This window comes from Salvia splendens, chromosome 18, assembly GCF_004379255.2.
Source record: "Salvia splendens isolate huo1 chromosome 18, SspV2, whole genome shotgun sequence".
Lineage (NCBI taxonomy): Eukaryota > Viridiplantae > Streptophyta > Magnoliopsida > Lamiales > Lamiaceae > Salvia > Salvia splendens.
The window spans coordinates 22,230,163-22,512,852 of record NC_056049.1 but is presented as its reverse complement, the minus strand read 5'-3'; the positions used below and the strand labels follow the sequence as shown (position 1 = coordinate 22,512,852).

At 37.5% G+C, this 282,690-nt stretch overlaps 28 protein-coding genes, 7 long non-coding RNA genes, 2 other non-coding genes and 3 pseudogenes across 61 annotated transcripts in view; 18 read left to right on the top strand and 22 right to left on the bottom strand.

Annotated features, from left to right (window-relative positions):
* The window catches only part of LOC121777152 (TNF receptor-associated factor homolog 1a-like), an 11,042-nt gene extending 2,372 nt beyond the window's left edge, over positions 1–8,670 (top strand). The window contains exons 1-12 of one of the 3 annotated variants that reach the window (XM_042174300.1): positions 1–8; positions 75–148; positions 492–580; positions 669–737; positions 855–984; positions 1,488–1,646; positions 2,263–2,611; positions 3,977–4,089; positions 5,217–5,364; positions 6,012–6,481; positions 6,561–6,759; positions 7,081–8,670. The exon at positions 1–8 is cut by the window's left edge and continues 104 nt beyond it. In XM_042174300.1, coding sequence (XP_042030234.1) covers positions 908–984; positions 1,488–1,646; positions 2,263–2,611; positions 3,977–4,089; positions 5,217–5,364; positions 6,012–6,481; positions 6,561–6,759; positions 7,081–8,454 — 2,889 coding nt within the window. In that variant the 5' untranslated portion in view covers positions 1–8; positions 75–148; positions 492–580; positions 669–737; positions 855–907 and the 3' untranslated portion in view covers positions 8,455–8,670. Of the gene's footprint in view, positions 9–74; positions 149–491; positions 581–668; positions 738–808; positions 985–1,487; positions 1,647–2,262; positions 2,612–3,976; positions 4,090–5,216; positions 5,365–6,011; positions 6,482–6,560; positions 6,760–7,080 lie in introns of all 3 variants that reach the window. The other 2 variants (XM_042174301.1, XM_042174299.1) reach the window with 2 other exon arrangements.
* Positions 8,671–17,904: 9,234 nt separating this feature from the next.
* LOC121777336 (CWF19-like protein 2) lies at positions 17,905–23,612 on the top strand. 2 transcript variants are annotated; one of them, XM_042174565.1, is made up of 11 exons: positions 17,905–18,006; positions 18,675–18,749; positions 18,978–19,401; positions 19,508–19,653; positions 19,893–20,075; positions 20,158–20,322; positions 20,619–21,005; positions 21,366–21,445; positions 21,552–21,915; positions 22,554–22,766; positions 23,005–23,612. In XM_042174565.1, the coding sequence occupies exons 2-11, from the start codon at positions 18,705–18,707 to the stop codon at positions 23,332–23,334; spliced, it is 2,337 nt and encodes a 778-aa protein (XP_042030499.1). In that variant the 5' UTR covers positions 17,905–18,006; positions 18,675–18,704; the 3' UTR covers positions 23,335–23,612. The 2 variants fall into 2 exon arrangements, with proteins under 2 accessions (XP_042030499.1, XP_042030498.1); XM_042174564.1 differs by having other exon boundaries at positions 19,887–20,075.
* Positions 23,613–24,267: 655 nt separating this feature from the next.
* Positions 24,268–25,389, top strand: LOC121777830 (syntaxin-related protein KNOLLE-like). The gene has a single exon (XM_042175183.1). It carries the CDS (start codon positions 24,348–24,350, stop codon positions 25,266–25,268), a length of 921 nt encoding a protein of 306 aa, XP_042031117.1. The 5' UTR covers positions 24,268–24,347; the 3' UTR covers positions 25,269–25,389.
* LOC121777831 (DNA repair protein XRCC4-like) lies at positions 25,366–27,719 on the bottom strand. Its single transcript, XM_042175184.1, has 5 exons — positions 27,500–27,719; positions 27,284–27,426; positions 26,135–26,263; positions 25,851–25,973; positions 25,366–25,755 (listed from the first exon to the last, which is right to left on the bottom strand). The coding sequence occupies exons 1-5, from the start codon at positions 27,642–27,644 to the stop codon at positions 25,441–25,443; spliced, it is 855 nt and encodes a 284-aa protein (XP_042031118.1). The 5' UTR covers positions 27,645–27,719; the 3' UTR covers positions 25,366–25,440.
* A 2,672-nt stretch (positions 27,720–30,391) lies between these two features.
* Positions 30,392–32,800, top strand: LOC121777673 (upstream activation factor subunit UAF30-like). 2 transcript variants are annotated; one of them, XM_042175012.1, is made up of 3 exons: positions 30,392–30,661; positions 31,943–32,128; positions 32,457–32,800. In XM_042175012.1, the coding sequence occupies exons 2-3, from the start codon at positions 31,955–31,957 to the stop codon at positions 32,586–32,588; spliced, it is 306 nt and encodes a 101-aa protein (XP_042030946.1). In that variant the 5' UTR covers positions 30,392–30,661; positions 31,943–31,954; the 3' UTR covers positions 32,589–32,800. The 2 variants fall into 2 exon arrangements, with proteins under 2 accessions (XP_042030946.1, XP_042030945.1); XM_042175011.1 differs by having other exon boundaries at positions 30,394–31,101.
* A 33-nt stretch (positions 32,801–32,833) lies between these two features.
* Positions 32,834–32,904, bottom strand: TRNAG-GCC. The gene has a single exon. It is a non-coding gene; the product is annotated as a tRNA-Gly (tRNA).
* Positions 32,905–33,428: 524 nt separating this feature from the next.
* LOC121777672 (F-box/LRR-repeat protein 4-like) lies at positions 33,429–35,253 on the bottom strand. Its single transcript, XM_042175010.1, has one exon. It carries the CDS (start codon positions 35,199–35,201, stop codon positions 33,816–33,818), a length of 1,386 nt encoding a protein of 461 aa, XP_042030944.1. The 5' UTR covers positions 35,202–35,253; the 3' UTR covers positions 33,429–33,815.
* A 2,643-nt stretch (positions 35,254–37,896) lies between these two features.
* TRNAG-GCC lies at positions 37,897–37,967 on the bottom strand. Its single transcript has one exon. It is a non-coding gene; the product is annotated as a tRNA-Gly (tRNA).
* Positions 37,968–41,677: 3,710 nt separating this feature from the next.
* LOC121777095 lies at positions 41,678–42,029 on the bottom strand. The gene is made up of 2 exons (XR_006045365.1): positions 41,944–42,029; positions 41,678–41,846 (listed from the first exon to the last, which is right to left on the bottom strand). It is a non-coding gene; the product is annotated as an uncharacterized LOC121777095 (long non-coding RNA).
* A 47-nt stretch (positions 42,030–42,076) lies between these two features.
* On the bottom strand, positions 42,077–43,189 carry LOC121776930 (zinc finger BED domain-containing protein RICESLEEPER 2-like). Its single transcript, XM_042174074.1, has one exon. It carries the CDS (start codon positions 43,187–43,189, stop codon positions 42,077–42,079), a length of 1,113 nt encoding a protein of 370 aa, XP_042030008.1.
* A 4,670-nt stretch (positions 43,190–47,859) lies between these two features.
* Positions 47,860–51,816, top strand: LOC121776469 (annotated as a pseudogene).
* Positions 51,817–52,516: 700 nt separating this feature from the next.
* LOC121775772 (40S ribosomal protein S15-4) lies at positions 52,517–54,636 on the top strand. The gene is made up of 4 exons (XM_042172815.1): positions 52,517–52,677; positions 52,761–52,906; positions 53,391–53,448; positions 54,196–54,636. The coding sequence occupies exons 1-4, from the start codon at positions 52,675–52,677 to the stop codon at positions 54,442–54,444; spliced, it is 456 nt and encodes a 151-aa protein (XP_042028749.1). The 5' UTR covers positions 52,517–52,674; the 3' UTR covers positions 54,445–54,636.
* Positions 54,637–54,821: 185 nt separating this feature from the next.
* On the top strand, positions 54,822–57,795 carry LOC121775771 (DNA-directed RNA polymerase V subunit 7-like). 2 transcript variants are annotated; one of them, XM_042172814.1, is made up of 3 exons: positions 54,822–55,676; positions 56,350–56,496; positions 57,110–57,795. In XM_042172814.1, exon 3 carries the CDS (start codon positions 57,129–57,131, stop codon positions 57,654–57,656), a length of 528 nt encoding a protein of 175 aa, XP_042028748.1. In that variant the 5' UTR covers positions 54,822–55,676; positions 56,350–56,496; positions 57,110–57,128; the 3' UTR covers positions 57,657–57,795. The 2 variants fall into 2 exon arrangements, with proteins under 2 accessions (XP_042028748.1, XP_042028747.1); XM_042172813.1 differs by having other exon boundaries at positions 54,822–55,704.
* Positions 57,796–57,915: 120 nt separating this feature from the next.
* On the bottom strand, positions 57,916–62,429 carry LOC121775770 (CRM-domain containing factor CFM3A, chloroplastic/mitochondrial-like). Its single transcript, XM_042172812.1, has 10 exons — positions 61,306–62,429; positions 60,212–60,782; positions 60,004–60,134; positions 59,472–59,822; positions 59,200–59,356; positions 58,833–59,125; positions 58,651–58,710; positions 58,455–58,541; positions 58,184–58,306; positions 57,916–58,109 (listed from the first exon to the last, which is right to left on the bottom strand). Exons 1-10 carry the CDS (start codon positions 62,230–62,232, stop codon positions 58,104–58,106), a joined length of 2,706 nt encoding a protein of 901 aa, XP_042028746.1. The 5' UTR covers positions 62,233–62,429; the 3' UTR covers positions 57,916–58,103.
* A 1,362-nt stretch (positions 62,430–63,791) lies between these two features.
* On the bottom strand, positions 63,792–69,896 carry LOC121776203 (phosphatidate cytidylyltransferase 1-like). The gene is made up of 12 exons (XM_042173362.1): positions 69,744–69,896; positions 68,640–68,836; positions 66,917–67,167; positions 66,467–66,618; positions 65,832–65,973; positions 65,319–65,475; positions 64,968–65,015; positions 64,807–64,893; positions 64,479–64,607; positions 64,317–64,373; positions 64,162–64,245; positions 63,792–64,084 (listed from the first exon to the last, which is right to left on the bottom strand). Exons 2-12 carry the CDS (start codon positions 68,721–68,723, stop codon positions 63,995–63,997), a joined length of 1,281 nt encoding a protein of 426 aa, XP_042029296.1. The 5' UTR covers positions 68,724–68,836; positions 69,744–69,896; the 3' UTR covers positions 63,792–63,994.
* A 2,545-nt stretch (positions 69,897–72,441) lies between these two features.
* On the bottom strand, positions 72,442–77,260 carry LOC121777245 (protein SDA1 homolog). Of its 2 annotated transcripts, none has more exons than XM_042174433.1 (16): positions 76,808–77,260; positions 76,339–76,515; positions 76,130–76,254; positions 75,903–76,038; positions 75,519–75,668; positions 75,369–75,425; positions 75,180–75,275; positions 75,046–75,105; positions 74,856–74,930; positions 74,722–74,775; positions 74,521–74,622; positions 73,817–74,407; positions 73,595–73,693; positions 73,267–73,374; positions 72,889–73,059; positions 72,442–72,737 (listed from the first exon to the last, which is right to left on the bottom strand). In XM_042174433.1, the coding sequence occupies exons 1-15, from the start codon at positions 77,201–77,203 to the stop codon at positions 72,910–72,912; spliced, it is 2,376 nt and encodes a 791-aa protein (XP_042030367.1). In that variant the 5' UTR covers positions 77,204–77,260; the 3' UTR covers positions 72,442–72,737; positions 72,889–72,909. The 2 variants fall into 2 exon arrangements, with proteins under 2 accessions (XP_042030367.1, XP_042030368.1); XM_042174434.1 differs by having other exon boundaries at positions 72,898–73,059.
* A 12,377-nt stretch (positions 77,261–89,637) lies between these two features.
* On the top strand, positions 89,638–91,764 carry LOC121776314 (auxin-responsive protein IAA14-like). The gene is made up of 5 exons (XM_042173492.1): positions 89,638–89,985; positions 90,069–90,274; positions 90,369–90,507; positions 90,623–90,684; positions 91,451–91,764. The coding sequence occupies exons 1-5, from the start codon at positions 89,759–89,761 to the stop codon at positions 91,486–91,488; spliced, it is 672 nt and encodes a 223-aa protein (XP_042029426.1). The 5' UTR covers positions 89,638–89,758; the 3' UTR covers positions 91,489–91,764.
* Positions 91,765–93,935: 2,171 nt separating this feature from the next.
* On the bottom strand, positions 93,936–97,982 carry LOC121776313 (protein transport protein SEC23-like). Its single transcript, XM_042173491.1, has 2 exons — positions 97,118–97,982; positions 93,936–95,722 (listed from the first exon to the last, which is right to left on the bottom strand). Exons 1-2 carry the CDS (start codon positions 97,772–97,774, stop codon positions 94,067–94,069), a joined length of 2,313 nt encoding a protein of 770 aa, XP_042029425.1. The 5' UTR covers positions 97,775–97,982; the 3' UTR covers positions 93,936–94,066.
* Positions 97,983–107,528: 9,546 nt separating this feature from the next.
* Positions 107,529–108,319, bottom strand: LOC121776544 (PRA1 family protein D-like). Its single transcript, XM_042173724.1, has one exon. The coding sequence runs from the start codon at positions 108,247–108,249 to the stop codon at positions 107,731–107,733; it is 519 nt and encodes a 172-aa protein (XP_042029658.1). The 5' UTR covers positions 108,250–108,319; the 3' UTR covers positions 107,529–107,730.
* Positions 108,320–118,976: 10,657 nt separating this feature from the next.
* LOC121775767 (auxin-induced protein 22D-like) lies at positions 118,977–120,349 on the top strand. The gene is made up of 4 exons (XM_042172809.1): positions 118,977–119,332; positions 119,401–119,594; positions 119,697–119,796; positions 119,978–120,349. Exons 1-4 carry the CDS (start codon positions 119,175–119,177, stop codon positions 120,051–120,053), a joined length of 528 nt encoding a protein of 175 aa, XP_042028743.1. The 5' UTR covers positions 118,977–119,174; the 3' UTR covers positions 120,054–120,349.
* Positions 120,350–122,215: 1,866 nt separating this feature from the next.
* Positions 122,216–124,329, bottom strand: LOC121777723 (pentatricopeptide repeat-containing protein At4g18975, chloroplastic-like). The gene is made up of 2 exons (XM_042175068.1): positions 124,119–124,329; positions 122,216–123,226 (listed from the first exon to the last, which is right to left on the bottom strand). The coding sequence occupies exon 2, from the start codon at positions 123,162–123,164 to the stop codon at positions 122,346–122,348; it is 819 nt and encodes a 272-aa protein (XP_042031002.1). The 5' UTR covers positions 123,165–123,226; positions 124,119–124,329; the 3' UTR covers positions 122,216–122,345.
* Positions 124,330–124,813: 484 nt separating this feature from the next.
* On the bottom strand, positions 124,814–132,489 carry LOC121777816 (putative ion channel POLLUX-like 2). 4 transcript variants are annotated; one of them, XM_042175170.1, is made up of 24 exons: positions 132,224–132,489; positions 131,473–131,549; positions 131,259–131,359; positions 130,068–130,363; positions 129,294–129,365; positions 128,849–128,933; positions 128,628–128,726; positions 128,402–128,556; positions 128,233–128,337; positions 127,959–128,045; positions 127,742–127,826; positions 127,524–127,671; positions 127,276–127,352; positions 127,114–127,194; positions 126,783–126,977; positions 126,593–126,706; positions 126,317–126,409; positions 126,098–126,224; positions 125,949–126,025; positions 125,779–125,826; positions 125,613–125,682; positions 125,458–125,531; positions 125,249–125,359; positions 124,814–125,164 (listed from the first exon to the last, which is right to left on the bottom strand). In XM_042175170.1, the coding sequence occupies exons 1-24, from the start codon at positions 132,295–132,297 to the stop codon at positions 125,057–125,059; spliced, it is 2,559 nt and encodes an 852-aa protein (XP_042031104.1). In that variant the 5' UTR covers positions 132,298–132,489; the 3' UTR covers positions 124,814–125,056. The 4 variants fall into 4 exon arrangements, with proteins under 4 accessions (XP_042031104.1, XP_042031105.1, XP_042031106.1 ...); XM_042175171.1 differs by having other exon boundaries at positions 130,068–130,354; XM_042175172.1 differs by lacking the exon at positions 132,224–132,489 and having other exon boundaries at positions 131,259–131,393; positions 131,473–131,537.
* A 10,084-nt stretch (positions 132,490–142,573) lies between these two features.
* On the bottom strand, positions 142,574–145,278 carry LOC121777339 (serine/threonine receptor-like kinase NFP). Its single transcript, XM_042174567.1, has 2 exons — positions 144,118–145,278; positions 142,574–143,618 (listed from the first exon to the last, which is right to left on the bottom strand). Exons 1-2 carry the CDS (start codon positions 145,213–145,215, stop codon positions 142,881–142,883), a joined length of 1,836 nt encoding a protein of 611 aa, XP_042030501.1. The 5' UTR covers positions 145,216–145,278; the 3' UTR covers positions 142,574–142,880.
* A 2,987-nt stretch (positions 145,279–148,265) lies between these two features.
* LOC121775761 (photosynthetic NDH subunit of subcomplex B 5, chloroplastic-like) lies at positions 148,266–150,789 on the bottom strand. 2 transcript variants are annotated; one of them, XM_042172803.1, is made up of 6 exons: positions 150,461–150,789; positions 150,285–150,345; positions 149,172–149,234; positions 149,030–149,088; positions 148,656–148,920; positions 148,266–148,399 (listed from the first exon to the last, which is right to left on the bottom strand). In XM_042172803.1, the coding sequence occupies exons 1-5, from the start codon at positions 150,686–150,688 to the stop codon at positions 148,690–148,692; spliced, it is 642 nt and encodes a 213-aa protein (XP_042028737.1). In that variant the 5' UTR covers positions 150,689–150,789; the 3' UTR covers positions 148,266–148,399; positions 148,656–148,689. The 2 variants fall into 2 exon arrangements, with proteins under 2 accessions (XP_042028737.1, XP_042028735.1); XM_042172801.1 differs by lacking the exon at positions 148,266–148,399 and having other exon boundaries at positions 148,465–148,920; positions 150,461–150,786.
* A 1,290-nt stretch (positions 150,790–152,079) lies between these two features.
* Positions 152,080–159,517, top strand: LOC121776019 (annotated as a pseudogene).
* A 3,361-nt stretch (positions 159,518–162,878) lies between these two features.
* LOC121776064 (acylamino-acid-releasing enzyme-like) lies at positions 162,879–167,030 on the top strand. Of its 8 annotated transcripts, none has more exons than XM_042173190.1 (17): positions 162,879–163,207; positions 163,331–163,601; positions 163,889–164,095; positions 164,167–164,391; positions 164,473–164,547; positions 164,635–164,770; positions 164,837–164,988; positions 165,068–165,150; positions 165,221–165,324; positions 165,398–165,476; positions 165,552–165,735; positions 165,802–165,865; positions 165,936–166,058; positions 166,139–166,336; positions 166,443–166,511; positions 166,651–166,727; positions 166,802–167,030. In XM_042173190.1, exons 1-17 carry the CDS (start codon positions 163,120–163,122, stop codon positions 166,863–166,865), a joined length of 2,199 nt encoding a protein of 732 aa, XP_042029124.1. In that variant the 5' UTR covers positions 162,879–163,119; the 3' UTR covers positions 166,866–167,030. The 8 variants fall into 8 exon arrangements, with proteins under 8 accessions (XP_042029124.1, XP_042029121.1, XP_042029118.1 ...); XM_042173187.1 differs by having other exon boundaries at positions 163,295–163,601; XM_042173184.1 differs by having other exon boundaries at positions 163,292–163,601.
* A 113-nt stretch (positions 167,031–167,143) lies between these two features.
* On the bottom strand, positions 167,144–168,700 carry LOC121776065 (uncharacterized protein At5g64816-like). The gene is made up of 2 exons (XM_042173192.1): positions 168,575–168,700; positions 167,144–167,679 (listed from the first exon to the last, which is right to left on the bottom strand). The coding sequence occupies exon 2, from the start codon at positions 167,602–167,604 to the stop codon at positions 167,221–167,223; it is 384 nt and encodes a 127-aa protein (XP_042029126.1). The 5' UTR covers positions 167,605–167,679; positions 168,575–168,700; the 3' UTR covers positions 167,144–167,220.
* Positions 168,701–184,432: 15,732 nt separating this feature from the next.
* Positions 184,433–186,598, bottom strand: LOC121776102 (photosynthetic NDH subunit of subcomplex B 5, chloroplastic-like). Its single transcript, XM_042173236.1, has 5 exons — positions 186,360–186,598; positions 186,184–186,244; positions 185,072–185,134; positions 184,930–184,988; positions 184,433–184,820 (listed from the first exon to the last, which is right to left on the bottom strand). The coding sequence occupies exons 1-5, from the start codon at positions 186,585–186,587 to the stop codon at positions 184,590–184,592; spliced, it is 642 nt and encodes a 213-aa protein (XP_042029170.1). The 5' UTR covers positions 186,588–186,598; the 3' UTR covers positions 184,433–184,589.
* A 1,376-nt stretch (positions 186,599–187,974) lies between these two features.
* Positions 187,975–195,484, top strand: LOC121777697 (acylamino-acid-releasing enzyme-like). 4 transcript variants are annotated; one of them, XM_042175042.1, is made up of 20 exons: positions 188,004–188,144; positions 188,321–188,405; positions 188,517–188,569; positions 189,801–189,973; positions 190,094–190,403; positions 190,672–190,893; positions 190,974–191,183; positions 191,329–191,403; positions 191,525–191,660; positions 192,100–192,251; positions 192,343–192,425; positions 192,514–192,635; positions 192,730–192,808; positions 193,570–193,747; positions 193,835–193,895; positions 194,005–194,127; positions 194,313–194,510; positions 194,731–194,799; positions 195,067–195,143; positions 195,238–195,484. In XM_042175042.1, the coding sequence occupies exons 4-20, from the start codon at positions 189,823–189,825 to the stop codon at positions 195,302–195,304; spliced, it is 2,313 nt and encodes a 770-aa protein (XP_042030976.1). In that variant the 5' UTR covers positions 188,004–188,144; positions 188,321–188,405; positions 188,517–188,569; positions 189,801–189,822; the 3' UTR covers positions 195,305–195,484. The 4 variants fall into 4 exon arrangements, with proteins under 4 accessions (XP_042030975.1, XP_042030974.1, XP_042030976.1 ...); XM_042175043.1 differs by lacking the exon at positions 188,321–188,405 and having other exon boundaries at positions 188,028–188,144; XM_042175041.1 differs by lacking the exons at positions 188,321–188,405; positions 188,517–188,569 and having other exon boundaries at positions 187,975–188,144; positions 190,097–190,403.
* A 3,298-nt stretch (positions 195,485–198,782) lies between these two features.
* LOC121776171 (acylamino-acid-releasing enzyme 1-like) lies at positions 198,783–210,694 on the top strand. 3 transcript variants are annotated; one of them, XM_042173316.1, is made up of 17 exons: positions 198,783–199,109; positions 207,006–207,260; positions 207,548–207,754; positions 207,826–208,050; positions 208,132–208,206; positions 208,294–208,429; positions 208,496–208,647; positions 208,727–208,809; positions 208,880–208,983; positions 209,057–209,135; positions 209,211–209,394; positions 209,467–209,527; positions 209,598–209,720; positions 209,801–209,998; positions 210,105–210,173; positions 210,315–210,391; positions 210,466–210,694. In XM_042173316.1, the coding sequence occupies exons 1-17, from the start codon at positions 199,087–199,089 to the stop codon at positions 210,527–210,529; spliced, it is 2,115 nt and encodes a 704-aa protein (XP_042029250.1). In that variant the 5' UTR covers positions 198,783–199,086; the 3' UTR covers positions 210,530–210,694. The 3 variants fall into 3 exon arrangements, with proteins under 3 accessions (XP_042029250.1, XP_042029248.1, XP_042029249.1); XM_042173314.1 differs by lacking the exon at positions 198,783–199,109 and having other exon boundaries at positions 206,939–207,260; XM_042173315.1 differs by lacking the exon at positions 198,783–199,109 and having other exon boundaries at positions 206,941–207,260; positions 209,214–209,394.
* Positions 210,695–210,885: 191 nt separating this feature from the next.
* On the bottom strand, positions 210,886–211,269 carry LOC121776929 (uncharacterized protein At5g64816-like). Its single transcript, XM_042174073.1, has one exon. It carries the CDS (start codon positions 211,267–211,269, stop codon positions 210,886–210,888), a length of 384 nt encoding a protein of 127 aa, XP_042030007.1.
* A 2,955-nt stretch (positions 211,270–214,224) lies between these two features.
* Positions 214,225–216,451, top strand: LOC121775867. 3 transcript variants are annotated; one of them, XR_006045201.1, is made up of 2 exons: positions 214,225–214,478; positions 216,219–216,451. It is a non-coding gene; the product is annotated as an uncharacterized LOC121775867 (long non-coding RNA). The 3 variants fall into 3 exon arrangements; XR_006045203.1 differs by having other exon boundaries at positions 215,885–216,451; XR_006045202.1 differs by having other exon boundaries at positions 215,879–216,451.
* Positions 216,452–222,851: 6,400 nt separating this feature from the next.
* On the top strand, positions 222,852–224,636 carry LOC121775734. Its single transcript, XR_006045192.1, has 2 exons — positions 222,852–224,114; positions 224,204–224,636. It is a non-coding gene; the product is annotated as an uncharacterized LOC121775734 (long non-coding RNA).
* On the bottom strand, positions 223,885–224,704 carry LOC121775733. Its single transcript, XR_006045191.1, has 2 exons — positions 224,435–224,704; positions 223,885–224,337 (listed from the first exon to the last, which is right to left on the bottom strand). It is a non-coding gene; the product is annotated as an uncharacterized LOC121775733 (long non-coding RNA).
* A 2,895-nt stretch (positions 224,705–227,599) lies between these two features.
* Positions 227,600–229,119, bottom strand: LOC121777507 (CBL-interacting serine/threonine-protein kinase 7-like). The gene has a single exon (XM_042174783.1). It carries the CDS (start codon positions 229,102–229,104, stop codon positions 227,791–227,793), a length of 1,314 nt encoding a protein of 437 aa, XP_042030717.1. The 5' UTR covers positions 229,105–229,119; the 3' UTR covers positions 227,600–227,790.
* Positions 229,120–232,756: 3,637 nt separating this feature from the next.
* Positions 232,757–233,841, top strand: LOC121776927 (annotated as a pseudogene).
* An 8,965-nt stretch (positions 233,842–242,806) lies between these two features.
* LOC121776606 lies at positions 242,807–243,807 on the bottom strand. The gene is made up of 2 exons (XR_006045344.1): positions 243,525–243,807; positions 242,807–243,199 (listed from the first exon to the last, which is right to left on the bottom strand). It is a non-coding gene; the product is annotated as an uncharacterized LOC121776606 (long non-coding RNA).
* A 14,414-nt stretch (positions 243,808–258,221) lies between these two features.
* LOC121776926 (protein NRT1/ PTR FAMILY 5.5-like) lies at positions 258,222–259,708 on the top strand. The gene is made up of 3 exons (XM_042174072.1): positions 258,222–258,392; positions 258,587–258,759; positions 258,949–259,708. Exons 1-3 carry the CDS (start codon positions 258,222–258,224, stop codon positions 259,706–259,708), a joined length of 1,104 nt encoding a protein of 367 aa, XP_042030006.1.
* Positions 259,709–260,248: 540 nt separating this feature from the next.
* Positions 260,249–263,173, top strand: LOC121776603. The gene is made up of 3 exons (XR_006045343.1): positions 260,249–260,927; positions 262,450–262,512; positions 263,120–263,173. It is a non-coding gene; the product is annotated as an uncharacterized LOC121776603 (long non-coding RNA).
* LOC121776602 lies at positions 260,315–261,988 on the bottom strand. The gene is made up of 2 exons (XR_006045342.1): positions 261,304–261,988; positions 260,315–261,179 (listed from the first exon to the last, which is right to left on the bottom strand). It is a non-coding gene; the product is annotated as an uncharacterized LOC121776602 (long non-coding RNA).
* Positions 263,174–282,690: the final 19,517 nt, after the last annotated feature.

Sequence of the window (282,690 nt, the reverse complement as noted above, 5' to 3'; positions counted from 1 at the left end):
TACAAATGGTAAGATCTGATTTCAGACTTGTTTTTTTGCATTTTCTATTGGTAAACATTTTAAAAATATTGCAGCTCTGTTATAATGCTGCATAATTATGAGACATGATTTTTTAGATTCTGGAATGGGCTAATGCAATCATCACAAGGTGAGGTTTCTCATGCTCATGTACCTGTAGAATTTCTTAAAGCTTGACTATCGTCTGTTGTACAGATGCTGTTTGCTGGTTGTTTTTCTTTGGTCAAACTGAGAGTTTAGTTTCTAAGACATAATAACATATGTTTGTGAGGATGAATATCTACATTCTTCAACTCCATTAATCATTAAATCTTCAAAGATTGGGCACACAAATGGATACATAAATGATCAGATTCCCATGTAACAATTGAAGGTTGCATCCATTTCCCATTTAAGTCAATGATAATGATCTATCCAACCACCTGATGTTATTGTTGATCCAAGTGTAACTCATCTATTGGTTTGTTTTGTAGGTACATTTTAATTTATCCTCACGGCTGTGATGTCTGCAATCACCTCTCTTTGTTTCTATGTGTTGCCAATCATGACAAGCTTCTTCCAGGTATGATGACTGTCCATGTAACCATGATTCTTACTGGTGTGTATAACTTGAAGTAATTACTATTAAGTTTGTTTTGACTGTGTGAAAGGTTGGAGCCATTTTGCGCAGTTCACTATTGCCGTGGTGAACAAAGATCCTAAAAAGTCGAAATACTCTGGTAGGTGATCAATTATTCTTACATTATGATATTGGATTCCATTATCATCTTTTAACTAGAGTTCGCCCCAGTCCATGAGCTAGCTACCTATCTTGACATGCTTCTGTAAACCTGAAGATACATTACATCGTTTCTGGAAAAAGGAGCATGACTGGGGATGGAAGAAATTTATGGAGCTGTCAAAGGTAGTGGATGGATTTGTTGATGCTGATACTTTGATAATTAAAGCTCAAGTGCAAGTTATAAGGTACCCCCTTAGCTTATTTTCCTTGTGTGTGTGTGTGTGTGTGTGATTTAGGTATCTAAATGCTAAATTAATAAAGTTGACAAAACGGCATCTTTCAATTTATATGGTTTTTGTATTTACATGTATTTATCTGCTATTTCCAACTAGCATTTCCTTATGCAAGTTTGTAGAGATTTCTGAAATAAAGTTTAGATTGGTGAACTATTTCTTCATGTGTATTGGTTGGGCCCAAGACCAATGAGAATCTATGCAAACTAAGAACATAATACACATCGATAGATTGCCTTGCTATGTTCTTTGGGTTTTATCTGAGAAATTAGAACCACTGCAGCACATTTGGCTGTTATTGCTAGATATAGTGAGTAAATTCATCTAATTGTTCTGAGTGCAGATGACAATTAAGTAAGAATTCTTCTGGCACTCAAACAGAGAAAAAGCTCATCCTTTGCTCAGTTAATACCCATAATTTTTTCAATAAAACCTGAATATTATACTGGTTTCAGAGAGAGGGCGGAACGACCGTTTCGTTGTCTTGATCGTCAGTACAGGAGGGAACTTGTACGCGTATATTTTACAAATGTAGAACAAATTTGCCGGCGTTTTGTGGAAGAGCGTCGAGGGAAACTCGGAAAGCTAATTGAAGAGAAAGCTAGATGGTCCAGGTATAGTGCGCACAATGGCCAACTTCTTCATTTTTTTAATTAGCGAACGCATGGCATCTATACGTTTTCTAATAATGGAGCTTTGTATTGTTTGAGTTTTGTATGATCTTGTAGGGCAGTTGCTAAACTTGTGTCCTAGAGGTCTCATATTGACTATCATTTGACTTTGCTGATGTGTATATTGTTCAGTAAGTACTAACTCAAATAATGTAACCTTTTTGATAGTCTATGATATGAAAAGCCAAGTATAACAGCATGGGTGTTTGGTAAAAAGCTTTGTGGATATTGCTCATCCATATCTTGATCGACATTGGGCTGGTTATTTTGCAGTTGATTATCATCAGGCACAGCTGCTTTCCAATAGTTCTGAAATACAGCTAGTTTTGAAGAGCTTTAGAATCGACTTCTTTAAGCTCTTGTTGATTTGACATTTAGATTAGTTCTGAAATACAACTAGTTTTGAAGAGCTTTAGAATCGACTTCTTTAAGCTCTTGTTGATTTGACATTTAGATTGAGTTTTGCATGCATGATTCATTAACTGTATGACGAAGTTCCTTTTGTTTTATTAATTAATAACATTCTAATATCAGTTATGTACTTGTAATGAATTTCCAGCTTCTTCTCTTTCTGGATCGGTATGGACCAAAATTGCAGACGCCGCATGTCCCGAGAAAAAACTGAGACAATATTGAAAGTCATCGTAAAGAATTTCTTTGTAGAGAAGGAAGTCACATCTACCCTTGTTATGGACTCGTTGTACAGTGGTCTGAAAGCACTCGAGGGCCACTGTAATGGGAAAAAGAACAAGGGTAAGTATGTGGATGCAGATGAACTACCTGTTCCTATTGTTCGAGTAGAAAAAGATATGTTTGTGTTGGTGGATGATGTGCTACCACTTCTTGAGAGGGCTGCTGTAGAACCTCTGCCTCTGAAGGATGAGAAGGGCCCCCAAAATCGTACAAAGGTGAGGATCATGATTTTGTGAATTTTACTGCTCATGTTTTTATACAGTCCCGACCTTGTCACATATTTATGGGGTAAGTATCAGTTAGGTCTCAATGTTTTAGTTCTATTAACGAAAATTTCCCAACATCTAAACGCTTACTTTAACTACCCAACCTTTAATGTGTTGAACAAATTTGACCCGAAGTTCAGTCTCCAGCACCTGAAATCATTTGTGGCACGCTAGCTTTGGCACAGAAATACATGGCCAAAAGATATATTGAATCACATGGATTACCAACATGCAAAATAAACAAAATGACCACATTTTGATGTAAAATTCTTAAAAAGTTGTTTTCAAAAAAAGAACTCCCTCTCTAAATTTAAACCCATTCCCTCTTTAATCTTGTTCCTCGTCTCCTTCCATATCGGTGCAGGCGGCTCTACCATCCCCAAGAACAACCCAAATTGTAATAATAAACACCAAGTCTCACATAAACATAAAAAGAAAAATTGAAGCAAGAAAATGGATTGTGGCTTGGAATTATTAGAGCCATAGATTGAAGAGCCTCCAACAATTGCAATTTCAGGACGAGATAGTAAGAACTAGGGAAAAGGAACATAATAAATTGCTTCTTTTGTGATTTTTTAACAACCCCCCTTTTGGTATATCAAACCATTTTTTTCCCTTTTCCTATTCTTCGTTGTGTTTATTGGTAGTTGAGAAATACGGGAATTATTTGACACATCAAGGGTGTCAAATCAGAGGATTGCTCTGATGAAGCTCCAACTAAAAACATCAAGGAGTTGTATCTGCATCGCTTGAGCTTGTTGGCAGTGGTATTCAGGGACTATTGAAAGGAAATCAGTGATGAAAGATCGGATGGAAGTAGAAGAAGCAAGGGTTTAGATTTGCGTTTCCGTAGATTGAGAGAGTATGTCTCACTTGTAAGAGAGAGAGAGAGCAAGACAACACTTATGGTATTACGTGTTGCAGTAAAGTATAATGTTTATTATACTCTACTGGGTAATCCTAGTTATTATGACTTGATAAGTATTGCCTATGTGAGAATCTTGGTGATTTATCATGGAAGCATAGTTGAAGCCTTGACTGCAGACAGTTATTCACCACTAAATTACGTCTTATTGAGGCAAGTAATTTTTCTGTAAGAAGAGTGCCATTCAAAATTGTGAAATTCTCTTTAGAGAAAAGTAGCTCAATTATAAAGATCTTGATGTGGGATACAAGAATTGAGAGTCCTCCATGCATCCAGCTTTTTTCTGTATGCATTAATGCATACTATTTCTTCTTCAATTTGCTTTAGGATCGTACTGCATCTGACTTGACACATTATGCACAAATTAGTTTTAACAGTCATGTTTACAGGATGGGACTTTGGGGGATGAGTTTAACAAAGAATCAATTGAACGTGATGAAAGGAGACTTACTGAACTGGGTCGCCGGACCATTGAGATATTCATGTTAGCCCATGTATTCAGGTAAGCCTAATTAAATGTTAATGGCTGATCATTTTTCTGTTTCCAGAGGTGGGCTGTCAAGAATGTAGAGAAGTAGCCTATTATTAACATTGTCTTTGGTATTCTGCTTTTGTTGTTCTTGCAGATCTTCTATGAAATATACATTATAGTTGATAAGGTGTCCATTCTCAAATCTCTAGCCATGTTGTGTATAGTTTGCACATAATAACCACTAGAATTCTACTTTTTTTTCTGATTGGTTATTTTGGGAATTTGATGATTTTTAGGGTTAATTAAATTTATGTCTGTAACTTTCAACAATTTTCAGAAAATGTCCCCAACTCACGCTTTCACTGTAATAAAACCCCCCACCTCATCTAATAGAATCTGGCCATGGAATGACGAAACACCTCACCGGATTCTTAGGCGACTTATATTTTAATTGAGGTGGACAAGAACAACACTAATTCCTAAAGAATTTAGTGAGGACCTCGTTTCACGGGTGTTTTGGATAAGCTTATTTTAGATAATATATTAGATGGCTTGAAGAGCTTATAAGATGTAATGTAGTAAGAGAGCTCATAAGTTGTCAAATTTAGATGATTGAACTTTTAAGTTAGAGAGATATAAGTGAGCATAAATGAAATTGGAAGTGAATGTGCCGGAAATTAAAAAAATCATACTGCTAGAGTTATTTTTGCAAATTATTGTTGCTTATAATATCATGAAATAATAAGATGGAGTTGGGGAACTTATTTTTGAGGAGCTTATAAGCTATTGAAGATTATGAAACTTAAGTTGGGAACATTTTTTGTTGGACATATCTTTTGGAAAACGCTGAAACTTGGAGACACAAGCAAACCATGATCAACCCTTTTGTTTACTTTAAAAATGCCATTAGCAATTCGCTTTTGGGTCCTACTTAATTTTTCTAATTATTTTTTGCTTCTTTCAGCTTCATGCTGAAAACATATAATGTAAGGATTATTTTTACTGTCACACCTTCTCTCTTGCATTGTTCAGACACGCACACATATATGTATAATGTATGGTGTTTATATCTAATGTTTATGCATGTTACATGTTTTGAATTTTGTCAACAATATCATATTGTATCGATTCTTAGCTGTTCTTTGCTGCTCTAGCAGTAAAATTGAAGTTGCATACCTGGAGGCTGTTTCTCTGAAGATGCAAGAAGAGCTCATACGGGAAGAAGAGGCGGCTTGGATTGCTGAGATTGAGCACAGAGAAAAGCGTGCAGCAGTGGATAAGGAAAAGAAGTCTAAAAAGAAACAGGTTTTATTTCCATTATCTTTCTTACCTTGCAGTCTTCAGTAGTTCCTGTCATTGGGTGATACAGTTTTAGACTTCTATGGTTGAAGTAATTCGACTTACAGCTAAGAAGTAGTCTTGGTAATCTAATAATTCGCAAATATGATCCCATGTGGCACCGTGTAAATTCATTCTGTTCTGTCTGTGATAAGTGTTTACTTTGTTCGAAAAGCTATCATCATCACTCTCCTCACCTGTTTACTTGGTGCGAGTGCATGTTGCATGTGTATCTCTTTTGCGCTTAATGTACATCTTTCGAGAACATACGCTTCCTAAGATTCAAAAAGGGGCTTCATTGATTTTGAAACCTGCAGTAAGAGTGATAACTTGTTGATACTGCCATTAAAGAGAATGTAAGATTTTTGGTATACATTAAGTAGATAAGAGCAATCTTCTCAACAAAGCAGTTTTTGCATCACTTCCCTTGATACCTGCTTCTCTAGATTTCACGGAAGATGGTGTTATGACTATGTCTGCCCTCTAAATTCTTATATTCTTTTACCCTGCTCCTCTCGCTTTATATCCCTTTTCTATTTGCAATATCTCTTTTGTTTCAGAAAGCCTGGAATCATGAGAAAGTTTAATAATGCCGTCCACAACTAAAATTTCAGGCCAAGCAGAAACGAAATAATCGCAAAAGTAAAGACAAGGGAAAGGACAACAAGTCTCTCAGTATTATACAAGACAAAATTGAGCTAGATATTCACATTGTCAAAAGAAAAGACTCATTACCTGCCGACTCCCAGGCGTTAATTGAAAAATCCGATGCTGTGGAAGATGTTTCGGATATTTCTGATTCTGAGGGATGTATACCTGAAATATTACCACCAGACTTAGAAGACAGAGATGTGAGTCCTGTCAATTGGGACACCGATACTTCTGAAATGCATCCTCCAACAGAAGCCAGTAGCAGTGGGATTAGTGGACTTTCAAGTGTGCAAAATGGAACAGAAGGAAGAAGTTCATCTGCCGTGGATGATAGCTCATCCACTTGTTCATCTGACTCAGTTCCTTCTGTTGTCATAAGTATCCCACAGAGAGGAAATTCTCAGAACCAGAAAAATATAAAATCTCCTAGCAGGTAATCAATAACCTTACACGTACTCTGATTTACTCCTATTTTACAGAAAATGTGACAACTTCTTGCTTCAACGTTATAGGGGGAGGAACCACCAAAGCAAATTAAAGTCTAATCAAGCTGGTTCGGTTAAAGAAGAAGTGTATCTTCCATCTAAAGTTGTGCTAGATGCAGTGACTAAAGTTAATCGATCTCAAAGTTCCAAGGCTGTTAAATCTCTTTCTCAGGTGGCTCATCATTCTGATAGGGTGGCAATTGGGGCTGACCATCAAATGGCCAAGGTGGTATTTCTTTTCATTTCGATTTTTTGATATATTGTTGGAAATGTGTGAAGCTGATAGTTATGTATGAACATATCTTGTTGCCACCATGCTATTGGTTATGGTTATGTCAATCCCATGGCTTTGGGATTATTTATCTGTTCCTATCAATTTATTTAGGTGGTTTTCTGACAAGATGATAGTGCATTTTTCTTGATTGCACCAATTGTGCATCCTTTTGACTGTCTTTCTTTGACTTCTAATAAGCCTCAATTGTCTAGGGATCAATCTGTCACTTTCACCCTACTTGTAACAAACTAATTTTCTGCATTTTTGTCATAGGACGAAGAATCTGACTCCTCTAGGAAGTTTGTCACCAGAAGTGTGGATGTGGATACATCTGAGGATAAGGAAGCTTCTCTGTGCAGGAGCCCTTCGAAAAGCATACCATTTATTTCTCCTAAAAAAATGGATTCGAAGGTTAATGTGGCAGGCAAGAAATCTTCTTCTAACAGGCTGAACCAAGCTGACAGATCAGTCATGTTGGTTTCAGATACGCAGAAGATTGCAACACCGAAGCTCACTGAAAATCTAACCAGTCATCAAGTGCTTGAGAGTGAAAAACCTCCAATAGGGCCCATGATGATTAAAGCTGATAAGACCTCACTGACATCGATGCCGATCATATCAAGACCCTTGAGTGCCCCTCTAACTCCTGGTTCTATCGCTGCTGTTTCTGTGGTCCCGACAGCACCTGTATTAGCTCGTTCAGTAAGTGCTGCTGGTCGCCTGGGGCTTGAACCTGCCGCTCCTTCAACTCAAAACCATGTTCCAAAATCATATCGGAATGCAATTGTGGGTGGCGCTGCTACTGGAAGTTTTCCGGCTTTTACTCAGAGTCATTCTGCAAGTTCGGTGGTAAATGCATCTGTTACGTACTCACATGCACCCCCCCTTGTACCTACTCCCATGTTCTCACCAAGTAGCTCTGATTGGATGGAAACAAATCAATCTAAGCCAAGTTTTTCATTTGGAATGATGAGTCACCATGATAGATTACAGAACGGACCTCTCTGGGTAGACTCCTATCAGAGTGAAAACAGCAGGAAGCAACCCGATCACGGACATCATGCTTCGCAGCTTAATGGTATGCAGAGTTATGATTTATATAGTTCATCACGTGTCAGATCACATGACCATCTTCAATCTGGGATCTCAGCCTGCACAACAGGTCGTCAGAACCATGTATTGACAGATGAGTTTCCACACCTAGACATCATCAATGACTTGCTTGATGATGAGCATGGAGTTGGAAATTTATCTGTCTCGGGTTCTGCTTACCAGAGCTTCAGCAATGGATCTCACTATCTAAACCGGCATTTTAGTTTTCCCGGTGACCCTGTCATGTCAACGAGCTCATGTAGGTTCGAGAGGATGCAAAGCTATCAGGACAACATATTACACCTTAGTTATGGAGGAGCTTCTCATGATACCCTCGGCCACATGATTCCTCAAGCTAGCTCTCAACCATATGCGAATAATGGGCAGATTGATGGTTTGATTCCGAACCAGTGGCAAGTGGCTGGTCCTGATCTGTCCTTCCTGAGTGCCCAGGCCACAGAGAACGACAGCCGTCCTTTCAGCATGGCAGACTATCAAAACCTCACCGTTGATGTCAATGGATACGCAGTGTTTCGACCATCAAATCGATTCTGAATTTTATATATATGGGCCGGCAGTGGTTTGCCTCAAGAAGGATGGAGACTAGATATGGAGTGATGATGTTTGTTATTAAACATTTTGTAAAGGTGATTCTGGTTTCTTAGTTTTCTTGAAAAAAATTTGAAGTTCGATATATTTGGTTTACTTTAGTCAGCATTGGATGGATTATCTAACTTCAATTTATCTATAGTTTTGGTTTTGGTTTTGGTATCTCGCTTGTATTTTTTGGAAAAGCAGGTGAATATTGCATATGCATACTCACCAAGTCTCACTTATACTATTATTTGGAACCAAAATTTCAAGTTGGATGGTTCGCATTCAGCTAAGGCAATATGTATAAGTATAAAATTATACAAAATGTCCCTTCTCATATAATATGAAAAATGCTCTATAATTTCGTTCCTTTTTTTATGAATTCCTGGCTAGTTCCTGATTGATCTAATTGTAACGTCTTACATTAAAGTTTCGAATTCATATCAGTTATTTAAATTTTCTATTTATTTAATCATTGTTAAAAGATAAAACTAATAAGTGTACCATCACCAAAATCGAACAGCGACAGATCAGCATATAATATGCACTTTGGGGTCGACACGAGTTTTAATATAAAATTGATAAAGTAAGAGAGAAATAGAGAAAAAAAGTAAATAAAGTATTTTTAGTGCGGAATGGATGATTGCATGGGGAGTATGAACGTGAAAAAAAAAATACAGAAATTAAGAGGAAGAAGTAGAAAAACGCCTCACATTTCACACTCTCCCCGCCGATCCCAATCAACTCCCCTTTCCATCACCGGTTGTCCATCTCCATCTCCCCGTCACACATTCTCACAGCTCTCTGTTTTTCGAGCCACCATTGTCCGACTCCGCCGCCAGCCTTCCACCTCAAATCTCTCTCAATGTTCTGAATCCGAAGTTAGGTTCTTCATCTACTACATTAATTTTGCTGCTAAACTTAGTTATGATATCTATCTGGGCGAATTATTGTTCTAAGTTTGAGGGTGAGGAACAAAAAAATCAGCCCATTTTTCCAAAATCATGTCTTTTGTAATAATCAAAAACATTCCAAACATCTCTTATTCGATTCTTTAGATAATGGATTAAGGGTGTAACAGAAAGTGTCAGTGATTTCCAATCACTCATTTTGCAGAGTTGGGTAAGAGCTTCTGCTTATGATAGTCTTTAATGAGTGCGAACTGTAAAGAGATGGATTAGAAAAATGGCTTACAATCTTCAATCCCTCATCACCATCCTACAAAAAATTCTTAATCCCGAAGAACAGCGTTGGAATGTTGATCACAACAAACCACGACTCGAATCCTTACTCGAAAAAGCCAGGTTTCTGCAGCAGATTCTTGAAAAGTCTTCACTCACAAAAATAGGAAGTTTGGAGAGCCAAATCAGAGATGCAGCATATCAAGCAGAAGATGTTATTGAATCAAGCATGTTTCATCAAATGCTTTGCACCCCTCAAGGCATGAGGTTTACTTTAGTCACGCCATATCTACAAAAAGTAACACAACGGCTTGATTCGGCAAAAGAACAAGTTGTGAAGCTTGTGGAGGGGAAGGCGATGCTAACTCGCACTGGTGCTTCTTCCTCGCATGATCTGACACCCGATGAGCATCAAACAACGCAACGTCTTGAATCTTTGAAGCATGTGGAGGTGGAGGTGGAGGTAAAGGAGATGTCGGCCATCAGTTCATGGAGTGCTGGTTCACCTTCCTCGAGCTTGAACAAGTACTTGGTGGGAATTGATGAAGATCTGCTGCAGTTGAACAAATAGAGATCATTCCCATCGGTGGAGTAGGTAAGACCACACTTGCTCAAAAGCTTTATGAAGATCCATTGATTGCTGATCGCTTTGATTCTTGTGCTTGGACCACAATTTCACAAGATTACAATATGCGAGCAATTCTCTTAAGCCTTCTTCGTTGCATAATTGGAAAAGAATGTGACCAACATGCTAATAAGAAAGTGTTAAGGAAAAACTCCCTAACGTGACGCCGCAAACAAGATTAGGAGTCCCGGGAGGCGAAATCCCGTCGACAACTAGGGTTTGCAGAAAAACGATAAAGAAAACAAGAAAGACGATAAACGATTATTTCATTGCTTCATGGAAGAGAATCACAATAACTCTATTTATAATACTAATACTAACTTAATGAGCAAGAAAATAGATATCATAAAGATACGGTAAATCAAAATAACTAATTAATAAAGATATGAGAATCTTCAAATGGATATGCACGTATCAGAAAGTTGGAATCTACTTCACCAACTTGTGTTTGGAGAAGAGGATTGCCCTCTTGTTCTCCAAGAGATAGGTCAAAATATTGCGAGCAATCAATGTGATTGGAGGGCTACTATCTAAGATCGAAAAATCGAAGGATGCTTGGGAGAAAATTGGGAACAAGAAAACTTAGGGAAGAAAGCAGAGGCAGGTACGGAGAAGATGTCAAATATTAACCTAATTTGGTTTTATTAATATTTGGTTGTTTATTAATTAGTGGGCTAGCCCATATTAGTATATGGAGTATAAGTTAATATTATTCAGCATAATTGGAAAAAAGTTAATCTATTATTTGATTAAACAAAAGACGATAACGGTTTTATTTTGTTCCCAAATAAAGAATCCAGTTTTGCTTTGAATATAATTGATTAGTTACATTAATACTATAGGTAAATTAATATTATTCACGTACATAATCCAATATTAAGAATTGTTTGTTTTAAATTTTTTATATCATGTATTTTTTATTTAATAAAATAATTGATTTCATATATAGTTATATTAATTAATAAATCTAACTATAATATTAGTATTTAATTTAATTTAAGTTATTGAAAGTGTTATGGGATTAGTGTGTAATTTATATAAAATATATAGATATGATTGTAATGTATGAAAAGTAAGTGGATAGGGAATACTCTTTTGGGTTTGAGTTTGGTGCAAATGGTTGGAGTAAAAGCAATGACATTTACACTAAAATAAGTTTGAGTTTTGTATAATGGTTGGAGATGCTCTAACATGGCTCACGGTATTGGACTCGTCAGTTGCATCTTTAGATTGACTTATTTAAGAAAATATTAAATTAAATCATTTCAAACAACAACTTTGAATTGAATTATACCAAAATATACAAGTGACGTTTTTTCCGAGGCTTATTATATATGTAGAGTATTTTATAACCAAAACAAGAGAGAAACTGGTATTATATTTTATAATAAACTATGTAGTACTAGCCCCATCATGATAATGGCTTCACACACAAAGTTATTGTAGTCACAAAAGTAATAAATTCATAATTGTAATTAATATTCGATTATTTTTAAATACTTACATTCTATCATAAATTCTCAATTAGATTATGACTGTCAATTTATTTTTCCTTATTTTTTCATCAATATTATTTTTCCTTATTTTTTCATCAATATTATTTAAAGGCAAAAATTATATATTATTTGTATTTCATTATTCTTTTTTATGATTAATCAATATTTTAAAGCCTAAAATATTAAATTTAAATTTACAAAATTGAGATTAAATAAATAATCAAACATTTCATTAATATTTCCTTTTTATAAGTGTATATGCATAATGTGGTTGTTAAGGAGTAGTATCACTAATTAATAGTATTAAATTGCGTGCTACCACATATTTTGAAACTAATTATTTTCTTTCTATATATTCAAAGAATATTAAGACTATCAAAGTTGAAGAAAATAAATTAAGAAATATATACTGCTATAATGATAGTTCCAAGAGACTTCCCAACTAGGAAATCCTAATTGGTCTCATTATTCCTGCATAGATTCACATTTGTCGGCCTATTCCCATTTTTTTTACCTCCAATTTATTACAACTAATTGGAGTTTTTAGTTGAAACTTTATAATCTTTAGAGATTATATATACTCACGGCTCGCGCACTTTGGGCTATATGAACCTTCAATCTAGCTAGGAATATTAATTAAAAGGAAAATGTAATTGAACTACCACTTTAAAAACGACTTCAGAAAAGAATATGAATTTGTGTTTTTAAATATACTATTAACGCTTTAAAAAGTGTTTTCATTTATGGTGTCCCAATCAAAATTAGAAGACATAAATAAATTAAGACAATTTGGCATTTACCTACGCCCTTAGTTAAAACATGCGCTTAAGAAAGAGTTAGGGTGAAAACCACAAGTTAAATACAATTAAAAAACACACTTATATATTAGTACGTTTTTTGGCATTATATACATTACACCTAAGTCAATTTCAGATATAGTTTATGAAAAAATTATTTTAAGAGAAAATTATATAAAATTTAAAAAAAATTAGGTGTTTTTAGAATTGTTCATTGTCATTGAAATGACACATACTAATCATTAAATATTAAAAAATCTACATCATTATAACAATAAATTAATTTCATTATGTATATTATATCTATGACATTATAGCAATGAATTTACACATAACATTGCCGATTATTCCATGATTATCAAAAAATTGATTCCCTAATTTACACTTATTGTATAAAATAGTAAATCTTGTAAATATGTCACATGACATAATTTAAATGGTTGACCACCCTAATATATGAAGGCTCTAATTTGTACACTTTGTTTTTTCTTTATGATTTATAGCTAGATTGTGTTTTGCTTGAGCGAGATTGTATACTTTGCACGATGCAATATGACATTTGAATTCTAATTTGTCATATGTGGAAACCTGGAACACAAGTTTACTTTGAATTTGAACGGTATTCGATTTTGAAATAATATTATTAATTCAACTATAACAACGAAAAAAGTCCTTTAATTTAATCACGTAAGTAGTTTGGAAAACCAAACATACAACTAGCTTATTAACTATCGCAAATATAACAATTACGTATCAATTGTGTGAATATGTCTATGTTTATTAGGTTGTATGTCTATAGTCTATAAACTAATTATTTAATTCGAAATAGAAACTCTATAACTAAATGGGATAATGGTCTCTAAAACTATGAACTTTGCCTAAAATTTGGTATTTCCCATGAACTTTGAAATTGGTCTATAATATCACGAACTTTGCATTTTGTTTGGTATTTCCCAAACTCACTCAAATAAGAAATATTCATCAAAATCTTATTTTACGTAGGCAACCGTGATACGTTTTATGATATTTTAAATCACTTTTTAAGTTCATAGCATATAAGATAAAAAGTTACGTTGAAAACCATGTTGATTTAATTGTATCAAGTATGATAAAAAAGCTCAGTAAGTCAGTCAAATATAGTAATAGACATGCCATGGCAAATACCAAACAAAATGCAAAGTTTGTGATATTATATATCAATTTCAAATACCAAATTACAGATAAAGTTTATGGTTTTAGGGACCAATTTCCCTAACTAAATCTTAAATTTAAAAATAATGATTTTGTGTATGCGTGCTTGATCACTTAATACTCCCTCCGTCCCCAAAGAATTTGCACTTTGAGTTCGACACGAGTTTTAATGCAAAATTGATAAAGTAAGAGAGAGGTAGAGAGAAAAGGTAAATAAATTGTTGTTAGTGGAGAATGTGCCCCACCTCATTAGAAAGATAAGTATTTCGAAAATTAGAAAGTGCATATTCTTGTGGGACGGACTAAAAAGGAAATAGTGCATATTCTTGTGGGACGGAAGGAGTATGAACGAAAATTTAGTAGAAGAGTTAAATCATCCAACCATGTTAGTTGGGGAACTTAAGTTCAAATCAAATCCTAACTTTTCCAAATTGAAAATCTTAGTAGTAGTCTATTTTAGTATGATGAATGAGTCTCATTACTTAAAACAATCAATGCCCAAAAATTCTTCTTGTTAATAGTAAAAACCAATCAACAACTAGAAAATTAGTAATCCCATTTCTCCTCTAAGCCTATAAATATTCGTATCCCTACCATCAAATCATCGCATATTATTGAACAAATGAAAAACTTCAATATTGCACTAGTTTTAGCTCTAAGCTTTCTTTTGTGTTTTGAGATTGGCAAAAGCAGCAGATTATTATTGCATGATGAATCGAAAACCCCTAAACCAATGAGTCTTTTTATGAACTCTCTCGAAAGGGGTCCCGTCCCTCCCTCCGACCATTCGAGCTGCACTTACATCCCTGGCAGCAGCGGTGGCACCGGATGTCCCATCAAGGAAATGCACTTTGCCGGTGTGCAGCCTCGTCGTCGCGCCCCTGCCCCTCCGCCTTCATTTGGAGCAATGACTCTACAGAAATGAAGATCTTTGCTTTGTAAACTTTGAAGTAGGTGATTTAAAGAATAGGAAAATTAGTTTATTTTATTTTATTGTTAAGTTCTTTTTTTTGTATAATTAATTCCTTTTGTGCATATATACAATAATACAAGGCGTGAAGTATAGTAATCATATTAATACCATATATCTATATGGATTTCAGCTGATTCATTGTAATATGGATTTGTATATTTATAATTTGTTGTATTATGCATTATATTACAAATGTTCCGATAAAATTTGTATTTGCAAATCGCCATTTTTATTTAAAATAATGCTATAAATGCACATTAAGTTTGATCATTGAACCTAGTACAACAAGCAATGATAAATTATTACAAATTAATTAAAATGCAATTTGCAAATGAGTAAGCCATTCAATTTTCTCTGTAATAGTTTGTTAATTCAATTTCGTTTCATTAGGCTTTATTATTACCTCAAACAATCTAACATAAGTTTCGTAACTAATCTCCTATTTATGAAAAGAACATTATGGAATTTACTACATTTCTGGGCATAAAAATTAACTTTTATGTTCGGACAATTGATAATATTATATACGGAGTACAATTTAAAGTAATAAAATTCAATTTGATTAATCCTCCGTTCGATTCAATTCTTAACTACATTCGATTAGCAAATGTGTGACGACTTACTTAAAGCTAGAAGTTGGACGGAGTATAATCACAGAAGCAACTCTGATAAACATAAAGGTGCAATTTAGCTCGCCCTACTTCCTAGTCAGTTTTTACTTGGTGTTTTCGATCGATGTTTGTTTAGTTTTTGGTTTCACTATTCTGCTTGGAGGGTGTTTTTCCTTTGCTTAGCTTGCTTTGTTTTGAGGTGTTTTTTTCTTTTTTTTTTGAACTAGTTTGTTGGTTCTAAACTTTGGTTCCTTTGCTTAACGATCTTTAAGCGGTTTGAGCCTTTTGTCTCTTATTTAAACAAAAAAAGCAAATTTCTTGGAAATTAAAATGAAAATACTTTCACCATACACAGTCAATAAAATAGAAACGGATACGTAAATCTAAATACTATACTATTTTAACCTGTATATTTGATACGTATACTCAAAAATAATAAGTTAGGCAAATATATAGAGTGGGGTAGCTGGGAAGTTAATTAATATTAAATGCGCACTAATCTCGAATTATGTAATTAACTTAATTACGTAATCTTTATCAACGGAACCAACGTGGATTCTCTAGAGCTGGCAGTCAAATCTTTATCAAGTTATCAACACTTATTATCCGTGGTAAGTTTTATCAACGGCATATTTATATAAACATTTATGATTTATTGTCGATATGTCTCGCTTTTTTATAGCGGTATAATTTCTAAGTAAAGAGTTAAAGTGACTTTTTTTAAAAATAATTAATAATATAGACTTGATTGAATGATAAAAGAATCTTATCAACTGAGTTGAATATCATTGTCTCAAACAATGTTGCAAATAGCGGGCTATCAATTTTAGCGGAGTCCTCCCGAAAAAGCTATAGCGGCTATAGTGCAGCTATAGCGGCAGCTATTGCTAATAGCGTTTTACAAAAAAAAAAGCAAAATTTTAGCCAAAACATGAGTAATTTCACACATTAGTTCACATACATTAGTTCAGAGCCATTAACTAATAAACTATGATAGCAGCCAATGCAATTGGCTTTGGGACATTTGGGTGCCTGGCGCACTCTGAGATTGATGTTCGTCAGCCATTTGCTACCGCTGCCGTGATCGTCGGACGTTCGTCGAGGCACTGCAGTGTTCGCCGCCGTCGTCCTAGTGCAGGATCTAGCGTCGATGGCACGGGCCAAGCCGTTCGTAGCCAACCGGTCGCTGCCGCAGTCGCCGTCGTCGTAATCGTTGCTGCCGCCGCCGTCGTATACGATCAGTCAAAGAGATACGGGAGTAGGGAACCAAAAGAAATAGGGTTACATGCACGTAGTGGGCTACTTTTGGGCCAATTTTTTAATCCGGCTTGACGTTTGGCCTGTTGCAACAAAAAAAAGCATAGCGCAGCTATCGACACCGCTACGCTATCGTACATTAGCGGCGCTATAGCTCGCTTTAGCGATTTTAGCGCCCGTATATCCAATACAGAGGATATCTTCGCGGTGGCTTGCTTCAGCAGCTATAGCGGCGCTATATCGGCGCTATAGCCCGCTATTTGCAACATTGGTCTCAAATCAAACTCTACCATGAATGGAAAAAATCTGTGGGAATTCCACTTTTTGTAAGAAATGAGAATAGCGAACAAATACACAATATCAAATCAACAAACAAGCACATAAAAATAAATAACAAGGAGTTGTTACAAATTAATACTCTTTATCAAGTGAAACAATTAAGCATGAAAACAAATTCTGCAATCGACAAACAAGCACATAAAAATCAGTCGAACTTAAAAATAAAATTCTGCAATCAAATTTAAAAAATCTAGTAGTACGATTTGATTTTGGAATTCAAAACAGGTAACCATGGATATAAAAAAAATTAATGAATTATTATACTAAAAATACTATCTAAAAAAAGATATCAGAATGAAAACTGTTGTAATTTTGTTATTCGTCTTTTAATTTGATTTTATGTGATTCAAATAAGCTATTCTAATAATTGTTTTATTTAAGTTTAGTAGTATAATCATTTAATTTAAGTGAATACAGTTAAGGATTGTGATCAAGATAGAACCATTCTTAAACGTAGAACCATTCTTAAACGTAGAACAAATGTCAAACGAAGGTCGTTAGATCTTTTAATCCAATGATGTTGATTTGCACAACAACTTCCCATTACAACCAAAACTATTATTAATGAGTGAATGCAGAGAAGTGAAAAAATAAAGCATGCATGGACTCTTCTTCGTTTCATTCATTCTTCCATCAACATGTGAGTTTTTTCACATGTTGAGTCCGGAATGTCGTGAAAACATAGTCTAATATGTATGATTTTTAATCTTGACCGTCATTTTTTCCTCATCCAATAAATAAAATATGTAGAGTTCTAGTTTCTACACTTAAGAATGGTTCTATCTTTAACACAACCCATACAGTTAAATTCAATCTGGCACGTTAATTAAGTGATACAAATATTTAAATAAAATAAAACCAATAACCAAAATAGTTTACTAATTACCTTTTGAAAGTGTAAAGTAATCAAAATCCATATAAGAAAAACCCAATTTAATATTTGCAATCCGCTAACTTATTCTTCTTCGTGAAAACGTTTTTTTTTGTCCCTTTCTCCTTCTGCAAATTTTCTTCTTTCTTCTTCGCCGCAGTTCGTCTTTCAGGTAATTTCTCTTCTTCTCTCTTCTGAAATTGTAACAATAATGAAGTCTTTCAATACAGTAGATATTAAGTCTCTCGATACAATAGACATAACATCTGGGCGGGGCGGATATGGGCGGGTAATGGGTTTGCTAGTTTGCAATCGATTTTGGAATACTTGTACTCCATGTTTTAATTTCGGCGGAATGGAGTTTGATGAGGATGACAATTTGAGACCACATTATGATTTATTTGACTGCATTTTGGTTACTATCTCTGTTAAATTAGATCGGTTTGACAAAATTTGAATACAGCAGTGCTTAATAACTTGACCTAACTATTTGAAAGTGTGATATTTAATAGTTTTTTGGAGAAATATAATTGGGGATACAAAGTTGTAAACTTATTGGAATTGAGCTTAATTTTATTAGTCACTAGCTCATCAACTCCACCAACTAGGCCGTAGTTAAGGGCTTAACAAGTCCCTTATTGGTTCAGAAATTTATAGTTAGCTTTTTATATTGTCGTCTTTTTCTCGAAGGAAAAAAACCCGACGACTTTCTTTACTTAGAGAAGCTGTGAATTTCTTGTGTTAGCTGATATTATTGTTTCATCTTGTTTCGTATAAGACTCTAATATACTGTACTAATTTTTCGTGTTAACTCAATTAACTTGCTTTATTTCTCTGTAGCTTTCTGAATTCACATTTTCGGAAGAAACTATGTTTTCTGGATTGAAGTTCATACCACGTGATCACATTGATGAAGTAAGTGCCATCAAAGTGCTATTTTACTGCTTGGGTGCTTTAAATTATGTCCCATAGTCTCGTTAACTATACTTGTTTTTTATGCTCTCCTGTGCTTTTATCAGCTTCATATGATATGCAATTCCAATGCTTGCCTCATGTATTGGGTACTATCGTATACAGTCATCACCATGTATAAGAAAGTCGTTTATTTTATATTCCTAACTTTTTGCTTGGTTTGTATTTAAGGAAAAAGATGGGAAGCTTAGAAAGAAAAGTAAACATTCCCGGTATGGTAGCTCTGATGATGAATGCCCTGAAAGAATAAAGAGTGGATCTAGAAAGAAAAAGATTTGGTATGATTCAAATGAGGATTTGTCTTCATTTTCTGATGAAAGTGATAGCCAAAGTGAAGGACATGATCCTAAGAGGCATAAGAACCGAAAAGGAGAAAAGAAGAATAAACGGAGCTCTGATAATGAGCACAGAAGTAAGTTAAAGAAGAAGGCTAAGAGTCGGAGAAGAGACTATTCATCAGAATATAAATCAAGTGGTGATTCTGAAAGTGAAAGGTCAGGTGAAGAGAGGGGACATCATAGAGGGGAAATGAATAAATCGAAGCGCAAAAAAGAATGGGGCATAAACAGTGACGAAATGGAAAACAAACTTACCAGTACGTATAAATTAATATTTATTCTTACAGTATCTTTATGATTTAATTTTTTGGTGTGTGAATATGTGTGTGATCTCTCTAAATAAGCTTTGGCCTTTTATATCAGCTGGTAGTAAAGGATTTCAATCACAAAGTTCAGACCTTTTACGAGAAGAAACCGGATTGGGATGGATGCTTCGGCCGAAGAATAGTTCTGATGAGATCTCTAATAAGTCCTCTCTTATTGAGCCAGAAGAAGCTTCAGTTGAAGAGGTATACTTCCTTAACTTATGCCAGCTCTTGCTTCAAGAACTAAAATGAAACCATAAAAGAATGTTATGTTCAGTTGATATTATGATTAGCAAAGTAAAGAAATATTTCTGATAGTAAGTCTTGGCCCTTCCAGGTTTTTGTGCCACATATGTTATTTTGATTATAATTGATGTCTTCGAACTACAGCTCATGAACATCTTTATTTTTTATTTGAACTGTTTTGTGATCTGAAGATACAGAAGGATAATCCTAGAGAATTGAATCCATACCTGAAAGATAATGGGAGTGGTTATCCTGAAGAGTCTGATAGTAAGGCTGGGAAATCTACTACGGTTGTTGGTGATGGAGGTGCTAGCTGGAGGCTTAAAGCTTTGAAAAGATCAAAAGAGCAAGCAGCCCGTGAGGGACGGAACCTTCAGCAGGTATGAACATTGGGACAGTAGGCTGTCTATTCAATCATTTTGCTGTAATCTTTAATTCAGTAGTTTTTTACACTTTTTACAGGTTGTTGAAGAACGTTGGGGTTCTATGGGTCAATTTGCAGCTTCTGTGGGTTCTCGTGATGTTGCATCAACTCATGCCCATCTTCAAGCCATAAATCACAGGAGAAAAGGGTTGATGAAAGAAGACAAAAAGAATCTAGATGTAGAAAGCAATAGCGCTGAAAAGGTATTAGCTCCCCATTTTTCATTACATCATTAAACTAAATTTTTTTAGTGAAACATGATTGCATCTTTTTCAATAAAGAATCTAACCCGAAACTCTAATTTCCCCCATTTTGTTTATTAAATCATCACAAACAAAATCAGGTGGATTGCTTTTTATCGTTATGTGATTGATTGAACTCATAATACTCATTAACTTTTTGTTCCTTCTCAAGGCTACACAAATAATGATTATGTCTTGTTGAACTAAAAGATATGGTCTGTATACACTGACTTTTTTTGTCTAATGATATTTGTCAGATTGACAGAAAGGACATAACCCCTCGGCATTCTAAAATGAAAATGCCCAAAGTTCATGATTCTTTATCATGGGGAAAGCGTGGAAGGAACAAAATGTCAGCCGAAGATAGTGCTCTTGTCTCTGCTGCTATGTCTAATTTAAATAAGTTTTCTAATGATGGAAATTTCATGGCCGCATTTATGAATAAGGAGGAGAAAAGTGTAGATCAGAGCAGTTCTTCAAAATTTGAAGCAAGAGCAGAATCTTCTGCTTCAGTTGATTTTGCATTTAGAGAAAATAAAGAGGATGTTGGAACGTTAGGGCCTCCCATGAGTGCAAATCAGTTGGCTGCCAAAGCCTTGCAACTTCGTATGAAGGGAAGGCACGACGAAGCGGAAAAACTGATGGTAATATTTTTTTTTATTCTTCTTTGGGTCATTATGTATCTCATTAATTGCTCCTACTACCGATGTCCTCAGATAAGCATATGGTATTCTCAATCATGTCAATATACTTATGAAACTCTGGCTTGTAGTTTGCTCCACGTAGTGAGATAAATTAGTTTTGTTATTAGAAATCAGTAGAATGCTTAACAAGTGAATCTTTTACTATGCATCCACATTTCTTTTCCTTCTATGGTTTTCCCCTATTTGGAGGCTTGGTTTGACAGTTTAACTTTTTTATGTTCTTTTTTGTTTTTCAATTTATTAGCAATATCGTCTTTTACCTCTCCCTTTTGATATCTGACCTTTTGACCCCTTATTCAGAAGGAAGCTGAGAATATCAAAGGAAAACAGGATGCTGGTAATGAATCAAGTAGACCACAAATTGATGGAACCACAAGCAGGTGAATTTTCATTTTATGCCTCATTCTTGAATCCTAATCTGTTGGCGTTTGGTTTTAAACCTTTTCATCTGCCTCTTACATCCTAATTGGTTACATATTTGGTTAGGTTTATTATGCATGATGTATCTGCTAGGCAAAAGAGGAAAGAGGATGATGGTGATTTGCATCTAGCTCAGAGAATCACGCAGAATCAACGATTCAGCATATCTAATCAAGCCGATGAAGAATATGACTATGACGATGGTCCTCGGAAAAAGACTCGAAAGAGAGGAGGGGATAGCAGTCGAAAGTCATCTGAGATCACTAATTCGGCAAATCGCATTTTAACTCAGCAGGAGCGCTGCCAATTTTGTTTTGAAAATCCAGCAAGGCCCAAACATCTAGTGATTTCCATTGCAAACTTTACCTATTTGTCGGTGCCTCATCAGCAACCTGTCGTCCCAGGTCATTGTTGCATTTTGACGTTGCAGGTAACTTGGAAGTGTTTCAATCTTTTTATTTTATGTATTTTTGTTTCCCAGCTTCTCTGGTTTTGACTTATGTGAAGATTTTGCTACATGAATCAACTACCAGTCATTTAAAATATTTGCTAGTTTTTTGTAGGAGTTTTAATTAGGTTATAAAAAAAGAGCTTCTTTTTACTTCGCCTGTGTTAACCTCTCCCAGAGTCCTTTTTTTGAGCTATGGAAAGTCAATTACATCAGAGGTTGTCTGAAAAGGTTAAAGAATTAGGAGAGGCATTGAGAGACTTTGTTTAAGGATTGATAATTAAATTAAATGTGCAAGATCTTGTTGTAGGTGAAGAATTTGGGAGATTTTTTTTCTGGATCCCTGATCTAACACATCCTGTCAGTTCCTTGATGTTCAACAAGTTGTCAACCAAACATCCTCAATTTGAAATATGCTGCTGTGTGTTCTTTAATGCTAACCACATTTTTGTTAATTTTTTGCTCATTGCTCATGACTTCCAAGAGCAAAAGTTTCCCATTCTTATTGTTGTTAATATTGTATTTTCACTACAGACTGTTATAAGTTTTGCACTGCTGATATAGAAATGCATTGTCTGTTAATGATTGTTACCTAATCCATGTTCTTTCATCCTCTACAGCACGAGTCTTCAACGAGAACTGTTGATAATAATGTGTGGGATGAAATACGGAATTTCAAAAAATGCTTGATAATGATGTTTGCAAAGCAGGAAAAAGATGTAGTTTTCTTTGAGACTGTAATTGGGTTGTCACGTCAAAGACGGCATTGTTTGGTTGAGTGCGTACCTATGCCCCGGGATATTGCTAAGGAGGCACCTCTCTACTTCAAGAAGGTCCGTTCATCTCATATTGATCATCTTTTATGTCATATTCCTTCTTATCAACATGTGTATCAGAGAATTCAGTAATTTAGGGATTGGTTTGCCTTTCAAATTGATCATCTTTTATGTGATAGAGTTGATGTCTTCTTGTGCCTAGTTATAGTTGCATCAGATCGATAGTTTTGATGCTTCTGCAAATGATTGAAAATTTGCAGAGATACTTATTTTTAAATTGTATAATATGCTGCAGGCAATCGACGAAGCTGAAGATGAATGGAGTCAACACAATGCTAAGAAGCTCATTGACACAAGCGAAAAGGGACTGCGTGGTTCAATCCCCAAAAACTTCCCATATTTTCATGTTGAATTTGGACTGAGCAAGGGATTCGTCCACGTAATAGACGATGAAAAGGAATTTCCAGGCAACTTTGGCCTCAATGTACTCTGGGGCATGCTGCAACTGCCAGCTGAAGATATGCATGCACGTCGGAGGAAGGAGTCTGTCGAGACGCAAAAGCAAGCAGTTGCCAGTTTTGCAAAGGACTGGCAACCCTTCGATTGGACAAAGCAGCTCAACTAAATCGCAGTCAGGTTTCGTGCTACTTGAGGCATGTGCTATCGATGATCAATCCGGTAGTTATCTTTCCATCATGTGTCGACATATATGGTGATGATCCCCACTTCTATCAAACATGTTAGCTGGAGAAATAGGATGAGAGATAAACCTCTGTTTGAATGAAATTCGAGTCTTTGGTGCTTCAGAGTTGGGGTCAAGTTCGTATAAGTTTTTTATGTAAATTGTTGCTGAACACTATCAGAATTATAGACATGAAACTTGATTTTAATTTTTAAGGTTAACATTGTTCTTTTTTCATAGAGAACAACATTTTCTTAATCAATAATAAATCAACCATCTTATACACATTTTATGATCAATTATTGATGCACAAATATTACTCCATTATATAAGTACTTCAAGTAATTATACAGTCTGAAAATATCCATCAACCGATATTTATGGATGGACTATACATTAGTACTATTTTCTAGTTAACATAATAAGATTAGTTTCGACTATACCCAATAATCCAAACTGTTTATAGTTTGTCTTTTACTTTAAAATCAAATATTAAAAGCAAATACACTTATAAATGAAATGTTACGGTATACTCCTATGTGAGCAATATTTGTGAACATCATAGTTGTTTAATCTAAATTTATAGTAGTACTACATTTTTCGTTTAAAGCAAATTTTTAAAACGACACAAATTTTAATGCACAATTTGTAAAATACTTAAGAGATTAAAAAATCACGTAGCACAGCATAACATATTATCGGTTACAATATTAAATACAGTATATATCCTTTTTATCATCGGATCCGATAGAATTGGCAGATGCTGCAAAGCATATTGTCGGTTTCAAATCAGAAAACTAGCCGTTGGTTCCTGAACTGCAACGGCTATTCCAATTTAAATCTGAATCTGTACAAATAGCCTCGCCTCCACTTATTTCTTCTTCACTTTAAAGTACTGCCACCCTCACTTCATTCCCACCAATCATCTCTCTCTTTACACACACAAGCAAATCAAGATGAACGATCTGATGACCAAATCTTTCACGAGCTACGTCGACCTAAAGAAGGAAGCCATGGCCGACCTCGAAATGGGCGTGACTACCCACATCGACACCAACCTCACCTCCTTCCTCGAAGAAGCCGAGCAAGTCAAGCAAGAGATGGCCTCAATTCGAGACACCCTCGCCCGCCTCCAATCCTCCCACGAGGAGGGCAAGTCCCTCCACAACCCCGACGCCCTCAAATCCCTCCGCGCCTCTGTCAACGCCGACATCCTCTCCGTTCTCAAGCGCGCCCGCGCCATCCGCTCCCGCCTCGAGGACATGGACAGCTCCAACGCCCTCAACCGCAGGCTCTCTGCCTGCAAGGAGGGCACCCCCGTCGACCGGACTCGGTCCGCCGTCACCAACGGGCTCCGGAAGAAGCTCAAGGAGCTCATGATGGACTTCCAGGCTCTGCGCCAGCGGATGATGACCGAGTACAAGGAGACCGTCGGGAGGCGATACTTCACCGTCACCGGGGAGCATCCCGACGACGACGTCATCGACAAGATCATCTCCGGTGGCGATGGGAACGGCGGGGAGGAGCTGCTGTCTAGAGCCATTCAGGAGCACGGGAGGGGGAAGGTCGTGGAGACGGTGGTGGAGATACAGGACCGGCACGACGCGGCCAAGGAGATCGAGAAGAGCCTGCTCGAGCTCCACCAGATATTCCTCGACATGGCTGTGATGGTGGAGGCGCAGGGCGAGCAGATGGACGACATCGAGCACCACGTGATGAACGCGCAGCAGTATGTGAGCGCTGGAACGAAGAACCTCAAGGTTGCGAAAGATCACCAGAGGAGCAGCCGGCGATGCCTGTGCATCGGAATCATACTGCTGTTAGCCATCATTCTTCTTGTTGTCATCCCCATTGCCACCAGTTTCACTAGATCGTGATGGAATAGAATACTATTTATTTAATTGTTTGTTTTTGCTTTCACTCTCGTGAGATGAATGTATCCATTTATGTATAATTTCTTGTAATATTTGCAAGTATGAGAAGTAAATTTCATTTCAATCCCGAGTTTTTTTTTTTTAATGTACATACAATTCACATAAAAGTAGGATCTTACTTCCTTTTTCTACCACGGGGCTTAGTGGTTGGGACGTTTTTAGAGGAGGAAGATGCACCCAAGTTTTTAACCGTAACTTCTTCGTCTTCTTCATCGAAGCTCTCAGTCCTGTCTGAGGACACTTGTTCTTTTTCGGGTTTTTCGACAGCTCTCAGCCCATCTCGTTCTTCATCACTTCCTTCGTCTAAGCTCTCAGTCCTACTATCTGAGGACACTTCTTCTTGAGGGGAATTTTCAGCCGAAGGCTGTTTGGAGAGCCTATTGCGCAGCGTTCTAAGTTTTGCTTTCTTAGAGTTCAAGACCTGAACAAACTGCCAGAAAAAAATGACATGTTATGGCAAAATTTATGAACATATAGGAGACGGTTGAGAGAGACGCAGTCACGGTCAGGAGCCGGGAATTGTACCTTTCCATATATTTCAGATTCAAACTCTGATTTCTCACTGCTGAGTTTCTCACTTTGTGCAAGGCACTTTTCAGCCTCCTGTTTGAGCTTGTCAAACGACTGTGATTTCCATACAACTTCCTCCTATTCAAACAAGAGAACCAACTAGTCAACGACAATCCTAGCTTGTTCTTTTGTAAGAGTGACTGAGGATAGAAGTTGAGTGCATGTAGTCAACTGCCATTAGGACGTTGCAAGGGATATAATGTGATAGAGTGCAATATATGATAAGTTTTCTCTCTTACACTCAGCTTTATGTTAGCATCCATAAGAAAGTCCAGCACATCCACTGTGGTTTGTTTGCTATCGGGGGAAGGGTGGCATTTCCACCGCCATTCCAGTTTCATACCTTCCTTCTCAAACGTCCATGATAACTGCAAAATCAGAAACCAAACGTAAAATGAGGGAGATGCCACTCCTGAGTAAAATAAACAATCATTGGATATTTTCGATAAATTCTGGAATAGCATACCCCACAACAGATATAACAGACCAGCAAAACCCATAGTAGAAGAAAGAAGGTTTTTGGAGAGCTTAGATCCACAAGAGTTTTTTACATTGTAACAGAAAGAGATGCGAAAGAAAAAGCTTATAAATAGAAAATGTACTTAGTAGCTTTACTTAGAAAAGGAAAAGGCCGAACTCATTTAGAAATCTAATTTTTTACTCAGTCAACTAATCGACTCCATCTCCCACTCCCGATTCTATCAAACTAGATACAGAGTACCTGGAAATGAATACCTGACTACCGAGTGTTCAACAACTTTGTATTCATTTTGATTAATGTATCAAATCGTGAAAAATGACACAAATCCTCCCTTTGTTTGTATGGTTGTAGCAAAACCTCACTTAAATCAAAAACCAACTCTAGCCACGTCAAAAACCAACTCTAGCCACGTAGATTTTGTTCGTACAAGAAATTCCAACAAAAAAAAGCATGCACAAATCACAATCAAGATATATGCCTAATATACAATGTCAAGCTACACTGTAAACACAGACTTCTAAAAGTTTTATGGCAAACAGAGTTCATCAACCACATACGGTAGTCGGTCAGCATAGTTCTGCAAGCATGATGCAAATGCACGCACATAGAAAGCTTCACAGATATAAAATCAATAAAGTAACTCAACCATAGAAAGCTACAAATCTACCATGATGCTATAAATGATCAATTGATCAGTATGTTTCATGAGCATTTTCCACATCCATTTTCATATTGTTCCCAAAGTCTCCATTTTTCAGCCTTACTACACAAAAAGCATCGATTTCCCCCAAATCAGAGCACAAATTAAAACAATCCCTACAAATTACATAAAAAATGAATTCACTAAATTCCACTAAATAACTGAACCAATTGATAAGAAACAATCAAAACGAAAGCTCAAACATACCCGTCTGCATCCGCCTCCAGCATCCGAGAAGCCGTAAACCGACCCGGGTTGCTGAAAGCCGAGATACCTCTCGGCCAAGTCGATGTAGTACGACGCCGTTTGGTCCCAGCACGACGCTCTCTCCTTCACCTCTTCCTCAGTAGCTTTCCCGCATACATAAAATAATTAATTAAATTAAATTAATTCAACAAATTTGGTTACCATTAGTATACCTACCATGGCAAGTCCAAGCTTGGAGGCCGTCGGTTATGGAAATGTCGAATCGGGTTGGGTACCAGGTGCCCTTCACAAAAACGGCTTCGGGTTCGCCGACGCCCATCGTTAATTGGAGCTTCAAGCATGTGTGCTTCGGCGTTTCCATTTTTCTCGACGATGAATTTCTGCAAGCTTGCTGTTGGCGGTGTGTGGAGGAAGCTTTTAGAGAGAGAGAGAGGAGTTCCCGCTTTGTTAATCCATATTCAATTTGCATAAAAAGGCCCAAATCTAAAATACCAAGAAAATTGGTAGCCCATATGTAAGCCCAATATAGAATACAATATCATAACCCAAAATATAAAGTGATACTGTCTATCAAAATTAATGAAATGTATCAAAAATAAAAAAAATTACTTTCATTTTATTACTCACGTTTTATATTCTCTCCCCTACTTTATTCATGTTTTATAACTGAAGATGGTAGTTCTCCCCTACATCTAATTAATGATTGGAGGGGAAGTATGAATTCAACTAAGATAGTGTCTACGTTTGTATATATATGAGCGGAGCATAACCGAGTAGAATATTAGATTTGGAATATTCCATCGAGGATACTCAATTTTATTTCCTTAATTTATAGTTCCCTTCATTAGCATTCATTGTTTGTAGAATTGTTAGGTTTTAATTGGACCACCAGTTCTGATTTTGGAATCGGTGATGACACTTTCAGGTTTAACTGAAATCGGCATCAGTTTTATCTTTACGGCTATGGTTTTAACCTTTTTGAACCATGAACTGCAGTTGCAGTCCAAAATTGGCAATAAAAAATGACAAATTTGGCTCAAAACTTGAAATAATTGGTAAAAAATATTGAAAATTGTGAAAAAACCGGCACAAACTAACCAAAACAATCAGCTTTGAACATAAACCGAAATGGCAGGTTTTCGATTCAAAATTGAACCACATACGAATAGGGTTGTCGGTCCAGTTATGAATCCACTCCCCTTAGAACCGGAATCGGCTGGAACCTACTTGCGTGTTATTGCTTTATCAAGCATCACAAGAAAAGTATTTACATGACATGTGGGGTGATATGCTCTTGTTCACTATGTAGGTAGACACTAATTAGGTTATGACATGTTTTGGACCACTTTAACTTCAACAAACTTTTTGATAGTGTTTGCAACTCATGAACAGCCCAACATTGATCTTTCTTCCCACATGACTTTGTCAAACCCCTTTACAAGGATATTTGTAGATTTAGTGAGTTTCAACGGTAGAGAAGTTGAGTTTGATATGTCTATCATTTCCGAAAACGATCCAGAATATAATTTTGGGATAGATCGCTTGGGTTTTTAAATGATTTACAATCTAAGGTGAACAAAAATGGTTCTTTCTATAACTTTAATTATAACTCTAATATCACAATGATATAAATACGGACTCGATAATAAATAAAAGCTAAAGCATTCGGCTCCGTTCGATTACACTACCCCTAACCAAAATATACATCTTGAGAAAGCACTAGAGCATGTTCAAGAAAGAGCTCCTACCTAATTAATTCTCTTCTTTATGTAGACATCCTTAACCACCACATGCACCATTTATTTGTTGCTTCATCTTTACGGGTGGAATCACTCGAAATTGGTGATTAACGGCTTCATTTATGAATGTTGTCTACTTCTTCCTAAACTCACTGCTTTTTACTATTTGTGGAATGTAGAAGTAACACTCTTCACACATTAATTTCACTTAATTGTTTATAAGTAACTAAATATAAAGAAACAATCTTTAGTACCAATAACTTCTTATTTGCTGATAAGACCGATCATGGAGCATTTCCAAAAATAACATGCTTTTGATCTGTGTAATGTTTACACATTGAGCTGAAAATGGCATAACATTGAACCCATATAGGCTATGATTATTTTTTATTAGAGAGTGGGGTTAATTATAGTATACGACTGATACGATTATATCTTCCAAAATATCTCACATATCTCTATTATTATATTACCATATCTTTTCCGTATCTTTATTATCTTGTTCACCAAGTTAGGTTATTCATAGAAGTATTATAAATATGAGTCTTTGTTATCATTTGAAGGAATCATGAAAGAAATATAATTATCTTTATCGTTTCGTCTTTTATTTTTCTACAATTTACTTTTCCGTCTTTGTTCATCGGTTGCTCGACGGGAGGATCCCGCGAACGGACCTTCAATATCCGGTGAATTCTCGTCAATTATCATTGATACGGGTTTCTCCTTATCATCTGGTGCTTTCATTGAGGAGAAACCCGTATCAATGATAATTGACGAGAATTCACCGGATATTGAAGGTCCGTTCGCGGGATCCTCCCGTCGAGCAACCGATGAACAAAGACGGAAAAGTAAATTGTAGAAAAATAAAAGACGAAACGATAAAGATAATTATATTTCTTTCATGATTCCTTCAAATGATAACAAAGACTCATATTTATAATACTTCTATGAATAACCTAACTTGGTGAACAAGATAATAAAGATACGGAAAAGATATGGTAATATAATAATAGAGATATGTGAGATATTTTGGAAGATATAATCGTATCAACGACCTTTGAAATATTGCAAAAACGGCCTCATCTTTTTAATTGCAGCGGAGCTACAAATATGGCTCAATCGACCCTACATTTCCGCACCGGAAATTGTGACACGGATATCGTAATAAATGCTCGAGCGGAAAATATATTTATCGTTTTCCAACACGGTACAAAATTAGGTGTGACTTGGTACGTAAATTTTGTTTGATAGTACTTACTACTTAGTTAGTTATATCAAGATGATAAAGGTTGCGTGACAAAAATGGTGATTTTGTTTGAATTCCTGTGTGTGAAAAGCATGAAGTACAAAGTGGAAATACTTGTCAAAAAAGAAATCCCTTATCCCCCTTCCCCTCTTTCCTTCACACACACACACACACACATGTATATATATATAAGTCTCCTTGAAACATCAATGCATGGAGACATCAAGATCAGCTTCTTCGAACCCCTCAAGGATACTAGTGGTGAGATGTTCAGGGGAATGTTGTCTGGTTCGAGAACATTCTAGCTTCCATCCATATTTATGCAGAATGATCTCGGACCAGGCTTCATTCCCCTCGGCTCTCTTAAACTTTTCTCATTGCTCATCACTCTAGGTATGCTAGTCTTTTCTTGATGAAACCAGAAATTGTACACATTGTTCTTTAAAAAGTATTTTGTGATTTGTTGTTATGAATTTGCTCAAAAGATTTTCTTTTGGGGCTGATGAAGATATGCATGGAATTAATTCAATCCAAGGTAATGATATGATATGATATCAAAGTTTGGATTAAGAAACTGTCATTTGGATCAAATTTTCTTGTTTGTCATGCTGTGTGTGTGTGTGTGAATATTTCAAGTGGGATTTAAGAAAATAATATGTGGAGGGAGAGGGAGATGCCAAAAATTTCCTTTTCTCTAAAAAGTAAAGCAATAATTAGTCTTGTGACCATTTGGTTTAGAATTTTGTTGTTTAGTTTATCATTCAACGCTTTCACCGAATTCTTTGAAAAACAGGGGAAGAATATTGGTGTGGAAATGCGACTAATTCGGTTAGGTATTGATCTCTTTTTGTGGTTGATTTTGTATATTGGACTTTGCTTGTTGATATGTAACTTTTTCACTTTAGTTTGTTAGATTTCATTTTACACCTTATTGACCGTCAGTATGTATTGCATTCCATATCATTTGACTCTTCTTAAACTATTACTATTGCAAAGTGAAAGTTAATTTGTAGAGATTTGATGATATATACACGTCTCTGTTTTTCCCAACTCAAAAAAAAGCTACACAGTTAGTAAAGATGGATGATAATGAGTACATCATGTATTCTAGTGCATAAATTAATTATTCAACAACTTTAAATTAATTAAACTTCATTCTTATCCAATGTCATTTTTTAATTTATTCAACATTCAAAATTTGCAATCATCATGCCCTGATTAGGGCAAGAGTTATTATCCTAAGTTACATTTTAGCTTGAAAATTGGGTGAAAGAACTAGTTTTTGCTTTGATCTTGAAGAATGCCGTTAAGTAATGATGTTGTAGAACCTACCTACTTGAAATATTTATGCTTGACTTATAAGCTTAGGGAAAAGTGACAAAAACTATCATGAACTATTATTCTGCGTTGAAGGGCTTGAAGGCGCCTTCTTATAAAAAATTTAGCTTATAGAAATCTCAGAAGAGCCAAAACGGAAAATTTGATTGGATTTACGATTATATTGGGAATTTATTGTATAAGCTAATGAGAAGCCTACCACCTAAAGAAATAAACTATTGGAATTGCAAGGTCTTCGCATCAAAGTGAATATCAGTAATGCAATGATGGAACATGTTGTATAACAATAGATGACTAGCTGTTGATTGTTTTATTGCAATCGGTTGGGGGCTGCAGGTACTGGGGAGAATGCTACCGCAGAGGTTGAAGAAGGTTGTTACAGACAACCCCAAGAAAGTTGCATCTTTGATCGACATTGTTAATTTGCCTACCGTGCTTAGAGATTTCATGGGCCAGTCTCAAAGTTCACAACTCAGTTGCTTTAAGCGTGTTTGGGGTTATATCAAGGATAACAATCTCCAGGTCAGCTCCAAAATCCACATCATTAGTACTCACCTTATCTTTATGATAATTGTTTTTGTTGAACTAGAAATAACTGGGCAGATAAGAGTTTCTAAATGATCTTTGGAATTCTTGACACGACCCAAAATCCCTTTTCTTGCTAGCACAAAGCATGACTTTGATGTGTTGATTATAAACTGTTGTATTTAAATGATGGTGATTGATATATTGTACTGTGATGTGATAGAGAAAAGAAAAACAGCACGGTTTGTTCGTAGGTTGTAGTAACAAACTGCTTGAGCTTCGTGCAAATTTGGATTGTATTTGATCATTTGTATCGTTGCTATAGGATCCCGTCAACAGGAATGTAGTCAACTGCGATCCGAAGCTGAAGAGCATTCTATTGGGCAAGTCCACGATTGATCTCACTGAACTTCCCCCGTTGATCAAGTTGCATTTTCCAAAGCAGCCTGGCAGTTGAGGGCCCTGACTCTGGATTTGCAGTTTTGCACTAGGTTTAAGTTTGTGTTGGATTAATGGATGTTGGATTTCAGTTTTAGTAATTTCACATATGTTTTTACCTTGAAAAAAATTGGATTGGAGAAAGAGAATATATTCTTGTACTTCTGCTGTCAGTAATTGCTAATGATAGTTATTTACCTCAAATAATTAATAAATGTGGGCTTCAATGTAGAGGCAAATATCAAAAGGCTTTAGAAAAAATAATGCACCAGCCGGGAATCGAACCCGGGTCTGTACCGTGGCAGGGTACTATTCTACCACTAGACCACTGGTGCTTCTTGTCTTTCCTTTTGCTTCCGACAATTTTGTAACAATAGATTATTCAATTCCTTTAATAATCGATACAAGCAAGAAATTGAATACGCAGTCACTAATCCCGATCACATTTGGTAAGTTAGATGTCAAAGTGTGACCTTTTACAATTTATAAAACCACTATATAATGGAGACTAGGATGTTTGCTCAAGTTTTATTTATCTAGATTAGGCAGAAACACATGAAACTGTCTACTGTCTTGCTGTTCATTTTTTAGCATTAACATTTTTTCTATTTTATATAGCCAAGGACAAAAATTAAGTAAATTGTTCAGTTTTTACATTACATACTATTTCTTCCGACTAAATTCGTTTTGGCCAGTAAATTTATACGTCAAAACATCTCTTTAAATCCATCAAAATAGATCCATTAATTCCTTGATTGATTTCAAAACCAAACACAATTTCTTCCGCATTACCTTCAAATTATACAAGAAAAAGCACAGTACTAACAATTTCACAACATACAACATATGACTACAAAGGTATCAAACATATAATCCATGTATCATATCAATATTTCGGATCAGACATTAACAACAACAATTCACAGTTTACAACTAGGCCAATGTGGCACTTTTCAGATCAGACACCAACAACCACAATTCACAGTTTACAAATAGACAAATGTGGCCTCAATCCCGGTCCCCGGCCCAACCTCCCTACCTGCGATGCACCATCTTGTCCCGGGCCTTAGGCGCGACACCTCTTCCGGGCCTGCTGTGAGCGCCCTTGGGGATTCAACTTGTGCTTCAGCAAGAAATCCAATATACAATAAAGAAGGGTTACTAGACACACTTTTGAATTTTGATATATCTATTGTAATTGTAATTAATACATTATTATAAAGGTAATTAAATAAAATGAAACCCTTCAAAGTGTATCCACAATCTCCACACATTTCCTCGCCGCCGCCGTCTTAGCAAGCGGAGTAAGTTTGCTCTCCTCCACCGCCACTCTCCTGAAAGCCGCAGCCTTCACCACCAGCGCCTCCACCCCTTCCCCTCCAATCCCACCGCAGCGGCTCACATCCACTCTCTCCAAATTCCGGCAGCTCCTCACCATCGCAATCACTGCCGCGTCGCTCAATCGACCGCATCCCCTCAGCCTCACCTCCTCCAATCCACCGCACGACACCACCATCGACACGAGATCCTTATCAGCCATCATCTCATTGTGCGACAAATCCAGCCCCCTCAAATTTCCCAATTTCTGCCCTAGCGCCGCCAGCAATCCGGCCTCCCTCTCCACCACGTCGCAGTTTATCAGCGCGAGCTCCTCCATCGCCTCTCCCACCGCCGCCTTCAGCCCTTCCCCGGTGACGAGGCAGCAGCTCTCCAGCCGTAGAATTTTCAAATTTTTGAAATTAGGGTTTTGGGATAACGCGATTAAATGGGCGTTTTCGAGATCGAGCGGCAATCTCAAATCGAGCCTTTTAAAGCTCGATTTGGTGTGATTGATGAAGTGGAGGAGGCCTTCTTTGTTGCCGCCGTCGTGGACTAGCAGCGATTGCAGAGATAGGCAATCGGCGGCGAGTTTCAGCAGAACTAAATCGACGATGCTTCTGGAAGTTCTCAGCTCGACTTCTTCTAAATTGTTCCAGAATTTCAGAAATTTCGAGAACGAAGGGTAATCTCCGACGCTATCGCAGCTCTTGAGCTGCAAATTCTTCACATTCCTGCAGTTTCTCCATAGAAAGCTCAACGCACTGTCTCCGGCAGAAATTCCACGCAGAGAAAGGCTTTCCAAATTCAATTCCAAATCAGAGGCGTCTCTGTTTTCTTCAATTTCGAGATTATTATCTTCAATTGATGGGCCGGTGAAGGAAAGAGAGAGGCGTTTCAGCGAATTGAAACAGGGAAGCCAGTGGAAGGAGAGGGGTCTAGAGAGAGAAACTGAGATGGAGGAGAGATGGACGCAGGAAGCTGAGAGGGTGTAAAGGGCAAAGGGGGAAACTGGGTCGCCCGGGTGGCGGAGGTGGCGGAGGTTGGGGCAGGAATCGGTGACGGCGAGGAGGAGAGGGTCGCCGCCGCCGGTGAGGGAGATTGAGGAGAGATAAGGATGGTGGGAGAGGAAAGTGGATAAGGATTTTATGGTGGAGGGGTTGTAGGGAGGGGGGAAATTCAGGGACAGGGAGGTGGTGGAGGAGCGGAGGAGGCGGCGACACCGCTTCGAGACGAGGGAGACCGCGGCGGAGGACGGCGGAGAGAGGCGGCGGAAGATTTCTTCGAGGAGCTCGTCGCAAAGATGCGTATCCATTTTGAAGAGTTGTTTTTTTGGGGGGTTTGTTTGAACTCTCTTTTTAATTTGGAGGATTTTATAAGATGTCTACCTTTTACCTAACATTTTGAATTTATCAGTACTAATATTCTCATTATTGAAGTAAATTATACAATTAAGAAATCAATGGAAATGGAAGTGATTAGGAAATTTAATCATTGTGTTTAATTGTTGATTTTGAATGACAAATTTTTGTACTCGTTGGGAAGGCTAATTGTCATATTTTGATTTCTTTTTATAGAAAATTATCTGGATTAAATCGATGCATTAATACGATTGAATTATTTATGGGACGTACGAATACTCGTAGTTGAAAATTTGGGTACTACATGAATACAAAATGTCTTGGATAATTCAAACAAATAACTTATGGATAAGCAATCACACCAAAATAGTGATTTATGTCCAACTTTCCGATCTATCTTTTTAAAAATAAATATAGTACTGCGCTATAAGAGCATCCATAATGGGGAGCCATATAGTCTTGTGGAGCCTTATAGTCCGCCTTATAAGACGCTTTATGCTCCGCCACATCAGTATTTTATCCTTCTACCCATTTACCTGCAGTGGGATGCCTTATAGCCCGCCCTATAGTCCGCCCTAAGCATTTTATTTATTTAAATATTAAAACACTATAAAAATTGGAAAAAAAACTTCATTTCATTGAAAGTTCAAACATTACAGTACGAAATAAAAAAAAATACAAATTCTCTATGGCGGTTACGATCCCAAACTTCTTCAATCATGTCGTTCATTAGCTGGGCATGGTCTTGTTGGTTGCGCATTGAGGTATGTCTAGATAGAACCTCATTGTAGCCCATCGGTAATCCTCTAACGTGGGGCGGGTTCGCCATGCTGGAGCTAGATCCAGCTTCATCATCGTCCGCTTGGACCTGCTCCGCCGCTTCACACTCGCACTCCATTTCGGCCAAGCATTCCGCCGCAGCCTCATGAACGCAATCGAATAAGGCCCGAGTAATGCCCTCCGAGGTACTCCAGTCGTCGTCAGGTCTCATTTTTTTAGTGAAAAAAAGAGTTGGTATGTGGGGAATAGAGAATTGATGAGAGATGGGAGAGAAAGATTGGTATGTGTTGAAGTGCGGAAAATAGAATGAAAATGTGAGGTATTTATAGATTAAGAAAATAAAAATAAATAAATAAAAGGAAAACGTGTTGCATCGGGCGTGCTATCGCCCGCGTATATTTTCCCCTTCTCTCTTACTTTTCCCCTAATACAATTAAACACTACTAATAATGTGGACTCCACATTCCACTAACACTACTTCTCTCTTACTTTTTCCCCTTTTCTCTTACTTTACCAATTCCACATTAAAACTCGTGTCATTCACAATGTGGACTATATTTTGTGGACGGGGCGAGTATTATTTTCGATGAATCCACAGTATAAAGTTTTAATTACGTTTTCGAGATGATGCTCAAATGCTCTTCAAAGACCACTAATGCATTTGTCTTCGAAAGATCTTCGAGTGAGTATCTTGTACGCCTCAATCGGAGTCTGTAGGAGAAAGTTATGGTCGTTGTACGAAAGCCACGCATTGAAGAACGAGTGACTCCATAGACAATGCGTGGCTGGGTGAAATGAATCGTAGGAATCACCCGGGCGAGCGTTTGTCTTTTTTTTTTTTCACACACACACATACACATCGGACACACACCCACACACACATCAGAGTTCGAGATACATTGGCAAGCGAACCAGCCTCTTCCAGCCCCTCGTGTCCGCACGAACTAGCCCACCCAAGCCCTTCGTGGCCCCAACGAACTAGTCTTCTTCCCAGTTGGTACTAGGCATGTAAGCTATCTACCACCTCGTTGCCCCCAAACGAACTAGCCTTCTTCGCAGCCGGTACTAGATCGGTAAATTATCCACCTCCAGACGGGTCCCGGGCATGTAAGTTGACCACCCTCAGACAGGTCCAGGCCTGCACGCTTGCAAAGTCCCAAGGCAACAAGCCTTGAGCCCACAGGGAAATTAATCCCAGGATGCGCCATCCAGGATTCGAACTCCTGACCTCCTGGATGGGCGGTATCCATTGCCTCCCTTCCCAACCAGTCAAGCGAGCGTTTGTCGTTATATGACCGAATTTGTCCATTTTTACGGCTTTTCCTTGGATTTTCAACTCCACTTATATATATATATATATATATATATATATATATATATATATATATATATTCATTTATGAGACTTTAAACCCTAGAGTTTGTTTGAATGTTGAATTCAAGACTCCTTCGTGAGTATGTGAGAGTTTATCTAAATTCCTCTTTGTACGTTGCTTGATTTCATTTATTAGATTAATTCAAGTAAATGTATTCATTTATAGTTATGTATCCATAAAATGTGGAGTGGAGTGCTTATCTTAGTGAAAGTAATCTAGGATTACCCTCATTTTCTTGTGTAAGGTCGTAGGTTCCAAGGAGGATTCCTCCCCCTCTTTGTACCTTTTTTCCATTTCTATTCTCACCATCAAATTTTTTTAGGTTTAATTTTTATGGCTAGACTTGTCATATTCTTTTTATTTGTGCTAAAATTAAGGTCAATCGCTATTCTAGATATATCTTAAAAATATGAAAGGTAAAAGGAAATGACCGTTGATAATTCAGTTTCATTTCCTTAGCTGCATCTAAATAATCACAGCACCAAAAACTAATTTGCACCAGCCGGGAATCGAACCCGGGTCTGTACCGTGGCAGGGTACTATTCTACCACTAGACCACTGGTGCCTCATGCTAATCTGAAGCTATTTGATTATTTGATTAATTTCTAACTAAAAGAATGAGTGAAATTGAATATACAGGTATTTAAATAATGCCTAATTTCAAAGTCATGTTTGGTAAGTTCGATTATAAAAATATTATCCAATGGGGAATGAGATGTCAGAGTCAAATTTTCTTTATATAGAATTATAGATGTGGAATAAACATTACAAACTGGCTTGTAACTACTAAGTTCTACTAACCATCCATTTTTACTGGTCCTTCTTTCTTTCTATATATAAAAAACACCATAGATAAATTAGGATACATATCTATTAGTACAACTTTACAAGCGCAAGGCAAGAAAATAAATGGAGTAATAAGTATTGAAAACAAAGAGATAGCAACCTTGGACTTAAAGAAAATGGGCTAGCGTTATGGTGCAGAACATAGACAACCTATTAGAAAATTTCTTAGTTTTATTTTGTAGAACGTTTGGACTGAAATGATTTCGTCAGATCGTAATACGTGTGGACTACGACAGTAGTGAATTCCACAACAGCAAACGACAATCCAGTACTATAGTTATGTTCAATTGCTCAACATACACACGATTTGAAATCTCGATCGATATTTCTATATGCTTTTTCTGCTACACCTTTATTAAATGATTACATGAATATATATCTAACATGGACAACGCAAGCTTACCCCAAACATTTACTTATTTACATCAAAACTTAAGGGGAAATCGCCATTAATGGAATAAATAGAGTACTCGTGTATTATTACAAAAGCGAGATAAAAAAAAAGGAACACGAAGAAAATAAAATACTGACCAATAGAAAGAAATGAGTTACTTTAAACTGGAATAAACGCTCCCTTTTGCCTTAAGTTTAATTAGGATTATTAAAAATCTTACGTCTTACGAACATCAAACTTATTTCTTTGCTTATACTTTTCTTCATATTAATCAATTAAAACAATTGAATTCTTTACTTATACTTTTATTTGACATAATTGCAATTAATGGAACTAAAAGAGGAAATAAAATGCCTTGTCATATCCCTTTATTTAGAAATCAACAACAATTTTAAACTATATTAAACACAATACATGTACAAGCATGGTTTTGGGGAGAAAATAAAACCATTTTAGTATTATTAACTTATACAAAAAATCCGTCAAATCGGGTCAAGCACTGCTACTATGAGGTAGAAAGAACTTGTTTTACTTTCGAGGACAAATATGTCAATGCGAGAAGAGTCTTTCTTCTCGACCTGACTTACTATTCGACTTGACTTACCGTCCTCTCAATTAATTTGATTTTCATTATTAATTTCATTTTTTGTATTAATAGATTTATTTATGTATTTTCAAATGATCTTTCGATTAATTATCTAGTAAAAAGTCATATATTTAACAACTATTTTAATTACAATTTCGAACAAGCGCATCACTGATTTTCCGTATCAGGGTGCAACCGAGGTTTATTAGATTACATGAGGCAAAGCATTTCGAAAGTTAAAAGGAACATCTCCACTATTTTAAAGCACGTAAAAAGGGGAAGGCCTTTTCCATCGATTCCTAAAATTGTATTGAAAAACAATCTTAATGAGGCCATGAATCTACGCACCTCCCATTTCTTGTGAAGAGATATAATGAAATCGAATCAAATATAGAATCAACCTAAAAAATTGATTCTCCATTAACGGCCGGAGGGATCAAAATGTGTTGTCGTATTTTTCTGGCATTTTATCCACTCAACTTCCACTTTGCTTTATCATTCTTTGTTTGGAATAAGCTCTACCCCCAATCTTTTTAGTATTATTATATAATTATTAAGACATAATTAATTATAGTTGGGGCATTTCTGTTGGGCACGGATTTTTAAATATTGATGTGTTAAAGGTTAAAGTAGAGAGATTAGTAAGAAATAGAGAATAATAAGAGGGATGAAGAGAACGTAAAGTAAGAGAAATAAAGTTTTTTCTAAAAAATGAAATGACTCAAGTATCTTGGGATATCCCAAAAAGAAATACGACTCGACTATCTTAGGACGTAGAGAGTACAAATTAAAGGCCTCACTTTTTATGTAATCACTTTTAAAATTAAAAAATTGAAAAAAAAATAGAAAAAGGTCTGCAACTCACGCAATTATTCAGACTTCTAGGAAGACGGCGTCTCCATCTCATTGAGCCTTCCATGTCAATCATTAAGCCGTGCACTATATTTTGTTTCCACTTCAATTCTCCTAACCAAAACTTAATGTTAAATAGAATTAAAACGAAATAAAATCTTCCAAATTAACTTTGTTATACAATAACTGAATCAATTTTTAAGCTTAATTGTGGTTATCTGTATTTTATCTTATATCTTTGGTTTTAATAATTTTTTAACTTTTTTGGTGGGTAGCATCTGAAACACCAACATTATTTACGAGTCCAGTTAGTTGACTTTGATCAAAAGGGAGAAGCATCTGTTTCGGTCAATTCCAATTCATAAACACAATGACCTGGTCAACTCGAATTACAAGTTTCACGCTCTCAATTATTTACACAAATTATTTGAACAATATATTATTCTTTAAATTCAAACTTGTACAATAGCATTTACTTATATTATACATGATCGACTAAATTAGAATTTACTAGTATAACATGATATTAAAATATAAATTTTGGGATTATTTCTATTGACAAGTTATCATTTTTTTGCAAAATATATCTAGTTGTTTTAATACGCAATCCTAACACGAGAACTACGGCGAAGACTAATTAATCCAAGTCTTTTTTTATCCAATAATAATTAATTTCTCTTCTCAAACTTTCGTCCGAACTGGTATATAAATATTCTTGCTCACCATCAACACAAAGGCAACGACATCATTTCATATCATACCAAATTGACACGAAACTATTCAGGTAGAGCTATTGATTAGGGCGAAAATTGATAAATTGGGTAGTAAATATAAAAGCTACTAGCTAGGGAACCAAACAAAAAATATTACTAGTAGAAATTAGTAGGATATATTCTAGAAGGTTAAGTTTCTGTTAAGGATTCTCTTCCTTAACGTTCGAATTCTACACTATCTAGAAACCGAAGCCGTGGTCGTCGAGCGCCCAAGAGGTTTGGGTCGGCGAAGACGTCCGGCAGAAGGGGTGCTGGGCGCGAGAGAGGTTCTCGTCGGCAACGATAGAGAATTAGAGTTTTGTGATTCAAGCCAAGTTGGACGAAATACTGATTTCATTAATTGGTTGAATGCCTAACAAGATAACAATCGATCATATTTATAACAATAGAACTACTACCCTAATTTAATGAACAAGAAACAAATATAAGAAAAGATATGCAAATCCCTAATATATCTAAACTAAATGAAGGTTCGTATAAGTTTCCCTATGTAGCGTTTGTTGTCGACATCACATACTAGATATCTTACCGTCCCACACCTAGGGGTGTGCATTCGGGATTCGGTTCGGTTTTTTGCCCAAACCGAACCGTAATCGAAAAACCGAATTTAGGCTAAAATCAAAACCGAACCGAAACCGAAAACCGAACTAAAAAAACCGAACTATAACCGAAAAACCTTGAACTGAAAACCCGAATTAAAAAAAAAACAAAAATTTGGAGAGAGAAAAAATAGTCCGGAAACTTATAAATTTTCAACCTACAAAACATAATATGATAAAAATGATAATATCCACAATCCATCAAATGCATCAACCAACAAATATAAATATGCAATCAACATTCCACAATAAAAAACATCAACCAAAATGTCTTCAATAGTTTCAACACATTACATCAAAATAAATCCAAAATGAAGTTCCATGACAAGTCTTCAATATTGTCCAAGTGCAAGCAAGTTTCAACAAATAATGGAGATTGATTAATTTGTTGAATCTTGAGTAGACATCAATGCAATACCTACACAAAAAGAGTTATATAAGTACTATAAATGAAATAATCAATAACAAAAAACTTAAATGTATAAAACTACCTTCTTCTATCTTTTGGACATCTTCAAGAATTTCTTCAACACTAAATTTGGAAGATTTGCGAAGCCAATTTTGACCACAAACAAGATACTCGACAATTTTAGGACTTAAAGAGCTCCTAAATGGATCAAGAACTCAGCCACCGGTGCTAAAAGCGGACTCAGATGCTACAGTGGAGATAGGAACTACTAGAATATCACAGGCAAATTGGGAGAGTACAGGATATTTATATTCATTATTTTTCCACCAATCCAAAAGGTCAAATTTTGGCCCACCACTCTCAATATCCTCCTTAAGATATTTATGTACATCATTGACTTCATCATGCCTTTGGTGAAAAGTCTCATACAAGGAACCCACCATTTTCATAGCATTCTTCAATACATCATTATCTTCAGGTGTAACATCCAATTTCAACTCTGCATGTCCTATATTTTGTTGGACAATTGGTTGTTTGTAATCACCACACATGTTAACTAATTCAGCCTCAACTTCATTTCCAAATGAGTTAGCCAACTCCTCATCGTACATATGTGCCAACACAAGTTTCACCAACTTCAACTTGTATCGAGGATCAACAACAACAACCATGAAAATGAGCTTATTCATCTTCCTAGGATTCCCCCAATACTTGTCAAATTTTTCTTTCATTTTCTTTGCCATGATACTCAATTCAAAATCATCACCCTCTATGAAAGCCTTCAACAATGCATGCACTTTGTAAATCTCATGAAGAAATAAATTAGAGGTAACATATAAAGATCCAGAAATCCTATTAGTTGCCTCATAAAAAATCCTCAAGAAATTCAACATTAATTTTGCTTTCCTCCAATCTTCCTCTTTTGGCACCCCGTGAACTCTACCTCCATCCACATCCTCATCCTCATCCTCATCATCATCATCATCATCAACTTCAAGATCCTTATGCCTTACTTCAAGATCCTTATGCCTTACTTCAAGATCCTTTTTATATGATGAGTCTATCAACTCATACCTATAGAAAGCTTTCTCAAAAGTTGTCGCAGCTTCCAACAAGAAGAATGTTGAGTTCCATCCAGTTGCAACATCTAAGCACAACATGCTCTTACTAGATATTTTTTCTAGTTCACAACACTCCTTAAATCTACCCAGCCTTGTAGATGAGTGCCTAATAAACCGAACTGCATTTCTGATTTTCTTCACCGAAGGTCCAATCTCTTTCAAGCCTTTTTGCACCACTAAATTGAATATATGAGCAATGCACCTCATATGCATATAGTCACAATTTCCTACACTTTCCCCCCCATTTCCTAATAGTTCTTTTCAAATAAACCAATGCAGTATTATTCGAATAAGCATTATCAACAGTAATCGTGAACACCCTATTGATTCTCCAATCATGCAAGCACTTCTCAATTTCCAAACCAATATCTATACCTTTATGATTAGGAATTGGACAAAAATTTATAATTTTTTTTGTTCAATTTCCAATCATTATCAATATAGTGAGCAGTCAAACACATGTAGTTCACCTTTTGACAAGAAGTCCATGTATCTGTGGTAAGACACACTCTTTGGTTGGCCGATTTAAGCAATGTCATGAGCAATTTCTTTTCATCTTCATAGAACTTAAAACAATCACGTGAAACTAACCATCTAGATGGAATCTTAAACTGAGGACATGACTTCAAACAAAAGTATTTAAAACACTCCCCTTCAACAAACTTAAAAGCCAACTCATCCACAATGATCATATAAGCTAAAGCTTTCCTAACCTCTTCTTGCTCAAAATTCCAACTACTAAGTGATGAGCTTTGACTAGATTGTAACACCAACCGTGTTTGCCTAGGACCTGTAGTTGAAATTTTATTGCATTTACTCAAATGTGCTTTAAGTGTAGAAGTGTCATTCTTAGATTCTCCACACAATGTTTTCGCACAATGCACACACTTAGCTTTCTATTTCTTATGTTATCTAAGAACGGAGTAAAATGGTCCCAAACCTCTGATCTTTTCTCCATAGTTTTCCTCTTTTTTGCCTCTCCTTTGTCTTGAAGATCCTCAGATGGAGTATCTTCAGTTGCATTATTTTCGATGGTATCTCCAACCGCTTCACTTTCATCACACAACATCTGTAATAAGAAATTTTCAGAGATACTTAGCAATCAATTTGCATTTTACAATACATAAATTACATCAAAATTAATGAATAACTTACATTACAACTTGATGCTGAATAATCTATGTTGTAGAGTGGAGAAAAATTGTCTGCCTTTTACTTACTAAATCTGAAATCTGCAAGTACGAAAGAATTAAAGAAACTTGTCAAAATTAGCATAACAGTATAACACTTTCTTCATCTACACAGCAACAGCGGCTACCATTTAACAGGTTTAAATAAGCATCAAATATGTGCCCATTAGGTACGGGAGTCTGATTGATTACATAACAATATTGTTAAGAATAACAGGGCAACCAATGAATGTCATGCCATATTCTAGAAGTTATATATAGATGCTGCCCTGAAATATCGAAATATAATAGATTGGGTAAAATCATGTAACTGAATAAAGGTATAACAGATGTTGTGTTATTTCTTCAAACGCTTACAGTTTCTATTTGCATTTAAAATCATACAGGAGCTGTATAAGAATAAAATTATTACTATCTTTAAAATCATTTAAAATCATACTCCACTATATAAGAATAAGATTATTACTACCTTTAGACAGGAGTTGGCGAGGGGCGAGGGGTGACGAGGCGACGGGTCGCGACAGGCGACGGGGCGAGGGCTGGCAAGGGGCGACATGCGACGGGGCGAGGGCCGACCGGCGACGGAGGACGATGGAGTTGGTGGTGGATTGGTGGAGGGATTTAGGGTTAGAGGAGAGTTGGATGATAGATTGACGGCGGATTACTCAATTAGGATTTAGGGCATTTAGTCTTTTAGTTATAATTACATAATAGGGCATTTACTTTTAGTCTTTTAGTTATAATTACATAATAGTAATATATATATATATATATATAGGGTTTTGATCTATGCAAAACTATATTTAAATACAGAAACGCAGAACAATATCATAATTAGGTCACTTTTAGGTCATAATTAGGTAATTTTTAGGTCATGCTAACAAAGCATGACCTAAAACGATCTTAGCATGACATTAAACCCAAATATTATAATATGACATAAAATTGCTTAATTATGACCTTCCGTGTTTTTGGTTAATTATTGACCATTAGATCATCTAATCCTAGGGCCAAGATTTGGTCTGCATTTCTGGATTTAAACACATACTTATTTTGATCATCTCCCTATATATATATATATATATATATATATATATAGGGTTGTATTATATACCAAACTAGTTTAAAACACTAAACGCCAAACACATCATTATATAATAACGCAGAGTTCATTACAACTTTATTTATAGTTCATTATAGGGAATTCTGAGATTTAAAAATAATGACATCATCATGCATAGTTTAGAAATCTGAAGTTCATTATAAGTTTGTTATTAGTTCATTATAATGAACTCCGGGTTATCATATAATGATGTTGTTTGGCGTTTAAGGTGTAGGAGTGGTTTGATATTGATCACAGTCCTATATATATATATATATATATATATATATGAATATCCGAACCGAACCAAACCGAAATTTTAAAATTCGGTTCGGTTATTTCGGTTTTTCGGTTCGGTTCGGTTCGGTTTTGAAAATACAAAAAATTCGGTTTTTCAGTTCGGTTCGGTTCGGGCGAAGAAAAAAACTGAAAAACCGAATTTATTTAATTATTTATATATATATATATATATAAATAATTAAATAAATTCGGTTTTTCAGTTTTTTTCTTCGCCCGAACCGAACCGAACTGAAAAATCGAATTTTTTGTATTTTCAAAACCGAACCGAACCGAAAAACTGAAATAACCGAACCGAATTTTAAAATTTCGGTTTGGTTCGGTTCGGATATTCGGTTTCCGGTTTTTTTACTCACCCCTACCCACACCACATTAGTGGGAATTACGATATTGAGAATTGGCTTCGGTAGTTAAAAACATTAATGTTCGTTGATTAATTTATTTTTAATTTCAAGCATTTATAATGGGAAATGAGTGGGAAAGTCACGATTATGAGATACATTGAAAATTAGCTTAGGTAGTTAAAAAAACATTACTGTTCGTTGGTTAATTTATTTATAATTTGAATTCGAATCAATAATAGTAACACCAACTACTAGAGTGTGGTTTAGGCTTAGTATGTAAAAGATGACGGTTTTTAGTAACGGTAATACCATTTTTTTCATTAAGAGCATTAGCAATGGGGCGCCCCAAGGCGCGCCACGTCAGCAGTTTTATTCTCCTACCTCCCCACCTGTAGTGGGGCGCCCTAAGGTGCGCCCTATGGCGCGCCACATCATCATTTTATTGTTTTGTTTAATTAATTTAACTGTTTTCAAATAACAAGTAACGAGTAAATAAAAACGGCCTAAATAACAAACGGCGAAGGTTTAATAAAAAAAAGTTACATCATTGAACTAATAAAAAAAAAACTAAGTCGGACCAATTCCCAACTTCCGACACAGCTCATCGAGTAACGCCCGGAGATATTCAGCTTCGTCGAGGTCGGTACACTTCTTGAGGGCCCTGTGCGTCTGCAACATCGTCCTTGCCATCGACGCTATTGCTAACGACTCAAACGCGGTGGCCGTCTAGGTCGGGAGCTCTACCGGGACCGGAGCTTGGGTTGCAGCGGTCGACGATGAGGTCGCGGTCGCCTTCCCCTTGGCCTTCGCAGCCTTGACGCCGGGAGGACGCCGGAAGGACACCAGTGTGCCGGAACTCCCTTCATCCACGTACGTCCGGTTGAGGTCAACCGGGTGACTGCCGCTGCCGCTGCTCGTGTAGTCACCAACTTCGGTGACCTTCGTCCTCTTCGGCGCATCAATGTGCAGAATTCCACCTTGGAACTTCTGCTTCTCCCTCAAGAGCGCCCAGATGGCCTCGTGCTTGATATCGCCGAACATCGACCGGTACGACAACATCGCTTTAGTGCGCACGTCGCTCGCGCTCTCGCCGCTCACCTGTGACCGCGTGAACTTCTCGAACTCCGTCGCGTACAAGTTCACTTGCTTCTTGACTTGATCCCAGTGCTTGCGGAGTTGCTCACACTTGCGCTTGTACGCAGTCGGCGGCTTGACCGAATTGTAGAGGTCCGCGATGCGTTCCCAGTACGCGATATGTCGCTGGTTGTTCGCGAATATTGGATCTTCCGATATATCTACCCAACACTGAGCCAAAGTGAGAGTTTCGTCGTCGTTGTAGTTCGTACGGTCGAGGGCGTACTCATCGCAATCATCGGGAGGCGGCAACTTCTGCGCCCGCTGCCGGTTCCGCTTCTTTCTGGCTGGGGCGGAAGCGGTCGCGGCGGAGTCGGGATCGGCCGCTGCGGTTGGGCGGTGCGGAGACGGCTCCATGTCAGACAACCCATACGATTCCGTACTGAAATCGGGATCGTAATGGGTGTTGGTGTCGAACGAACAATAATCGTCGGGTTCTGTACCCGGCCAATACGCCCCTGCGCTAAACGTAGGACTATTGAGGCTTGAATCAATTTCGTAGTAATTATGTAAATGTAAGTTTCGAAAATGAAATCGCGTGAAATGAAATGTTACAAATGAACGATATTTATAAAAAAACGAAACTGCGTGTCATCGTCCGCGGTCGATCGTCCGCAACCTCCACAATGGGGCGGACGATGGCGCGGACGATGGTCATCGTCCGCGCTATCCTCCGCGACCGAAGTATAGGGCGCGACTATCATCCGCCCATTAAGGATGCTCTAAAGATCTTATATCAATAATGGAAGATCAAAGGCAAAAATAAAATCATTGACTTGATCGACCTCTCTGCATATATATATATCACGACATACACATACCCCATTATATAAGTGTGGTGAATTAATTCTTCCCACGTCTATAAAGCTAAAGGTCAGATACTCAAATTAAAGTAGTACTATCCATTTCCTCAAGACTTTTCCTTCCCACTAATCTAAGTGGCGATGCATCGAGGTAAGCAAAGCCCCCCTTGTTTGACTCCCACTCATTTTACACACAAATAAATATTTTCAATCCATTTTGTTTTATCCCAATCAATCCACTTTGTAGACGCTTTGGCCAAAATTGTTGCTGCACACGTGGCAGCTGCCGCCGCCGTTGGTCTCGCCGTCATGCATTTCCGCCGCCGCAAATCCGCTCTCTCAAAGGATGATCTCAGCCGCCTCGCTCCGATCCTCCACCAGACCGGCTCCGGCCGCCTCGGAAAAATCGAGAAATTCTCCCATTATCTTGGTATTTTATTTTTACATAAAAATATGTCTGATTTATGGTGTTTTATATAGTTTGATTGATTTGAATTTTAATCAGCAAGGCAAATTGGATTTGAGGATGAAAAGGAGTGCCCGCAGCTGATTCAATTGGCGTATCAATATCTCAAGAGATCCAAAGGAGTTGATGATAAAATATATGAGTATTTCTCAAAGCAGCCAAATGCAAAGGATTTGTATGTCAATTTGGTTGAGGAATTTGAAAGATGCATTCTTGGATACTTGGCTTTTCATTGGAGTCATGCCTCCCACTTAATTACTCAGGTTCTATTTTTTTTTTATAGTACTATATGCTTTTTATGGAATTTTTCATAACAATTTTTTGGCAAATATTAATGATTTGGAGGTTAATTAATTTGCAGATACTGAGCGTTGATTCTGAACAAAAGAGATTAAAGGAGTTTGTGATGGCAGCAACTAGGTCACTACACTGTTTTTTACATACTTTATTTATTTATTTATTTATTTATTTATACCAACAATTATGGTGGTATGACTAGGACTCATAATAAATAATTATGGTTAGGTAGTGGACTTTGAATTGATCCATTTGGACACACGTTTTGACAAAGAATTGAATTATTTTAGGAAGAAATTTGTTTTTTTATATAAGCATGATGGATAAGATTAACCATAATCGGATAACAAATAAAATCACAGATTCACAATGTGTTATCTGGTTGACACAATTAATATATAAGAGTGTACAAATGTACATCTATTGTGCTAGAATCGATTATTGTAAGGGGTCCATATTTTCTTATAGGCCCATAAAATTTTATAGTTGTAGACCAGGTGCCTTTTGCTTTCTACATAAAGTAATTTGATATCAATTAGTAGGATAAAGATAGTTTGTTTATATAATTATATATTGATGTTGTATATCCCATCGAATCATTCAAGTGAATTTAAAGTAATTGTGGGGAATAGTCGAGGCTAGACATAAGGGAAAAAATGTATATAAAAATGCACAAAAGTAGTATAGTACTCCCTCCGACGTTTTCCTTTTTGGTTTGTCCTAGCTAAAATGACACATTTCTTTTTTTGGAAACTTTCCCTCTCCAATTAATACACTCTATTTTTCTTTCTTTCTCTCTCTATTTTAATACTTAACACCCACTTTTTCTCTCTCAATTAAACACTCTAACCAATAACTCTTAAAATCCTGTACCGGTCAAGAAATGTGACAAGGGCCGAAGGGAGTACTAATTTTATGTTTAATGTTTGCAGAGAAATGTTATAGGAGTACTATCTAGGTTTGCAGAGAAATGATATATGAGTACTAATTTTATATTTAATGTTTGCATAGAAATGATATAGGAGTACTATCTAGGTTTGCAGAAATGATATAGGAGTACTAATTTTATGTATAATGTTTGCAGAGAAATGATATAGGAGTACTATTAAATTAATACTGAAATGACTAAGATACCCATCTAGGTTGTAAGCAACTATGGAAGAAGATAGGCTAAGATTCAGCTGTCGGCTCATCGAAAATATTACTCCCTATATTCTAATATTGTCACTACAGAACTCCATGGAATTACCACAGATAAACCAGCTGTAAATTCATACACATAAAACACATGCATGTTGCCTTGCCCTTATTTCAAGCAATGCTTGGATTTATATTAATGCATATTTATACATTATTCTTTGGATTTATTCATTTTCTGTTTAATTTGACTATACAGGAAACTAAGGTTCGATAAGATGACCAAGGACCTTAAGGTGACGAGAGTATTCTCTACATTAGTCGAGGAGTTGAAAGCAATCGGAACAATAACATCAAACAATGAATTAAATCATTCAGACGTCATGGCTCCGGTGGCCCTCAGCCAACGTAGCCCCGTCCTCCTCCTCATGGGCGGCGGCATGGGTGCCGGCAAGAGCACTGTCCTCAAGGATATCATGAAAGAGTAATGTACCTAGCTAGATCACCTTTATATTTCTGAAACATAGGTTGAAATATTAACACATCACTAAAAAAACTTGTTTTTCAAGGACATAAAAATTGAGAAGCAATTACTTGCGCTAGTAAATTTTAAATTATAACAACAATTTAGGACGCAAAAAAGGGTTTAACTTAATGAATGACAAATTAACTTAATCTTTAGCTTTTTTTAGGACATTTCCAGTAGCGTCCTCTAATTTTAGTTGGGACACCAACAATGAGAGTGTGTTCGATTGGTCTAACGTTGGATGTGGTCGAATTTTGCAGATCATTCTGGTCGGGTGCAGCAGTGAATGCTGTGGTTGTGGAGGCCGATGCTTTCAAGGAGACGGACGTAATCTACCGTGCCTTGAGCTTAAGAGGCCATCACCAAGACATGCTTCAAACAGCTGAACTCGTAACTACTCCCCTTGCTCTTGTTTTAACCATTCGACTTTTTTCACGAAGATCACTTACACTTTATATGCAACAGGTGCACCAATCTTCAACAGACGCTGCGTCGTCGCTCCTAGTGACCGCGCTGAACGAAGGGCGGGACGTGATCATGGACGGGACCCTGTCATGGGAGCCCTTTGTCGAGCAAACAATTGCAATGGCGAGGAACGTGCACAAGCACCGGTATAGGATGGGAGTTGGGTACAAGGTTGAGGAGGACGGTACCATCACAGAGAACTATTGGGCTCGTGTGGAAGGCGAGGGCGAGGGAGACGAGGAGACGATGAAGCAGAGAATGAAGCCGTATAGGATTGAGTTGGTGGGAGTTGTGTGTGATCCCTATCTTGCTGTTGTTAGAGGCATAAGGTGTGTTTGATCATTTGCTTATTCATTAACTCATGTTAATTAATTAGTTTTTGCATTTTTATAGTATGATTTTGAACTTGATGATTCATTTGTAGGAGGGCAATACAAATAGGGAGTGAAATCACAGCTGAAATCACAGCTGAAATCACACAAGAGATTTGCAACTGCATTTCCAAGATACACTGAGCTTGTTGATAATGCTAGGCTATATTGCACCAACGCGCCGGGAGGCCCTCCCAGGGTAAGCTACCGTTATTTTTCGCTCACATTATATCGTCTAATCATTTTTAACATTACCTATAAAGTGATATCATTTCTCTATTCGCAATACGCCAACCACTTTTATTAAAAGTATGGTGCTGCATTAGATGATTTCTATTTTTAAGGGACGGAGAGTGTATTGTGATTTTGTGCAGTTGATAGCATGGAAAGATGGAGATAGCAAATTGTTGGTGGATAGAGATGATATAAAGTGTTTGACAAGGGTGAAAGAGTTGAATGAGGAAGCAGAGTCGATATATGAGCTGTACAAAGATCCAGCCATAATGTATGAAGCTGAGTCGGTTTGGAATGATATAGTGTTGCACTCTGCTAGGGATAGTCTTCAGCTGCAGATTCAAACTGTTGTCAAGAAAATTGAAACCCATGTTTCTTCATGAGATTTTGTGTTTTGCTTCATGTTGATTTACTGTATAGGTGTGAGTTGCAGACAAAATCTGTATGAAAAGAGTTCTGTTTTCTCTCTCTCTCTCTCTTTTAGGAAGAATCCGTTGCAACAAAATTAGCAACTAATGATACTAAACAACATTTAAATGCGAAATGAAAATACACAGAAATCACTAACTACCTTCTAATTATATCCGCACATGCTTTCACATAAAAGAGGGAATATATAATCAAAGTTCTCTCTTTTTCTTGCTCTACTTATTATTTTAGTTATAAAATAGAAATGTGGGAAAACATAACACACGAAATGATTTCATAAATAATAAAATTAAATTAAAAATTAGAAAGAATATAAAAAAGATCGAGGTTGTTGAAAAGGTCATTGAAATCCGAATGAAAAAGAACATGAATTGAAAGAAGAAGTGAAAATTAGGATTTATTTATAGAATTTCTGAATTAAAGAAAAAAATTGAAAAATTCTAACCCCTTGCCCATCATGGCTTGGTGTCGCCAATAACTGCGCCTCTCTAGTGCCCGTCGTGTCACCCCTCCTAGGCATGGAACACGGCGTCCACAATGGAAGGGGACGCCCGACGCGTCTCCTGTATCCACTAATTATTCCATAATTATCCGTCTAGGATTGAGTTTTGAAATTCAATCCCATGAACTAAACCCCCTACAAATTTAATTTCGAATACAATCTTGCAAACCGAACGCCCCTATATCTATTGATTGGGCTTTTCGTAAACACTTAAAGATAAATACGGGCTTTCGGTTTGCTTATCCAAAGACAATTATCAGTATCTGCCCTAACACTCGTATAAATCGACTCTCCCTCCCTCCAATTTCTCCCCCAATTACGTCCAGGAACCCTAGCTGCGGAGCTCACACCTGCACACACCTTCACACCACATTCCAGAGCATCCACCGGCAACCATGGTGAATGCCCTATCTCTATCCCTCTCCATCACATTCATTTTGTGCGAATTCAACTTACTCTGTCTTTATGTTGCATCTTTCAGGCGGACGTCGAACCCGAAGTAGCGGCTGGACTGCCGAAGAAGAGAACATTCAAGAAGTTTAGCTTCCGCGGCGTTGATCTCGATTCTCTACTTGACATGTCGACCGATGACCTCGTCAAGCTTCTCAGTGCCCGCGCCAGAAGGCGGTAGAAATACTATTCTTTTTGTACCTTTCAGTTTCCTGTTGCTTAATTATTGCGTTTGGTTTAGGAATTAGAACCAAGTTTTTTTTCGGATTTTATGTTACTTGATCAGAGAATTCTACTTTTCTGCAAATTGCCTGGCATTCTGTTGGATTGTGACATGGCCTGTTGTTTAGGATATAGTAGTATTTACTTGCTTAGTAGAATTCTCAGCTTATTTTACATTACTCCGTTTTGTATTTACACCTTTCTTAGATATCTTCAGATTTAAGTAGAGTTGTTTTCTCTATCTAATCTAGTTTAGTTATTGTACGAAATGCACATCTCCCCAGTTACTAGATTACAATGTTAAAATTAATAAATTCATACTGAGTGTCATAAGCTACCTTGTTATCCTATGAGTTAAATAAATATAGGTGTTTCTGTTGTTAGTTTTTATGTTATCTGGAATAAATTTAGATCTTTCATTTGATTGTTGAATGTCCAGCTTCCAGAGAGGTTTGAAGAGGAAGCCCATGGCCTTGATCAAGAAGTTGCGCAAGGCTGTAAGTACTCAAATATTTAATTACTTTACTTCCTTCGTTACTTATTCCATTGAATTTTGTGCTTGTGCTTTTGGTTTGATCATATCTACACTTTGTTTATGAATTTATGTCTTGCAAGTTGCAACATTATAACATAAATTCTTCCCAGCACTTACTTGGTTCCGTTCCTTGTTAATAGAGCCATTTTTCTATTTTCGGAAGTTCCAAGTTAATTGAGTCATTTCTATTTTTGGTAAAAAGTAATTCTCCCTTTTACTTTATTCTCTCTTCATCTCTCTTACTTTTTCACCATTCATTTAACACACTATTCTTAAACACCGTGCCGAAAAGAAATGCCTCTATTAATAAGGAACGGAGGGAGTATGTTTTATGATATACTCCATCCGTCCCGCTTTAGCAATCCCAATTACTTTTGACACTCGTTTTATAAAAATGCTAATAAATAGTTAAAAGTGGAGAAATGGTAAAGTAAGAGGGAGAATAATGTAGAGAAGAGTGCTCAAAAGTAACTGGGACTGCTAAAGCAGGACGGAGGGAGTACCACTTGTTTAAACATAATGTCAACAAGCAGTAATGATTTTAGGCAAACTCCTGAATTGTTTACATCCAGATTTACTCAACCTCATGGGTGTCTTTATTAGAACATGTTCATTAGTATTTTGATAATCTTGTGCAACATTTTGTTTCCTGAGTCCTGACAATTTGTTTGTATCCTCTATCCTAACTGATGGTAATGAAACTTTCCAGAAACGTGAAGCCCCAGCAGGTGAGAAGCCTGCTCTCGTGAGAACCCACGTGAGGAACATGATCATTGTTCCCGAGATGATCGGAAGTGTTCTTGGAGTGTACAATGGAAAGACCTTTAACCCCGTTGAAATTAAGCCTGAGATGATTGGGCATTACCTTGCTGAGTTCTCAATCTCATACAAGCCAGTCAAGCACGGTAGGCCTGGTATTGGTGCCACCCACTCCTCCAGATTCATTCCTCTCAAGTAAAACCTCTGCATGGTGGATGGTCGACCAAAACCTATTAGTGAGTTATGCTAATTTTGCATATTGGATTATACTTATTTCATAGTATTTTTTAATTACAGTATATTTTTTAAAAAAGTTGAGCTTAAAGACATGTAGTTCGGTCGAAACTGATTTTTAAATTTTACAATGATAATAATGGTAGTTTTTAGATCAGCCTCGGCTGGTAGGGTATCAAGAATACCGGTGTTACTGAATCTCAATTTAAAGATAATAATGAATCACCAAAATGAAACACTGTATAATTTCATAATTTGATTCATAAAAATACTTGTATACAGCTTCAGACAGCAGTGTTGCAAGAAAAAAGGACGATCTTTAAAACAAGTTGCTTAGTATATGGAGTATATGTGTAGATACAGCAATTGTTGCTATTTTCTTATTTCCTTAAACCTTTTGAAATTTTGTGGGTGATTTTAATTGTAGATGTTTTTTTAAAACCATTTATTTAATGTCCAACACACGATTATTATAAGTGCATGTCTCTTTGTAGCAAGACAGTTTTTCTGTTTAAGTCGAATTCAAATATTATGAGAAGACTCATCTAGCTGTATTAGATCACAACATCTAAGCTTAAAAATTGTGACCCGTATATAATTAATGACTCATGAAAACGCCGAAGCAAATATAATTTGATAGACAAATATCATAAATGTCAAAATACACGTCTCATCCACTTAATACAAATAGACAATATCTAACTTATTTCCATTAACCACAAAACGACAACTAAACGACCTAAACCCTCTTTAGAAGAGAGCTAAATTATAGCGATTTACAAAACAAACTTTAATTTGATCTAATGACAAGAGGAAAAATTAAAAAAAAAAATCCCAAAATTCAAAAAAAGAAAATTTATAGAAAAAAATAATGTATTTAAATGTAAATTATTCGAAAGATTGTCTTATTATTATTATTATTATTATCGCGTGTTGCCATATGGAGTCCACAATATTTCAAATTTGCTCTGAAATGTTTGCTAGGTTTGATGTATTTTTGTTTTAAAAGAGAGAGTTCGGGAAAAAATACACAATATTTTGAAATTGAAGATAAATAACCTTATAAATATTTTTTTTTAAAAGAATAAATGTAACTCGGAATCTCGGAAGATGTGTATAGTGGTGAAAATTGAAATTCGACCCGTAAAAATAACAAAGAAGAGAGAAGCTCAAAATCTGCTCCTCATTCCTCTACAGGTCGATTCTTCATTCTTCTACTCAACAGGTTTCAGTATTCAATTTATGCTATTGCTTATATTCTCAGACTTGCTTGAAATCTTTAACTCTCTGTTTAATTCCATTTTCTTTTGTAATACGCAATTTTGTTTAACCCCAATTATGCATACCCTCTCTTTCTCAATCCAAGCATGCTAGGAAAGGCATTAGATGCAGTTTACCAAATGTGCTATTCACCATTCAATTTTATATGCGAGAAAATAGTTTAATGCGATTTACTGATTTGTATATAAATCAATTGTTACAAGACCTAGAAGATACTGAAATTTTGTGCTTATGATGATCACCGGGAGTCGTATCACTAAAAGAAATTAAAAATTTAATTTCTTGTGCAATTGGTTGATTTTGGAACTGAGGATTTTAGTTGTGATTACTACTAGACAGTTACTTGTGTCTGCTGCGCAAGTCAAATTTATACGAAATGAATGAAGCGAGGATCGACTAATTTGTAAGGAATAATACGTATTCGACCTCACATGCTGCTGTTTTTAGCTTGCTTTTCCTCCCGTCTCAACTTTCATGTTTTGTATACTCCTATATTTTATAGTTCTTGAAGTATTTGGGGTACTCTAATGGTTACTTTTGGATATATCTTCTCCAAAAACATGAAAAATCCTATGTTTTATTGTGTTAGATGCGTAGAAAGTGAATGTAATGAACTTGAAGACAGCCTTGGGATGCCTCAGTGCCTGGAGAATCAGTTTCTAGTTGGATTTCCTGCAACATTACCGAATCGGTTTTTTATCCACCTGAGTTGAGACAATTTACTCCCCTCTTCAAGGTCGGCATATTAGAACTATTTTGCAGTTTGTTTGTATTGCAATCTTTCTTGTTTATTCATTCTTGGGCTTTTTCTGTGAATTTGTAGTTTGCTCATGTGTTCTATATTTCTATTAATGTACTGTAGCTTGTTATTTCCCGTGATGTTTGAATTTCTTTTTCACTGTTAAATTATCAGGAAATTTTGAAGTACTTGAGTAATCCGAAGAAATCTCAGATTTTGTTACCTAGAATCAGAAGTTACCCTTTCCTGCTGATTACTCTAGCAGACCTTTTTACTAAATAATTTGAGGAGTCGGCATAGTATGCTATTGATTGTCATTTCCTACTAACAATTTCCTGTAATTCTAGGAATATCTTTCCCAATTCTGCACCAGCAAGGTCTCACCGCCATCCATTATTTTGTTTCCTTGATCAAATTCATAATTCATGTCACTTTAGTACATATCCTCGTAGTCATATTCTACTTCTACTGTACTAGGATCTTTTGGCACCAACGAACACTTGCTGCTATTACTTTTCGTCTCTCTGATGATAGCTCATTATTTAGAAGGACTACAATTTTGGTTTCATTGGTAAATGGTAATAGTTCTGAAGTTCAACTGTCCTGACAGGTGCTTTGAGGTGAAAAAAATGTTTCTTAAAACGCAGTTGTCTTGGAACGTGTTAGTTCCTGCTGAGAACCTCGATACTGAAGGACTGATACTCCAAAGGGCCATATTGACTCACCTCTTGGATGACTTTGCTACAAAGAAGGCTGTTAAAGATATAGGTTACTTCATTGCCGTAACCACTTTGGACCGCATTGGCGAGGGATTAATCAGCCAGCAGTCCGGGGCCCTCCTATTCCCAGTGGATTTCAGTTGCATAACATTCAAGATCCTCCCAGGCGAGACCCTGGAAGGCGTTGTCCACAAGGTTCTGAAACACGGCATATTCTTAAGATGCGGGCCTGCTGAGAAGGTATACATCTCTCACCACAAGATGGCTGGCTATGAATATGTGCCCGGAGAGAACCCGTGCTTTGTGAATGACAAGCGATTGAAGATCGAAAATGGCTCGTTGGTGCGAGTCACGGTGATTGCTGAGAGGTATGATGAGGCTGAGAAAGATTTTCGAGCCCTTGTCAGCTTGGAAGGTGACTTTCTCGGGCCTGTGTAATCTGCAACTTCTTAGCATAAGTATTTCTGTGTGCCGATTGTTGTGGAATGTTGTAGAGGCAGTTTGAGCTTCTGAGCTAATACCTCCTATATATATAACTTGTTCATCATGTTAAATGAGTTTCGTTTGACCTCTCCAACAGCATTTCAATTTCGACTGAGTTTACAATTTATTCACCCCTTATTAGAAGTCTCTTTTGCTTTTGACATGAATTTTAATAGTACATTAGTTGAATGTCAAAATGTGTGAATGGAATGTGTTTTCGAGCATCAAAATGAAATGCAGTATAATTCCATTTCATAAAAAACTTGTATACATTCACACAGCTCGAGATAGCAGTGTTGTTATCTTCAATCTAATATCCAAGAACATCTAACATTGAGGTTTGGTTGCATCAAACCTGCGCACGAAGAGCCAAGTACATGCTACCATCGAGGATTCGTTGCATCAAACCTGCGCATATCTCTCTTCATTCGTTCATTTTTCCCATTATAAACAGTAACCATTGCTGTCATTGCTGATCATACCTCTGCACTTTCTATTTCTACTTCATCTTCAAAACCATAAGGAAAACTTGATTCTGAATACACTTCATCATTCTGTTCAACCGTGCCATCTGAGGTGTCCAGATAACTCTCATCCCCTTCCTCCTGTAAAAGTTCCAAAATCAAATCAGGAAACATTTTTTTACACTAGCACAAGAAAAAATTCTTTCATGTTATCAAAGTCTGTAAAATCTATATTTTCTGTTAATTCTGTTGAGAATATTGAACTTTACAAAGAAAAGAAAGAAACTACCTCACTGTCATCTTCAGAAGGGTAAGCTGATTCCAGTTTATTGTATAATTCTTCATCTCCTCGGTCTTTAATAGCTGCCATTTGTTCCTACAATCACCAAATAATGGTTGACACAAATTACTCTATAAGCAAGAACACTAAAACAAGTACAGTAACCCAATTTGATTTAGATAATAAGCAAAAAAAAGCTACATACAATTTCACTTCTTAGTTCCCTCACTCTTGTTTGCAACGTTGCAATATGGTTTATGAGGGCCTGCAAGAAAATTCGACGTACATGTCAATTACAATATGCATCACTCTGTGAGGGTAGACAACGGTGTTGTCTGCTGGAATGGACACAATGCGCTAAAAAGTTGAACAAACAAAGTGGGGCACCTGACTCCTTTGAAGTTCAATTGAACGTGCCAATGCTTTCCTTTTCGTCAACAAGTTCTTCGGCCGCAGCAATGGTGGCCTTTTGTACTCCCTGCCCCGGAAAACAATTATTGCATATCCTTTGGATATTTTATCTACAGAAACCAAGATACCACCACTCTCAGCTTCAAGAGCTAGTGCAATATTCTTGACCTCCTCAAAGTTTGGTGCCTTAACAATGATCTTCACTAATTCCCGATATTTCCAGTGCAAGTGCATGTTCTCCACTGTGCCGCCAAAAACTCCACGCCTCCCTGAAATGAGACTATTTGACAAAAATGGCCACATATGAAACCAAAATGCATAGTATAGTAGACATTTCATTTACCCAGAAGTAAAAAGGCTTTCATCCTTAAACCAAGCTTCCGGAACATAAACCTTTCTTCATCGGTGAGACTTTCTGGGTCATCTGCTTGATCGGCTGGAGATAAAGACTCCTCCACCTTTGACAATGCTCGCTCGGCTTTCTGTAGCCTTCTTTCAGCCTGTTTAGAGAAGCTTCAAGTCATTCAAAACATTTTTTTCTTAAGCTTATCCATCCATTAATAATCATGTTATTGGTGCAAAATACTACTAAGATTCCCAGATGACGAGACTTACATAGGCAAGCTTATTGTCCAGCTTCCTCACAAGGTTGGCATGTCGCAACAATTCTGCTTCCCTCATCACCTTCTCCTTATCTTCATCATCCAGTTGTTTTCCCCATCTATTGTCTGCATCTAGAGTTTCTTTAAGTGTACCCGCAAATCCAGATTCCTCAATCTGTTCAAAACGTGGTGTGACAAAGGGTGAGGCTCGCAACCGTGCTTGTTCTTCTTCATCCTGTAAAGCTTTTGCTAATCTCTCCTGTTCCAGCAATGCTTCAGAGATATCCGGTGCCAAAAAGTCTTTCCCTCTATAATAGACAAGGAAGTCCTTGTTTCTTGAGAGCAGCATACCCCCAGTTAATCTCTGTATCAGGTAGCATGTTGTTATCCATATTCTAAAATAATTAAATCTACCTCAATTTTTTTCAGTTTCTTGCAATTAGGCAATCAAGCAAGTGATGAGAGTATCTCTCTTGATTGTTTAGCTTGTTAGTTACAAATTTAAATTTATGGACAATTAAACAAAATTGGCCTATTTGGGTTACCTTGAGATCTTCTGCCATTCTCTCACTGGTTGTTAGCTGAACCCCACGTTTAAGAGCAATTTTTGCTATCGAACTTCTTTCCCATAGCTTGACCATGGCTGCAGCTAATCCTTGTTGCTGCCTGCTTCTTCCTGCAGATTGCAAATCATCAATAGTATAACAATAATCTTTATCATAGAATGTCTAATTTACATTCAGCATTGCTTACCTACTGCAAAATGTGGTGGCAGCACTCTAGCAAGCCTCCGCAGAGAAGTCGCCTCCCTCATTGTAAGTGTCGATCTCACACCATAGGGAAGTAATCTAAAGGGGGGCTTGTAACCAGGGACAACACCTGGGAGCAAATCCGCATCTACCGGAAGTGGACCCTCACCAGGCCAATCTTCATACCTTGGTCCGAGGCTGTCTAATAACTTGTCCACTTCATCTTCATATTTCACTTCAGATGATGTTTCAGACGTTGTATCATCCAGCTTCATGATGCTTGATTGTTCTGCTTGAGCAGCATCCGGCTTCATGGTGCTTGATCGTTCTGCTTGAGCAGCATCCGGCTTCATGATGCTTGATCGTTCTTCTTGAGCAGCATCCTTGTTAGCTAAAGGAATGAGGTTGGAAAAATCCCGACTGGTCTTCTCAGTGGTAGGTATAGACTTTTGAGGTGATTCATGCCTTCTATATATCTTTTTCTTCATCTTTTGTGTGGGATCCTCATAAGTCACGCCTCTATAAACTGAGACGGAAGTCCCAGATCTCCAGATAACCAATCCACCAGTTTTTCTCTAAGCAAAAGGAATACAATGTCAACTAGAATGACTAGTATTGATTTACTTTCACAACTCCAAAAGAACTCTATGAAAGGTAGAATTATCTTAAGTCTAGTACCAGTACCGAGGAAACAATGGTGCTTGAGCATATTATTCCAAGAGTTACTAAATGCAAATTACTTCCATTACAAGACTAATCAGGAGAATAGAATACAAGTTATGAAAAATGAAGAATTGCGGAATACAATGACACTAGTTTTTCCTGATCTAAGAACAATATAACTTCTAAGTAAGAGACTTAAGGATTTCCATAATTTGCAGAATGCAGACTATTATAATATTTATATTCAAATCCTAGTGTCTACATACCCTGAGACATTACTGTAAACCATCCAAAATCATTGCATTGTGAGTTGATGATCAATAAATACATAGTTTCAAAACAAGAAATGACAATCAAGTTATCACACCAAAATAGAGTTACCATCAACAATAAAATATAAAGGATACTGAAAAATGTTGAGCAAGAAAAGCTCACCTCCAAAATCTCGTGCACGCGTTTCATATTGAGCGCAGGAGGCCCTTCAATCTTTAACCTTACCACCTCAGATGTTTTCCACTTCTCACGAATCGTCTCCACAACCTGCTGCGTCACCCCTGCTCCACTAACCCTTGTTTTATTCTTTACCTTAAGAGCCAAATTCCTCAGCCTATTAAGCTCTGAGTGAGGAAGAGTCATTTCTGCCAAACTACGGTTCTTTCGACTATCCAAAGTCCTCTTTGGCGCATTCGAAGTATTCTTCTCCCAAGGGAAACTCACCTCCCCATTACCACCCATAGATGCACTCTCATCCCCAAAAGGGAACTCTTTCGAAAATCCACCCCTAGTATTAGGCAACAATCCTTCCTCAACATAGAATATATCCTCAACAGATCCCTTTTCAATTACATTCTTCTTGTCATTCTCCTCACTAACATCATCCATGTAACCAAACTTCTTCAACTTTTCAACAATCCTCTCCATAGTACTACCACCAGTACTAGTACTAGTGCCCTCTTCGGTATCCGAGCTCGAAGCATCCCTTCTATTCCTATAATTCATCACTGCCTGAGGTCTCCTCCCACCAATTGTCTCACCAGTTGCATTCCAATTATCCAACCAAGAACGACCAGACGAAATTACTCTACTCCTACTACTAATACTAGGCTGTGAGCTCGAATCTTCCCAAGATAAACCGACCCTACCATTGTTTTTCTGCCAAAGATTGGATCTTTTACGAGGATTTTTCCTCGGTGTGCAATCTGAGCTGCTTCTGTGATGAATCTTGGCGGGAATGAAAGAAGTGGGGTTGGAGAGACTTAGGGTTTTTCTTAGATGGAATTTGCACGATGAGCTCTGTAATGAATCCATCAAGAAGGTGGGTTGTGGGCAGAATTGGTAGGTGGGCACCACGGAAATTCTCATTTTCTACGCAGGTACAAAACAAGACATGAAAATTGAGCTTTCTTTTTATTAGAAGTTTGGTGTAATGCAGTGTGGTGTGCGAAGTGAAGATGGAGACGACGTCAGACGGCGCTGGTGGCGGGTGGCGCCGGTGGCAGAGGTGGTGGTGTATGTGTGGGTGGAAAAGAGAGATGAGGTTTAGGATGATGAGACGAAGGGTAATATTTACAAATTATTTGTAGTAAATTTTCTATTTTTTCATATTTATGGTTTTCAAAATCATTATTTTACTAATTTGAAAAAATAAGGGGTTCTATTTGCAAGTACATATAAAAAAAATTAATACTAATGGTATTATTTTTTCACTCAAATTTTCTATTCTGATTTTATAAATTTTATAATGAAATACAAGTAAAATGGATTAATCAAATGTGACGTCAAATTGAGACTTCTAAACGATAACTTAACTTTTACTATTAGGATGGGGAGTGGACTTGGAGTGTTATATTACTAACTCAATATTTAATTAATTAAATAATAGATCTTAGATATTTAAATCAATAGCCTAGATCATTAATCTCGGAATGTCAATACGATCAACCAACAAAAATCGTCAATAAGGTATTAAGGTCAATTTACAATAAATTAATTGTAACTAATTTTAAAAAAATATCACATAACTTTAAAATACATATAACTTTCTCGATTTAAATTATTTTTTCGCACAACATATATCAAATTAAAGATAATTTCATAAGGATTCTAACGAGATCTCACTTGCATATGTTCCAATGTCAAAATTTGAAATTTTTTTCGTAAATTTTCAATTTTTTCGTACAACAATAAATGTCAACATAGTATATAAAATATGTCAATATAATACATGTAGAATGTCATTCTTAAATCAATGTGTTGATATTCTCGAAGCATTGTGTTGATATTTTCAAAACACTATATTGACATATTCATCTTAAACCCTAATTTGATAGTTTTTTTTATCTTTTTCGATTTAATTAATAAAAACGAAAATTACACGTGGCAAATTTTAGACCACTAGATTTCTAAAATTCTATGGTCTTAAATTTATGTAGTTAGCAACTAGAGAGTGAGTTAACAATTGATCACTTCCCTATGATGTGTTTGATACGTTAGTAAATACCAAGATAAAGAATTACATATGAACATTTCTAATTGTTTGATATCATAGTTAAGCTTAATTCAAAGCTCAATATAAGATAAGGGTCTTCTTCAATTTTACCAAAATTATAACTTGGCCCTCTCCAATCTTACTAAAATTATAACTTTAACCATGTTTATGTAACCCACTAATTTATCAAGTTAAACCATGTTATTTAGTATACTATACAAATTTAGATAATTTATATTCTTTCAAACAACAACGAAAAAAATCTTATATTTGCGCCCGTATTTCTTATCTTGTTTTACATATGTTCACATATCCCATCTGTCTATGTTAGGAATCTGTTTTATTAGTCTTGAATGGGAGTGGCAAAATGAGTGAAGGGAATATATTTTCGAACATCAATCACATTTATCCTATCACCAACATTGTTGAAACGTTAACCATTAGAATGCATCGTAACTAATCAATCAACTGTCAAAGTGCTATACAATACCAGCACCTAAATTCAACATTATCACAAAGTATATATAGAAATGAATAAAAAAACAAGACATGTACATGGCAACTGAGTTTCACAAAAAAGAAGAATCAAAACTAGAACTAAAAACACATGGCTACAGAAAGCATCGGCTTGGAGATTTAGGATTCTCCGAACTGCTTCTCTATGATTATCTGCCCGAGTTTCGTGTACAGAGCTCTCTGCTCCTCAAACGTCAGGTTCATTAGAATCTACAACAGCAGTTTATAATTTACAGTCGTAAGCAGAAAATATTCGCGTATCTGTGTAGACGATTACGGGTACATACCTGGTCCATGATCATCTCGATTGACAGGCTTTGTGGTACGATGAACGATTGGTGGTATATGTATGCAAAGACGGCCATCACCATCTGCACATTGGTCAGTGTTATGAGCATAAAATTGCTTGCAGTTCAAAAATCACAAATGTTTTCGAACCCACCTGGCAATCCATTCTATCTGTGATACCACCATGACCAGGAATGCTATCTCCAAAATCCTGGTACAAACCAGAAAATCACAAAAGAGCATGTACAGCATCAGATTCCAACAAAAGAAGACTAACAGTGACAGAACTTGGATTGGTGAAGAATGATTTCCGAACCTTGATCTTGAAAGCCCGTTTAAAGCCACTGGCAAAAAAGCCTCCAAAAGGTGCTATAATTGACGCAAAAAGACCAAGACATAATGCATGCCACTGCACAGGTAAAATAGAAATTTCTCTCCATGGAAACTGCAATAAGTGTATTGTAGCTCATAATTAGCCAACTTTAAACTGGAAAATCACCAGCTGGAGTACAAAGATGATAAAAATTGGGCAAACAGATCAAAGGATAAAATTAATAATTTAATATTCAACAATTGTTATCTTCATAAAAGTAATGTATCAGATGATGCAAGCTTGAAGCTAAAATGATAGCTTAAGCGCTTACCCATTCAGGAAACCACTGTGGTACAGTATAATATTCAGGCTTAAACAATGAACCAGGATCACATTCTAGCCAACCAGTCGACAAATCCTATAAAATTCAAAGAGATAGTTTGAGTGCTCCACGGACATAATAATCTCCAACTAAGAATTTGCCACAATTACCTTTCTTGGGCATGTTAACCACTGAAAGCGACCCATTATATTTGCCAGCTGTAGAGAAAAAATGAAAAATAAATTTACCATCAAAAGTTATAGAACTAAGCCACCTGTCATTAAAGGTAGATTATCAATTGTACTTTATTTAGTTTAAATATGAATTTACTAGAAGATACAAATGAGGCGTTTGAATACGCAGTTTATCCCCATTCATGAAGACTAGGTAAATGTGAAATGATATATTTTTTATCAGAAGAACCAAAATAGACCTTGATAGCAAAACAAAAAAAAAACCTTTACTAAAAATGATGTATCCATTGTTTGTGGTTTTTATTGATAAATGGATGGCTAACTCACCACAAAGGCAGAGATCATAGTAGCAAAAGACGCTCCAATAAAGCCTTCCCATGTTTTCTTTGGTGAGAGCTTGATCAAAGGAGTTCTTCCAAAGAAGAATCCAAAAATATAAGCAGCAATGTCATTGATGACAATAAGTGATGCTGGAAGAAGGAACCTGAAATTGTCGTCAATTTTGCTTTAGGTCGTCTGTACCAGTTCAAATTTTATATAATGCAGTCAGCAAGCACCATTTCATTTCATAACATAGAATCAGGTGATAAGTGTATGATGTAGGCACTAGTTTCACTGAAAGAGAAGTTGAAGTCATCAAGATGCATAAAGAAAACAATAAAAGGAATCACAGTAGTATGTTTATGGAGAAGTTCCTTCACTTATTCTTGTAAGTAATTAGTTGTTAACTCGACCAGAGTTGCAATTGTATTAAAGTAATATTACAAGACCGCACAAGTATTTTGGAGATACGAAATGGAAGCAAATTAACAATAAACAGGAAAAGTAAAGTTGTCTTACCAGAATATTCCTTCAAAAATATTAGCCACTGTAAATGCTGATTGTGTAAACACCACAATCAAAATCATGTGTGTCCAAGCATATTGGCTAAATTGATACTTGTACATCTTCTTTTTCAATGTAAGGATGAACCACATAAAACCTGAACAGACAAAAAGAGGGTAAGCTCAGTTTCTTGTTCAAACATGCATAGGACATCTTACTCCACCTAAAATATAATATACATACAAGCACGTATATTGGAAGCCATACAAATCATAAAGTGTAGAGGACACCATCATGCAAAAAAAATGAAATATAGAGCATGAAGGGGAATCCATGAACAGACATACAACAAACTGAAAAAGGAAAATCAATACTCCCTCCGTCCCACTCTAAGTGACACATTTTCCTTTTTGGGAAGTCCCGCTCTAAATGACACAAATCTAAATATAGAAACATCACTCTCTCTACTTTTTCCCTCTCTCTTACTTTATTCTCTTCACTTTACTCACAAAACAACACTACATAAAATCCCGTGCTGAATTAGAAATGCTCCACGTAGAGTGGGACGGAGGGAGTAGTTAAATACAGCCTACTGATGCATACAAAAAACAATAACGGAAGAAAAATGAAGTATCAACTAATATACCAACCTGCGATATACAAGAAATAACAGGTAACCATATGATACTTTATAAGTCTGCCCACCAGCTTATACAAGAATTTGTCCATAGTCACAGTATTGACAAGTCTTTGACTGAGAATTCGACCGTATACGAAAAGCATGACTGTGAAGAAGAAGTGCCTGAAGGTATGAAGTGACGTCATGTAAGACAAAGATAGAGACAACAAGAAAACAAAGAGAGAGAAACAGAAGGAGGTCAGGATTAATGAGACAAAGAAGCCCAGTCAGTCAGTCCAAAGTTATGCGATTGATGCCACCCTGTAATAACTATGCAAGCAGCATTATGAATTCTAAGCATATTAACAAGATGGAACAAGCTCAGCGTTCAGGAATCATGAAATCTGAAGTCCATAAAAGGGAATGCCAATAACATAAATATGGGAGAGTTGGCAAAAAGGCTACACTCTACAGTACTCACCAATTTAAGAGCCTAAAACCAGGGAGTTGCCGGTCTTCATGTGCCTTCCTAAGCAAATTGAACAGCTCCTTAGCCATAAATATTTGAATAACCACTACCATAGCCCATATATAAAGGTGACCCAAGTATATTATCGAGACAAATCCCCCAATCATCCAGACAGTTGAATATGTCCGGATTAACATTGACTTGTACTTGTTACGGTCATTAAAAAGTAAACGATCGCCGTTTGTTTCGACTTCTGGAGCAACCTGGAGTTGTAATACAAAAGGCAATTATGAGACTTTTTAAAACAGTTCCAAATCAATTAGTAGAAGTCAAAGCTAAAATAGCTTAAGGATATATGCAGATTACATAAGCGAATGAAAATAAATGCAATGCACAGTTTTTCTATGAGTTATTTTAGTTACTTAACTCTTTATTGCTACAGTTTATTTAGGGGTGGCAAATCGTGCGGATTGGGTCGTTATCGGGTTGACCCGATAACGACCCAACCCAATAAGGCCAAACCCGAACCCAACCTGTTAAGGAAACCCCAAACCCGAACACGAATCCGACCCGCCATCTCCAAACCCGGACACGACCCGGACACGACCCAAACACGATAGCGACACGAACCGCTTTGGGTTGACCCGACACGATAGCAACACGATATCGACCTGAACACGATAGCAACACGATAGCGACACGATAGCGACACAATAGCAACACGATAGCGACCCGACACGATAACAACACGATAGCGACACGAACCGCTTTGGGAGGTAATTCTAATTTCTAAACCCTAATCTATTTTTTTATTATTTTCCTAAGTAAAAGTTACTAAATTAAATCTAATAAAAAATAAAAATAATAAAATAATAAAATATTAATTTTTAACAGGTTACCCGCATCCGACCCGCACCCGACCCGCACCCGACCCGAATTTTTCGTGTTCTTATTGGGTCAACCCAATAATGACCCGTATCCAATAAGACTTGATCCAAACCCAATTATTTCGTGCGGATTCGTGTCGGATTATCGTGCCGTGTCAAAAATTGCCAGCCCTAAGTTTATTCATCTAAGGGCATTTCTTAAGAAGCAATCACGGGGAGAACTGGGCACTTGATCTCAACACACATGCAGTGATTGACACTGCTAGTATACAATACTAGAGGCAATTTAAGTGCTTGAACATAGGTTCTTCTCACATGGAGAAGTAGCCAGTAGATTGGTTTTCTTAAACACTGCATTGAGATGGAAAGTGAACTTTATAAAAAATTTATGGATATTATAAGAGTAAGCAACATCACGTTATATCTAAAAAGAAGGCCATGTTCACTCATATCTCTGATTCTCCAAAGGAACATTTCATTGTCTACTATGCCAAACTTTCAAAACTATATTAATTAATTTCATTTGTACTCTGTTTTCACTAGAAATCCCAATGCATAACTAGGTTGGATAATATATTTGCAATCCTATATAATCAATCCACAATCTTAAGCAATCATTTCAATGGCCACATCTACATTTATTCATTTTCTTACTACAAATTTAAATTACATAAAATATTAAAAAACATAATTTCATTTTCAAACCTATTACTACGAGATTTGAAATTCATTAATCCAAATATACCTTCATTCTCAAACGAAAACTATTACAACCTCATATATTCAGCTGGAAATACCAAATATCAGATATTGTCATTGAAAACATAACAAAACAAACCCTGACAAACCTCAGTTGAGCCTTTCCGCCGACGTAACCTTGCAGTAGGTCCACTAGGTGTTGATGGACCACCAGAACCATTATCCCTGTCCATTGTTACTATGTATAGCCACTACAAATATATTCCCTTTACAATCAGAAGTCTTAAGAACTGAGCGCTAGTATTGGGAATTTGGAATGTTAACTCCCACTTGAATCTCCAAGTAGCTGGAATAACCAAAATAAAGTCCTCATCATTGTACAATCAATATCAACCCAAAAGTCCAGAAGCTTCTCAACAGATTAAGGAAAATAATATACATAAATTTCATCTCTGTGATTATGTTTAATCCCTTAATCAGTAGCAAAAAACCTCTTTGCTTTTAATATTTTTAGGATACATAATTTTATCTTGCTAGCCACCCATCAATAAAATCTAAAAATTCTAAAGCCAAAATAAACAATACGTGGAGAGTTCCCCAAAATGCATCTATCATATTTCTGCTAGCATGACTTCTATCTACAATTCTCCAATCATGACATATTCTCCAACGCAATCTCCCCAGAATGTCCAAACTCCAAAGTAAACGAAGCATAGTGTGCAAACTTCTCCAATCACTCGTCCCAATTCTAAACCTCCCAGTCCTACTTAAACAACCAAAATTGGCAGATTTACACTTTCATAACAAACACTCTCATAATGAACACATTTCAACAGCCAGAAACAGAATACTGGATTATAATACACCAATACAAGGCAGAAGCTCCTGCAATAAATGCACCACCAAAACCTTTTTGAAGCTTAACATATCTTCATCATGACTCTACATATTTCATACAATCGCAGAATTCAATTACTCAAATTACCAGAAACACTGGAGCCACTCCACGACAGATATGTATAATGCATATAGATAGCGAAGCATAAATTAAAACTGCCAAATGACAAATCCTCGCGACTTAAACACAAATTCATTTGAAAAAAAAATAGAATAACGGCAAGGAACATATGCATAACTTCACAACACGTAGCTATTAGAATTCAGCAACAACTACGCTGCACTGCTACGATATAAATGGACGCATAATCGTACAAGAAAAACTAGCAGGAGAGAAGAGGGAAGAGAAGACAAACCTGAGCAATTACAAGGTGTCGCGCTAACTGAGCAGAAGCAAGGAGATTCAATAGCAAGGGAGATCTGACCTTCGCCTCTCTCTCTCTCTCTCTAGAGGGGGAAGGAGGAAGTCCAACAGAGTGGGGGAAGTAAATGCGTGAGGATTGGTGGGATTCTTTCGCTAAACATTTGGGGCTGAAAATGTAATTACATCCAAATAAAAGGGCCTCATGTATAGTTTGTGTGCGAATCATCACCAAACAAAATGAACAGATTCTAATAAAAAAGTTTTATTCTATGGAATATTTATAACACGATGATTTATAATTATTGTAAAATAAAAGGTAATTCAAGTATATAAGAGTATCAGTAAAAAAATATTAACAGAAATGTTGCTAAATAAAATTGTAGGCATTTAAATTCAAATAACTGCATGATTGGGGTTCATTAAGCCTATAGTTACTAAAATTTTTGAAGTGGTTGAGATCATTAATTTTCTAAATTAATGTACTACTCCTACTATCATTTTATTAATGTTCTTGACTTCTTGGGACTGTGTAGTAGTATTATTTATGCACTAGCTAGATGTGTTATTAAAGGTTTAATTAGCGGCCTATATAAGTTTATTGGAGATTTAATTTAAGTCTCCCTATGGCTACACGTGTGTCTTAATGTACAAATACTATGATTACTTGTTAGTATCACTTAACTTTATTCGGCACTCAACCAAATATTCTTATACAGTATATAATATGGGTCTATTGCAATTGAACTACTAATTTTTTGGATTTTTTTACTCATTTTTTAAAACTTGCTAATAAAGACCCAATTGTCATTTTTTTACGGTTGAACTCTGCCCAATTTTTTACACAAGTTTAAAATAGAGACTAAGACATCCATTTATCATCAAAATTTTAAAAAGGATTGAGGGGTTTGAATGAAAGTTCATTATTTAGGCCGATATATCGTATTGCTCAATTTCATTGCCAAACGTTTGGAACACTACAATTTGTACAAGCGTAAAACAACACACAAACTTGTAAAAATTAATTTGGATTGTGGGTATCTGACTATAAAATTAACAATTTGAGAAGAGAGTCCCGAATTCAACATAAGATGTTAGAATTTGAATGATCGTGGCGTGGCCAATGTTGGAATGATTGTCTAAAACTAAACTCTAATTTCGCACAAATGAAATGGGTAGATTTAAATTGTAAAGAAGTTAAAACTGTATCACTGAAATTCCAAAATTAGGTCTAAACTACAAATGGTCCATATACTCGTAACGGGTAGTGTGGTCTAGACCTGCCCACGGTTCATGAACCGGCGGTTTCGGTTCGGAATCGCTGGTTCCAGTTTTGGGAAATATGGAACCGGAACCGAACCGTGAGGCTGTTTCACGGTTTTGGTTTCGGTTCCGAACCGCCGGTTTTCGGACAGTTAGTAGCGGTTTAGGTTCGGTTTTGCGGTTTGACAGTTTTTTTCCTTGATTTTTTTTTCCATGTAGTTTGAAATTATAAAATAAATTGGAACAAGGAAATGGATAGTTTAAATTGAATTAAGACAAGTAAGGTGAAAATGATATCAAATTTACAATTTACATATACAAATTACAATATGATATATTTACAAACAAATTACAAAGTGATATAAATAGGGGGAAATGGGTCCAATTTGAATTTAAAATCAACATTTAAGAAAATAAAAATAAATAAATAAATAAAAATAAAAGAAATGGTGTTTTTTGCAATCAATTTTGAATAGTGCAACCATCACCCACCGCCAACCAATTTGTTTTGAAGACTCAACTAATCAATTTTGTAGACTACAAATTCTTTAACCAATGTTAATTAGAGTATTATGATTTATTTAAAGTAATTAATTTTTCTAAGTTTTATTAAACAATGCTTGATAAATATTTATTATTAATGATTCATGCTCCATAAACTCCATACATAAAGACTGTGTTAATTAATAAAATCAGAAATAGTATTATAAAGTTATTACCATAATCAATGGTCCATACTCCATAGACTCCCTCTTGTAATTTAGTTTATTTTTATTTTATTATCTTTTCTCTTATGTTTTCCAAATTACAATCCAATTTTACCAAATAGTATTATAAAGTTATTTTTGCTGCAAAATTTTGTCCCATATTATTGTGTCCACAGATATTACCAGATCCAAAAATGAAAGTTACTTATAAAAGTATAAAACTAAAAAACCGGATCATTCAACAATGTTTTATTTAATGGAGTATATAGTTTTAATATAAGGATTAACTATGTTTAAATTTATCGTTGCATTGGCGGTTCGGAACCGTGAAACCGCCGGTTAACAGGCGGTTCGGTCGCGGTTTCTGTTCAAAAAATTTGGAACCTGAACCGAACCACGGTTCTAAAACTCACAATTTCGGTTCGGGATATTTCTCGCGGTTTCGGTTCGGAACTGTAACCGGCAGTTACGGTTTCAATTTTAACCACCGGTTCGGCAAACCTTGGGCAACTATAGTGTGGTCTAGTTTTTTTTAAATGATAAATTATGGTCTCTTATTATGTGATTAATATTATTATGAGATTATGGTCCTATGGTGACTCGAATACCAATTAAATTATGTTTATTTTCAAGTTTATTTGAAATGAAATAGAGTGAAGTTGAAACTTGAGCTCCACAAAAAACTATTGACAAAGGCTGAGGGTCTACCATTCAGAAGAACCATAAAAAAATTGTGTACTTTCATATTTTCAGTATTGAAACACTTGCAAATATTCATAAACCACTTTTTGATTCCAAAACAACCCACTTATATAATCTAAAATAAACAATAAAATCAATTACTCTAGCTCGAAATTCAATCCTAAAAAAACTCAACAGAGCTAACAAAACTTGAAGCCTTCATCTTGATTCTGAAGGCAAGTTAGATATTCAACTTATGTAGCTGCTCTCACTGTGTGGACTTTTAGTTTTTCCTGGCCAAAATTCGTCCGACACGGTAGCAATGCAACACACAAGTCCTAAAAGAAGTTACGAAAAAAAAGAATTTAATTAGATCATCAATGAGGGTTGTGATAGGAGTGAATTTGTGTGCTGTGCACGATAAATTGATAAACATTGGGTACGCTATTATCTAGATTTGGAAGAAGATGTAATGCATAAAACACGAACCAAGATTACCAAGACCACAGATCACTTCCATGCTTTCCTTCCACGGAATTGTTTATCTGAATGTTTTTGTTTTATCTTCTTCTGTTGGCGAGTTCTTGATATCCTGGCTTTTCTTGCGGCATCAGGCATGATCTTTTTGTGCTCCTTTTCCCGATTGCTTAAACCACCAGTCTGTCCAATAGTGATACGTATAAAAACACTAGACCAGTATATAATCATAAAAGCAATGCCATATTGCAAATTTATTATTCACATAAACTGAGACAGACTAATTCTGCCGTACAAGAGTAAAAATGAGGATAGTTGCAAATCTTGCTTACGATTGTGGAACCAAAAGGTCTCTCTAAGAATAAAGTTCTTATAGCATAGGTAACATACTTTTTTCTTCTTTAGAGAGCTGCGGGCTTGATATTTCCCTCTGTCTTCCCTTCCTTCTCTGATCAATGCCAATTTTTGTTCCTTTGTTAACTTCCTCTTTATGTTTGCCTGATGCACATTAGCAAATGCATTAGATTTTTACTAACTAAAGAAGACTAACTAAGAATTGATAAGGAAACAAGAATATAAAGCTCCAACTTGAATACAGTAAATGAACTGTGTCATTTTTTGTCAGATTCTCCTTGTATTTATCAGGGTACTTGAAGCAAATATCATGTTGCGTGTGATTGATATGATGGTATGGAAACTACTAAATAGGAGAGCTCACCTCGAGTGTTGCAGCATCTACTCTCTTGAGGCTAAGTTGGTCTGAGGTAGGAAGCTTGAATCCATGTTGTGTCAAAGCAGTCCTTGCATCCTTCTTAGCCTATTATCAAAGCCAGTGACATGTTACATTCATATAGAAACACACGACCATTTGCGATACTGGCCAAGAAAAAAAGTGGTCAATGGCCAACGCGTCCTTCATTCAGGAGTAAGAAGCACAAACCTTCAGCTCTCTGATTCTTTGGAAGTCCTCGTTAGAAAGAATTCCATCATTTGAGGATGAAGTGACGTTCTCAGTAGTTCCTGCTAATTTCTTTAAAGCACGAAGACTATTATTGGCAGCATTCAACTGGCCCTCAAAATCAGAGAACTTCCGTTTCTTCTGTTTCGGTTTATTGCTATCAACATCGGCATCCTTCCCAGTACTATTATTGATTTCCAGTAAATCATCATCTTCACTCTCTTCATCACCGATTTCACTAGCACCGTCAACACTGTAACCAATATCATCTCCATCAGAGACTTCATCATCTTCGCCACTTTCATCACTGCCATCATCAAATTCATCATCCGAGCCAATGGAGCCCTCGCCATCACTTTCGCCTATTCCATCCTCTTCAACAAGATCAACAGAATCATCTCCTTCACTATCATCCCCATCAATGTCCTCATCACTATTCCCTTGATCTTCTTCTTCCAATAGCTCAACACCTGGGATACTGCTCTCAACATGCACTTCACCAAATGCCTTAGGTTTAGCTTTATGTTCAGTGGGCCTCCCTCTATCCTTCTTGACTAACAATGATGGGCAAACCTACAAACCAAGATTTCAGATTCTATGAAATAAATATCTACACAGCACAATTTCCAAAAAAAGGTGCTTACTTGAGTAAAGACAATCACAAGGATGGAGGGAGAGATATGTACCTCTCTAAATAGTGTAAGAAGTGACCGAGCAGAAGCAGAAACTGCTTTCTCATGTGACTTCCTATATAAGACAAGGTCTTGGAGCAGTTCTTCAGTCATCAACTGGAAATAGGAGCAAAATGCATAGTCAGTCTCTGACTCTGCTGTAACTGAGAAGAAAAAGCAGGTCAGTAACATACTTCAAAACTATTCTGAACTTACCAAAGGCATGCGAAGACATATTTCGCGAACTACATTCAACCCAACAGTGATGGCCTGGAAAAAGGAGACATGAAATTTTAAGATACTCAAGATACAATGAATTAGAGGTTCCTCTTAATAAAGCACAATGGTACCTCAGGTCGTGATCGATCATGCACAAATTGGTTTACTATTTGCTTAAACAATGGTTCAACTGCATCTGGTGGTACCTAGTAGAAAGAATCCAAAATGTATCAATGAGAACACTATCCAGTAACTAAGATAAGCTCATAAGGAATCAAGAACAGAAATCACATAAATTCGGGTAATAAAACTTGAAGTTACCATTTCGTGGCAGGCTTGAACAGCTGCTGCAAGTAGAGTTGTAACATCTCGTTGATGTGGCTACAGTGAATACAAGCGGACTTGGTTAATATCAGGATGAATACCCTCCTAATGTTAGTAATGGATAAGCATACCTGGACATATTTTTGAAGATATGAATAGAAGTTCAACAAGATCAGATGGTGAAGGCCAACAGTTCGTGCAATTACTTTAAGCATCATCATTTTAACCTATTGAGGAGACAAACAAAATATTTACCACGCCATTAAAGCATATATATTCCAGCCATCGCCCCAACATGTTAAAGTATATAAATGAAGTACCTCAAACCTTTCTTGGGTGCTAGACTGCAGTCGAGAAAATAGCTTCTCGGAAAAACCCTGTGGAAAAATTTTGATGAGAGCCTGACTCCCCTTGAGCCTTTAAAGAATAGTATACTATTAGAGAAGAGACAGTGAAATTATGAAGTAAACCTGTGCATCTATCAAATGGTTTAGAGGTGAGGCGAGGTTTGTGTTACTTTTCTCGGATGATAAACGCTGCTGCTTCTTCATACTTCGTGCAACACGCTCCAGTTTTGCCTTCTTCTTCTTTTTGCTTGCTTTTGTGCCTTTATGGTTTGCCTAAATTGGTCAAAATAATACATAAACATTTGGTATGTATACAGAAATAGGAAATGGTACACATCAAGAATGTCTCAAAACAATTAATTCTTGAAAAGTTGATAAAAGAAATTAAAAGAGAGCATAGCTCAAGTTTATATAAATGTATTACTAAGCTATTATGTTATTGTCGCAGTCAGTTCATATAATCATTTGAAGCAATGGCCCACAACAAGTTAAAAGAATGAAACACACCTTGTACATAGCTTCTTTATTCAGCACGACTTGAGGCTGTGGGGTTGCTTGGTCATCTTCGCTGTCAGAATCATCACTACCATCATCTTCAATCTTCTCAAAATCAAGAAGAAACGACAAGGCAGAAATCATGATCCTGCAAGGTTAAATTATATATAGAGACAATCAGATATCAACCAGATAGCCATAACTTATAAAGCAGCACAAAATAACTGGACAGCTATAACCTTGTCGACGGATGAAAAGATGCCGTACATATAGCATTTGCTGTCCTATCATCACACCAAACTTTCCTCCGATGGAGATCACACAGGGTAATTAGCGATCGCTTAGCTATTGCTTCTTCCTCTTGCTGATTTCCACAAAAATCATTAACATCACACTTCAAAAACTCTAAAAACAAAGGTGAGAGAAACAAATCATGTAAACACTATACCTGCAGCATTCCGAACAAAATGTTCTGGAGTGCCTTATTCTTCGGATCATTCTTATGTTTCTGATTCATGCGCCTAATGCTTTGAATAACGTGGGAAAATGCCAGTTTTTGTAACGCTTTATCCCCCAGTGTCTGGAGAACCATGAATACTTCTAGTGTCTCAGCAATATCTATGATCTGGAATACAAGCAATCAACGCCAAGAACTTAGAGAGAGTGCTCATTCTACCTAGCAATACACAATTAGTAAACATTGATCATAATACCATATCCAGTTAAACTTAACCACACTCCATGATTAAATAAACACATTTCTATGCCACCATATTTCATTCTACTTTTGGTAAAATTATAGCCAAATAACGTCGAAAATAGCACAATACGGCATTTATATTTTACTCCTAAATCCTAATAATATCAATTAATTAACAATACCGAAAAAAAATCCATCGAACGGAGAAAAGAGTTACCTTTCGATTGACCAAAAGTATCAATGCTTGCGTCACTTGCACCCGCAGACCCGAGAGCAGACTCTTGGCCGAGGATTCCAGCAATTGGACCAATTCAGTCGGGAATTGGGCCAATTCCTTGGGGTAAAACGGTGTAACATGGGCCAAAAACATTGCCCTGTCGCCTAAGTCCTTGGCGACGGAAGAATCGGCGGAGATTCCACTAATAGAGGTGTAATTCAAGGCGGCTTGCTGCTGAAATAGGTCGAGGGATGATTTAAATTGATCGTAAACAAGCGAAAGCTCAGAACTATACCCTTCGGGATCTACTTTCATTATGGATTGCAGGGATGTGAGGTTGAGCTTTACTGAGGTCCGTCCCGACGCAGATATCTCATTGGCCGGTAGGGCCGCCATGGCCGAGAGAAGTTGAAGTGCGGAAGAAGCGGCGGTGAGGGTTCAGTTCAGGGTTCTGTTTTTGCTTGCTATTTTTGTTTTTATTTATTGCTGTTTTTACTTTGGATTAATGGGCTATGTTCTAACAAAATTGATTGGGCTCATTATTTGATTTTATTTGTCAGGTTTACGCCATTTCCTTTTGATGGGCCATGATCCTTTGTTGGGCTCATTTATCTGATGCACCCTGTGATGGGTTTGGGGGATGGTGGTCTGGTGGATGTCGTGTAGGCTTCGTCATCAAATGCCCTTCATCCTTAACGATTATGTTATGTTGTTTCACTCGCGTTGTATGTACACCCTTGGTACATGAGGCGTTGGCGGAGATGCTTCCCGAATTTCGATTTGTTGTTGCTTCCCTCAGTTGAACTCCATGATAGCTAAAAATGACGTCCGTTGTGCTGAATGAATCGTCAACAGACTGATTGTCAACACTATTGTCGATGAATTCTCATTTTCTTCATGGGATCCATGAATTTTGATGGAAAATGAAGAAATTGTGATTAAATTTAAGATAAGAAATGAATGAGAAAAGTTAAAATATTATAGATGGACCTATGGCCTCGAGATTGTCGACCGTGGTCACAATCCACCTCGCTCCTATGAAACGGATGTTCCTTGGCCACGCCCATGTCTATATAGCCATTAGTGTTTCTTTACAGACCCCAGTTCGATTCCCGGCTGGTGCAGTTCTGAGCCCATCTTTTATTTTGCTAGTACTAATTATTTTTGAAGTTATGTTTAGCACATTGTAAAGATATTTAATTTATTTGGCAATATTATTTATTTATTTGAATCTCTTGGATGTCACGGTTAGTCCTCAAATAACCAAGGATCGAAAGTTGCAAATTTAATAATGAGTTTTGATTCCAATTTTTAAACTTGAGCTATTCCCCCCATTTCATTTATAGTTTTCTGTCAATCAAAAATAATTATTTGAAGAACAATAAAGTTGACCCAATTGAGTTAATAATTGATATGGTACCCAAAAACCGCGTTTGGATGCTGAAAAATAAGAGGAGGTGGTGAGGCCCATTTTCTCATTTCTCCTAGTGCACAAAATAAACAAATTGTTACAATGTTATAAATAATTTTAATTAAGAAGATTAATAAGATAATCGAAAGCAATAAGTGGGATGATTAGTCCCTACCACGGGGGATCCATTGTCCCAACTTCAACCAACATATGGAATAATTATTATTGTGCCCCAAGATTCTCATATATTGCAGGTGTGGGTGCCCACAACATAATTAATTAATTAATTAATTAAGCTAGCACAAAATAAATTTATGGTCATCATTTTATTAGCTTAATCTAATTTTTATTGCTCAATTAATGTAAGATGTCCCTCAAAATAGGGCAATCAAAATAAATACACTAGATCTGGATTAGTTGACTATTAGAGTTTCTTTTTCTGCTGGTTTTTCCTTTTGTTTTGACTCTTTGCATATGTAAAAATAATCAACTTAATGTCCAAAAGTAAAACATACATAAATTTTGAAATCCTAATGAGTGAATTTGTATAATTTCGGTTAAGGTTATCTGCTAGTATTTCATAATTTTTCTTTAGATATGTAAATGTTGTACTCTCTTTGTTCCATTTATATTGGCATATTTCCTTTTCACACTACTCTTGAAATAAAATTATACTAATAAATAGTTAAAGTAGAAAGAAAGAGTCTTTTTTACATCATTCTCTTCACTTTAATTATTTATTAGTACTATAATTTTTTTCAAAATGAGTGCAAAAAAAAAGTACCAACACTAATCGAAGATAGAGAGTATGTATAAAATTGCTAGTATTTTATTAATATATGAAAATAAATTTTATTTTATTGGTTATTATTTGATGGTATGTGAATGATTAATTAATTTAATTAATTATATTCAGATCAACTATGATGGATGACTAGAACTGAGTCAATAATTAAAAAACACTCAACTCGTGACAAATTAGTCTCTTGTGATGAGTTCTTTTATTTAGTACTAACATCTACCTATTCAAACTGCCCCAAAATAGATAGATCAAATGAAATGGAACATAGTAAAACAAATTAATTATAGTAAAATAAAATAATGGTAAAACACATCCTTAAGTCCTTGTACTTTAATTGTTTATTTCAATAGGTCTTTATACAATTTTTTTTGTTTTAATAAGTCCTTATACTTTTATGTTTGATATATTCCAATCCTTATTTGATGAAAAAATTAACTTTTCCGTCATAAAATAATACATGTTAATTATTTAAATATATTCCACCTAATATACTAGTTGGAAAATATGAACATAACATAAATATAAAAAAAGATAAAAAAAACTAAAGAATTCCAAATCGTTAAAAGAAATTTGTTGTTTGATTATTTGAAGTTCCAAATATAATTATCGATTTGTTGTTTGCTTATTCTAACTTCAAATAATCAAACAACAAATTTCTTTTAACGATTTGGAATTCTTTAGTTTTTTGTTTTGTTTTGGTTTGTTTTTATCTTTTTTATATTTATGTTATGTTCATATTTTCCAACTAGGATATTAGGTGGAATATATTCAAATAATTAATATATGATGTGTCATTTTATAACGGAAAAGTTAACGGTTCCGTCAAATAAGGATTTGAATATATCGAATATAAAAATACAAGGACTTACTAAAACGAAAAAATTGTATAAGAACCTATTGAAATAAACAATCAAAGTACAAGGACTTAAGGATGTGTTTTGCCTAAAATAATCATATAAATCACATTTATGATCATATAACATATGCAAAACAATTTTCCAAATTTCACAATAAAAACTAAACCTAACACTTACGCGCCTGATAAATTTTCTTCACAATATGCTTATATTTCATTGGGGATTGTTTGGACGTCACCACATTAACAAGTAGTAAATACTACTCGACTCAAACACTTTATTTCATATGTAAATAAATTATACAAGACTCCAAAAGTAATCTCAAGTATGAGTCACTCTCTCGTTGCCTTTTATTGCAAAATGAATGAGTGAAACATATACTGAATATGTTGAATTCTCCAAAAATAAATGCTTTACAAAAACCCAGTATTGTAGTGTTATGTGATTTTGACAAGACCTAGTTCCAAGAACAAACAATAACCATAATAATAATAATAATATAAAATAATAACAATTGTAATAATATTATGTAGAGATGTTTATCTTTTTGGGAGGTCTTTGTGGGGATAATATTATTGAGAATAGGAAAATGTGGATGGGAAGGATTTATATAATGGGGTAGTATCATATTTATTGGGAGAGTAGAAGAATAGGGATTTTGGGGTTTTCTTTGTGGGGGGATAGTGATGGGGCAAGGGCACAGCTAGGGTTAGGGATGTTTCCTTCTCTTGAGGATGTGACCTGTCCCAAAGTTATCACCATGCTAATAAAGCTTTAGAATGAATGATGATTATGATTGATGCTCATGTGCCATCTAGTCGCCTGGAAAGGTCTTCGTTTTTAGGCGTGGTTTGTAATTGTGGTAGAGTCTTAACTTGTCTAGTTAAATTCTTGCTTACTATCTATCTTTTGAAGTTTAAACGTTTTTCAATATATATGAGTTACATTTAGGCGTGGTCTGTAATTGTGGTAACTTGTCCTCCATGAAGAATATCGTGATCCACCATAGTCTTGTGGCTCAAGGGGAGTTGGGGCAACGTCCCTAATAGGTCGTCATCATCATCGGAAATACTCCTTCGGACCCTGCAATAACTTGCAAGGTTTTGGAGGACAAAAGTGTGTGGGGTTGTACCTAAGAACACATTTTCTTTACAGTTTTTTAAACTTATACGGGGAGTAAAATTGAGACATTTAATCACATACAAATGGAATACTATTTTATAGTAATAAAATTCGAGTGAAATGAATTAAATGAAATATTTAGTTTTTTTTTTCAAGGCTATATAAGACATGCATTTGATGGTGGGCGAATGAAATACGATCAAATAGGCCTCTCTGACTTGCTTTGGACTTGTAGGGGATTAATATTTTCCTTTATTACATATTCCTATTTTTATTTTTATAACAGATTTTGTCGGAACCTTATTGGACTAGTGCTTTTGATAATTTCATCTTTAAAAAAGACTATAGCTAGTCATATTATGTTTTACCTAATTACACATTACAAAATATAAATTCCTTTCACATTCACATTCAAATTCAAATTCAAACATACTACGTGAAACAAATTAACATGAAAGATATAAAAGTGAATTACATATATTCCACTAGTGTTTGCCGGTCTATTTTCAGCTTTTCCTCATATTTTCTGTGCTTTTATTAACTCGGAAACTTTGATGACAAATTCAAGTAAATTTTTTTTTTAAGCTACAAATTCAAGTATTGGATACGCCATTTTTATATAAAAGCAAAATGTATTTATACATGTGTACATATTGATTCAAATTTTCTTGACCCAGTGACAATAATCTATATGCAATGGGTCCTCATATGTAATAGACACTACAAATTCCCTAATAATATTTAAATTTGATTGAATTATTGCATGCTCAATTTTTATGTCATGCATGAAATCACACCTCTCTTTATTAGAGAGAGAAGAGAGAGGAGAGGTGTCAAACAATCCGTGCAATTAAGGCAATGAATGATTTCTTCATGTGTGCATAGGCACAATGGCTGGTGGGCAGCTTCCTCGAAGAATCTTTTTTTTTTTCTCACAAAAACACACACACACACACATGTGTTTGTCTATGTGTAGATATATATATGTAAGTATTTTAGTATTTGTATAATTAATAGAGCAAAAATGCAGAGTGATTGCTTGAGTTGCTGTGATATGTTCCCTCCAGCATCTAACCGACCCCATTAATATCGTGGGGCGGAGAAGATGAATTCAGCCTTATTCCATCTCCAATTTCATATTTGCTTTCACACTCATCCACATTTCATTTCAAATTTATGTCTTCACTTCTTGAAAACCTATTTAAAATCAAATCAAATTTCCTATTAGTATGATGAAATTATGAAATATTTTCATTCACCATTGATTCAAGGCTTATGAATTTATAAATCTGGATATACCATGCCATTATATTAGTAACGTATTTAAGAGGGAGATGTGTCACTGAAGAAAGCGCACAGCCTGCGTGCACGCACTACATGCGCAAGCCGGATGGCGCGTGCCGCCTTCACGGACCAACAAATGCTTTATTTTTTTCTATTTTAATTCAATAATTATAAAAATATTATACACAAAACAAAATACTATTCTACTATATAGTAGAAACGTTCCACTCTCTCTTAGTCATATAGGTTCGGATGCCAACACCCTTACCTATTTTGGGGGAATAACTAAGTTGACACGAATTGCTTAGTTGCATATACACCTATCTAGAATTAAATGTTTCATCTTAATTTGACGCTAATTTTAAAAGATGTATAAAAATGAATGTAAAAAGTTCGTAAATTATGATTCTTATTTTTATATATTGATATTATCAAATATATTAATAAAATAATTTAATGGAATTCCAGGTTTATTAATAAATAAAAAAAATGAAACATGTAATGGTGGAAATTCTAACGTGGCAATACGATTATTTGATAGCAAACACAAGGAGTACAATATTTTTCATATATAAACATGTTTTTTTTGTTTGAGTATGGAGCAATAACATTTGTGCCATGTACACTCACCCCTATTATATAGGAGAAATAGTGATTTTAGTCAACATAATATGAATCGTTGGTGTTTCAATCAACTTCCACAATATGTAGATCAAACATCTAGCTACTATAAGCTCACTTAATTAACTTTGTACGGTTTCAAGATCATTAATCCTAATTCACGTTTACCCAAAACGCACACCAAAGAAATTAGAATGGACTTAATTAAGCATGCCAAATTCTTTAATTAATTAATTTGTAACATGATTACGCAACAAAGAGTGTGGCTTTAGCAATAGTTCAATCCTAGACAATTTATAATGCAACTAAGCCTTGCCTAATATCAAAACTACAATATCTTCATTTAGCCATAACAAGCACACTCACAAATTCTGACTTTTCACTAAATTTGCTATTATTAATCAACCAGCATAGACAAGTTATTCCTATTACCTAATTTTCTAGGTTAGTGCGCTAATACCAAAAGAGTGTCTAACACACACATGATGGTTTTAAAGCATATATACTTATATAGTTATTACGTAATTAATTGGTAAGCATATATTATTAAACTGTTACGTATATATAATGCCAAACTATACAATTAACCATGTTTCGACATTACATTTGGAACCGTATATACGCCATGTATTTAATATTAGGTCATCTTGTATATTTAGTTCGGTTTACATCATCGCATGTATATATACACGTAGAAAAAATATTCTCATGAAATCATCGCACACGCTCCTCAAAACTACGTCGTTTTTATATATATAATATATTCATCCGTGCGCTAGTTCAACTTTAATTTTGACTCATAAGTTTTGATTTGACGGCTAGAATCCTAAATCTTGGAAAATTGGCTACAAGATTAAAGTTCATACAGTTTAAGAACAAGCTTTAAACTCGCGGGAAATAATAAAATTTTGGCCAGAGTTTGTGGATGTAAATTCCATTTTCACTAATCTTAAAATAAAGATTCTTTCTGATACATTCATTTGCCACTTTAATTTTCTGAGTTAGCAACGTCAGGTTTTATTTTGTTGAATCCTAAATCGTGGGAGATTAGCTGTAAGGTCAAAGTTCGTGATTTTACGACAAGTTATAAATTCATGAAAATATCACAATTTTATCCAAGTTTATAATTTTAGAGACCATTTGCTCTTCATTTTACTATTTGTATAGTAGTAATATTTTATATAAACATATATTAATAAATAAATAGCTTGACTTAATGGAGTATAATTTTAATACATTGAGATATAATCCACATTAGAGGTCCTAAGACGATATTTCACAACTTCACTGGCAAGGTTTCAATTGAAAGCAGAATAAATATAAGTGAAATTTACAATATGAAGAAATTTAACAAATATCGAAAAAATGAATTAATTGTCTATTGTGAGTGTGATGACTCAATCTCACCGAATATCGAAGATGAGTTAGCTAAGTAAAGAAGAAGAGATGTTAAAGCTGATCTCAAGCTTCAACACTCAGGAGCCGTCCGATGCAATTTTAATTGGGAGATTAAATCCTGATCGTCCGATTCAACTAGCCGTTGGATATCACGTTTAAATAGATGTTGTAAAAGTTAGTTAGTCAGTTTTTCAATTTCGTGTGATGTAGCCGAGCTCGATTTCTTCTCTCGATTCAATAAGAAAGTCTTCTTCCAAATCCATTTCATACATTCGATTCAAGCTCGTGTTCATCTAATCTAACAAATTGGCGCCGTCTGTGGGAATGTGTTGAAGACGACGAGCTGATTTGATTTTCTGGAAGCAGATCCACGAAGAAACATGGCATCTAGGTTTGAGGCCGAAAAATTTACAGGCAAGAATGACTTCGCCCTCTGGAGGATGAAGATGAGAGCGATGTTGATTCAACAAGGCCTGGCATCTGCGATTACGGTCGAGAAGAATGATGGAAAAGGCAAGGGGGTCCTGGATGAGAAGGCGGTTGCCAAGAAAGCTGAAATAGAGGCTAAGGCGCATAGTGCGATCGTGCTTAGCCTCGGTGATAAAGTGCTACGTGAAGTCGCGAAGGAGAAAACCGCGGCTGATGTTTTGACAAAATTGGAAGATCTCTATCTGACAAAATCTCTTGCGAACATGTTATTCATGAAACAACGTCTCTATTCTTATAAATTCTTGGAAGTAAAGGGTATCTTGGAGCAATTGGAAGATTTTAATAAAGCTGTAGATGACCTAGAGAATATTGATGTGTCAATTGGGGATGAAGACAAGGCTATTCTATTGTTGAATGCTCTGCCGCATACATTTGATCAATTCAGAGATGATTTCTTGTATGGTCGCAATAGGACTATCACTCTCTTGGAAGTTCAGACGGCCTTGAGGGCTAACGAGCTTCAAAAGAGTGAGTTGAAGGCTACTGATCAAAATGCCGAAAGCCTCAACATCAACAAATTCAAAGGCAAGAAGTCGTTCAAGAAACCTTATGAGAATTCCAAGAATGCTCCAATAGGGCAGAGGGAGACTCGTTCTTGCCACTGGTGTAAGAAACCAGGCCACTTGAAGAGAGACTGTTTTGCGTGGAAAAGAAAACAAGAGACAGAGGGGAAAGCTGTTAACTCGGCAGAGGCAGTTGAAGATGATGAAGTCCATGAGGTGTTGAATATTCTGGACGGTGATGTTTCTGGAACTTGGATCATGGATTCAAGGTGTAGCTTCCACATTTGCCCTAATCTTGAGTGGTTTGATGATATTAATGCAGCCACTGGATCTGTTGTGCTTGGGAATAACCCAGTGTGTTCTGTGAAGGGACTTGGATCAATAAAATTAAATGGTGTGAATGGAGCAGTGATAACACTCAGTGGGGTTAGATATATCCCCGATGTTAAACGGAATTTGATCTCCTTGGGATTCTTGGAGAGAAAAGGGTGCTCTTTCTCTTGTTGGGATGGTAGAATGGAGGTATGTAAGGGAGGAAAGGTGTTGATGAAGGCTGAAAGGAGAGGCAGTTTGTACTATATGTCTGCACTAATTTGTAGCAGAGGATGTGATGAGCTTCACAATATAGCTTCATGCACCGTGAACCAGTGGCATACCAGATTAGGACATCCGTCTGCTGGGAGTGTTACAGAATTGATTAAGAAAGGAATTCTGCAATGCAGTGATGATGAGGATGCTGCTGTTATTTGTGAAGAATGTGTGCTAGGCAAGGCCAAGAAGTTGCCATACTCAAAAGGTAACCACACTTCAACAAATCCTCTAGATTATGCACATAGTGACTTGTGGGGACCTGCACAAGAAAAATCAGTTGGAGGAGGCAGGTATTATATGACTGTGATTGATGACTACTCTAGAAAGATTTGGTTATTCATCTTGAAAGAGAAGTTTGAGGCCTTCATCAAGTTTAAGGGATGGTGTGCTGAGGTGGAGGCTGAAAAAGGGACATGTCTGAAATGCTTAAGGACAGACAACGGCCTTGAGTATTTGTCCAAGGAGTTTGATGTTTTTTGTAAGCTTAAAGGCATAAAAAGACATAGGATTGTTCCAATGAATCCCCAACAAAATGGGGTGGCAGAGAGGGCCAACAGAATCATTTTGGAAAGGGTGAGATGTATGCTTATTGCTTCCGGAATGGAGAAGAAATTTTGGGCAGAAGCAGCCTCTACAGCAGTCAAACTATTGAATAAGTGCCCCTCAACAGCCATAGGTGGTGACACACCAAATTTCCGGTGGTATGGATCTTATGGAGGATATTCTGATTTAAGAACCTTTGGTTGCAAGGCATATGCTCAAGTGAAGCAAGGAAAACTGGAGCCTCGTGCTTTGAGGTGTGTGATGTTGGGTTACTAGCAAGGAGTTAAAGGGTATAGGTTGTGGTGTGTAGAGCCTGGTAATGCAAGGATAGTGATAAGCAGAGATGTTACTTTCTGGGAGAATGTACTACCATTCAGGAAATCTGCTGAAAAGGTGGTAGATGAGTCTCATGAAGACAGACCCAATTCTGGAGTCGAGGTGGAGCTCGAGCCTCAGACTGATATCCCTATTACAGATTCTGGAGAGCCTTTGCATAATGAACAAGTGCCTCAATCATTTCAGTCTGAAGGAGATCAAAGTAACATGAGAGACTGAAGGCTTGCAAGAGACAGATCAAGAAGAGTGATAAAACCACCAGCAAGATACTCAGATGCTGAGTTTCTATTCTATGCTCTGATAGTGGCAGAAGAGGTTGAGTATTCAGAACCTACTTCTTACAATAAGGCTATGCAAAGCAAAGAAAGAGAAATGTGGATGCAGGCAATGATTGAGGAAATAGAGTCATTGCTTAAAAATGGCACTTGGGTGCTGGTTGAAAAACCTGATGGAAGAAGGGTTGTTAGTTGCAAGTGGATTTTTAAGAAGAAAATTGAGGCATCTCGAACAGAAGGGGTGAGGTTCAAAGCTCGGTTGGTTGCAAGGGGGTTCACACATGAGCATGGTGTGGATTTTGAGGAGGTGTTCAGTCCAGTAGTTAAGCATGCATCTATCAGAATATTATTGGCTATTGTTGCTAGAAGAGACTGGGAACTAGAGCAACTCGATGTAAAGACAGCCTTCTTGCATGGTGACCTCAAAGAAACTATATATATGCAGCAACCTGAGGGATTCATCAGACCTGAAGACAAATGGAAGGTTTATCTACTGAGAAAGAGTATATATGGGTTGAAGCAAGCCTCTAGGCAGTGGCATAGGAAGTTTGATGAGCACATGATCAAGATTGGTTTTGTGAGCTCAAAATTTGATGAGTGTGTGTATAATAAACATGAAGGTGGAGCTGCAGTTCAATACCTATTACTCTATGTTGATGACATGCTATTAGCTGGGGCTTGCAATTCTGAAATCCAGAAAGTCAAAGATGAGCTCAGTTCAGTGTTTGAGATGAAATATCTGGGCTCTGCTAAGAGGATTTTGGGGATGACAGTTATCAGAAATAGAAAAGAGAAGAAGATATGGCTCACTCAGACTGACTATGTGTTAAGATTGTTGAAGAAGTTTAGGTTGGACAAGGTTAAAGAAGTGACAGTGCCTATGGGGCATCACTATAAGCTATCAATGGAGCAAAAGCCAAAAGCTGAGGCAGAGGTGGCTGAAATGCAAAAAATCCCATATGCAAACATGATTAGGAGTGCTATGTATGCCATGATTAGCACAAGGCCTGACATAGCTCAAGTCGTATCAGCAACTTCAAGGTGTATATCAAACCATGGCAAGGAGCATTGGTCAGCTTTGAAATGGTTGATGAAGTACTTGAAGGGTGCTAACAATATTGGCATTTTGTTTAATGGTGCAAAGGAGTATAGTGGAGATGCATTGATGGGCTGGGCTGACTCTGATTATGCAGGGGATATTGATACTCGAAGATCTCAATCAGGGTACATATTGAGTAGTTCAAGAAACAGTAGGGGTTGTTGTGATAATTCGAGTGCAATCAGCTTGGCCAAACACCAAGTACACCATGAAAGGAGCAAGCACATTGATGTGCGTCTACACTTAATCCGGGAAAAGATTGAAATGGGTGAGGTGAAGGTGTTCAAGGTAGACACTGCAATGAATCCAACCGATATGCTGACTAAGCCGCTACCTAAGGTGAAGCTGAAGTTGTGTATGGAACTGGTGAATCTGTGCAGCCTGGATCATAGGTGAGTTAAGTAATCAAGGTGGAGATTTGTGAGTGTGATGACTCAATCTCACCGAATATCGAAGATGAGTTAGCTAAGTAAAGAAGAAGAGCTGTTAAAGCTAATCTCAAGCTTCAACACTCAGGAGCCGTCCGATGCAATTTTAATTGGGAGATTAAATCCTGATCGTCCGATTCAACTAGTCGTTGGATATCACATTTAAATAGATGTTGTAAAAGTTAGTTAGTCAGTTTTTCAATTTCGTGTGTTGTAGCTGAGCTCGATTTCTTCTCTCGATTCAATAAGAAATTCTTCTTCCAAATCCATTCCATGCATTCGATTCAAGCTCGTGTTCATCTAATCTAACATCTATAATGCATAAAGTATACCAAAATTCTAGTTCTTTACCAACTTGTTTGTCGTTACAACATACATGAAATAGGAAAACTAGCGGTTAAGAAACATGGACACCACCATATTACTTAGACTCTGCTTTATTTGGGGTCAAAACCAGAACGGCTTGTAGCACCCGGTCATGGTCCCAATTTTTCCCGAAGCCGGAGCTACCTGTTCAAAACCAAAATCAGCAGTTTCTTGTCCGACGACAAGAGTAGAGATATATACCATTCCTAAGTGATGTTCGCATACGTAGTTGTGGACTCAATTTACCATCGTTACATATATACACCACCATATGTATATTTATAAAAATTTCATTATATTATATAGTATAGAAGTATAAAATAATAGAAGAGGATCTGGCGACTCGCATGATTAATTGGAGGAGAAGGTCGATGATTGTTCTTTTCTGGACCACATCCATTAATTGTTTCCCTAATCATGCCATTCCCCCATTTTATTTGTTTTCTTTCAACTTTTATATACTCCTACTAAATAAATAAACCATCCACTTGACCCATTAACTAACAATTCACATACATTATTAATCCTATTAAATAAATTAAACTTCTTATAAGGAAAAAATATTTATAACTTTAATTATTTTAGTAACATGCTCTTGATCCTAGAAGATCAATTTAGTAATCGAGAGTCCACGTGTCGGCAGCCGATCCGTGGAAATACGATACACTAATGCACGCATTATGGTATATATGTACCGCAAAGTCACACACATTGCACCCATTTTGCCATCGATTTTATCACACACACTTTTCTCCGCACAATAATCTGAAAAGGCCGCAGCGAATTCATCATCATCATCATCATCGACGACGACGGCGACGGATCCATGGAAGTAGGCCTGAATTTCAAGGAAACTGAGCTGTGCCTCGGCCTCCCCGGCGGCGGAGGCGACATCAGCAAGACCAGCGGCAAGAGAGGCTTCGCCGAGACGGTTGATCTGAAACTGAACCTGCTTCACTCCGACGACTCAGATCTGAAGGAGAACGTCGAGAATTCGGCCTCCGGAGTGGGTGAAGCGGTTCCGATTAAGGATCCGGTGAAGCCTCCGGCGAAGTAAGCTGATATTCGAAGAAATTGCGATTGGGTAGAATGATTTCTGGAAACTGAATGTGAGATTTTGATTTTTGTGAATCTAGGGCGCAGGTGGTGGGATGGCCACCGGTGCGGTCGTTCCGGAAGAACGTGATGGCGAGGCAGAAGAGCGAGGAAACGGCGGCGGCGGCGTTTGTGAAGGTGTCGATGGACGGAGCGCCGTACCTCCGGAAGGTGGATCTGAGAATGTATCAGAGCTACAAAGAGCTCTCTGATGCGCTGGCTAAGATGTTTAGCTCCTTCACCATGGGTACGTACATTCAATTTTGAAAAAAATACCATAAATTACAATCGATTTGAATCACTGTTTTATCATCTAAAAAATATTTATGTGTTGAATTCAGTTGGTAAGTACGGGAGCCAAGGAATGATAGATTTCATGAATGAGGGGAAATTAATGGATCTGTTGAACACTTCTGAGTATGTTCCAAGTTATGAGGATAAGGATGGGGACTGGATGCTCGTGGGGGATGTTCCATGGGAGTAAGTTCTTCCTTCATCAACTTTTTTTTTTAAATATTTAATTTCTCTACAATATACTATATGTAGCTGAATTATGGAGATGTTAAGGAATAACTCATTGGATTATAATTTGCAGGATGTTTGTGGAGTCTTGCAAGCGCCTCCGCATTATGAAGGGATCTGAAGCCATTGGACTTGGTATGTGTCTCCATCCAACCTACCCTTGCTTTCATCAAATGTTTATCAAGAAAACAAAAAACTAGGGTTTGTTTCTAGAGAGAGAAATATTATGCGACTTTATGTTGTGTTTTAGTCCATGTTTAGCGTTATATTTTTCTTTTATATATTTATTTTTATCCTAATACCTAGTAGTATTAATTTTATAAATTACATAAAAATCAAGATCTAATTTGTTGTTTTATTAATTTATTTGAAATTATAAAAAAAACAAATTGAAATTGTAGAATTATATTATAGTCAAAATAAATATATAAAATAAAATAATAATACTGACATAGCTTAAACGAAAGTGGTGGTCATGGATGATCCTTTATGTAACATAATATTAGTGTCTTTATATATCAAAATTCCTATTTAAGAAATAGTAGTTTAAGACGAGTTTTTAAAAATTATTATGTCTATTTATATATTTTTTAATTACATGCATTTTAGCCTTTCTTTTTACTCTTTCAATGCATGCATAAAAAGTTTGTATTGTAGTCGTCTTAATTAGCACATGAATAATCTGGTTGACAGCTATATGTCTATATATTCACAGCAAAATACATTTATCATTTTCTTTACGATGAATATGCCTGAAATTTTAAAGTATTTTTCGTGACATTTATAACTAATCAGTATAAAATATTGCAAAAAATATGTGGTTTTATTTATGATGAATCTAATTTTTTTAAAAATGAAACAATTAGTAATAGTTTCCTTTTGTTTTCGTGTATGAATTTAGCACCAAGAGCTGTGGAGAAATGCAAGAGCAGGTGCTGAAGCATCTTGTAATGATCATCACTTAATTTTACTGTTTGTGCGACTTGGTTTGATCCAACAGAAAACTTGTTTTTCTTGTAATCTTTCTTCTTTTTTTGTCATGTTTCCGATTTTTATTTCTGGGTTTTTTCGTGACTGTGTCTGTATTTTGTTATAGTATATATAGATATTGAACAAGAATCATATGTATTGGACAAGAACGCAAAATACACTCATCTGTGTCTGGCTTTGTTATTGTGCTATTATTATAATCACTACTTGACCTAATTACCATTATTGCCTTGCTTAATAATTACACCCTTGATTTTGTTGCTACATCTTTGTTGTCACACTTGTGTTTATGTCTTCCTCTTCCACTTATAAAATGCCATGTTTATTATTTCACCAGATTCTCCATATCTTGGTATTTATTTTTTTAGATTATTGATTATTGCAAATCACTGTTTCTTGAATATTATAGTCCCCCAACTAGGGGTCTGGAGGGAACAAGGCCATGTGCATGTTCATGGGACTATTCCTTTCATTACCAATACTAAATTATTTACACACATTGAATACCTTTTCAATTTTTAAATTGAATTTCTTTTTCTTGGAATTTAATTTATTTGTCTAGATGGTAAATGTTGGTCAACTTTGATGTGATGGAAATTTCTTAAAATAAACAGCAATGGTTGTTGGGAGCATATGCATATGTTCCCAGCTGGAATATTTTCTAATAAGTTTTCAGCTTAATTAATTTCTTTTTATGATTGAACTGAGGTCAATGGCATTTGAACTACTTGTTTCAATAATGATGCAGTCATCTGAGTATGGATTCTTGTCAATGGATTTTAAAATTTTAATTAACTTTTTCTGGTCAATGCATTTGATTACTAGTACTGCATGCATTATTTTCTAGTCAATGAAATTAATTACTGCTAATAGATTATCGTGTTATGCGATTAGTATTATGGTTATATGTAACCATAAGGACCTATATGTATTATAGTGTAGTAATAATGTGCATACTTATAAATATATATACTCTTACAAATAATTGATTATATACCCATACATACTATTCTTGTAGTACTATGTTTTAGTAGTAATATGTAATCCATATTTTAGAATTTAGCTATAATATATACATATAGGTTTTGTATATCATGATAACGGATTATAATTATTTTTATTTGAATTTCGTAAAAGTTATGTGAGTTAATTATTTTTGTCGAGTAGGGAAATCGATACTTGAACTGTGGAACACACAATATGACTTGAAACATGCGAGAAAGATTTTGAGCCCTCCGTATTTATAATGTGTTCTAAAATGCTCAAATAAAAAGGATGGCGATCGAGCAACATATCCAATAGTTAGAAAAAATAAAACTCAAATTTTCAGAGAATCGAGTAAGGAGATAGAAATTTACCCAAATAAGTTAAATCGGCTTATATAATGTACTTCGTAAAAAGGTAATGTTTTAAACGAACAAGAATTTTTTGCTTTCAATTCAAATTTTCAACAATATAGAAACAATTTAGAATATAAAACAATACTGCTAAAAATGATGAAATTGGTGAATAGACAAAAACAAAAACCCTATCCAACATAATTACAGAAAAAAAGCAACTCACAAATATATAAAAAAAAATAAATAACATACGTGTTGGCGGTATCTGCGACTCGTCAATCAAAGAGTGATCTTGAAAGCTTTAATATGAAAGGAAAGTTTTTGAACACTAATTTTCAAAATATCATGAATGTTTTATCATGAGTCGCCCCACTCCGAAAGAATCAGTTTAGATATCCAATTTAGTGTGCCAATGAGTATTTTTAATATATATTATTTCAATTAATTACTTTGTGAATTTGCGCGTGTAGTTAAGATCTTGTGATGATGATTAAGAAATCGGAAAAGATGAGTTTTGAATATTTAAATATGACTTCCACCCATCATCTTTTCTCCTCATAATATCATTTAGATGCAACGAACTTCAAATATAATGATAGTTTCAATGTTCAAGTAGGAGACACTTAAAAGGCTAATTAGTAGACTAGTGAGTAGTTGAAAGTCATAACTATTCATTTTATTTAATGAGGAAAATCTAGAAATATCTATTTCAGTGGCTCATTAATATTACTATCACAAGATCTCTTGCAGCAGTCATATTTATTGAGAAACCGGAACTCCAAGAAAGGACATAAATCTCCTTGTTCAAATTAGTAAGATTGAACACAAAATTAAATACGCTCAAATATATTTAACATATCTTTTTCACTCACTAGAAGCTGATAAGTTGTCACAACAGATTAACATTTGCATATATTATATCCCGGGATAAATATACGGTTTTAGTTCATAAGATAACTCAATCCTAAATGGATAATCATGAGATAATTAGTCATAACTTATCCCATATGACTAAAATAATCTCACAACTCAATTCTAGATTATATCTTAGTATTATTTCATCTAGGAAACCGAACACCAGCTTAATGTAAGTCATCAAGTTGAAAAATCTATAACCAAAAACCCAAAACTATTTGACACTTTTTTGCATACATATACAATCATCGTTTCTATGTATAGATTAAGAATCAACCCTGCACAGCCAGGGCTTGCAAGTGCTCAGTGAAAACTTGCAAGCTAATATCATCAGTAAATATAAATTCCGAACCCTCTTTATACGTCGAATTTTGAGTGACAGAAGGATTTAGCTTAGCAAGAAGAAACCTTGCCTGGCTGCTGTGCTGGTCACACTTTATGAATTTTGGGACTGGGATCCGTCCAGCCATCAGCTGCTCGGCATCAAGCTCCACAGCTTCCAAGAGTTCCCTAAAGCTTTCATGGCTCGGATCCTTGTCATAGCCAAGCTTCCTCCATTGCGCAATCTTAGAGCCATGGTGAATGACGACATGGAAGAAGGAATCGAAGAGTAATATCACATCGGAAGAGATGGAGCATATATCCAAAACAACTGCAATCGGTGGCCCATCAAATGAATACTGGAACAGGGTTGGCTGCACCATGATAAGAGAGTTCACCACCCCTTCACGGTTTAGCATCAGGCGGAAATAAGCCGTCTCATCTGGAGTGCTGTTGAAGACATCCATGAACTGGGATCTTCTCAAGTAATACATAAACTGTGGAAAGAGGGAGAAGTTTGTCGAAAGGCGGAAGGTTGATGGGTCTTCCGGCACATAATCACCAAATTTAGATGAAAAACGTATCAGCATTTTATCCAACCATCTGATTACTTCATGGGCGAAAATCTCTTCTGTTTTATTGATGGCAAGCCTAGCCATAACTGAAGCAGCTGCTTCCTGATCGAATCCTGAAGCAATTTCTGGTGAGTGTTTCACCACCCACCTTCTTGCAGCAGTTGTCACCCTCTTCCGAACTCCCATGTTACTATATCTGTATTGTGTTATGAACTGAATGAAAAATGCAGAGCTCGGTTGAGATTTCTGTTCACCTGCAACTTCAAAGAAGAAAGCAATGCATGTTTTGCTGGTGACTGTACCCAGTTTCCAAATGTGGGTACCACCTTTACCAATCACTTTCTCACTCACTGTATCATTCTTCTTTTGGAGAGAAATGCAAGGTCCAAGTGCTCCACAAATTTTCACGTCTTTGGAAGTCACGATCTCTATGGTCGCATCAAAAGCCATCTCTAAATTTCCATCACTGTCACGATCAAACATGTGACGCAAGCTTTTTCTAAACTCCTCAGATTCGAACGACTCTCCTAACATCATGAAACCGTTGGAGCTTTCAACTGGGTCTTTCAACTCAGCTGCTCCGACCTGATCCAGAGAGCAGGCGAACAGATCAAGAACGATGGATGACTCTGATAATCTCTGAGATATTTGCTTGTAATATTCAAAAGATTTTCTATGGTAGGAAGCATAACCATTGTTGAGATCACGGTGAGTTCTAATAGCACTGCCAAAATCTGAGTCAACAATCATTCCAGGGCCAACTGTTGCAGGTCCAGTTGTGAAGACCATTACACGCGAACCAGTATTTATCAAGCATCCTTCTAACAGTCCAATAGCAACTGCTATTGCAACCCCTGTACACCGTAAAGGTCGATGTCCTGGCTTGACCACAGGTGAAGAATGGATTTCTTCAATTGCTGTGGTGATATTGAACTCGTATTCAGATACTGGAACCAGAAAGCCTTGCTTTTGTACTGATGAAGTCTTTCCAATAGACTGCTTCATGTGATGGAGCCCAAGGAGCTCTTTGGCCTGATAGCAGAAGTAGGTAAGCATTCACCATAATAAACGTACAGAAATTTATCAAGCAAAAGCAAATTTAAAAGAAGTATCAGTTTATTTTGAAGTTCTGATAAGTTTATCCATGGCTCTAACACCAGCAACCTCAAGGCCTCACCATCAAACTCTGAGAAACCCCAACTACAAAACAGCAAAGATGCATTCATGCCGTAACCTGAATCCATTAGGCACACAGTTCTGCAGTAGCCCAAACAACTGCCTAAGCTTTGTACTAAGAACAACTCACTATATTACGAATTACCTTCTTTATTCAATGAATAACCATAACTGCTATCAGTAATTAGCAGACAAATTGCAAATCCACTATTAGCCTGACAGCCTGGGCGACAAAGCACTATCTTATCAGTAGCGCACTGTAAAAAACAATTTAAAACACCTGAATCTTCCATTGAATTTACTAACAGACTGGTAAAACTAATAACAAGTAAGTTTCTATGCATCAAAAAGCTTAAGCCAAGGGGCAAAAGGTGACTACATGAACAAAATGGCTCAGACATGTATGTGGGTACTGTTTGATATGAGTAATGAGACTGGATTTCAAGATTTGTATACTATATTCGAAGACATGGTCGAATTTGGGTTATACTTTTCCCGTTTATACTTTTCTCGTCACAACAATTCAAAGTAACTAACAAGTGTAATAATCAGTACATTAAAATAAATCACCAGTTAAGGACATGCAAATCACAATCTCATATGAAGATTGGAACTGCATCAGTTATTCTAATCTCAATAAACAAGGCGAGACAAAAATGTTAGTAATTCTGAAGCATCTCAGTTCTTTATCAACATTTCCCAGAATCTCCTAGCTAAGTGATTTGAGAAAAAACATCATTATGCATATTCACTTTAACAGACATCTACTTGAGAGTTGAGATCGTTGGAGGAAACAAAGTACAAATTGTTGACGATAGTAAGTTCATGGATTATAAAGTCAAGCAAACACGAATATAATTACATCATTACAAATAAGAAACAGTTCTGATCACATCCATGTAAGAAAGTTCATAAGATTTTCAACTAGGAAACTACAAATTGTAATGTGCTAGTATCAAGGACAAAATACTGTACAGATGTCACCTAGCATGAACCACAAAATGGAAAATGTCCCTTTTATCACACAATTTACATGTGGAAAAGGTGAATTCAGTTTTCTGCATCCAAACATTATTGATCAGCATCAGGTATGAAGCCTGAATAGGTAAGCATTTATCTCAGCAATGTAACTGATATCTTTGAGAATGGGATACAACTGCTCATTCAATTTATTTAACTTTCACACACACAACCATGCACTACAAGAGAACCATCTTGCCGAGCAAATTCATATGTTTGAACGCACCGTACCTTTTCAGACGAGACCTCACGCCCTCCATGAAACATGACAACTCTCAAACAATCTGTGAATGCCAAATCATACACCCTCACCATTGCATCAAAAACCACCAGTCCAACCAAAGCATTCTCCGGAAGACGCGCAACAATATGCAGCAACTCACTCTTCAAAGCCCCTAAATCCTCCTCCGAAGAGCAACCATCCACAACAAACACAAACGCCGGTCCAACTCCAACACTAGCCCCACTCCTCTCCAAACCCAACCCATGCCCCGAATAGGCAGAAAAATTCGAGAACGAATCGCTATTCGATCTCGGCGCCGGACCTAGATGATACTCAACGGTGCTGTAAGTGGGGAAGAGCTCCGCGGGGATGTTGTTCTCATTGATATGATCGTACGATCTAGGAAAAGGGTTTCTACGGTAGCAGAAGGGGCAAATCCAGATTTTGGAGGTGTAATCGACGCGGGAGTAGGGGTTCCAAACGGCGCCGCACTGGGAGCAGTTGACCGGGTCGTGAGCTAGGATCGGGAGCTCGCTGAAGGGCGTCAGCGGAGTGCACATTACCGATAATGGAACGACCAGAGCTGAGACTTCGGGCCTCGAGAGGGGCCATGAGTGCCACGGCCAACGCAAACCCTCGATCGCTTCCAATTCGGTGAAATCCATCGACGATTTGGGAGGTTTTAGCGGATTTTCATTAGTTGATGAAACCTGATGAAGATCGGGGGCAGTGGCTTTGAGATTGGAGGAGGCTCATGAAATTAGGGTTTAATTTTTGCTAAAATTGAAAATTGAAAAAGTGATGGCCGGCTGCCATCCGAACAAAGCAGAGCATAATTGCACAACTGAGGCTGAAGGAAAGTGCCGTCCATCACGTGCCCAGTCACGTGAACAAAACATTTTGATGTATAACTAATTTTCAATTCGTAATTATAATCTTGAAAACTAAATTTTAATTCCTAAGAGCATCTCGATGCGGAGGACGGCGTCCGTGCCACTGGCACGGCACTCCCCTGTCCGTCGTTGTGCTCTTGCCGCTGGCACGGCTCTACTCGATACATCGAGCACGTCTGTGCTGCTGAGCAGGCTGACGTGGCGCTACGGGGTTGGCCAACGGCTTTACCGTTGGCATTTTCATTTTTTTTTAAAAATTTGAATTTAATTTAAAAAATCTTTTTTAAATAATTTTTTTCCCATTTCCCAATAAATTATATCCGTTTTCTCCTGACTTTTAATTTTTTTTTCAATTTTTTTCCCCCAAAATTCACATTTTCATCTATAAATTGGCCGATAGGTCTCGGATGACTCCCGAGCAACTTGATTCACATTTGGCAATGATGCGGGGTCTCCGAAAAACATTGGGGATAGGGCCAGAGGACTAGTCTTCCACGGGGGTATTTTTTAGCCTTTAATTATGTAATTTTTAATTTGTAGGATTTTAATTATGTATTTTTTATTTTTTAGGATTTTAATTATGTATTTTTTATTTTTTAGTATTTTTAGTAATTGAAGTATTTAAATTAAATAATAGAATGGTGGGACCCTTGAGCATGTCCTTGCGGAAGAGCATGAATATAGGTGTTGTGCTCTTATGAAGAGTATGAAGTAAAAAATTAATAAAAGTTCGTCCGGGCCCACATCCATGCTCTTGCCAAGAGCATGGATGTGGATGCTCTAATTATAATCTTGAAAACTTCTATAATAAATAGAAGGGTAATTGGTCGGAGAAACTATGAACTATTGATAAAATTTGTTATTTCTGACACCTTTTAAAGTTGGTCGGATAAATTAAGAACTTTAATAATTGTGCGAATTTCCCACAGTGATTATTTTCGGCCATGACTGCGTGAATTATTTAATTTCATGTGATAGTATATGTGTCATTTTTCTGAAATAGATGTGTATTAATAAATCTTATATGGACGTATTTATTTCCAAGTAATAAACCATATAGCATTTGATTTCCAAGTACTAAGAGCATCCACAACCGTGCTCTTGCCAGCGGCACGGTTGTGGGCCCGGGCGGTACTATTCATGCCTGCTCTCTGGCAAGAGCACAACACCCACAACTGTGCTCTTCCGCAAGGACGAGCACAATTAATATAAAATTCAATTACACAAAAACATTTCCATAATATTAAAATTCATTTAAAACCCACAATAAATATTACAAATGACAAATAAAATTAAACATTGCATAATTAAAATCCTAAAAATTAAAAATTACATAATTAAAATCCTAAAAATTAAAAATGACACTACTCGTTGCCGAATTTCGCCCACATGTGTATTTATAGATGATTTTGGGGAAAAAAAAAATAAAAAAAATCAAAAAAATTCAGAAAAAACGGGAAAAAAACGGCCATATTTTTGGGATTTGGAAAATATTTTTTTTTTATTTTTTAGCATTATTTATAATTAAATACCGATTTTTAAAAAAAAAATAAAAAAAAGTTTAAACACAACGGCTATGCCGTTGACGAATGGGAGCGCGCCACGTGTGCGTCCGCTGGCACGGACGTGCTCGATACATCGAGCAGCGCCGTGCCAGCGGCGCGGCTGCAGCGGCGGCGGTCCTGCGCCTTGCCAACGGCGCGGACGGCGGTGGCGTCTTTCGCCACCGCTGCGGATGCTCTAATCGTCATAAGAAATTCGTACCGTTGTTAAAGTTCTTGATTTATCCAATCAACGTCAAAGGTGGTGGAAAATGTCAAATTTTAGCAATAGTTCATTATTTTTTGCCAATTACCCAAATTTTGGCAAATGGAGGAAAAGTATCTCTTGTTTTAGTAAAGATTGCAACTTTTGGATATTGTTCTACATAAGACCCAAACTTTGAACAATTGAAATTGAGACTCAAGTGTAGAATTTATTAATGCTATCACAAGTGGTAGAAAATTTTAACCTTGTACATGTTGAAGCCGGTATTTTAACACTTCGAAATTTAATATTGACTAGGACTTTGAAAACTAGCTTGACGAGAACTTGTTAGATTGACCATTAAATTTTGACTTGATGAGAACTCGAAAGTTAGGTTTCTTGGAAAATATAGATGAATTTAATTGCAAAATGTAGAAAAGTGGATGTTTATTTGCAACATTTTAAAAGTCACATGAAAACTAAAAATTGAGCCAACATTTGTGGATTCAAACGACAACTAGAATATTATTAGTTGAAAATATAATATACAGTACTAAGAAATATTAGATCCTGTATATTGGTATTATATACGTTGTACATTACGCCCATACGGCCTATCCTTCACTAGCAATATTATAAATACCCACTCTGTTTCTCAAAATACATACTGTATACATGTTATTTTGAAGTCGCAAATTATGACATTGCAGCATAAGGAGTACACAAAGGTGACAGTCTCAACCATGTACCACCTAAATCCATATTTCACATGGTTCCTATTAGTCAAGAATCTTGATCACACTTAAATCAGCAAGCACCAACAAGGATATATATAGCTTTATTTATCAGAAATATCAAGAAATCTATCTATACATCTAATAGGGAAAACAGAGCAGCTACACCATTCACATTTTTGAATGCTTCAAAAAAGATGGCATCTATGCGTCAACAAACTATGAACCACAAACTATGAGCATGAATCTTGAATATAAAGTTGCAGACTGTGAACCACAAACTATGAGCATGAATATCTATCTAGAATATAAAGTTGCAGACTGTGAACCACAAACTATGAGCATGAATATATATACTACACGTAATTGACAAAAGCTCGTACATATGTGACTACGCATCTCAACTCTTGCTAAGTTCAACTGCATACCCAAAATTCAAGAGTACGTACCAAACTCAGTTGAAGTAACACAAAAATCACAGACAAACATAAAGCCAGCTTCAGTTCCAGCTCAATACAAAGTTTACACAAAGTTGCAGATTGTGATCCACAGTTTAGAGCATACATCTTGGCTTAGATGATGAAACAAATGAGTGCACGAGTTGGAAAAACTAGATGCATTGCGTTTATTCAGCTTGCATAATCTAATACACCTGGAAAAACTGGATCTATCGCGTTTATTCAGCTTGCAAAGTCTAATGCAACATCCATAACATCTTCAAATACCTTATCAGGAATGTGTTACAGACGTGTTCCGTAACAATTAGTTATCCTCCTTCTCGCGAGAACCAGCAATCGACCCTTCGACAACCTCGAAGGAAGATCACGAATTTTGTTGAGCTGCGGACGTCCTCCGCTTAGCAACAAAGTTACGATAAATTGTGTTTCTTGGACTTCAAGATAGGTTTAGGAAAATATTTCATTCATAAAGATTGTGTTGATGAAATACCCTATTTTATACTAAGGACCCTAGGGCGGTTCGACGTATCCTAATGCATTCGGGAAAGAACCGCAAAGAAAACCCGAACGGGGCTTTATAAATCAGGCCCGACTCAAAGATAAATAATTTAATGTCCAGAAAATACTAAAACATAAAAGGAAAGAAAATTAAAGGAACACTTAAACTAATCGACTAAGTCTTGAACTTGTTCGGTGCCTTGAGCGTGTCCCTCGGCCTCAAGGACCTCTTCGTTACCGTCAGCTCTTCCCTTCGGCCACTCACGCTCTGCGTCGTCTCCGGAGGTGCTGCGTCGTGCTGCTCGGCTGCTGCGGCCTCTGGCTCTGCACGGTGCTCTGCTGTTATTGGGGGTCTCGTATCAGGCTCCCCCTCTGCGGGGTGCTCTGTTGTTGGGGCCAATGTCGGGGGCCTCGTATCAACCCCCCCTCCGTCAAGAATTGCCTTGTCCGCAAGGCAAACCTCCGGGAACTGCCTACCAATCGCCTCGACCGGCTCCCATGTAGGTGTGGACGCATCATCTTCCCACTGCACCAAGCATTGTCTCTCCGGTCGGCCGTCGCGCCAGCTGACGCGCTCCTCCAACACTGCCACGGGACGCACCACCGGCCTATCCCCCACAAATACCGGAGGCAATTTCACTCCGTCCACATCCCTGTCGCCCGCCACAAATTCACGCAGCAAGCTTACGTGGAACACATTGTGGACTCTACTTCCTTCCGGCAGACGCAATTTGTATGCCACCGGGCCCACCCTCTCCAAAATTTCGAAGGGCCCATAGAACCGTGGAGCTAGCTTCGCCGATAATGGCTTCGCAACCGAGTGTTGCCGGTACGGTTGCAGCTTCAGCCATACGACATCGCCCACCTCAAACTCCACGTGCCTGCGGTGTCTGTTTGCTACATCCATCATTCGCTGCTGGGCCCGCAAGAGGTTGCGCCGTAGAGTGACCAGCAGCTCTCCCCGCTCCTTGATAATATCCGCCACATTAGGCGGTGTTTTTGCTGAAGGCGGGGACGCCACCAATATGGGTGGCTCACGCCCATACAATGCCTTATAAGGTGTCATGCCCAGCGCAGAGTGATGGAAACAGTTTAGAGCCAACTCCGCCCATGGTAAAAAATTCGTCCACCTTGAAGGCTTATCGGAAGCAAATGCTCGCAGATACTGTTCCAAACCCCGATTACGGACCTCTGTCTGGCCATCCGACTGCGGATGGTAGGCGGTGGAAAAATGAAGCTTGGTGCCGCTCAGACGCATCATTTCCTCCCATGTTGCGTTGAGGAACACCGAATCTCTGTCCGAAACCAAGGTTTTAGGGAAACCGTGGTGTCGGACCACCGTATTCACAAACAGCTGCGCTACTCGAGAGGCGTCGAATTTAGGAGGCAGGGGGGCGAAGTGAGCATATTTTGAAAGCCGATCCACCACTACCATAATGGTCGTATATCCCCGGGACTGGGGCAGCCCGGTGATGAAGTCCATGGACACATCTTCCCATACCTGTGACGGAACCGGTAGCGGCTGCAATAACCCCGCCGGCTTGCGCGTCGAGTACTTCGTGGCTTGGCACACCACACACTCGTTCACAAACGTCACTACATCTTTGCGCATGTTTGGCCAATAAAACCCCGCCGCCAATAGTCGGTATGTTCTTTCATGGCCCGGATGACCCGCCATTGGCGAGCAGTGATGTTCCTTTAGTAATGTCCGTTTTGCCTTGGACTCCGTGCTCACCAACACCCTGCGATGGTAATATATAAGGCCATCGACCCATGATAAGTGCGAGGGCGCGTTGCCTGACTTGATTTTGGCCGAGAGTTCCACCAATTCGGGTAGGGAGGCCGCCTCCTCCCTCAAAACCCGCAATATATCCGGCACAGGCTTGGCGACGACTGGTAGGAGCTGGACCGCGTCCATATCCGTCGCGACCTCGACGGGGGCGGCGTTCTCCGAAGGCTCGTCGGGGTGCGGGCCCGGCACGTCGTGCTGCCGGGACAAAGCGTCTGCCGCCTTGTTCGTGCTGCCTCTCTTGTACTCGATCACAAACTTATATCCCATCAACTTCCTGACATAAAGTTGTTGGTCCGGGGTCTGGACCACTTGTTGTAACAACTCTTTCAAACTCCTCTGATCCGTTTTAATAATGAACTCACGCCCCAATAAATACTGTCGCCATTTTTGCATGGCCTCCACAATAGCATACAATTCCTTATGATACGTAGATGCCACCCTCCTGCGAGGTCCCAGTTTCTTACTAAAACACGCAATGGGGTGATCCCGTTGCATTAGCACCGCGCCAATGCCCACGTCGCACGCGTCAGTCTCCACGCAAAATGGCACGTCAAAATTCGGCAATTGGAGGACCGGGGCTGATGTCATTGCCTGCTTCAGAGCTGCGAACGCGTTCTCGGCCTCGGGGCTCCATCGAAAAGCCTCCTTTTTAAGTAAATCCGTTAGGGGTGCCGCGATCATCGCGTAGTGGGCGACGAAACGGCGGTAGTAGCCTGTCAACCCTAAAAAACCTCGCAGTTGCCGTACTGTTCCCGGCGTAGGCCATGCCGTCATTGCCTGTATTTTGGCCGGGTCGGCCTTGAGGTGGCCTCCGTCAATGATGTGTCCCAAATATTCCACCGACATACTACAAAATGAACACTTCGAGAGCTTGACGAAGAAGTTATTTGCATGGAGCAGTTCCAGAACGGCTTCCAGGTGGCAACTATGCAGCTCAAGAGTCGGACTGTAAATCAATATGTCATCGAAGAAGACGATAACACATTGTCTGAGAAGTGGCTGGAAAATAGCATTCATCGCCGCTTGGAAGGTGGACGGTGCGTTCGTCAACCCGAAAGGCATCACGAGAAACTCGAAATGACCATCATGAGTTCTAAAAGCGGTTTTGAAGATGTCGTCCTCGCTCATTCGAAGTTGGTGATATCCGGAGCGAAGATCCAACTTAGTGAAGTACCTAGCACCCCCCAACTCGTCAAATAGTTCGTCTGCCGTAGGAATGGGGAAATGATCCGGCACGGTGGCCTTATTGAGGGCTCGGTAATCAATGCAAAACCGAAAAGTGCCATCCTTTTTTCGGATCAGCAATACCGGGGACGAGAACGGGCTGTGACTATGGCGAATGATACCCTGCTCCAACATATCGCGAACCTGCCGTTCGATTTCCGTCTTCTGGAAGTAGGGGTACCTGTACGGTCTAACATTAATTGGCCGTGTACCCGGTAGAAGATGGATTCGATGATCAAACGGTCGCGGCGGAGGCATGCCGCGGGGCTGTTCAAACACCGCTCGGTGCATATTCAATACCGCGAGAATTCCGTCCGGCAAGCCCGGAGGGAAGTCCTCCATGCTGCTCCCCTCCACTGCCTCAGTGCCGCTGTCCATTGGTACGATCTCATAAAACTCGTGGTCCGTTGGTTGCGTCGTTAATGTGTATAACGAGTGAAGGGATATCTGTTTTGGCCCTGGCATCAAACCTTGTAAGAAAACCGGCCGCTCCCCGTGAGTAAATTCCAACGTTTTTCTGACAAAATCCGCCGACACCTTTCCCAGCGATTCCAACCAATGCATTCCCAAAATCACATCGGGCCCATGGTGAGCGAGAATATGGAGATCCACCACAAATACGTTGCCCTGCAGCGTCAGCTTGGTGCCCCGCGATATGTGGTTGCAGAGCAGGGATGCTCCGTTACCTACCAACACCCGGAATGGTCGGATGGGTGTTAGGTCCAACTGGAGTATTTCAGCGATACGTGGCTGAAGGAAATCCAATGTCGCTCCTGTGTCGATCAACACTCGCACGGTGGTATCGCCCAATGTGCCCTGTACGATGAACGGCTTCGAGCTCCCTCGGCCATCCAAGGCGTGAAGGTGCGATAAATCAGCTGTAATTAGTTCGTCCTCTGGCATTTGATCTCCCGCGTTATCCTCATGCGGGTTGTCAACTTCGTCGTCCACATAGCAGAGAAGCTTGACCTTGCAGATGTGGCCCGCGACCCATTTTTCGGGGCAATGGTAACAAAGGCCACGGCGGGCTCGCTCTGACTTCTCGGCGTTAGACACCCTGACTGGGTATACACGTGCCTTGTCCGCGTCGCGTCCCTGCGACTCTTGCGGCTGCGGTCCGGAAACTGGGGTCGAACCGGGGATCGGGGCAGCCCGTTGCTCCCTCCCTGACCACTGGCGTCGCGGATATGGCGACGGCTGGGGCGATCGCTCGTCTTGTGTTGCGGCCAAGCGCAATGCCAATGCCATTGCCTCCGCTAATGACGTCGGATTCTGCAATTCGATTTTCTCTTGCAAGGGTTGCTTGAGCCCTTGGATAAAAATAGGAATCAAAGATGACTCCGATAAATCGGTCACACGATTGAGGTATCGTTCGAACGTTGCGTGGTAGTCTGCTACGGTGGACGTTTGAACCAGCTTGGCGATCAGACCCGTGTAATTTTTGAAGCTCTGTGGGTCAAAGCGATGTCTCACGTCGTCCAGGAACTCCGGCCACGTAACAAAACCATTGGTCTCCCGAAAATTGAATATCCATTCTGAAGCGGGGGGGTCAAACAGCATCACTACATAATGCAGACGCTCAGACTCCGGGATCCGTTTGTGATCGAAATAATATTGTACGCGGGATATCCAATTTGGCGCATCCGCCCCGTTAAAGTGGGGGGCGTCCATCTTCAAGCCCGAAGAGTAATCGACTCCCTGGCGGGGGAAACGCTCTCGGCGCTGAGGCAGGTCCCAGCAGGAGGCGTCGCGATCCTCGTGCGGATCCTCATCCCAATCGTCGTGCCTCGGAGGCGGATCCCAATTGTCCCGACGGCGACCTGCTCGATACTCCGTCACATCGCGCCGCTGCGAAAAACGGCCTCCTCCACCCCTATCACCGCGACCACCCCGATACGGGCGTCCCCGACCCCGATCCTGGTGCCGGTATGAGCGGTCAAGATCCTCACGTACTGGCCGACCGTGGTCTCGATACTCCTCCCATTCGTGGTCCGCATCGTCCCAAACTTGGGTGTGATCAGCCGCCTGTGGATGCGGTCGGCGCTCCAAGGTTTCGACCCGACGGTCCATCTTATCAAAGCGTGCATTTAACTGCGCGAACCCTAGCGTGATCGGGTCCGTTGATTGGGACCGACCCCCTATCTCGCCTACCTCCCGCTGTGGCGCCGGCCCTAGATGTAGTGCCGACGACGTCTCGGCCCTCGGGTAATCCGAAGCCATCTGATTTCGCTGTTGTTATAGATGATGAGTTACGGGAATGAAAGCACCAGTTGTTACAGACGTGTTCCGTAACAATTAGTTATCCTCCTTCTCGCGAGAACCAGCAATCGACCCTTCGACAACCTCGAAGGAAGATCACGAATTTTGTTGAGCTGCGGACGTCCTCCGCTTAGCAACAAAGTTACGATAAATTGTGTTTCTTGGACTTCAAGATAGGTTTAGGAAAATATTTCATTCATAAAGATTGTGTTGATGAAATACCCTATTTTATACTAAGGACCCTAGGGCGGTTCGACGTATCCTAATGCATTCGGGAAAGAACCGCAAAGAAAACCCGAACGGGGCTTTATAAATCAGGCCCGACTCAAAGATAAATAATTTAATGTCCAGAAAATACTAAAACATAAAAGGAAAGAAAATTAAAGGAACACTTAAACTAATCGACTAAGTCTTGAACTTGTTCGGTGCCTTGAGCGTGTCCCTCGGCCTCAAGGACCTCTTCGTTACCGTCAGCTCTTCCCTTCGGCCACTCACGCTCTGCGTCGTCTCCGGAGGTGCTGCGTCGTGCTGCTCGGCTGCTGCGGCCTCTGGCTCTGCACGGTGCTCTGCTGTTATTGGGGGTCTCGTATCAGGCTCCCCCTCTGCGGGGTGCTCTGTTGTTGGGGCCAATGTCGGGGGCCTCGTATCAGAATGCTATAAAACCTACACACATATTACTCTAAACTATACAAAGCTCGTTCGTACACATTTATCTGTTCTCTACCATTCGAAGTTCCTGATCAGTTGCAATGCTCGATACAACGAATAAGCACCAAAATACCAATGCAGCAAGCAACAATAACACAGTTATACTCTGATCAACAGAATCTCAGCTTGCAAACCTTTTAGATATCATCAAAAAGCAAGTAATTCAATCGCTCAAAAACAAAATCAAACGATTTCAGCCAAAAAGTTGAATAAACGCAGCTTACATTAATCAAAGGTCTGACAATCAGAAGAATTGCAACACTAAACACATAATAAATCCAATCAAAACACTGAACTACGATTCACCTCTCAAACGCTAGCGTATCCCCCTCTAGGGCTATCCACGACGTTGAGCAACGATCCATAAGGCGAATCCTCGATCGAATCCTCCGGCGCCCTCAAAACGCCGTGAACGAGCACGAAGACGGCCCCAATCAACAAGGAGACGAACAATTTCATCCATACGTGGCTCCAGAACAGCGCGCCAAAAGTGGCGACGGCGAGGAATCCGATGACGAACCTCTGATCGATGTCGTAATCCAGGACGGTGAGGGGATCGTCGCGGGCGAGGACGAGGTATACCCAGGCGGCGAAGAGGCAGAGGAAGAACAGTAGGGAGAGGGGGCGGGTGAGGAGGGTTAGGAGGAAGATGATCAAGGTCAGAACGACGTAGTTTGGGAGAAAATAGCGGAAGTTTTGGGTGACGCGGTAGGTCGATTCGGAGAGGGAGACGGGGATGCTGAGGGCGGAGAGGTCTAGGAACTGAGGCCACGGCCGGAGCATGGCGGAGCTGGTGGTGGTGACCGGTGGCTCAGCCGGAGTAGACATCTCGTGAGTCGTCTGGCTAGAGAGAGAAAAAATGAAGGGTTTGGCTGAACCCCCAGTCAAATTTTCAATTTAATTTCGTTACACTTATTTTATTAAAGGTAAGCCCAAAAAATAATATACGGAGTATTTTTATCATTCAAAACAAGATTTTAAATAAAATTTCGTTACTGTAATTTTATTATAGTAATAATAATTGGTATTCTATTGAAATTTGAAAAAAATAGTATTAGTACAAATTTACAAACAATATAAATTTCCAAAGATCATCTAATATTTGATAATACATGTCCAAATACAATAGTATTATTAACAAAGATAATGAAATTGGGTTTAGGCCCAAATAGAATCGGATCATGCAGCTGTTTTGTACTACTAGTATATATTTGGGTGAGCCCAATTCAATGGCTGGCCCGGGTTGAAAATAGTTTTTCCTCGTGATAGTTTAATATTCTACTCCATATTTTTTTAAAATTTCACATAAATGAATAAGATGAAGTTATCGAGCTTTCATTTTTACATGTCATTCATAAACTTGCAATAATATTTCTTAGAGTAGTTTGTATATACACAAAAAATGTTTACTACTTTGATAGAGAGGAGTTGTATTCTTTAATGATTTAATCTAAAGCCCATTTATTAGGCCCAAACAGAATTACAACAACTTTTGGTGTATCATGGCCCAATTGTTTTTTCATGCAACATTGATCTTTGTATGCCCTATATCCTTCATTGGGAAAATTTTTCACAATATTTAGTATTTTTCTCTTGTAAGTACTTTTTTCGCACTGGCTGTGAGACCACTTCCTTGAGAAATAGACTGAGATTTACCTTTTATTACTTTGTTGAGATGCAATCATGCAACACATATTTTAATAAAAAAAATTATTAGCGTACTAAGAATGAAAAATGGATCTCTCCTTCAAAGTAGTGATAGCAAACTAATAATAAATGAAAGAATATTTTGTGAGTGAAGAAGGAATAGATCATGTGATTGAAAGATATTAATAAATGAAAAAAACCAATTTTGTTTTCTACAATTTAAAATTGCAAAAGAGTATTGTGTTGTGTTAGTAAAGGAATTAGTATGATTTACTATCATTTACTACAAGCTATATTGTCTGACGCCATATATTACAGTCCATAAAAATTCTATGAATTCTTATTAATGAGATCCTTTTTTCACGTCATTATCTGGATTTGGCATATTTAAATTCTTTTTTTTTAAATGAGGAATTATATGACTATATTAATATATTTAATGTACATAATTTGAATGGTGTTGGGAAAGTAGACGTGGGCAAAGTAGCAACTGGGAAAGTAGTATGGCTGTATTTGTTAAAATGACAGACTGATATCACAAGGCAATTTCGTCTTGCTTGTTTTATGTTCCTTTATATCTCACAAATAGGGCCCGCGATTCTGCTCGGATGCTACACTCTGGGCCGGGCTTTTTAGACAACGACAGGCTATAGTCGAGATTCGAGATATTCACATGCAAGTTGTTCTGTATTCAAATTGTAAAGTAGGAAAAGATAATCTAAACATTCAATTATGGATTTTTTTAGTTAAAATTAATACCTCGTTTACTTTTCTGACCTAAGGAGGAAAAACGTTTTACCAACTGAGCAACACTATGAGATAGGGTTTGAGTGTAAACAATGAATGCAGGGTTGGTGAGTGAATTAGTGTGTGGGGTGTAATTGAAATAAGAGCACATGAATTGATTTTTGAGAATAATATCTTATAGTATACACATGGACTTGGTAAACTGCATCAATATAAATAGTGGGATTTTTGTGGCCCAACATAGATTTAAATCTGGTAATGTATAATGGTTTGAGTAGGGAATACCCACGGATTTATTGAAACAAAAATATGATAATTTTATATGTTGTCTCATCCAACATATCACAATTGACAATCTTTATATTGTCTGAGTGCATTCACTGGAGAAGAACCCTGTTCTCTATATTCAACTACAAGTAATAGTATTTTTTACCATATTACATAATCATGTCTTGCATATTCAATTTAGCAATGGACAAGAAGTTAGAACATGTTGTGTCCAACAAATTAAAATTAAGAGTTATGGGATGAAACAAACTAAACCAAACTCCACAAAACTAAACAAGAAGCAATCAAGCAAAAGTTCAAGAGGGCACCCTCTAAGCAAAAAGTTGGAACCAAAATAAAACACTCTTCATCAACAAAAGCCACATAACAACAACTTACCACGAAAGGAAAAATGAGTTAAATGCCACCTTTGCGTCAACCAGGCGGGAGATAATTGGTTCTTCGATGATTTCACGACCATCTTCTAACTTTTAGTAAGTCATCGCACATTTGCACATGTGAAATAGGAAATTTCATATGCCAACCTGTAGTCTACGAACCTAGCTTCTAAAGAACGAGCCTCTTCTTGAAATCCCAGTTCAATTCCATCTTTTGGAAGATTACTCTATTATTCTTGAGTTACAAGACATACCATGAAATCACATAGAATTAAGAACTCCAAATTTTGTTGTCAAATCTCATGAACGGTGGTGTATCCATGTGAGGAAGCAAGAGACTAGATCCTTGGGCAAGAAAAATATGATATTCCAACAATTCTATCCAAACTACTAGAAAACCTGCATCCAAACTACTACAAACTACTAGAAAACCTGCATCCAAAAATGATGTAGTGGACCTTTTAGGTTCATTCCTATATAAAACATAGCTTATCTTTAATATTGGCGCAATCAAATCTGAAGAGTCTCTTCTTGATGTTTAGTCTGCCTTGTAAAACAAACCAAATTTCTCGTGATAATCTCAATTTATTGTGTTTGTATATATAGCGAAAATAATATATTCGCATGTATCCCACAACTTAAAATGTTCTCATTTGAAACTTCCTAAATGGAAATTCAAGATTATATTCATAATCTGAACTAAGATCCTAGGAGCTTAAGCCCCTATTATACTAATAATTATTATTATTATATAAATTATCGAACATTGTCATTAATAGTACTTACCGAATTAATTTCTACAAAATTATAAAACTATTTAAATTTATATTAACATTTATAGTACTATAGCTTATTTTAACGACAGCCTTTTTTTGTTATCACGCCATCTAAATGTAATGGAGAATTAAAGGTTTTTTGCTTTTGATGTAAAAGGAAGACATGAATATCGCAAATTTTCTTATTTTATTTGACAGATCAATTATGTGAGATTTCATGTCACCTCAACCTTAAACCAGATACTATTTCACTTCTTGGACTTGTCTATGTGCTAACAAGAATGATACTGGTCCGGAAAAAGAAGGCTGACTTGTAGAAATCATACTATCGTAAAAATGTAATGTCACATTAAGCATACAAACAATTCTTACTTTTAAAAAATTGGATTGATTCTGGTCTTCTAGAGCCACTTGTGTATAGAAAGTTGGATTAATGATCGAACTTACCCTAATATTTAGTGATTATTTCAACTCTATTATTCACGTTGTCTCGCCATAAGCGAAGCGTTTCTTATTTAAGGTAGAATGTTCCGAAAAAGTATACGAGTGGAAATACTGTTTTTTAACAGATGTATAAATTGAATTTTGTGTTGTCAAATTTCATGAATTATTTTTATATCATTCCTTAACAAATGTGTAACACCATTACAATATTAAAAAAAAAATCAATTAATTTGCCAAAAAAGCTGAAAGATCGTAATTTAATTTGAAAAATTAATAATTTAATAGTCAATTGAGTAAATTGGATTTCAAGAAAACACCAAAAAAAGAGGTCAATATCAGCAGGTGCATTTATGCAGCCTTTCGTTTTTGTCGCGCAATTAAGATTGGGCAGAAAAATGTCTCATCTAAAACCACAAATGAAATTGTGGACAAGAAGAAACTAGCTTTGAATTTGCCGAAAATGTTTTAAATTTGTTTGTTGTGCATCAGCATCACTCTCCAATATACACTATTTTTACGATAAGATTAATGTCAAAAATATTGTACTGAATCTATAAAATTACTATATGTATATTGAATTTATTTCGAAAAATGAAATGGAACGAATTCTTCGTTTGATATGAGATTGGACCGCTGATGTTGCACTTATTCAACAAGAAAGATGTCATCAATGTATATATAATATATTCATGATTAAAATTAAAGGCTAAAATAGTTATATTAATTCTTGCAATACAATTATTTTTACCTTAAATTAACCTATAGATATCTACAAATTAGTGGATGATAAGTGCTTAAATGAATCGTATCTCAAATCCATGAAGGATTCAAAGGAATTAGTATCTTACTATTACTAATTATTTTTATAATCCATGCATATTGCACTATTGTCCCTAAATTAAAGGTATATAATAAAGATATAAATAATGTGTAATCAAAATTTCTAATAGAAGGTTCTTTTCTAACAAATAAAACCATATAATTATGTATATTATATAATGTGTTATTATTCTTGCAATAATGAGAATCCAATAAATTCTAATTGACGTGCAACTAATTAAGGCATAGACAAAAAAGAACAGCTCGAATGTTAATTAATCTGTATTCTCAATTTGTCTGATTGTTGACATTAAATTGCCATCATATGACAACCACGATTTCGCTATTCTAATTAGACTAATTTAGGTACCATGAATTTGACCAATTTCAAGATGTAATATACTACTAATATATCTATATGTAGTAATTCCTAATCTAGGTATAAATACAGAAATTAGATATAAATATGCACGTGATATGAGTAATTTTATCTTCTCAAATAAAAGCCAGTTTAATAATTCATCGAGCTCTAAGTCTCTAAGTGAATTAACTTGAAAATGTCAAATTATCAATTAATACTTTAATAATTCAAAATGAGTAATGAAGCTTCCATATGTTTGCTTTCCCGGAGTTTCTTTGTAAGATGATTATACTGCATAGCATAATTTTTTAAGGAATAATCTTCATTCAATTAGGAATCTAACTATATTAATCAATGTCTATCATAAAATTAATTCAATCTAATCCGATGTCTAACACTATATCATTAAAACATGGTTCCGCCCCTGTTTTAGTGGCACTATTGTGGGCCATAACAATATTATAGTAGGAGTATTTAAGAAAAATAAATTTGATCATAGATACTTTGAACTAAGTATATTCAGAAAGACCGTCACTTATAAATATTTTCAATAGTTTTGGGTCATAATTTATTTCGATTGCAATAAAAGAAAGATAGATTCTCTGCACTCTTGTAAATTGTAATCATTTTGAACCTGACAAGGAGAGGGAATAAATAATTGAAAAAGAGTGGTAATTGTTCCTCAAAGATCGGACACAAAACGGTATCTTTATACATTAATCACCTTTATTTTTCTTAATTGTCGAAGAAAATGCGTTTTATAATAGTGAAAGTTATTCCGTGCTACCAAAGTTATTTCTTGATTAAATAAATCTAATTCAAATTTAAAGAAATGCTTGCGAAATAATTATGTTGGGGAATAAAGATTTTGCATGTTGCTGGATTGTTTATTCACGTTGAACAACATTTCCTTTGCACCGCGCTTAATTATGAGATTCCTGCATTAATTGTCCTACAATAAAATTAATCACCGATAAATGAAATGGAAAACATAATAAATTTTAAAACTTAAAGTCAACCCAGATCAATATAGTAAATGTAATTTGGGATATTGGTCCTTAAAATCATGAACTTTGGCTAAAATTTGTTATTTTCCATGAATTTTAAAATTGATATAGAATATCACAAACTTTGCACTTTGTTTGGTATTTTTCATGGCATGTCTATCACCATATTTAACTAACTTACGAGTTTTTTTTCATCATACTTTATACAGTTAAATCAATTTGATTTTTTACGTGACTTTTTATCATACTTGTTATGAACTTAAAAAGTAGTTTAAAATATCATAAAACGTATCACGGTTGTCTTATTTGGGCCGATTAAGGAAATACCAAACAAAGTGCAAAGTTTGTGATATTCTAGATCTATTTTAAAGTTAGTGAGAAATACCAAATTTTGGCCAAGGTTCATGGTTTTTGGGACCAATATCCCATGAAATTTATAGAGCCAGACATAGACATAGTAAAAGATATCACCGGGCATTAAAAGACATGCTCTCTCAGTCCCATTAAACATAAAACATTTGGGTTTTGGCACGAGATTTTATGTAGTGTTGTTTTGTGAGTTATTGAAGAGAGAATGAAATAAGAGAGAAGAAAAAGTAAAGAGAGTGTTGTTTCCATTTTTAGAAACGTTTCATTTTTAATGGGATAACCCAAAAAGAAAAACGTTTAATTTCTAATGGGACAAAGAAAGTATGTAATAGGGTGACAATCTGATAATAAATGACAAACGAAGGATAAAAGTTAATCCAACCTTAAAGGTTGGGATAGAGTTGTCGCATTGTGATTTGACGGCACTGATTTAATGGAATTTTACTACCGTCATAATATGCCAGAGATGAGATCGGTTCGATCTAAGTTATTTCTTCTTATCCACTGGATCCGCCATTTGTATGATATGGATGTAAGGGATTCTAGAAGCGTAATTAGTGATAATCACATCACATTGTGTCGTTTATTAGTATTGATTTATTCATATACTATAGCATTAGAAACAAACAATGCATTGTACCTAGCTTGTACAAATCAAGGAAATTGTCTCTATTCTGTTCTATTACTTTATTTATTTCTGATCGCCTTAGTCAAAGAATACAAATTCGTCGTCAATGACGTAATCACTTAATATAAAAATATATTTTTTAAATTTACTTATTTACTTATATATTATTTTCACAATATTTCACAAGGGGCATTTGAACTTTTACCCTAAATGTCAATTTTAGCTTGAAACTGATATTCAATTATAGAAAGTATGGTTGCAAGCAGAAAAATGTGGCTGCTAATGTAGATGACACGACATTATCTTACGTTTGAAGCAAATACATAAGTATAGACTGATATATCGTCTTCATGAAAACAACCCAATAAATCATTAATACATACTTTAAAAATCTTTTAATTGCACATATATATCACTCAGAAATCATGACCCACTATTGCATTACTACTTACTAGTATTTGCTTATGATGAACACTTCTTAATCTTTTTGTGAAAAATTCTTATTTAATCGTTTTACGAAAATTTGGAAAGTATTAATAATTTAGTTGCCATACCCTATAACTTAATTGTACCTTTTCTACTTAGGTACTGAATTTAGTTGCACCATTCAAATAAAAAATTGAGTCACACTACCATAGAGATTACATTCCAAAACATCAAGGAAAATACCTTACCACCAATCTCCATAATGGTTTAGTTGTAAAAATAATTCAAATTATAAAAGAAAATTTGGGTCTATAAAAGAATTATAATATAAAAGGTTGGTGTTCGAATTTTTCTTATCCCTCTGACAATTGTGCAAGGACTTATCTAAAATTAGAAGATGGCCAAGACACAATTGAAGAGACGATTATCTTTTTGTTGGTTAACGTGAAGATGATTATTCGACTTGTTCCCTTTATCCAAGTGAGTGCAATGCTTCAGCTTGCTATTGGTGATTATTTCATTTGTTGGTGTTCTTTTGGTTTGGTAGGAGTTGATGAAATTAACAAAATCAATTAGACAAATCATTTCCAACGCCAAGCTTAATTAGTTGAAGTATTAGTACAATTAAAATTCTAACATATGTTCTCTACTTTCTCTTAAGTAAAATCGGGGCAAAGCCCAAAGTTAGAGCCATAAAATTAAGCGAGCGAAACAATTAACGAGATAAAATTAAATAAAAAGATCTCAACTACTCTACTACATGACTCAACTAAACACAACAATAAATTCTCTACTTGAATTATAATTATAGTTTTTTTTTCTAGTTTTGATCGAATAGCTAATAATCTTGATCGGGTAGCTTGTCACAAAAATATCTTGATTGGACAAAGTAATAGGAGTACTACAGAAATATTTCCCAATATCACAAATCAATGATAGCCATAGCAATTTCTACAAATGTATGAAAATAATTATTCCACGCAGTCAATATTGAAGTGTTTCACATTCTTGATACAAAGTAACATGAATTGTTTTGGTCAAAAAAGTACTTTGAAAAAGCAATTTTGGCCAAACAATTTCTTTTTCACCACCAAAGACAATACACCCAACCATGGCGTAAGAAGTACTATGAGTTTTTAAAATTTACATTTAGTTTCAAACAAAATTCAAATTTTACATTTTTTTATAAATATCATAAAATCAGGAATTCGACGACCGGATGATGAGTTACTTTGTTGGAAATAATGACTTTTTTTTATATAGAAGAATTAAGACGAGTAGATTTTACAATGCTTTTATTTTTCATTTCATTTTCTCTTACATTTATTTTCACTAGGTAGGTATAATTCAATTCTAAATCAAGACTACAAAATTAAACAATAACATACTCTCATTAGTTAATCCGCATCAATAAACCCACAAACTATATATATCAGACCATAAGTATTCATGTATCACGGCCAACTTTTCATATTTTACACCAATAATCAAACCACGAATCTTCATTTTATATTAGTCTTCAGTTTATATTTATTTAATTCCAACCCTAAAAATTATCGAGCGCCGGCAACCCCCTCAGAGCATCTGCAACGGTGGACGGACGCCGTCCGTCCGTGCCAGCGGCACGGAGGAGGTCGTCCGCTGCTGGGCTCGCGCCGCTGGCACGGCGCTGCTCGATGCATCGAGCACGTCCGTGCCAGCGAACAGGTGAGTTGGCGGCACGCGATTGGACAACGGGATAGCCGTTGCCTTTGAATATTTTTTTTAAAAAAAATCGGTATTAAATTTTAAAAATCGATAAAAAATAAAAAAAATATTTTCCAAATCCCAAAAATATGGCCATTTTTTGCCCGCTTTTTCTGAATTTTTTTGATTTTTTTATAAATTCCCCCCCAAAATCATCTATAAATACACACATTCATCATCCATTTATCACATCAAATCATCTCTCATTCATAATTCTCATACATACTATCTACACCTTCATCTCTCACTCAAAACCTCAAATGGATTTCACCCATCTTATGGCTGAAGCGGAGCGCGAAGAACAAGAATACTACGAACAACATCGTGCCGCTTTCGAAGCATATGTCGCGGCGAATACCCCCGCTCCTCCTCCTCAACGAACTAGATCAACTCGCCGCTACATCCATCGTGACCGGGAGGGAGCCCACGAAAGGCTCGTTGCCGACTACTTTGCCGACCAGCCGCGGTTTCCGGCAGATTACTTCAGGCGCCGTTTTCGCATGTCAAAGTGTTTGTTTATGCGAATTGTCAACACATTGTCCGCACGTGTTGAATTCTTCCAAACAGGTCCAGATGCAGCCGGCTGGCAAAGTATCACGCCATTGCAGAAGTGTACGTGTGCCATCCGACAACTCGCTACTGGGCAAACGGCCGACCTCTTCGACGAGTATTTGCATATCGGTGAGTCCACTGGAATCCTTTGTCTAAAAAATTTTTGCGAGGGCGTTCGTTCAGCTTTCGGTGATGAATTCCTTCGGGTACCCACCACCGATGATTGCCAACGGTTGCTTCGTCTTCACGAATCAGTCCATGGCTTTTCCGGAATGTTTGGCAGCATTGACTGCATGCATTGGAGGTAGAAGAATTGTCCGATTGCTTGGAGGGGGCAACACATAAGCGGTCACAAAGGCGGCGGCCCAACACTTATCCTTGAGGCGGTCGCCGACTACCGCCTATGGATTTGGCATGCATATTTCGGCGTTTCCGGATCCAACAACGACTTGAACTTGCTCTATTCTTCCCCACTCTTCAATGATGTGATGAATGGTGTAGCACCGGCGATCGACTTTACCATCAACGGAAATACATACCACATGGGTTACTATCTCGCCGATGGTATCTACCCAAGGTGGTCGACTTTCGTGAAGACGCTCAGCAACCCGCACGACCCGAGACGGGTTTTTTGCGCAGCGTCAAGAGTCCGCGCGGAAAGACGTCGAAAGAGCCTTTGGGGTCCTTCAAGCCCGATTCAACATTGTGAAGGCCCCGGCTCGGCTCTGGTACGTGAATAATATCGCCGACATTATGTACACGTGTATTATCTTACACAACATGATCATAGCCGGCGAAGGACCGAGGGCGGCTAGCTTCTATGACGAGGATGAAGCCGGAAGCTCAACCGCGAGGTCTCCCCCACGCCAAGATGTGCATACGACGGTGGGCCAGAGGATCGAGACAAGACACACAATGCGCGATACCCGAACCCACATTGAGCTACAAGAAGACCTAATCAAACACATGTGGACGAAATTCGGCAACGAGTAGTATTTTTTTATTTTTAATATTTTAATTATGTAATTTTTAATTTTTAGGATTTTAATTATGTCGTTTTTATTTTATTTGTCATTTGTAATATTATTTAGGTTTTTTAATGAATTTTAATATTATGGAAATGTTTTTGTTTAATTGAATTTTAAATTGAATTGTGCTCGTCCTTGCGGAAGAGCACAACTGTGGGTGTTGTGCTCTTGTCAGAGAACAGGCAGAAAAAGTGGGGCCGGGCCCACAACCGTGCTCGCTGGCAAGAGCACGGTTGTGGGTGCTCTCAATGCCTACACGTACCTCGTAGCCCCGATCCGGCTACATTTTTCGCATAATTCCAACCCTAAAAATTAAATAAGGAGAATGAATGCATCTTCCAAAATGGGTGCACCTCACCTCCACCCCCAAAATGCATCTTCCATCTAGGTGGCCGCGCTTGTCCCCTCTTCCCTCAACATCCCCAACCACCTTTGCTTATATAATGTCTCTCTTCTCCTCTTCCACTTCCCTCATCTCTCTCTCCCCCTTCAACTTCATTAATTCAACCCCAACATTTCATTTCAATTCCAATTCACCATGCCTGCCGATCTAAACCTCCGATTAGGCCTCCCCGGCTCCGACCAATCCGACAAGAGCAACAAGAGATCCTCCCCGGAGACGGCCGAGGACACCGCCTCCAACGGAGTCCCCGCCGCCAAGTCCGCCGACGACCACGAAACTGCACCCGCGCCAAAGTAATTAATTTAACAAAACAAATATGTATATACTGAGTAGCTGTATACTGACACGTATGTTTGTGCAGAGCGCAGATAGTCGGGTGGCCCCCCGTGAAGTCGTACCGTAAAAGCACGGCGAAGAAGGCGGAGACGGAGAGTGGGATGTATGTGAAAGTGAGCATGGACGGAGCTCCTTATCTTAGAAAGATTGATATCAAGCTTTACAATGGTTATTCCCATCTTCTCACTGCTTTGGAAGACATGTTCAAGCTCTCTATAGGTATAACATTGAATTTACATCAATTACGAGTTTTTTGTAAAAAATATTTGTTATTAATTTATTGTAATAATATTAAGGTTTAATTAATTTAAATTTGATTAGGTGAATATTCAGAGAGGGAAGGATACAAAGGGTCCGAATATGCTCCAGCCTATGAGGATAAAGATGGAGATTTGATGCTTGTTGGAGATGTTCCATGGGAGTAAGTTCTCTCCCTATATATATATATACCGTTTTAGAAAATTCAGATTTTAAAAATACAGAAGTCAATTTTAGGCCAGCTTTTCTAAAATGACCTAAAAATGACATCTGTGTTCTGTAATAAGATTGAGTTTGGCATATATCGAATGAACATGCATGCTAATGATGATGCGGATTTGCAGGATGTTCATGTCGTCTTGCAAGAGACTTAGAATCATGAGGGGAGCGGACGCAAGAGGATTGGGTTGTGCTCAGTAGTTCTTGGTTGTCGTTGTTGTTGTTGTTGTCGTCGTCATATATATATATAGATATATGTGTGAAGAAATGAAGGAGGAAGATGATGATCTGAGAGGAACAGATGATTCATCGAACTTGGGATGTGGAAGAATTGATTAATCTAGATTTTGAGATTAATTGATTTCCATGTATTCATTCAAACAGTTTTTTTAGCTACCAAATATATATATGCCTCGTTTGAGAGGCTGAACTGGATTATATAAATATATATGTACTCCTAGTAATTAAATTACAGTGTTTTATTTAGAGTGTGAAAACCTCGGTGGTTTTCGAATTTGTGTTTTTGAATTTGCTTAGTTGTAATAAATGTGTGAAGCCAAAAGAAAATACTATACTTAGGCGTAGAGCAATACACATTTTATATATCCTCATTGTTTCGAGTTGGGTTTGTGTATTTCATTCTGAATATCTGACCGATTTCGTTGCTCAATTTGATCTGGTTTTTCTTGAATATGTATAATCCTGTTTCTATTTTACATGTAATGTTATTATCCACAATATCTAGAGATTGATGCAAAAATAGATACAGTATTTTTTTAATGTTGTTTTTACGCTTATATTAATTTAATTATAATAATAATAATCATTATTATTTATTATTATTATAGTTGTTATCCACTATAAGCACTGTTTGTGTTGACCTTAATAATTAGTATCACCTCCCACGGCAATTAATATAGCCCACTGCATTAGTTCATGATACATAATGTATTGGAGGAATATTATTGATATATCTAAAACTGTGTGCGAAAATTTGTTATTTAAATGTTAGGCTACCTTACAGAAACTCAATTCGATTGCACATGGTTTATTCATTTTTATTGTATTCTCCAAGAAAAGTTAGTTAAAATATTTGGCAAATAATTGTTCATCATGTCACATCTTTGAAGAAAAACGAATGAAGCAAAGTGACAGGTTCTCTCTTTCATAAAAAAATAAATAATCCTTATAGTCCAGAGTTTTTTTGAGTTTTTTTTATCCAAAAATGGAAAAGTTTTTCCAGTAATATTATATCAATGTCTATAAACCCTGGTGATATTTATAAAAAATAGAGACTATGAATAATATTAGTGCTAAACTAAAAATATAGTTATCTCTTTATATAACACGATAAAGAAATTGGGACGATATTTAATATATGTTAAATATCGTCCCACCTAATTACATATGCATATTCTATATAGAGGAAGAATCGGCATTATAATTTTTGAGACAAAACTAAGACATAAAGTTTCTTAATTTGTTAGGTTAATGCCTAATGGCCTCGACCCTAGACCTGTTAGATTTAGCATAGAAAAATGGACCTTTAATATTTTTTATGGTAAATAAAATATAAAAATATTCTCAATAAAGCTAGATCATCATCTCACAGCAACATTAAAGAACAAGATCAAGAAAAAAAAGATTCCATGTAGTACTATAATGTGTGTGGGAGAGAATCCAAAGTAGTTCCAAATGAAAAACAATCTTTTTGCAAAGAAGAAAATATTTTGTGCTTTGTGGACTTTTGAATATTTAATTCATGGTGCATATACTATAAGATTTGGAGTACAAATTTGGAGCCCTGTGCTACAAAAGCTATGCATATTTTTATTTTATTTTCATGAAAAGATGGTTTTGTATATATAAATATATTTTGTATCTTTGAGATATGTGTCATAATTTTGTTAATTAGAGGTTCATTGAACTAGAGAACAATATACATGTTAGGAGTATAGAGTGTAATAGTGTTACATGTTTCAACTTTGGAAAACAAACCGACATAAGCTAAGATTATGGTTCCAAAATTCTTAGCTTCAAATCTTTATATAGGAAAAATAATGAAAGTATGAATAATGCACTATTTGGGTGTTTGTAACTAAAGTAGCATATATGAAGAGATGTGACAATTGGATTCATGCATCATAGGATGTGGTTTTATTTTGAGGGTTGACCTATTCTCTCCATTTAGTTATTGTATATCCCCTTTGATCTAAATGAAATATTTGTTCTGGTATGATTTGGATTTTTTACTTCAAAAGTTGGTTATTTTAATTGAATTTAGGTATTTTGATATCATACACAACCAAAATCCATATCTTAAATTTATTTAAGTGATTTAATTCTAATTCTCACACATCAAATGATATTTGTAGTCAACTGATGAAATGCAATTTCAATCATGTTCATGTCCACTCTTTAGGAAATTTCTCACCCCATCAAAGAGTGGACCATCATCAACTAGTCTAATTACAGTGAGCATCAGACCTAAACTCACCCTTTTTGGCTTGGTCTAGCTTTCTTGGGAGAACCACTGCGGCTGATTTTCTTTCTAGAAGATTCAACAAACAGATTCTTGTACTTCTCCATTACTCTTTCCTTCTCCTCAGGCAACCCCAGCAGCTCGTATGCATTGCTCACTTTCCGCACTATCGATTTCTCTGGGGGCTTACGGTCAAAAGACTCGAGGCCGTTGAATAGTGTCACGAGCTCCTCGAGCATCTTGTTCCTGTAATACATCGAGACCACAAGCTTGCACAGTTTCCAGGGAACTGAATGTAGATCAAAAGTGAGTTTCTTCTTCCAAATCTCTTGTGCTTCCTCAACTCGGTTATCCATATCCAAGGCATGAATCAGCTGGCCGTATGTCCCGTTGGTGGTGCCCTGTCCCTTGCTTAGCATCCACTTGATAACCTGAACTACCCTGTGCCATTGCTGCTCTTTCTCAAGAGCGCGTAATACATTCTTCAGCGCCCCAATTGGGAAGTCCCGTTCCCACGCAACCCAAGCATCGAGGGCGCTGTACACGGCTTCTTTGCTATCTGGGAGATCCATGAGTGTGCTCACCAGAAAGCTGTTTTTTTCCTTTCTTGGAACGTTCTCTCCTATTTGGCAACGGGGCACACTCCCCATGCCTTTGATCCGATTCTGAGACGTGGAATGGCTAGTGTCCTCTGTTGATTCTTCATTCTTTTGGCTAGAGATTGTGGAGTATCGCATGGCATTGTAGCAAGAAGAGAGGGCCTCGGCTCTTTCGACATTGATTCTGTTACACTGCTTGGCCAGTCTTGTTACAAAAGCTAATCTTGACATTGGTATTGGCTTGTCACTGACTACGGACTAACAACCGCTGATCAGCTTATGTAATGCAAAATCTGGAAATTGGGAAAATGCTGTTAGAAACAATAATCAAACTTTAAAGCAGAGAAACAATTTGTATCCCAAGCTCCCCGAAAAGGAAGAAAGTGGCAGCAGAAAACAGGCAAACATATACGCTTGATTTTCTGATGCAGAGAAAGCTCCCCAAATATGTGTTCCGCCATTTTGATAATGAAGGGCGGCAAAGCTGGGAGCGAACCAACCATGGCGCATTCATTCCCGGTGCTGCTCTACAGATGCAATGGGAGATCGAATGGTACAAGGTACTATACCATTACCATAACTTCTCCTAAAGTTATGCTACAACCCCAATGTATCGGATGTTTATCAACAAACCCGTTCAACCAAATCTTTCGATAAAAGAAATATTTTTTTCATACTTGATCAATGACTCTATTCAACCGAAAAGGGGAGACGAGAAAGAAAGAAAGAATGACAGAAAAAGTAAAAGGACAGATGCAATATCATTCCAAATGTCGTCAACCAGTTAAATTAATATGAATAAAGCACAAGTCAAGAATCACCAAACTCAAATTAGTCTAAGCCAGACAAATTAATGACTAACTCGCTACTTGGAAGAGCATGGTTGAACCCTGCCTCAACAGTTATGCTAAATAATCAGTAAATAGGAACCAATGATTTTTTAATACGGATTTCTGCAGTTTCTGATCAGCTAGGCATTTGATCGAACAGCTAATATGCACAGCGACCAGCACCCGTATTGAACGGCTGGATTCTCAACGTATGAGCTCCATTTCAACTCAATAATACTACAACACAACTCTTTATGAACAAACGATATAACAGCAGTACATGTGCCACACAATTATCAAAGGAATATAAGAAAAGAAACAAAAAGGTTTTCAGTTGATTAATTTTTGAAGTTACCTCTTTCACCAATTCGTCTCTTCCGTTATCGTATGAATCATTCGGCGATCTTACACACAAATCAAGTAGTAAAACCCACCCAAATGCGCTGAGCTCTCTCTCTCTCTCTCTATGCCGCTGCATCCATTATTCTTTACTGTAGTTAATAAGAATAAGAATAAATTATAGTATTTCTAAATGTTCAATTTTCATATTTTCTAGTTTTAATTTGTATACTATATTTTACGCCAGTGAGCTAATTATTTATTATGAGGATGAAGTTATTTATTAAATAATAATAAAATATCCTGATATTTATTTATCTAATCGACCCATTTTACTTAATGGTATAGATACGGATAAATGTCATTTTTCTAAATAAATTAAATATTTTGTACCAATAACCAATATGTAAATAACCCTAAACATGCTATGCCAGAGGAAGGTTAAGGTGAAGATGGCGGTAAGTCGTCATGGCTCTTATGCATTGGGCGACACACGAGCTACAATGGCTCGGACAAAGGGTAGCTATTCCCTAAAACCCGGACTTATACATGCTCATCAAAACTCGAGGAAGGTGAAGGTGAAGAGGGCATAAAGTCGTCATGCACTCATACGGTTATGCCTTGGGCGACACTCGTGCTAAAACGGCCAGAACAAAGGGTCGTGATCCCGCATGGGTGAGCGAAGCCATAAAACCCAAACTTATTCATTCATACTCATAAAAAACTCTATTTAAGATTAATGTTCAATATCTCTCAAAATTGTTTCAATATTACAAGATGTAAGAGTTTACAAAACATTTCAAACAAAACTGATACATGTATAGTTGTATTTATTCTTTGACTTGTACTTCTTGATCTACACTCAAGTTCTAATCACCAATGGAAAAATAAAACAAAAATATCAAGAAAAAGAATATGAATGTGTGATCAAGAAATAAGCAAAAGGGTTTCTAATTACAGTTCCCCAACCACTGGTTGTTCTCCCTCAAGCTCAGATATCACGATCAATGAGTCGCCAGCCTCGAGATTTAGAGGCTCGGATTTGGGAATTGGGTTTATAACCTGCAACGAGCAAAGGGTCGAAAATAGAGCTAAAATGGCCGCAACAAAAGATACAAAGTGAGTAGAGACAGGGCGCATATATACCTTCTTATTGCTTTTAACATAACCGATGGCTACTTCTCTGCGTAGACGCGCTCTTTCTGATAGCTCGTGGAAGCATGGATTCTCGCTTTGTTTCATATAAAGTCCAATATCCTGCCCAAATTCATGAACCAGAGCACATATTCTTTATTTTTCATTTAATTTTCCACTATTAGGACTTATCTAATGTTGTGTGCTCAAAGGTTTTGTACCTTCACATATATTTCGTCTCCTTCTGCGTTAAGAATGTCTTTCCAAACCTCGTTGAGTTCTGTGTTTTCTGCCACTGTAAACATATTATACAATTAATCAATTCGATCCCAGATGAGGCGTTTTGTAGACAAACACGACATAGATGGTTTTGAACCTTGAGCTGTAACAAGGCTCATTACTTCCTCTGCTGCAATATACGTGAGAGTCGGTCTGATCCTTGTTAGCTGCAAAGCAAAGAGGCGCACTCAGTCAGTTGCTTTGATGAAGGGCGATATACAGTAAATATCAAAACAGTTTAAATGTTTAGAAGGAAAACTCACTTGTTTTCCCAATTTTGAATCGATAATCTCAGCTACGAGATTTTGCACCTGCGAATTTATGAAAGTAGACAGTTTGAAGAGGACGTAGATCAAAACAAACACTAAATGAAGCAGTTAACATGACACTGAAAATTGTGTTGAAAGTTGAATTTCATGTCGAAAAGCCTCACCTTTACTCCAAGCTTTGCACATATACTTTCAGCAAGAAGAAGAGCATATGCAGAATTTTTGTCACACCTTGATAGATCTAAATAACAAACAAATAATTAATAATTATAATTAAGCTATTCTAAACGAAACCTAGTTTAGCTCCTTTTACCTCCACCTTGCCACTCTTTATCAGATACCACGACGACTGAAAATGGAACATCTTCATCTTTTTTTATGCTGGTTCGCATGTTGTTAATGGAGTCCTCTAAAGTGCAGTATTCCATTGGATTTCCGACCTGAAATGGGCAACAAATACGAGTCAAACTGAGTGACAGCAAATGAGAAAACTGGAAAACTAAAATTAATTCGAAATCTCGAATGACTTTACTCTGTGGGAAACTTGAATATTTTTTAGCTTTCCTTGACCGAAAAGCTTGAATGATCTATATCGTTCATCCAAAGGAACATCTGACAAAATCTCCTGCACTTGTGGCCAAAATATACAAACCTTAGTCTAAAGAGATTTGTGAAACCAAGCATAAGAAGACGAGAACTGCTGAGCTATACAAGCCCGGGAGTGCTTTTCGAGATTAGAATAAAACCATTTCATCGTGAAAATTGGTGATAAGAGATTATTCAAAATCTAATGTAGAAAACAATTTACCACCACACTGCCGGGTCCAAGGTAGTTGTCATATTCCTCAATCATCTCAACAACAGCAGGGCGCCATCCGAGCACCAATAGACGCTCTTTCGGACCAATGCATGAATCTGATGCCTGCATGCCACAAAATACAAAGATATCAATAAGAGAGAATAATAAAGTCCTTGCAGTCTCCAACACAAAGGTATACCTTTGAACCCGATCTATTTGGCCTTCTTACTACATTGTCCAGCCTCCCTCTTGCAAAATCAAGTGTTCGATTGAGGAATTCACTATTTTGCTTGATGGTTTCCAGATTATTGATTGAGTTATCATTATCGATAACTTCATAAGGGTATGAGAGCTGTGGTTTTTTCTTCCCATGCACGGGTGCGATAAATAAGACCTGCATGTATCACATGTGTTCAAAATAAGCTGTTCCAAATATTTAAGCACCATGAATTAGAATAATAGGATGGTTAAACAGACATCTGATCATGATAAAAGCGTAAATGTATCCAATACAAGTATTGTTTATATACCTTGTCAGTTTCTTGCAAGATTTCTTCGTCACTTGGATGAAAATATATCGTCCCATCCCTATAAAGACCACAAACAACAGCCTACGGAGGTAATCAAAACAGGAAAATAAGAAATCGGTCGGTTTATAACATTTGACAAATGCAGACAATTCTATGGATTACCTCTTGGAATCCACGTCTCAACTGTCTGTATGTTAGTCCTACTAAATGAGGAAAATTACAAAGGTTGAATACATTTTCTGCCAAATTACAGAGGTTTAATACATCAGAAATCAGTAGGATAAAGTTCCCTCTCTTCTGTGGTAAATGTTAACAAAAAAGGAGATGTAGAAGCAAAGTGTGACCAAAAGAAAGAAAATAGCAAGTAGTCCTTGTGAAACTGAAGAGAAAAAAAAAGAAACTTAAATTACTTCGATAATCGAGCAAGTGTTTGTATATCTTTATTAGTCCTTTCTGGCGAGAGCACTGAACAAATAATTTGGAGGTGACATTTTCCACGGGTTCCACCTTCATTCCTGAGATTGATTTCAAAAGCTCACGAGTATTTGAACTAGAAACCTGTACCACAAAAAAGGAGTAAATATTCCCGTTTATAATCCAAGAGAAAGAAAAAAGAACGTATGCAGACCTCCACAATGGTAGGCACAGAGTTCATCGAGGGAAGGGGTTGAAGTGCAAGAACCGACAGAAATGCATCCGAGTCAACTTCATATCTGAAAAGCAGAAGAGTAAATACACATGAAAACAGAGACATATCCGAGTCAACTTCATATATCCAAAGGCTGGTGAGGGTGGGTGCTGGAAGTCTGATTCAAGCAACCAATCATGATCTATCTGATTTTTACCGATCTTCCTTTGTTGGCAGTATAATAATGGCACGTGCTTTATTGGCTGCAGCTCTTTCAAATGATTTGGTTAAACTAAGACTACAACTGCAGAAGAGAGGTTATGTCAGACATAGGGCAGACAACCTGAAGTAACAATGAAGATATATCAAAGTGCGTTCTTTCATGAATTTCAGATACTGTAGCATAAGCTATTGTAAAACTATTACCTTGATTATTAAAAACTGACAGAACATATTTAGAAGTTTAATGCAAAAACACCAAGTATATCTACCTTTTTGTTAGAACATCAATATGTCTGAGATCTTTGGCCATGTTTTCAGCCAGTTTGTCCATCTGCTTCCTAGGAAGGTCGGCCATTAGAAGAATTCTCTGTCTCCTGTAAACTCTAAGAGGTTAGAACCATTTAAACAACATAAAAAACAAGATCTAAAAGCAATTACCTAGCAGTGGCAGTTCCCAAACGAACAGCAAACTCGTGGTACTTATTCAGCTGCTTCAAAACAAAGCTCAAACGGCTATTCGATCCACAAATGATTATATGATCCGTCTCTAGAACTTGCATCTGTGCCCCTTCTCTGAGTCTGTGCATATTATGCTGTTGAAAATGTAATCAGGATTATGACTTCTGATAAGCTAACGAGGCATAATTTTTTGGCGTGATCTTACCCTAAATTGCTCAGTCATCGTGCTCAACAGACGGGAATAGAATAGTATACCCCATATAGCAAGCACAAAGCCTATAACGCGTTCGATCCGAGTTCTTTGCTGCAGTTGAAGTCGGAAGAGGACAGTTAAAATTGAAAGTTACTTCTCAACATCTTTTTAGTGATACAATGAGAGTTACGTTTTCTCAAGGACAATAGTGAATGGATAAAGACGAATCACACTTTCAGGTGTGTGGATGATGAACATAAGCAAGCCCAAGCCTCCCAATAGCAATCCTCGAGAGTCTGAGTGCCACCCTTGCTAACCCTGTAGTCCTCCATAATATACATTTCCACATCAGTCCACGCTTGAGATTCCAGTACAGAAGATGTTATTATAGATAGAAAAAATTATCCTGATCATAACTAATTATATATCTTAAGTGTGCATGTTGTCGTTGAAATGCAGAACATGTGTTTGATATGACGAAGTTCCATTTTTGTAATACTACAAAACCATGAAATATAACAAAACATAAAGGAAAAAAAAGTTGTATATATTGTTCGACTAAGAAAATGGCACCCTTAAAAATGGCTTCTTAAGTTTGACAGTACAAAAACTGCAAACAGCAAAAAGAGCAATAATTATTATCTAAAATAGCTCCAAAAAGAATGATTGGTACTCAACCTGAACTTAAAGAAGAGAAAACCACCGATAACAACAAATGAGAAGCATGCTGCGAGGAGCACAACAAAAAACCTGCAGAAACTCAGATCAAGAACTTCTAATCAGTTTAATGCAAATACTGGTTACCACAAGAAAGTGTAAGTGAGCTGACGCAAAACATAATTATAAACAAAAAATAACAGGAAAAAGACATCACTTCAACGACTCCATGAGACCACTGAACAGCTTATATACATAGAAGCTTTACCACAAGAAAGCATAAATGAGCTAATGAGCTAATGTAAACATAACAAAAAAAAAAGACATCACTTTGACGACTCCATGAGACCACGGAACAGCTTATATGTAGTAGCTTTTGTATTGTGACTAGGAACGTGCACATTCAAACAATTTTCAGAATAGTCCAGTAGACTGACTATTTATCTAGAGTACTGGATTTGAAGATTGCATTGATTAATATCAACGAGAAAATGGCTCGCTAGAATAGACTATTTCCACCGTCTACCACTCTGATTCTGTCACGAATTTCTCATGTACCAAGATATATAAAAATTCAATCCATTCCCCATCTATTAGGATTGTTCAATTTTGTAAAACATCTTGGAGTCCAAGGTTAAGTAAGATTCAGATGTTAACAATCAGAGTCTTCAAACTATAAAAATAGTTTTATCTGAGAAAATTAACAATCCGGACAAAAGTCATGTGAATACATGCATCAGTTTCAGTCAGTCTGATTGGAGGAGCTTAGAAGAAAATGGCATTTCATGCTCTTACGTGGCAACATTTCTCTCAAGCTGTATGTTGAATAAATAAATTAAACGAGCGATATTCCATCTGATATCTTGAAATGAAGGCATAGACACATCCAATTGAAGCGGTGTTGGTTTACTCAAGGAACTGGACATGCACGCAAAAAGTGAGTTTGAAGCTCCAAACGTTTGAACAGCATGACGGAGTGATTCTTGAACAACTTCGATAACTTTTTTCTTGTAGTTTAGATGTATTAATCTAATCAAGAAATAAGATGAGAGGGATGCCATCGAGAGTTTAGCTCCAAAAACCTGCACGGGCTTCAATGTCAGTTAGTATTTAGTTGCTCAGTTATCCATATCAACATACAACACATATACGTGTGAGGGCCTCTCAAACAGTCCTATTGGAAGTTAGTAGATGCTTGAGATTAAAAAGGCAATGATTAAACGAAAAATAAAAGAAACAGTAAGTTCCATGTTTTATTGCATGATGTCTGTATCCTGGAAATACAAGTGCTAGTTTATGTTTAGAAATGTAAATAGCAATCATTCTTCACCCTTGGATCATTCTGTTTTATGCAATATCCACTTTTGACTTTTTTCTGTTTGCAGACTAGGATATCAGTAAAATTGGTAGCATAGAGTAGCTATAGCAATAATCTTTTACAAGATTTAGAACTTTCCACTATTAGATGTTTTCAGTCCTTGCTGTTCCTTTTCAAATTCTTTAATTCTATTCAATTTCCAAAGATAAAAACAAATTAATGAAATAGCAATGTATATATCTGATAGAAGGGTAATTGTGCCTAAATACACGAACTTTCACCAAATTCTAGTTTTGCACAAGAACTATTAATTTGCCGTCAATTGACAACTGTGTGAAAGATCAGATTTTGGATGAACTATTAGTTCGTATATTTGGAAGCATGACTGTAAGTTCAGGTCTGTCACCAAAATTCAATGAAATCATGAAAAATGTGTATCTAGGCCATTTACCCCAAAAACAACAATTGAACATACTATAAGATAGTTTTAAATTGGAATTTATGAAAGGGGATTATACATTCTTAAAACATGATTACCCAAATATTTCATGAAAATAATGTAATAGTTCATGTCAATTACCACAACATATCCAATCACATAACTGCATATATTTCTTGTTACAAACCAATATGTGTAGTATCTGCCCTGGATTTTGAAAAGCACGCACCTCAGAACTACTTGTCAAATCTGTCTCCGGAATACTAGAATTCACTTTGCTGCAAAGGCATCTCCCTGAAGGACCAAGCTTCATCTTCGTTTTCCATTTCTCTGGCAAAATCATTTTGACATACTCTCAAATCTACTATAAAACCCTTACAATAGTAGTACGTTATTTAAGATCAAATGACGAAATGCTTTTAAGAATATCCATATTCCCTCACCTCTATTGTTTATTAACATAATATCTACATGACCCGTCGAAATGGGGATCCACAAACGCGAAGAAATCCTTGAGTTTCTGAAAAACATCCAGCACCCCCATCAGTCGAAGGAATACAAACTCAATATGCACCAATTAAACTTAGAAAAGGGAACACATTCAAAAGTAACAGATCAAATGGTATAAAGCACAGATAGGATAAATCATGTTACTGATACAACAAGGAAGACTGCTTTTAAGCTCTGCTTCGTTGTACCAACAATTTACAATTCCATATAATTAAAACAATATAAAAGAACAATCAAAATATCTGATTGACAAAGTCCAAAATAAATCCATCACCACACAATACTCAATCCTCTATTCTCTTCTAAACAGAACAAACATTTCTATTAACCTGAACAAACTCATTGGCAACCATAGAAACTCCAAATGAGATACAATCACAATCAGTGTAGGATTTAGCCATAATTTTAGTTTAAAGTAATTTCAGTTTTCCATAAATAACCACCCCCAAATAACCCAATATGCAAACTTCAACCATGGAAACACGGCCTTTAATTGTTGGACAGAATCATCTACGGCTGATGAAATCAAAACTGATTGAGACATTGGTTGGGAAATTTTCACATACATCATGTGTGTATTCCCATTCACAACCGTTGCCCGTTGCATGAAGCTGGTTTAATTCGCAAAAAGGATAAAGATTGAATCTTTTGCATTTTTCGATAGATTCGGAGCAAAAGGGTGACCTTTTATATGAGCTGAAATTCGATTCTGAACTTCTCGTTGAAATCCATGGGCGCAAACTGTGTAACTGCAGCATCGCTTCTCTCACTTCCCACACACTCTCTCTCTCTCTCTCTCTACAAATTTATACAGATATGGGTGAGAAGCAGAGGTGGGTTCTTGAAGATCTTGAGATTCATCAATGCATGTCTGAGTTTTTGCACAAAATGAAAGTGGAAGAAACCAAGAAAGCAGCAACTGCCACTGAGCCCAAATTTATATGAATCGTTTCATTTGATCTACAAAAATACAATAAAATGATTTTATTTTATTTAACTTTATGTGATTTTATCTTTTATAGGAAAGGTGTTTTGATATAACATTTGACTAATTTCCACCACCCACTCCACTTCTAATATTTGGTTGGATTTAGTCAAATTATATTAGTAATTCTTTAAACCTTAACATCGTTGTACTATTGATGTTTGTTTTGTTCAATCTTTATAGTACTATTATTTTTTTGTTTTAAAATTCATGTAGTGTTAATTTCATCATTATTTCTATGCTAATTTTTTTATGTTTCAATATCATATTTCAATCTGTTTAACTTCTAATTGAAAATTGAAAATAATATTAGCAATGCATTCAATAGGAGCCTAGCCAAGTGGGGTTGAAGGTAGGGAGTCGACCAAAACTCCATTAAATTAAACATTTAGATCTAGCGACGACCTAATTGCCTGATAACTTTGCTCCAATCATTTAGGGTTTGAATTTCGTAGGTTCTTCATTATATAGTCATTGTTAGTGGCTTAGTGATAAGGCTAATTTCATGCATCGGTAATGGGGTTAAATTCAACAATTTACGGGGTCTAACACATCTTTTAAGCCAGGTGTGTAGAAGAAATCGCCAGGTTCAGGAAGGAAGGAAGATAATCGCCTGGAGAAGGAAATTGGCGAGAAAGTGAGCAGAATGAAGAAAAATTGCCAGACGGAGGAGATCATTAGCTGGAGGGCAGAACGGAGAATTCAAGAGAAAAGCTTCTAGAAGATCGCCTCCACATCTATAAAAGAGAAAGCATGCAACATGAATGGGAGATAATTTTTGATATATATATATTTTTTTTACTTTTTGGCTCTGAGCTCACTTTCACACACTTCTACACACACTTGGGGTGATCGGAAATCTGAGGGTTTTGGGGTCATTTTCGGTTTGATGTTGTGTACCACCGTCCTTACGTAGGGCGAAGAAACATTTTACTGTTTTCATTTTAGTTTTCTATTCAGATTTCTACCGAGTCTTCGCTGTTCGAAGCTCGACTTTCGTTGTGTTGTTGAAATCTCGTTTAACTATCTATGGAATTTCTATTTGCTGTCATGAATGATGCTGATGTTGAGGTTTGTTTGTGTTTGATTCTGAGTTTGTGGGTGTTTACTTGAATGGATACTTTTCGCACTTGATCTGGTGAATTAGAGTTGAATCGTGGTTGGATTGTCGTTGATCGGAGTGGATCTGTTGAATCGGAGCTCATGGAGTTTTTTTTTGTTGTAGTTTGGTTCGGATTGCTTGGATCCGGAGTGGATTAAGCGTCCAACGTGTGGATCTGAAGCAGAGTTGGGGAATTGTGCATGAACTTGATATTTCGTTTCTGTGTTTCTGTTTACTTAGTCTAGTAGGTGTAGATCTGTTCAGTTTCAGATTAATCACCAGTTTCCGACGTCTGAATTATGTTGTTCTGTTTGAATATGGGTTATTACTCTGTTTTCTCCATGTTCGAGCTTGAATCAAGTGATAAGATGCAGATCGTTGTTTGTTAGAATTAGTTATTTGCAGCTTTTCATCTGTACTTTACCGTTTCGGGAAATGGTCCCCACTGCATGTTTGATCTCTGTTTATTTAGTTTAGGAAGTCGTTTACTAGGTCGAGGAAGTTTGTTTGAGATATTGAAGTTAAGATGATGTCCCATGTCCGCATGATATTTACAGTTTCCTAGGTCTAGTGTTAGTTTTCATTACCCAACCTAGTTGTAATTTTCTTTCTCAACCCAAATTTGTGTGGCAGCAGTCAATTTCTTTTCCAGAATCTTTTAAATGTCTTCTTACGCATCCATCTTAGTGGGATCGATCCCTACTTCCCTGTACTAATTCATAGTATAGCGGGTTGAGGGTTTTGAACGCGGAATTTGTGTGTCCGACGACCGAGACTCCCAGGATCCTCTGAGTTTCTAGATCTTGTGATTTAGCGGATTCTCTGGACTTGAGAGGCTTGACCTAGCACAAAAACACACACACTTTCTCTAATACCAAGCTTTCACTTAGTTCAGATCGTTGATCTGCATCTATCTTCTGAAATTAGCAACAATCTTGTTTATTATATTTTACCTAGTAAATTTCATTTTCTAAATCCAAAAAACGAGTGTGTTTCACTCCACAATTTGACAATTAAGTGTGCTTCGTTTTCTATTATCATTTGATTAAAAGGGATATTAACAAATTACTTTTGAAAGCAAATGTCCTTTTTTAGCATTATTGTAAAATGGTTTTTTTTTATATGATAGAAAAGGCTCCAACCATTCTAACTCAAATTCTAAGAGAGAAAAGGTTTTTTTAGTATTGTAAAATCGTAGTAGATTTTAATATATCATTAATCAAAACATTAATGTATATACTCCAACTCAAATTCTGAGGTCCTAAACGCACTACTAATTACTCTGACTTCTCATAAAATAGTAACAATACCTAACTCATGTGTTGGTGGAATTGCCAGAATTTATAAGTACTAATGAGTTGTCACAAAACATTTGATAACGAAACTGGTTATTGTGTTTATCAATAAATATTTAACGGTGGTTATAAATCATACAGTAGCACAAACAAATAAAACATTGACGTTGATAATGCATATGGTCCAAAGCCAAGAGCCAATAAGGCAATTAATTATTAAATATAATATCATGAAATTTTATTTTTCTTATCTCATACAAGCAGGTATAAAAATGATGAATTTGATGATGCTCAAAATAATATAATCTAATAGAATAAGTATTTTGTATCTTTTTATTTTATGTTTTTATTGATATTAAAAATAACATCATTCTGAACATTACTATTGTTGAATATATATATACATATATGTATTCAGATTAATGTGTAAAAAATTGTTAAAAGGAAAACTAATTTCATCAATTGATTAGATGTGATCTGATAGTTGATATGGAAGCCACTTGGAATTTAAAAATTAATAAAATAATCGAAAAGGATAAAAATGGTAAAACACAATTGTACATGACTTCGCTACATGATGTAGTTATATTTGTACATGATGTTCTATTAGTACATGATGTTAATGTATGAAAATAGTATTTTAATGTACGAGTCTCACACATTAATGTACGCATGTGACTGAATAATGTACACATTATCATAGGTATATCGTACATTACTATCCAACTCATGCTTTTTTGGATAGAAACTATACTATATAGCATCTACAAATTCACAAAAGCATGAGTCGGACGATAATGTACGATATACCCATGATAATGTACATTACCGTACATTATCATGGGTATATCGTACATTACTATCCGACTCATGCTTTTATGAATTTGTAGATGCTATATAGTATAGCTTCAATCCAAAAAAGCATGAGTCGAATAGTAATGTACGATATACCCATGATAATGGTAATGTACGATATACTCATGATAATGTACATTATCGCACATTATCATGGGTATATCGTACATTACTATCCGACTCATGCTTTTGTGAATTTGTAGATGCTATATAGTATAGCTTCCATCTAAAAAAACATGAGTCGGACGATAATGTACGATATACCCATGATAATGTACATTACCGTACATTATCATGGGTATATCGTACGTCACTTATCCAGTAATGTAGCATCGTATTAATTCCCTTAGGGCAGAAAGTTAACATCATTCACCAAGGGTTTAGTAGTCCATGGGGCTAGGGTGTAGTACCATCATATTAACATAACGTTCACTAACCGGAGGAAGTTAGATCCAGTCCCCTAGGGTTAACTTATCCATAGGGCTAGCGTATAGTATCCATAAGATTACCCTAGTAAACATTGTGTTACTGAGTCGGTACTACACCCTAGCCTTATGGATTGCTAAACCCTTGGGGAATGGATATAACTTTCACCACTCATTCAATAAACTATAATCTACGTTACGTAGAAGTGAAATATACAATTAAAACACATTAATGTTTACATTTATAACACATTAATGTATACATTAAGTTAATGTACTAATTCATATAAATGATGTAACAGTAATATACCCAAATTGCCCTTTAATGTACGAAAATGGTATAATAATATACGACGATGCTTTTAATCGTAGCCATTAGATTAATAGATCCAATGGATTATATTAGTCCTATGTTTTATACCAGGGGTGATAAGGAGGGTAATGCACCCATATATATATATATACATATATATGGGACAAATAAAAAAAATTAAAATTTTATGATTTAATAATATATTTTCAAACCTTGTAGATCATTGAGATGAACTTGAGTTTGATTAAATTTTATAATTTAAGTAATTATTATTCAAAAAAACTGTTTTTTCTTTTTCTTTTATTTATATATACAGAGTTAAATTGTATGCATCTCATATGGTCCAGTCCAAAATTCTGACATGTGCTAAAATTATAATATGTCAATATTTTGGAATGAGAAAGACCCTGTCATTTTTTTTTTTTGATTTTTTTTTTGAAGTTCCTTCTAATGTGCATGATTTTTTCAATCACCACAACATTTGATGATTGGAGCAAGATTTTAATACTAATATTCATGTTTTAATTTCAACTAATTCCAATACACACCATGAAAAATTATTGGTTCTGGTACGCATTACTATAACATAGTACTTACTCCATATGTTTACGTGTGATAATGTCTTTTATTTTGAATATAAATGTCAGACGTTTGGACTCATATTTGAATTAAAAAATCTCACAGTGGTGTGCTATAGGGACATGATAATGTTCTCATTATTTTTAATTCTAATTATAATTTGCAATAATTCAAGGGTAAAATGTCGTCCGCACCGTGCGCACGTTAAAGCCTAAGAACACACTATTGTTCATGTTTTTATAGACGAGAATGGCAGAGTAAGATATTTAACGATGAGCGCTTAAGAAGATATTTCATGAATTTTTTTCCTTTTAGAAATCAAAACAAAAATTTAACTAAATTTCCATAATCTGAGCAATCTCCAAAATAAAAATCCTATATTTTTGTTATAGCTTATTGATATTATTATAAAACAAAAGGGAATAGTAAAAAATGAAAAAATGGATTAGTCATAGGATTAAAATATGGAACAAATTCTCATATCTCAAATTAACTAATTTAATACTAATATTTTTAAAAATAATTATAGTTTTAATATAAAATTCCTAGAAATTTTCAAAATTGTTCCAGCTAAACGTGCGAGAAATCGATTCATGGATTAAAACATGTAACAAAAGTACAATAAATATTAATAAGAATATAGATACACAATAAAAAATACTAGTATCTTGCAAATTTTAACTTATAAAACGATCTCAAGATATTTATGAATGTAAAAATTAAATCATCTAGAAAACAAGATTGGGGAAAGTGGTGAACCTTCCCTTTCTCACTCATTATTTTTTTGAAACGACTCCCATGCGTATGCTTTAATCGTATTTTGGTGGAAAATTTTAAATGTAGGAGTACTATTTCTAGCCACAACTCAACTACTCTTCAACTAAGAGAAATGTGTTGCAAGTGCATATATAATGATAAGATATGCTTCAATTTTTTTCAAGAATCAAACGTCATGCATATGCCAAAAATATTCCTGTCAGCCTGATTTTCCATACTTGATTGTATATTTACTTTTCCTTTATTTATTACTAGTACTTAATTTTTTTGGAATTTTTATTGTTGGTATCCTTTATAATTAGGCCATCCGCAATGGGGCGGACGATGGCACGCCCGATGGCGCGTATCGTCCGCGCCCGCCATATTCCGCCCCATTGCGGGTGCGTGACATAGGCCGCGAACGATCGTCGCGCCCTATACTAAAGGCGCGGAGTATAGGGTAGACGATGCCCATCGTCCGCGCCATCGTCCGCCCCATTGCGGCCTACGCGGACGATGGCCGCGGACGATAGGCCATCGTCCGCACCATCGTCCGGCCCACTGTGGTCTACGTGGACGATCGACGAGGACGATGGCACGCGGTTTCGTTTTTTTATAAATAGAGTTCATTTGTAATATCATTTCACGATTTCAGTTTCGAAACTTATTATTACATTTACATAATTACTGCGAAATGGATTCAAGTCCCAATAGTCCTATGTTTAGCGGAGAGGCGCGTTGGCCGGGTACAGAACCCGGCGAATATCGTTCGTTCGACGCCGACACCCAGTACGATCCCGATTTCAGTACTGAATCGTACGTGTTGTCTGACATGGAGCCGTCTTCCGATCCCGAACCCGTCGCGACCGCTTCCGCCCCAGCCAAAAAGAAGCGGAACCGGCAGCGGGCGCAGAAGTTGCCGCCTCCCGGAAATTGCGATGAGTACGCCCTCGGCCGTACGAACTACACCGACGACGAAACCCTCATTTTGGCACGGTGTTGGGTAGATATATCAGAAGACCCGATTTTCGCAAACAACCAGAGGCAGGGCGCGTACTGGGAGCGCATCGCCGGCCTCTACAATGAGGCCAAGCCATCGACCGCGTACAAGCGCAAACGTGAGCAACTCCGCAAGCACTGGGATCAAGTGAAGAAGCAAGTGAACTTGTACGCGGCGGAGTTCGAGAAGTCCACGCGAGCACAAGGCCATAGGGCGCGCCTTAGGGCGCCCCACTGCAGGTGGGGGGAAGGGGGATAAAACTGATGACGTGGCGCGCCATAGGGCGCGCCTTAGGGTGCCCCACTGATGCCCTTATAGGCCACACACGGGTCTCTCGTCTTTAAGAAGAAAAAGGAAAATGGATATTTTGATAAAGCAAAAAGAGTCGTGCTTGATATAATTCCGCTAGACTCATGTGGATATTTTAGTGTATAGTCCATTAAAAAAATTTAGTGTAGAGGCGGCCTTTTAGCCTTATAACATTTGCGAATTTTAGGATGAGTGCAGAAAAATAGTTTAATAAAAGAAAAGGAGAATAATTACATTGATAATATATCCGAAAATAACATACTCCATCTGTCCCAAGATAACCGAAACACTTCTTTTGGTACGGTATTTAAGAAATTGGTATTTAAATAAGTTAAATTGGAAAAAGTAAAGTATGAAAGAAAGAAAAGTAGATGAGTGAATAGAATAAAGTATATAGAGATAAGTTTTTGCTCAAAACGGAAATGACTTACTTAGTGGGACATTTCAAAAAAGAATACGACTCGTTTATCTTAGGACGGAGGGAGTATATGAATTGAAAATATTGATATGTTCGAATCGAAATTCCCAAATTGTGTGCTGAAAATATGATGGGCTGGAGTTGCCAATTCCTGCAGACTTTCATTTACAAATGTTCCCATTCTTCTTCTTCTTTTAAGTTCTTGCCTTGCCTAGAATATGAACTGAAGCCTCAATTCTAAAGTTACATTTGACACCATGTCTTGTGCTTCAGTTCCAAATTTATTGGTCAATATAAATGTTTAGATTCTAAATCAAATTTCAACTTCCAAGTACTTGAAAACTTGAATATCCTCAAAACACTTCACATACAAACTGTAACACAAATTATACACACACATTCCATACAATGATACTCCACAACACACACCTAACAGTAAAACACAATATACCAATTACTTAATTTTTACTGAACAAAGTAATTTGTAATTATATTAGAATATTCGAATTTCAAATTCGATTCCATGAAAATTGATATTACAACACTATTTCAATTTCATTATATCCAACATCTAGAAAAGCTGATTTACGTTTTACTTATTAAAATTGTACTCCATCCGTCCAGCAATTGGAGTCCCATTTCTCCATGGCACGGGTTTTAAGAAAGTTGTTGGAGTGTGTAATAAATGGTGTGTGATAGTGGAATTTGGGACCCACCTCAAGTGTGTTAAATTTTTGTCTTCCTTGCACAATTCAATTCAATTCAATTTCTACCAAAAATCGAAATTTGCTGCCAATCAAATATGCTTCCAACAGTTCAAGGCAATTCAATTGCATTTTTGTTTCAATTGCATTAATAACAATGGCATTTCAATTCACTACTGGAGTTTCAATTTGCTACCACAAACACAATTTAAAACTGAATTTAAAATTTACACTCAACATAATCAAAATCCCTTCAAATTTCAACTCATAAAATTGAACCCAGAACTTTCGAAAATGACTCATCAATTTTATCTGTAAATTGAACCCATAACTTCTTCAATTTCAACTCCAAAACCAACAAACCAAACAAAAAAAATCCAAAAGTGGAACCAAAAAAATCGAATCTGTAAATCCCGGCGAGAGTTGAGAGAGAGAAGCGGAGGTCCTCGTAGGCGGCGGACACGTCGCCGCTGATGTCGTCGGTGGCGGCGGTGAAACGGATTGACAACGGCGTGTCCTCGATCTGGACGTCGGCGTCGGAGTGGAAGGGGAGCTCTAACACATTGGGGTGGGTGTAATTGAGAGAGTGGCGAGAAAAATTGGGGTTGGGGTGAGTGTAATTGAGAGAGCGGCGACGGCGATTGGGAGAGGAGGGCGGCGATTGGGAAGGAGGAGGGCGGTGACCGAGAGTGAGGGTGAGAGAATGAGGGTGAGAGAGTGAAATTATATTTGGGTGGGGGTGTTTTTATGGCAATTGTGTAAATTAGTGAGAAGGGGGAGAGTAATTAAATTGTCCAAATATGATAAGTAGAACCGGGACTCTTATTCCCGGACGTCCCAAAACGGAAAAAACGGGACTCCTATTGCTGGACGGAGGGAGTAATTCCAAATTTCCAATACGTAATACATTGCGTCATATTCCACTAAAACCATAGCTTTTTGTTAAAGCTTTAGCGTAGAAGACCCGAATAGAGGTGCCCATGGTTTTCAGTTCCGGTTCCAATTCCAAACCGGAACCATGACAATTTTTACGAATCGGAACCGTCGTATTTGGAACCGTTGGCCGGTTCCGGTTCAAGATTTCACGAACCGAAACCGTCACCGAACTGCCGGTTCCGGAAGGTTCCGAACCACCGGTTAACCGGCGGTTTCACGGTTCCGGCGAGGTATCTGAGGCGTCAGCCGTTGGTAGCTTTTTCAGGCAGTTTTTTGACCGGAACCGGCGTTTTTTTATACCGGAACTAGCAAAAATCAGCGGTTCTGCCGGTTTTACCCCAAAACCGCCGGTTTCGGCCGATTTTCATTTTTTTTTTAATTCTGATTTTGAATTCAAATTGATCCATTTCCCCCCATTTTTGAGATCTCCGACGATCGGGTCTACTAGCTTTTCGAATTGAGTGTCGCCTTTGGGTGGTGGCGCCGTCCGCAGCCTCTTGCATTTTCTCTTCTCACTTCCTACACTGGACATAGCTAAGATTGCGCACATAAAAGAAGGATTGTGAAGGGAATGGTGGTTTGAAAAAGTGAAGAAGGTGAGTGTAGTTCAAAATCGGCTGAATTTAAGTAATGAAACGACTGTATTTATGGTGAGAGAGATGAGAGGGGAATCGATAATGTACTTTTTAAAAATGACCGTTGATAAAAAAAAATCAATTTTAACCGGAACCGGCGGTTTGGATTTGACTATTTGATTTGGATTTATGAGACAAGACAACACTGGTAAAACGTAAAAGCAATCTTATGTATCTATTCTTGGGAACTGATCGGCTATCGAGAGTTTTCAATACTCTCGATAATGGCTAAGGAGATTTTCGCCGTTCCCGCTTCCACCGTTGCCGTTGAGCAAGCTTTTAGTGTCGGCGGTTGTGTCCTAGACGACAAAAGGAGCAATCTCTCCGCCAAAAACAAGGAAGCCACTATGTTACTTGATGATTGGGCAAAGGCGGACATGAGAGCACAAGAGTCAGATTTCGACTTCCGTGTAGAGAGTGATGGTAAAGACTTTTCCACCAATGACGAAGTCGGAAGCGAGGGCGCTCAACAATATCAATGACGGGTGGGAGCGGTGAATGGCGAGCACGGCCAACCAAAAAGGTAAGCAAGGTAAGAAAACTACGTGAGCTTTGATTCCTCAATAAAATTGTGGATACGTGGGCAACTCTAGACCCGAATAAACACTTAAGCATGTGTTTATGTAAACAGTTTTACTACTATTAATCAAAAACAAGTTTAAAACAGAATTGAAAACGTTAAATTAAAAACTAAATACTTTGAAAGTTCGAATCATCACAAATACAAGGAACAATGAAAAATTATTATTAATTCTCTTGAAGAAATTTGATTATATCATATGATAGGTAAGACCTCACTAGCATACATAGATAAAAAAATTTATTAGTACACAACACTACAAAAAACACACAAACAATCTTGCCATGTAGTATTTACAAAGCCTCATTATAATTTATGAGCCCTCCATTTGAAAAAACTAACCCTCATCTTATCAACATGTCACGGATATTGAATGACATCATAAACATACACAACAACAACACGAGACCAGAAGATAAAACCCCGTTTGCAACGACCACCGCATCGCCTCACCTAGCAACAACAGCCCTCGGAGAGAGTCCATTCTCCTCAGACACATCAAAGAAGAGATCATCGCTCTTCGACAATGCATACACTATGTCCACCATGCTCGGCCTCCTCGCAGGATCCTTATGCAGGCAAGCTACCGCCACGGCCATCACACTCAACACACTATCCGTCGAGCACGACTCTCTCAGAAGGCACTCATCCATCCACTCCCTAAGCTTCCTCAACTTCCTCTCCTCTTTGCCATCCATAACTCCACTAGCACTCGCCCACAGAACATTCCCTTGCTCATCCCGGGCCTCCCTCCCCGAGATGAGCTCGAGCAGCACTACTCCAAAGGAGAACACGTCCATCTTGGTGGAGACAACGCCATCAGCAAGGTACTCAGGGGCAATGTACCCCTGTGTGCCCACAATATGCATTGTTATGGCATTACACCCCGATTTTGCAAGCCCGAAGTTGGCGATCTTGGCCCTCATGTTCGAGTCCAAGAGGATGTTGCTGCTCTTTATGTCCTTGTGCACAACTTTAGGCCTTGTGTGCTCGTGGATGTATTGAAGGCCGTTTGCTACATCAATGGCGATCCTCAGCCTTGTTTTCCAACTCAACTTCTCAGCTTTGTTTTCATGGAGCCACGAGTGGAGAGAGCCGTTTTCGGCGTATTCGTACACTAAGTAGCAGTTTCCTTCCCCTTGATCTATGCAGAACCCTTCTAGCCTCACTAGGTTCCCATGGTTCACCTGCAATTCAAGAATTCAAACTTTTCTTAGTAGGGACAAACTACAAAAGGTAATCTATTGATCAAGACTTCAATTTTTTAGGATTGATTCAATCATGACATATGAACAACCAATCATCTTGCTTGGACCCCCTTATTCCATCTTGAATGGAATATTCCAACGGATATGATTTTTTAATCAAGAAAAATAATCAAAATGCGTTTGCCGTTATTATGCTTCTAAAAATTAAAAGAACATGTCCTCCTTGAACAAAAACAAATAACAATAAGCCAACTTGCATAAACAACTGTAAAAATTCATGTGATTCTAAACAAGACTAAGACGTATCACATCACCAGAGCACTACTAATTCATTGATTCATTCAAATTACTTGTCTTCCTTCTGCATCAATTCTTCATATTCACTATGCGAACTTAATCCAATTTTAATAAGTGGTTAAACTGAAAACAAAGCTGCACAGATATTAAACAAGAATCAAATTCAACTATTTTTTTTTACCTTCTGCAAGATCTTGAGTTCTTCATAGGCATTCCACTTCATTTTCTTAATAGCATACCATTCTCCATCAATCTTTCCTTTGTATACCGAGCCTTGAATAATGCACATCTCATCAAATCCATCTGTTGCATCGCTCAACTCCTCGACTTGAAAAACTTTATACTTATCCAAACAGCCAGAAACATCAGCCATCAAACTCACCTTCTCAGCCTTCAACAATGCATCTCCTTTAAACTGCTGCTGCTTCTCCACATCCTTAAACCCTCCCCCTCTCTCTCTATACCACCAAACCGCACACACCAAAATCAGCAGCGCCCCGCACACTCCAAGCCCTACCCCAAGCCCGATCACCGCCCCCTTCCTCTCTCTCTCCGGAGGAGAGAGCGGAGGCACCACAGGCTGCGTCAAATTAGGCAAATTCGAAACCGGCACAAAAACCGTATCATAAGGATTAATGTCAGCGCCGTTAATTTCGGTAATCGACTGCTCCGACGCTCCGAGCTTCGCCGCGACGGCGCTGAGGCTATCGGAGGGTTGAAAAACGTAGGTGATTAAGTAATTAACGCCGCTCCGCCGCTGCGATGAGGTAGGGCACCGGCAGAAAATGGGGAAAACGACGACGTCGCCGACATCGAGCTGCGTGGGGATTAAATTAGGGTTTACGACCTCCACGGATTGGTAAGTTGTGAGATTCTGATAGCTGAGTGTGGAGACTAGGTAGAAAGTATCGCCGCTTCTGATGGTGAAGTTTTGGGGGGAATAGGAGATGGTGATGGAGGTGTTGACGGTGTTGCAGGAGCATTTTATCGGGACGAAGAGAGTCTGGTCGGGGAGGAGGCGCGAGGCGGGGGAAGAGATGTTGCTAGGGCTCGCAATCTCGGGGCGGCTGAGGGAGAAGAGGTCGCCGACGGCGGCGAGGTCGAGAAATCCCGGCGACGCAGCTCTGTAGAAGACGTAGGTGTCGCAGGGGGCGGCGGATTGGTTAGCGGTGCAGTTGTAGCCGATGGTGCTGGGGAGCTGGGCTTGTACGTTGTGCTGGTGGGTGTTGTACCATAGGAGTAGGAGGAGCAATGGAGGGAGATAGAATTTGATTTTCATTGTTGATGAAAATGGGAAGTGATTAGGATTTGTTTTTCTGTTTATTAATTGGTTGTTTAAGTACCTAACCATTTAAATAAGTGAAGTGATTAATGTAAAAGTGGGACTTTTTATCATGGTTGGGTCCCACATTTGTTGAAATCCATAGTCAACTTATTTTTCATAATTTAACAATTTTAGCAGTGTGATAAACTTAGTTAAATGATCAATGAAATATAGTTTCATTTCAACAATAAAAATCTTATTTTCTTTCGGATTCCACATTTCAATAATTTGTTAAACTTTATAAAATTAATACTAGTAACATAAAGTTGGAACTAAATACCCCTTCTGATCATTATGCATCCGCTTTTATTCGATATGATTTTTATAAAATAAAATAAAAGAAAGTGGATTGAAAAAAAAAATAGAGCGTGAATGTTATAATTCTATTATCAAATATGAATAATGCATACTAAGTTACTAGTAAAATTTGATATGTTAACAAAAACATAAAAAAACTTAGACTCGAATATACATCCACTCACATCGGCTGCTTACACTAAAGTCGAGAAATCATAGCCCCACTATGACTCTACTATTGAATTGATCATGAAAATTTCTCCACTTCAGTTGATTACCTTCTAGATTAACTCTATCAAACACGGCTACCCTATATAAGAATATTCTACGCAGAAACAATAATTTATGTATATTTATAGTTTTTTTTCCTTGTTTGATGACAATTTTTGTGAGAATTGATTTTGATAAGATGATCTCACGCAATACTTCTTCTCTTTTGGAATACATGCATTTATTGAAACAGAATTCGTAGATGCCACCTATAGTTTTGAAATTTACAAGATATTTTAGTGGTAGTTTGCTTTAAAAACTCTTAGCTCTATTGTGATTTAAAGATAAATATAAGTATAAAATAACAATATAATTTTGAAGATTTAATTTAAAATATTGATGTCAAATGTTCGGCTATGCCACTAATAGAGGGGACACATGAACGTTATCCCGTGACAGAAACGTATGCATTAGGGCACCCGCAACGCTGTGCCGTTGCGGTTCCTATGCCGTTCCGGCGGAACGGTTCCGCGGCGGCACGCGTTGCGGGGTGCGTTCTGTCGCCGTTCCGTGCCGTCGCCATTCCTATGCCGTGCCGCGTTCCGTTCCGCCACGCGCCGAGGCGACGTGGCGGCCTCCCATTCGACGCGTGAAGCCCACTCGCTGCCCCGCGAGTGGGCTTCGTCTGGTGACGCAATAATTCATTTTTTTTTAAATTCGAATTTAATAAAAAAAATTTTTTTGCAACGGTAATGAGACCGTTTTTTTATATCCGTTTTTTATTTTTTATTTTTATTTTATTTATTCACTCTATAAATACTCCTATTTCATACTCATTTCAATCACAAACACACATCTATTCCTCTCTATTTCCACCCCAATTTTCATCTCAAATCAACTATATTTTCCTTCTCCCAAATTTAATCAAACTAATGGATCCTTATGAACAAATGCGTCAAATATTGGAACAATCACTTGAAAAAGATCGACGACGGGAGGCGGAAGAAGCCGCGCCGCCCCAACGACGCTCCCGTACGTACATCCATCGTAACCGGGAGGAAGCCGCCGCAAGGTTAGTACGCGACTACTTCTGCGATAACCCGGTTTGGGGAGATACGTACTTCCGTCGCCGTTTCCGCATGGGGAAACCGTTATTTCTCCACATCGCGAATACTTTGCCAGCCCGGGAAGAGTTCTTTTAGGAAGGGTTCGACGCGGTCGGCCGTCCCAGCCACACGACGCTGCAGAAATGTACTGCAGCAATCCGCCAGCTTGCGACTGGACAAACGGCCGACATGTTCGACGAATATCTCCACATCGGAGACAGCACTGGGCGAATGTGCTTGCTCAAATTCTGCCAAGGCGTCCGGGCAGCCTTCACCGACGAATTTCTCCGAAGGCCAAGCACGACCGATTGTCAGTTCCTGCTCAACCTTCACGAAACAGTGCACAGATTCCCCGGGATGCTCGGCAGCGTCGATTGCATGCACTGGCAATGGAAGAATTGCCCGGTGGCGTGGAAGGGGTCCTACACGAGCGGCCACAAAGGCACCCACCCAACCGTTATACTTGAGGCCGTTGCCGACTACCGCCTTTGGATCTGGCACGCGTACTTCGGGGTCCCCGGGTCGAACAACGACGTAAACGTGCTCCACCAGTCCGACCTCTTGACCGAAGTTTTGGATGGTAAAGCGCCGGCCATCAACTTCGTCGCCAACAACCGGCTTTATAAAATGGGGTACTATCTCGCCGATGGCATCTACCCGAAGTGGCCTACCTTCGTGAAGACGTGCAGTGGGTCTGCGAACCCAAAGCAGACTCTTTTTGCGCAGAAGCAGGAGGCTGCTCGCAAGGATGTGGAGAGGACGTTCGGGGTTCTCCAAGCGCGCTTCAACATCATCAAAGCCCCGGCTCGTACGTGGTTCATGGAAAACATGGTCGACATCATGTATACGTGCATAATCTTGCACAACATGATTGTCCAAGACGAAGGACCCGAGGCGGGAAATTGGTTCGACGACGAATCCCCCGGAAGCTCAACCGCAAGTAGTCCGCCTCGAAGTGGAGCGCATCCGTCTATACAAGAACGGTTATCCATTCGTGCAAGGACACGCGACTCTAGTGCCCACACCCAACTCCAACATGATCTAATTGAGCACATTTGGGCAAATTTTGGCGGATGAAATTATTAAAATTGTGTACTTTTATTTTTTTAGGATTTTAATTGTGTGCTTTTTATTTTTTTAAGTTTAAGTTGTAATTTTTTTTAATGTTGTGTGTTTTTTAATAAAGTGTGTGTTTTTTAAAGTGTGTTTATTTAAATTGAATTGGGTTGGAAATAAAAAAAAATGAAATTGAATGAATAGTAATTTAAGGAACGGTTAAGGAACAGAGGGTTGCAGGTTCCGTTCCTTAGTTAAGGAATGGAGTAAAAAAGTACAGTGAGGCCCTCAAATAGTGGTTTAAGGAACGGTATAGGAACGGTATAGGAACAGCGTTGTGGATGGCCTTAGAAATTTCGAATGGAAAAAGACAAGATTGGTATCAAATTTCCAAGGCTGGCTGATTTTGGCGTATTCACAAGGCAATCCAATCATTAAATTTCCAAATATCTTTTTGTAAAGACAGCCGCCTGTTCACATGAACAAACTAAAATCACCATAAACTACTAGTACTAACAAGCAAGAGACATTAATATATTCAGATTCATTCATTCATTCATTCATTCATCAAGCTTCATGTAAGACAACATAGATATAAACAGGATTGTTCAATGTCTTAATTTCTTGATGTTTCTTCAAGTAATTGGGCGGCTTTATCGACCAAAAAAGAGGAAAGCAATAACGAGAGTGTGGGTGGCGAGGGGGATGAATAGAGGTTTTATGTACCTATTGGATATACAAGTTTCCTACCACAAGCTTATTATCTCTTTGTGATGTTATCTTTCTTTACTGTGAAGTCCCATAGGTCCCCGTATTTCTCGTTGAAATCCCATATGTCCATGGTGTTGTAATCGGATATCAGCTTGTCGCGAGCTCCTCTCTCCATGTTGTATATTTGGGGCTCGAAGTTGTGTGGCTCACTAGGTTTGTCCATCTCGATAATGCAAAATACTACAGTGAATACAGCTGCACCGATGTAGAGGTACTCCCCCTGCGAGTTTAGTGTGAACGAAGCACTTATCAGAACAGGACGGAGAAACATTTGAACAAAAAAATTGTGATACGTAGGTAGCATAAATGTTGTCTGTGATATTGTTTACCGGAACATTAAAGTACATCCCAGCAGCAATAGCAGGAAGAAATAGCCATGAAATAAGACCTGAGTCATATAGAAACAATTAGGAATCTCATTGTTACATATTTGTTGTAACATGGATATTGATTAGTATATTCATTTGATACCTTGGAATCCTGTAGGAGGATCCATTGATGCATAATCTTCAGCGATCGATCCCCAAAAAGAGCCTGAAACAATCAAAGTTAAAAGATAAAGATGGTTTTCAACATGAATCATGCTTTATCTTTGCATTTCAAACAACAATAAAGTAGAGAACGACGAAGAACATGACTAATTTTAGCTACAAATGGCACTTTCATCAAAGACCAATTGCCTATTGCCTAATACAACTCAAGAACTTGAGCAAACATAGCAATATCTAGATGCATATTTTGCTAATAAGAAGAGGCATTAAAACAGCATAAGGTCCGTGGCCAGCTCTCATATCAACAACTTTGTTGTTTACATCATGCATAACTACCACAGATAAAGCCCAAAAAAAATATAATTCACATAGTTCATGTTGGACAGGTTGCCATTTGGGTGAACAAAACAAGCCACGCGAACTCAAAAAAACACCATAAACAACGAGTATCAGAGCTCCTCCGCAAACAAAAAACCACATAGCGCAATAAGTGCTCTTTCATTTCCCCCCTTTCCTTTGTCACAATTTGCAATCTTATCAACACATGTGCCCCCGAATTAGCCAATTCTTCAGATTCATTCGTATTATTTGCAAATATTATTGAGTTAGAGGTCAGAACGAGCTTCATCATGTTAACAGTAATGATGATAGTTGTTTGTTTTCTTCTAAAATATGACGAGCTCTTTTGGCATTTCATTAATTCCATTATACGAAAAAACTAGCATTGACCTATAGCTTACGAGTCAAGGAACTACCGATAATAAGGGCATAAACACAAGGATTACTTAAGACGATGCTTGTTCTAGCCAAAAACAAGCTAACTAATTACACTCAACATCATGAAATGCTAAGCCTCTTTGCAACTTGTGAATAGTTAGGTTAAAAATGACTTCAAAATGTGCCAAGACCAAATATCTTAGTATGTAAAAATGACTGCAAAATGTGATTTCTCATCACAATATCTATCAGTTCCTTGTTTCCAGAATTGCAATTTGTGCATAATTAACGATACAACTTAAAACTCCTTAAGTTAAAACAGGAACATAAAACAAACTCATAGTGATGCAGAAGAAAATGTGAAATTAAACGCAACCTCTATCATCACTCTCAAAGAATGTGTGATGGCCATCATACTTCCCGTATACATAATCCTCCTGCAATCAATCAACCAACCAGCAAAAAAAGCAAAATCGGAACAAAATCGTTAAAACTCAAAATCAACGGCAAACAAATTCGATTATTGTAAGTTACTCTAAACAATTCAAATACCTCTAGAATTCCGGGGGTTGCCCAGCGGTCCCTGGGATCTTCATTGAGATCGGGCTCCACTTGCGACATCCCGGCCCGCAATTTCGTTGAATTTGCACCTAGTTTCAGCAAAATCGAGTGTGCGTTTCCATTAATGAGGTCCCTGGGCTTGGGTGGTTCAGATCTTTCGCGGGAAGGTTTGGGGATTGAATTAGAGAGAAGCACTGAGAGTGTTGATGTACCCGCCATTTGCGAAGCTTTGATTTTTGTTTCAGTTTTCCTTTTTTTTGATTATCCAAACGGTCGTGTGGATAACTGAATTTCTAGTTTTTGCCACGTGTGTTGCATTTGGTGGTTCCACTGGAAACTCTTTTATACTTCCAATCACTTAGTGAATAGAGATAAAAAAAAACATATTATTTCAAATAAAATCATATCTTAAAAGAGTAAACTGACTTCTAAACATTATCATCTTATATTGAATGATCAAAATTAATATATGAGCACCATTTTATCAAAAGCATGAAGACCTCATCTGAAGCGAAGCTTGTATGATCATAACTAACTTCTAAATATCATGATATATATATAGTTTGACAAAATATTGTTTTATTAAAGTAAATATAGCAAGAAGCATGAAAGTCAATAATTGAATAAATTATTGGTATTATTATTTTGTGTAAATTAAATAAAAACTAAAATTTATTTTTATTACTATCATTCATTATTAAAAGAAGGAAGTGAATAAATGGGAGCAATCAATTGTTAACTCATCATTTATTTAAATTTCAAAAGATTAGAAAACTACTAAAGTTAAGGTTTTAGATCAAAATGTCAATATAGTGTATTAAATATATTAATAAGATTCAATGAATATGTCAACATAATTTAGCATTGACATATTATGATAGCTATATTGACATAAAACTGTTACTTGAAACATATAAAAATTCAAAAAAAAAAAATCAAATTTTGACATCGGAACATATGTAAATGAGAATTTGTTAGAATCCTTATAAAATTATTTTTAATTTGATATATGTTATGTAAAAAAATAATTTAAATTGAGATAGTTATACTCATTTAAAGTTTTGAGATATTTTTTAAAAGTTAGTTATAACTAATTTTTTTGTTAATTGACATTAATACCCTTAATTGACTATTTTGTACACTGAATTGATATCCGTGACTAAATGATCTTGTGCGTTAATTTAATGATCAAATACATATCATTTAGTTGTAGCTAGCAATTAAGAATTAGTTAGCAATATAACATACCCGTAGGGGGTGTGTCTAACTATTTAACTCTGCTAACTCATCAACGCATTGTATTAAAAATGTAAACGATGACATTAAAATATCAACACATAATTTTGCTGAACTTCAATATACTGTGTAGATATTATATGTTGATATTTTAATATCACCGTGTTAATATTTTTAATACACTGCATTGATGAGTTAGTAGAATTAACAATTCAAATAGTTAGTAATATAATCCATCTTTCTAACTAATTTATAGATTTAATAATGATAAATGTGGATGTATTAGTAAAACAAAATAGCTTAAAATAATCGATTCCTGCCCTGCGCAAAGAATCTAGCGAATAAGAGAGAAGATAAATTAAAAAATTTAAAAAGCCAAAAAAAAAGCAATGGTGAAGATGATAACGAATCTGAGACTACATCTCACTACATCACTAACAAATCCACAATCATCCTTCAATTTCAACTCCCATTTCTCACACTCTTTCTTCTCCAAACCTAAACAATTGTCCTCGTCTACACCCTCTCTCTCCCCCTCAACCAGGTACTCCCTAACTCCACTCAATTAGATTGCTTATTACGTATTTGAATGGCTTAGTTTTCATTTCGCGAATTCGCTATGCAACAGTTAACCACTTTGTATATGACGCTGAACTCTGTTTCTTCTCGATTTCTGTTTTATTAAATTGTAAGCAATAGAGCTTCGTGTTTATGTGTTAGTATTATTCTGCGGCAATTCATCGGATCTTCGTCCGCCGTCGCCTCTGCCTCTGCCTCCGTTAAATTGCAGTCCTTGTTGTCATTGGTTAGTTTTTGTAGCTGGGAAGCTTGATCGTGATTATGCAATTATGTTTCTTTTCCCTAGTTGAAATGTTCATTTGAGAATTGTTTCATACATTTGGCATGCTATGGGCAGGGACGGAACCAGAACTTGAAATAAGCCGGTGCTGAAATGTAACGATAAATACGGTAGGACGCGCGATTCTCTTAGAATCTCCAATAGCGGCTCAGTTGCCTTTTCTAGTGGTCTTTAGTGGTGTATCTAGGATTTTTTATTTGCAAATTCTAAGAAAATATTAGTATACACAAGTATACTAATATCTTCATATATTATAGTATATCTTGATATCCTAAGAGTTCGCAAATTGAGTTGTTAAAATATTAATTTGACCTAAATATGGCACTCCAACCATCTGCGATTACTTATCCTACTTTGACTCGTTTCAAATATTAAAAATGTAAATTCATAATGGTACTTCCTTCGTCCGTCATTAGAAGTCTCGGTTTACTATTTTAGTTCGGCCGTTATTAGGAGTCTTAGTTCACTTTTAATATAAATAAGTAACGGAAGGAATAGAAAAAAGTAGTAGATAATGCATCGTTTTATATATTAATTTTATAATAAAGTATGAGTGTATTATAGGTTTATTGGTTATCAGTAAATCAATATGTATGGGCATAAAAATCGAAAATAAACATGAGACAAATAATTATTTTTATTAGTAGTAATTGATTCTTTAAACAATTTTAGAGATAGGAGTAGTAATATATTCTTAAATTAATAATCACCCTAATAAAGAAATGAAATTACCTACTACTCTTAATCACATAAATCAATAAAGGGAAATAAAAGTTGGCTCTCTCCCCTATGCATCGAGTAATTACAAATTTACAAGTCATTTCTATTCCTCTCTCCTCTGCCCCTGCCTCTCTTTCCCATCTTCTTCCTCCATACACGTCTCTGTAAAAAACCCAAATACACTGTAGGTGACTCTGGGAGGAAAGCAACGGCCAAGCGGGGACTCTGGGAGGAAAACAACGGCCAAGCCCCCGCTGGAGCGGTGGCTTGGCCTATGCTATCTCCGTCCCTGGCTATGGGTTTTAATTCAAATTGCTCTCAATTTCAAGGTTTTTGTTATGGGATTTGGAAAGAAAAAAACGAGCTTCATATGGATATACTTCGTTTTGTTCCTGTGGAAATTAATTTCAATTTTTGATTTTGATGAATAGGAAATCAAGGTTTCTATGTTAAATGATTGTACTCATGAAACAGTTACATGTGGATTGAAATTTTGTAGATTGATAGTAGATTTTACTTTGCTTATCAGATGGTGACATTTTACTTGTTCATTGAGAAATGCTCCACACTTCATATTTTATGTCCAATTTGTAATCTTGATTTGCATGTGCTGCAACTAGAGGTTTGTCAATTCGATCGGCAATGGACAATGCTGGTGGAATCCTCACAAAAGAAGTGCCAGTAGGCTTAGATGCAGCCGCTCAAGAAGAATTTGCTTCTTTGTCTGTGTTACTTCAAGAATTTTCGAAAATCTCCACCATCGATAAAGCATGGACCGTCAAACCTCAGAATGGTATGATTGCTTCTGTTTCGTCCCATGCTATTGCCTTCTGCCTGTTAGTATTCACATATGCCCAAGTTTACTTCGTCATTGAGTTTGACTTCAACTATTTGTTCATAAAATATGTTGCAGAAGATTCTACCAGTGCAATGTTTTTAATAGGTCAACCAGATCTTTTGTCCAACAAGAGGAGAAAGTCAATACTGACCAGTCATATATCGCAAAAGACTGACAGTTCTGTGAGTTTTCGCTGGGCCCCATTCCCTGTTGAAATGACCGGTGTGTCTGCAATGGTTCCCTCTCCGTCAGGATCAAAGCTTCTTGTTGTGCGAAATTCTGAAGGCGACTCTCCAACCCACTTTGAAATATGGGGTGCATCTGAACTTAAGAAGGACTTTGCTATTCCACGCAAAATTCACGGATCAGTATATACCGATGGATGGTAAACAAGCACTATAGAACAATTTCACTATAATGTATTCTGTCTGAGAAAATGTGGAATAACTATTGGAGGGTAAGAGGGTTCACAGTCATTATTCTAGCATCCTATACTAATAGTAGGAAAAAAAATGTTTTTAGCTTACCTCAGCAGTCAGTAATGTTGAGTTTTATAATCTAAGAGGGGAAACGGAAGCTCCATGATCTATCCTGATTGGCTGATTCTACCTTCCTTTCTGTTCTTAGTTTAATTTCTTGAGTTATGGTTGCAGGTTCGAGGGTATTTCATGGAACTCAGATGAAACTGCCATAGCTTATGCTGCTGAGGAACAAGACCTCCCTAAACCAACATTTAATGCTTTTGGGTTCAAAAAGGAGGCTTCTACGGACAATGATTGTGGTAGCTGGAAGGGTCAAGGTGATTGGGAAGAAGACTGGGGAGAAACTTACTCTGGGAAAAGACAGCCGGCACTTTTTGTTATTGATGTTAACAGGTTTACATTGTTAATTATGTTTTCTAATGCTTGAGAAGCTGACTGATTCAGAACCAAAACTGAAAGCAAATATTCTGCAGTGGAGAGGTTCATGGTGTCGCTGGAGTCGGGAGGGAGTTAAGTGTTGGGCAAGTTGTATGGGCTCCATCAGTTGATGGCCAGCAGTATCTCGTCTTTGTTGGGTGGCCTTCAGATACGAGGAAGTTGGGTATCAAATACTGTTATAATAGGCCTTGCGCCCTGTATGCAGTCAAAGCTCCTTCCTTTAAATCAGACACCGGTGTAACCAGGTAGCTAAAATTATAATACTACTACTAGTTTATTTAACTGAAGCCATTCTTTTTCATCTTACATTATGAAAACTTCAATTCTCTTCGCTTGGCTTGGCATAAACCTGCTTGGCACGCTCATTTGGTTTATTTCTGTTATTTTCAGAAGTGATGCAACTGAAGATTCACTGATAATTAAACTTACCCAGAGCATAAGTAGCGCATTTTTTCCCCGTTTCAGGTTTGTCGGCTGATAAGTACATTACTGATATTTTAAATGTGTCATCTAGGCTCAATGTTCCTTAGTTTGCGAAACATCCTATAGAGAAGTCATTTCTTAATAATTGCTTTCTATTTTTCAGTCCAGATGGGAAATCCCTTGTGTTTTTGTCGGCAAGATCTTCTGTTGATTCTGGGGCACACTCGGCCACTGAATCACTTCACCAGATTGAGTGGCCTTTGCATGGGAAACTCGATCCTTCGAAAATTACAGAAGTGGTATGCTCATGTTCTATTAATGTCAAGTAACAGAAAGAATAAGCGAAGTAATATGAATCTCATTGAATTTCAAATGTGTTGATATATGTTCCTGTGGTTGATTAGAATATTCTTGTATCCATTATCATTATGTCATGTTCATGGGAGGAAACTCTTGCATTGTAATAAAACTGTAAAATATTAAATTGCTGGAATACAGAAAATCAAATATTGCTTGTGTTGAAGTCTTCATTTCGGGATCAATAAGGAAATTTGGAGGCAGGAAATTTTGCTTGAATGCCACCATAAACTCATTATTCTAAAGGAATTTAAATGGCTTGGATGAAGTTGAATGAGCAGATTCAGTTAAAAACATCAACCGAGTAGACGTTGCGGAAATCATGTGTATTATGATCTGCTCCCCCAACTTTATTCTTTGCCTATTCTTTGTTATCTTTAGGTTTCTGTTGTCATGTGTCCTGAGGATGGCTGCTTTCCTGGGCTTTATTGCTCTAAGTTACTCGATCAGCCGTGGCTTTCTGATGGTCAAACAATGGTTTTATCTTCTATTTGGGGTAGTGTTCAAACAATACTTTCAGTGAATGTATTAAGGTAACTCAAGAATTATGATGAATAGTCAATATAAAATACCTAATAATCTCCCTTCTCTGGGATAAAAATAATGCCTTTTTGTGCTTTACAGTGGACAAGTATCACGAATCAGCCCTAATAATTCAAAGTCTTCGTGGGACATCCTTGCCATAGATGCTGACAATATTATTGCTGGTACGACAAAATACTGTATATCTGAAGCAGGCTATGCATGTTCTGATTTAATCACACAAATGATCTTTTATTTTTCCTGTGTTCAAGTATGCAGCAGTCCTGTAAGTATTCCTCAAATTAAGTATGGGAGTTTGGTTGGAAAGATATCCACTAATGCAAAATGGAGTTGGTCAGATGTTTCAAGCCCGCTTACCACATGCTCTGAGAAGGTATCAGATTCATATATATTATACAAATTCAAAGTTCTTTTTTATTTGTTCTTGCTTCTCAAAGTCATGCTTTTCATGCTGAGATCGTTTGCAGGTTTCATCGATGTTGGCATCACAACAATTTGACATCTTGAATATTCCGGTCAGGGATGTCTCTGAGAATCCTACAAAAGGTACGTAATAAGATGTTTGTGTCTGGAGTATTAATTTGGTTGCAGCGAATGGTGAAGATGACTATATATTTTAGCCTGGATAATTTTTCTGATATTGCTTTCTGGTTTATAGTGGATGCTTGTAGCTTTTAGTTGGACACCCAATGCTCATTTAGTCTTTAGTCAGAATGAGCCACCAATGGGTATAGTGAAGTGTAGTTTAAAGCCGCATATTGACCAACTTCTGTCTGTATTCTGGTGCAATGCAACATGATATGTAATTTTAGCATTTACACAGAAAATGAACGAACAGATTTACTATGCATGTTTCTTCTTGTATCCATTTGGAAAAAGTTAAATGCCGACATAGATTCCATCAATATTTTTTTAAGTATATGAGTGATTGATCATGTGTATACAACGTGTCGTGGCTACTTGCTTTTAGGATGCAAGTGGTGTTAGCTTTGAAGTTCATTATGAAAGAGGCTGTATAGCTTTAGACTGTATTAACTGAAATAGTGCAGGGATACCAACAATTACACGTAAATATAAAATGTTTTACTCACTTATTTGTCTCTAGATAGATGATGAAGCTGTCTTACAAATATGAATTAACACAGTCGTGCTACTCTGACTTGTAATGAATGGACGGATTTATGATTTCTAATATTTTAGTGTCAGTTATTGCAATTATTTTGTCTATGAAAGGTAGAGGCCTGTCATTACATTGATTTCGAGATATTCTGAATCATTCATGTCTATGAACTTTCAAATTTGTTCTAGGTGCCTGCAAACCATTTGAAGCTATATATGTATCATCAAAATCTAGCAAGTCTGAATCCCCGGATCCGTTAATTGTTGTCATCCATGGAGGTCCCCACCACTGTTTTATTGGCAAGCTACTCAGAGTCCTTAGCTTTCCTATCCGCACTTGGCTATAGCTTGCTTATTGTGAATTATAGGTACACCCCCTCCCTCTCCCCAAATTTAAATTGAAGTTAAAGCTGCTTCTGGTTTGATTGCTCTCTAATTTAACTGGTGCGTGGTAGGGGTTCTCTGGGATTTGGTGAGGAAGCATTGCAATCTCTTCCAGGACACATCGGGACCCAGGTACTACTATTATTTATTTAGAATCATTAGTCATTCTTCCCCTTAGAAAATTGTTTTTTAGATTTGGTGATATGTGAGAGGCTGCTCCGCGTTCCTGGTGCTCATGCAGGATGTGAATGACGTACTCACTGCAATAGACTATGTTACTGGCAAGGGACTTGCTGATCCATCTAAAATATTTGTCGTTGGTGGTTCTCATGGTGGATTTTTGACTACACATTTGATTGGTCAGGTAGAATGACGCTTCTGCTACTATGTCTTTTAACAACTCAGGTGATAGGTGGTTGTTCTGGGCTACTTGGGTTTATAATCTGCTCCTTGACCAGTACCTAAGATAAAATTAATGCATCCCGACTTCATCTATCTTATTATTTGGAGTTGAGTTACTAAATTTAGAAATTCTTCTCGTCTTTCCAGGCACCAGAAAGGTTCGTTGCAGCAGCTGCTAGGAACCCCGTATGCAACCTTGCTCTAATGGTCGGCACATCTGATATTCCGGATTGGTGTTTCTTTGAGGCTTATGGAAGTTATGGAATACTATATACACTGAATCCCCTTCTGCAGAACACCTGGCTCTTCTTCATAGCAAGTCTCCTATTGCTCATGTCTCAAAGGTATGAATTCTGCGGAGACGTTGAAATTTTGAATTAAGCTAATAGAATAGCTAGTTATCGTAAAATTCAATCTGTTAATTCTATCAATATTTTGGTCCTATTAATTTTCACCTCGGGTAATTCTAGTCTGCACGAACAGTGATGCATCTTGTCACATGTAAATACAGTAGTCGATCTACTTGAAATATTGTCCTCTGCTGAATTCTTAGTTCTTTCCAGGTCAAATCCCCCACGATTTTTCTGCTTGGTGCTAAAGATCTCCGCGTACCAGTATCTAACGGAATACAGGTAAGGCCTCGTGCTATATTCTTGAATTAAAATGAGTATATAAATACATATGCCCACTGTGAAGTTTTCTTACACGTTTTAGTAAAGTTCCAAGTGTGAATATCACGATTTAGCCAAACAAATTGACTGTTTGATGGTCACACTTTTGCGATACATAAAAGCCGTGCCACTGGAAATCTGAGTACAATTTGCATGCAGATTTCAAGTTTTTCTATGACTTTTCTGGTACTGTGTCATCTAATTTGTTCTGATTTTTCGGTCATGTAGTATGCGAGAGCATTGAAGAGAAAGGAGTTCGAAACTAAGGTTATCATCTTCCCCAATGATGTGCACGGCATTGACAAGTAAGGAATCTCTCCCTAATAAAGTGGTCGAAACCATGCTTCGTGTCCTAATAAAACGGCAGTGTTATGAGTCTGATACATCGTTGTTGTTGCAGGCCACAGTCGGACTACGAAAGCTACCTGAATATCAGTGCGTGGTTCAACAAGCATCTCAAATCATAGACAGATTGCATCAAATTCTTCTCCTTATTGTTGGACATTAATATTCATCTCTGTGAAGGGTTTTGTGATCTTCTGTGTTTTTACCAAATAGTAACAGTTTTATGTATCATGTGTTTCAGGGTCATTTTTCGAAGTTACTGAATGCGACATTTTCTCTAATTGCAGTTAGTTTGGGGATCAATTATTTAAGCGTATAGTATGTTTTAAATAATAATAATAATAATAATAATAAATAAATAAATATTAAAAAAAACATATCTCAAATCGTCCTTGTTAATTCAATTTCTATATTGAACTATCAATTGGTAATTAAATGCATTATGAAAATACAATCTTATTCATACTCATACGACTACCAAAATAGAGATTTACCAACGGAATTGATCAGTCGATAAAGCCTGAGAATCCATTGATAAATAGTGTTACTGAGGGATTTCCGACAGAAGCTGCATGTCATCAATAACCTTGTCGCAAAAAGACTTTATTAATGGAAACATTTCGGCGTAAAATTATCGACAGACACCACAGTCAATCAAATCCGAACACCAATATGGGGTGTAAACGACGGTGAGTTAACCGACCACAAGTCCATCGATATTTCCTAGTTTCCGATTCGGGGCATTTTCCGAGGCATCTATCATTAGTTAATCAGAGACCATATTTTTTCTATTTTTTGTTATTCTTGTTGTTTTAACTAAACCATCATATCAATTATAACCGGTAAACAATAACTAACATATGGAAACTATACTGGACATGTCTAAAAATTAATCCTTCAGTCTGGATTCTATGTTTCACTTTGACTCAACCCAAAATTTAAAAAAATGTAAACGAAAACGAGTGGAAAACTTTAACGTATAGAGTGCATGGGTCGATCATATCTTTTTAGAATCGTCAGGGGTGTAACTTGACTGGTGCAGACTGTTGGGACATTATGAATTGTTCCACCTTCTCTTGCATCGCTGCAATTTCATTTTTCCATTTTTGCATGCTCTCATACTTTAATTTCTTGTCCATTTCCTGCTTAAACTCTTGCCATACCTCTTGTTGCAATTCCTCTCGTACTTCCTCTCTCAATTCCTCTCGCATGGAAGCAACCAAGTCAGGACTCTCTGCCGTGAAACGAGCTGCTACCTGCAGAGCTTTGTGACAAGCTCTCAATCCCGAGCATTCTTCTCTTCTTGTAAAGCTTTACTCCAAAACCGTCATCTACACAGCTTTACTCCAAATTTGTCGCTTGCACCCTTACCTAGTTAATAAGAAAATTTTTATGTTAACAAACAGATATACATATCTGTATATATTTATGTTATATAATCAGCAAACAATATTTGCATTCCTTTTATATGTATATCTCCCATCCATAAAAAGTGTGTAGTGCTTCGAATCATTGAATGACACATACAAACAGTTCCTCACCAAGACACTCCCCTTGACCGCCTATGTATCAAAATATAATAAACATATATTGATTTAAATAATCGACTGCATATCTATACACAATACACTTACCATCCGTCGGGATCTCCCTGGAACAGACACCGACTTTCCTAGATGCTTGCATTTACTAGACACCCCTATGTGGTATGTAGAAGGTGCTCCCACTTCAACATCCATAGGAGTTTTGGCAGCTGATGGTTCAATGAATTTTCGCCTTTTTGAGTGTTGGCAGCTGATGATTCAATGATCTTTTCACCTTTCTGAGTGTTGGCAGCTGATGATTCAATGATCTTTTCACCTTTCTGAGTGTTGGCAGCTGACGATTCAATATTTTTTTCGCCTTTTTGAGTGTTGGCAGCTGATGATTCAATTATTTTTTCGCCTTTTGAGTGCTGGCAGCTGACGATTCAATGATTTTTTTCGCCTTGGAACCTCCACAAGTGGTAATCCTTTACGAAACCAAACCTAGAAAGGTGATACCTAACTTCCATTGGATCTGTATAAGCGCTTGTTATCACATTTTTTTACATGGACACCTAATTCTGTGTTTGTCCAGATACGCAGGTTTACTACTTGCAAACCTTGACGAATTCCTCAAAGCCCTCCAAAAACTTTGGATTCCATCCACCCTCGGGAAGGTAACGCCTATACATCCACTGGCGACTCTCACTCATTGTTATAATCCCTAAACGAAAAATGATCGTTTATAAGATCAGACAGAAAATTATCATATTTACATATGTATAGCATTAGAGTAACAATACACAACACACAATAGAACAAAATCGACATTATCTCCACTGCTTCTTCTCAACAACAAGTCGGAGGAGCCACCCCAAACTTAGCCACCAATTTCTAACAGCCTAAGGCATGCACATACAAAAATGAGTGCAGTCATATGCTCCTTCAATAAGAAACACTAAGAGAAAAAGTAAATGATTAAATGTATTGATCCATTATGCAGGATTTTCCATGTGTGATCACATAAGCATGCAGTTTCTTTAGAAAACTAATATCTTACAGATTTCCAGTATTTTGGAAGTAACTAAAAATCCAATAAATCTAAAGAAAGCAGAATTTTACAGCAATAAGGATGACCTATTTGATGCAGTATTAACAGTTCATAGATTTATAAAGCATCTTCTCATTTTTGTCCCATGAAAAGGTGTATATATGCATGACTTTTTTAAATGCAAAATACATAAAGTATTTGTATAATAAAACTCCAAAATTCACAAGCATAGCAAAGTTTCTGCTCTCAAGCAGTCTGCATTCAAATTATCAGAGTTTCTATGTATCAACCACAACAAAAATTCATAATCTAATCGAGTTTCCTTCCAAAACCATCACATTCTAAGAACAGAAATACATGAACAATTAAACTGCATTGAACGAATATAAATCGAAATTTACGTAGACTAGAATTTAGAAATCGGCGTAAAATCGAAAATTGCAGAAATGTACCTAAAATCAACTTTCAATGGAGGCTTTCTGTTCTTCCGGTGGCGGAGCAACCGTCGGGAGGCTGAGGCGGAAGATGGAAATGGAGCGGGGTTGAATTAAAACCATCAAAATACCGGTCGCAAAAATACCGATGGATTTTCCGGCGCCAAATCCGCCGGTAAAATAATTTTTTTTGAAAAAACTTATATACATCCGCCGCGGTAAAAATAATTACCAATTTTTGAAAATTGTCTCCATATCCGTGGTTAGTTTATAAACCATAGTCCGCGGGTGCCGGAAACGATGCCGGTAACTTTATTCGACGGACTATCACCGTCGAGATTAAGTTGTTTAATTTTGTATAAAATTTTGCATAAATCATACAAAAAGTTTCATTAAGTGTTTTAAATAAATGTGCACTCCTTCTTCACTAGTTTTGATCTTTTGGTTCTTTGTATTTTTTTTTAATTTCCTTTGATGTATATAAATCAACTCTTTTGTAGTACAAGACAAAATAAGATAAGATTCTTTCAAGTAAAAAACAAAAGCACCATCAAATAAACAACAAAACAAAAAAAACAAAAAAAAATTATAGGCTATGTGGATAGTGATGAGTGACATTGATTTGTAGCTTCCATCTCCAAAGAAGCAATCTAGAATCGTAGGTGAAGGAAAACAACTGCTCTCATCATCTTTTAGTATACAAGCTAAGATTTGATCCTTTTCCACATTCCTACTGTTTATACCTTTTTAAGAAACTTATTGCATTTGCACAACGAATGTAGCAATTTGGTTAACATTTGCAGAAAGATAGCAGTTGAATCAGCAATGGATCATGATGCTATGTCTAAGTTGCTACAAGAATTCACTACTATTCCTACCATTGATAAAGCATGGACTTTCGAATCCGAGTCTGGTATTGCTGCTTCATGTTTTTTTTGCTCCCTTTGCTTAGATTATTCCTGAAATATTTAGTATTTTTGCTTGTAATGATGTGCAGAAGATGCCTACACTGCAATGTTTTTAATTAGTCAAACAGATCTTTTGTCCAACAACAGGAGAAAGTCGATCCTATCGACTCATATTTCGCGAAAGATTGGCAGCTCTGTAAGTTTTGACTGGGCTCCATTTCCTACAGAGATGACCGGTGTGTCCGCTGTTGTCCCCTCTCCATCCGGATCAAAGCTTCTCCTTGTGCGAAACTTTGAAGGTGAGCACTCTTCAGCTTGCTTTGAAATATGGGGTCCATCTCAACTTAAGGAGTTTCGTGTTCCACGCTCTATTCACGGACCAGTGTATACCGATGGATGGTAAATATACGTTGTTTAACAAGTTTTTGCTGATACCAATAGTTAGTGATGCTAATAACGTGATGAATTTCTACTGTTGTACTTGATCTTAACAATGTCTTCAAATCTCAGAAGAGAGACATCATTAGTTCAATGGAACAAAAAGTTGTTTTTCATTTGCATAAGAATCATTTAATAGTTAATGATAGATGTGAAATTTTTGAGGTGGATAGTCAGTGTATCGTTTCATTGAGATTGTGGAATTTGTTGAATTTGTAGCGTATCATTTCGATCTCTTGTGGTGGCAGGCTCGAGGGAATTTCGTGGAACTCCAACGAGACCTTCATTGCTTATGTTGCCGAGGCACCAGACCTCGCCAAACCAGCATTCAACACTTTTGGTTTAAAAAAAGAAGATCACAATAGCTGGAAGGGTCAAGGTGATTGGGAAGAAGACTGGGGAGAAACATATTCTGGGAAAAAACAGCCAGCCATTTTTGTCATCGATGTTAACAGGTTTTACATAGTTTATCGCACGCTCTAGTGATTGGGAAACAAAATGATTCAGAAAAAAAAACATTCTGCAGTGGAGAGATTTGTGGTGTTGCTGTTACTGGAGCTGGGAGGGAGTTGTGTGTCGGGCAAGTTGTATGGGCTCCCCCACTCGATGGAAAGCAGCAGCAGCATCTTGTCTTTGTTGGGTGGTGGCCTTCGGATACTCGAAAGTTTGGCATCAAATACTGCTATAATAGACCATGTTCTCTCTATGCAGTTGAGGCTCCATCTTTTGAATCAGATTCTATTACAAAAAGGTCAATTTATTAAACTTGAGTGTCCCTTTCTCATCAAAACAAGAATAATACTTATCAGTTTGTTTCTGTTATTATCCTCAGAAGTGATGCAGCTAAAGTTCCACTGATAATCGAACTGACTCACGGCCTAAATAGCGCATTCTTTCCCCGTTTCAGGTTTGTAGGCCAATAACTACATTATACTGATAAGTCAGATATTATACAGATAAGTCTTTGCTTAAAAACTGCTTTCCATATCATCAGTCCAGATGGGAAATCTCTTGTTTTCTTATCAGCAAAAACTAGTGTTGATTCTGGGGCACACTCAGCAACTCAGTCGCTTCACAAGATTGAGTGGCCCTCCAACGGGAAGCTCGGCCCTCTGAAAGTTGCTGATGTGGTATGCTCATTTCCTATTAATGTCATTTAACAGAAAGAATAGGGAGGTGATGTTGTTCTCATTTAGGTACCTGTGATCATGTGTCCCGAAAATGGCTGCTTTCCCGGGCTTTACTGCTCGAGCTTACTCTGCAATCCATGGCTTTCTGATGGCCACACAATGTTTTTATCTTCTGCTTGGGGCAGTGTTCAAACTATACTTTCAGTAAATATATTAAGGTTAGTCATAGCCATCCTGACAATATCAATATGTAATCTTCTTCACAGTAAAAACAATGCCTTTTTATGATCGTTACAGTGGAAATGTATCGCGAATCACCCCTAACGATTCAAGGTCTTCCTGGGATGTCCTAGCTGTAGGAAGTGACAATGTTATTTCTGGTGAGAGAAAATACTAGTATTTCTGAAGCATCCTTGTTCTGATTTATCACATTTTTTTTGTGTGCTCAAGTGTGCAGCAGTCCTGTTAGTATTCCCGAGATCAAGTATGGTAGTTTGGTCGGAAAATGGAGATGGTGGGATGTCTCAAGCCCCATATCCAAATGCTCAGACAAGGTATATTATACTATACTAACTTGTTAATTTCATTCTTTAAGCCATGAATAATCTTGTTTGTCACTGTTTTCAGGTTTCATTGCTGTTAGCATCACAACAATTTGACATATTGAGTATACCAGTGAGGGATGTTTCTGAGAATCTTGCAAAAGGTGCTTAATAAGATGTTTAGATGAATCTATCTTCCAGATATGAATTTTGCTTCTGTGACTCTGGAGTTTTTGTAGCAGGTGCGTGCAAACCATTTGAAGCTATATATGTATCATCGAGGCATAGGAAGTCGTCTGAATCGCCAGATCCATTAGTTGTCTTCCTTCATGGAGGTCCACACACGGTTTCATTGGCAAGCTTCTCCAAGTCTTTGGCTTTCCTATCTTCACTTGGTTATAGCTTGCTTATTGTCAACTACAGGTCTATCTCTCTTTCGCTCTCCCTCATCCTATTAAATTGAGGTTAAATCTAATTTAACTGTGACAGTAGGGGTTCTCTCGGATTTGGCGAGGAAGCGTTGCAATCTCTTCTGGGAAACATTGGATCCCAGGTAGTCATTCTAGTGTTATAAGATTATTTAGTAAATCTATTGATATGCTGCATTCATGGTGCTTACGCAGGATGTGAGAGACGTACTCACTGCATTAGACGCTGTCATTGACAAGGGACTTGCGGATCCATCTAAAATATTCGTCCTTGGTGGTTCGCATGGTGGATTTTTTACTACACACTTGATTGGTCAGGTAGGTGCTTCTTCTTTTAACAACTCAGACCATGGTTTTATTGAGTCGTTCGGGTTTTATTGAGTCGTTCGTCTATACAGGCACCCGAAATGTTTGCTGCAGCAGCAACTAGGAATCCCCTATGCAACATTCCTCTGTTGTTTGGCACATCTGATATTCCCGACTGGTGTTTCGCTGAGGTTTTTGGAGGCGAACGAAGACCTACCTTCACAGAATCCCGGTGTGCAGAACACCTGGCTCTGTTTTATAGCAAGTCTCCTATTGCTCATGTCTCAAAGGTTATACAATGCTAGTTTAGTTAGAAATTCTGCTGCAAAACTCAGTCCATTATCATCTGCTCCTATCATCACCATCTCTGCATCAACTATACCTACTTTTTTCCAGGTTAAAACCCCCACGATTTTTCTACTTGGTGCCCGGGATATCCGCCTGCCAATGTGTAACGGAATACAGGTAAGACCTCGTACCATAAAACACCAAATCTCCAACATGAAGTTGTGTTTACGCGTGTTTTAGTAAAGTTTAATGTTCCTCGAAAGATGATTGTGATTTTATGAACCGAACTATAACACTGTTTTTTCCGGACATTTAGTTTGCACGAGCATTGAGGGAGAGAGGGGTCGAAACCAAGGTTATTGTCTTCCCCAACGATGAACACAGCATTGACAGGTAAGGCGTCGCGCCCTAATAATGTGGTCGGAAACATGCTCCGTGTGCTAAGAAACATGTTCTTGTTTTCGCAGACCACAGTCAGACTATGAAAGCTACCTGAATATTGGTATGTGGTTCAACAAGCATTGCAAATAATAGTTCTCCATTATTGTTGGGACACTATTATTGTTTGTGAAGAGGATTGTTGGGGCATTGTATAATTGTTTGTCTACATTGATATGTGGTTCCACATGTATTGATCAGTTGTATGTATCTCATCTTGTCCATTTCTCTATCGAACTTTCCTCCATTTGTTAAAAAGATTGAATGTGACATTTCAATCATGATTCACCAATCCCCACTTTGATTTATAAATCACAATTAAGAATTTTAATAGGATTGATGCACCTTACAAATAGTATCAGAACATAATCAAAGTAAAAAACAGATGATAATAACATCAAGAACATAACTGTTGAGGAGTTAATCAGATAACACAAAATCAAATCATTCAACGTGCAATGCGAGACTCGGATAATTTGAGGCACTCACTCTGGCATCTACGGAGGCAAATGTCATTCCAGTTGGGTACTTGATGTTGGTTGACACACACAGTTCGAGCACAGGCATCAGCACAAGCATCGAGCTCAGAAACACCGCAGACTGTAATGCAAGTATCCGGGATAGGATCCTTGGCGAAGGCTCCTACTTTCTTCAACATCCTCTTCGATGTGCAAACTCTCTCGCACACAAAAATGTCATCCCCACTCTTCTCCCGGCTCCACGCACTTCTTAATCTTTGCTCCTCAGCATGTCTTGCTCTCGTTCGCAAAGCTCTACCAGCAATGATAACTGGGACGACAGCAGCCCCCAGCAGGGTCCATGCATCAACCATAGTTATACCAACAAAAGATGTACTTGCTTCTTTTCCCGTTCACTTCCTAGTTCGAGCAGCAGATGTCTTCCTATCCTATAATGATCATATCAACATCACCCGTTTCAAGTGTTAAGAGTTTATCTGAATCAGACTAGTAAAGAGTACAGAAACCACAAATGCAACAAGATACAATTCTACAATAATCAGACAACAAGATATGAACAGAGTAGTTTTCCCAAGTGTCGTAGCAAATCACCAGGTTCAGAGGTAGACATCTTTTAGTTTTATCTGCCATGCTTTTGGCATTAAGATTGCCAATGCCCTAATATTTGTAACCTTAATGGAGAAGAAGCAGTTCATAATTCAAAATTAGCTCATCATCACACAACCTCAACTTTAATAAGCTATGAAAGTAATTAACTGAATCTGTTGTCAAGACATAGCAATGGGAACGAAAAATATGAACAACTTTGTAGAATTTAACCAAATGATGTTATGATTGATACTGCAAATCCCCTAAATTTGACCTAAATATGTTTAATTCTGCAATATGCTCATACTATCCTACCTATGATCAAGAAAATGAATGTCTTTGATATTCTCATCATCTATTAGAGCTGCTGGAGTTAGGAAATCGACAGCTTTTTCTCTTATCCTCATTCTAGGTTCAGTTTTCGCTTAGCAGAGTTGCATTTGATGAATGATATCAGTAGGATGAAACAAAACGAAAAATCCCTACACTATCCTAAGTTATTCAATTCATCAAATAAATTTCCAGTATAAACTATCAATTCTAACATTAATAACATAATTTACTGATCATACTCAGATAGACGAAGAATGAACAAACAAGACAAAGCGAGAAAAAAATAAGAAAACGAGTGCAATCGGTTGAGTGAAGATTTCGATGCTCATATATGTAAATTCAACAGAAAACCAAAACAAAAACTTGACGATTAAATAAAACAAAGAAGAATATAAACCCTACCGGTGAAGATTTGGGGAGAAACAGAACGCGAGCTGAAGATTTGGGAAGAAGACCTTAGCATCTCCAATCATTATACTATACTTAAACCCATTTCAACGTAAATATCAGATTTTACTCTAATCATTTACATTAAACTCAAACTACTTATTTTTTATATTTTCCAATCATACCTATATATTTTATCTAAATTACACACTAATCCTATAACACTTATCAATAACTTAAATTAAATTAAATAATATGATAAGATTATTAATTAATATAACTGTATATGAAATTTATTATTTATTAAATAAAAAATTACATAATTTAGAAAATTTATATACAATAAAAATACTACAAAAGTTATCACAAGGTAAAAATAAGTTAACTAAAATTCAAAATTAAAATTCAATTAAAGATACCACAAGTATATAAATTAGATATCGTTTTAATTATTAATGTTTAACTATTACTCCAATTTGTTATACTTGATAGCGTATATAGTTTGATATTATGCATTAGGCATAATAATAATTTAAAAATTAAATATTTTTTGTCAATTTTTAAACTAAAATAAATTAATTCTTAATATTAAAAATTAAAAGCTATCAAATTATGTAGAAATTTACAAAAGCATAACTACTCAATATTAATAGGCATAACTAATTAATATTTCTATTTGTTAATTTAGAAAAAAAAAACGTGGGTAGCTTTTTAACTAATCAAAAAAATGTGTATATATTAATATGGGCCAGCCCACTAATTAATTACCAACCAAATATTAATAGAATGAATTAGGTTATTTTCTATCTTCTTCTCCCAGCCGCTGGACAGTGCCGGTATGTTTTTGTTTCTGTGTATTTTTACTTCTCTCCCTCCCCCTATTTCTTCCCTTTTTCTATATTGATAAATATAAAATGATTTGGACTTGAACGTGTAATACCCCGTATCTTTTTAAAAAATAAAAATATGTATATTTTGGAATTTTCAAAAGTATTTTGAATTTTATCATTTTCCTATTGATTAATTATTATAGTTTTTGAACTAATGAGTTTGATTGTCAATTGTGTTGTCCTACTTAGACAGAGGATCGAGGATGCGCCCTAACAAAATAAATAAGGTCTAATTATTCTTTTTTGATCTATTGTTAGAAATTTGAAATGAAATTATAAAATATTAGAGTTTTTGTTTGATGCCTTTTTATTTGTGCTTAGAGCATCCACAATGGCGCCCGTCCTGGCGGAAGTCCGGTTGGCGTGCAGGAGTTTCGCGTGAGGCATCCGCCATTGTGCAGCGGTAACGCGGATACGGACGTCCGCTGCGGACACCGGAGTTTTGCGGCGTTCCCGGGACGTCCGTCGCGACGTCCTTGCGGACGTCTGCCATTGCGTTGACTCTACGGACGTCCTGATTATTTATTATTTTTTTTATTATTGTGGGAAGTCCGTCGAGATGTCCTTGGGATGTCCACCACTGTGCAGTGAGATGTCCCTTATGACATAGCAATGCAGTGGAAAGTCCTTATGACGTGGCAGAAGGTGTTTTTGGGATGTCCGAGTGGATGTCCGCCGGGACATCCGCACCACTGTGGATTCTCTTATATGCGTGTGTAAGCTACATGTTAAATAATATATGTATGTGTAAGTGTGTGATTTGTGTGAATATGATGATAAATAATAATAATAATAATAATAATAATAATAATAATAATAATAATAATAATAATAATAATAATAATAATAATAATAATAATAATAATAATAATAAAGAAATTAAATCCTATTTAAACACACACACACACACACCGACCCTTCTACTACACACTTTTTCACATGAAAAACACACACAACGCATACACAACTCACGCACACATCTACACATACCCACTACTTTTCACAAACCCACATGAGCAGCTCCTTTTCCAGCCACTTCCGGCCGTTGCCCACCACCTCTCCGGCGACTCCCTGGCTGCCAGCAGCCCCTCTTCTTCTCCCTCCTCATGGTTTCTTCATCCTCATCTTTTTCCTACCTCCATTGAAGATGATTCAAGGTAGAAGCTTTTTCCCAAACTCAAGTTTCTTGCAAATTAAGGTAAAAATTAAATTCCTCTTTTGCCAGACCAAAAGAATTCGTTTTCGACTCATATTTTACCAGAATGTATCCTTAGATGTCTTTTACATTGTCACCAAATTTCAGCTTCAACCAAGTTCGTATGGATTTATTATGAATTTTCTATAAGGACTGCCCTGTTTCTGGCAGGTTCTTGAAAAATATTCATAAATCCTAAACGAAAAGGAATTTCAAGCTCAAAATTAATCCTCATAAACCTGACTTTTATATGCTTCTTTTGCAATTGGTTTTGTTGATTTTTGACTTACGAGTCATTTTGATTGATTTTCCAAAGTTAGTGCTTTCTGCCATGGTTAGTAACTGAAAATTGTAAAACATGATTTTCTTAATTTCTTCTTTTGAGTAACCTATTGGTGTGAGATGATTATGAACTTGAGATATACTTTAAATAATGATGTAAGGAAGATGTGTGCTTTCTTGGAATAGTTTAAGTAACTCGTGCTGCATGTTAATGAGATTGGTTAGATCGTTTGTATGTTATAGCCTATGTTGACTAATGTCTTGGTTTAAAGTTGAAGCAAATGAGAGTTATGGTTTCTAATTGGTTGAGTTCTTTGTTATGGTTTAATTAGTCTTGTTAGCTAAAATAAAATGTCTTAAGTTTTCTAAAGTTGGAATTACTATAAGGTTTAAGTTTAAAAGTTTAAGACTAAGCTTAAGTGTGAAAGTGCTAGGAGTGGTGTTAAGGGCTTTCTCCCCTAACGCTGAATTGCCGATGATAATCGGCGATCGAGAACAGATAAACGGACGTCCCGGGCTCTCCCCGAGATCAGCTCCAACTATGGTTTTGCAGAAAATAAAGTAAACTATAAAATTGAGGGAAAATAATATGTTATTTCTTCATTGAATGGGGAGGATACAATGACACATATTTATAAGACTCCTAACTTAATAAACAAGAAAATAAAGATACTAGAATATATGGAAAGATATGCTAAATCAATACTAAACCAAATAAGATAAATAATAATAATTGTCTCGTATCAACTCCCCCACGGTTGAAATCCACCTTGTCCTCAAGGTGGAAACCACGAAACAAGAAGGCGATCCAGCTCCGAAATTTGGCAACCATGAAACACTTCAAGAAGCTCTATCCCTAGGCTTGGAAGTTGCCCCATACAATTGCACGACATCTGCTGGTGCAATCATCAATCTCAATCCACAAAAATTCAAGTCAGCCCCACTAATTACAACCACTCCATTAGCACCCATGAGACCATAGTACACGCAATAGGTCTTAGCTCCAACTACGGGCAATATTAGAATACTCCATATCTCCTTAAATATATTCTTTATTGATGCACAAATAATACTACGGCTAACAAGACGCATCCCCTCTGTCAAGTCCTTGCTGCAAAGATGAAAAATTTCCTCATCAAGTTCCATGACTGCCCCCTTAGCAACGAAACCTCCAGCCTGGTTCAACTCTACTCCTCTGTCAGGGTGCAACGTTGACAACATTACATTGGCATTAAAAGGTTCAACTCCAATAGTTTTCACTTGTTTATGTACCCACTGAACATAGGCTTCAATCTTCTTCCAATCCCGAGCAAAGTTTCGTGAGATACTTCCTCCTGGATCAAAAATGTTGAGAAGAAACTTGGGAAGAGCAATTTCCACTTGAAGCCCCTGTCTACAATTAGAATGACAATATTTTTCATAATTCCCTCGGGAGATAGGATCTGCACCTGGAAGTTGAGCCAGCATGGAGGACATATAGGATTGATTTGCAAATATCTTATTCGCATCATCCGGGTTTGATTGATCACCTTGACCATCTTGCACAGACAATTGAAGAGCAAGTTGCAGATCATGGTCATCAGCAGATGCATCGGACATGTCAGTATCCCTCACAGCAACTGTGGAAGAAGAATCATCCATGGACATAGCTAGGGCTTGCTGTAACAATGCATTCTCATCATCCGTTAGATCATGGGTCTATTTTTCGGGTTCAGAAGTTTCAGGGATCACATTCTCAGTCATGGTTACATCCTGTGAAGTGGATTGCTCTCCTTTTTCCCCCTTTCCAGCTTCTTCTGCCGCCTTCTTTGCAGCCACTTCTTGTCTTGCCCTCTCCTCTTCCATCGCCGCAAAATCGACATTCGCCGCAACCACCCCCACAGTCATCGGCTGAAACTGTTCCTCAATTTCCACCGCCCCTATCTTCTGATTCTCATCGACATGAACCCTAATCGCCGGCAAATTCGCCGCCTCAGATCCATCGAAACGGGGGGCTTTCATCTTCTCCCCTCGGTAATGATCAAAACGAGGTTGATCCGCCATACGACTGACCTCATGTCTGCTCCATGCATTATCCCACTCCGTCGCAAGTCGCCCCGGCTGATCGACGACCCTATGCGCGGGGTTATCCCAGGCCGTGAATCGGAGCCCCCGAAACCCCTCAACACCAGCGCCGTAACGATCACACGGCTGCCGCTCAGGTCTCAGCGCATGAATCGCGTTTCTGGCAGAATGGTCGACGAAGCCAAGCTGCTGATGTGAAGCGACGCACGCCGCTGGAGACATGATCGGGTGATGCCTCGCCGTGTCGCCTCGCCCCCTCTGCCACTCCTCGTAGGGCGGCTGAGGCTTGTCCAGCCTATGCGCCGGGTTGTCCCAAGCTGTTGGGCGTCTCCCCCGAACTCCCTCGCCGCCGGAGCCGTAACGATCGGACGCTAACAAATCAGAATACACCCGCTGCTGTGTAACCCTAGACGCGGCGAACCCGACATGTGGCTGCGACGCCACTGTTGTGGTTTCCGACACCACCGGACGGTGTCTCCATGCGTCGCCTCTCCCTCGCAGCCCATCGTCATAAGGCGGGTCAGGATCGGGCCTAGGCGGCGGCTGAGCGATGACTTGCCGCCTCTCCAACGCGTCGAAACGCGCTTCCAAACGCGCCAACGACACCAACAAGTGCTCACAGGCCAGCAACGTGGAATCCAGCGCTCCACTCGCCGGCGGAAACTGCTCCAGATCGCGGATTACTCCGGCGCACGTCTCAACGATCGATTCTGTGCGGCTCCCCGCACAAGTCATCATGGAAAATCTGAGATCGACAATGAAAGCACCACTTGTTAAGGGCTTTCTCCCCTAACGCTGAATTGCCGATGATAATCGGCGATCGAGAACAGATAAACGGACGTCCCGGGCTCTCCCCGAGATCAGCTCCAACTATGGTTTTGCGGAAAATAAAGTAAACTATAAAATTGAGGGAAAATAATATGTTATTTCTTCATTGAATGGGGAGGATACAATGACACATATTTATAAGACTCCTAACTTAATAAACAAGAAAATAAAGATACTAGAATATATGAAAAGATATGCTAAATCAATACTAAACCAAATAAGATAAATAATAATAATTGTCTCGTATCAAGTGGCGCATCCGAGGCTCGAGGACGAACAACCAAACCAAGCTTGAGGAGATTATTTTAGATTACAACTTTCGAGGTGGGGTTTACTTTTATCTGTAAGCGTAGTGGTTACATGGTCAGATCCACGAGGGATCATATGGGTCGCTGACAGCCCACCAATAGCCCACGAGGGGTGAGGTCCACGAGGGACCGAGACTAGTCTCCTATAGATGTCAGCAAAGTTGAGATTGTTCATTATGTTATGATTCATTACACAATTAGTTATAACTGCTTGCAACGTATTCCCCGTTATTTAATGTTTTTCAGGTTAAGGAGGCGGTGCCGGGGCAGCAGTCAACGTGGTCCACGGTCTCCCAGCTGCTATTTTTTGACTAGTAGACCCTTTGGTATTTTGGGTAAAATTGAATTTTTTTTGGAGAGAAAACTCGGTAACTTTTATGCTATTATATTTTGAATGATGTAGGTTGTAATCCGATTAAGCAGGGTATTTTATTTTGGTGGAATACTAGATGAAGTATATATATTTTTAACATAGTGATACATTTTGGTGTAGATATCTATATGCACTTATTTCTGATGTTGGGAAAAAAATCTTATTTGTGTTCTTTAAATTGTTTGATATAAAAAAATAATTTCAATGATAAGTTTATAAAATCGTTTTCGTTTTTCTTATTTCCATTTAAATATTTGAATTTTCAAAATAGAAGAAATTCTTATTTTAGTAAATTGGTAGTGCCACCCGTTTTAAAGAGTTGGGGGCGTTACAGAATGTAATAAAACAAAATCTGAAAAGTTTTTTTTGGTATAGTTATAGTGCAAATCTAAAGATAGGTATTTTTCTTAAAAAATCTATAATAGGATTGGTTTTGCAGTATTGTTGGAAGTATTATTCTACTGCATTTTAAGTTTTGCAGTATTGTTGGAGATGGTCTAAAAGACCTAAATTTAGTGAGCGTATAATTTTTTGAATAAATATACTTCTAAAATCCCTATATCAAATTATTTATATTTTTTTTTGGTGAGCAAATTATTTATATTTATTCTTTATAGGACATGAATATATGGGATGCACTTCAAAAATATCAAATTTGAAGTTCACAACTTTCCACCAATATATTTCATATTTATTGGGACGAACGAAGTATAATATTCCCTCTAACTGAGTTGTATCACATTATAACTGAGTCATTTTTTTCCGGCAAAGAACGCTAAACCAAATGTAATGTCTCATACTTTATATTATTTGCTTTCTTTCATCAATGTCTGTATTCAAAAGAAACTTTATAGACGAACTATTAATAATTCAATTTAGTTAAATGTTTGATTTGATGAGTAGGACCGCGATATCTAACTAAATAAAATGAATTTTTCTCTCCGTCACAATGAGTATGACTCATTTTCTTCTATTTAGGTTTGTCATAACCAAGATAAACATGATTAAAAATAGAAGTATATTTATCATGACTTTATTCTATATTATAGTAGTATTTTATTTGCTCTTCACTTAACACAGGAAATAACACTGTCTATAATTCTTGTCACCAATGACGGACGCAGGATACAAAGCCCGTGGGGTCGGACAGAGTAAAAATTAATATTTATATAATATTTTTAAAACTGTTTTTTTAAATAATAATATTAAATATTTTTATATAATAAATTATGATAAGAAAATATATTATATTATTTTGTATCTACTGAAATTTTATAAAATTATACAACCAGTAATTAACAAAATAAGAAGAAACTTATAAAATAAATTGATGCCTAAAAATAGATTTCCGCAAAATGAATACAATCATTTAGAATATTTAAAAAACTCATTTACGGAATCCCAAATCCGCAGCTCAACCCAAATTTCAAAATACTAAATCACACCACCTGCAGTATATTATTTTATAATAAAATAAATTAATAGAATATAAAATTTATTTTCTATTTACAGTAAAAGTAAAATAAAACCTCTATTACCATATAGACAAATTGTCAAAATGGACTCCTAATGTCGAATAGAGGTGGTAAAAAATAAATAGTTTTACTTTTATTTTTTGATTTAAATAGTTATTTTTAAATTTGTATTTAAATATTTTTATAAAATAATCATGTGACGAGTTATCAACAATTTTTTAAAATCAATAAATTAGAATTGAATTATCGTTAGAAAATAGAAATTATAAACATAATTATCTAATATTAATAATAGTAGTAGTAAGAGCACCCGCAACGCGTGCCGTTGCGGTGCCTTATTTCGTTCCGGAGGAACGGAACCGCGGCGGCACGCGTTGCAGCCGCCCGTGTCGTCGGCATTCCGTGTCGGGTGCCGTTCCTGCGAGACGCGGCACGACACGTTCCGCCACGCGCCGAGGCGACTTGGCGGCCTCCCATTCGACGCGTGACGCCCACTCGCTGCCCTGCGAGTGAGCGTCGTCACGGTGACACAATAATTCGATTTTTTTTTACCGTTTTTTTTTACCGTTATTTATTTATTTATTTATTTTTTTAAAATTTATTTACTCTATAAATACTCATATTTCATACTCATTTCACTCACATACACACATCTATTCCTCTCAAATCCTCTCTATTTCCACCCCAATTTTCATCTCAAATCAACTCTGTTTTTCTTCTCCCAAATTTAATCAAACTAATGGATCATTTTGAACAAATGCGTCAAATATTGGAACAATCACTTGAAGAAGCTCGACGACGGGAGGCGGAAGAAGCCGCGCCGCCCCAACGACGCTCCCGTACGTATATCCATCGTAACCGGGAGGAAGCCGCCGCAAGGTTAGTACGCGACTACTTCTGTGATAACCCGGTTTGGGGAGATACGTACTTCCGTCGCCATTTCCGCAGAGAAGGCTCTTTTTGCGCAGAAGCAGGAGGCCGCTCGCAAGGATGTGGAGAGGGCGTTCGGGGTTCTCCAAGCGCACTTCAACATCATCAAAGCCCCGGCTCGTACGTGGTTCATGGAGAACATGGTCGACATCATGTATATGTGCATAATCTTGCACAACATGATTGTCCAAGACGAAGGACCCGAGGCGGGAAATTGGTTCGACCCCGAATCCCCCGGAAGCTCAACCGCAAGTAGTCCGCCTCGAAGTGGAGCGCATCCGTCTATACAAGAACGATTATCTATTCGTGCAAGGACACGTGACTATAGCGCACACACCCAACTCCAACAGGATCTAATTGAGCACATTTGGGCAAACTTTGGCGGATAAAATTATTAAAATTGTGTACTTTTATTTTTTTAGGATTTTAATTGTGTGCTTTTTATTTTTTTAAGTTTAAGTTATAACTTTATTTTAATGTTGTGTGTTTTTTAATAAAGTGTGTTTGTTTTAATTGAATTGAGTTGGAAATAAAAATAAAAAATGAAATTGAATGAATAGTATTTTAAGGAACGGTTAAGGAACGGTTAAGGAACGGAGGGTTGCAGGTTCCGTTCCTTAGTTAAGGAATGAAGTAAAAAGGTACAGTGGGACCCGCAAATAGTAGTTTAAGGCACGGTTTAGGAACGGTATAGGAACAGCGTTGTGGATGGCCTAAATAACCTAGCCTATTTCATGAAATAAGCCCATGGAGTTAAAACAAGGCCACAAATTTAGCTAAAAAACAAAAGAGTTGAAACATTAAGAAGCGTCTGTCTTCTTCGTCAAAACTGTCTGCGGCTCTCTACCTCTACCTTTCCGTCTCTCTCCACTATTCTTCCGACTTATTCTTTTCCATCTCCTTTTATTTTCCGGCAATGGACAATTGATTCGAGTGCCCTGCTGGGGATCTGCCTCACAGGGTCAAGGCAGGGCTGCGGGGCGTCGAAGGTCCATGAAATGAAGATTTCCGGCCGCTCTCGACGGACTCTGGTGGGGTCGGTCGACCCCACTCGACCCCACCTGGGTCCGTCATTGCGTGTCACCCAAGGAAAATGCCATCTTCCTTGAAACGAATGAAAAACTATTATTTTATCATCCCAAAATTAGATTAATTATTTAATTCTCCAATCTATAATACAAAATGCTCAAAAAATGCCCTCACTAATATTATTGTTGATTTTGTTTTTTTTTTTGTTTTTTTATTTATGTATTTTTGCATGATCATAAAAATTAGTAAGAGCATATTTTTTCTTTGAATTTTATATTTTGGTTACGAACCATCAATTTATGGTATGGTACTATATACAGCAATCAATCAATCTAAATTTCAAAATTGAAAAATTCAATTATCTTATGGAGTATCAGATTAATCTTATCCATGGAGTCCACTAAACTTAATCCTACAAGTACAAAAATGACTTAAGATTCATAAGTGCTAAAATCAGAAATGCTCATTAGTTATTGTTCAAGATTTTATGGTTTCTTTAATACGATTTTATGATTCACTTTTATTTTAATTCGTGGGGTCGGATCAAACGAGACAGTAATATAATATTTAAATATTATTTTATTAATAAAAATATTAAATTTTAAATAAAACTACGTTATATTGTACACGAAAGTTGACTCCAACAAAATGACTTTAAATTATTTCATTAAAAATTATTTGCGATAGTTTGAATAGATTTAACAAAATTACTAATAGTCGAGATATATTCAATCTTTTATATATCACTTATTAATGTGGTCTATAGGATAAATATTACTACTTCCTCCATCCCTAAAAATATAAACTTTTTATATTAAGAATTTTTAACACACTTTTCTTTTTATCTTTTCTTACTTTATCAATTTTGTATTAAGACTATCGTGCTGTTTCAAAAATTTCTATTTTTAGGAAACAGGGAGTATAATAAAATGAATAATCAGAAGCAAAAGTAATTAAATTAGAGAAAAAAATTATGACTAAGAGAACAAAATATGGAAATTCGGATTATAATAATTATTGATTAGTCCACAACGGTGGTGTTTGGTTTCCAAGATAAAATAGTACCAAGATATAATCTAGGATCGAGTTGTGAGATTATTTTAGTCATATGAGATTAGCTAAGACTAATTATTCCATGATTATTCATTTAGGATTGAGTTGTGAGATTGAATCTCTTGAACCAAACACACTAAATTTAATCCCAGATACAATCTTGCAAACTGAAACCCCCAAAGTGAAAAGAATGAAAATAATAATACTCATTATAGAAAAGTGAGTTAAAGGTTATCAATATTAGTGTTGAAACTTGAAACTTATACACGGTTTTTGTTCAACTTCAATTAATATGAAACCTTGAATTAATGTTGGAAATTCTGTTAAAATACAAGGTGAAAAATGAGTTAGGCTATAACTTAATCAGTAATAAAATAAGATGATCCAGTTTATAAAGCCCAACTAATAGAAAATTAATAGGAAATTAAACTCCAGTTCATAGCAAGAAGCAGGCCGTCGTCGGATGGGTGTTGAGGATGGGGTCGAAGGTGCGGAGTATGGGGTCGGCGGGCGATGGAGGGAGTCTCCCGGCGATTCTCCACGGCTGGCGGTGGGGTCGGCCGACCCCGCCCGACCCCACCTAGATCCGCCACTGAGTGTGGATATAGTTGCGCTATCTGAGGAGGTAGACGTGGTCTCCGAATAGAATGAGGGGAGTGAAGAGCCGAGTGCGAGCAGAGAGGCAACCGAGACGGAGGACGAGCTCGTGGAGGAGAGAGAGAAGAGCAAGGGCCGTCCCAAACGGTGAACACGTCGGCCCCGAGAGATACCAAGATTATATATAATATATCTTGAGTTTCCTTATTTAAGTAGTATTTTGTTTTAATTCTTTTTGAGCAATTTATAATTAATGTAATCTAAAAGTTCTGTTTCAAGTTTTCTTTTTTTTTATTCTTTCCCCACGATGTTTAGAAGGTCGAACCAACCTAAAGTCCTAGAATATTATGAAATGGGATTCTGTAAAATGAAATCATCAATCAATATTAGGATTTTCCATATTATTTTTCTCTCTTTTCTCGCAAAAACACAACAAACCGCCAAACCCTAGTGGGTGCTGGATTTCTGTTGCTCTACGGAAACACACTCCCACGAACGGGCCTTCCCTCGTCAGTTTCTCACTGACGGAACATCGATACGGGTAGCACTATATCAAAATTAGTTTAACTTTTTTTTATTTAATAATAAATTTGAAATGATAACAATAAACATCAAAATGGTTTATATATATAAAGGGGATATATCACATTTTGAAGTACTCCTTTTGTCCCATATAGTTGAATCTTATTCCCTTTTGAATTATTTAATTTCATTATAATTGAGTAATCTCTTCTTCTTTTTTTTTAAACAAAATCCACATAATTTATCTCGTACTTTATTCTCTCTTATACTATATTCTCTCATATTTTATTTTTTTATTTTATTTTATATTATAGTACTTTATTCTCTCTTTATTTATTTATTTTATTATCTCGCTTACTTTATTTTCTTTCCATTTAACTTACTAAACATAACATTCTTAACAGCTCAATGGATGGTTGGAGTATCTATTAGTATCATTACTTTGACTATCTATTTATTATTTTGTGGATTCGTGAAATTAACTCTGTGGGATTTTTTTTTTAAAATTAACTCCAATATAAGTGGGAAATTACAAATAAACTCCTATACAATAGATAAGAGGAAATTACAGGATGGTTGGAGTATCTTTTACTATCATTACTTTGACTATCTATTTATTCTTTGGTGGATTCGTGAAATTAACTCTGTGGGATTCTTTTTTTTAAATTAACTCCAATATAAGGGGGAAATTACAAATAAACTCTTATACAATAGATAAGAGGAAATTACAACTGATGTCAAGATGACTCGAACTCGACACCTCATGTAATAATGTCTAAGCTCCTTGCCGCTAGGACAAAGGCTCTGGACAAATTAACTCTGTGGGATTCAAACCTTTAGTGTTTGTTTATAAATAGAAACTTGAACATTGATATGTAAATTAGACATTTTGAATAGTAGAATAGACTTGTAAATGTTTCATATACATCAAAATAATGAAACTCCTCTATCTTTGTGTAGTCTTTTTCTCACCCAACTTAAAGTAAGGATATTGAAACTATTTTATAAAATTAAATCCGCAATTACCAAAAGAAGTCGAATATTCAAAAGATACATGTCAATTTCCACTTGGATACAAGTTCATTAATTTCCTCTAGTCAGCAAGAATTCAAAATCCTATCCTAATTTCAATATTCAATTTTTTATAAGTATGGAATTAATCTCCAATTTGAAAAATATACTGTCCACTTGGAGGACAACTGGATCTTTTAGGAGGAAAAAATTGGTCTTGTGAATATTATCATTTACAATTTTTCTTTCGCCTTTAGGGAAATAACGATCCAATATTTTGACCTACAACAACATACAATAAATTGTGTTAAATTATGAGCTGATCTATTAGTTTTTCTATACATGGCCAACAATTTGAGGAGTATCAAAATTTTGTAATATTAAATTTTGAGTTTCGAGATGCTATCGACCCCACATGCAGGGTGTCGCAGTTGAATTTATAGCTGCGAACAACTTTTTTTAGCTGCGGAAATGGCGCCGCCCCTATTGTAAGTGTTCACCTTATAGTTGCGGACAACTTTTTTTGTAGGCGCGGACAAATAAACTGGAGCTGTGGACAAAAAAAGGAGCGGGGCTATTGGGCCTGTCCGCCTATAGTGGATACTCTAATAAAATTGTAATCTTAAACTTTGCACTTCCCTTTCCCTCATATTATCGGACCCCACAACGAACGTTTTCTGGATTCGTTACTACATGGAGAGGAGTAACTCCTCTTGTGGTAAGAATCTTAGTAGGCGCCATTTTCAAACCCCAACCACAACCATGCCATAAATCACTTCCATTTTCTTCTGCAAGTGGCTCAATTTCATCAATTTAGCAAAACCACTCACCCTACCCTACATTTAACACATGTTATTTATGCTACTACTACAAAACTGAAAACTTGTTACTCCAACACATGCCAATAATCTTAGATTATTTTCATATTTCCAACATATAACAATGCTGCTATCTGCAACAATTATTTTTGACAAATATTCTCTTAATATTTAATTGACCTTTCAAGTTATGATTGGGTGGTGAATTATTTGTCAGGAGCCACTGAATGTTTGAGGTTTATCCCCCACAAACTGAGTTGTGAAATGACATAAAATCAATTCATTCCATTTCTACATCTCTTTCTTTTTTCCTTCTTTGTTTTTTTCTGGGCTCCCTACTGCCATGTTTCTTGCATCATTGAACTCAACCACTCCACTACTATAAAAATAGGTTGTTTGTGATTACTAACATGATTCTTGCTTCCCTAATTTGAGATAAAGAGAACAAATTATAAGCTGTACAAACAAATTTGGTTACAAGTTAGGCAACAAAAATCAGTTGCATCAAAAGCACGATTTATTTTAAACACAAAACCAAAGACAGAGACATGAATCAAATCACTTCCATCAAACCAACAAACTATTCACAAATTACACATTTCTATCTCCACTACCTAAAATTTAATCAAAACTTTTCTATCAAAAGAAAACAATCCTGCAAACGACGCCGTTTCGCGGTATGCCTCAATCTCAACAAATGCGTCAAAATTGGAACAATCACTTGAAAAAGATCGACGACGGGAGGCGGAAGAAGCCGCTCCGCCCCAACGACTCTACCCGTAAGTACCTCCAATCGTAACGGGAGGAGCCAGCGCTCAAGGTTAGTACGCGACTACTTCTGCGATAACCCGGTTTGGGGAGATACGTACTTCCGTCGCCGTTTCCGCATGGGGAAACCGTTATTTCTCCACATCGCGAATACTTTGCCAGCCCGGGAAGAGTTCTTTTAGGAAGGGTTCGACGCGGTCGGCCGTCCCAGCCACACGACGCGCAGAAATGTACTGCAGCAATCCGCCAGCTTGCGACTGGACAAACGGCCGACATGTTCGACGAATATCTCCACATCGGAGACAGCACTGGGCGAATGTGCTTGCTCAAATTCTGCCAAGGCGTCGGGCAGCCTTCACCGACGAATTTCTCCGAAGGCCAAGCACGACCGATTGTCAGTTCCTGCTCAACCTTCACGAAACAGTGCACAGATTCCCCGGGATGCTCGGCAGCGTCGATTGCATGCACTGGCAATGGAAGAATTGCCCGGTGGCGTGGAAGGGGTCCTACACGAGCGGCCACAAAGGCACCCACCAACCGTTATACTTGAGGCCGTTGCCGACTACCGCCTTTGGATCTGGCACGCGTACTTCGGGTCCCCGGGTCGAACAACGACGTAAACGTGCTCCACCAGTCCGACCTCTTGACCGAAGTTTGGATTGTAAGCGCCGGCCATCAACTTCGTCGCCAACAACCGGCTTTATAAAAATGGGGTACTATCTCGCCGATGGCATCTACCCGAAGTGGCCTACCTTCGTGAAGACGTGCAGTGGGTCTGCGAACCCAAAGCAACTCTTTTTGCGCAGAAGCAGGAGGCTGCTCGCAAGGATGTGGAGAGGACGTTCGGGGTTCTCCAAGCGCGCTTCAACATCATCAAAGCCCCGGCTCGTACGTGGTTCATGGAAAACATGGTCGACATCATGTATACGTGCATAATCTTGCACAACATGATTGTCCAAGACGAAGGACCCGAGGCGGGAAATTGGTTCGACGACGAATCCCCCGGAAGCTCAACCGCAAGTAGTCCGCCTCGAAGTGGAGCGCATCCGTCTATACAAGAACGGTTATCCATTCGTGCAAGGACACGCGACTCTAGTGCCCAACCCCAACTCCAACATGATCTAATTGAGCACATTTGGGCAAATTTTGGCGGATGAAATTATTAAAATTGTGTACTTTTATTTTTTTAGGATTTTAATTGTGTGCTTTTTATTTTTTTAAGTTTAAGTTGTAATTTTTTTAATGTTGTGTGTTTTTTAATAAAGTGTGTGTTTTTAAAGTGTGTTATTTAAATTGAATTGGTTGGAAATAAAAAAAATGAAATATGAATGAATAGTATTTAAGGAACGGTTAAGGAACAGAGGGTTGCAGGTTCCGTTCCTTAGTTAAGGAATGGAGTAAAAAGTACAGTGAGGCCCTCAAATAGTGGTTTAAGGAACGGTATAGGAACGGTATAGGAACAGCGTTGTGGATGGCCTTAGAAATTTCGAATGGAAAAAGACAAGATTGGTATCAAATTTCCAAGCTGGCTGATTTTGGCGTATTCACAAGGCAATCCAATCATTAAATTTCCAAATATCTTTTGTAAAGACAGCCGCCTGTTCACATGAACAAACTAAAATCACCATAAACTACTAGTACTAACAAGCAAGAGACATTAATATATTCAGATTCATTCATTCATTCATTCATTCATCAGCTTCATGTAAGACAACATAGATATAAACAGATTGTTCAATGTCTTAATTTCTTGATGTTTCTTCAAGTAATTGGGCGGCTTTATCGACCAAAAAAGAGGAAAGCAATAACGAGAGTGTGGGTGGCGAGGGGGATGAATAGAGGTTTTTATGTACCTATTGGATATACAAGTTTCCTACCACAAGCTTATTATCTCTTTGTGATGTTATCTTTCTTTACTGTGAAGTCCCATAGGTCCCCGTATTTCTCGTTGAAATCCCATATGTCCATGGTGTTGTAATCGGATATCAGCTTGTCGCGAGCTCCTCTCTCCATGTTGTATATTTGGGGCTCGAAGTTGTGTGGCTCACTAGGTTTGTCCATCTCGATAATGCAAAATACTACAGTGAATACAGCTGCACCGATGTAGAGGTACTCCCCCTGCGAGTTTAGTGTGAACGAAGCACTTATCAGAACAGGACGGAGAAACATTTGAACAAAAAAATTGTGATACGTAGGTAGCATAAATGTTGTCTGTGATATTGTTTACCGGAACATTAAAGTACATCCCAGCAGCAATAGCAGGAAGAAATAGCCATGAAATAAGACCTGAGTCATATAGAAACAATTAGGAATCTCATTGTTACATATTTGTTGTAACATGGATATTGATTAGTATATTCATTTGATACCTTGGAATCCTGTAGGAGGATCCATTGATGCATAATCTTCAGCGATCGATCCCCAAAAAGAGCCTGAAACAATCAAAGTTAAAAGATAAAGATGGTTTTCAACATGAATCATGCTTTATCTTTGCATTTCAAACAACAATAAAGTAGAGAACGACGAAGAACATGACTAATTTTAGCTACAAATGGCACTTTCATCAAAGACCAATTGCCTATTGCCTAATACAACTCAAGAACTTGAGCAAACATAGCAATATCTAGATGCATATTTGCTAATAAGAAGAGGCATTAAAACAGCATAAGGTCCGTGGCCAGCTCTCATATCAACAACTTTGTTGTTTACATCATGCATAACTACCACAGATAAGCCCAAAAAAAATATAATTCACATAGTTCATGTTGGACAGGTTGCCATTTGGGTGAACAAAACAAGCCACGCGAACTCAAAAAAACACCATAAACAACGAGTATCAGAGCTCCTCCGCAAACAAAAAACCACATAGCGCAATAAGTGCTCTTTCATTTCCCCCCTTTCCTTTGTCACAATTTGCAATCTTATCAACACATGTGCCCCCGAATTAGCCAATTCTTCAGATTCATTCGTATTATTTGCAAATATTATTGAGTTAGAGGTCAGAACGAGCTTCATCATGTTAACAGTAATGATGATAGTTGTTTGTTTTCTTCTAAAATATGACGAGCTCTTTTGGGCATTTCATTAATTCCATTATACGAAAAAACTAGCATTGACCTATAGCTTACGAGTCAAGGAACTACCGATAATAAGGGCATAAACACAAGGATTACTTAAGACGATGCTTGTTCTAGCCAAAAACAAGCTAACTAATTACACTCAACATCATGAAATGCTAAGCCTCTTTGCAACTTGTGAATAGTTAGGTTAAAAATGACTTCAAAATGTGCCAAGACCAAATATCTTAGTATGTAAAAATGACTGCAAAATGTGATTTCTCATCACAATATCTATCAGTTCCTTGTTTCCAGAATTGCAATTTGTGCATAATTAACGATACAACTTAAAACTCCTTAAGTTAAAACAGGAACATAAAACAAACTCATAGTGATGCAGAAGAAAATGTGAAATTAAACGCAACCTCTATCATCACTCTCAAAGAATGTGTGATGGCCATCATACTTCCCGTATACATAATCCTCCTGCAATCAATCAACCAACCAGCAAAAAAAGCAAAATCGGAACAAAATCGTTAAAACTCAAAATCAACGGCAAACAAATTCGATTATTGTAAGTTACTCTAAACAATTCAAATACCTCTAGAATTCCGGGGGTTGCCCAGCGGTCCCTGGGATCTTCATTGAGATCGGGCTCCACTTGCGACATCCCGGCCCGCAATTTCGTTGAATTTGCACCTAGTTTCAGCAAAATCGAGTGTGCGTTTCCATTAATGAGGTCCCTGGGCTTGGGTGGTTCAGATCTTTCGCGGGAAGGTTTGGGGATTGAATTAGAGAGAAGCACTGAGAGTGTTGATGTACCCGCCATTTGCGAAGCTTTGATTTTGTTTCAGTTTTCCTTTTTTTGATTATCCAAACGGTCGTGTGGATAACTGAATTTCTAGTTTTTGCCACGTGTGTTGCATTTGGTGGTTCCACTGGAAACTCTTTTATACTTCCAATCACTTAGTGAATAGAGATAAAAAAAAACATATTATTTCAAATAAAATCATATCTTAAAAGAGTAAACTGACTTCTAAACATTATCATCTTATATTGAATGATCAAAATTAATATATGAGCACCATTTTATCAAAAGCATGAAGACCTCATCTGAAGCGAAGCTTGTATGATCATAACTAACTTCTAAATATCATGATATATATATAGTTTGACAAAATATTGTTTTATTAAAGTAAATATAGCAAGAAGCATGAAAGTCAATAATTGAATAAATTATTGGTATTATTATTTTGTGTAAATTAAATAAAAACTAAAATTTATTTTTATTACTATCATTCATTATTAAAAGAAGGAAGTGAATAAATGGGAGCAATCAATTGTTAACTCATCATTTATTTAAATTTCAAAAGATTAGAAAACTACTAAAGTTAAGGTTTTAGATCAAAATGTCAATATAGTGTATTAAATATATTAATAAGATTCAATGAATATGTCAACATAATTTAGCATTGACATATTATGATAGCTATATTGACATAAAACTGTTACTTGAAACATATAAAATTCAAAAAAAAAAAATCAAATTTTGACATCGGAACATATGTAAATGAGAATTTGTTAGAATCCTTATAAAATTATTTTTAATTTGATATATGTTATGTAAAAAAATAATTTAAATTGAGATAGTTATACTCATTTAAAGTTTTGAGATATTTTTAAAAGTTAGTTATAACTAATTTTTTTGTTAATTGACATTAATACCCTTAATTGACTATTTTGTACACTGAATTGATATCCGTGACTAAATGATCTTGTGCGTTAATTTAATGATCAAATACATATCATTTAGTTGTAGCTAGCAATTAAGAATTAGTTAGCAATATAACATACCCGTAGGGGGTGTGTCTAACTATTTAACTCTGCTAACTCATCAACGCATTGTATTAAAAATGTAAACGATGACATTAAAATATCAACACATAATTTTGCTGAACTTCAATATACTGTGTAGATATTATATGTTGATATTTTAATATCACCGTGTTAATATTTTTAATACACTGCATTGATGAGTTAGTAGAATTAACAATTCAAATAGTTAGTAATATAATCCATCTTTCTAACTAATTTATAGATTTAATAATGATAAATGTGGATGTATTAGTAAAACAAAATAGCTTAAAATAATCGATTCCTGCCCTGCGCAAAGAATCTAGCGAATAAGAGAGAAGATAAATTAAAAAATTTAAAAAGCCAAAAAAAAAGCAATGGTGAAGATGATAACGAATCTGAGACTACATCTCACTACATCACTAACAAATCCACAATCATCCTTCAATTTCAACTCCCATTTCTCACACTCTTTCTTCTCCAAACCTAAACAATTGTCCTCGTCTACACCCTCTCTCTCCCCCTCAACCAGGTACTCCCTAACTCCACTCAATTAGATTGCTTATTACGTATTTGAATGGCTTAGTTTTCATTTCGCGAATTCGCTATGCAACAGTTAACCACTTTGTATATGACGCTGAACTCTGTTTCTTCTCGATTTCTGTTTTATTAAATTGTAAGCAATAGAGCTTCGTGTTTATGTGTTAGTATTATTCTGCGGCAATTCATCGGATCTTCGTCCGCCGTCGCCTCTGCCTCTGCCTCCGTTAAATTGCAGTCCTTGTTGTCATTGGTTAGTTTTTGTAGCTGGGAAGCTTGATCGTGATTATGCAATTATGTTTCTTTTCCCTAGTTGAAATGTTCATTTGAGAATTGTTTCATACATTTGGCATGCTATGGGCAGGGACGGAACCAGAACTTGAAATAAGCCGGTGCTGAAATGTAACGATAAATACGGTAGGACGCGCGATTCTCTTAGAATCTCCAATAGCGGCTCAGTTGCCTTTTCTAGTGGTCTTTAGTGGTGTATCTAGGATTTTTTATTTGCAAATTCTAAGAAAATATTAGTATACACAAGTATACTAATATCTTCATATATTATAGTATATCTTGATATCCTAAGAGTTCGCAAATTGAGTTGTTAAAATATTAATTTGACCTAAATATGGCACTCCAACCATCTGCGATTACTTATCCTACTTTGACTCGTTTCAAATATTAAAAATGTAAATTCATAATGGTACTTCCTTCGTCCGTCATTAGAAGTCTCGGTTTACTATTTTAGTTCGGCCGTTATTAGGAGTCTTAGTTCACTTTTAATATAAATAAGTAACGGAAGGAATAGAAAAAAGTAGTAGATAATGCATCGTTTTATATATTAATTTTATAATAAAGTATGAGTGTATTATAGGTTTATTGGTTTATCAGTAAATCAATATGTATGGGCATAAAAATCGAAAATAAACATGAGACAAATAATTATTTTTATTAGTAGTAATTGATTCTTTAAACAATTTTAGAGATAGGAGTAGTAATATATTCTTAAATTAATAATCACCCTAATAAAGAAATGAAATTACCTACTACTCTTAATCACATAAATCAATAAAGGGAAATAAAAGTTGGCTCTCTCCCCTATGCATCGAGTAATTACAAATTTACAAGTCATTTCTATTCCTCTCTCCTCTGCCCCTGCCTCTCTTTCCCATCTTCTTCCTCCATACACGTCTCTGTAAAAAACCCAAATACACTGTAGGTGACTCTGGGAGGAAAGCAACGGCCAAGCGGGGACTCTGGGAGGAAAACAACGGCCAAGCCCCCGCTGGAGCGGTGGCTTGGCCTATGCTATCTCCGTCCCTGGCTATGGGTTTTAATTCAAATTGCTCTCAATTTCAAGGTTTTTGTTATGGGATTTGGAAAGAAAAAAACGAGCTTCATATGGATATACTTCGTTTTGTTCCTGTGGAAATTAATTTCAATTTTTGATTTTGATGAATAGGAAATCAAGGTTTCTATGTTAAATGATTGTACTCATGAAACAGTTACATGTGGATTGAAATTTTGTAGATTGATAGTAGATTTTACTTTGCTTATCAGATGGTGACATTTTACTTGTTCATTGAGAAATGCTCCACACTTCATATTTTATGTCCAATTTGTAATCTTGATTTGCATGTGCTGCAACTAGAGGTTTGTCAATTCGATCGGCAATGGACAATGCTGGTGGAATCCTCACAAAAGAAGTGCCAGTAGGCTTAGATGCAGCCGCTCAAGAAGAATTTGCTTCTTTGTCTGTGTTACTTCAAGAATTTTCGAAAATCTCCACCATCGATAAAGCATGGACCGTCAAACCTCAGAATGGTATGATTGCTTCTGTTTCGTCCCATGCTATTGCCTTCTGCCTGTTAGTATTCACATATGCCCAAGTTTACTTCGTCATTGAGTTTGACTTCAACTATTTGTTCATAAAATATGTTGCAGAAGATTCTACCAGTGCAATGTTTTTAATAGGTCAACCAGATCTTTTGTCCAACAAGAGGAGAAAGTCAATACTGACCAGTCATATATCGCAAAAGACTGACAGTTCTGTGAGTTTTCGCTGGGCCCCATTCCCTGTTGAAATGACCGGTGTGTCTGCAATGGTTCCCTCTCCGTCAGGATCAAAGCTTCTTGTTGTGCGAAATTCTGAAGGCGACTCTCCAACCCACTTTGAAATATGGGGTGCATCTGAACTTAAGAAGGACTTTGCTATTCCACGCAAAATTCACGGATCAGTATATACCGATGGATGGTAAACAAGCACTATAGAACAATTTCACTATAATGTATTCTGTCTGAGAAAATGTGGAATAACTATTGGAGGGTAAGAGGGTTCACAGTCATTATTCTAGCATCCTATACTAATAGTAGGAAAAAAAATGTTTTTAGCTTACCTCAGCAGTCAGTAATGTTGAGTTTTATAATCTAAGAGGGGAAACGGAAGCTCCATGATCTATCCTGATTGGCTGATTCTACCTTCCTTTCTGTTCTTAGTTTAATTTCTTGAGTTATGGTTGCAGGTTCGAGGGTATTTCATGGAACTCAGATGAAACTGCCATAGCTTATGCTGCTGAGGAACAAGACCTCCCTAAACCAACATTTAATGCTTTTGGGTTCAAAAAGGAGGCTTCTACGGACAATGATTGTGGTAGCTGGAAGGGTCAAGGTGATTGGGAAGAAGACTGGGGAGAAACTTACTCTGGGAAAAGACAGCCGGCACTTTTTGTTATTGATGTTAACAGGTTTACATTGTTAATTATGTTTTCTAATGCTTGAGAAGCTGACTGATTCAGAACCAAAACTGAAAGCAAATATTCTGCAGTGGAGAGGTTCATGGTGTCGCTGGAGTCGGGAGGGAGTTAAGTGTTGGGCAAGTTGTATGGGCTCCATCAGTTGATGGCCAGCAGTATCTCGTCTTTGTTGGGTGGCCTTCAGATACGAGGAAGTTGGGTATCAAATACTGTTATAATAGGCCTTGCGCCCTGTATGCAGTCAAAGCTCCTTCCTTTAAATCAGACACCGGTGTAACCAGGTAGCTAAAATTATAATACTACTACTAGTTTATTTAACTGAAGCCATTCTTTTTCATCTTACATTATGAAAACTTCAATTCTCTTCGCTTGGCTTGGCATAAACCTGCTTGGCACGCTCATTTGGTTTATTTCTGTTATTTTCAGAAGTGATGCAACTGAAGATTCACTGATAATTAAACTTACCCAGAGCATAAGTAGCGCATTTTTTCCCCGTTTCAGGTTTGTCGGCTGATAAGTACATTACTGATATTTTAAATGTGTCATCTAGGCTCAATGTTCCTTAGTTTGCGAAACATCCTATAGAGAAGTCATTTCTTAATAATTGCTTTCTATTTTTCAGTCCAGATGGGAAATCCCTTGTGTTTTTGTCGGCAAGATCTTCTGTTGATTCTGGGGCACACTCGGCCACTGAATCACTTCACCAGATTGAGTGGCCTTTGCATGGGAAACTCGATCCTTCGAAAATTACAGAAGTGGTATGCTCATGTTCTATTAATGTCAAGTAACAGAAAGAATAAGCGAAGTAATATGAATCTCATTGAATTTCAAATGTGTTGATATATGTTCCTGTGGTTGATTAGAATATTCTTGTATCCATTATCATTATGTCATGTTCATGGGAGGAAACTCTTGCATTGTAATAAAACTGTAAAATATTAAATTGCTGGAATACAGAAAATCAAATATTGCTTGTGTTGAAGTCTTCATTTCGGGATCAATAAGGAAATTTGGAGGCAGGAAATTTTGCTTGAATGCCACCATAAACTCATTATTCTAAAGGAATTTAAATGGCTTGGATGAAGTTGAATGAGCAGATTCAGTTAAAAACATCAACCGAGTAGACGTTGCGGAAATCATGTGTATTATGATCTGCTCCCCCAACTTTATTCTTTGCCTATTCTTTGTTATCTTTAGGTTTCTGTTGTCATGTGTCCTGAGGATGGCTGCTTTCCTGGGCTTTATTGCTCTAAGTTACTCGATCAGCCGTGGCTTTCTGATGGTCAAACAATGGTTTTATCTTCTATTTGGGGTAGTGTTCAAACAATACTTTCAGTGAATGTATTAAGGTAACTCAAGAATTATGATGAATAGTCAATATAAAATACCTAATAATCTCCCTTCTCTGGGATAAAAATAATGCCTTTTTGTGCTTTACAGTGGACAAGTATCACGAATCAGCCCTAATAATTCAAAGTCTTCGTGGGACATCCTTGCCATAGATGCTGACAATATTATTGCTGGTACGACAAAATACTGTATATCTGAAGCAGGCTATGCATGTTCTGATTTAATCACACAAAATGATCTTTTATTTTTCCTGTGTTCAAGTATGCAGCAGTCCTGTAAGTATTCCTCAAATTAAGTATGGGAGTTTGGTTGGAAAGATATCCACTAATGCAAAATGGAGTTGGTCAGATGTTTCAAGCCCGCTTACCACATGCTCTGAGAAGGTATCAGATTCATATATATTATACAAATTCAAAGTTCTTTTTTATTTGTTCTTGCTTCTCAAAGTCATGCTTTTCATGCTGAGATCGTTTGCAGGTTTCATCGATGTTGGCATCACAACAATTTGACATCTTGAATATTCCGGTCAGGGATGTCTCTGAGAATCCTACAAAAGGTACGTAATAAGATGTTTGTGTCTGGAGTATTAATTTGGTTGCAGCGAATGGTGAAGATGACTATATATTTTAGCCTGGATAATTTTTCTGATATTGCTTTCTGGTTTATAGTGGATGCTTGTAGCTTTTAGTTGGACACCCAATGCTCATTTAGTCTTTAGTCAGAATGAGCCACCAATGGGTATAGTGAAGTGTAGTTTAAAGCCGCATATTGACCAACTTCTGTCTGTATTCTGGTGCAATGCAACATGATATGTAATTTTAGCATTTACACAGAAAATGAACGAACAGATTTACTATGCATGTTTCTTCTTGTATCCATTTGGAAAAAGTTAAATGCCGACATAGATTCCATCAATATTTTTTTAAGTATATGAGTGATTGATCATGTGTATACAACGTGTCGTGGCTACTTGCTTTTAGGATGCAAGTGGTGTTAGCTTTGAAGTTCATTATGAAAGAGGCTGTATAGCTTTAGACTGTATTAACTGAAATAGTGCAGGATACCAACAATTACACGTAAATATAAAATGTTTTACTCACTTATTTGTCTCTAGATAGATGATGAAGCTGTCTTACAAATATGAATTAACACAGTCGTGCTACTCTGACTTGTAATGAATGGACGGATTTATGATTTCTAATATTTTAGTGTCAGTTATTGCAATTATTTTGTCTATGAAAGGTAGAGGCCTGTCATTACATTGATTTCGAGATATTCTGAATCATTCATGTCTATGAACTTTCAAATTTGTTCTAGGTGCCTGCAAACCATTTGAAGCTATATATGTATCATCAAAATCTAGCAAGTCTGAATCCCCGGATCCGTTAATTGTTGTCATCCATGGAGGTCCCCACACTGTTTTATTGGCAAGCTACTCAGAGTCCTTAGCTTTCCTATCCGCACTTGGCTATAGCTTGCTTATTGTGAATTATAGGTACACCCCCTCCCTCTCCCCAAATTTAAATTGAAGTTAAAGCTGCTTCTGGTTTGATTGCTCTCTAATTTAACTGGTGCGTGGTAGGGGTTCTCTGGGATTTGGTGAGGAAGCATTGCAATCTCTTCCAGGACACATCGGGACCCAGGTACTACTATTATTTATTTAGAATCATTAGTCATTCTTCCCCTTAGAAAATTGTTTTTTAGATTTGGTGATATGTGAGAGGCTGCTCCGCGTTCCTGGTGCTCATGCAGGATGTGAATGACGTACTCACTGCAATAGACTATGTTACTGGCAAGGGACTTGCTGATCCATCTAAAATATTTGTCGTTGGTGGTTCTCATGGTGGATTTTTGACTACACATTTGATTGGTCAGGTAGAATGACGCTTCTGCTACTATGTCTTTTAACAACTCAGGTGATAGGTGGTTGTTCTGGGCTACTTGGGTTTATAATCTGCTCCTTGACCAGTACCTAAGATAAAATTAATGCATCCCGACTTCATCTATCTTATTATTTGGAGTTGAGTTACTAAATTTAGAAATTCTTCTCGTCTTTCCAGGCACCAGAAAGGTTCGTTGCAGCAGCTGCTAGGAACCCCGTATGCAACCTTGCTCTAATGGTCGGCACATCTGATATTCCGGATTGGTGTTTCTTTGAGGCTTATGGAAGTTATGGAAATACTATATACACTGAATCCCCTTCTGCAGAACACCTGGCTCTTCTTCATAGCAAGTCTCCTATTGCTCATGTCTCAAAGGTATGAATTCTGCGGAGACGTTGAAATTTTGAATTAAGCTAATAGAATAGCTAGTTATCGTAAAATTCAATCTGTTAATTCTATCAATATTTTGGTCCTATTAATTTTCACCTCGGGTAATTCTAGTCTGCACGACACAGTGATGCATCTTGTCACATGTAAATACAGTAGTCGATCTACTTGAAATATTGTCCTCTGCTGAATTCTTAGTTCTTTCCAGGTCAAATCCCCCACGATTTTTCTGCTTGGTGCTAAAGATCTCCGCGTACCAGTATCTAACGGAATACAGGTAAGGCCTCGTGCTATATTCTTGAATTAAAATGAAGTATATAAATACATATGCCCACTGTGAAGTTTTCTTACACGTTTTAGTAAAGTTCCAAGTGTGAATATCACGATTTAGCCAAACAAATTGACTGTTTGATGGTCACACTTTTGCGATACATAAAAGCCGTGCCACTGGAAATCTGAGTACAATTTGCATGCAGATTTCAAGTTTTCTATGACTTTTCTGGTACTGTGTCATCTAATTTGTTCTGATTTTTCGGTCATGTAGTATGCGAGAGCATTGAAAGAGAAAGGAGTCGAAACTAAGGTTATCATCTTCCCCAATGATGTGCACGGCATTGACAAGTAAGGAATCTCTCCCTAATAAAGTGGTCGAAACCATGCTTCGTGTCCTAATAAAACGCAGTGTTATGAGTCTGATACATCGTTGTTGTTGCAGGCCACAGTCGGACTACGAAAGCTACCTGAATATCAGTGCGTGGTTCAACAAGCATCTCAAATCATAGACAGATTGCATCAAATTCTTCTCCTTATTGTTGGACATTAATATTCATCTCTGTGAAGGGTTTTGTGATCTTCTGTGTTTTTACCAAATAGTAACAGTTTTATGTATCATGTTTTTCAGGTCATTTTTCGAAGTTACTGAATGCGACATTTTCTCTAATTGCAGTTAGTTTGGGGATCAATTATTTAAGCGTATAGTATGTTTTAAATAATAATAATAATAATAATAATAAATAAATAAATATTAAAAAAAACATATCTCAAATCGTCCTTGTTAATTCAATTTCTATATTGAAACTATCAATTGGTAATTAAATGCATTATGAAAATACAATCTTATTCATACTCATACGACTACCAAAATAGAGATTTACCAACGGAATTGATCAGTCGATAAAGCCTGAGAATCCATTGATAAATAGTGTTACTGAGGGATTTCCGACAGAAGCTGCATGTCATCAATAACCTTGTCGCAAAAAGACTTTATTAATGGAAACATTTCGGCGTAAAATTATCGACAGACACCACAGTCAATCAAATCCGACACCAATATGGGGTGTAAACGACGGTGAGTTAACCGACCACAAGTCCATCGATATTTCCTAGTTTCCGATTCGGGGCATTTTTCCGAGGCATCTATCATTAGTTAATCAGAGACCATATTTTTCTATTTTTTGTTATTCTTGTTGTTTTAACTAAACCATCATATCAATTATAACCGGTAAACAATAACTAACATATGGAAACTATACTGGACATGTCTAAAAATTAATCCTTCAGTCTGGATTCTATGTTTCACTTTGACTCAACCCAAAATTTAAAAAAAATGTAAACGAAAACGAGTGGAAAACTTTAACGTATAGAGTGCATGGGTCGATCATATCTTTTTAGAATCGTCAGGGGTGTAACTTGACTGGTGCAGACTGTTGGGACATTATGAATTGTTCCACCTTCTCTTGCATCGCTGCAATTTCATTTTTCCATTTTTGCATGCTCTCATACTTTAATTTCTTGTCCATTTCCTGCTTAAACTCTTGCCATACCTCTTGTTGCAATTCCTCTCGTACTTCCTCTCTCAATTCCTCTCGCATGGAAGCAACCAAGTCAGGACTCTCTGCCGTGAAACGAGCTGCTACCTGCAGAGCTTTGTGACAAGCTCTCAATCCCGAGCATTCTTCTCTTCTTGTAAAGCTTTACTCCAAAACCGTCATCTACACAGCTTTACTCCAAATTTGTCGCTTGCACCCTTACCTAGTTAATAAGAAAATTTTTATGTTAACAAACAGATATACATATCTGTATATATTTATGTTATATAATCAGCAAACAATATTTGCATTCCTTTTATATGTATATCTCCCATCCATAAAAAGTGTGTAGTGCTTCGAATCATTGAATGACACATACAAACAGTTCCTCACCAAGACACTCCCCTTGACCGCCTATGTATCAAAATATAATAAACATATATTGATTTAAATAATCGACTGCATATCTATACACAATACACTTACCATCCGTCGGGATCTCCCTGGAACAGACACCGACTTTCCTAGATGCTTGCATTTACTAGACACCCCTATGTGGTATGTAGAAGGTGCTCCCACTTCAACATCCATAGGAGTTTTGGCAGCTGATGGTTCAATGAATTTTTCGCCTTTTTGAGTGTTGGCAGCTGATGATTCAATGATCTTTTCACCTTTCTGAGTGTTGGCAGCTGATGATTCAATGATCTTTTCACCTTTCTGAGTGTTGGCAGCTGACGATTCAATATTTTTTTCGCCTTTTTGAGTGTTGGCAGCTGATGATTCAATTATTTTTTCGCCTTTTTGAGTGCTGGCAGCTGACGATTCAATGATTTTTTCGCCTTGGAACCTCCACAAGTGGTAATCCTTTACGAAACCAAACCTAGAAAGGTGATACCTAACTTCCATTGGATCTGTATAGCGCTTGTTATCACATTTTTTTACATGGACACCTAATTCTGTGTTTGTCCAGATACGCAGGTTTACTACTTGCAAACCTTGACGAATTCCTCAAGCCCCTCCAAAAACTTTGGATTCCATCCACCCTCGGGAAGGTAACGCCTATACATCCACTGGCGACTCTCACTCATTGTTATAATCCCTAAACGAAAAATGATCGTTTATAAGATCAGACAGAAAATTATCATATTTACATATGTATAGCATTAGAGTAACAATACACAACACACAATAGAACAAAATCGACATTATCTCCACTGCTTCTTCTCAACAACAAGTCGGAGGAGCCACCCCAAACTTAGCCACCAATTTCTAACAGCCTAAGGCATGCACATACAAAAATGAGTGCAGTCATATGCTCCTTCAATAAGAAACAACTAAGAGAAAAAGTAAATGATTAAATGTATTGATCCATTATGCAGGATTTTCCATGTGTGATCACATAAGCATGCAGTTTCTTTAGAAAACTAATATCTTACAGATTTCCAGTATTTTGGAAGTAACTAAAAATCCAATAAATCTAAAGAAAGCAGAATTTTACAGCAATAAGGATGACCTATTTGATGCAGTATTAACAGTTCATAGATTTATAAAGCATCTTCTCATTTTTGTCCCATGAAAAGGTGTATATATGCATGACTTTTTTAAAATGCAAAATACATAAAGTATTTGTATAATAAAACTCCAAAATTCACAAGCATAGCAAAGTTTCTGCTCTCAAGCAGTCTGCATTCAAATTATCAGAGTTTCTATGTATCAACCACAACAAAAATTCATAATCTAATCGAGTTTCCTTCCAAAACCATCACATTCTAAGAACAGAAATACATGAACAATTAAACTGCATTGAACGAATATAAATCGAAATTTACGTAGACTAGAATTTAGAAATCGGCGTAAAATCGAAAATTGCAGAAATGTACCTAAAATCAACTTTCAATGGAGGCTTTCTGTTCTTCCGGTGGCGGAGCAACCGTCGGGAGGCTGAGGCGGAAGATGGAAATGGAGCGGGGTTGAATTAAAACCATCAAAAATACCGGTCGCAAAAATACCGATGGATTTTCCGGCGCCAAATCCGCCGGTAAAATAATTTTTTTTGAAAAACTTATATACATCCGCCGCGGTAAAAATAAATTACCAATTTTTTGAAAATTGTCTCCATATCCGTGGTTAGTTTTATAAACCATAGTCCGCGGGTGCCGGAAACGATGCCGGTAACTTTATTCGACGGACTATCACCGTCGAGATTAAGTTGTTTAATTTTGTATAAAATTTTGCATAAATCATACAAAAAGTTTCATTAAGTGTTTTAAATAAATGTGCACTCCTTCTTCACTAGTTTTGATCTTTTGGTTCTTTGTATTTTTTTTTAATTTCCTTTGATGTATATAAATCAACTCTTTTGTAGTACAAGACAAAATAAGATAAGATTCTTTCAAGTAAAAAACAAAAGCAGCCATCAAATAAACAACAAAACAAAAAAAACAAAAAAAAATTATAGGCTATGTGGATAGTGATGAGTGACATTGATTTGTAGCTTCCATCTCCAAAGAAGCAATCTAGAATCGTAGGTGAAGGAAAACAACTGCTCTCATCATCTTTTAGTATACAAGCTAAGATTTGATCCTTTTCCACATTCCTACTGTTTATACCTTTTTAAGAAACTTATTGCATTTGCACAACGAATGTAGCAATTTGGTTAACATTTGCAGAAAGATAGCAGTTGAATCAGCAATGGATCATGATGCTATGTCTAAGTTGCTACAAGAATTCACTACTATTCCTACCATTGATAAAGCATGGACTTTCGAATCCGAGTCTGGTATTGCTGCTTCATGTTTTTTTTGCTCCCTTTGCTTAGATTATTCCTGAAATATTTAGTATTTTTTCTTGTAATGATGTGCAGAAGATGCCTACTGATGAAGCGGCGAATTTTCGATGGTAATTAATGCACGTAAAAATAAATTACGACACAGAGGTTTTACGTGGTTCGATTTACTGAGGTAAATCTACGTCCACGGGGAGAAATGGGGGCAGGTTTGTATTGCTTGATCTGCGAATTACAGCTTACAACACTGGCCTGCTTTATGATATTCTCTCTAGAGAGCTTTTTTAGAGTTTAAAAGAAGAAGCCGAAGACCTTATCTATCTGACCTAGGTTCTATTTATACAGTGAACTAAGATCGTGGCATGCAGCATTTATTAGGTAGTGGATGTCGTGGAGATCGTGGCGACCTTGCATGGGTCCACTATCCTGCATGAGTTAATGACTGCTTGACACCACTAAATAGATCGTCGGTGTAGTGGAGGTGGAAATCTTGCATGAGTCCATTATCTCCTAGTTCGGTCGAATACTGAGACCGAACTGCTGAATTATTGCCGAGCAGCTTTTGCCGATCTGAGAGTAGAGCTTGATGCCGACCTGAGAGCAGAGCTTGATGAGTTGGCTTTCACCGAGCTGTAGGCTGGGGCCGAACTCTTTGGTTGTGCCGAACTGAACTCTTTAGTCACGCCGGACTGATACTCTTTAGTCATGCCGAACTGATACTCTGTCTTGGGCTTTACTGCTGTTGGGCTTGTTTAGTACGTACTCCATCACTACCCCCCCCGAAAAGCGAAGTGAATCACTTCGGCATTCTGGAAAAAAGTATGGGGTAAGTTGATGTTTGTCCACGGTCTCATGAAGTGAACTCTTCTTTGACCGGACTTGGTTTGTGTCCTAATTTGGCGAGTTTTATCGCTCGGATCGGACTTTCCGTTGTCCTAATTTGGGGATCGGACTTTCCCTTGTCCTAATTTGGGGATCGGACTTTCCCTTGTCCTAATTCGGCGAGTTTTATCGCGTGGATCGGACTTTCCCTAGTCCTAATTCAGGCAAGTTTTATCGCGAGAATTGGACTTTTGTTGCAGTTCGTTTCAGACGAAGTGCTTGTTTAAGCTGAATTGTGGTCTTGTATCCTCTTTAGAAGCTTTGACGCACAATCGTGGGCTTGTTGCAGCTCGTTTCAGACGAACTGCTTGTTTAAGCTGAATTGTGGTCTTGTATCCTCTTTAGAAGCTTTGACGCACAATCGTGGGCTTGTTGCAGCTCGTTTCAGACGAACTGCTTGTTTAAGCTGAATTGTGGTCTTGTATCCTCTTTAGAAGCTTTGACGCACAATCGTGGGCTTGTTGCAGCTCGTTTCAGACGAACTGCTTGTTTAAGCTGAATTGTGGTCTTGTATCCTCTTTAGAAGCTTTGACGCACAATCGTGGGCTTGTTGCAGCTCGTTTCAGACGAACTGCTTGTTTAAGCTAAATTGTGGTCTTGTATCTTCTGTAGAAGCTTTGACTCACAATTGTTTAGCTTGTATATGTTCTAAGAAGGGGATCAGTCTTCGAAGAACAAGATACCTCAGTAACATTTGTAAGAGACGACACGCACAGAGACAGACAAAACACACAAACAAAACGCACAGAGACAAATAAAGAACAAGTAAACCAAATAAAGCACATTGAGCAAACAGGACTCAAGACTGACTGACCGGACTGTCTCTTACAAATGGAACTTTTTGAGGTTGGAAATGTGCCATGTTCGGGGTACCTGTTCTCCTGACATGTGAGCCAATTTGTAAGACCCTTTGCCGAGGACTTCTGATACCCGATACGGACCTTCCCATGTGGGTTCGAGCTTGCCCAGCTTTTCTGCTCGGCTTACTTCGTTGTTTCTCAGGACGAGATCTCCCACTTGAAATTGCAGCTTCTTCACCCTTTGGTTGTAATACCGGGCTACTTGCTCCTTGTACTTGGCTGCTTTTATGCATGCCAATTCTCTTCTTTCTTCGGCAAGATCTAGCTCGGCTCTCAGTCCGTCGTCATTCATTTCTGAGGAGAAATTTAGAGTTCGGGGACTGGGTACGCCGATCTCCACCGGAATTACGGCTTCAGTGCCGTACACCAGACTGTATGGAGTTTCACCATTGGAGGTTGTGGGTGTAGTTCGGTAGGACCATAGGACTTGAGGGAGATTTTCTACCCATTGTCCTTTGGCTTGTTCTAACCGAGCTTTTAACCCTTTCACCAGGATACGATTTGTTACCTCCGTTTGTCCGTTTGCTTGTGGATGAGAGACCGAAGTGAACCGCTGTTGAATATTCAGCTCTTGGCACCAATTCTTGAACGTCTTGTCGGTGAACTGAGTCCCGTTATCCGAGATGAGGATGTGGGGTATGCCAAATCGGCACACTATGTTCTTCCAGACGAAATCCAATGCCTTCGAGCTCGTTATCGTAGCTAATGGTTCAGCTTCTACCCACTTCGTAAAGTAGTCCACGGCAACGACTAGGAATTTCATTTGCCGAGGAGCTTGAGGAAGTGGTCCCACTATGTCTATGCCCCATTGCATGAAAGGCCAAGGGCTTTGCATAGTGGATAGATCGGTCTGCGGCATTCTTGGGATATTTGCATGGATTTGGCACTTCGGGCATGTCTTGACGAGCTGCACTGCTTCTTGTACCAAGGTTGGCCAATAATATCCCCATCTTAGAACTTTTTTAGCTAAAGCTCTAGCTCCGATGTGGCTACCGCACGACCCTTCATGAACTTCTCTGAGGATGTAGTCCGTCTCTTCTGGTCCTACGCACCGCAATAACGGCTGGAGGTAAGACTTTCTAAAGAGGACTCCTTCATGAAGTTCGTACCGAAGTGCTCGGCACGTGATCTTCCGAGCTTCTCTCTTATCTTCGGGCAATTGTCCTTGATCCAGATACTGCAAGATCTGCGTCATCCAGTTCGGCGAGCTGGATATTGAATGTACCTCGGCTTCATCAATGCTTCGATGCATTAATTCTTCCGCCTTTGAGCTCGGATCTGAGGCCAACTTACTTAAGGTATCTGCTCGGCTATTTTCCGCTCTGGGAACGCGGATTATCCGAAAATAGGAGAAACTTCGGCTGATGCTTTGCGCTTTGTCCAAATACTTCTTCATTCTCTCGTCACGGGCTTCACTGGTACCCAACATGTGATTTACTATGACTTGTGAATCACAATGGACTTTGAGAGATTTGACGAGCAGACTTTGCGCTAACTGAAGTCCGGCCAGGAGGGCTTCGTACTCGGCTTCATTATTAGTAGTGGGGAATAGGAACCGAAGTGAGTAGGTTACCTCGTGTCCGTCGGGAGCGACGAGTAAAATACCAGCTCCACTTCCCATCTTGTTTGAAGCTCCATCTACGAATCCGCTCCAGCAGTCTGGCGGCTCTACTTCGGATTCCAAGGGCTGTGCAAGTTCGGCATTGGCAGACTTTTTCTGTTCGGCAATGACAGGGATTGCTTGATCGAACTTGGCCTCTGTAAGAAAATCTGCCAAGGCTTGTCCCTTGATGGCTTTCCGAGGTAGGTACTCGATCGAGTGTTCTCCCAGCTCTATGGCCCATTTGGCGATTCTGCCTGATGCTTCTGGCTTGGTCAAAACTTGCCGAAGAGGCAGATCGGTTAAGACACATACCTTGTGAGCATAGAAGTATGGCCGCAGTCTCCTTGCTGCATTTACTAACGCCAGAGCAATTTTTTCCAGAGGTTGATACCTTGTTTCTGGACCTCTTAATGCTCGGCTTGTAAAGTAGATGGGAAACTGCTTTAGGCCTTCTTCTCGTACAAGCACCGCGCTGATGGTTTGATCTGATGCCGCTAAGTATAAGAATATTACTTCGGCTTCGGTTGGAGCAGAGAGAATAGGAAGCTCGGCTAGATAACTTTTGAGCTCGTCAAAGGCCTTTTTCTGCTCGGCTCCCCACTCGAACTTTGGTGCTTTTTTCAACACTTTGAAGAACGGCAGTTGCTTTTCGGCTGCTTGGGAAAGGAATCGATTCAGTGCGGCTAGACATCCGGTTAGCCTTTGCACGTCATGTATGGACTTCGGCATTGCCATGTTTTGAATGACTTGAACTTTTGAAGGGTTTGCCTTGAGTCCGTCCTTTGAAACCCAACAACCCAGAAATTTTCCTGAATCTACCAAAAAGGTACATTTTTGGGGGTTGAGTTTGAGGTTGGCTTTCCGGAGCACGTCGAGAGTGGATTTGAGGTTGTCTTCGTACTCCGAAGTGCTTTTGCTTTTGACAACTATGTCGTCGACATACACTTCAACCTGTTTCCCGATTAGGTGCCGAAAAAGCTTGTCTACCATCCTTTGATAAGTGGCTCCGGCATTCTTTAAACCGAATGGCATCTTTTTATAAGCGAAAATGCCGAAATCGGTGATGAAAGCTGTTTTCGGAGCGTCACTCTCATCCATCAACACTTGGTGATATCCTTTGTATAAATCAAGAAAACAGAAAATTTCGAAGCCGATCAAAGCTTCTACTTTTTTATCTATATTCGGAAGGGGATAGCAATCTTTTGGACAGTGCTTGTTTAGATCGGTAAAATCTATGCACATCCGCCATCCTCCTCCTTTTTTCTTGATCATCACAGGATTGGCCACCCAAGAAGGATATTTCACCTCGAATAGTACATCCGCTTTTAGTAATTGGCGGACTTCGTCATGGATGACTTGGCTTCTTTCTGCCGCAAAGAGTCTTTGCTTCTGTTTTACTGGCCGGATTGAAGGATCAATATTTAACCGATGAGTGATTACCTCGGGGGGCACTCCGGTCATGTCCAACGGAGACCATGCAAAGACATCTTTGTACTCCTTGAGGAGCTGAATGGTCTTTTCCCGGAGTAGAGGCGTTCCTGCGAAGCCGACGTTGACCGTTCTGGATGGATCATCTTCGTATAACTGAACGGTCATTGAGTTCGGCTCTGAAGTGACTTCGGTCATCTCGCTTGCCTCCGACTCCGGTTGCTGTGATTGCTATGCTTGATGGTGCCGAACTGATTGCTCGGCACTTTTAAGCGCAATCTGCAGACATTCTTTTGCTCTCTTTTGATCACCTCGGATGACCGCTATCCCATTTTTAGTGGGAATCTTGATGGTGAGGTGATAAGTAGAGCAAACGGCCCGAACTGTGTTGAGCCAGTCCCTCCCCAGGATGATGTTGTACGGAGACCGAGCTTTCACCACAAAGAACTCGATCATCGTATTGGAGCTTGTAGGCGCTTTTCCCACCGTGATCGGAAGGCTGATAATACCTTCAGGGCGGGTGTCCTCCTGGGCGAAACTTTTCAGAGGAAGTGGAGCCGGACTGAGCCGAGCTGGATCCACTTCCATTTTATCGAAACATTCTTTAAAAAGAATGCTGACTGACGCTCCTGTATCCACAAATACTCTGTGGACCAGTTTGTTTGCCACCCCGGCTTGGATGACAATAGCGTCTTGGTGAGGAGAGATGGCTGGGACGGGATCGGCATCTGAAAATGTAATCACTTCGTCTTTCTTCAGCCTTTTATGTGTTGGTTCCTCTTGATTGGAACCTCTGCGTTCTGCTTTTAGGGACGACTTAGTCTTCCCGGCTGGGAGAGCATCAATAGTCAGGATTACTCCATCGTATTGCGGCTCGTCGTCGTCTTCGGGATCCTCATGTCTTTTCGGATCCTGAGGATTGCAGTTCGCACTTCTCTGCCTTTTGTTCTTTTTCGGCTGCTTGCTTTGGTATTTTTTTAACGTTCCTGTTTTCACAAGAACGTCAATACCTGCAGCCAAATCTCGGCACTCCTCGGTATCGTGACCGTGGGTTTGATGGAAGGAGCAATATTGATCCTGAAGTCGCCGTGCGGCTGATTTCGTCATCCGCTTTGGTTTTTCGAACATATCGGAATGTAGTTCGAAAATTTCCGCTCTTGACTTGTTTAATGGTACGAACTGAGCGGGCGGCTTCTCAGGATTGAGACGTGGTCCCAATCTGCCTTGTACTGGTGCCCTTTGAATTCTTTCAAAAGGAGTTCGGCGAGGAAGCACCTGGTCGCTTTGATCGGGCTTCCTTTTGTCTCCTTGGGATGAGCTGTCTAACGACCGTTTTCGACGGTCTGCCTCATCCGCACGAGAAAACTGGTCCGCAATGTCCCACATTTCTTGAGCTGTTTGCGGACCGCACTCCACGAGCTTTCTGTAGAGAGCTCCGGGCAGGATTCCATTTTGGAATGCCGAGATGACAAGTAGATCATTGAGATTATCTACTTGTAGGCATTCCTTATGGAATCTCGTCAGGAAGTCGCTGATCTTTTCGTCGCGACCTTGACGTATAGAAAGCAGCTGAGCCGAAGTGATTCGGGCTTCCGCTTTCTGAAAGAACCTCCTGTGGAAAGCATCCATGAGATCTCGGTAGGATCTGATGCTGCCTTGAGGAAGGCTGTCGAACCACCTTCTGGCGTTCCCGATGAGCAACTCGGGGAACAGCTTGCACATGTGGACCTCATTGAGACCCTGGTTCGCCATATTATATTGATAGCGTCCCAAGAAGTCATGAGGATCCTCTAGCCCGTCATAAGTCATTGACGGTGTCCGGTAGTTCCGCGGCAAAGGAGTCCGGGTGATGTCGTCCGAGAATGGAGTCTTTAATGCTCCGTACATGGCGAACCCGACATCTCTTCGGTACGGAGGAGATGGAGTTCTCCTGTGGTTCCGGTACCGAGGAGGAACATGTCGGGGTTGAGGATTCTTTCTCCTGGAAGACACGTCACTACTGCGGTAGTGACTTTCATGTCTGGATGAGGAGGGAGAATCCGCCGTTGTCTTCTCCGACTGTTGGCTCTTCTGCAGGAAGGTTAAGAACTCCTCCTGCTTCTCGGCCAAGAACAGCTTGACAGCCTCGTTCAAATCAGGCTGCTGGGAAGACTCGGTGTGTGGACCTTTTGAGCGGCTTGCTCCTTCTCCGTGAGAACTGGAAGTAGATTTTTCACGAGGCTGCTTTCCAGGCCTATGGGCTGCTGGATTAGCTTCCTCATGGTTATCACGGACGGAGGCACGGGTGTTATGTGATCTGGTATGCATTTTTTTTTTTGGTAGAAGAGGATCAAAAACTCGCTTTATCACAAATTTGGTTCTCTGTTTCCCACAGACGGCGCCAGTGATGAAGCGGCGAATTTTCGATGGTAATTAATGCACGTAAAAATAAATTACGACACAGAGGTTTTACGTGGTTCGATTTACTGAGGTAAATCTACGTCCACGGGGAGAAATGGGGGCAGGTTTGTATTGCTTGATCTGCGAATTACAGCTTACAACACTGGCCTGCTTTATGATATTCTCTCTAGAGAGCTTTTTTAGAGTTTAAAAGAAGAAGCCGAAGACCTTATCTATCTGACCTAGGTTCTATTTATACAGTGAACTAAGATCGTGGCATGCAGCATTTATTAGGTAGTGGATGTCGTGGAGATCGTGGCGACCTTGCATGGGTCCACTATCCTGCATGAGTTAATGACTGCTTGACACCACTAAATAGATCGTCGGTGTAGTGGAGGTGGAAATCTTGCATGAGTCCATTATCTCCTAGTTCGGTCGAATACTGAGACCGAACTGCTGAATTATTGCCGAGCAGCTTTTGCCGATCTGAGAGTAGAGCTTGATGCCGACCTGAGAGCAGAGCTTGATGAGTTGGCTTTCACCGAGCTGTAGGCTGGGGCCGAACTCTTTGGTTGTGCCGAACTGAACTCTTTAGTCACGCCGGACTGATACTCTTTAGTCATGCCGAACTGATACTCTGTCTTGGGCTTTACTGCTGTTGGGCTTGTTTAGTACGTACTCCATCACCTACACTGCAATGTTTTTAATTAGTCAAACAGATCTTTTGTCCAACAAGAGGAGAAAGTCGATCCTATCGACTCATATTTCGCGAAAGATTGGCAGCTCTGTAAGTTTTGACTGGGCGCCATTTCCTACAGAGATTACCAGTGTGTCCGCTGTTGTCCCCTCTCCATCCGGATCAAAGCTTCTCCTTGTGCGAAACTTTGAAGGTGAGCACTCTTCAGCTTGCTTTGAAATATGGGGTCCATCTCAACTTAAGAAGGAGTTTCGTGTTCCACGCTCTATTCACGGACCAGTGTATACCGATGGATGGTAAATATACGTTGTTTAACAAGTTTTTGCTGATACCAATAGTTAGTGATGCTAATAACGTGATGAATTTCTACTGTTGTACTTGATCTTAACAATGTCTTCAAATCTCAGAAAAGAGACATCATTAGTTCAATGGAACAAAAAGTTGTTTTTCATTTGCATAAGTATCATTTAATAGTTAATGATAGATGTGAAATTTTTGAGGTGGATAGTCAGTGTATCGTTTCATTGAGATTGTGGAATTTGTTGAATTTGTAGCGTATCATTTCGATCTCTTGTGGTGGCAGGCTCGAGGGAATTTCGTGGAACTCCAACGAGACCTTCATTGCTTATGTTGCCGAGGCACCAGACCTCGCCAAACCAGCATTCAACACTTCTGGTTTAAAAAAAGAAGATCACAATAGCTGGAAGGGTCAAGGTGATTGGGAAGAAGACTGGGGAGAAACATATTCTGGGAAAAAACAGCCGGCCATTTTTGTCATCGATGTTAACAGGTTTTACATAGTTTATCGCACGCTCTAGTGATTGGGAAACAAAATGATTCAGAAAAAAAAACATTCTGCAGTGGAGAGATTTGTGGCGTTGCTGTTACTGGAGCTGGGAGGGAGTTGTGTGTCGGGCAAGTTGTATGGGCTCCCCCACTCGATGGAAAGCAGCAGCAGCATCTTGTCTTTGTTGGGTGGTGGCCTTCGGATACTCGAAAGTTTGGCATCAAATACTGCTATAATAGACCATGTTCTCTCTATGCAGTTGAGGCTCCATCTTTTGAATCAGATTCTATTACAAAAAGGTCAATTTATTAAACTTGAGTGTCCCTTTCTCATCAAAACAAGAATAATACTTATCAGTTTGTTTCTGTTATTATCCTCAGAAGTGATGCAGCTAAAGTTCCACTGATAATCGAACTGACTCACGGCCTAAATAGCGCATTCTTTCCCCGTTTCAGGTTTGTAGGCCAATAACTACATTATACTGATAAGTCAGATATTATACAGATAAGTCTTTGCTTAAAAACTGCTTTCCATATCATCAGTCCAGATGGGAAATCTCTTGTTTTCTTATCAGCAAAAACTAGTGTTGATTCTGGGGCACACTCAGCAACTCAGTCGCTTCACAAGATTGAGTGGCCCTCCAACGGGAAGCTCGGCCCTCTGAAAGTTGCTGATGTGGTATGCTCATTTCCTATTAATGTCATTTAACAGAAAGAATAGGGAAGTGATGTTGTTCTCATTTAGGTACCTGTGATCATGTGTCCTGAAAATGGCTGCTTTCCCGGGCTTTACTGCTCGAGCTTACTCTGCAATCCATGGCTTTCTGATGGCCACACAATGTTTTTATCTTCTGCTTGGGGCAGTGTTCAAACTATACTTTCAGTAAATATATTAAGGTTAGTCATAGCCATCCTGACAATATCAATATGTAATCTTCTTCACAGTAAAAACAATGCCTTTTTATGATCGTTACAGTGGAAATGTATCGCGAATCACCCCTAACGATTCAAGGTCTTCCTGGGATGTCCTAGCTGTAGGAAGTGACAATGTTATTTCTGGTGAGAGAAAATACTAGTATTTCTGAAGCATCCTTGTTCTGATTTATCACATTTTTTTTGTGTGCTCAAGTGTGCAGCAGTCCTGTTAGTATTCCCGAGATCAAGTATGGTAGTTTGGTCGGAAAATGGAGATGGTGGGATGTCTCAAGCCCCATATCCAAATGCTCAGACAAGGTATATTATACTATACTAACTTGTTAATTTCATTCTTTAAGCCATGAATAATCTTGTTTGTCACTGTTTTCAGGTTTCATTGCTGTTAGCATCACAACAATTTGACATATTGAGTATACCAGTGAGGGATGTTTCTGAGAATCTTGCAAAAGGTGCTTAATAAGATGTTTAGATGAATCTATCTTCCAGATATGAATTTTGCTTCTGTGACTCTGGAGTTTTTGTAGCAGGTGCGTGCAAACCATTTGAAGCTATATATGTATCATCGAGGCATAGGAAGTCGTCTGAATCGCCAGATCCATTAGTTGTCTTCCTTCATGGAGGTCCACACACGGTTTCATTGGCAAGCTTCTCCAAGTCTTTGGCTTTCCTATCTTCACTTGGTTATAGCTTGCTTATTGTCAACTACAGGTCTATCTCTCTTTCACTCTCCTCCCTCATCCTATTAAATTGAGGTTAAATCTAATTTAACTGTGACGGTAGGGGTTCTCTCGGATTTGGCGAGGAAGCGTTGCAATCTCTTCTGGGAAACATTGGATCCCAGGTAGTCATTCTAGTGTTATAAGATTATTTAGTAAATCTATTGATATGCTGCATTCTTGGTGCTTACGCAGGATGTGAGAGACGTACTCACTGCATTAGACGCTGTCATTGACAAGGGACTTGTGGATCCATCTAAAATATTCGTCCTTGGTGGTTCGCATGGTGGATTTTTTACTACACACTTGATTGGTCAGGTAGGTGCTTCTTCTTTTAACAACTCAGACCATGGTTTTATTGAGTCGTTCGGGTTTTATTGAGTCGTTCGTCTATACAGGCACCCGAAATGTTTGCTGCAGCAGCAACTAGGAATCCCCTATGCAACATTCCTCTGTTGTTTGGCACATCTGATATTCCCGACTGGTGTTTCGCTGAGGTTTTTGGAGGCGAACGAAGACCTACCTTCACAGAATCCCTTTGTGCAGAACACCTGGCTCTGTTTTATAGCAAGTCTCCTATTGCTCATGTCTCAAAGGTTATACAATGCTAGTTTAGTTAGAAATTCTGCTGCAAAACTCAGTCCATTATCATCTGCTCCTATCATCACCATCTCTGCATCAACTATACCTACTTTTTTCCAGGTTAAAACCCCCACGATTTTTCTACTTGGTGCCTGGGATATCCGCCTGCCAATGTGTAACGGAATACAGGTAAGACCTCGTACCATAAAACACCAAATCTCCAACATGAAGTTGTGTTTACGCGTGTTTTAGTAAAGTTTAATGTTCCTCGAAAGATGATTGTGATTTTATGAACCGAACTATAACACTCTGTTTTTTCTGGACATTTAGTTTGCACGAGCATTGAGGGAGAGAGGGGTCGAAACCAAGGTTATTGTCTTCCCCAACGATGAACACAGCATTGACAGGTAAGGCGTCGCGCCCTAATAATGTGGTCGGAAACATGCTCCGTGTGCTAAGAAACATGTTCTTGTTTTCGCAGACCACAGTCAGACTATGAAAGCTACCTGAATATTGGTATGTGGTTCAACAAGCATTGCAAATAATAGTTCTCCATTATTGTTGGGACACTATTATTGTTTGTGAAGAGGATTGTTGGGGCATTGTATAATTGTTTGTCTACATTGATATGTGGTTCCACATGTATTGATCAGTTGTATGTATCTCATCTTGTCCATTTCTCTATCGAACTTTCCTCCATTTGTTAAAAAGATTGAATGAGACATTTCAATCATGATTCACCAATCCCCACTTTGATTTATAAATCACAATTAAGAATTTTAATAGGATTGATGCACCTTACAAAATAGTATCAGAACATAATCAAAGTAAAAAACAGATGATAATAACATCAAGAACATAACTGTTGAGGAGTTAATCAGATAACACAAAATCAAATCATTCAACGTGCAATGCGAGACTCGGATAATTTGAGGCACTCACTCTGGCATCTACGGAGGCAAATGTCATTCCAGTTGGGTACTTGATGTTGGTTGACACACACAGTTCGAGCACAGGCATCAGCACAAGCATCGAGCTCAGAAACACCGCAGACCGTAATGCAAGTATCCGGGATAGGATCCTTGGCAAAGGCTCCTACTTTCTTCAACATCCTCTTCGACGTGCAAACTCTCTCGCACACAAAAATGTCATCCCCACTCTTCTCCCGGCTCCACGCACTTCTTAATCTTTGCTCCTCAGCATGTCTTGCTCTCGTTCGCAAAGCTCTACCAGCAATGATAACTGGGACGAAAGCAGCCCCAAGCAGGGTCCATGCATCAACCATAGTTATACCAACAAAAGATGTACTTGCTTCTTTTCCCGTTCACTTCCTAGTTCGAGCAGCAGATGTCTTCCTATCCTATAATGATCATATCAACATCACCGGTTTCAAGTGTTAGAGTTTATCTGAATCAGACTAGTAAAGAGTACAGAAACCACAAATGCAACAAGATACAATCTACAATAATCAGACAACGAGATATGAACAGAGTAGTTTTCCCAAGTGTCGTAGCAAATCACCAGGTTCAGAGGTAGACATCTTTTAGTTTTATCTGCCATGCTTTTGGCATTAAGATTGCCAATGCCCTAATATTTGTAACCTTAATGGAGAAGAAGCAATTCACAATTTCAAAATTAGCTCATCAATTGCACTACCTCAACTTTAATAAGCTATGAAAGTAATTAACTGAATCTGTTGTCAAGACATAGCAATGGGAACGAAAAATATGAACAACTTTGTAGAATTTAACCAAATGATTTTATGATTGATACTGCAAATCCCCTAAATTTGACCTAAATATGTTTAATTCTGCAATATGCTCATACTATCCTACCTATGATCAAGAAAATGAATGTCTTTGATATTCTTATCATCTATTAGAGCTGCTGGAGTTAGGAAATCGACAGCTTTTTCTCTTATCCTCATTCTAGGTTCAGTTTTCGCTTAGCAGAGTTGCATTTGATGAATGATATCAGTAGGATGAAACAAAACGAAAAATCCCTACACTATCCTAAGTTATTCAATTCATCAGATAAATTTCCAGTATAAACTATCAATTCTAACATTAATAACATAATTTACTGATCATACTCAGATAGACGAAGAATGAACAAACAAGACAAAGCGAGAAAAAAAATAAGAAAACGAGTGCAATCGGTTGAGTGAAGATTTCGATGCTGATATAAGTAAATTCAACAGAAAAGCAAAACAAAAACTTGACGATTAAATAAAACAAAGAAGAATATAAACCCTACCGGTGAAGATTTGGGGAGAAACAGAACGCGAGCTGAAGATTTGGGGAGAAGACGACTTCACTCTTCACTTGGAATAATTGGCTCAACACCTAAGAGCATCTCCAACAATTACCCTATACACGAACTCATTTAATCTTAAATGTCAGATTTTACTCTAATCATTTACATTAAACTCAAACTACTTACTTTTTATATTTTGCAATCATACCTATATATTTTATCTAAATTACACACTAATCCTATAACACTTATCAATAACTTAAATTAAATAATATGATAAGATTATTAATTAATATAACTATATATGAAATTTATTATTTATTAAATAAAAAAGTTACATAATTTAGAAAATTTATACAATAAAAATACTACAAAAGTTATCACACGGTAAAAATAAGTTAACTAAAATTCAAAATTAAAATTCTATTAAAGATACCACAAGTATATAAATTAGGTATCGTTTTAATTATTAATGTTTAACTATTACTCCAATTTGTTATACTTGATAGCGTATATAGTTTGATATTATGCATTAGGCATAATATTAGTTTAAAAATTAAATATTTTTTTGTCAATTTTTAAACTAAAATAAATTAATTCTTAATATTAAAATTTAAAAGCTATCAAATTATGTAGAAATTTACTAAAGCATAACTAATCAATATTAATAGGCATAACTAATTAATATATCTATTTGTTAATTTAGAAAAAAAAAACGTGGGTAGCTTTTTAACTAATCAAAAAATGTGTATATATTGATATGTGCCAAGCCCACTAATTAATTACCAACCAAATATTAATAGAATGAATTAGGTTATTTTCTATCTTCTTCTCCCAGCCGCTGGACAGTGCCGGTAAAGTTTTTGTTTCTGTGTATTTTTACTTCTCTCCCTTCCCCTATTTCTTCCCTTTTTCTATATTGATATATATAAAATGATTTGGACTTTTAACTTGTAATACCCCAGTATCTTTTTTAAAAAATAAAAAATATGTATATTTTTGGAATTTTCAAAAGTATTTTGAATTTTGTCATTTTCCTATTGATTAATTATTATAGTTTTTGAACTAATGAGTTTGATTGTCAATTGTGTTGTCCTACTTAGATCATCCACAATGGCGGATGTTCCGGCGGACGTCGGACCGGTGTGCCGGACGTCCGCCATTAGGCAGCATGCATACGGATACGGACGTCCACTGCGGACACCGGAGTTCCGCGGCTTTCCGGGACGTCCGTTGGGACGTCCGCCATTGCATTGACACGACGGACGTCCCGGCCGACGTCCTGATTTTTTATTATTTTTTGTGGATGTCCGTCGGGATGTCCTTGGGATGTCCGCTATTGTGTAGTGGAATGTCCTTATGACGTGACAGTGCAGTGAGATGTCCTTATAATGTGACAGGGGGTGTTTTTGGGAAGTCCGTCGGCATGTCCGTCGGGACATCCGTCCCATTGTGGATGCCCTTAGACAGCCCCAGCAAAATAAATAAGGTCTAATTGTTTTTTTTGATGTATTGGTGAATTAGTAGTATTAGAAATTTGAAATGAAATTATAAAATATTAGAGTTTTTGTTTGATGCCTTTTTATTTGTGGTGTGTGTGTAAGCTACATGTTAAATAATACTCTATTCGTTCCATGTTAAATAATACTCCCTTCGTTCCACTTAAAATGAAATATTTGGGAATTGACATGAGATTTTATGTTGTATTGTTTTATGAATTAATAAAGAGAGAGTAAAGTAAGAGAGATGAAAAAGTAGAGATAGAGTTGTTTCCATTTTAGGAAATATTTCATTTTTAATTAGACAATTTAAAAAGGAAAACGTTTCATGTTTCATTTTTAATGGGATAGAGAGAGTATATGTATATGTAAGTGTGTGATTCGTGTAATATGATGATAAAAAAAATAATAATAATAAAGAAATTAAATCCTATTTAAACACACACACACCGACCCTTCTAATACACACTTTTTTCACATGAAAAACACACACTCAACGCATACACAAATCACGCACACATCTACACATACCCACTACTTTTCACAAACCCACATGAGCAGCTCCTTTTCCAGCCACTTCCGGCCGTTGCCCACCACCTCTCCGGCGACGCCTTGGCTGCCAGCAGCCCCTCTTCCTCTCCCTCCTCATGGTTTCTTCATCCTCATCTTTTTCCTACCTCCATTGAAGATGATTCAAGGTAGAAGCTTTTTCCCAAACTCAAGTTTCTTGCAAATTAAGGTAAAAATTAAATTCCTCTTTTGATTACCTCACTTCCTAAGTTGATGTTTGTGGATTTGAATTAAAGCTTTGTGATTTTGGTTGTCAATGTGTAAAAGTGAGAATTTTTATGTTTTGTCTAAAATTGGGGATTTTAGTTATTTTGATTAGTTTAGCTATTTTCTATTTGATTGTTGGGGTGGAATTGTATAAATTGATGGCTTGACTTAGAACTTTGTTTTAGTTAGTATGATTATTGAGAGCACCCACAACCGTGCTCTTGCCAACGAGCACGGTTGTGGTCCGGCCCCACTTTTTCTACTAAGAGCACAACACCCACAGCCGTGCTCTTCCACGAGGACGAGCACAAGGGTCTCACCATTCTATTATTCAATTTAAATAAAAACATTTACATAATATTAAAATTCATTAAAAAAACCGAAATAATATTACAAATTATAAATAAAATAAAAATTACATAATTAAAATCCTACAAAATAAAAATTACATAATTAAAATCCTAAAAATTAAAAATTATATAATTAAAATCCTAAAAATTAAAAATTACATAATTAAATTCATAAGTGACTGAATTTCGTCCAAATGGATGCTGAATGTGTGTATTTAAAGATGATTTTGAGATTAATTTTTTTAAAAATTTTTTTAAAAATATTCAAAAAAACAGTAATAAAACGGCTATATTTTTGGGAATCCGATTTTTTTTTTATTTTTGGTATTATTTTTTATTTTTAAAAAAAAAAAGAAAAAAAAAATGCCAACTGCCAATAGAAACACGTCACGTCGCCCTGCTTGCTGGCACCAAATTTCTGCTTCAACCAAGTTCGAATGGATTTATTATGAATTTTCTAAAAGGACTGCCCTGTTTCTGGCAGGTTCTTGAAAAATATTCATAAATCCTAAACGAAAAGGAATTTCAAGCTCAAAATTAATCCTCATAAACCTGACTTTTATATGCTTCTTTTGCAATTGGTTTTGTTGATTTTTGACTTACGAGTCAATTTGAATGATTTTCCAAAGTTAGTGCTTTCTGCCATGATTAGTAACTGAATTGTAAAACATGATTTTCTTAATTTCTTTTTTTGAGTAACCTATTGGTGTGAGATGATTATGAACTTGAGATATACTTTAAATAATGAAGATGTGTGCTTTCTTGGAATAGTTTAAGTAACTCGTGCTGCATGTTAATGAGATTGGTTAGGTCGTTTGCATGTTAAAGCCTATGTTGACTAATGTCTTGGTTTAAAGTTGAAGCAAATGAGAGTTATGGTTTCTAATTGGTTGAGTTCTTTGTTATGGTTTAATTAGTCTTGTTAGCTAAAATAAAATGTCTAAGTTTTCTAAAGTTGGAATTACTATAAGGTTTAAGTTTAAAAGTTTAAGACTAAGCTTAAGTGTGAAAGTGCTAGGAGTGGCACCTCCGAGGCTCGAGGACGGACAACCAAACCAAGCTTGAGGAGATTATTTTAGATTACAACTTTCGAGGTGGGGTTTGCTTTTATCTGTAAGCGTAGTGGTTACATGGTCAGATCCATGAGGGATCATATGGGTCGCTGACAGCCCACCAATAGCCCACGAGGGGTCAGGTCCACGAGGGACCGAGACTAGTCTCCTATAGATGTCAGCAAAGTTGAGATGGTTCATTATGTTATGATTCATTACACAATTGGTTATAACTGCTTGCAGCGTATTCCCCACTGAGTGTGCTTGCATACTCACACCCCGTTATTTAATGTTTTTCAGGTTAAGGAGGCGGTGCCGGGGCAGCAGTCAACGTGGTCCACGGTCTCCCAGCTGCTATTTTTTGACTAGTAGACCCTTTGATATTTTGGGTAAAATTGAATTTTTTTGGAGAGAAAACTCGGTAACTTTTATGCTATTATATTTTGAATGATGTAGGTTGTAATCCGATTAAGCAGGGTATTTTATTTTGGTGGAATACTAGATGAAGTATATATATTTTTAACATAGTGATACATTTTGGTGTAGATATCTATATGCACTTATTTCTGATGTTGGAAAAAAAATCTTATTAGTGTTCTTTAAATTGTTTGATATAAAAAAATAATGTCAATGATAAGTTTATAAAATCGTTTTCATTTTTCTTATTTCCATTTAAATATTTGAATTTTCAAAATAGAAGAAATTCGTATTTTAGTAAATTGGTAGCGTCACCCGTTTTAAAGAGTTGGGGGCGTTACAGAATGTAATAAAACAAAATCTGAAAAGTTTTTTGGTATAGTTATAGTGCAAATCTAAAGATAGGTATTTTTTCTTAAAAAATCTATAATAGGATTGGTTTTGCAGTATTGTTGGAGGTATTATTCTACTACATTTTAAGTTTTGCAGTACTGTTGGAGATGGTCTAAAAGACCTAAATTTAGTGACTGTATAATTTTTTGAATAAATATACTTCTAAAATCCCTATATCAAATTATTTATATATTTTTTTGGTGAGCAAATTATTTATATTTATTCTTTATAGGACATGAATATATGGGATGCACTTCAAAAATATCAAATTTGAAGTTCACAACTTTCCACCAATATATTTCATATTTATTAGGACGAACGAAGTATAATATTCCCTCTAACTGAGTTGTATCACATTATAACTGAGTCATTTTTTTCCGGCAAAGAACGCTAAACCAAATGTAATGTCTCATACTTTATATTATTTGCTTTCTTTCATCAATGTCTGTATTCAAAAGAAACTTTATAGACGAACTATTAATAATTCAATTTAGTTAAATGTTTGATTTGATGAGTAGGACCGCGATATCTAACTAAATAAAATGAATTTTTCTCTCCGTCACAATGAGTATGACTCATTTTCTTCTATTTAGGTTTGTCATAACCAAGATAAACATGATTAAAAATAGAAGTATATTTATCATTACTTTATTCTATATTATAGTAGTATTTTATTTACTCTTCACTTAACACAGGAAATAACACTGTCTATAATTCTTGTCACCAATGACGGACGCAGGATACAAAGCCCGTGGGGTCGGACAGAGTAAAAATTAATATTTATATAATATTTTTAAAACTGTTTTTTTAAATAATAATATTAAATATTTTTATATAATAAATTATGATAAGAAAATATATTATATTATTTTGTATCTACTGAAATTTTATAAAATTATACAACCAGTAATTAACAAAATAAGAAGAAACTTATAAAATAAATTGATGCCTAAAAATAGATTTCCGCAAAATGAATACAATCATTTAGAATATTTAAAAAACTCATTTACGGAATCCCAAATCCGCAGCTCAACCCAAATTTCAAAATACTAAATCACACCACCTTTATGGAGTATATTATTTTTATAATAAAATAAATTAATAGAATATAAAATTTATTTTCTATTTACAGTAAAAGTAAAATAAAACCTCTATTACCATATAGACAAATTGTCAAAATGGACTCCTAATGTCGAATAGAGGTGGTAAAAAATAAATAGTTTTACTTTTATTTTTTGATTTAAATAGTTATTTTTAAATTTGTATTTAAATATTTTTATAAAATAATCATGTGACGAGTTATCAACAATTTTTTAAAATCAATAAATTAGAATTGAATTATCGTTAGAAAATAGAAATTATAAACATAATTATCTAATATTAATAATAGTAGTAGTAAGAGCACCCGCAACCCGTGCCGTTGCGGGGCCTTATTTCGTTCCGGAGGAACGGAACCACGGCGGCACGCATTGCAGCCGCCCGTGTCGTCGCCATTCCGTGCCGGTGCCGTGCCGGGTGCCGTTCCCGCGAGACGCGGCACGACACGTTCCGCCACGCGCCGAGGCGACTTGGCGGCCTCCCATTCGACGCGTGACGCCCACTCGCTGCCCCGCGAGTGGGCGTCGTCACGGTGACACAATAATTCGATTTTTTTAAAAAAAAATTGAATTTAATAAAATAAAAAATTGCAACGGTATTGTTACCGTTTTTTTTTGCCGTTATTTATTTATTTATTTTATTTATTTACTCTATAAATACTCATATTTCATACTCATTTCACTCACAAACACACATCTATTCCTCTCAAATCCTCTCTATTTCCACCCCAATTTTCATCTCAAATCAACTCTGTTTTTCTTCTCCCAAATTTAATCAAACTAATGGATCATTTTGAACAAATGAGTCAAATATTGGAACAATCACTTGAAGAAGATCGACGACGGGAGGCGGAAGAAGCCGCGCCGCCCCAACGACACTCCCGTACGTATATCCATCGTAACCGGGAGGAAGCCGCCGCAAGGTTAGTACGCGACTACTTCTGCGATAACCCGGTTTGGGGAGATACGTACTTCCGTCGCCGTTTCCGCAGAGAATGCTCTTTTTGCGCAGAAGCAAGAGGCCGCTCGAAAGGATGTGGAGAGGGCGTTCGGGGTTCTCCAAGCGCACTTCAACATCATCAAAGCCCCGGCTCGTACGTGGTTCATGGAGAACATGGTCGACATCATGTATACGTGCATAATCTTGCACAACATGATTGTCCAAGACGAAGGACCCGAGGCGGGAAATCCCCCGGAAGCTCAACCGCAAGTAGTCCGCCTCGAAGTGGAGCGCATCCGTCTATACAAGAACGGTTATCTATTCGTGCAAGGACACGCGACTCTAGCGCACACACCCAACTCCAACAGGATCTAATTGAGCACATTTGGGCAAACTTTGGCGGATGAAATTATTAAAATTGTGTACTTTTATTTTTTTAGGATTTTAATTGTGTGCTTTTTATTTTTTTAAGTTTAAGTTGTAACTTTGTTTTAATGTTGTGTGTTTTTTAATAAAGTGTGTTTGTTTTTTATTAAAGTGTGTTTGTTTTAATTGAATTGAGTTGGAAATAAAATAAAAAATGAAATTGAATGAATAGTAATTTAAGGAACGGTTAAGGAACGGAGGGTTGCAGGTTCCGTTCCTTAGTTAAGGAATGGAGTAAAAAAGTACAGTGGGACCCGTAAATAGTATTTTAAGGCACGGTTTAGGAATGGTATAGGAACAGCGTTGTGGATGGCCTAAATAACCTAGCCTATTTCATGAAATAAGCCCATGGAGTTAAAACAAGGCCACAAATTTAGCTAAAAAACAAAAGAGTTGAAACATTAAGAAGCGTCTGTCTTCTTCGTCAAAACTGTCTGCGGCTCTCTACCTCTACCTTTCCGTCTCTCTCCACTATTCTTCCGACTTATTCTTTTCCATCTCCTTTTATTTTCCGGCAATGGACAATTGATTCGAGTGCCCTGCTGGGGATCTGCCTCACAGGGTCAAGGCTGCGGGAGGTCGAAGGTCCATGAAATAAAGATTTCCGGCAGCTCTCGACAGACTCCGGTGGGACTGGTTGACCCCACCTGGGTCCGTCATTGCGTGTCACCCAAGGAAAAGGTCATCTTCCTTGAAACTAATGAAAACTATTATTTTATCATCCCAAATTTAGGTTAATTATTTAATTATCCAATCTATAATACAAAATGCTCAAAAATTGCCCTCACTAATATTATTGTGGATTTTGTTTTTTTTGTTTTTTTATTTATGTATTTTTGCATGATCATAAAAATTAGTAAGAGCATATTTTTTTCTTTGAATTTTATATTTTGGTTACGAACCATCAATTTATGGTACGGTACTATATACAGCAATCAATCAATCTAAATTTCAAAATTGAAAAATTCAATTATCTTATGGAGTATCAGATTAATCTTATCCATGGAGTCCACTAAACTTAATCCTACAAGTACAAAGATGACTCAAGATTCATAAGTGCTAAAATCAGAAATGCTCATTAGTTATTGTTCAAGATGACTTATGATTCACTTTTATTTTAACTAGCAATTGTTAGTTAGGTCTCATCAATCGATTATTAAGGTTTATAACTACCTTTAGTATTAAATTAATAATTATTGATTATTAAATTTCAGTCCGTAGGCATATAATTATAAGAAGGATTTATTATTTTGTACCACGTTACACCCTTTAACCATTTTTTTTCCAATGAAATTGTCAACGGGATCATTGTCTAATTATTAACCTCTAGTTAAGCACTTCAACTGGCATTGTAATTATATTAATAGGAAATTTGATACGAGTGTGGACAATGGCGGATCCAGGAATTCAGATTCGTAGGGTCGGATCAAACGAGACAGTAATATAATATTTAAATATTATTTTATTAATAAAAATATTAAATTTTAAATAAAACTACGTTATATTGTACACGAAAGTTGACTCCAACAAAATGACTTTAAATTATTTCATTAAAAATTATTCGCGATAGTTTGAATAGATTTAACAAAATTACTAATAGTCGAGATATATTCAATCTTTTTATATATCACTTATTAATGTGGTCTATAGGATAAATATTACTACTTCCTCCATCCCCTAAAAATATAAACTTTTTATATTAAGAATTTTTAACACACTTTTCTTTTTATCTTTTCTTACTTTATCAATTTTGTATTAAGACTATCGTGCTGTTTCAAAAATTTCTATTTTTAGGAAACATGGGAGTATAATAAAATGAATAATCAAAAGCAAAAGTAATTAAATTAGAGAAAAAAATTATGACTAAGAGAACAAAATATGGAAATTCGGATTATAATAATTATTGGTTAGTCCACAACGGTTGTGTTTGGTTTCCAAGATAAAATAGTACCAAGATATAATCTAGGATCGAGTTGTGAGATTATTTTAGTCATATGAGATTAGCTAAGACTAATTATTCCATGATTATTCATCTAGAATTGAGTTGTGAGATTGAATCTCTTGAACCAAACACACTAAATTTAATCCCAGATACAATCTTGCAAACTGAAACCCCCAAAGTGAAAAGATTGAAAATAATAATACTCATTATAGAAAAGTGAGTTAAAGGTTATCAATATTAGTGTTGAAACTTGAAACTTATACACGGTTTTTGTTCAACTTCAATTATTATGAAACCTTGAATTAATGTTGGAAATTCTGTTAAAATACAAGGTGAAAAATGAGTTAGGCTATAACTTAATCAGTAATAAAATAAGATGATCCAGTTTATAAAGCCCAACTAATAGAAAATTAATAGGAAATTAAACTCCAGTTCATAGCAAGAAGCAGGCCGTCGTCGGATGGGTGTTGAGGATGGGGTCGAAGGTGCGGAGACTATGGGGTCGGCGGGCGATGGAGGGAGTCTCCCGGCGATTCTCCACGGCTGGCGGTGGGGTCGGCCGACCCCGCCCGACCCCACCTAGATCCGCCACTGAGTGTGGATATAGTTGCGCTATCTGAGGAGGTAGACGTGGTCTCCGAATAGAATGAGGGGAGTGAAGAGCCGAGTGCGAGCAGAGAGGCAACCGAGACTGTCACGACCGCATTTTCTAAGGATAGAAAACACGGTTGATCGTGACTAGGGGAGGATTAAAGAAGCGGGGAAGAAAGGGGAAAACAACACAAATCGACCATAGCTCGAAACAAACGGGAATAGCTCGAATTAAAATCAGAGTTTTGAACAAAATAGACTTGAGTCTTTTAAGATGCACAACGGAAGCAAATGAACGCGGTTCCATGTATGAAGACATGAACCTCCGAGAGTCAAAATCTGACTGAATTAAATGTCTTGTCTCAATAGCACTTCCTCCACCACTTCGCTGCTCAACCTGCACATTTAGAAATATATGCAGGGCTGAGTACAAAAAGTACTCAGTGAACACATTGCCGAAGAATACACATATACATTTGAAAATATTGTCAAGCCATCATCACAGTAACACTCGGGGTGTTGTTGAAAAGACCCGAGCTTACTAAAAATATCACATTGGGTTGCAACCCCTTTTTCCTGTACTTAGCCATATCTGATCACATTGTGCCGTTGAGATGGTGTTCTCACACGGTCACCTTCCCTGCCCATCATGTCAGAGGTTTCCATGTACCGGGAAGGTGGCCACCTTCCACGGTCATCTTCTCTGCCGTTCACGGTCAGAGGTTCCAAGTAGGGACACCACCCTACTAGGACTCAAAATCGAATCGATTCACATATATCATCATTCATAAGTCACTTGGCCTTAGCCAAACAGATAGGCATCATACACAAAACATTTATGGCAAGACAACATCTTTAAAAATCATGAACATGTGTTCGTGTTTTCATAAAATACGATTTGTATTTTTAGTATAGGAAAGCTCACCTTGATCGTTTAGTTTCCTTAACTTGAATTTTCCTGACTCCACCCTGAACTCACGGAGATTGCCTTTTGAAAACAAACAACGTACTAATAAGACTCGAGAAATTCACATACTTATAGGAATGCATGCCCCTACTTTATTTCTTTTATCATTTGTTCACCATTAGAAAATTTTAGAAGCTTGCATATTAATTAAATTGAGAAATTTAATTAATAGCACTTCTTTATTAAACTTAATTATTTCTGTGACTTGAGAACGTCGTCTCCCTCTTTCTTTCCATTTCCTTAGCGGCCGCCCGAGGCGTCGCGGGAGACGCCGGTCAGCCGCTCACGCCATATTTCCTCTGTTGGCTCCTCGTATTTTCCCTCCACGATTTCGAATTAAAAACCCAAAATTTATTTAAGCGCATAACTTAATTATCGCAACTATTTCCCTTTGTTAAGAAAAATTATATGTTTTCCGGACTTGGGATAAATTAGTCATACTTCAAATAATTCGGGAGCAGTAAGCTAATTAGATAATTCCCCACGATAAAATATCAGCCCAAGAATCAAATTAATTATTTACTTAGCCCAACTTATTCCCCTAATTAAAATTAAGAAGCCCAACTACTATAACTCCAAGAGAGACCCAATCTTTACTTTCTCCAAATTAATTTAGGGCCCAACTCCAAAATTAAAGAGGGAGGCCCAATTCCTTTAAATTAAATCCATGGCCCAACAAGCAGGCCCAAAAACTATACTCCATAACATCCATCGGCCTATCTCTCCTTTATTTCAAAATTTGAAGTCCCCAAGTTATCAAATACACGTATGTACTCCCATTTCATTTTAAAGCAAACACTAAAATTTTTTTGGCCCAATATCTATTTAAATACTCAAAATCCAATGAATTTACAAAGAATACAGTTTACTCTCATTTCAACACAAAGCTGTCGGCTATCTCTCTCACAGTTTCATTCAAGCTCTTTAAAGAGTACACCCAAATTTTCTTAAATTTGCAACACTCAAGAATTGGGGATTTACAAGCACACAAAATCCCTCTCCCTCTCAATTGTAATTCTCCAACCAAGAACACCCCCGATTTCAAAAGTTGAACAAACAGAAATTAGAGCTCCGTCGCCCCGCACCAATTGACCGGTCACCGCCGCTACGTCGCCGTGCCTGTTCGCTCCTCTGTCACCGCGCTGCCGCTGCTGCCACGAATCCGCCATCGCGAATCCGCCGCCGTCGGCTCCTCCTTCCCTCATCTTCTCTCTCTCGGATCTGCCGCCACCGCGGATCCGCCTCCGTCGCCCAGCCACCGTCGTCCTCAACGTCCAGCCAAGCTGCCTACGCCGTCAGACGCCGGGAGATGCTGCTGCTGGCCGCGTCCATGCCGTCTGCGGTCGCCACGGATCTGCTCGCTGTTAGAACAGCCCTGAAACGACACCACGCAGCCCCGAAACCAACCCGAACCACCCCGCAAGTAAAGTTCTTACGTTGATTTCGTGAAATTAAAGTTCGATTCTTTGATTCGGTTTTGTTTTGGTTACTAGATTATTGGATTGGTTACAGAGTTATGAGATTCACAAAATTGAGGCTATTGTAGAGGAATTGAGGTACCTTTGGAGAGTAGAAATTGTCTAGCAGCAAAAGGAATTGTATTCACGGCAGTTTGGTTGTTTGTTTTTTTTTTCCTTCCTCTCAAACTGTGATGTCAAGCAAATTGTGGCACTAGTTACTAGATTGCGATTTTGCACTCGCCGATCATTCAAAGATTTGGAATTGAATTTGAAGGGGTTATACCTTTTTGTTTGATCGAGCAGTTGCGATTGCAAGGAGATTTCTTTATGTTGGTTTCCTCCGATTTTGAATGTACGAGATTGTGTCGTGACTAATATAGGGGGTGGTTTGGATGTGAGGTATGTGAATGATTCATATGCGTGTACATATACAACAAGAATGCAAGTGGACTAGTGAAGATATCTTTCAAAATATTCTTTCAAAAGATAATCATTCCTTCTGCTATGCAATTAATGTAGGCATTAAATACTACGGATTCACTTATCCTTTAAAGATTTGCCTCCTTTTTTTTTAATGTAGATATTTATATTTTTACATTATTTAATTAAATAATTATTTAAATAATTACTTGAGTATTTATTTATTTCTTTATCGTCAAACAAACAACGACAATCTAACGTAGCTCGGATTTAATCGCATAAAAGTTACTTATATAGATAATCAAGCTAATAATATAGTTTATAATAATATCGGCTTAGCGGGTCGTTACAGAGACGGAGGACGAGCTCGTGGAGGAGAGAGAGAAGAGCAAGGGCCGTCCCAAACGGTGAACACGTCGGCCCCGAGAGATACCAAGATTATATATATATATCTTGAGTTTCCTTATTTAAGTACTAGTATTTTGTTTTAATTCTTTTTTGAGCAATTTATAATTAATGTAATCTAAAAGTTCTGTTTCAAGTTTTCTTTTTTTTTATTCTTTCCCACGATGTTTAGAAGGTCGAACCAACCCTAAAGTCCTAGAATATTATGAAATGGGATTCTGTAAAATGAAATCATCAATCAATATTAGAATTTCCATATTATTTTTCTCTCTTTTCTCGCAAAAACACAACCAACCGCCAAACCCTAGTGGGTGCTGGATTTCTGTTGCTCTACGGAAACACACTCCCACGAACGGGCCTTCCCTCGTCAGTTTCTCACTGACGGAACATCGATACGGGTAGCACTATATCAAAATTAGTTTAACTTTTTTTTATATTTAATAAATTTGAAATGATAAACAATAAACATCAAAATGGTTTATATATATAAAGGGAATATATCACATTTTGAAGTACTCCTTTTGTCCCAATATAGTTGAATCTTATTCCCTTTTGAATTATTTAATTTCATTATAATTGAGTAATCTCTTCTTCTTTTTTTTAAACAAAAATCCACATAATTTATCTCGTACTTTATTCTCTCTTATACCATATTCTCTCATATTTTATTTTTTATTTTATTTTATATTATAGTACTTTATTCTCTCTTTATTTATTTATTTATTTTATTATCTCGCTTACTTTATTTTCTTTCCATTTAACTTACTAAACATAACATTCTTAACAGCTCAATGGATGGTTGGAGTATCTTTTACTATCATTACTTTGACTATCTATTTATTATTTTGTGGATTCGTGAAATTAACTCTGTGGGATTCTTTTTTTTTTAAAATTAACTCCAATATAAGGGGATTCTTTGTGGATTCGTGAAATTAACTCTGTGGGATTCTTTTTTTTAAATTAACTCCAATATAAGGGGGAAATTACAAATAAACTCCTATACAATAGATAAGAGGAAATTACAACTGATGTCAAGATGGCTCGAACTCGACACCTCATGTAATAATGTCTAAGCTCCTTGCCGCTAGGACAAAGGCTCTGGACAAATTAACTCTGTGGGATTCAAACCTTTAGTGTTTGTTTATAAATAGAAACTTGAACATTGATATGTAAATTAGACATTTTGAATAGTAGAATAGACTTGTAAATGTTTCATATACAGCAAAATAATGAAACTCCTCTATCTTTGTGTAGTCTTTTTCTCACCCAACTTAAAGTAAGGATATTGAAACTATTTTATAAAATTAAATCCGCAATTACCAAAAGAAGTCGAATATTCAAAAGATACATGTCAATTTCCACTTGGATACAAGTTTCATTAATTTCCTCTAGTCAGCAAAAATTCAAAATCCTATCCTAATTTCAATATTCAATTTTTTATAAGCATGGAATTAATCTCCAATTTGAAAAATATACTGTCCACTTGGAGGACAACTGGATCTTTTAGGTGGAAAAAATTGGTCTTGTGAATATTATCATTTACAATTTTTCTTTCGCCTTTAGGGAAATAACGATCCAATATTCTGACCTACAACAACATACAATAAATTGTGTTAAATTATGAGCTGATCTATTAGTTTTTCTATACATGGCCAACAATTTGAGGAGTATCAAAATTTTGTAATATTAAAATTTGAGTTTCGAGATGCTATCGACCCCGCATGCAGGGTGTCGCAGCTGAACTTATAGCTGCGGACAAATTTTTTTAGCTGCGGAAATGGCGCCACCCCTATTGTAAGTGTTCACCTTATAGTTGCGGACAACTTTTTTTGTGGGCGCAAACAAATAAACTGGGACTGTGGAAAAAAAAGGGCAGGGCTATTGGGGCTGTCCGCCTATAGTGGATACTCTAATAAAATTGTAATCTTAAACTTTGCACTTCCCTTTCCCTCATATTATCGGACCCCACAACGAACGTTTTCTGGATTCGTTACTACATGGAGAGGAGTAACTCCTCTTGTGGTAAGAATCTTAGTAGGCGCCATTTCAAACCCCAACCACAACCATGCCATAAATCACTTCCATTTTTTCTGCAAGTGGCTCAATTTCATCAATTTAGCCCAAAACCACTCACCCTACCCTACATTTAACACATGTTATTTATGCTACTACTACAAAACTGAAAACTTGTTACTCCAACACATGCCAATAATCTTAGATTATTTTTCATATTTCCAACATATAAACAATGCTGCTATCTGCAACAATTATTTTTGACAAATATTCTCTTAATATTTAATTGACCTTTCAAGTTATGATTGGGTGGTGAATTATTTGTCAGGAGCCACTGAATGTTTGAGGTTTATCCCCCACAAACTGAGTTGTGAAATGATATTAAATCAATTTATTCCATTTCTACATCTCTTTCTTTTTTCCTTCTTTGTTTTTTTCTGGGCTCCCTACTGCCATGTTTCTTGCATCATTGAACTCAACCACTCCACTACTATAAAAATAGGTTGTTTGTGATTACTAACATGATTCTTGCTTCCCTAATTTGAGATAAAGAGAACAAATTATAAGCTGTACAAACAAATTTGGTTACAAGTTAGGCAACAAAAATCAGTTGCATCAAAAGCACGATTTATTTTAAACACAAAACCAAAGACAGAGACATGAATCAAATCACTTCCATCAAACCAACAAACTATTCACAAATTACACATTTCTATCTCCACTACCTAAAATTTAATCAAAACTTTTCTATCAAAAGAAAACAATCCTGCAAACGACGCCGTTTCGCGGTATGCCTCAATCTCATTGGGCCATGATCGCACCAATCCCCAATCGCAGCTCCCCCCACTGCGATTCGCCCAATTCCGCCGCGCCGTCGACCAATCTCAGCTCCACCAACCACAGCTCCGGCGCCACCCCCCATATGTCCACCTCCACCACCGCCCTCCCCTTAATCAGCCGCATCACTCCGCCCTTTCGCCTCTCTACTCTGTATTGAAATTCGAGGCCGGTTTTGCTCACTTTCTCCTCAATCTTCGCCACCTCCATTCCAGTGGTAAACCTAATTTCCTTGCTACTCGTCGTCTCCTCCTCGAACAGCCCCGATAGATCGAGCCCCGACGACATCGAGATCAGGTCGAAAGCATTCGCTCTCGGCATGAATTTGAAATGATTCGAATTGAGAAACTCAGATCCGGTTAAATTCTCATCGACGCTCTGCGATCTTAAATTCTCCTGCGAGAACGATTTTCTGAACCAGGAGAGTTTGATTAGCTCGTCGAGGCCGAGCCTGGTGTTAGGGTTTGGATCGAGCAATCTGTAGATCACGATTTTGGCGGATTTGGAGACGAAATCGGGGAATTCGAAAGCGCGGCGGTGCATTGCACGGTACATGTTCGATAAATTGCCGTCGTCGAAGGGGAGGCTTCCGACTAGGAAAACGTAGAGGAGGACGCCGCAGGACCAGGCGTCGGCCTTCTCGCCGTCGTAGCCTCTCCGGGAGATGACCTCCGGCGCGGTGTAGGCCGGAGTTCCGCAGGCGGTGCGGACGAGGCCGTCGATTTTGTGCTCGGAGAGGGCGGAGAGGCCAAAGTCGGTGATTTTGAGGAGTCCGTTTTGGTCGAGGAGGAGATTCTGCGGTTTGATGTCGCGGTGGAAGACGCCGTTCTGGTGGCAGAAGCGGAGGGCGGAGATGAGCTGGTGGAAGTAGCGGCGGGCGGTGGACTCGGAGAAGCGGCGGCAGCGGGAGAGCTTGGCGAAGAGCTCGCCGCCGGGGGCGAGCTCCATGACGAGGTAGATTTTGGATTTGGTGGCCATGACCTCGTGGAGGGTGAGGATGTTGGAGTGGTGGTGGAGGCGGCGCATGGCGGAGACCTCGCGGACGATGCGGGGTTCCATGGCGGCGTCGACGGTGGCGGCCTTGTCGATGACCTTGATGGCGACTTCGGGGGCGGAGGGGTTGTTGAGGAGGCGGGCGAGGTAGACCTTGGCGAAGCTGCCGCGGCCGAGGAGGCGGCCGAGCTGGTACTTTTCGAGGATGATGGAGCCGGTGCCGCTGGTGGAGCGGCGGATCTTGGCGGCGGAGGGGGGAGGGGTGGTGGGGGAGGGGCGGCCCATTTGGGGTTGAGAGAGAAGGTCTAGCTAGGCTTGGTGGCTGGCTGGACAGGGAGTGTGTGATTGTGTGTGTGGTTTTATAGTGTAGAGAGAGACAGAGAGAGATCACATGTAGCAATTGTTGGGAATATAAAAATGAAAAATATTTTAATGGGATTATGGTGGCTGTGACCTACGGATTTTCTGGCTTTTTGTTAGGTTTATGTAATTTTTTTTATATAGGTGCATGAAATTTGTTGGATTTTTTAAATTTAAACGGCATTGTTAATTAGTTTTAGATTTTGTTATGATATTTCACATTATTTATTATGCTGCGTATTTGATACGAGCGATATTCTTGCTTGAAGTGTATTTAATTTGTTTTACATTAAAAAATTATACGGAAAAATCAGTGCTAGTATATTTATATTCGTTTGTATAGAGTTGTAATAGTAAAAATGAATAAATTGAAGTTTGATTTTTGTAACTGATAAATTAATGATGTGAATGATACTATTTCTTTTGTTTTATTTTAGTTGAGATATTTTTAGCACAATTATTAATAAATGTAAAATGAGTATTTGAAGGTTAATATAGAGAATAAAGTAAAAAAAAGAATAAAGCAAGAGATGGAAAGAAAAAAAAAAGTAAGAGAGGACATAAAGTTTGAAAAAAAAAATGATTCAATTACCATGAAATAATTTGTAAAAAATGACTCAATAACCTGAATCAAACTAAATAAACACTAAAATCAAATCAATAACACTAATGTAGATTAAACGAGAATGATATTCAAGTTTACTAATGATACTCACATAGACACATTTAGTATTATCAATTAGTTTGGGGCTGATTTTAGGAATACTCCTCACATCTATATAGGAAAAACAAAATTTAAGGGGGCGTCTATAATAGATTGAATCGATTAAACACTATATAGTTGCGGATGTATATAAAGAACAAATACTCAACTAATCATTTGAAAAAAATTACTCATAATAAATAAAGATAGGAATGAGGGTACAAGGTCGCTGTGTATACCCTCACTTCTATATAGGAAAACAAAATTTAAAAGCTCTCCTATTTCATGCACAAAATGAAATTGTATTCTGATTGTCAGAATATTTTGGGAATGAATTGGCTGGAATAAAATTCAAAAAGTTGTAACATTGATTAAAATTACAGATCTGAAGAAAAGTCAAATTTAAAATCTGAGCTATCTATCTTTATTTGCTTAGTCTAATATTTAATTCAATTTTCTCAACAAAATATCAATTAGTATGATTGTTTATTAGTCTCCTTTTTTGTCCTTCCGGGTTTCAATAATAATTGCGGATTGTGTAAATATGCTTAATTGCTAAATAATTGACTGTTTTTTTCTTTTATTTTTGGCATATTTTATAATTCATTGCAACCGTCACTTTTCAATTCAGAGTAAAATAAACATTTTCAAAATGATCAAATAACCGAAAAGTTGACGTTTCATGATCTTTTACATATTGGTGCAAAATTGGTTATATACTCGCCACATATGACTCACAGAATAATTTCACATGCATATTAAGATCGAAATGACATCGCCAGTATTGAGAGTGTTTGAATTTGTTAGAAACAAAAGTGGATTTATTGTTGCAATAAATTTTATACTTATTGTTGTCATGTACTTGAAAGAAAATTAGTTATGGAATTGCATTACAACTTGCAACTAAATTCCAAATCCACTAGCGCAAAACAAGATCCACATTTGATTCAATACAAAATTTGTTACATTCGGCTATCTTTGAGGACAAATATATAAACAGTTAATAAAGAATTGAATGTGATTCAGATATGTCGTCAGTTCAAGAATCGCCGGTTATAGTCGAAAAAATGGGATCCTTAATCAGCTTTCCTAATGAAATGCTAGTGATTTTTAATGAAATCGCCGGTTCAAAACTACCAATTTTTTACCGGGCTCTCAAACAGTTTTAATTGAAGCATACATTATGTCGACAAATATTAGTAGCCGTACACTATTTTTGAACCATTTTGTTATATCAGTCTATATTTTTATTGTGGTTTTTTTTTTCATCAAGCAGTCATGAAAAATGCTAGTAATTTTAAATGATTTTAACAACACTGTCTAAGCTTATTAGCAACTCAGTGTCAACATGATCCCAAATCTAACCACATTTTCATTCAAATCCCAAATTATATCATTATATCTCCAACTCATACCCTAGCTATTTCATATCCAAATTAATCTATAACTTTTTAATTCATCTTTTCTAATTGCTCTCCATTTTATATTTTTTAGTTTTCATTATTTGTAAAATAAAAATAAAGAATAAAATTTTTTTAAAAATTCTAAATTTACATAATTGAAGAAATTGAGTATGATATTGAATGAAATTGAATGTGAACTATAAGTGTATATAAACTCACCACATATAGATACGTGAGGGTGGAGAGTGAGTGGTGCAATTGATCATATAAATTAATAAAAAAATACGCAAGAAAAAAAGAAGTGTCACTAATACGAGTATGCGACATTAGATAATTATAATAATTATTTTTTTCATAATTATATGTATAAAAAAGCTAAAGTTTAGGGTCAAAATCTCGTCGAGTAACATTGAAATCAAAGAGAAAAAAAGTACAAAAGTAAAGCATGCACAACCAATAATAAATTCAATAAGAAATAATTGCAATACATTTATCATCAATTTAAAACTCAAAGCAATCAATCTTTAAGATCAAAATATTAAAGTTAATCATTTTGGCTTGTACAAATTGACTTGGCTTCCCATTTTCGAACCGTTAAAAATTGATTAGAAAAAAAAATAAAAAAATTGAAAGAGTATTTCATTTCAATCTTTTATGATTTGATTGGTAGATATTTATAGAAGGACTAGCTAGCATAACATTCATTCCCCACAGTCAATTAAATACAATAGCTTTATTTTAACTTTGGTGCAATGATAATATATTTTGTACACCCCACTAGCAAGAAGTTGAGTACAGATAATTAAGACTAATTAAGTCCTTAAATTAATTACAAAGATTAAACCAGTCACGAAACACGTATATGCGGTTTGTTGATTAGCTGTGTTTTGAAAAAGGTTAACAAAATTCATTTCACCTTCACAAGATTAATAGCCACGCCGATTCTATTTTCATGGTCAAACCACGAAGTTCACTAGTAACTTCTTGGAATTTAGATCTTGCATTTTCATTGTCTTGACATCGACAACTTGATGCAAAAATTAGTAAATTATGAAAGAATAGAGAACCAGTGGAGTTATTATTAGCGAAAAATGTGACTAGTTTAATTCAAGAGAGAAATTTACAATACATGAAAGAGGCTAATTTCTATGGACAAACAATAAAAGGGGGAAATATGACTATTAATTGTAGACAAAGGAGTATATTTTTTTATACAAAAGAAATGCTAAAGCTTAACGGTGTGGGTGAGTAGAAGAGTCATTAACAAACAAACAAACATGCATTAACTAAAAAACACACCAAGAAAAACTTCTTGATAACACTCCCACCTAGCTACCACTCAACAAATAAAACACCAAGCTTTATAGTACTACAAAAAAACTTTAGATGATTGAAAAAATATGTTTAAGGTTAATATTTGACAATTATATTACTCGTCAAATTATAGAAAATTGTCGATTTATCTCATACTATGTTATTGTCTCCTTTAGTTAGAAAGTCAGATCGCTTCAGGTATGACGATGCCTAAGTTTTAAGCAACCTTTTCTTGCTCGATGCTTGCCGGCTGGCATAGTTTAGGTTTTTTGTTTAAATATTTTTTTGAGTAAATGCTAAAATTAGTCCTGAACATATGACCATTTTACGATTTTGGTCCTAAACTTTATAATTTGGATTTTTTAGTCCTGTACATTTCAAATCGGATCACAATTGGTCTTGTACTAACTATTATGTTAAAAACTAACGGTCAACGGGTTTAATCCCGATTTTGACCAAATTAGACCTTTAATTTCTGATTTTTTACTCCCTAATTAATTCTCTAATTATTTTAGTAAATATTCATTTAAAACCAGAAATATATTTTAGTAAATATTTATTTATATATTTAATTTGATAAAAGTGTACTGCTCCAGCCACCGCCTCCACGAGGCCTTCAAACATGAGCTCTGAATCCTCCTCCACATCCGCCACCCAAACATCGTCAAACTCCTCGCCTACGCAGACGACGACCATCAACCCGCCCTAATCATGGAATTTGTCCCCAACGGCACCTTAGACCACAAGCTCCACGATTCCAAAACCACTCCCCTCACGTGGACCCAACGCGCCGCCGTGGCCTTCTAGCTCGCCTCCGCAATGGCGTACCTCCACGACGCCTGCTCCCCTCACGTCGTCCACGCCGACATCAAGCCCTCCAACGTCCTCCTCGACGACGCCCTCAATTGCAAGCTCTGCGATTTCGGATCGGCCAGCATCGGATTCAGCGCTGCGGTGGCACCGGGGAAAAATGATGTTTACAGCTTCGGAGTTGTGGTTTTGGAGCTGATTACTGAAATTGAGGCGTTCTGCCCCGCCACTGAAGAGAGGCTGGCGGCGAAGGCGGAGATGGTGGATCCGAGGCTGTGAGGAGGGGAGGTGGATATGGGAGAAGTTGGAGCGATGGCGGCGAAGTGCATTTCTGAGACACCGTGAATTAGGCCTTCTACTTCCGAGATTTTGACTGCGATGAGAGAAGCGATTCCATCTCTGGTATTCGGATTTCACAAGAAGCTTGTCTAAATACACATACAAATATACTAAAATAATTAGGGAGTAAAAAATTAGAAATTAAAGGTCTAATTTGGTCAAAATCGGGATTAAACCCGTTGACCGCTAGTTTTTAACGGAATAGTTAGTCCAGGATCAATTGTGATCCGATTTGAAATGTACATGACCAAAAAATCCAAAAGATAAAGTTTATGACCAAAATCGTAAAATGGTCATATATTCAGGATCAATTTTGGCCTTTACTCTATTTTTTTATCGTTTTAGTTACCATTTTCTTGTTTTATGATTATCAACCAGGATTACTTTGTATGAATACGTTGTGTTGTTTATTGTGGGATGTAAGATCAACATATTTATTCCAAGAAAAAATAGTATCAATTGTGCAAACCATGCAAAGGTCAAATTTTAAACAAATAATTGTACCTCTTTTAATGGACTTTCATAAGCATTTCATCATGTGATGCACTTTGATAGTTTTACGTATCACTTTATATGTGAAAAAACAAAACCAATCTTCTCGTTTCATCCGAAAACAAGGCTGAAAGATGATACAAATTTGTCATTATCAAGTTGAAGCAAGTAATCAATGAACAATAAGCTATCATTTTGATAGCATCACTAATTGTATGATTACTAATTTGAAAATAGATAAATATGGACCACAGCTTGATGATCTATCCAACAACCTAGATGCAGAAATTCCAAGTGTACCAATCAAAGTATTGCACAGTCAATTTGTAATTGCACACTTCAACTTATAGAATGTATCACAAAATTAATTTGAGCCATGAATTTGGAAGGTCCATTTATGTTATTGTCTCAAAACACACGTTAGTGTGAGTGTCGTATCCAAATGGTTCAAACCCAACCCACGTGGCTGGACCGCTACACTGTTCCAATTACAATGGGTCCACAATTTATATATATATATATGGGTGCATTATAATGATAATCTCAATTTCCGTAATAACTCTATAACTAAATCTGGACCACACATTTTTAAAATCACGTGGTCTAGATTCAAACTTAGCTTTCCTTCATAAAAAAGGCGCAGAGGGTAAATATGTCATTTCGCTCATTTAATTTCTGAATTTCGCTCATGATAAAATTTAAGTATCCAAATTTCGCTCATTTAAATACGTAAAATCTGATTTCCTATGATATACAGATGTATGAGGTTCAGTTACACGTATGTATGTATGTATGTATGTATGTATATGACGTCCGAGTCTTTTATATTAATGTGGATTGGTTGTGGACTAGATTCAACATGGATAGAGTAAATTGAATTGTGTTTTGACAGTCTGCATAATCGTGTGGATGCATAATAAATTCTTGTCAGTTATCATTTTATCATTTTATCGGTCAAAAATATCATTTTATCAACTCAGAGTATCATTCTATCCGACAAAACTATCATTCTATGCAATAAACCTAACCTATATCATTTTATCATTTTATCAGTCAAAAGTATCATTTTATCAACTCAGAGTATCATTCTCTCCGGCAAAACTATGATTCTATGCAATAAACCTAACGTATATATATCATTTTATCAGTCAAAAGTATCATTTTATCAACTCAGAGTATCATTCTATCCGGTAAAACTATCATTCTATGCAATAAACCTAACATATATCATTTTATCAGTCAAAAGTATCATTCTATCCGGCAAAACTATCATTCTATGCAATAAACTTAACATATATCATTTTATCATTTTATCAACTCAGAGTATCAAAACTATCATTCTATGCAATAAACCTAACATATATCATTTTATCAGTCAAAAGTATCATTTTATCAACTCAGAGTATCATTCTATCCGGCAAAACTATCATTCTATGCAATAAACCTAACATATATCATTTTACGTGATATTTGGCGAAATTCAGAAATTGAATGAGGGAAATGACATATTTACCCCGCGCTTTTTTTTATGAAGTAAATCTAAGTTTGAATCTCAACCACAAGATTAGAAAATATGTGTGGTTCAGATTTGGTTATAGAGTTATTACGATATTTAGGGGTTATCATATGATCACAACTCTATATAGGGATGTATTCATTTCCTTTTTGTATCTTTTGTTCTTTTTAATCTCAGCCCCACGATTTTGTCATCCGACGGTTAGATTGGTGCCACGTGTCATTTAATAATGCAGATTTTCAGTTGAATAATGCACACCGACTAATAATGCACTAATATATATATATATATATATATATATATATATATATATATATATATATATATATATTATTCAACTGAAAATCTGTATTATTACACTATATTAGTGCATTATTAGTCGGTGTGCATTATTACACTATATTTATATATATATATATAAATATATATATATATATAAATATATAATGCTTGAATGAAATTAAATATTGTGGGATGGCTTTCGTGATTCACAATTAACATGTTTCAAGTTCTTGTCCTAGAGAGAATAAAAGGTATATGAGTGATTGATGAATGATATAACACATGATGTCAATTTTACATGATTGAAAAATGAACATTATGTACGATTGTTTGGATTTTTATATAATTATTGATGTCTCACTATTTATCTCATACTAATTTTTTTAGACACGTGTATTTAGAAAAGTTGAAAATAATGTAAAGTTAAGTGAGAAATAAATGTATTTAAAAAATGTGTATCATGTTACTATATGAGATGACCTAAATGCATGTGTCCTGAATATTGGGACATAAGGAGTACTAATAGTAAAGTAGGTATCGGTAATTCTTGAGAATCCGTTGGTAAATAGCGTTATAAGAAAAGTTTGTATCAATCTCTTGTACCCTCACCTAATTAATAAGAAAACGATTTTATTCAAAAACAAATATACATATATTAAGGTATGAGATATAATATTACATATATTTTTATTATTGTGAATATTATATCGTGTGTTAAAAAAAATATAATTTTCTTTCTTGCATAGTCAACTTAGAGTGATACCAATTGATCGTTGAATTTGGACCACAACTGAGTCAGTCCCCTTCAATTGAACTACTAACTAGATAACAAATTTATAATATTGCATAGTTGAGTTAGGAAATTGGTGTGTAGGCAGCATATAGCTCAAGTCAAAGAGTTGCCTATCTGGTTTCAATTTCAATAATCGATTATCGGACTTGTCAAAAATGATACCCTGAGAAAAATATATTGATTTTCTTTTACTAATACGATAGATTAATTTATATAGAGAGAAGAACGATTGTATATTGAGGTATAATTGTGTAATCATTAAAGATATAAAATTATACAGATCGAGTGGATTTTCCCCAAACCATAGCCATCAATTAAAACCATGATAATTCGAAGACTTTGCTCAATTTCCAACTAGCATTCCATTTTTAGTTTATCTTAGATTTTTATGTTGGTTTCGGTAAATTAAGGGTTAATTCCATTTTTTAATTAAAGTTAATCAATGATGGAATATTCCATGTAAAAACGGAATATTTCGCCTATTCCCACAAATACCCCAAAACTCTCATTTTATGTAGGTATAGATATAATGGTGCATTATTAGTCGGTGTGCATTATTTAACTGAAAATCTGCATTATTACACTATAATGGTGCATTATTAGTCGGTGTGCATTATTCAACTGAAAATCTGGATTATTAAATGACATGTGACACCAATCTAACCGTCGGATGACAAAATCGTGGGACTGAGATTAAAAAGAACAAAGAACAAAAGATACAAAAATGAAATGAATACATCCCTATATATATACATTTCATTTTTGTATCTTTTGTTCTTTGTTCTTTTTAATCTCAGTCCCACGATTTTGTCATCCGACGGTTAGATTGGTGCCACATGTCATTTAATAATGCAGATTTTCAGTTGAATAAAGCACACCGACTAATAATGCACCATTATAGTGTAATAATGCAGATTTTCAGTTGAATAATGCACACCGACTAATAATGCACCATTATAGTGTAATAATGCAGATCATCTGGACCGTTGATGAATGAGATCTAACGGCCCATATTAAGAAGAATAAAGGATCTAAGGGATGAATAGATATATATTTTTACTTATAAAAAAGAAAAATTATGTAGTATGGTAAAACCGTGGGACAGCTAAGTTAATTTTATTTTGTTAGGAGTAGTATAGTTGCATTTAAAATGATTTTTATTTACAATGAGTTTAACCGGGAATATTAAGCCCTTTCGAAATTAGAGTTTAAGGCAGAAATAATCACTCTCTCTACCAAGTATTTCCACATAGTATTTCATACGAAACTTAATTTAATTAGTAAAATGCTTCATTTTCAATTAATAATAAATTGAGGATTTGAGTTACCTCAAATGCAACCAGTCGTAAATTAAAAAATTATTAAAATCAATATTCTTATTAGCGATTTAGGAATCTATTGAAAAATAGATCTCTTGGGATGAAATATATAGAAGTATATTGTCTTATGCAACAACAAAAATTAGATTAGAACTCGAAACAAACTTCAATAATATAATGACTTTAAAATATGATTTGACCTATATTTTAAAATGAGAGATGCTTCACTATGGACCTTAAATATCGTTTGCATCTTTCTTTTTAAATTTACTTTATTTTCTAATATTAAATACCTAACTAACAACCACTTAGGCTACACAAACTTATTAGCTTTTGACACCACTCTCTGGTTTGGTGCTATAAAGAAAAACAATTATTGTCACATTTGGAATATTAAGTCGAGCGTGGCTCCTTACTTAGTACTCCTACTATGATTTAATTACATGTTTTTTATTAATAATTAATGTCGATGAGGCCATTTTTTCAGACTTAGGGTTCCACGTAGTCCTACCAAAATTAAAATGTGCATGTTTTCATCATTTTCTTGAGATGCTTACACTAATTTATACGTATTACTATTATACGGAGTATTAATATTACCTTATTGTTTTAGATTACAACGTAGTTTAGCCTTTAAATCTCTCTAACTTTTTTATAATACAAAATGCCCATTTGAAAAATAGCGATCTAACAGTACACCATGGTGTTGAATATTAACCACAACAAAATTGCATAAAAACAAGAAAATCAAAACCAATAATTAAACAAAACACATCATGATATTATCTATCGATCTTTATCCATAAAAAAAAATAGTGTTCACTGCAATTTTAAGTTAGAATGAGAACTTCCGATAATAATTTCAAATCAAGCATTGAGCGTCACAAATGTTACGACACATGGGTTCACATTATTGTTTAATACTGTAGTATATAACTATCTCTTTTAACTAATCAAAAAGAAGAGTCGCAATATATTTTTAAATTAAATTAATCGAAATAGTTTGAGCATCATATATTTTCAGAAAAGTTTGAAATTAAATGAATTATATATTTGCAGCAATATTTTCCGTTCCAGTATAATAGGAGCACTATTATTTCACATCCGAATAATAAATGCACTTATAAAATGCCAAATCTAATTGTTTATTTCCTTTTATGCCATCATCTCGGTAGAACTTTCTCTATTTGGTACGCTACAAAAATGAACAAATAAATAAAGGAAAATAAAGAAGAAAATTAAATAAGTACCTAGAAATGTCCAAACACATTGTATATAACGAGGAGAAAAATATAACCAACACAATTTTTATTGATTTATCTATATTTGCAGCTTATAATTAATTATATATATTGTCCTACTCCCTTCGTCCCTAATAATTCGTCACCATTTGATCTGACACGAGTTTTAAGAAATATAATAGAAAGTGAGTTGAAAAATTTGGTGGCATGTGAGTCATACTTTTATATATTGGTTTTATAATAAAATGTGAATGTGAATGAGTTAGTGGAATGTAGGGTCCACTATAAAAAATAGTAAAATTGAAAGGTGATAAATTTTTAGGGACGAACAGAAATGGAAATATGTGATAAATTTTCAAGGATGGAGAGAGTAGATGTTTGTACATTGAAAAATATGCATTGACCTGCTTTTTAACGTCGTGTAACAAAGCAACTCAGGAGGTAAACAATAACAATAGTAAAATAATGTAACAAAGGACTTAGTGTACACTAGCTCATCAAAGTCATATTTATTTGTTCAATTTTGTAACAAAGACTTGTCCAAAGTCATATTTTAATTACTAAAATTCTTCAATTATTATGAAGCTATAGTTGTCACCTTTTTTAGTTGAATACAACTTGTTTTTAATTACAATATACAAATATAATTGAATCAAGTTTAACTCAGAAATAAATCGCACAAACAGCCCCCACATTATTTTAGGGTTGAACTATTAAATTGTAGTAGCAAAATATAGTGAATATAGACATCAATAAAATACTTAATCACTTTAATTTGTGAGATGATTTTAATTGGATGCCACTATGCATGATGTGATAAATATAGAATGAATTAGTAGTTATCAACTTATCACCATCTTCGTCGTAACCACTATCTGTAAATTAATAATTTCATATATTACTCAGATTATATTACTATTTTATTGTGTGATCTAATATTTAATTGCCACCATTACTTTGGAACCTTTAAGTAAATTATGTGCGACATTATTACGAGATTGAAATTAGTTTTTCTCTTAACGTTTTGAGTTACAACACATGCTAAATATGTATAGATAGATCCATTGAACTTCGAATATCAATCATACTCATAAATTTAAATATGTTACAAACTCATCATGTTAGTTGAAATATGGTATTTTTGGAAATTATATTTGAACGGTTTAATTTTTGTGCCGCTCCTATTTCCCATCTGCAAAGCATTTTGGATTTTTAATTTATATTCTTTAAGATATGAATATTTATATGGAACTCGAAATTTGAAAGTAAGCATGGACCGAAAAAAATAATAATAGAATTAAAAAGGATACTATTCCACTATACAAACCCCACAGTGACCAATTGCTAACTCACTCTCTAGTTACTAGCTACAACTAATTTAAGACGATATGATTTTAGAAATCTAGTGGTCTAAAATTTACCACATGTAATTTTCGTTTTATTAATTAAATCAAAAAAGATAAAAAAAACACTATCAAATTAGGGTTTTGGATGAAAATGTCAATATAGTGTTTTGAAAATAGCAACACAATGTTTTGAGAATGTCAACCCGTTGCTTTAAGAATGACATTTACATGTATTATATTGACATATTTTATAAACTATGTTGACATTTGTTGTTGTACGAAAAAATTGAAAATTTTTGAATTTTTTTTTAAATTTTGACATCGGAACATATGCAAATGAGATCTCGTTATAATCCTTATGAAATTATCTTTAATTTGATTTATGTTTGTGCGAAAAAATAATTTAAATCGAGAAAGTTATATGTGTTTTAAAGTTATGTGATATTTTTCATAAGATAATTACAACTAAATTGTTGTAAATTGACCTTAATATTCTTATTGACGTTTTTTGTTGATCGTATTAACATTTCGAGGCTAATGATCAAGGCCCTTAATTTAAATATCTAAGGACTATTATTTAATTATAGTTAGCAATTAAATATCGAGTTAGCAATATAACACTCCACCGCAACATATTATATATATGGTCTCCCTAGCAAAAGTTTAAAGGGGCAGCTTAACTTGTCGACTAACTATTATTAATATAAGAATAATTTTCAACTATAGGTCTTGGAATTATTGATATGCCATTATAAATATATACTGATATAATAGGTGGAAATGCCAAAACCGAAATGGGACGACAAGCATCAATTTTGGTTGCTATTATATATATTTATATTTTTTAATAAAATATGTTGACCTTTGTCATTTAAATAAAAACTCATAGTAATAAATTAAAGTGTTTATTCTATTAATCCACTTGGACCGATGGGAATTTTTATTTAGATGCTACAAAGGGACCCGTGCACTAGGAAACGACCACTAGATTTGCACATCACTTTCACGTTCATAAAGTATTAAACTCATTATGATTAATTAATTATGTGTCTATTTTTTCATTAATTAATAATGCCTATTTTTTATTGACCGGCTAATGCTTCTTGTTGATTCTTAATTTCATAGAAAGTCTTTGTGATAACTCTTAGAAGAAAAAAAATATTTGTGATAATTGACATAATTCGTCCTAACTCCACTAATGATTGACTTGTTTATTGAGAAATTAATTGTCTAGTTAAAAACAATGCATGGAAGAAAGAAATACAGTATTAATAATTTACACTTGTTAATATAACGAACATTTCTGAGGAATACTGATAGACTAAGAGAGTAAGGACTAATTAAATTATACGGACGAAATATGAATTATATATTTATATATAAAAACAAATAATGTTATGCTCTTAAATGATTTAAATTGGTTTTGAATTTGTTCTCTACGGGGAGTGTTCGATTTGCAAGATTATATCTCATGATTAACTTTGTATTATGTTTGGTTCATGAGATTGATCTTATGGCTTAATCCTAGATGGATAGTTATATGATAATTAGTCATAGACAACTCCCTCCTACTAAATAATATCACAACTTAATTCTAGATTATATTTTGATATTATTTTATCTAGTAAACCAAACACCACCTACGTGTAGTAGATTTAGAAATTCATTTATTAGCTAGAGATATAGTAGTACTACTACTTCCTTCGTTCCATAGTAATAGAATCATTTATTTTCTATACTGGTTTTGAAAAAATAAAATGACTTTACTACTATAGAACAAGTGTATTATTTATTTGGCCATCGCTGGGTCCACCTTTTGTATCTAGGTAAGTTTAAAAATTCATATACTGCTAGCCAAGATCATTCGTAGTGTGAATTTTTTTAATAAGTACATGAATATAAAATTAAAGACTTGCATTATTAAGCACTCAAACTCAATATTATTACCCTCAAAGCTTATCACACTACCACCAAACTAAGTCACACATATTAATAGTACAATTATTAAGTGTTTTTTACTGGATCAATAAAACTAGCTAAAGATCTTTTTGGTATACAAATAAATTAAATTGCATACAAAAATGCATGTTGTTTAATAGGTACACTTTTATAAATAGTTCTTTTGTAATAGAAAAAATGCTCTAACCATCAAAGTGGCGAGCCAAGAAATCAACAAAGAGACTACAAGAGAAGTTCGCTAAACAATAATTTAAAAATGACCTAAACACTTGAACCAAGCTACCAGAGCACGACCAAAAACCGAATGGACCGTCGTATTCCACTCACCGTAGTTGTTCCTCTATGATTTCCTTGAGACTATCCAATCTCTAATGTCGTTCCCGGGGATAAGGGGAACTCGAGACACTATCCTTTTACCTACATCCCGAGTCACCAAAATAGTCATGTCTTTACCAACTCCCAATTAGACTTGTACTCTTGGAACTTAAATATCCCATTTCGACCTGAAGATGCCATGGAACATGAAGATCTAGAGGTTCTTATCAAATTTTCTGAATGGAGTGTCTAGACAAGATAGAAAGCATGCCTTCGATTGTTTAGTAGAATGACAAGATAATTAATATGCAACTTTCTAACTCCATGTCATAATGATCTCCATGCTATTCATCATTGGAGTTTCTTGTAATTATCGAATTAAATTTTGAAAACACATGCTTTTAGTATGTTAGATTAGTGTATTTGCTTCTATCTAATAAGTATCATGCAAGGACACACACACACACACAAAATTAAACACAATTTTAGCTCACTAAGACCCGTTCACTTTACCTTAATTACACAAAATGGCTCACACATGATTTATCCCATCAATAACAGCAACATTAAGCTCCATCGATCTCAGAGACGGCAAAAAGTTATACATTCAGATACATAAAAATTCATTAATTTTGGCACACAAAAAACCCCATATTAGTCAGTACAATAAACCTACTTCCAATGGCTAAATTCAAACATCTAACAAAGGATTGTGGTAAATTGATTACCTGGTGGCGAACGGCGGCGGCTGGAGCGGCGATCGGCGGCGACTGGAGTGGCTGCGACGCAGGGAGAATTCGCGCCAGAGGAATGAAATGCGTAAATTCAATTGTGCCCTAATTAATTTAATTAAGATTCGAAAATCTGTGGCGGAATACAGTCCGCCACTGTATTTATTATTTATAATATTCTATATATTTTATTGAAAAAATGATTTGTAGTAGCAGAATTAATCCACCACATGTGTGGGCAAATTAAAATCCGCCACTGATCCGTGAGAACTACACCACAATATATAGTGGCGGATAATCCGCCACTATTCTGCCAGTATTTCCGCCACTGATTTTCGCCACTAAATAGCGATTTTTTTGTAGTGTTGTTTTCTTTTCAAGCTGGCGGACAAACAATCGGCGAGCTGCTCATTCGTCGCGCTCGTCCACTATTGCGACCGGCTAGCACCGGACGGACTAGCCAGACGGACGAGAGGTCGTCCGTCGGTTTATGCAGTCGTTCGTCGCCTCGTCCGCTATTGTGGGTGCTCGGCGGATGAGAGCCTTTTTTTTCTTTTCAAAACTCTATATATACGACTCTTTGCTGCTAACGAGTTTCTCTCTCTACTCTCATTTCTATTCAAGATAATGGAACACGGAAGCGACTCTCCAACCACGAGTGAATCGCAAACTCCGACGTTTCCCGTTGGAGGTGGAATGGACGGGAACGCAGCCCAGATGCCCCAAATGGGGGGGATGATGCCCGGGTACTACAATATATACCCTTAGGCCGGGATGGCATGGACGATGCCCCAGATGAGCGGGATGAGTGCCGGAATAACCCAGATGAGCGGGATGATGCCCCGGATGATGGGGCAAATGGCGGGCATGAGTGCGGCCATGCCTGGGATGAGCGGGTGATGCCCCGGATAATGCCCCAAATGGCGGGCATGAGCGGGAGTGCGTGGAGCGGGATTGGCACGCCTGCATTTTTTAAGGATAGAAAACACGGTTGATTGCGACCAGAGAGGGTTAAAGAAGCGGGAAAGAAAGGGAAAAACAACACAACTCGACCATAGCTTGAATAAAATCAGAGTATCATCTCAACAATTAACAACTCGAAACGAATAGTATCTCAACAATACTTGAAATCAAAAGAAACAACATTCAGCGGAAGCATTCGAGAGAAGAATAATATTATGTATGAAGACATAATATATTCAGAACATTTAAAAGCAAACATAAATCTTCACCAGCTCTGCTCAACACACATCGCGCTCGTGACAACTCAACCTGCACATTTTAAAAACATATACAGGGCTGAGTACTTGATGCACTCAGTGGACTCATGTCGAAAACATTTTATAAAAAGTACTCCCTACATCCCACCACAAGTGATCAACTTTCTATTTTGGGTTGTCCCATTACAAGTGATTGATTTCCTCTTTTAACAAAAAATAAAACATTTTCCCTCTCTTACTTTATTCCATCTCTCTTACTTTTTTCCATCTTTCTTACTTTATTCTATCTTCATCTCTTGTACTTTTTCCTCTCTCATACTTTATTCACTTCACTTTAACTCTATAAATATAATTTCCTTAAATCCCGTGCCCAAAAGAAACTCATCACTTGTGGTGGGACGGATGGAATATTTATCATGCCACCATTGTGTGACCTCGGGGTTTTAACTTTAAAAAAAATGCCCGAGACACTAAAATCATTTCCATCTTAAAAGAATGACTGCGGTCAAAGTTCCTATAAATGTCTATCATATCTAATCCATTGATGACAAGGAATGTGACCACATTTCAAGTCACTAGACCGGCCAACTCGAAAGATTGCGGCAACTAGAGATTCGATGCTATCACTTATTGAGCACATTAGAGCATCTGCAACGGTGGACGGACGGCGTCCGTCCATCCGTGCCAGCGGCACGGAAGACGTCGTCCGCCGCTGCGCTCGCGTCGCTGGCACGGCGCTGCTCGATGCATCGAGCACGTCCGTGCCAGCGAGCAGGTGACGTGCCGTGTTGCGATTGGGCAATGGCTATGCCGTTGTATTTGAATATTTATATTTTTTTTTTCAAAAATTCGGTTTTTAATTATAAAAACCGATTAAAAATAAAAAAAATATTTTCCCAATCCCCAAAAAATGGCCGTTTTTGCCCGTTTTTCTATATTTTTTTTTATTTTTCCCCTCCAAAATCATCTATAAATACACACATTCATTTTCCATTTTCCACATCAAATCATCTCTCATTCATATTTTTCATACAACTTATCTACACCTTCATCTGTCACTCAAAACCTCAAATGGATTTCACCCATCTTATTGTGGAAGCGGAGCGCGAAGAACAAGAATACTACGAACAACATCGTGCTGATTATGCATATGTAGCAGCGAATACCCCCGTCCCTCCTCCTCAACCAACTAGATCAACTCGCCGCTACATCCATCGTGACCGGAAGGGAGCCCACGAAAGGCTCGTTGCCGACTATTTTGCCGACCTGCCGTGGTTTCCGACGGATTACTTCAGGCGCCGTTTTCGCATGTCAAAGCGCCTGTTTATACATATTGTCAACACATTGTCCGCCCGTGTTGAATTCTTCCAAACAGGTCCAGATGCAGCCGGCCGACAAAGTATCACGCCGTTGCAGAAGTGTATGTGTGCCATCCGACAACTCACTACTGGGCAAACGGCCGACCTCGTCGACATGAATTGTGCTCGTCCTTGCGGAAGAGCACAACTGTGGGTGTTGTGCTCTTGCCTAAGAGCAGACATGAATAGTGGCGCCGGGCCCACAACCGTACTCGTTGGCAAGAGCACGGTTGTGGGTGCTCTTAGATATCTGGATTTCTAGTAAAAGTATATGGACAAGTTCTCTAGCTTGCTACTTAGAATCACAATGCTATGCATCACTTCTAAATTAAAGTTTGCAATTGATCTGTGGTTAATCACAAGCTCTTCAGATGACATTAATTTTGGTTTCTATTCGGATTTATTATCCCCAAGTTTTGACTGTTAGTACTACTTTCTATAGCAGTATTCTATTGATTTAATCGAGTGGTGAGCTGGTTATGTTTTTTTATTCATAATTCCCCTCCATTGTTTATTTCCTTGGTACTATTTGCTTGTGAAATTAAAGTTTTGAGTCAACTCGATTACTATATTAGAATTTGGTGGTTACCTATGAATACTGTGGAAATTTGTATCAAGTAAGAAAGTTTTGTGTAGATGTTCTCTCAGTCAACCCTCACCCCCTCCATCTCTCAGATAACAAGTGAGTGCAGATCAAGAAGCTCGCCGTCGCCGTCGCTGTCGCCGTCGAGGTAGATGAACAATGTCGTATTTATTTTAGGCCATACTTTAAAAGTGAGTATTACTACTACTAGATCACAAAGCTTGCAGTTGTTTAACTTAATTGATTATATTCTATTGTTTGGTTTTCAGTATTTGAGAAGTGATTGTATTTTAAAATGAGAGATGCTTCACTATGGACCTAAAATATCGTTTGCATCTTTCTTTTTAAATTTACTTTATTTTCTAGTATTAAATATACCTAACTAACAACCACTTAGGCTACACAAACTTATTAGCTTTTGACACCACTCTCTGGTTTGGTGCTACAATGAAAAACAATTATTGTCACATTTGGAATATTAAGTCGCGCGTGGCTCCTTACTTAGTACTCCTACTATGATTTAATTACATGTTTATTATTAATAATTAATCGACATGAGGCCATTTTTTAGACTTTGGGTTCCACGTAGTCCTACCAAAATTAAAATGTGCATGTTTTCATCATTTTCTTGGGATACTTACACTAATTTATACGTATTTATATTAATATTACCTTATTTTTTTAGATGAGAGATACAACTTAGTTTGACCTCTAACTCTCTCTAACTTTTTTATAATACAAAATGCCCATTTGAAAAATAGCGATCTAACAGTACACAATTGTGTTGGAATATTGCCTAAGACAATCTCTAACTATTTACACCAAATTCAATCCTGTTTTTTGATATACGGCATACTAAAAAGTAGTTTTACTCTAACCATTTACACCAAATTTAAAATCTGCACCATTTTTGAGTTTTTGTCTCACAAAATTTTTGCAGTAACACTATATTTGGTGTTGTTTCACAAAAAACATCAAAAAATGGATTTGAGTTTGGTGTATGATTGGAGAAAATTTCTACACTAAAACTCATTTTTGGAGTATGATTGGAGATGGTCTAATAACAATAAATAATGAAAGCGATGAAACAACGTATTAGTAAATATCTAAAATTGCATAAAAACAAGAAAATCAAAACCACCAATTAAACAACAGACGTCATGAAATTATCTATCGATCTTTATCTATAAAAAAAATACTTGAATGAGAAGTTCCAATAATAATTTCAAATCAAGCATCGAGCGTCACAAATGTTACAACACATGGGTTCACATTATTGTTTGATATATATAACTATCTTTTTTTACTAATAAAAAAGAAGAGTAGCAATATATTTTTAAATTAAATTTATGGAAATAGTTTGAGCATCATATATTTTCAGAAAAGTTTGAAATTATATAATGAATTAGATTTTTGCAGCAATATTTTTCCGTTAAAGTATAAAAGGAGCACTAGTATTTCACATCCGAATAATAAATGCACTTGTAAAATGCCAAATCTAATTGTTTATTTCCTTTTATGCTATCATCTCGGTAGAACTTTCTCTATTTAGTACGCTACAAAAATGAACAAATAAATAAAGGAAAATAACGAAGAAAAGAAGTACCTAGAAATGTCCAAACACATTGTATAACGAGAAAAAGATAATAACGAGAAAAAGATAACCACTCCAAACACTCCCACCTCGAGTGTGATCTACACGGACTGCAACACAACCGTAGCCACACTGAATTGCCAATTGAACACTTTCTTGCATTGTCAATGCGGTGCCAGTCACGGCCTCGATCATTCGAGATCATTCGAGGCTGTGACCAGAGTTATAATTTATTGAAATTCAACTGCATTGTTTTTCTGTTATGTGTATAACTTATCAAATATAGATACGTGAGTAGGGCTGACAATTTTTGATACGATACGATAACACGTCATGAACCCGCACGAAATTAACACGACATGAACACGCACATATATGATTTGGGTCGTTATAGGGTCGACCCAATAAGAACACGAAGATAACGGGTTGTGTCATGTTAGGTTTGGGTTATACGTTAAGAAAAAAAATATTTTTATTAATTAAAAAAATTATTAAACTTTAATTTAAGTTATTTTTGTTGATTAAAAAATATACTTTGATTTTAATTAATTAAAAAAATACTATACCTTAATTTTATTAATTAAAAAATATTAATTATTTTTTTATAAAATTTAAGAAAATATTATGCTTGAATTTTATTAAAAATTAAAATTTTAAATTATTTAATTTTATTATTTAGATATAATATTACTATACTTCAATTTTATTATTTAGATATAATATTACTATACTTCAATTTTATTATTTTGATTAAGAAAATAATTATTTTAATTTGGTAATTTTTTATTTTATCGTGTAATATCATGTTTAAATCGTATAATAACATCGTGTTTTAGTCGTTATCGTGTCGTGTTAAGCTAACTTACTATCATTAACAGAGGGTTGACTTTTTTCTTGGGTACACGATAACACGCACGAATCCGACACGAACTCGTTGGGTTGGGACACGATAAGAACCCGATGATTTCGGGTTGGGTTGGGTTTGACCTTATTGGGTTGGGTCGATAATGAGTTGACACGATAATGACCCAACCCACACGATTTGACAGTCATATAAGTGAGGGTGGAGTGAGTGGTGCAATTTATCATATAATTAAATTAATAAATAAAATACGCAAGAAAAAAAAAAGTATCACTAATAGTCTAATACGAGTATGCGACATTAGAAGTATCACTAATAACAATAATATATTACTATCATAATTATATTGTGTATAAAACACTAAAGTTTAGGGTCAAAATCTCGTCAAGTAACTTTCGGAAACAAGTAAAAAAGTAAAGCATGCACAACCAATAAGAAATCCCAATAAAAAAATTCAATAAGAAATAATTGCTTACATTTATCATCAACTTCTGTTAAGAGCACAATTCTCTTAACAAAGAAATCTTGCGATTACACTCGCAACACACCAATCCGGCGCCCCGAACGTTGGGGTCGGCGGCTCAATCTGGCGCGGAGAACTTCCTCCGTCGGCAGTCTTCAAGGTTTGATAAGGAGTATTGCACAAGTAATGTGGGAATATTATTTCTTCATTCAATGAATAAAAAGATAACAACCTAGCCTTATTTATAATACTAGAATACTAGCTTAGGGAACAAGAAAACAAGATATGAAAATATACTATGAATCAAAAGATATGGGGAATAAAAAGATAACTAAATATTTGGGGAATCCTAAGATATAGGAGGATCGTAACAACTCCCCCACGGTTAAAATCCACCTTGTCCTCAAGGTGGGAACCATGGAACCACGGGCACAGTCGACGATAGCAAAAGCATTGAAACGTCACCTCCTGGATCAAATGCGATTAGGAACATGATCACCATCATTTCACTTATGACTCCCACCAACATTTCTACGTCGTCCCTTTCCTCTCTCGCCTTCGTCTTCACAAAATCATCCTCGATGGCTGGGACTTGGAGGAGGCTCCGGATCATGCACCGGCTCCTGACGCCGGCATCATTCCTACGCCCCCCAAACTGCTTGTCCTCCATGAATCGCTGCACAAGGATTCTTACCAGCTGGAACTCCGCAGCAGTGAGGTTGTAGGAACGCCTCTCATCACCATCTACTCTATCATCTTCATAATCATCATCAGAGTCCAAACACTTATGCTGTGAACAATTATCAACACATGATGAAGATGAATCAGTCACTCCCACCACATCCCAAAGCAAGTCCGAATCATCACTCATCTTCACAGAATGGCATTCCATCTTTGTGAACTCATCATCATCAAAAGTAGCCTTATCATGATTATTATCATCTACTAGAGATGATTTTGAATCATCAGCCTCTTCAAGAAAACTACCCATCCAGTTCGAGGAATCATTTTTTTCCTGATGAGCATCTGATTCTTGATCCAGGCTTGAAGAATGGCAGCCGGGAATCAATTCGATTTCATAGCAAAATTCTTCATCCACCATCTTTTCTTCAAACCCCATGATTTCAGGGCGCCAAGGTTGTGTGCTCGGGCGTGGGCTGCGCTGCTGCCGGCAGTGATCGGTTTGTCGCCTGGGTGTATCCCAACGACTAGGCAGACACTGTGGTGGCTGATCATAATCCGAGTATCCTTGCGATGCACGATGAGGCGGTGGTTCCCAACAAGAGGGCTGCCATGACCGTGGTGGGTCGTAGGGCTGGAAGCTCGGTATTGGTCGGTTACCGGGAGGATCCCAACCGGAGGGGCGGTTGATGGGGGGGGTCCCACGATGTAGGCTGTCGGTACCCCCGAAAACCCCTATCAAACTCCGTTGTGACGCGAGCTGCTGGTCTATCCCAGCTAGTGCGAGGCCACGAAGCAGTGTGCGTGCGATATAGAATCGTGCCAGAGCCAGGCTGTGCGAGCCCTGCCTCTCGCCTGTTTAAATCACGACCCGTGCCCCTACGCCGGCGGACATCCCCACAACGGACACGCCTGCCGTGATTGAAAACTGGGGGGCCGTCCTCGTCGGTCGGCCAGACGTCTCCCTGGGAACGATACCCATCGACGTCCCCGTCGTCCGAAAAATAGGGTTGATCCGGTTTGGGAAGGCGTGTGGCCTTCAACCTATCAACCCTTCTATCCCTCGCATCCAATTTAAATTCCAATTGATCAAATCTTGCCATAATTTTGTCGAGCGCTGACAAAGTAGGTACGAGCGCCCCGATCCATTGCGCAGCGCGCTGCTTGACTCCGGGTCGTCTCGTCGTATCCGCTGCCATCCGTCACCGAGGTAGCCACTCGCCGTGAAGCGTCGGGGCTGATCGGCCATGGTTGAGCTCTGGATGAAAGCACCAGTTGTTAAGAGCACAATTCTCTTAACAAAGAAATCCTGCGATTACACTCGCAACACACCAATCCGGCGCCCCGAACGTTGGGGTCGGCGGCTCAATCTGGCGCGGAGAACTTCCTCCGTCGGCAGTCTTCAAGGTTTGATAAGGAGTATTGCACAAGTAATGTGGGAATATTATTTCTTCATTCAATGAATAAAAAGATAACAACCTAGCCCTATTTATAATACTAAAATACTAGATTAGGGAACAAGAAAACAAGATATGAAAATATACTATGAATCAAAAGATATGAGGAATAAAAAGATAACTAAATATTTGGGGAATCCTAAGATATAGGAGGATCGTAACAACTTCAAACTCAAAGCAATCAATCTTTAAGATTTAAATAATAAAGTTAATCATTTTGGCTTGTACAAATTGACTTGGCTTCCCATTTTCGAGCCGTTAAAAAATTGATTAGAAAATAAAAAATAAAAAATAAAAAATAAAAAATTGAAAGAGTATTTCATTTCAATCTTTTGTGATTTGATTGGTAGATATTTATAGAAGGACTAGCTAGCATAACATTCATTCCCCACAGTCAATTAAATACAATAGCTTTATTTTAACTTTGGTGCAATGATAATATATTTTGTACACCCCACTAGCAAGAAGTTGAGTACAGATAATTAAGACTAATTAAATCCTTAAATTAATTACAATGATTAAACAGCTCCTTTTTACATTGAAAGTATAGCTAAAACTAAAGTCCTAATTAGATACCCTCTTCGCCTCCAAACGACGGAGCCGTCTGCCAACTCGGATTCTGTCCAGCATCTCCGCTGCGCTCTGAGAAACGGAACCCTCCGCTCCGGTCAGATGAGTTCGTCTTTATTGAGTTGGATTTGAATATAAAAAAATGTGTTTGTAAAATTATACTGTGGTGAAATTGTTAGAAATTGAAAAAATTATGTCAGAGTTTTAAAAATTAGAGTCTAATGTTTCGATTTTTTGGTTAGATTAACTGTTTTTTGCTGATTAATTAGTTATTTAGTTAGTTTGTGATTTGCTTAATTTATTTTTGAAATTGAGTACTCCTTACATCTCTCATTAATTGTCCCATTTTACCATTTTATATGGTCATTCATTAATTGTCCATTTTCCCTTTTTTTAACATAAATGGTCAGTAGACTACACATTTCACTAACTCATCTCATTCACATTTTATTATAATATTAATATGAGTATATAAAAGTAGGACTTCTATTTCACTAACTTTTTCGAGACATCATAATTGGAGAATATGACATGTGTTATTAATAATAAAATAAAATTGAGTTATTAATTTTTTTAATTCTCACATTTACTTTATTATTTACTCATTCTAACTATTTACTCGTTCTAACTATTTAAAATATACTACTACTGCGCTATAATTGATTGTCATGGATAAAGATAATTAGAAAAATGATTGAGCATCATAAGTGGAGAATATGACGTGTGTTATTAAAAATAAAATTTATCAAATTGAAAACTAGTAACTAATTTTTATGGTCAGAGGTCTGTAAACACAATAAGAGGTGGGAAGGAGGGGGGACTCAAGCCTCTGTCATACAGTTCTATTTATAAAGCTGTCAAATTATATATGGTTGTTTATGTTTGTGCAAAAGTCTATCATCAAATTATAGTAGTAGTTATTTCAGATATTTTGGTAGTCAAATGCTATCATGCCCCTATTGTATGTATTATGTCTGGATTTCATAATGCTATGTATTGCTCCTAAATTAAATTTTGCAACTTGTGTTTAATATTTCATCAACAATAATGCATATCGAACTCGGTGGCTAATTTTGATTTCAAATCGTATTTATTGGTCCGAAGGTTTGACTATTGTTAATTTTTATTACTCTTTCGATTCCACAACAGCATTAGAGTTATTTTACATTTTAGTACGTTTCATAACAATAAAGTAATTTTATTTCATAGCAAAAGTCAACACATTTCTTGTCTCTTACTTTATTCTCTCATCTCCCTATCTTTTCATTTCCTACTTTATTCTTTATTTACTTAACTCACTTAACAAATATTTCTTAAATCGCGTGCCAAAGAGAAACGCCTCTACTACCGCGGAAAGTACTATTTTGGAAATAAATACTCTCTCCTCTTACAGATGGTAATCAAGAGAGGCGAGATTCTTAGGGTAAGACATAGTTGAGAGAGCTTTTGGGAGTAGAAGATGTTTTTTTATTTCTTTTATATGATTACAATAGAATTCAAGACCTCAATATATAGGTGTAAATATTTCATATCTATGGAAATACAATTATTTGTAATCAATCTATTCTAGGATAATTGTATCAATCATAGTCAATCAATTTATTCTTCACAATTATTCTCCAATCTTCCCTCTTTTTGATATATTTTGACACTCCCCCTCAAGTTGAGCAATGGTATCTCCGGTGCTTAACTGCCCAATATCTCTTTGAAGGCCTTTGGGTGAACTGATTTGGTCAATATGTCTGCAAATTGGTCTTCAGAACGGACAAATGAGAATTCAATAACGCCTCCTTCTAGTTTTTCTTTGATGAAGTGCCGATCAACTTCCACGTGCTTCGTCATGTCATGTTGTACTAGATTTTCTGTTATACTAATGGCCGTCTTGTTGTCACATAACAGTTGACTCTTTCGAGTAGGTAGGTAGCCAATTTCTGTGAGCAATCTCTTTAGCCATATGATTTCCACGAGTCCACTTTTCATTCCTTGAAACTCAGCCTCGACACTAGATAGAGCTACAACCTTATGTTTCTTACTCCTCCAAGTAACCAAGTTGCCCTCGATGAAGGTAAAGTAGCCTCTTGTATATTTTCTATCCATTGGATTGCTTGCCCAGTTAGCATCAGTGTATCCACCAATCTCCAAGTCATCTCTCTTAGCTAAAATACTCCATAGCCTATTGTACCTTTCAGATATCGCACGATCATCAATGTGGCCTCCATGTGGTTGGCTTGAGGTCGGTGCATGAACTGACTCACAATGCCAACAGCGTGTTGGTTGAAAATGATTAACTGTGATACACGATATACTAACCGGGCAATACAACCCAATGAAGAATGGAGAAATTAAACGAAAATAAACTGAATTGAAATACAATGAAGAATTCGAAACAATAAATCGTAAATAAGTTGTAAGCCGAGTCGAGGAGTCCTCTTTCCGCAAGACGAGATACGCCCCGGTAGTGCTCTCGGTTTGGCGTGTCGTCCCCAAAGATAAAACGGCTTCGTCTTGTTCGTTGCAGCACCGCAGACGGAACAAGCTCCGGCGAACTAGATGATTGCGAGGGCAGAGCTTCGACGGGAAGACAATGCAGAGAGAGGGAGAGAGCTATGACATGCTTGTGTTGTGTTCTATATCATTGTATGAAATGCATGGAGTGACTGCCTATTTATAGGCCAAGTCCACCCAAAGGGGCATTGATGGAGTCAACAGCCATCATGTGCCATGATGGCTTGACTGTAACCGCCGGGGGTTACTGACTGTCGCACTAGCCATTGGGAGCTGAAGAGTCACGACGCACCTGGACATGCTACACGACGGGATACACCATGGACCGTCGGGGTCCATCGGGGACCTTTAGTCTCCCGTTATACGTCGGGGTCCAGCGGGGACCTTTTGACTCTCGTTGTGCGTCGGGGTCCAGCGAGGAACTTTTGTCTCCCGTTGTGGGTCGGGGTCCGGCGGAAACGTTTTGTCTCCCGTTGTGCGTCGGGGTCCAGCGGGACCATGACGTCGACCAGGACCCGTCGGGGATATCGTGGAGTTTGGGGTGGTCTAAAAAGAACAAGCGGGGCTCGAACCACGCTCAACGACCAGCTCCAAAGAACAGGCCAAAGACCACCGAAAGACCAATTGCCAAGATCCCAGGCACAAGGCACACGACACCTGACACCCGGCGCCTTGTGCACGGGGCACGGGTCACGGGTCACGGTGCGCAGCTCGCGGCTCGCGGGCGGGCGGCGACGGCGCGATCGTGTGCGAGGGTGTGGGCTCTGTCACCCGTCTTATTCCACGATAATTATTACACATAATAATTCATCTGATTAAATACTTCATCAAAGAAGTTTATCATCCTCGATGTGGGATAATTAACACATAGTTAATTAATCCCTTAGTCTCTTCACATAGCTCATTTCTAGCTTTATTGTGACCAACTTTAATATATTATTTCTCAGTCACCGGGAATCGGATTTGAGAAAATGAATATACTACGGTCATCTACTCGGAACGTAGATCGACTTTATTGCATTTAATTTCACAAAATTAAATGTCTTATAACATTTATTCTTTGTCAAAAATTATTTGACCAAGCACGATTCCAACACAGCGTACGAGATGTCGGGTCTGGTATGTGCGAGATAGATGAGTTTTCCGACAAGTTGTTGATATCATTCCCTACCTGCGAAATCGACCCCTTCTTCCATTTTCAAGCCATGGTTGGAATCATTGGAGTGTCTGCGGGTTTGCATTCGAGAAGACCAGTTTCTGCCAGCAGGTCTAGAACATACTCCTTTTGTCTAAAGGAATATTCCGTGTCTGGATCTCAACACTTCTATCCCCAAGAAATATTTCAGTGCTCCTAGATCTTTCATCTCGAATTCTTTAAACAAGTTTTCCTTCAGACTCTAGATTTCTTCTACATCATCTCCAGTAATGATCATGTCATCAACGTAAATAATCAAACATGTTACCTTGTCATCTCTCATTTTTGTGAAGAGTGTGTGGTCGGAATGGCTTTGCTTGAATCCATGTTTGAACATTGCCTGACAGAACCTTCCGAACCAGATCCGTGGAGACTGCTTCAAACTATACAATGTTTTCCGTAGTCGGCAGACTTCACCTCCTCCAAATTCTTCAGACAAACCCGGTGGAACTTCAATATACACCTCCTTCTTTTGCTCCAACTCTCCATGGAGGAAGGCGTTAGTAACATCGAACTGATGTAGGGGTCAGTCTTTGCATACTACCACAGACAGTATGGCTCTCACTGTATCCATTTTAGCAACTGGGGAAAACGTTTCTTCATAATCCACTCCATACACATAAGTGTATCCTTTTGCCACAAGTCTCGCCTTGTATCTCTCGATTGAACCATTTGCTCTTCTTTTATGGTGAATATCCATCGACATCCAACTAACTTCTTCCCTTTAGGCAATGTGCATTTCTCCCATGTACCTTCTTGACCGGGGCATGTATCTCATTTTTCGCTTCTCTTCAATGTTTGTGCTTTCTTGCCTCTTCAAATGATTGTGGGATTTCATCCTCCTCATATAGGGCAGCTTCGAAGGCCAGGGCCATTTCCCAAAGATGACCTTGGGCAATATTTGATACTCCATATTTCGCCTTTCTTCCCTTTCAGTCTGGTGAGTATCTTTTAGGAGGAATTCCTCTCGTACTCCTGGGGGCAGCTCAAATGGTTCTCCCATATCTCCACTTCTTCCACTAGTTCCACATTTTTCATTATTGCCCCTATCAAGATTAGTGGGTGTTCTGAAAGTATATCATCAAAATCTGAACTATTTACCTCAGGATTCGAATAAGGGGTTGATGGTTGGACAATGTCACTTTGCTCTTCATTCTATTTTATAGGGCTTGACTGCCCGGTGGTGCCACTAACTTCCTCAGGTGGACCAACGTCTGTGACAGGGCTTGACTCTGACTCTCCCCCTGGATGTGATTCCCCCCTAGGTTAAGGTTTTCCCTTGAACCAATGTCTGGTAGCCAATCTAGGAGGTCATTGTTTGGACTATTGTCTGAAGATTGTGTCTTCCCTTGACTACTAGATTGGCTGTAGAAGTATACCCCCTCCACAAAATCACAATTCATGGTGGTGTGTATGCGGCGGGTTGTTGGGTCATAGCATTTGTAACCTTTTTGATATTTTCCATAGCCAAGAAAGACACATTTGAGAGAGCATGGATGAAAGTTGGAGCGTTCGTGTTTCGGGATATGAACAAAGACTGAGTTTGTCTCACTCAAGAGGTGTGCTGGTTATGTTTTCTTATTCTTCCCCTCCATTGTTTGAGTCCTACGTATTTTGTTTGTGGAAGTATAAAAATTTTGAGTCAACTGTATTATACTCCGATGTTAGTATTTGGCGGTTACATATGAGCAATGAGAAACTGTAATATTCAAAAATAAGAAATATGTGGAAATTAGTTTAAGAAAGCATGGTTTAGATGTTCTCCCTCTCCCTCAGATTCAAAACTATTTAATCATGTATTCATGTCTGTAGACTGATAATTTGGTGTCATTCTGTTGAAGGGTAGTCAATCCCAAGCATGCCTAGCATCATCAGACTTTGTGGTAAATTATTCAAGCTTTCTCAGCTCTTAAACATAAGATTGGATCTCATTCAGTGAATAACTTGTAGCGTTGGGATGGGCTGACGTTGTCGCATACGCCTTGTTTGAGATGCAAGATTATTTGACAGAGGTTTGGGGATTGAGTCTAACTCGTGCTGCTGCAACTGTCAGCATTTGGATCGGGCTTTCTCTGGTGCTGCAGCCTCTTTTTCACTTCTTCGCTTGCTCTTTTTTGGGACACCTAAAAATGCTCGTCATTTCCAGCTCAGCCTACACTCTCGTGAGTATGAAGCCACAATCACTAATAAACATATGTACATGTTCAATTCCAAATCAAATGCTAGGAAGTCCTTATTTTTAAAAAAGATTTTCCATTAAAACTCAATGTCAAATTTGATTGAATATTTAACCTAGTTCCAACGTAATTCAAATTTTATGAAGGTTCTATTCAATTGATCCTCCTCAACTTGGCAGGGAATTATATCTTTATACTTGTCAACTCCGCCAGTTCTTGCAAATCCGTGCAAAAACTACGAGCCAGAGTGTGTTGGTAAGACACAAAAGGCACTCCTCTACACAGGAATGGTATTGATGGCCGTTGGAGCGGCTGGTCAGCGTGTCTCCCTGGCACCATTACTCGAGGCACAGTATACAAATGAAAATGAAAATGAAAAAATAGGGTTGAAGAGACTAATAGGTTTTTTAATGCTAGTTTTTGCTGCCATAGGAGCTTTGGTGCTCCCATTAGTGAAAGATTGGAGCCTCATGTTTGGAATCCCAGCAATCATCACTGGCATTGCGACCATATTTTTTTTTACTGGATTATGTTGTTCCAGATACATATCCCCGCTACCAGACCAGGACCAAATATATTACTTACCCAAAATCTTTACTGTCCGTATGACACTGATGTGGACGACTTTTATAACCTATGGAATGGTGTCCTCACTTGGAAGAACATACTTCGTAGACCAAGCAAAGCATCTGGACCAACCAAAGCATCTAGGCAAATGGAAGGCTCCTACTCAGGTGCTGCTGCTGGCTCAGATATGGTTAGCCAAATTACTCTATTATGTGATACGTAAACTTTTCCGAGCAAGTACAGAGATTTTCATGGCCAAGCTATTCGGGGTACTATGTTGTATAACTGCTGCAATAATGGAGAGAAAGAGGCTTGGCATTGTTAGAAGCCATGGCTTGGTGGATAAACCTGATCAAGATATTCCCATGAGTGTGTATTGGCTATTCTTCCAGTTCATCTTTCTCGGATGCATGGACAGGTTGTTCGAGGCGAGTGTGGATGGATTCATTGAAAACAAACCAAGAAAAGAACGCGGAATACCTGATGCATTGACAAAGTGCCTTGAGATATACAGCCAGGGCGCGTACGGGCTGGGGTACATGTGTAGTGTGCTCCTTGTTTTCGTGGTGGGGAAAATAAGTGAGAAGGGAGATAAACCGAGTTGGTTCCAGTCCACCTCGAACCGGAGTCATTTGGACCACTACTATTGGGTGTTGGCGGTTTTGAGTGGTACGAGTTTAGTCATGTTCAGCGTGTGGGGTATGTATCAGCGTTGTTTCCGTCCAAGGCACTGAAGGGCGAGAGATTTGTTACGTTGGAACCAATGTTTTAAAAACTGGTCCACATATTTTGTCAAAATTTGTTCATGCTAGGATTGGAACCATGACCTCTCCAAATATCAACACCTCTTCCACTCCACCACTAGGTGGTGGCCTTGATGGAGAATAATGAACATTGATTATTTTTATACAAACATGAAATTTTATACACCCAGTTACTCAAACTAATGAAATAATTCATTTTAATCATATATTCTATAAATAATTTTTAATTATAATACTCCCTCAGTCCCATTAGAAATGAAACATTTTCCTTTTTTGAGTTGTACCAATAAAAAAGAAACGTTTCCTAAAATAGAAACAACACTATTTCTACTTTTTCTTCTCTCTTACTTTACTCTCTCTCTTCATTAACTCTCAAAACAACACTGCATTAATCTTGTGCTGAAATGTAACAACCCGAACTTTCGTACCTTATTATTATTATTATTAGCCTAAAGATAATTAATAAGTGATCGTTGTTGTTTTCGAAATCTGCCATTTTCATGTATAATAATTGATCTTGGAATCATAAATAATCGTTGCTTCGTTCTCGAACGAATATTTCAAGGAAAAAAAAAAGGAACACCAAATAAAAATTTATAATTTCCGGCATATCTTCGAAGTCCGCTAAATTACTATTATACAAATTTATCAAATCCTTATCTATTACAATTAGAGAAAAGTTTACGCATCCCGTTCAACGGTCGTGCTCGCACTCCAAGAAAGTCCGGTACATCATCAAAGAAGACTATGGATATTATTTGTTTTTCTACACCAAAGCCACGAGCTTAAACTGAGTTTTTCCTATACCAAATTAAATAAATAAGTAAATAAATATACAAATAATAAAATTTAATAAAACAAATAAAATATAAAAATAAAGAGAGAGGGCAGATTCAAAGGATCGAATTTTTTCAGACACATCATTAAATGTTGCATTTAATTACAGCAGGCAAATCATATCCCTTCCTGACTAAGGAGAATAATTTGAGATAAAATGTGAGGCAACTTGTTACAGCGTCACTTCACTCCCTCTTTTGTTCATTGTATATAGATATATAACCATTTTTTTTTTCAAACACCCACGTTACCATCAAATCCCAAACTTCTTCCACAGAGTAGCAACTTTCATGAATAACAGTGTGTGTTCCAAATCAGCCATACCGACACATTCTACTCTCTACCTAGTAAGGTAATCTCCAAACCTTTTTATTTTCTGTATGCGTATTACATCAAGAACTCACCATAACACGACAAATGCTCCGATATGCTCCGAGTTGCACCAAAACTTACAAGTAACATGCTAAAACCGATTTTTCCCCAAGCTATTGAAATGGTAGAACTAACATAGGCAGTTAGTGATACTTATCTTAGAAGATGAATCTGCCGGATCTCCGGCAGCAAGCTTCGGCACTCCGTCGCCGATAAAAACAGTTCCATACTCCTAAATCAACCACCAAAATCGTAACCTTCACCCATCTCAATGTTTCAAACACCAAGAACCTTATATATATAGATGTAGAAACTAACAAAGTAAAAATCTAGAGAGACTAGGCGGAATTTCTTACCAACTGGAGGAAGTGGACGGCGGTTGTGGTATTGTCGGAGGCTGGGGAAGGCCCTCGGCGATGGCGGCGGAGGCAGATCCTCGGCGGTGGCGGACCCGCAGCGGCGGCGGCGACGGCGACAGATCCGGGGAATGAAGAGGGAGCCGAGGGAGAGAAAGGAGAGGGAGAAGAAGGAGGCGGCGGAGGCGGATCCGTGGCTCCGGCAGATCCGCGAGGCGGCGCCGGCAGATCGGGGGAGAGAGGGAGAGAAGGCAGCGGCGTACGGTGAAGAGGGAGAGAAGAGAAAGGGAGAGATGAGGAGGAGGAAGAGAACACCGCCGGAGACGAAAACGGAAGCGGAGGCGACGCCGGTGGGGTGGCTGGTCGACGAAGAGAAGAGGGAGATTTTTTCTATTTTGTGCAATTTGGGGGAAGAAGATGAATAGTGATTGAGAGAGAGATGAATAGTGATTGAGAGAGAGATGAGGGAGTTAAAAATGGGGCTTGTTAATTTTTAAGAAATTTGGGCCATTTGTTTGTTTTAAAAAGAATTTGGGCCTTTTGTTTTAAAAGAATTGGGCCTTATTAATTAAATGCTTTGTTTGGGCTCTTTTTATTTTGTTGGGGCTTCTTAATTAAATTGGGGATATAAGGTAGGGAAATAATTAAGTTTTGGGCTTTTTAAATAAATCTTTGGGCTGATAATTAATCGTGACGAAATTATTTAATTAAATTCCGAAATAATTTTGAAGTATGAATAATTTACCCCAAGTTTCAAAATAAATATAATTGCGAGGGGAAATAGTTGCGATAATTCAATTATGCGCTTAAATAAATTTTGGGATTTTTGTTCGATATTATGATGGAAAATACGAGGAGCTAACGGAGGAATTATGAGCGTAAGCGGCCGACCGGCATCGCCCCGCGACGCCTCGGGCGGCCGCTAAGGAAATGGAAAGAAAGAGGGAGACGACGTTCTTAAGTCACAAAAATAATTAAGTTAATAAAGAAGTGCTATTAATTAAATTTCCCAATTTAATTAATATGCAAGTTTCTAAAATTTTCTAACGGTGAACAAATGATAAAAGAAATAAAGTAGGGGCATGCATTCCTAGAAGTATGTGAATTTTTCTCAAGTCTTATTAGTACGTTATTTGTTTTCAAAAGGCTATCTCCGTGAGTTAAGGGTGGAGTCAGGAAAATTCAAGTTAAGGGAACTAGACAATCAAGGTGAACTTTCCTATCCTACATACTAATGTGGATAAAAATGCAAATTATTTTGAGGTGATATGTTATGAAAACTCGAACCTATGTTCGTTGCTGTTTCAAGTGATGTTGTCATGCCATAAATATTTTGTGTATGATGCCTATCTGTTGGCTACGGCCAAGTGAATTATGAATGATGATATAAGTCGAATTCGGGTCCCAGTGAGGGTGGTGTCCCCGCTCGGACTAGTGTACACAAGCTACTTCTGTCATGTTGGGCAGAGCAGGTGACCGTGGAAGGTGGCCACCTTCCCGGCACAAGGATACCTCTGACATGTTGGGCAGAGAAGGTGACCGAGGAAGGTGGCCACCTTCCCGGCACATGTATGTAAGGTGACCGTGTGAGAACACCATCTCAACGGCACAATGTGATCAGATATGGCTAAGTACAGGAAAAAGGGACTGCAGTCCAATGTGATATTTTTAGTAAGCTCGGGTCTTTTCAACAACACCCCGAGTGTTACTGTGATGATGGCTTGACAATATTTTCAAATGTATATGTGTAATTTTCGGCAATGTGTTCACTGAGTACTTTTTGTACTCAGCCCTGCATATATTTCTAAATGTGCAGGTTGAGCAGCGAAGTGGTGGAGGAAGTGCTATTGAGACAAGACATTTAATTCGGTCAGATTTTGACTCTCGGAGGTTCATGTCTTCATACATGGAACCGCGTTCATTTGCTTCCGTTGTGCATTTTAAAAGACTCAAGTCTATTTTGTTCAAAACTCTGATATTTTGAAATTTTTACAAACAATTACTCGAGTCTTCATGATCGAGTATCTTTCTTCTATGTATCAGCATTTAATTAATCATGTCTCGCAACCAATGCTTGATTTTATTTTTCCCCTTATTTCTTTCCCCGCTTCTTTAATCCTCCCCTAGTCACGATCAACCGTGTTTTCTATCCTTAGAAAATGCGGTCGTGACATGAAAAGCAAATGTTGCATATTTATTGGGACGGAGAAAGTATATATTAAATTATAATTTTTATATCTTAAATTATAATCATACTTACTAGCATTAACTAAATTTTATTGTTACTTTTATAAGGTATAGTATCATTCATATTTTTTTACATATAATTAGTTATAGTTTACTACTTATTAATTATTTTTTTAGAGTATATTTTTATTTAAACTACCTAATCATTTTTTAAAATAATTTTATAAAACTACTTTCGTCACATACACTTTCTTGAAATAACATGAACTTTATCTACTTTTATACATATAATATTATATTTTCATCTACACTAATTAATAATTTATGTATTTAATCATATTTATTAATAAAAAATTTATTCAATTTTAATATTTGAATACTACTCCTCCGTCCCGCTACAAGTGAGGCGCTCTAAATCGTACGTTGTTTTACAAAAATGATAATAAATAGTTACGGTAGAGATAAAGTAAAGTAAGTAAGATAATAATGAATGAACGACTCTCTTCTATATTATTCTCTCTCTTACTTTAATTTTTCTCCACTTTAACTATTTATTATTACCATTGCAAAAACACGGCCAGAAAGAAATGCCTCACTTGTAGTGGGACAGAGGGAGTAGTTTTTTTATATTATATCTAAAACTAATTATTTACAAGGTTTAATGTTTTTTTTTCATGTTATAAGTTATATTTTATCATTTATTATAATTTTGTGCATTATATATTTAATTTAATATATTTATAATAGTATAATGTTTCGACCAGTAGTTAAATCGGTCCGACCGATTGAACCATGAACCAGTAGCTTTACCGGTTCGCTCACCGGTTCGGTTTTTAAAATATTGGTTGAAATGGTCTAGTGGTAAAAATTATCGTATTTTTTCTAAATGTAGCTGATTCTGTATCCATTAATGCGTCTATACGTCTGCATCCATCGCTTGAGATTTTGGTTTTCAAGTAGAAGCATTTATTAAAGATATTGGGATTCTGAATGAAGATCACTCTTTAAGGGTTAGAATAGAATAGAATAGAATAGAATAGAATTGGGAGTTTGATACTCCCTCGTCCCATAATAGATTTCACATTTTCTTTTTTAGTTTGTCCCACAAAAAATCTTAAATTTCTATTTTTGAAAAAAAGTTCACTCTCACATTAATATAAATATATTTTTTCTCTCTTCACTCAACACACAACTATGGCGGAGCCACATGAGAACAAGGGAAGTTCAGCATATGGTCTTCCTACTTTTTGGCAAGTGCGAATCCACCTTATGCATATTACTTCTTAATGCTGGGCTTTTCCTTTTACTATTAGATATATCAGGAGTTCAATTATTTTATTTTATTTTATTTTATATCAACGATCTTATTTGATTTTACTTCTATCTCTAGATAGTTTTTTACAGTTTTTACTTTTATTTGAATTATATTTTTAATGTGCTATAAAATTGAAAATTCAACGATCTATTGCAATTTATTTTTATCTTTATGTAGTTTTTTTTATTGCATTTTTACTAAGTATAATATGAAATATATTCTTGATGTGATATAAAATTTGAAAATACAATTATTTTCTTTTTCAAGATTAGGTATATGTACTGCATTTTATTTTTTTTTAATTATATTCTTAATAGTAAGTACTATGAATTTGAGTTTCTTTCAAAGATTAGGTATACATATATTTTGTATTTCAGTTATAATTTTAATGCTTATGTATGAATTAAAGTTCAAAATTTAAGTAGTTTACTATTTTTCTTATTTTGTTTTGTGTTTTTTTACAAATACAAACTATTAGTTTTCCTATGCTACTATTTTTTATATTATTTTTAATACTTCTTATATAATATAATTATTTTTCGTACAATTCGTATCCCCAGATTAAAAGTTCTAAATCCGCCACTGACACATAAAACAACATCTCCTAAAATCTAGTGTCATTTCGAAGTGTGTCATCTATTATGGGACGGAGGGAGTAGTTATTTGATATCTTTGTTCATGGACTAAAAGTTGGTGTTGAGCGATATCAGAACTTGAGAAGTTTGATTGGAGGTTAAGCCCAGATTGTTTGCAGAATCCTCTCGTCTGTTCTCAGTGCTGGAGACCATGGAAGAGCATGTTATGAGGATTGGGGCAAAACTGCACAATCAGTAAAGCTCGGTGATTGATTGCAGCTCGGTGTTAGCCGAGCTTAATCGTGCTCGGTGATTAGCCGAGCTTGCTGGTGCTCGGCATTAGCCGAACTTAGTCGAGTTCGGTGTTGACCGTTGTTATTAACTGATGCATAGACAAACGTGAGCCGTCGGATGCGATTAGTTAGTTAGCTTAAATGACAGCCGTTGGATTTGTTTTGGTTGTTAGATTAGTGTTAGTCAAATAGAGTGCATAACCGAGCTGTGCAAGCAGAGTGAGAGAGAAAGATTTTTCATCCAATCAGTTTGTGGCGCCGTCTGTGGGAACGGAAGAAGACGACACATTCGACAATGTCTACTGCGAAATTTGATGTTGAGCGTTTTACTGGCGAAAATGATTTTGGCCTTTGGAGATTGAAGATGAGAGCTGTTTTGATGCAGCAAGGGGTCTGGGATTATGTGAAATCCAAGACGGATAAGAAGGGAACGCAGGAGGCTGATGCGGCGAAAGCACAAGAAATGGAATACAAGGCTTATAGCTCCATCGTCTTGTGCCTGAGTGACAGGGTACTCAGGGAAGTCCAAAAGGAGGATGATGCCGCAGGGGTGTGGGAGAAATTGGAGAAGATTTATATGGAGAAGTCGATTTCGAACAGATTACACCTTAAGCAAAGGCTGTTCAATTTCAGATTCTCTGACTCCAAGAATCTTGGGGGTCAACTTGAAGAATTCAGAAAGTGTATAGACGATCTTGAAAGTGTGGATGATGCCATGAAGGATGAGGACAAGGCTTTGATGTTATTGAATGCTCTGCCTCCAAGCTTTGAGCAGTTTAAGGACTCAATACTACTGGGGAGAGATTCGAAGGTAACTTTGGAAGAGGTATCCTCTGCTTTAAAATTGAAGAGAACGCAGAAATCAAACGATAAACCTATTGATCAGGCTGCTGAGAGTCTGAGTGTTAGGGTAGCATCAAAGAAGCCTTTTAAATTCAAGAAACCCTCATCTCAGAAATGGAAGCCTCCAACCACAAAGGGTGCAGATCAGAAAGAGACCAGGAGCTGTTTCTGGTGTAAGAAACCAGGCCATATCAAACAAAACTGTTTTGCTTGGAAAAAGAAGCAAGCTGAGAATGACAGAGAGGAGGGTACAGCTGCTATCACTGAAGAAATTGAAGAAGCAAGAGCCCTAAATGTGGTTAAAAGCAGCCCAATTTCCAAGGTATGGATCATGGACTCTGGGTGCAGTTTCCATATGTCATCAAATACTGAATGGTTCTGGAATATGAGAGAGTCAGATGGCTCGGTTTTACTAGGAGATGATCATGTATGCGAAGTCAAGGGTGTGGGGGATATATGTTTGAGATTGGATGATGGATGTTTAAGAACACTAACAGATGTTAGATATATTCCATCTATCAAGAGAAACCTGATCTCCTTGGGCCTTCTTGAAAGGAAAGGCTATAGGTTGACTCTATATGGTGGAGAGATGCTTGTGACAAAGAATGGCCAGATGATTATGAAAGCTATCAGAAACAATGTTCTTTACTACCTGAAGGCTGAAGCAATTAATGGATCAGTTCACTCAACTCAAGAATCCATCAATTGGCATGCAAGGCTAGGCCACATTGGAGAAACTGGAATAAGACAGCTTTTAAAACAAGGTGTGATTAAGATGCCTAAGTCTGAGACACCAGTGGATATAGGATCATGTGAAGAGTGCATCCTAGGCAAAAGTAAAAAGCAGCCATATGGAGAGGGAAAACATATATCAAAGGAGCCTCTCCAATATGTTCACAGTGACATTTGGGGCCCTGCACCAATAAACAGCATTGGAGGAGGTAGATATTTTCTATCATTTGTTGATGACTTCTCAAGAAAGATATGGATAGTGATTATGAAAGAAAAATCAGAAACTTTTCAGAAATTTCAGCAATGGTGCACAGAGGTTGAACTGGAAAAGGAAAGGCCACTGAAATGCCTAAGAACTGACAATGGTTTAGAGTTCTTGTCCCATGAATTTGATGAGTTCTGCAAAAACAAATGGATTAAGAGGCATAGAACAGTCCCTCACAACCCACAACAAAATGGAGTTGCTGAGAGGGCAAATAGAACTATCCTAGAGAAGGTAAGGTGTATGCTGATAGCTTCTGGTATGTCAAAGCCATTTTGGGCAGAAGCAGCTTCAACTGCCGTTGTTTTGATCAACAAGTCTCCATCAGCTGCTATAGAGAGTGAAACCCCGGATAGCAGATGGTATGGCAGTGCTGGGGATTACTCAAGGCTAAGGCCATTCGGGTGTAGAGCTTATGCTCATATAAAGCAGGACAAATTGGAGCCTAGGGCTCTCAGATGTGTCATGATCGGTTATCAGAAGGGAGTCAGGGGCTATAGGTTATGGTGTTGTGAGGAAGGGAACAAGAAAGTGGTGGTTAGTAGAGATGTAATCTTCAAAGAATCTGAAATGCCTTTCCTCAACAGAGATACTCAGAGAACTCATTTTGAGGTGGAGAACCTGAGAAAACCTACAGATGCAACTCAGACTCATCCAAGTCCTACATGTGAAGCCACTGGTGGTGGAACTACTGAAAGCCAAACTGAAGTCAGAACTCCGGAAAGAGTAATTGCAAGAGACAGAGCAAGAAGGAATATCAAGCTCCCTACCAGATTTAATGATTATGATATGATGCATTATGCTCTGGCAGTGGCTGAGGAGATGGATTATCATGAACCTTCCACCTATAAAGAAGCATTGAGGAGTCCAGAAAAGGATCAATGGTTGCTGGCTATGCAGGAAGAAATTGATAGCTTGTACAAAAATCACACATGGATATTGGTATTGAGACCTACTGACCAGAAAACAGTGGGTTGTAAGTGGATTTACAAGAAGAAAGTTGAAGCTTTCAACGACAACCAAATCAGATTCAAAGCTAGATTGGTGGCTAAGGGATTCACACAGAAAGAAGGGGTGGACTACAATGAGATTTTTTCACCTGTGGTTAAGCACAGTTCCATCAGAATTTTGCTGGCAATTGTTGCACAAAGAGATTGGGAATTAGAGCAACTTGATGTTAAAACAGCCTTTCTTCATGGAGAGCTTGAAGAAAAGATCTACATGGAACAACCACCTGGCTTCGTTCAACCAGGGGATGAGGGAAAGGTCTGTCTACTGAAGAGAAGCTTATATGGGCTGAAACAAAGTTCAAGGCAGTGGTATCTTAGATTTAATGAGTTCATGCAGAAGATTGGGTTTGAGAAATCTTTGTATGATCACTGTGTATTCATCAAGAGAAGAGATGGAGTTGCTGTGGCATATCTACTATTGTATGTAGATGATATGTTGATTTCTGCTAAGCATAAGGAAGAGGTGGAGCTAGTAAAATCTGATCTGAAATCTGAGTTTGAAATGAAAGATCTTGGCAATGCTAAGAAGATTCTTGGGATGGAAATTATCAGAGATAGACATCACAAGAAGATATGGCTGACTCAGAGGGATTATATCAGTAATGTGATCAAGAAATTTCAGATGGATCAAAGTAAACCAGTGAGCATACCACTGAGTTCTCAGTTCAAACTCAGTATGAATCAAAGCCCCAAAGATGATGATCAAAGAAGAGAAATGGAAAAGATCCCATATGCGAACATAGTGGGAAGCATCATGTACACCATGGTGTGTACAAGGCCAGATATCAGCCAAGCAATAAGTGTTGTAAGCAGGTACATGGCTGATCCAGGTCTGGAACACTGGCATGCTTTGAAGTGGATGTTGAGGTACCTCAGTGGTACTCATGATTATGGAATTCTATTTGATGGAAGTAAGAAGGTTGAAAAGCAGCCTCTATTGGGATATTGTGATTCTGATTTTGCAACTAATATAGATACAAGGAAGTCCCAATCGGGTTATGTATTCTGCATGTATGGTGCTGCAGTGAGTTGGAAATCCAGTTTGCAGTCTGTAGTGGCACTCTCAACGACAGAAGCTGAGTACATTTCCATGGCTGAGGCTGTGAAGGAGAGCATGTGGCTGAAAGGAATCTGCTCTGACTTTGGAGTTGATCAAGAAGCTGTGACATTGCTGTGTGACTCAAATAGTGCCATATGTTTATCGAAGCACCAGACATTCCATGAGAGGAGTAAGCATGTGGATGTCAAACTACATTTTGTGAGGGATGAAGTTGAAAAGGGCTCGGTGAAGATTGAAAAGGTGGCTACTGAGCACAATGCAGCTGATATGCTAACAAAGGTGTTACCCGGACTTAAGTTGAAGTATTGCATGGATTTGGTGAATCTGATTCAGCTGGAGTGATTGTGGAAGATGGATATGCTCTGTGGATTGTCCAGTTGTGTCCCAAGGTGGAGATTTGTTATGAGGATTGGGGCAAAACTGCACAATCAGTAAAGCTCGGTGATTGATTGCAGCTCGGTGTTAGCCGAGCTTAATCGTGCTCGGTGATTAGCCGAGCTTGCTGGTGCTCGGCATTAGCCGAACTTAGTCGAGTTCGGTGTTGACCGTTGTTATTAACTGATGCATAGACAAACGTGAGCCGTCGGATGCGATTAGTTAGTTAGCTTAAATGACAGCCGTTGGATTTGTTTTGGTTGTTAGATTAGTGTTAGTCAAATAGAGTGCATAACCGAGCTGTGCAAGCAGAGTGAGAGAGAAAGATTTTTCATCCAATCAGTTTGTAATCTTCCACAGAAATTGAATAAAAGATTCCTCATCGTTTTCTCATTGAGTTCTTGGTTTTCCTTCGTTAAACTCATTTCAATCAATTGTGTGTGTTGTCGATCTTGCTATTCGTTCTATTGTTGATCTTGACTGTGTTCGAGATTTGATCGCGTTACATCAGAGTTCACAGAGCAAGTGCAACAGGAGGAGAAGGAGACCGAAGAGAGGGAAGAGCGTGAGGATAATATTATGGCTAAAATTTAAGTTGTCTTATATCTATACTAAAAGTGTCTCTTGCAGCACATATAGGAATAGGACCACTACATTAGAACTAAATCTTTTCAAAGATCTGCTAGATCTGATTTTAGTAACAACAATCAAATTAGACATTTAACATATGCAAGATTCTTATAATGCTGTAAAATCTTGCCAACGATAGCAAATTAGGCATGATGAATATTCACACTTTCATTCTTTACTCCATCTACCAAATCTAGCCAAACTAAGAGAATTAACCTTTGATTTTGAGGGACAAAATCTTTTTCTGTCACTTTATAGCATGCCTGCAGTATTAAAGCATGTTCCCCTGTTTACTTTAGAATTTTGTCTAAACACAGATTCAAACTTAAAGTTCAGTCCAATTTTGATTTAGGTACAAGCCCAATAACCCATTCATTGTCAATAAAGGAAGACATTTCACTGGAGGCGGCCGGCCCACCTAATATTTTTGTGAGAAATTGTTGTGCAATTGCCCGAATATTTGAGTAGTATTGATAAGAATTATTGCAATACTATTACTATAAACACAAATATCTTCTTATACATTTAAATTTCGAATGGTCTCATGAAATTGATGGTGTCTGATTAATTAATACATTTTGAAATTTTGAGGTATTATATAAATGTTTTAAATAATAGTTTGAAAATGAAAGTAAGTCATTTTAGCAATTAATAGTACTCCATCTTTTAGCAGTCAGATAAAATTCATCGGATTGGACAAGGGGTAAGAACAAATTAATTACATAAGTTTTGGTTGGTGCCAAGATTATATCGAATCGTAACGAACTTGTTGGGATACAAACCACATTCCATTAGAGAAACAAAATACTATAGGTGATTAATTTTTATAAACAATTAAAAAAGAAAAAAAAATGACTATTGGTCATGGACAAAGTAATAGTAGTAGTAAACTAAGAGCATCCACATCCGTGCTCTTTGGCAAGAGCACGGATGTGAGTCCGGACCCACTTTTTCTGTCGACTCTTATGCAAGAGCACAACACCCACATCCGTGCTCTTTTGCAAGGATAAGCTCAAGGGTCCCACCATTCTATTATTCAATTTAAATAAAAACATTTTCACAAAATTAAAATGTATTAAAAATATCCAGAATAATTTTACAAATAATAAAAAATTAAAAATTGCATAATTAAAATAATAAAAATTAAAAAGTACATAATTAAAATCCTAAAATTTAAAAAGTACATAATTAAAATCCTAAAAAATAAAAATTATATAATTAAAATCATAATTGGCCGAATTTCGTCCAAATGGATGATGAATGTGTGTATTTATAGATGATTTTGGGATTAAATTTTTTTTTAATTTTAAAAAAAATTCAAAAAAACAGTAATAAAACAGCTATATTTTTAGGAATCCGAAAATATTTTTTTTAAAATTTTTGGTATTATTTTCGATTTTAAAAAAAAAGAAAAAAAAAAGAAAAAGAAAATGCCAACGGCCAATAGAAACGCGCCACGTCGCTCTGCTCGCTGGCACGGACATGCTCTTAATATGCTCTTAGCTAAGAGCATGTCCGTGCCAGCGGTAAGAGCGCAGCGGCGGACGGGCGTGTCCTTGCCAGCGGCAAGGACGGACGGACGGCGTGTGCTCGCCTCTGCGGATGCTCTAAGAGGTGGGACTGGGACTCAAGCCTCCATCAAGAAGTTCTATTATTTAATTTTATAAAACCGCCAAATATAATTATTGATGTTTATAGTAGTAATATTTGTGCAAAAGTCTACCATCAAATGAAATTAATTTTTTTTCAGACAAATGCTCACATATTGTAATTAGATGCCTGGATTTCACAATCCAATATATCGCTCGTAAATTAAATTTTGCAACTTGTGTTTATTTCTTTCTCAATAATGCATATTGAGGACAGTGGTTAATCACAGAGCTCATCAGATAACATTAATTTTGGTTTCATTTCGTCTTTATTGGTCCGAAGGTTTGACTATTGTTAATTTTAATATTGGAAATGCATATAATAGTACTATTTTATTATGATACTAACTGGTGCTTATGTTTTTTTTGTAATGAAAAATGGAATCAAGTGGTGAGCTGGTTATGTTTTCTTATTCTTCCCCTCCATTGTTTGATTCCTTGGTATTTTGTCTGTGGAAGTAGAGTTCGAGTCAACTTAGTATTTGGTAGTTACATATGAACAATGAGACTGACAACTATAGTTAAAAAGATATAAAAAAATCTATGGAAACTTGGTATAGATGTCTTGATCTGACATCAATAGTTGTTTTCACATAGAGTGGCTGTCTCATCTCAGTGTCAGTAATACATTGAATAGGTCTGTCCATATATTTCAGGTAAAGAACTGAAGCTTTTTTGTTAAGTAGTCCATAAATCTTGTTTGTATGCATGGTCTAAGATTGGAGCTAGAATATACTGATTCAAGAGTTTATACACAAAATTGGTTAACCATGTAAGTATTGTCTTTGCAGTTCCTTGTAAGTCAATCCTAAGTATGTATGGAGACAAAAGAACTATGGGTAAATTATTCACATTCAAATAGTTCTTAATTAACAGTAGATTTGATCTCATTCCGCCTGAAGCTGAAGCTGAAGCTACTAGTATATATCTGCAGCATTGCTGCTGGCTGACGTAATCGCATACGCCTTATTTGAGATGCAAGATTATCTGACAGATGTTGTGGGGCTGAATCTGACTCGTGCTGCTGCGACTGTGAGCATTTGGGTTGGATTTTCTCTACTGCTGCAACCTCTGTTTCTCTTCTTCGTTGTCAAGTTTTTGGGACACCTAAAAATGGTCGTGATTTCCAGTTCAGCCTACACTTTGGTGCGTATTAGAGCATTCAATTCCAAATCAAATTTTGATTTATTTTTAACATGCCAAACCAAGATTTTTCACTAATTGATCATCGACTTGGCAGGGAACTATGTTGGTATACTTGTCAGATCCGCCAGTTCTTGCGAATCCGTGCAAAATGTACCGGCCAGAATGCGTAGGTAAGACGCAAACGGCTCTCCTCTACACCAGGATGGTATTGATAGCTGTTGGAGTAAGAACCCTAAACCCGTTTTGTGAGGACGTCGCCTTCGCCTTGCCCTTGTTCTTGGCAGGCTTGTTGCCAATGGGACGCCGGGAGGACATCGGTGTGCCCGAACTCTCATCCTCGTACATCGGCTGGTTGAGGTCCATCGGAGGGGCGCTCTGTCGCTGCTCATATAATCACCGGCGGCGGTGTTCTTTGTCCTCTTCGACGCAGCCGATATGGGCAGAATCCTCCTTGGAACTTCTGCTTGTCCTTCACGATCAGCCAGGAAGAGTAGTACTTGAACTCGCCGTACAATGAAATGTACGACGCAAGCGCTCTATCGCGCACATCAGTCAAACTTTCGCCGCTGCCCTGCTCCCTCAAGTACTTCTCGTACTCCGCCGATAACAAATTGAGCTGCTTCTTCATCTGGTTCCAGAGCTTGCGGAGCTGCTCCCTATCGCGCTTGTAAGCGGCCGCCGACTTGGCCTCGTTGTAGCGCTCAGTAATGTGCTCCCAGTACGCGATTTGCTTTTGGTTGTTGGCAAACACCGGGCCCTCTGAAATATCAACCCAACACTTCGTTAGGAGAATGCTTTCTTCCTGGTTGTAGTTCGTCCTCCCTGGGGCGAATTCTTCATTCTTCTCCGGAGGCGGCAACTTCTGGGCTCTTTGCCTGTTCCTCTTCTTCCTAGTGGCGGAGCCCGAGGCGACGGCGGCGGAGGCAGAGGGGCGGCCACGGGGAGGGTGGGAGACGGCTCCACATCTGACAGCTCGTACGAATCCTTGCTGAAATCCGGATCATACTGGGTGTTGGAGTCGAAGGGCCGGTATTCGTCAGGGTCTGTACTCGGCCACCGTGCACCACCACCGAACATCGGAAATCCGTTGGGACTATTCGGATTTGAAAAATCACCGGGATTCATTATAAATTGAAATAGAGAGAATGAGATGAAAGAGTGAATGGAAGAGTGAAAGGAAGAAATAGAAGTGGTGTATATATATAAATTTTGAAGAATTAAAAAAAAAAGGAAAACGCGTTGCATCGTCCGCGTGACCCGCAGTGGGCGGACGATACCGCGGATGATGCTTCGGGCATCGTCTAGGATTAAATTTTGCGAACAGAGTACATATTGCTCTATAATGTATTAGAGCATCCGCAATGGCGGACTTCCGCGCGGAATTCCCACGGAAGTCCCGGAATTCCGTCGCGGACGTCCGCCATTAGGAGTACCGGGCGCGGATACGAAATTGGGCTGAGGACGTCGCAGGTCCGTGGAATTTAGCGGAATTCCGTCCTGACGTCCACCATTGCGTGGACTGTCACGGAATTCTGCACGGACGTCTCGTATTGTGCATTAAATATTTTTTTTTATTTTCTATAACTACATCCCGTTGAATTTCATTTCATTCGCACCACTTGTTTTAACGAGTATCTCTCTCTCTAAATACCATTCTTTTGAATCATCAATGGAGCACCACGATAGCGATTCTTCTCCCGTCTCGAGCGATTCACCGGCGCCGCATTTTCCCATTAGCAGGAGTACGCAATTGTCCCAGTCGATGTCCCAATATCCAGGGACGCTGCCACAATCCCAAATGCCATCGGGCATGATGCCGGGGTACTACAACATGTACCCACAGTGGTAAGGGATGATGCCCAGATGTCGGGGGTGATGCCCCAGATGCCGGGGATGATGATGCCCGGGATGATGCAGGGATCGTCTGGCGCTTCGGGGGAGTAGGCCGGGTGTCCCCCAATCGCCGGTGGACAACGTCTATCGGCCCTTTATGGATTTACTGTCGACGGACAACCCAGTGAGTACTCCTCTCGAGACTCAGTTCACTGGCGTTGACACATTCTCGTTCGAGGAGTTGGGGCTTTCTCCGATCCGGGAGGATCCGCCGTCGACAGAGAGGAGGGGGAGGCCAAGGCGAGGGGGAGCAGGGGACTGGGAGTCCCGGTGTACGTTGCTAACGTGGGAGAGGGATCCAGCGGGGACCAAGAGGACCATCTGGAGCTCGGACGAGTGCGTCGCGCTGGCGAAGGCATGGATCAGTGTGGTTGAGGATCCATACGTCGGGGCGAACCAGCACATCGACCGGATATGGTGGCGCATTAGCCAGAGCTACCTCCAGTTCAAACCGCCAACGGGGAAGCCCCACAACTCGGAGCAATGCCGGAAACAGTGGGATCGGTTGAAGATGCCACTCAGCCGATTTGTCAGCATTTACACAAACAACCTCCGCTCGGCAACCAACGACATGTCGGCCGAGGATGTGAAGCTGCTGTCTCAACAGATGTTCCCCGACCCCGAAAAGCGCCTCGGGGAATTCAAATATTGGGATGTATATCTCGCGGTTCATGATTCGCCCAAGTTCACTGCGGGTGTGGAATCCGGCTGGCCGAAGTGGACGAGGATCAGCGCATCCAGAGAGTACAGCAGCAGTGCTGGTTCCGCTGAACTCTCCCCGGCGAGGCAGAGTTCCCCACTCCCACATCGTCGGCCCGCTGCCGTCGCCTGATTGGGCAAAGGTCTACGGCGCGTTTGTCGAGGAGAAGTCCCAGTCCCAGCGGATCCGCCGAGGCCCAATCGGCATCACCCACCCAAAACGATTCGGATCCTGAGAACCCCCTCCTATGCCCGCATCGCCGCACATGACGCCTTGTTATGTGCGATGCAGGAATGGCGCCAAACGAACGACCCCCACTACAAGCGGAAGCTTAGGCCCCTCCTCAATAGTATGCGCACGACTTGGGGTTTGACGCGATGTCGGATAGCGACGGCGAGGGGGGCGGCGGGGAATCCGAGGAATGAGGAGCCGGTTTTTATTTTTAAAATAATGTACTAGTTTTAGTAATTATGTAATTTTTTTTAATGAAGTATGTTTTTTTTAAATAAAGTGGTTGCATTTTCTCCGTATTCGCGTCGAAATTTTAATCCCGTAAATTGTTTACTTCCGGAAATTGTTTAATTTGTGAATTTGCGAATTTTTTTTAATGTGAGGATTCCGTTGGGAATTCCGCAGGGAAAGTCCGCCACTGTGCAGTGGGAATTCCGTATGACGTGGCAGGAGGTGTTTTTAGGAAGTTCGCGTGGAATTCTGCCGGGACATCCGCACCACTGCGGATGCCCTTAGGAATTGCTTTCAGGAGCATTTAGTCATTTCATAAATTTTAAACCAAATATCCACCAAATTAGCATGACTCTCTGCCTCCTCTCTCTCTCTCCACGCTGCCATTACTCTCCCTTCAACCATCCCCATACTCCAAACTCCATTCATTCATTCTAAAACCCTAGCACGTCAATATTCTCCGTCCAAAGGCTTGAGCAATTGACTTACAGCGATGATTTGAAGTGAATAACTTGACGGCGACAGCGATTTGAAGGAAACCCTTGAAAATCCAATTTTAACTGATGATCAGCGATTAGAACCGAGTTTTGACGACAAAACGAAGGATTTTCTTTGCGATTGTGAACTGAGCTTAGCAGCGCAGAACTCGACCTCATCGTGAAAACCATCCAAGAGATTCTCCCGGAGCCTCTTTACCTCCCTCCTCCGATTAACCTCTGCCCCTCTTCTTCTCATTCAAAATTATATAGTATATTGTTATTGGGTGCACTGCAACTCATATAGCCATGTACTGCAATCTCGACACAAACTAAATTGTTCTCGTCAACAAACACTAATTAGTATAAAAGTAATACTCAATCCTATTATGGTATGAAATTAGTAAAGTAATATATTGAAGCAAATAGTGTGGTCTGCAATCGTTTCATTAAACTACATCAAGAACAAAAATTATTACAATAATATGTAAACTGAAATATCGTCGCGGTAACACTGCAATCTGGTAACGTAAAAATTAGAGATTTCCTTTTTTACACCCCTCCGCGTTTTTAATTGATTCAGCATAATTAAAAAGCATACGATTTTCAGACCCAACGGCCTAAAATGGTGGTATGGTGTCACAACAAAAAGTGTTGTCATTTTAGTATTTACAATATTGCATGTTTCGTGCCACATGACAGCACAAGATTGGATGTACATTAGCAGTTTAAAATTAGTTAGCATATTAGTATATCCCCTTTTTAACATACAAAATTGAAATTAATTATTAGTTATTACTGATAGTATTTGATCACACATCTATATATATATTAAAATCCTATATATATGATTTAATAAATATTTTTTTAAAAAAAATTATATAAGAAACTTAACTTTTATTTAAAACAAAATTGAAATGCAAAATGGCACAACGAATGGCTACGTCAAATGAGTGATGTTGCAAGCATAGACATTGAAGCATGTGTACTTAGGGCATGTACACACAAATGCATGTTTCGGGCCACTGTTGAGCACGCTGATGTGGATGCCCTTAATTCATAGTATAAGAACTACATTTAATACCATAATTAATGCCTTTATTTGATGGGCAAGCTGGTACCCCCAAAATTTGACATTTGCGTCTCATTTCATAATATTATAGAAAATATTTAGAATATCACACACCCCATAATGTAATATGTCTCGTTACCTGATGGGGTACGAACTAAACCCTAATGACAAGCCCAATAACAGTGACGGCCCATCAGCCCAGAGCCCAAGAAAGAGTATCTGTTCGGCACCAAAGAGTTCGGCACGACCAAAGAGTTCGGACTCAGCCTACAGCTCGGTAAAAGCCGACCAGTCAAGCTCTCCTCTCAGATCGGCAAGAGCTGATCGGTAAAGTCCAGCAGTTCGGTCTCAGCATTCGACCGAACTAGGAGTTAGTGGACTCATGAAAGGCCTCCACGACCTCCGCTATACCCACGATCTATTTAGTGGTACGAAGCAGTTATTGAGCAGTTATTGCTCACCCACGATCTTGTTAGTGGGGGCTGCAAACCACGACCTTAGTTCAATGTATAAATAGAACTTAGATCAGATAGAAAAGGGTTAAGCTCTCTAGAGATAAAATACCATATAGCAAGTCTGTGTTGTAAGCTGTAATCCCAGATCAAGCAATACAATCTTGCCCTCCCTTCTTCCCGTGGACGTAGATTTACTTCAGTAAATCGAACCACGTAAATTCTTTGTGTCGTAATCTTCATTCTCTACCAGCATTTACTAACATCAGAAATTCGCGGATCCATCACTGGCGCCGTCTGTGGGAAACAGAGAACAAAATTTGTGATAAAGCGAATTTTTGATCCATTTTTTCCACCCAAAAAATGCATACCAGATCGCAGAGTACCCGTATTCCTGCCCGTGAGAACCAGGAGGAAGCCAATCCATCCCACAGGTCTGGAAAACAGCCTAGGGATAAATCCACCACCAGTTCTCATGGCGAAGGAACAAGCCGCTCCAAAAATCGTCCCACTGAGTCTTCCCAGCAGCCCGATTTGAATGAGGCTGTCAAGCAGTTTTTGGAGGCGAAGCAGGAGGAATTCTTAACCTTCCTGCGAAAAAGCCAAAAGCAGCCGGAGACGAAAACAGCGGATTCTCCTTCTCCCTCCGCACAAGAAAGTCACTACCGCAGTAGTGTCGCATCTCCCAGGAGAAAGAATCCCCGTCCCCAACATGTTCCAGTTCCTCCTCGGTACCGGAATCACAGGAGAACTCAATCTCCTCCATACCGACGAGATATCGGATTCGCCGTGTACGGAGCACTGAAGACTCCGTTCTCGGACGACATCACCCGAACTCCCCTACCACAGAACTACCGAACTCCGTCGATGACTTACGACGGGCTCGTGGACCCTCACGATTTCTTGGGGCGCTATCAATATAACATGGCGAACCAGGGTCTCAACGAGGTCCACATGTGCAAGCTGTTTCCCGAGCTGCTCATCGGGAACGCGAGAAGGTGGTTCGATAGCCTCCCCCAGGGCAGCATCAGATCTTACCGAGATCTAATGGATGCCTTCCACAGGAGGTTTTTTCAGAAAGCGGAAGCCCGAATCACTTCGGCTCAGCTGCTTTCCATTCGTCAAGGTCGCGACGAAAAAATCAGCGACTTTATGACAAGATTCCACAAGGAATGCCTGCAAGTAGACGATCTCAACGATCTGCTTGTCATCTCGGCATTCCAAAATGGAATCCTGCCCGGAGCTCTCTACAGGAAGCTCGTTGAGTGCGGTCCGCAGACAGCTCAGGAAATGTGGGACATTGCGGACCAGTACTCCCGGGCCGATGAGGCAGACCGTCGCAAACGGTCGTTAGACAGCTCATCGACCCGAGGAGACAGAAGGAAGCCCGATCATAGCGATCAGGGGCATCCTCGCCGGACTCCATTTGAAAGAATTCAAAGGGCTCCGGTGCAAGACAGATTGGGACCTCGTCTCAATCCCGAGAAGCCGCCCGCTCAGTTCGTACCGCTGAACAAGCCGAGAGCGGAAATTTTCGAACTGCACTCTGACCTATTCGAAAAGCCAAAGCGGATGACGAAATCAGCCGCGCGTCGACCACAGGATAGCTACTGCTCCTACCATCAAGACCACGGTCACGATACTGAGGAGTGCAGAAACTTGGCTGCAGGTATCGATGTTCTTGTGAAGGCAGGGACATTGAAAAAATACCGAAGCAAGCAGCCAAAGAAGAATAAAAAGCAGAGTGGTACGAACTGCGCTCCTCAGGATCCGAAAAGGCAGCCGGATCCCGAAGACGATGACGAGCCGCAATATGATGGAGTAATCCAGACTATTGACGCGCTCCCTGCCGGGAAGACCAAGTCGTCCCTAAAGTCAGAACGCAGAGGCTCCAATCGAGAGGAGCCAACGCATAAAAGGCTGAAGCAGGACGAAGTGATTACGTTCTCGGCTGCTGATCCCGTCCCGGCCATCTCTCCTCACCAAGACGCCATTGTCATCCAAGCCGGAGTGGCAAACAAACCGACGGACACGAGGTACAAGTGAAGCTCGTGACGAGAGAATGAAGAAGTATTTGGACAAAGCGCAAAGCATCAGCCGAAGTTTCTCCTATTTTCGGATAATCCGCATTCCCAGGGCGGAAAATAGCCGAGCAGATACCTTAAGTAAGTTGGCCTCAGATCCGAGCTCAAAGGCGGAAGAATTAATGCATCGAAGCATTGATGAAGCCGAGGTACATTCAGTATCCAGCTCGCCGAACTGGATGACGCCGATCTTGCAGTATCTGGATCAAGGACAATTGCCCGAGGATAAGAGAGAAGCTCGGAAGATCACGTGCCGAGCACTTCGGTACGAACTTCATGAAGGAGTCCTCTTTAGAAAGTCTTACCTCCAGCCGTTATTGCGGTGCGTAGGACCAGAAGAGACGGACTACATCCTCAGAGAAGTTCATGAAGGATCGTGCGGTAGCCACATCGGAGCCAGAGCTTTAGCTAAAAAAGTTCTGAGATGGGGATATTATTGGCCAACCATGGTACAAGAGGCAGTGCAGCTCGTCAAGAAGTGTACGAAGTGCCAAATTCATGCAAATGTCCCAAGGATGCCGCAGACCGATCTATACACTATGCAAAGCCCTTGGCCTTTCATGCAATGGGGCATAGACATAGTGGGACCACTTCCTCAAGCTCCTCGGCAAATGAAATTCCTTATCGTTGCCGTGGACTACTTCACGAAGTGGGTGGAGGCTGAACCATTAGCTACGATAACGAGCTCAAAGGCATTGGACCTCGTCTGGAAGAACATAGTGTGCCGATTTGGCATACCCCACATCCTCATCTCGGATAATGGGACTCAGTTCACCGACAAGACGTTCAAGAATTGGTGCCAAGAGCTGAACATTCAACAGCGGTTCACTTCGGTCTCCCATCCCCAAGCAAACGGACAAACGGAAGTAACGAACCGGATTCTGGGGAAAGGGTTAAAAGCTCGGTTAGAACAAGCCAAAGGACAATGGGTAGAAAATCTCCCTCAAGTCCTATGGTCCTACCGAACTACGCCCAAAACCTCCAACGGTGAAACTCCGTATAGTCTGGTGTACGGCACTGAAGCCGTAATTCCGGTGGAGATCGGCGTACCCAGTCCCCGAACTCTAAATTTCTCCTCAGAAATGAATGACGACGGACTGAGAGCAGAACTAGATCTCGCCGAAGAAAGAAGAGAATTGGCGTGCATAAAAGCAGCCAAGTATAAGGAGCAAGTAGCCCGGTATTATAACCAAAGGGTGAAAAAGCTTCAATTTCAAGTGGGAGATCTCGTCTTGAGAAACAACGAAGTAAGCCGAGCAGAAAAGCTGGGCAAACTCGAGCCCACATGGGAGGGTCCGTATCGGGTGGCAGAAGTCCTCGGCAAAGGGTCTTATAAATTGACTCACATGTCAGGAGAACAAGTACCCCGAACATGGCACGTCTCCAACCTCAAGAAGTTCCACTTGTAAGAGACAAGGTCCGGTCAGTCTGTCTTGTGTCTAGTTCGGTCATAGGGGTACATGTTTTTATTTGTTTGTTTTTTACTTATAAAAAGTTTAAAGTTTTTTTCTTTCATCTTTTTCATTTTTTCTCTATGTGTTTTGTCTCTATGTGCTTGTCGTCTCTTACAAATGGTACCAAGGTATATCGTTCTTTAAAGACTGATCCCCTTTTTAGATTGATTATTAAAGACTATTGTGAGTCCAAGCTTCTAAGGAGGATATAAGACCACAATTCAGCTTAACAAGCAGTCCGTCTGAAACGAACTGCAATAAGCCAACGATTGTGAGTCCAAGCTTCCAAGGAGGATACAAGACCGCAATTCAGCTTAACAAGCACTTCGTCTGAAACGAACTGCAATAAGCCAACGATTGTGAGTCCAAGCTTCTCAGGAAGATACAAGACCACAATTCGGCTTAAGAAATAAGCACTTCGTCTGAAACGAACTGCAATAAGGGAAAGTCCGATCCACGCGATAAACCTCGCCGAATTAGGACGACCAAGTTCGGTCAAAGAAGTTTACCTCATAAGACCGGGGACGACCATGTCTAGTCAAAGAGGTTTACTGCATAAGACCACTTCGGTTAACTGGGAAAGTCCGATCCACGCGATAAAACTCGCCGAATTAGGACAAGGGAAAGTTCGATCCCGGCGACAAAAATCGCCAAATTAGAACACAAACCAAGTCCGGTCAAAGATGTTTATTTCATCAGACCAAAGACGAGTCCGGT

Excerpts from the sequence above, each read along its gene's own strand:
- LOC121777336 (XM_042174564.1), top strand. The coding sequence starts at position 18,705 with ATGTTTTCTGGATTGAAGTTCATACCACGTGATCACATTGATGAA. Across the intron at positions 19,402-19,507 it reads AATGGAAAACAAACTTACCA|CTGGTAGTAAAGGATTTCAA; the intron begins GTACGTATAAAT and ends CTTTTATATCAG. Across the intron at positions 21,916-22,553 it reads GTTGCATTTTGACGTTGCAG|CACGAGTCTTCAACGAGAAC; the intron begins GTAACTTGGAAG and ends CATCCTCTACAG.
- LOC121777830 (XM_042175183.1), top strand. The coding sequence starts at position 24,348 with ATGAACGATCTGATGACCAAATCTTTCACGAGCTACGTCGACCTAAAG.
- LOC121777831 (XM_042175184.1), bottom strand. The coding sequence starts at position 27,644 with ATGGAAACGCCGAAGCACACATGCTTGAAGCTCCAATTAACGATGGGC. Across the intron at positions 27,427-27,499 it reads CCAAGCTTGGACTTGCCATG|CTACTGAGGAAGAGGTGAAG; the intron begins GTAGGTATACTA and ends TATGCGGGAAAG. Across the intron at positions 25,974-26,134 it reads ATGCTAACATAAAGCTGAGT|GAGGAAGTTGTATGGAAATC; the intron begins GTAAGAGAGAAA and ends TTGTTTGAATAG.
- LOC121777673 (XM_042175012.1), top strand. The coding sequence starts at position 31,955 with ATGCTACCGCAGAGGTTGAAGAAGGTTGTTACAGACAACCCCAAGAAA. Across the intron at positions 32,129-32,456 it reads TCAAGGATAACAATCTCCAG|GATCCCGTCAACAGGAATGT; the intron begins GTCAGCTCCAAA and ends TCGTTGCTATAG.
- LOC121777672 (XM_042175010.1), bottom strand. The coding sequence starts at position 35,201 with ATGGATACGCATCTTTGCGACGAGCTCCTCGAAGAAATCTTCCGCCGC.
- LOC121776930 (XM_042174074.1), bottom strand. The coding sequence starts at position 43,189 with ATGAGGTGCATTGCTCATATATTCAATTTAGTGGTGCAAAAAGGCTTG.
- LOC121775772 (XM_042172815.1), top strand. Across the intron at positions 52,907-53,390 it reads AGTGCCCGCGCCAGAAGGCG|CTTCCAGAGAGGTTTGAAGA; the intron begins GTAGAAATACTA and ends TTGAATGTCCAG. Across the intron at positions 53,449-54,195 it reads TCAAGAAGTTGCGCAAGGCT|AAACGTGAAGCCCCAGCAGG; the intron begins GTAAGTACTCAA and ends GAAACTTTCCAG.
- LOC121775771 (XM_042172814.1), top strand. The coding sequence starts at position 57,129 with ATGTTTCTTAAAACGCAGTTGTCTTGGAACGTGTTAGTTCCTGCTGAG.
- LOC121775770 (XM_042172812.1), bottom strand. The coding sequence starts at position 62,232 with ATGAGAATTTCCGTGGTGCCCACCTACCAATTCTGCCCACAACCCACC. Across the intron at positions 60,135-60,211 it reads GCCACCACATTTTGCAGTAG|GAAGAAGCAGGCAGCAACAA; the intron begins GTAAGCAATGCT and ends TGCAATCTGCAG. Across the intron at positions 58,711-58,832 it reads TTGAACTTCAAAGGAGTCAG|GCCCTCATAAACCATATTGC; the intron begins GTGCCCCACTTT and ends ATTTTCTTGCAG.
- LOC121776203 (XM_042173362.1), bottom strand. The coding sequence starts at position 68,723 with ATGGACAGGGATAATGGTTCTGGTGGTCCATCAACACCTAGTGGACCT. Across the intron at positions 65,974-66,466 it reads TTATTTCTTGTATATCGCAG|GTTTTATGTGGTTCATCCTT; the intron begins GTTGGTATATTA and ends TTGTCTGTTCAG. Across the intron at positions 64,374-64,478 it reads AACGGGCTTTCAAGATCAAG|GATTTTGGAGATAGCATTCC; the intron begins GTTCGGAAATCA and ends GGTTTGTACCAG.
- LOC121777245 (XM_042174433.1), bottom strand. The coding sequence starts at position 77,203 with ATGGCGGCCCTACCGGCCAATGAGATATCTGCGTCGGGACGGACCTCA. Across the intron at positions 73,694-73,816 it reads AAAGAATCAGAGAGCTGAAG|GCTAAGAAGGATGCAAGGAC; the intron begins GTTTGTGCTTCT and ends CTTTGATAATAG. Across the intron at positions 73,060-73,266 it reads GCTCTCTAAAGAAGAAAAAA|ACTGGTGGTTTAAGCAATCG; the intron begins GTATGTTACCTA and ends ACTATTGGACAG.
- LOC121776314 (XM_042173492.1), top strand. The coding sequence starts at position 89,759 with ATGGAAGTAGGCCTGAATTTCAAGGAAACTGAGCTGTGCCTCGGCCTC. Across the intron at positions 90,275-90,368 it reads GTTTAGCTCCTTCACCATGG|TTGGTAAGTACGGGAGCCAA; the intron begins GTACGTACATTC and ends TGTTGAATTCAG. Across the intron at positions 90,508-90,622 it reads GTGGGGGATGTTCCATGGGA|GATGTTTGTGGAGTCTTGCA; the intron begins GTAAGTTCTTCC and ends TATAATTTGCAG.
- LOC121776313 (XM_042173491.1), bottom strand. The coding sequence starts at position 97,774 with ATGGATTTCACCGAATTGGAAGCGATCGAGGGTTTGCGTTGGCCGTGG. Across the intron at positions 95,723-97,117 it reads GTGAGGTCTCGTCTGAAAAG|GCCAAAGAGCTCCTTGGGCT; the intron begins GTACGGTGCGTT and ends TTCTGCTATCAG.
- LOC121776544 (XM_042173724.1), bottom strand. The coding sequence starts at position 108,249 with ATGTCTACTCCGGCTGAGCCACCGGTCACCACCACCAGCTCCGCCATG.
- LOC121775767 (XM_042172809.1), top strand. The coding sequence starts at position 119,175 with ATGCCTGCCGATCTAAACCTCCGATTAGGCCTCCCCGGCTCCGACCAA. Across the intron at positions 119,333-119,400 it reads GAAACTGCACCCGCGCCAAA|AGCGCAGATAGTCGGGTGGC; the intron begins GTAATTAATTTA and ends ATGTTTGTGCAG. Across the intron at positions 119,797-119,977 it reads GTTGGAGATGTTCCATGGGA|GATGTTCATGTCGTCTTGCA; the intron begins GTAAGTTCTCTC and ends GCGGATTTGCAG.
- LOC121777723 (XM_042175068.1), bottom strand. The coding sequence starts at position 123,164 with ATGTCAAGATTAGCTTTTGTAACAAGACTGGCCAAGCAGTGTAACAGA.
- LOC121777816 (XM_042175170.1), bottom strand. The coding sequence starts at position 132,297 with ATGCTGCAGTTACACAGTTTGCGCCCATGGATTTCAACGAGAAGTTCA. Across the intron at positions 128,934-129,293 it reads TTTCTCTTCTTTAAGTTCAG|GGTTAGCAAGGGTGGCACTC; the intron begins GTTGAGTACCAA and ends GGAGGACTACAG. Across the intron at positions 125,683-125,778 it reads ATTCAAAATTGGGAAAACAA|CTAACAAGGATCAGACCGAC; the intron begins GTGAGTTTTCCT and ends TTTGCTTTGCAG.
- LOC121777339 (XM_042174567.1), bottom strand. The coding sequence starts at position 145,215 with ATGAAAATCAAATTCTATCTCCCTCCATTGCTCCTCCTACTCCTATGG. Across the intron at positions 143,619-144,117 it reads AACTCAAGATCTTGCAGAAG|GTGAACCATGGGAACCTAGT; the intron begins GTAAAAAAAAAT and ends CTTGAATTGCAG.
- LOC121775761 (XM_042172803.1), bottom strand. The coding sequence starts at position 150,688 with ATGGCGGGTACATCAACACTCTCAGTGCTTCTCTCTAATTCAATCCCC. Across the intron at positions 150,346-150,460 it reads CAACCCCCGGAATTCTAGAG|GAGGATTATGTATACGGGAA; the intron begins GTATTTGAATTG and ends GATTGATTGCAG. Across the intron at positions 149,235-150,284 it reads CTTTGAGAGTGATGATAGAG|GCTCTTTTTGGGGATCGATC; the intron begins GTTGCGTTTAAT and ends TGATTGTTTCAG.
- LOC121776064 (XM_042173184.1), top strand. The coding sequence starts at position 163,120 with ATGGATCATGATGCTATGTCTAAGTTGCTACAAGAATTCACTACTATT. Across the intron at positions 165,477-165,551 it reads TTCTGAGAATCTTGCAAAAG|CAGGTGCGTGCAAACCATTT; the intron begins GTGCTTAATAAG and ends GAGTTTTTGTAG. Across the intron at positions 166,512-166,650 it reads CAATGTGTAACGGAATACAG|TTTGCACGAGCATTGAGGGA; the intron begins GTAAGACCTCGT and ends CCGGACATTTAG.
- LOC121776065 (XM_042173192.1), bottom strand. The coding sequence starts at position 167,604 with ATGGTTGATGCATGGACCCTGCTGGGGGCTGCTGTCGTCCCAGTTATC.
- LOC121776102 (XM_042173236.1), bottom strand. The coding sequence starts at position 186,587 with ATGGCGGGTACATCAACACTCTCAGTGCTTCTCTCTAATTCAATCCCC. Across the intron at positions 185,135-186,183 it reads CTTTGAGAGTGATGATAGAG|GCTCTTTTTGGGGATCGATC; the intron begins GTTGCGTTTAAT and ends TGATTGTTTCAG. Across the intron at positions 184,821-184,929 it reads GGATGTACTTTAATGTTCCG|GGGGAGTACCTCTACATCGG; the intron begins GTAAACAATATC and ends CTAAACTCGCAG.
- LOC121777697 (XM_042175040.1), top strand. The coding sequence starts at position 187,990 with ATGGTGAAGATGATAACGAATCTGAGACTACATCTCACTACATCACTA. Across the intron at positions 188,145-189,800 it reads TCTCTCTCCCCCTCAACCAG|AGGTTTGTCAATTCGATCGG; the intron begins GTACTCCCTAAC and ends TGCTGCAACTAG. Across the intron at positions 195,144-195,237 it reads GATGTGCACGGCATTGACAA|GCCACAGTCGGACTACGAAA; the intron begins GTAAGGAATCTC and ends TTGTTGTTGCAG.
- LOC121776171 (XM_042173314.1), top strand. The coding sequence starts at position 206,965 with ATGTTTTTAATTAGTCAAACAGATCTTTTGTCCAACAAGAGGAGAAAG. Across the intron at positions 209,136-209,210 it reads TTCTGAGAATCTTGCAAAAG|CAGGTGCGTGCAAACCATTT; the intron begins GTGCTTAATAAG and ends GAGTTTTTGTAG. Across the intron at positions 209,999-210,104 it reads CTATTGCTCATGTCTCAAAG|GTTAAAACCCCCACGATTTT; the intron begins GTTATACAATGC and ends ACTTTTTTCCAG.
- LOC121776929 (XM_042174073.1), bottom strand. The coding sequence starts at position 211,269 with ATGGTTGATGCATGGACCCTGCTTGGGGCTGCTTTCGTCCCAGTTATC.
- LOC121777507 (XM_042174783.1), bottom strand. The coding sequence starts at position 229,104 with ATGGGCCGCCCCTCCCCCACCACCCCTCCCCCCTCCGCCGCCAAGATC.
- LOC121776926 (XM_042174072.1), top strand. The coding sequence starts at position 258,222 with ATGCAAGATTATTTGACAGAGGTTTGGGGATTGAGTCTAACTCGTGCT. Across the intron at positions 258,393-258,586 it reads CCAGCTCAGCCTACACTCTC|GGAATTATATCTTTATACTT; the intron begins GTGAGTATGAAG and ends TCAACTTGGCAG. Across the intron at positions 258,760-258,948 it reads GCACCATTACTCGAGGCACA|ATACATATCCCCGCTACCAG; the intron begins GTATACAAATGA and ends ATGTTGTTCCAG.